The sequence below is a fragment of the Opisthocomus hoazin genome, chromosome 7 (assembly GCF_030867145.1).
Source record: "Opisthocomus hoazin isolate bOpiHoa1 chromosome 7, bOpiHoa1.hap1, whole genome shotgun sequence".
In the NCBI taxonomy this organism is placed as follows: domain Eukaryota; kingdom Metazoa; phylum Chordata; class Aves; order Opisthocomiformes; family Opisthocomidae; genus Opisthocomus; species Opisthocomus hoazin.
Window position 1 is genome coordinate 27,694,596 of NC_134420.1, and position 286,736 is coordinate 27,981,331.

Here is a 286,736-nt window from a genome sequence, read left to right on the forward strand (position 1 = left end):
ACCCAGGGAAGCCACAGGTGACACAGTGAAAAAAGGTGATGCCTGATAGCATCAGGCCATGGAAGAACTAGGAAGGGCGGGCTGGGCCCTGGGAGTGCAGATGGGCAGCATGGTAATAACATGAAGAAGTGTCCTTTGTTACCTGTTTCGCCCTTGGTCGTACCACTAAACCTCCTTCAAGCCCCTTTTTGTGCTCCCCATGCTTTCTGTGCAGCCATATCTGAGCTGAGGTCGGGCTTCCTTTGTCATTAGCTGTCCTGGGACAAAGAGGTAGCAGATAAAATCCAAAAGATAAAGGATGCCTGTTCATCCTTTCTGTGTGTCCCAGCGACCTGGCTTTCTTGTTTAACGGCCGGCAGCTCTCCCCGTGTGCAATGTTCCCTGGAGACCAAATGCATAAACCCTCAGCTCCTCACATGGCAGGTTCCAGCAGATGGGGATCCAAAAAGGCTTTTAGAAGAGCGATTTCTGCTCGCTTGCTGATTATTGATCAGTGCAAAGAACAAAATGCTCTTCATGCAGTGGGAACCCACATATCTTTGTATCATTAGCAATAAAACTAAATACTGGCTTCTGAAGTGCAAAGTACCGCCAGGGCACTGCGTGGCAGACCGAAGGCTGCTGCTTCTCACTGGGGCCTTGCTTCTGACTTCTGCTTCTAACAAGGGGGTCAGCAGTGAGGATTTTGTGATGAGATGAGGGATGTGGTTAATGTTTTTTTCTTGATTCTGCCAGAGTCTCTGCGTGAGCGGCAGGCTCAGCTGCCCCTCCGCGCCCGCCCGCTTCCTTGCCTGAGAGCCTGACTGTAGCACTGTGCGCGCTTGATGCACCTCGGTGTTCTGTCTGCACGGCATGAACCTGGGGGAGCAGGCTGGGGCTGCATGTGATTCTTCCTCCATGAGTCTGATCCAGGGCTTTTCTCCTGGGTAGGAGGCCAGTCGTGAGAAACTACTCCCAGGAGGTGCAAGACTTAGCGAGGAGACGATGCGGTTTGAAGCGCATTGCACTCTCCATGGGGGACCGGCTTGCAGCAGGAGAGATTTTCTCTGGACTGTTATGACCGGGGGTCCAAGTCCAGACAGGATGGATCTATCCATGGACCAGTACAAGCTTCAGGTAAGAAAGTCATCTGTCTGGATCAGTGGACCTTGCCTGTATAACCAGCAAAGGACAATTGTTCTGTGCATTAGGGACCTATTTTGTATTATTGTGGCAGGCTCCCCTACACATGAAGAAGTGGTGCACGAGGGTGCAGCAGTTGTGTGCACAGCTATGCTGTGTGGCAGAAGCTTTCAGTGTGGCTCCGGGGCCTTCACAGACCTCTTGGGGCTACTGTGGTGAAAGGAGAGTGACCCTTGCTTCCCCCGGACCGACTGGAGGGCTGTGCCGGAGCCACGCTCTAGGTGTGCAACACTCCAGCTTGCTCCACTCTGGAAAGGTTTATTATTTAGGGCATAGCCTCAGAAAACAGGATCCCAGAACCAGCTTGGTCCAGGACCTGTTATTTAATAATTTAATTCATTATTTATTATAGATCTATATTAATCCTATTTATGTATTTATTTTTTTAATACATTTTCCTTTAAATTTTATTTATGCATTTTATATTCGGGTATCTGCTTAGTGCAGTGGAATTCGTCATGTCAATACCAGATATTGAATCTATTGCACTGCCAGAGCTCAGAGGGCAAAGCTAAGTCTGAACACCCACCCCTGAGTCAGCACTTTCTAGTCCTGAAGGCCTAAATCCAAAACAGGACCCACCATGTCTTTAGGAATCTGCACCTAACATTTAAGACACTCCAGCTTAAACCTATAGAAGCTTAGCTATTCATGGCAATCAAGTTCCACGTTATCTAGCCAACAGCACTGGCTGAAGCCTCAGAGAGAACTGGCCTGAACCCATAACTGTCCTCAGATCAGGTCTCCTAGAATAGACCTCAGATAAATGTCAGCAAACAATGGCATTTGTGTGTTATTTTATCTGCCAGTCCAGCGGATAGAGCATTAACCTCTGGGGGGACAGAAACGAAGACTTGTGTTCCGTCCTTACGTGGCCTGATTTGGCTCTGGGACTACGCCCGGTTCCCCCACGTCCCCAAGGGCAGTGTAGCCAGAGGTGACAGCGAAAGCCCTGGCTGCAGCTCTGTGGCCGGTTTGGTCACCCTAGGCAGGGTCTCCACCATCATGGTGCTGGGGAGAGAGACTTGCTGCTGTTAGCCTGGAGGCTGTCACCTAAGCCTTGCACCTTGCCACCTTGGACACTCCTGCTAGGTACTTCAGCTGACTTCCAGCTTGCTCTGCTGCTGCCTCAACAACCTAACAACCTCCCCGTCCTGTAAAGTAAGCCCTAGGAACCTAATTCTGGGCTCTGCCTGTCCATGGGTGCGAATACACCTGGGAGCTCAGCATTGCCATGCAGCTGGGCTACTGGTGCGTGCAGCTCTGCTCGCTGGTATCTGCAGCCACGTCTTGGCACAGCAGCAGCATGTGGGGAGCTGGCGGTGAGGCAGCGCAGCGCACTGCTGTTTAAGCCTTTCGTGGCCGCTCAAAGCATCCCAGAGGAGGCAGACAATTCTGAAAACAGCTCCAGATCCTGGAGTTCACAAGCATCTCAGGAGGTACTTATGAGGCCGGATCTGGTCTCAGCCAACAGAGGTCTATGGTACACACCTTATGGGCAATGTGGTATCGAGGAAGGGTACAAGGGCTTTGAATACCTCTTTAAGATTTGTAATCCTCGTGGTTTTTAAAAGCAATTCTTCTGGTGCGTTTAATACCATGTACACACAGAGGGCTCAAGAGGCCTAAGGCAAAAGAGAGGATTACTCTTTATACACGGGCTCAGCAGAGTGCTATCCTGATGTAATAGGATCAGACACCTGGTTCACTTCTGCATAGAGGACTTGGAGGCAATCTGCCCCACTCACCCTGCCAGCTCAGCCATGACTCCAGGCTGTGAAAAACACAAATTATGTGCAGAAAAAGTTTTGAGACTAAACAAAGAATGCATTTTGGCTCCTTTTCCTTGTTTCCAGCTACAGCTTCTATCCTTCTGGCTATGACTAGGTCAATAGTCTCGAGCACTGTTCTGTACACAGGAGGACTAGAAATGTGTTTTCTTTCCTGAGCAGAAACTGAGAGTCTTGCGCAAAGCCAAAGGCTGGGACTTAAAGATAGTGATAAATGTGTCCTGAGTGATCATGATAAAATCCCAAGCAACAGGGGTTTGGATGAAGTGCCAGACTGGAGTGTGAGTGTTTGGGGGCAGTGGGGTGAAAGGACAGGGTTTGCTCTTGTGCAGCCTAGCTCTTAGCCATGAGCCAGAAGCCTTGAGCTTGGAGTTTGCACCCCTGTTGCAAGGTCTGTGGCTTCCACATTTTTGCTGCATAGCACCGTGCCTTCTTTCCCGCTCTGCAACTGCTCCCAGGGGACCCTGAGGATGCCCCAAGTCCTGGCAGAAGTCACCCCTCCCTCTGCAGCCCTGTCACTCCCTCACATTGTGGATTCATGCCCTGGCGTGCACCTTAACCTGGCCCCATCTGATGTCCTGGAGAAGAAGGCACCTGCAGGGCTGTTGAGGTGGGAGTCATGGGTGCCGTGACTTTGTGCCCTGTTCCAGGGACTGCGCCTCTGCCCGTGGGGCAGCCGTGCTTGCTGCCCCTCTGCCCTGGGACCTGCTGCTTCAGGGCTGCCTGGCAGCTACACCCAGCAATTTTTGCTCTTTCAGCTTTCCCCTCTCTGCGCGCGTCGCAGGGACGTCTTTTCCCCTATGCTGACTTACTGCCAGCAAGCGCACATATAGACCTCGCTATATATAAATGAGCAGGGTCAGAGCTCTATTTTTAGCCTATCTCAAAATATTTCCCTTGCTGTGCATTCCTTGCCACCCGTTTCTCATCCTGTCTCCTTGCTGCAAAAAGCCGCATGAGGTGAGTGAGGTCTGTGAGGTCTTGACCATGAGCCAGCAGTGTGCCCTGGCTGCCAAGAAAGCTAATGGGATCCTGGGATGCATTAGGAGGAGTGTGGCCAGCAGGTCTAAGGAGGTTGTCCTTCCCCTCTACTCTGCCCTAGTGAGGCCTCATCTGGAGTATTCTGTCCAGTTCTGGGCTCCCCACTTCAAGAAAGAGGAGGAGCTACTGGAGAGAGTCCAGCAGAGGGCTACAAGGATGATGAGGGGACAGGAACATCTCTCCTACGAGAAGAGGCTGAGGGAGCTGGGCCTGTTCAGCCTGGAGAAGGCTGCGAGGGACCTAATAAATATTTATAAATGTCTCAAGGGTGGATGTCAAGAGGATGGGGCCAGAGTCTTTTCAGTGGTGCCCAGCGACAGGACAAGGGGCAATGGGCACAAACTGAGGCACAGGAAGTTCCATCTGAACATGAGGAAGAACTTCTTCACTCTGAGAGTGACGGAGCACTGGAACAGGCTGCCCAGGGAGGTTGTGGAGTCTCCTTCTCTGGAGGTATTCAAGACCCTCCTGGACAAGGTCCTGTGCAGCCTGCTGTAGGCGACCCTGCTTCGGCAGGGGGGGCTGGACTAGATGACCCACAGAGGTCCCTTCCAACCCCTGCCATTCTGTGATTCTGTCAGCCCAAGGGTCAGACTGGGGGAACTGGACATCCCCAGCACCAGGCTCCCCTGCCATGACCGCTTCCTAGGGAAGCTGAGGAAGTGTGGGCTGGATGAGTGGTCGGGAAGTGGATAGAGAACTGGCTGAATGGCAGAACTCAGAGGGTTGTCATCAGCAGCGCTGAGTCTAGTTGGAGGCTGGTAACTAGTGGTGTCCCCCAGGGGTCAGTACTGGGCCCAGTCTTGTTTAACTTCATCAACGACCTGGATGAAGAGTTAGCATGTACCCTCAGCAAGTTTGCTGATGACACCAAACTGGGAGGTGTGGTAGACACACTGGAAAGCTGTGCTGCCATTCAGCGTGACCTGGATAGGCTGGAAAGCTGGGCAGAGAGGAACCTGATGAGGTTCAACAAAGCCAAATGCAGGGTCCTGCACCTGGGGAGGAACAACCTCATGCACCAGTACAGGCTTGGGGCGGACCTGCTGGAGAGCAGCTCTGCGGAGAGGGACCTGGGTGTCCTGGTGGACGACAGGTTAACCATGAGCCAGCAGTGTGCCCTGGCTGCCAAGAAAGCCAATGGGATCCTGGGGTGCATTAAGAAGAGTGTGGCCAGCAGGACGAGGGAGGTTCTCCTTCCCCTCTACACTGGCCTGGTGAGGCCTCAGCTGGAGTACTGTGTCCAGTTCTGGGCTCCCCAGTTCAAGAAAGATGAAGAGCTACTTGAGAGAGTCCAGCGGAGGGCTACGAGGATGGTGAGGGGACTGGAACATCCCCCCTACGAGGAGAGGCTGAGGGAACTGGGCTTGTTCAGCCTGAAGAAGAGAAGGCTGCGAGGGGACCTTATAAATGCTTATAAATATCTGAAGGGTGGGTGTCAGGAGGATGGGGCCAAGATCTTTTCAGTGGTGCCCAGTGACAGGACAAGGGGCAGTGGGCACAAACTGAAGCACAGGAAGTTCCGTCTGAACATGAGGAAGAACTTCTTCCCTCTGAGGGTGACGGAGCACTGGAACAGGCTGCCCAGGGAGGTTGTGGAGTCTCCTTCTCTGGAGATATTCAAGACCCGCCTGGACAAGGTCCTGTGCAGCCTGCTGTAGGTGACCCTGCTTCGGCAGGAGGGTTGGACTAGATGACCCACAGAGGTCCCTTCTAACCCCTACTATTCTGTGATTCTGTGATTCTGTGACCGCAAGCTGAGGTGGGCACTTCTGCTGAAACATCCCTTTGACACTTCAGGTGAGGAATTCTCCAGGACAATTTTTAGTATTTACAGTCAATCACCCTGTAAAATGAAAGCCCAGCAGCTCACCTGTACTGGAGCCAGCTGCGGGCAACAGGCAGGGAGTGTCGGGATGAGCTGGGCACCATGGGATGCTTGTCCCACCACCAGAAGCCTCTCCTGTGGTACCAGGTAGGTATAGTTTTGTCCTCTCTAGGGCTGAGCTTTGCTTTGCCTTATAGCCGGTAGGGTTGGGGAGTAGAGGGGAAGAGCAGCTCATTTATCTTGTGCCAGTATGTGATGTGTTTGGTGCTGCATGATGGCTCCTGTTATGCCTCAGTCATTTTCTGAGAACCATCATGGCAGTAACGAATGAAGTGCTGCTTCTGGGCAGCGGACCAGGGGGATTTCGGGGAATTTTCTCTCTGCATTGGCTTTCCATCTTCCCGAAGCCAGGCTGCCTTTGGAGGTGTTTGCAGTACTGCTGGTGTGTCACTGCTGCTGTTTAACCTGGCTGCATGGGGACAGGAGGTGGCTGACCTAAAGCTGGAGATGGAATATTTTTGTAGAGGGAAACAGATAAGCATAAGACAGAAGGCTTGGCTGCGGGTGGCATGGGAAGGGGATGGAGGGGACAAGTGACAGTGGAGAAGGAGCGATCCATGGGGGCTGTGACCACTCCTCTTGCAGCGACAGCTCTTTCCCCCAGCTGCACCCTCTGCCTGCTCCCACGGCCCCTTTCCCCTGGCTCCCCGGTGTGCCGGTTCGAGGGGCACACGCCCAGCCCGCTCTGGGAAGGCACAGCAGTGCCTTGCGGTCATTTCTCCTGCATCTGTCACTTGCTCTGGCCCTCGGGGACAGACATCCCTAAGGGACGGTTTGCTTTGAAGGGCTCCAGGTTGTGCAGGGCTCCCACGCCCTGTCGCTTTGCCATGCCGCTGCAAGTTAGAGTGAAGCGGCTGAGCTGGGGCAGCTGTCTGCGTGTACGTGCTGCAGCCCAGGACGAGCTGATCATCTTACCCTCTTTCATCACGGGCTGAGCTTCATCTCGTCCGCCTTGCAATAGTCCTGGCTTGTCCTGTGTGCGTGGTCGGTTACTCACGGTAACTCGTGTCACCATAACTCAGCTCTGAGACGCAGCTCTTGAAATTTGACTGTAAATCTGCTGCTGCTGAGGATTTTTTCTTACTGTATTGGCTCCTGGAAGCCTCTGGTCTGGCAAAAATCTCTGCTTTTGCTTTTATGGCACTTTCCACGTTTCCTGTCTATGGAAAGAAAAAGCTTGAAAATGGGATTCCAGTATTCTCAGCAGGCCAGGAAAAGAGAGGAGAAATGCATCAACTATTAAAAAATAATCATGACTTTCTAGCAGCTTCATATCAGGAGCTGATTTGGGAACACAAAGGTCTCACTGAAAGAGAAACACCGTAGCTTGTTTCTCATGGTGGTGGCTGATGGTCTGTAGGCTGGAGGGGTAACTAATCTGTGTCACTTGAAGCTTGGGAGAGTTATTTGTTGTAGGGGTTTTTTTTAATGCATGATAATCTTGTCCTTGAGAAGCTTTTCCTAGAACCTCCATCATGAAAATCAGGTGCCACGATATAATTTTAGTTTGTGTGCCTATTACTGCTGTTCTTATTTACATGCCTTCAGCTATTTTTAGTGCCAGTTGCAACACAAAGTTTATTACTGGTGATGTGAAACCTCAGTGTCACTTTTTTTCCCCAGCTAAACAGTAAGGAGAAGCAGCAGCAAGTTTTCTCCCCCAGGAGCAGAAAAGGTACATGGAAATCACACGGCCCCGGTAGAGCCAGCAGCCATGGCAGCACCCCTTAAGAAAGTAAGTTCATGGACTGCTGTGGGAGCTTCCCAGGTCCACAGTCACACACCAACTTTAGGAGTCAACAAAAATGTCAATGAGGATGAAGTACCACAAGGCAAATGTTAAAAATGCTGCAGCTTGTTCACAACCAGAAAAATTGTGGGTATTAGTGTGATACAAGAGCGTGACAGAAATAATAGTGGCAGGGGAGAAATCTCTTGGTCAACACTGAAGCAGGCTCCAGGGGTTTGAAACATTTGAGGCAGGAAATACTTTCTGTCAGATGAAAAACTTTTGATTATGGCCCCTTTGGCAGACATGTTGCAGCATATCATCGATATTTATGACAATGGGTGTCAAGCAGGTTTTGAAACAACCCTTTATATTTACCTATTCTATGAACCATGACTCTTTGTAAGTTTATTCCAGTTACCTGAAAGGCAATGGAAAACTAATAGCATTTTTGTATTTCTTATTCTTTATGCAGAGGTTTACATGGATTTCTAAGCAGGGAAACTGGACGTTACATCTGCTTTTCATCGGGGCCGTGATCCCCTGGACTTTGAGTACATGTCTGTCAATATATCATTTTACTGCTCACCTGCCTGTGAGAGAAAAAAGAAAAAAAAGGAAGGAGATTTCAATTCAGAAAGCCTGGTTGGAAGGATCCTGGTAGATCAGTCAATGGAGCAGAGGACTGTGAGCTCTGGCACAGAGATCCACAAGCTGCAAATCTATATCAAAAGGAGGACTGTGCACAGGATCTTTTCAGCAAATATCTGGAGGAGGAAGGTAAGGATTATGATGGTGTGAGAAATGAACATCTAACATATGACAAGTTCCTTACACTAACCCGTGATGCTTTCAAGGGATAATATTGTACATTCATTTATGATTCATTACATACGCAGGTATAATTTGTTAATTCCTTTCTCTTTTTATGCAATGAACGTGTAAAGCAGAAGTCTTACAATCCAAAAATATATTTACATGGAGGCAGGAGGCTGTTGCTATTAAGCAGTAGTAAGCTTGCCACCTTAGGTGCAGTATTAGTATCAGCAATAACTGAAATTTTTGTTCATGGCTTGCTGATTATCAGGATATCAACTAGGAGAAGAAAAGGCTGGTCACGTAGCCTTGTTACAGTCCCGTGTAGCCTAGAAAGAGGTGGACACTGTAGGAAACTGGGAAAGACAGCAAAGCTCCGGAGTCATATTGCGCCTTAAAGAGGGCTTGCCACTGAGTAGGGTACTCTAACGTCTGGAAGGGCACATCAGAATTTCCCACCTGCGCCCCGCATCCTTCCCACCATGGATCACAGAGCACCTTCTGCCCACAGTGCTTCTATTTCAAACCAACTACAGATCTGTAGCACAGAGGACCAAAAGCCGCAACAATTTTGAGGTGCCACAGGAACAGGACAGGAGAGATTAAGAGCGTCCCTGGTGTCCTAGGGCCCTGCTGCAGTGGGGAATTTCTTAGAATAAAACCCTGAGATGATTCTAAGAAACAAACTGTAACCTACCTCACTGTGAAGCCCGAATATTGCTCTGTGCAATGACACTGTGACCTCTGACAAGGTATGCTAACCTAACCCTCAGGAAGTCAGGAAGACTTAATGAGCAGCTTGTTGAGACTAACGAGCGCCTGGTCTATGGGCTGGGGAGGTTCGTGGTGGTGATGAGGCGGGGGTACAGACCAACCATCTCAGCAGACAAAGGCAGGATCCCCATCTTCCTCCTTTTAGGTCTATGTGGGATCTGGTGGTGTTGTCCCATCTCAGAAGCATTAATTCGGAGATCTGAGCTGTGACAGCTAACCCTGCTGATAGCGAAAGCTCCTGCATTTGCAGTGGGCATTGGGCCCAGACACTCGCTCTGGTCCCAGTGCGATGCGTGGCAAAACTACCACTGCTTTTGTCAGCTGCTGTCTTACAGCAGCAGGATGAGCTTTTGGAAATCCTGCCCTACCACCATCTCCTAAGACCACAGGCTCCATTTTTTTCCACTCTGCACCTGTCTCCTAGCAGCCTCAGCTCAACTCTCTCTCCTGCTTCGACCATTTAATTGCATATGGATATTTAGTGATTAAAACAGCAGCAGGAAATTGGCACTTTCCCTCTGTTAACCCTTAAAATTCTGGCATCACCCTCACTTCCACCTAGCTGTGAAGGGAAGATACGAATTTCCAAAAGACGGAGAGCAGGATCATGTGGGCAAAAAGACAGCCAGCACCTAGCTCCTGATGTAACGCCTTTTTGTGGTCAGTGGAGAATCTGTGCTTTCTGATGGACACAGTGGAAAAGCCCAGATCACCTGGGTCTACATCATGGGGAGGAGAATGGATGGAAAACCACAGGAGCCTTGAGTTTGGATTTTGGCCAGGGCCTGTTTGCTCTCCCATTGACAGTGCCCCAAGTGCTAATTGTGCTCTCCTTATTCTGCTTTGGTCAGAGCAAATGACAAAGTGGGGTGAAACCCAAAAATAAGCAGCCCTCAGAATAGCCCTCTCCACATCTTCCCGCTAATGGCATCTCTGAACAAGACTGCTTGTTCCCCTTCAGATAAGCTTTCAGAGGCTATTTTAATCCATTTTTAGTTGCAAATAGCATTTATCAGAATAAGAGTGGGCTGGTCGCCAGCTCCTTCAGATCTTTGACAGCCCGGAGGGGAAAGTCTCTGAAAAATAACTGAGTGTGCTTCTACTGCATGTTTCTCCACCCAGGGGATTTTGGGGACATAACAAGGAAACATTCATCTGATGGAGCGGAGCCCAGGAACCAGTGCTTTGCTAAAACCAGCGATTCCCCTGTCATCAACACTTGTTCCCAGGAATCAGAGCTCTTGTTCCTGTCATCAGTGTGGATGTTTTCAGATTCAATTTAGCAATCATTAGGAGGCAAGAAGCAATGCTGGCAAAAAGGTTAGAGAGACACTCATTTCTGAGTCACTGCTCAGAACGTGACCCCGGCTAATTGTGTCCAAAACACCTTGCTGACAGTCATCTCATGGCCGCTCAGTGGTCTCCGGTGAGTTCATGATCTTCGCCGGCTTCATAAACTGTTCAAAGTTATATTTTCCAAAATGCCACGTTGAACACTAATTGGCATTCCCAGGGAAGCAAACATGGAGCAGGCCACGAAGATTAAATTCCCCTTTTCCCTGAAGGCATTTTGATAACGGGCAGCATCTGGGATGTTTGCCCTACTGCTCTATCTCAGTGATCTGTCTCGGGCTCTGGGGCTGTCAACTTTCACCAGTTCTAAATCAATTTTAAAATATCTTAGGAATAAGATGTATGGTGGCCTACTGCCTGATTTCCCTGAGCGAGGGGTGACAGGCAAGGGAGAAAGAGCCGACAGAAGGATAGAGGGTAGCGCAAGAGATCTTGGGGCCTGATAGAGGTTGACATAGGAGAAATTTAGGAAAATATTGCTACATTCATGATGTCTTGCTGTCCTCCAGCATCTGTCAGAATGACTTTGAAGACCACTTGGTCCAGTCTTTGTCTATTGGTATCTCTTGTATTCAAAACCAGGCATCTGAAATGTAGATCAGAAGGGGTGCATGAGCAGGTACTATGCAGAAGGCCTGCTGAGCGTGTGATACCTGAGGCAGTTTTGGATCCATGATTCTGGCCAAACATCAGTATAATGATGACAAATTCTTTGTTACACTGAAGGAAATGGTTGCACTTCACCAAGAATACAACGGTACCCGGTCATTTTTCTCTCTCTCCTGCCACCTGAGACCCAATTATATATTTTCCGATGTGCAAAATTCATGTGTTCTGCCAGTCACAACAAACATTTCAGGGCAATATGGGACGTGACATAATGCTGCTAAGTTCTGGTTTCTTTATTATTTAAAAGGGTAAAGCCTGGTAGTAGCAGACCTAATCCAATATGTTAATGTGTAGAAGGAAACAAGACTTTAGGGAATATCAGCCAATCTTATTGTCCCTGTTTAATTTCACTGGCTCTGCAAGAGGAAAGGAGACTCTGGTGGAGGCAAGCACATAGCACACTTTTCTAATTATTACAAGTTTGAAGGCTGACTAGACCATCCTCATGGCTTTTGTTGACCTCCATCAGTGCACTGTCAGGGTCTTGTGACCTGTGCATTTGTTGCCTGAAAAATGCCAATAAATGTGACTTACTAGGTGTGTGACATCCTCTCAACACCAGCAGGGCAGTTGTCCTTTTCCAGTTAAACACAGCTCCTTTAACTTGTTTGTGTAAGGGTCCCAGCAAAAGCCAAACAGCAGCCCTTACCTACCAGTTCCTGTCAATTCTGTTTCACTCTCTGTTTCCACAGACGTGTCTGGCTGTCAAGTGGGGAAGGCTTTAAACTCTGCTGTGGGAAGAGTATAGGATGACTCACTCTGCTGCAGGGAGCTGAGATGCTTCTGCTCACTGCCTCCAAGCTGATTCATTTATCATGAAGGTGGAAGAGTTTTCATCTGCTGAATGTCACCATGCTTGTTTTACCTGCCTGGGCTTCCCCCGTTATTTCTAGGCGGATCTTTAAGGGAAGAATCTGATTTGCCTCTTGTAAAGGCACCCAGCTCTGTGACGATGCTGTAGTCCCGGGTGGGAAACCCCAGCAGCACCTTCCCTCGCACGCCTCCAGGCACTGCAGCGTGGCAGCACGCCCAGGGCACCGCAAGGCCCAGGCTGCCAAGAGCAAGGCGGGTAGCGGGGCCGGTACCTGCAGTGCCACGGAGGGAGCAGCCGCTCCTGGCTCACCACCCCGCTGTCTTGGCTGCTTCCCGCCCTGGTGCCTTGCTTTGTGCCAGCTGGAGCCTTGGGGAAGCTGCTGCTGATTTATTAGTTTGATAAATATCCCTGGTGCGGGTGGAGATGAAAGCATCTCCGTCTCATGTAGGGCTGGTGCCAAGAGTGCCAGAGAGCAGTCCAGATGGTTGCAGGGAAAGCTGGAAAGGCCATTTAATGGTTCTAACAACAGGTTTGAGTCACAGAGACGGCCTTCCACTCACACACTCCTGCATTCTCAGCCTGAAGTGCCAACTGCCTTGTCACAGCCATTCCTCCTCGTTACAGAGATGGGTTTGCTCTGATGCAGGTTTGCCATGGAGGTCAGTTTTGATATATGTGTTGTGTAGCAAAGCTTGAGCACGCTCATGACTACTACAAGTGCCACAGTGCTTTTGACTAGAGAATAAGCCCATCATTTCCATCTTGGCTCAGCTGTATTCCTTCACCTGTATTTTCAGGTATAGGTGCTGCTCCTCACCTCATGATGGGGGCATTTAAGACACTGAATTTACATAGTGTATTTAACATTTGGAGTTAAAGGAGGTTTGCATCTCTGCACATCTAAAAGTGGTAGTCGAACTAAAACTGAGTACTTGTGGGGAAACTCTTCATAGGCCAAATGAGAAGGAGATGAGCTTTGCTAGAGTTCACCCTTGACTTCTGCAGAAGTCATCTTCTGCACAAGGGCGCTGCCTCTGTTGTGTTGAGGAAATGCTGAGAGCAGCCTGTGAGCAGGAAGGAGGAAGCAAGCAGGGGCTTAAGGAATAAAGAGAGAGCAAACCAGAAATGAGGCTTGAAGACAGAAGGCTGATGGAGAATGTCAACACCTTACACCCACAGGGTTGCAGAAACAAAGGGGAGGTCTTACCTGAGCAACCGGAGGAGTGATGTCCGTGTATCTGGGGGCTGTATTTGGGTTTTTTTGTTTTGTTTTTTGCATCTGCACTGAAGGTTTGTTTTTGTCTTTGGACAGTTGCATAAAACCAGGGGCAGAACTTCTCTTAAAAGGCTTGCATTGCAGTTTGGCAAGCAAACATTCCTCATCACCGTTTCCGGCAATTCCCTTGGAAGCAGTCGATTCCCAAGGCAGCGGCACTACACGGTGTGCGTGTGCTGGGGGTGGCAGTGGGGAAGTGAGTAAGCAAAGGACTGCCTCTTGCCCTGAGCCCAGAGTACTCGGACATGCTGTCCCGGCGGTAGGCACAGCTCAGAGGCAGGGGGCAAACTTTGCTCTTCCCCCACCAGGCCAGAGCTGCCTTTAGCATCTGCTTTCCCACCCCCTCCTCCTCCCTCCTCTCACACAGGGCACTTGTACAGAACACTGTTTTGGATGGGCTTCAAGAGACCTTTTAAGGCTGTGGGGGTTTTCCTTTATAGTTGCAATTTACTGGTAAAACTTGTCTGAATTATGCAGGCTTTTTACAGTGAAACAGGTTCAAGAACCTCTGTTTTTAGTCCATCTCTAAACAAGTGCGAGAATTACTGCCTGCTCCTCCTGTGTTCCTCCATGGCCCTCTCCCTCACCAGGGCTGTCAGCTTTCTGTGCCAGGTAGCTGTTCAGTGGCAGCAACAGTCAGAGAAACGGAATTATTTAGTCCCAAAGAAACCATACCCTGCTTTTCCAGAATCATAAAAAGCAAATCAATCCTCTTGATTTGTCACAAGTAGCTGATGTGCCATTAACTAGCAAGTCCAGGCTGCTCTCGGAACGTGATGGCTGAAAAGTGTCCAGGCTTTTAGAATGTTGTTGACCAGGTGACAGCACGAGGTAAATGTAACCATGTTATACAGAAGTGTCGAGGGGAGTGTGTGTGTGTGTACTGTTTATATAACGATGTAGTTGTGCAGAGACACATTACAGATATTTAAAATGCACATTTCTTGATGTGAAGATCTGTACTTGAGAAATAATTTGCAGTCATAACAAGGACTCTAGTTGACCTGCGGGTATGTTGACTGTGGTAGAGTTCCTTACTCTGATATCTGTTTATATAAAGCATGTATGTGCTCTCCTTCTGTTTTATATACAAATTCACGTGGCGTCCATCCCAGGAAGCTTACGATCTAAGCTTAGCACTAACAAATGCTGACTGTGGCAGGGGTGGGAATGGCTAGAAAGCACACAGGAGCCCTCCCTCGTGAGACATGGTGATTGCCGTGAACCCACTGTGCTAATCCCTACCCGCATTGCCTCTCCTCATATGACCCCAGTTCCAGCAGGTATCAAACAACCCTGCAGCACCCCTAGAGCCGGCTGCCATGGGAAAAGTCCCGTGAAGCAGGAATGGTGGGCTAGACTTCAGAAAGGACGTTACCCCTGTAGCACACACACATGTGCCCCATCCTCACCTCAACCCACCTGTTGCCTCCTCCTCAAGGGCTGAGGGTAACGAAGGCCCTGCTGCAACCAGTTAGCTGGTGCTGCTTCCTTACGTGGACCCCTTCAGAGAGAGGGTTTTCCAGGCTCTGCAAAAGCCATTAAAACAATTCCAGCCCTCCTGGGCTCTTTCTTGGCACAGGGCTGGTCCTTGGACCTGCAGGAACTGTACAGCCATCTTGCAAAGCCAATTCACTGCTTGCTTGGCTTCATGGCTGAAGCTGCCCAGGCTGCTGCTGCTCAGCTGGGCAGACCCCCATGGCAGAGCATGGTGGCTTGAGAGGAGGTAAGTCTCGGGCAGAGGGTACTGGGATCTGGCTGGCTGGATTGTGTCCAGTGCTCCTGCGTGTCGTTGTTACTCGATGGAACTTGAACTGTTGTGGCCCAAAAAGTTTTGCTGCCCAAGTGGAGAGGCTCTCAGAGTGAGTATACCAGGGCCTGGGCAGAGCTGGTCTCAGGGGGCACTCCCTCCCTTTGCTGAGACAGGGAGGTTTTAGCATGTGGAGAAAGGTGTGTGGAGGCTGGTTGCACATGGAGGAAGGTGATGTGCTTCCTGAGAGCCAATGGCCCTCAGCCGTTTTCCCTTACGTGCAAGCTGTGAAAAACTATGTGGAGTAAGTAGGTAAAACCTGTAACTGGCAGACCAGCTTTGCGTTCTGACCCTGAAAGACCACTGAGAGTCCAGCACAGGCGCTGTCCTCACTTCTGCAGGCGACCTGTGAAAGGCTTGCCTCCTGTGGCTGTCCTAAGCCAGTGCTCTTCTTGTGTCTTCGTCCACCCTTGCCAGGCTCATGAGCAGCTCCAAGGGTGTGAGAGGAAGGGACAGCCTGTTCTTTCAGCTCCCACAGCCCAGCCACATCTGTGCCACCCCAGAGGGATGCACCCAGGGGCTGGGAAAGAAGCAGCAACAGGCATCAGCAGGGTGCAACTCCACTGCCCCAGGCCAGTTTGACATGGCGCAACCTCCTGGGTCGGAAGTCCCAGCGCTGTCTGGTGCGGACAGTTGCCTCTTCTTCCTGCAGAGCAGTGTCAAGGCATCTGTTGCTGCTTTTCTGCTTGAAATCTGTTCATCTGCAGGCTGAAATGAGAACCAGCTGGTGGTTGTTTAAGACTTATTTTAGAAAAAAAAAATCTTCTGTAAAGCATTATTCTGTTTTGAGTTCCTGTTTCCTTTCCCATCTGTCCGAGGAGCTGGGCTTGTAAATCTTTCACTGTCCACGTGTCCTCGCTCACGGCACGGCCCCTCCGCTCTGGGTCCTAACGTGGCTCCAGTGGGCAGGCGCGAGGGTGCATTTCTCCCTGGACTCTGTGCAGAGGGGGCTTGTGCAAATTCTTTGTTCGTTGAGTATGTTTTCATCTGCTTATGGTTTCACTCTTCCTGAGTCTCCTAGATCTGAGCAAACCCAGAAATCTCAAAGCAAAACACCACTGAAACACCATCTGGTTTCACATCAAAACAGCACACTTCCCAGCCATTTCTCTGCCAGCCCACTTGACTCTCCCTTGCAGCCTGCAACTGTGAGCTAGCACTGGCACCAGCACAAAGTGTCTGGTTTGGTGGTATTCTGCGCCCACAAAGACTCTGCAAAGATGCAAAAACACAAGGCACAAGGCCCGCTCTCAAAAACTGGGCAGAGCACACCCAAAGATGTTTAGCGATCTCTAGATTGTAATTTTTACACCTTTCTTTGTTTTCTGTGTTTGATTTTAGGGGAGCAAAAACTCAGCCTTATTTTTTTTAAAAGGAGAGGCCAGATGCTGCTCTCATTTGCACCAAAATTAATCTGGATTTATCCTCAAGATCTGCAGAAAAGGAATACTGCTCTGTGTCCTCTTTCTTGTTTTCTACAAACATCCTTTCTCTTTCCTTCAATTGTTGGCAGCTACATGAAGGATTTTCTCACTGGCTTCTTCATCTTTATTAAAGATCTTGTGGGTTTTAAAAATAAGTTTTTGCTTTCTTTTGTAACTTCGAATAGTAATTAAAATCTCTTCCATAACACAGCACAATTTGCTCTGACGTCTTTCAGTGCTTTCGGAGGTCTTCACCATTCTTCCTGGGCACTTCTCATATTTTTAAGACCAGAGGGAACTTTATGATTATCTGTTCTGACAATGTAGCTACCCAATAATTTCTGCTTCAACATTTCTTGAGATACAATGTATCTTTGAAAAAAGGCTGTTTAGCCTTCAGTTCAAGAGCTCCCATTGTGGAAGCTTTACCCCATCCCTAGGTAAATTGTTCTAATGGTGACTGGCTTTTGTTAAACAGTGCTCCTTACAGTTTGTTGGAATTTGTGTGGCTTCTGTTTTCACTGTATCAAATGATATTCCTGTTTTGTTTTTTTTTTTCTCTCTCTCTGATTAAAGAGCCCTAATATTAATCATTTCTTCTTGTGCTGGTAATTATAGACAGTGCTCAAGTAATCTTTTGACCTTCTGTTGGATAAACTTGGATTGACCTTCTTAAGTTTCTTGCTAGAAGTATGTTTTCCAGATGCTGAATCTTTCTTGAAGCTCTTTGCTGAACTCTTGACAATTTCTGTGTTGTTTTGAAACTGTGAACAATGACATACAACCACACGTTTCTCCTTCAATGTAGTGTGGTAGTTTCTGCTGCTGTTTCAACAGCACTCTGTACTGAGGTAATGCCACCTCTCTGCTGTTATGTGATACTCTCCTGCTTGTATGTCCAAGAATCACATCTGTCCAAGCAAGAGTATCATGTTCAGGGATTGTGTTGAACTAACTATGTACCATGACCCTAAGGTAGAGTCAGATTTGTAATCATCCTGTATGGAGATGCTACTTTGCAAGAGATTGTCTTCCGCTGTGCACATGCAACCATCACCATCCTTTGCTACCGTATGAATGACCCCAGTTTGGATGTATTAACCACCGGACTGCACAAATGAATTTGTCATGCTGGACAGTCTTCTAGGAGGGCCTGTGCAGATGAGCATGCTTCTTGTCTTTCCAAGCCCACCATTTTTGTATCATTCTTAATGCTACCTTCTTCCTACAAGCTATGCTAAATTTGAAGATTGCTGTTTTTACATGAGAAAGCTAAGCGAGGCTGTAGAATGCCTCTTTGTATAAACATACTGATGCAGTTATCTACACTAAATAAACCAGTGATCCCACCAAACATGGGACCAGGTATATTTTAATAAGGCCTGTTCTCATAAAAAGATCTGCACATTTCCCAGAGAGAAAGGGGAATCTCCATCTCTGGACATACCAAAAACTGAACCAGACAAGTCCCTGAGCAACCTGACTACCTAATCACACCTGTTTTGGGCAGGAGCTTGAATGAGATGACTTCCAGAGGTCCCTTCCAACCCCAATTTTTCTGTAATTATGTAATTATGTGACTAATTAGGTTACTATTTTTAATAATTGTCACTGTTCTCTACAGTCACCTTTCTGCATTTAACCCTGCTCCAATGACAGGTTAACTGGAATAGACCCCGCACTTTTAAATATCTTTTATACCAACATCTGATCAAGAAACTCTGTATTTGTGGATGGAAGGGAGAGCACTTCATTATTAATAGGCAATCCTGCTCATGCCAAATACAAACCAAGTCTGCTTGTAAAAGACCTCTTTCTCCGCAGGCTGACAACATTTCGTAGGGTGTCTGCTGTGAGATGTGTTTTTTGGGGGATGTGGCTGGCACTGGGGTGCCTGCAGAGATTTGCCAGGGGCCTCTCTCTCGTGTTCTGGCCAAATGAAGGCAACCAGAGCCCGTGGCTGGGCTCCTGCTGTCCCTGGAGCAGGACTACGGGGGCTGGCAGCCTCCAGGAGAGGTCACTCCCGTCTGCCAGACCTGCCGGCACCGGACAGGGAGCTGCATCCTCCCGGAGTGGGTCCTTGCCCTCGCCTCCATGATGTGAAGCCATACGGTGGGAAGGACAGTAGTCTTTTGAAGGTGGAGGAAGGTGCTGCTCTGTTTCTCCCCAGTCTGCCTTTCCCATCCTGGATGCATCCAGCAATATTAGGAATGTCAGGCATGCGACTGGCCTGTGATTTCAATAAAACCTATTTGATCACATTTATTTTAATAACGGAGTATTTCCAAATCTTCCTGCATTTGATTTCTTCACCCTGATCACAGTTCTCTTCCTAAATACTGTAAATAGCCATTCTCAAGCTCCTGTTTTATTCCAATGCTTAATGGTAACTTATGATCAAACACTGTTGTAGAATCTAATTTAGGTTGGAAGAGGTCTCTGAAGATCACCTGGTCCTTTCATCCACTCAAAGCAGGACCAACTTCAAAGCCACATTGAGTTGCTCAGGGCCATATCTGGTTCATTGCTGAATATCTCCATGAATGGTGATTTCACAGCCTCTCCAGGCATCTGTTGCACTGCTTGACCGCCTTCATCAGGATTTGTTTTTTGGCTTAATACTTACGGGAAATCCCCTCCCTCTATGCTGTATTGATTGCATATAATCTGTTTATGGAGATCTTCTGTTCCCATCCAAGCTTTCCCTTCCATTTCCCAGATCAGTCTTGCTGCCCTTCCTGAAATGCCTCAATTAACAGGGACTAAGCGTGTACTCGCTGGACTCGAGGGAGTCTGAGGGCACTGCAGCTCATTTCTCATGTTGAGGAACATGCTCTGGTGCTAGAGAAAAGAAGCATGGTAGCGGCAGGAGGCAGTGGGGATGCCTGGGATCTCCCAGGGGGGCCTCTGGGGTGGCGCAGGGGACCGCACACCCGGGGCTGTGTTTGTGCAGCCCTTCACCCACCTCCGTGATAAACCGCCTCCTTAGCCAGGCATCGCGCTCCGGCTGCCTTCCCTGTTTGTTTTCCTCGTTGTGGGTTCAGTTGTTTTGCATCTGCAAGGTTGAGTGGGTGGCTTGTAGTTTCTGTACGCTCTGTTCTTTTCGTGGATTTAGTTTAGTCTGTGTGCTTAAATGCAGGTTGTGCTTCACAAAAGGGACATGGCTGTCACTGAATGGCATAATCCATCTAAATACCTGGTTTGGCTTTTACACCAGAAAATCTGATGAGAGAGAAGCTGACATCTTCTTTTCTTCATCTAGAGAAAGTCACGATGTTTTTTCAGGGAAATCTTTATTGGAAGATCTGAAAATGTATAAACAAGGAGATATTTCCTCTGCTTTTCTTTGTCAGACTGTCAAAATTTTCCCAGGCCACCCTGGTTTGTGGTTTTCACTCGTTGTTCCTTCTTTCGGATGACAACAGAGAAATGAGTTGACAGGCACTGGTGTCTGAGGCAGGGAGTTGCTCTGGGGAGAGAAGCACTCATCTTTAAAGAAAACTTTGCTGTGGTTTCGGCAGGGCTGGGTCAGTGACCCTGCTGCAGAGTGGTCGTGACTTTTGTCCAGAGTTTTCATATTGCTGAAAGACATGAGATGCCAGAAATAGCTGCTCTCTGGGACTGTCCTTTGTGGCTGGGAAGGTGTGCATGGGTTTCTCCAAGGGATAGGGCTATGCTCAAATCCGTAAACGTGAGCACATGCTGGCTTATTTGTAAAGTCAACAGTACAAATAGGTGTCTGGAAAGCTGTGCGCTAAGTGTAACTTTGCACCTTTATTCTGCTCTCATTTACACTTCTATTTCAGCACTGTAAATTGTTGCATCAGTAAATGGGCAGGCTCAAGCCCAAGGCTGTTCATCAGTTTGTTTCGTTTGGACCCAGTCAGCAGCTTGTAAGCTGGGTGCAGGGGGACAACTGGGAAAGCTGAGGTCTGTCTGGTCTTTGACTTCCAGGATCAAGCCTTAGAAAATCACAGCAGCTAACGAGAGGGGAGCAGGAGAGTACATCTTCGACTTGAATGGTTATATTGCATTAGCTTGAGCATAAAACAGCAAATAGTGAGGAGCAGTGGCTGATGGTGGTTGTACTGATGTGTAATGTGTCTGTGTTGGCTAGAGCTTGGGGCTGGAGACAGCAGTTAGCGGGGAAAGGGGCTTTGCTGGGTTCACCAGAGAGGAGCAGGGAGAGCATTAGCCATGAGAAGGAGAGTGCTCAGCTGAAGTGTGACTGGTCCCTACACTTCAAAAGTCCATGTGGTGAGTTGGAATAGATAGAGCATGCAAAAAGAGAGGAGGATTGTGGGGAGCAGCAGAACATGAGGGCAGTGAAGATGGGGTGGGAAAGCAGGAAGGGAAAACTTGAGCAGTACAGACCCCCTGGAAATGGAGAGGTCAGGTTGGCAAAAGATTCCCCATGTCGCGTATTGAAACTTGTGACACCATCCATGTTCTTCTAAATACTAGTTGTGCATTCAGACACAAGGGGACATGTGAGGAAGCTCAGGTTTTAGTTTTTCGTTGTCTGCTTTTCTTGTCTCTTCTACTTGTCCTTCCCTCGTCTGTCAGCCTCATGCTACAGCTGAACAAAGCTGGAGGTTTCCAAACTGCTGCATACAAGTCCCATGGAGAGCAGAGGCAGAGCCATGCTACTGGCAGCCACTTTGCCTGCTGCCACCCCTCCTTGTTCCTGTGAAAGGACGCATCATTGTGTAAGAAATTCAGTAACCAAGAGAGGGTGGAAGAGTTGTGGGGACTGATATCAGGAGCAGGCAGATGGAGGGGTGGACTGAGTGGTTCTTGGTGGCTCGAAGTAGCCATGGAAGTGCTCAGCAAGGTGCGACCTGCACTGCGTTGGCGACATCCACAATGGGTGCCAGTGTTGCCTGGGGATCATAGGCATGGCCATCCTTCTGTGGACCTTGTGGACCTGTGTGGGAGGGAATAAAAGCTGAAGGTATATGTGTTCTCCCACAGTGGATGTGAAGCCATGGATAAATGTTCTCTTGTCTCATATGAAGGTTACCTGGCAGCTGTGTGACAGCATTTTGTCCATGTAGGGCAGGTGCTGCGTTGAAATTCCAGAGGCAGAGTAATGCTCTGTTAAGCATCTCCCCTTGGAGCTGCTTTGTCTGTCCTGGACGTCCTGGGTATGCCATGCTCTGCTGAGCCATGGGGAGTCCAGTGTGTCATGTCTCATGTCCCTCTAGAGTCTGTACAGAGAGCCCAGTGCTGGGCCCCAGGTGTAGTGGCAGCTATCTAGTAGGGGTCCTGTAAAGGGTCACCCCTGTTCCCTTGGGCCCCTCACCAAACAGCACTGCCTTCCTGTAACGCCCAGGTGAATCTCTCATGGGGTTTATTCCTTCTGCGCATGAGGAGACACCTTCCTGGTGCAGACTCGCAGCCGGCTGCAGTTTGCAGCGTGCATCAGCCTGTTATTGTTGTGACACTGCTCATGTATTTCTTCCTCTCACCCACCGCCTTTCCAAAGGCAAGCTGTGATAATGACAGGACTTCTCATTCTTTGTCACAGAAATTGGGTATAATTGCTCCATTTCAGCGGCTTTGAGAAGTGCGGCAAGGGAACAGGCTGGATTCTTTCTTAAGACATCAGTCATGTGAAGCATTTGGTAGATGGCACATCGGGGCTGGGAAATGACTCAACCGTCTTTGTTAACAGCAATCTTGAGGCTCTGGGAATAAAATTAGAGGGAGACAGCTGAGGGAGGTGTGGGAGAGGAAAGCAGATTTGAGCAGCAAACAGAGAAGCTGTGTTCTGCACCGCTGTTGTAGCACGAGAGTTTCCTCTCGCCGGAGCTGTATCTGAATCATCCCTTCAGTGAAGAAGCTGTTCATCAGCCAGCCTCCCCGCAGCGTAAAGGCCAAGGTGTCCCAGAGGGGCGAGATGGCTGGTGGGTGCAGCTGGGCTCAGTGCAGCCACGCTGCCACCGTCAGCAGCAGAAGGGCTGCCAGGCTGCAGCTTCTCCACGCATGGCCGCAAACAGCGTTGTTTCTGCAAGGGTGCTGGGGAGCGCGCAGACCTCTGTCCTAGACCTCTGGGATCCCTTAGAGAGGTGTGGGGAGGTGAGTAGTCTGACATCTGCCTAGGTCCCGTGTACATCTTGCTTCCAGCTTAGTGTTGAGATCTCAACAGAAGAATCCAAGCTTCCCACCACCGCCTGCGCCCAGGATGGGCTGTTATTAGAGGAAAGCCTCTTTAAGGGCAGTGAGGATTGCCATGATCTTGCATGGTCTGTTCAACTAGCAAACTGTTCTCAGCTGGCACAGTGCCCAGGAGCCAGGGTGGCCTTCAGGTGAGCCTTCTGCCCAGGGCCAGGAACATCTCCCGGCTGCTGGGCTGCCTGGATCGGCTGCAGCCTTGCCCTCCTGTCATGCCACTGGGAACATCCAGCTTGAGGTAATCCTAGCCAGGAGCCATTTCTCCTCCTGGCCGGGCTCACAGAAACCTTGTTGAGTTGGTCTTTCCTGCCTGTGAGTCTTCGTGGGTCTTGTGTGACAAACTGCTGATGGCAAAACAAGCTGCTTCTCAGTGGGTGTAGCAGGGACTGACTTTGTTTGTTTTTCCTGCTGTCAAGGCCTTGCTTATCTAACCTCAATTTCAGTCCTGTTCTGCATGGAAAGATTCTTATTTATGCAGCTGGGCCAGAGGCCCTTTTTGTTTTAGCTCTTCTAAATCTGAACTTGTGGAAGAGAAAATCTCTCATGGTGGCTGTCTTCCTTCTGCTGCATGAAATGTGGTGTCTGACACAGGGATTGTACTGACGAGTGCGGGTAAAGCTGGCTGCTCTCTACTCAGTAATGAACAGACGTAGTAATGTCTTCAGTGTATTTACACATCTACTCAAATGCACCTAGTACAGCTAACCCAGGCCTCCCTGGTCCCAGAACCACCCCCATGACAGTAACATCCAGATGCTTCAAGTCTGATATGAGCCAGTAGCAAGAAACAACCCCTGCTCCAAAAAGCACTCAGAGGTGTAAGCGCCACCACATCTGGGGGACTCTTGAAAGAGCACCGCTATGAGATCTCAGTGTGGGTCTGGAGGCCATCTCCTGGGATGTCATGTGCTTGGGCAAACTTTTCAGGCTACTTTGCAGTCAGGCTGGGGGCTGTCCATGAGGTCATCGAGCAGGCTGTGCTTGTAGCTGCTCTCATACCACATGTGAAGATGTAGCCATGTATCCAGGAGGCCCTATCACTTTGTCCTGCCATTTCTGCCTTTACTCTTATACCACCATCCCTGATGGCAAGCAATGACTTGGCAAGGACTATTGTGACAGTGGGGACCTGATGGTCTTCATGCATGGTTGTGACTCCTTTAATCATGGGAACCAAGGTGACTGTTTTTTTCTGTTGTAAGTTAACAGAGAATTTGGTCATTTGCAGGGCATCTTATACCTCTTAGGCTGTCTACTGCAGTGTCAGGGCTTAATGGCCCTGATGCCGTGGCTGTACCATGTACTGTGCATTGCTAGATGGTACTGTAAAAGGATGAAGAAATGAGATTTCTTATATATTGCTTTCTTTTATAGTCTCTCAATGCACTGCTGCATGTTTTTTGTTTAAATGCTCCAGGCTCTGGGTTTGCTTTGTTCTGCACATTCTATCTGACATGAAGGAAAGTCAGTCATTAGTGGCTGAGTGGAACGTGGTTTGCCTTCTTACCTGTCCTGCGCTTTTATGGACTGTCCAGGTGCCTGTTTCCAAAACAAAGTTGATCTCTGTGGGTCCCCTCTGAAAAGCATCTACCTATGCTAGGTTATGACTCCACAACAATTAATGAAGAGTTGCGGAGCTCGCCAATGCTGTCTATTTAGTGTGGCCCAGGGTGTTTCTAAGTACTGCAAACAAATTGGTTAAGGGAGCACATGTGCACGATTTGCTGCAGCTGATGCTACCAGTGACAGAATTAGATTGTCTATTTGCATGCTCAAAGGTTCTGCATTGATGAGGTCCTAATGACAGCTCTCATGTAGCCTGTACGAGGAGAAATTGTAATTTTAGGAGCAAGCAGAACTAAATAGAGCTAGTAGAAATGTGTCAACAAAGATCATGTGGTTAGAAAATGTGTACGTGCTGATGCAGAAATGTTTGATGGAAACGTACGTGGTTTGACAAACTTTAATTGTCAGTCTTCTGTTGGATAGCTTGCCTGTTGTGTCATATGTTCGACCTTGGCCCTGCACAGAAACACAGCTTCCAAGGTCTGCCCATGGATTACTGCCCTGTAGTCACAGTCCTGGCATCCTCTGGCTAGCCTAGATAGGACTGCTCTTGTTCAGTAGAACCTGGAAATTCAGCTCTTGAGTGAAGTTGATGTGACTTCAGTTTCGGTGTTGCTCACTCCCAAATAAATTTGCTGTCCCTAATCAGTGTCGAGCAGCAGTGATACTGAGGGGAAAAACCCTATAGTAATATATAGTAAAATATATTCAACAGCTGCTGAAGTCCTCGGCTACATCTAATGCTTTGGAAACACCATGTATCAGTACTTCTGAAATTAAATTTTACAGAATTTCTGTTTCATAGGAAACTTGTAAACCTTTTTTATGCCTATTTATTTGAAACTACATTTCAAGCTACTGAAAATTTGGACAGAAGGGGAATCCTATTATTCCTCTAGCCTGTGATCTGCCTTCCACCTTATTTTAACTGATATTTTGAGTGGATGTAGCTGGAGATGTTGTGACAACCACTATACTCCTAGCTGTATAGAACGCAATTTTTATACTCAGGTTTACTTGCACATGGGCTCTAGATGCTCATTCAATGGAGACTAAGCACAGAACATATCTGGCCATTGCTAAAACTCTTTGCAAGAAAGAAAATTGTTTTACAGGCTCTGATAAAATATTGCTCTGTTCTGTCTCTACAGAATGAGTTTGAAGCTCAACAGCAACAAAAACAATGTTAGTAGTTTCTACATCCAGGAGATGTTACTTTCTCAGGAATTTGGTCAGAGGTATACTAGTGCTTAAAAACCCCCCACCTCAGAGAACTGAAACCCCTAGAGGAGCTTGACTATTGCTTAAAGTGATCCTATGACCCAGTTCTGAGCAGTTTTATCCCATTACGGACTGAAATCAAAGATGAAATACTATGACTCTAAAGCATGGCATGTTTACCACCTTTGTTTCCAAGTGGCTTCACAGAATATTGAAATTATCCTAGCTGTGGGATGCTTAGTTTCTCTGTGCAACAGTTTTGCTGCCCATCAGTAAACAGAGACCAAGATCTTTATGAGGTGAATTCCAAGAACTGCAATCCTGCAAGATAAACAAAAAGCTCATCCACATCCATCAGTATTTGCCTTCTAGGTCAAATCTCAGGTCAAGCTGTGATGAGAGTGCTAAAGATGAAAGTCTTGACCTAGGGACAGGCCACCTGGTTTGAACTCGGCTGCTCTGCCATCAGTTTTATATGTGAATTTGGGCAAACAGTTTCATTTCACCTATTCTTGGCTCCTCATTTTCAAAGCAGGGGCAGTAGTACCTTTCTGTTTCACAGGGGTGGGAGTACAGTACAGCTTCAGGCACTCCGTCATTACCGGTTTGGAAGTACAATAAATCCACCTGTTTTCCTGATTATACAGATGGCAAAAGCAACGTGGGGAGTAGGCTTTTCTAAGGCTGTGCTGGAAATGATGGACTAGTTGATCTAGCCTGGGAATAACATGTTCTGATGCCAGATCTCTGCCTTGGCCATCCTGTTGCTGTCTGTGCTATGCTTGGCTTTGTATCTGGGGTGCTGAGGAGTTCCACCTAGGGGAGTAACTGGAGGTAAAAACCTCTGGTTTCTCTGCTTTACCAGCTGCGGTTTCTTCTGGAAGTCTTTCAGATTAGCTCAGTCATTAGAGTCTTTAACTCCTTTAAAAAAGGTTTGTTTTTGCTTTCTTATACTGACAACATGCTGATGCTTGTCACTTGACTTGGCCGCATAACACTTCCCATGACCCCAGTAAGATATTTTAGAAAGAATATTAAAACAAGCATACATTGGCCCCGAAGGAGAGCGTGTTCAGTAAGCATGTGTTGCAAGCACTTACGTCAAGGAAGCTAGAAAGCTGTGCAGAACTACTCTCTCTCCAAAAACCTTGTCATAAGGTAATTTTCTGAGGTGGTGACTGCTGACACAAAAGGACCTTGATGCTGTTTATGCAAGATCTGGTTGGCCTTCCCTGTAGTATTTACAGCACCCTCGTTGATCCCATGTATCAGCGGAACAGAGGAGGCTTTGCTCCTATCTCTTTGGGAGCATTGCCTGGTACTGCACAGCTTAGGGTTCTGCCACACAGTTGACTTGCCATGTTCAAAGGTTACTGACAAAGTTGCATGTGGTCAACAAAACATGTGTCCATCTCAGTCACTGGCCAAAGGAAAGAATAAATAATACAAAGCTATGAGAGAAAGAAAAACCTGAAATATGTGCATGTTCCTTTTCTGCTCTATCTTAGCAGATTTTTGTTTTCTTTTTTTTCCCCAAAAAATTGCAGTACCTGATTGCCGAAAATTAATTCATTAGTTTAGGTAAAAATAAGCGGATTGTTTCACCTATCTATGGCTGAAATGTAGACCAACCTATTTCTTGATGTTTCAGATTGTTAAGGCTGGGATACTAAGTGGAACTAGCTACCAGTTACTGGTTGCGGTTTCCAGTCCACTCACTAGGGCAGAAGACCCCTTGGTGTGAAAGACCCATGTCCAAGCCTTCTTCTGCAAAGACTGATGCCCAGGTGCTTCAGTCACCAGGCTGTTGTGCTATGCTGTCTCCATTAAGCTGTATTGTAGAAATGGTGGGATGGCTTCAAAAGAGAAGCCAGAAAGACACATGTAGTATATCTGATGGTATGGTGATTGGGAGCCTCTAGTGGGAAGGGTCATGGGGACAGACAAAAGTACATGTTCTGGCTCACATACGTTGAGGTTTGAACTTGGAGTTCCCTCATACATGATGGACAACCAGTCCTGGGACTACTCTGCTCTGTGTAGTAGGGCCCTCTAAGCGTCTCCGCTGAAGCTGCTCTGCTCCATTTCTAATAACTCCTGAAACCAGAGTAAGTGTGGTTCCACTGTCAGCTGCTTAGTGCAGCCCACACAGTACCACCTCTCTTCTGTAGCCCCAGGAACAGTCTCTGCTCTCTTGGCAATCCAGCTGTTTCGTCTGATTCCTTTGGCTTTTGTAGAAAATGCCCCCCAAGGGAAATGATTTGTTTTCCACCTAATAAAACATTTCACTTAATCTGAAGCCAAATGTTTTCAATTTGCCAGATATTCCAAAATACGTCAGTCTCAGGCGGACCTGCAACAACACTTCCCTTTTATTTTCATGTTCCATGACAGAACAAAATTAATTAACTAGTGCCTCAGCCCACCTCCTCTCATGCTAAAGGCAAGGCGGAGGAAGCATGGCAGCTCTGTCCCCTTCCCAGCACAGAGCTGTGCAAGACACGCTCAGGCTGAGGGAAGCATGGCGCCCGGAGGGAGCGATTCAGGGGCACCCACCAACCCCAAGGGCTAGCGCAGGTTCGAGAGGGCAAGCCACACCTGCCTGTTTACTTCCCGGTGGAGAAGAGTCGCCCTGGAAAGGAGAGGTGAGTGGTTCATAGGTTCAGGGCTGTCCTCAGGCGAAGGGGTGAATTTTGCAATATTCTGTCCTTCGGGCACCTTCCTCTTTACGCACCAACAGCCCCATCCCACATCACTCAGTTCACGTGCCCTGGGGCCGCGGCCGTGCTGCTGCTTGTGAGGTGTCTGTCTTGCCTGAACAGTATCACAGATTGCAGTTCCTGCTGTCACGACAGTGACCTTCCTCTGGGCACCAAAGGAAGTGCCCAAGGAAGGACATGGTGGCACCGTGGCAACACTGTGGCCTCAGTTACTTTCCTCTCCCTGCAGCTGCTGCCTTTGACTCTCTTGTTTCCCAGCAACTCAGCCTGCAGGAGTGATGCCTGCGTGTTATGGGGATGCCTTCACCTCTGCTTCCAATGTCAAATCTGTGCTTTTACTCATCGGTCTTTTCTCTGCTTGTCTGTTATTCGGCCTATGACAGTGCTCCTGTCCTCCTCACAAAGGCTAGATGGGGGAAAGGAGGAACAAGCTGTCTTCTAGCACCCCAGGCATATAAAGCTGCAGCCGCAATTGCAGTTACTAAGCGCGTAAAAGCCATAATTTCTTTGCCAGTGCACAGTCCCCATCCAGAGACAAAGCCTCTGCAAAGCCCTGCTGGCAACCGCCCCAGCCAGAGACATCTGTGTGGCACATCCCTACAGGAGTGTAGAGCAGAGGGGATGATACATCTCTACGCTGCAATTAAGGCTTTCATTTTGTCATTTTTATTCCCTTCTTGTGGAAGCCAGCAAAGTGCTCTGCCTTTTCCCATCTCCCACCCCCACTGCAGTGCTTTATAGTGCTTGGGTGCTCCCTCCCTGCTCTGTGGAGCGGCTGCCACCATGTCCCCCTGTCCCCAGCTGCTCTAGCAGGGCTAGGTGACCTGCCACCCTGCCTGCCTTCAGTGAATGATGCACTTCTCGTTTCCCAGCCGCTGCTGGGAGGGAGTGTTCAGCACAGGACCCTGGTGGTGGGAAACCGGTGCCTGCAGCCCTGTTCTGAGGCATAAGGTGAAGGCTAAAGTGTGTTTGTTTGCTTTGTGCATTTGGAAGGGCTGCTCAGGCCTTTCCCTACTTTTTGGTTGGGTTTTTTGGGTTTGTTTTGGGTTGGGTTTTTGTTTGTTTGTTTGTTGGGGTTTTTTTTGTTGTTTTTTTTTATGAATCCTCTCTTTCCATGTCTGTGACTTACAGTATTCCACTGCAGGTCCCACACTGTAATCACTTGCCTGCCCAGCTCTACTCTTCCACCCAACGCTGTGTTGCCAGGGCACTCTGAAGTGCTAACCTCTGAGCAGATGGACTGCACTGCTCAGCTGTTGGGATACACACGCAGATGGCTTTCAGGATGTTACTGATCTGGTGTGATTCAAAGATTTCACAGAGACTGAAATCTGGGAAGAGCCTGGGAAGAAGTCAGATCTGCTGCACTTCACTGTCGCATTACACCGACGTGCACTGCAGGTTTTATCTCTTCTCATCTGAGAGATGGTGTTGTACATCCTTATTCCTTCTTCCTAGTGTCCTCACGTGCAAAGATCATCTCCAAGCAGAGCTGTATTTCTCAGCATCCGAAACAAGGAGTCACTGGGCAGAATGAGTCACTAATGCAATTTTTCATAGTTTAATCTAAACTTTCAGGGCCTGATTTCATTATTATTGCTTGCACTGAGTGGTTTCTTCCTGTATGCTGAAATCAGCAGGATCACTTGTGTCACTTGGTTGGAAGATTTTTGAAAAACACAGGTTGTTTTAGGTTAGGATTCAATTAGGGGAGGGAAGCACAGGAAGAAGTGCTGGGCAGGTAAACAGCAGGTGATGAAAGATGCCTTCACGCAACCTTTCCTCTGTAATGTTGTACTTCCATGTTACTTAAGCACTTGAGTGGTTTAGTAACTTCCGTGAGCTCCAGGCTGGAGTAGATGGGCTGGCATGGAGTGGAACAGAGAGGTGGGATCCAGCAGGCAACTAAGAAGCGCCATGTCTCTTGTGGAAATGTGGAGGTTTTTGGAGAGCAGGGAGTTGGATCCAGTGCTGTTCTTTACGTTTTCTTTCCCAATAAATCCTTGCTCAAGAAACAGAATAACCGCCCCAGACCATCAGAGCTGAGTACTCCAGAAAAAACATTTAGGTCTTTGAAATTACCAAAGGACCTGACGCCCTTTCCTCACATGCCATGAAATGGATCTCTGCTATTTCCCAGAATCACAGATCATTCTTTTCCCTTCTGTCTCTTCTGCTAAAACCAACCCAGTCCCTCTGCAGGATTTCTTAGTATCTTGGCCAGTCTAACTTGAGTAATACTCTTGTGCTGAAGCTTTCAGACTTACTGTATTACATGATTTTTCTTTAGTCACATCTTCCTCTTTTTTCTCTCTAGTTAAGTCCTTTTCACATGCATAAAAAAACTTTTGCTTATTTTTGCCTGTTTTGTCGCTCAGCCAAATGGCAGAGGCAGCTCAGTTCTGACAGTCCATCTCAGTGTTGTCTCTCCCGTTTGTTTCTCTTCTCTGAATTCCCGCTTTGACAATGTCTTACCACTAACGTGCTGAGCAAGAGTATCCCAGAGGACATCACCCACAGATCTTAACCAAGATTGTCCTTTCTCTCCTTCAGGACATGATGTATTTTCTCAGATTCTGTCAAAAAACTCTTTTGCAGAATAGCATCCCTTCCCCCACTACCGCAGATTTGACTTTTTCAAGATTAGCCTAGGAAGGCTTTGACCCTGCCAGATCTAGGGCAAGAGACCTCCCAGGACACCAAGTCTGGTCCTGGACCCCCACTGCACTTGTGCCAGAGTACTGGCAAGTCAGGTTGGCTGCTGTGCTCCTAAGTGAGCTCTGTCCTACTTTCTTTCCTTCCTTTACCCCTTTTTCTCTGTTCCTTTTCTCATGGCAAAAGCAGTTCAACCCCTTTTTCTGAGTCAGTAACTTTTTTTTTTTTTAGTTCAGTTCAATCTTCCCACGCTGCAGAGATTTTTTCCGTGCTGGCTGTGATATCACTCTGTATGGAGAACTTTCTTTTCCTGTAATCCCTGACAGTGTGCGTGAAAACTGCAGCATATATTCAAATATTTTGAGAAAGCACATAATAATAAAAAAACTAACAAATGATTACCAGAGTCTTCAATGTTCTAATTTTCAAAGCAATTAGATAATAGAGTAGGTCAAGAATATGTCTGCCCTGCTTTTTCATTTTCTACTTTTCTTCTGTCCTATTTCTGTAGTTTTTAATCCTCATACTAGCTAATCCTTTGGGAGTTAGGATGAATCCCTTGAAACTAGTGTACTTGGAAGGCCAGGAGCAGCTTTTCCCATTGCAAGCACTAGCTTTACCTAACTGCGTAGTCTGTATGAATATTCTCTCTGGCAACCTATGTAACCCACAGAACCTCTCAGATTGTTATTTGCAGTAGAAATTGTTGAGTTCAAAGCCTGTGTTTCAGATCGAATGAGTCCTGGTCGTTAGGCTGAGGCACATGGGTGATGAATAAGAATTGCCCTTGCACACCGTCCCAGCTACTTACAAGCACTGATTGGTGTTTTCTGTCAGGTTGTAGCAACACGTAGGTGAAATCCAGAGCGGAGGAGAAGGGAAAGAAAGCAGAAGTTGAACAGAGGACAGGCTGGGTCACGAAGAATAGACTACAAAAGTGAAAACTTTTCCTGCCCAGTTTAGCACAAAGTGAACGAGGGATGACGAGGGGGGTGAGCACAACCAGCTGAGCTCCTCTTCCCAGGTCTCTGGGTGGCGCCTGGGGCTTTGGCAGGTCCCTTGGGGACAGCAGCTGTCACGGCTTCCTCTTTGGTCCTTTGTAGATTCACAGCTGGAGAAGTCTCGTGGACTGCTCGGCCTCCATCTGCTCTCTGTTCATACTGTGATATGCTCCGCAGGGCCATACAGGCAATGCACCCATTGAAACGGAGAGTCTCTGCAGAGCAAACAACCCTTGTGACTCGGTGTGCTGCGCTACGCGGGACGGGCATAAAGCTGCCACCTCCTGCCAGAGCCTCCGCTGGCTCAGACCTCCCCTGAAAATGCAAAAAGCTCAGGTCAGGAGTTTATTGTTGCTGTAGGTTTGAAAAACGTTTGTTCTTCTCAGTGTCTGGTGTCTTTGGGGATCAGACACAGAGCTGTGAAACTCTACATGGTGCACTACCTTCTACAACATTTACCAGGCTACAGAAAACTAAAAGTCTTAGAGGAAAGGTTGACTTCACAGAGTGAGTGCCCCAGGCCAGGCAGGTCCCAGAGATGGGGCTGAGCTTGCCAAGTTCAAACCCTCATCCAGGGCTTCATTTGGCTTCATTATTGCTGTGATGCTGTTGTCTCTGGAAGGGGGCTTTGGGCACTTCCTCCTTGCTCATTCTTATCAAGGCCAAGACTTTCATAAGCCTGTCTGAACTGTGACCTCAAATTCCAGGTCAGTGCCTGCATCGCGACCCAGCCCACCCATGGAAATGGGAGCAAAGTTGCCGACACCTCTGGCTGCCTGGATATTTACGGAGTTCTCCCACACGAAGCCCTCTGAGAAAAAACCTGGCTCTGGATCTCTCTGCTCTGCACGTTTGCTCCTCTCAAAACAGACTTGATCAAAGCATAACCCAGTCTGACAAAGCATTTGTGAACTTGAGCAGACCTGGCCTTCACTGCTTTTCTAACAAAACCCCAAACCAGCCATGCCTTGCCTGGTTCCAGGCTGGGTTTCACCCAGCTGTGGGGTTCAAAGCAGCCTCAGCCAGTTGGGTTTAATTGCTACAGACGCCGTACTCTGTGCAGTGGGACGCAAATTGGAAAACAGGATTTCACCCCCTCGTACTCTCAACAGACAAACACGAGAGGGGTCCAGTGTCTCCAAAGGGCGGAGAGTTTGGATGGGAGTTGCGGGGAATTTGCAGGAGGAATTGTGGTGGAGCTGGGTTTGCACAGGGGCCAAGCACATTCCTGGTGCAATGCTGTTGACGTCAGTGCCCCATGCCTTGTTCAGCGTCGGCTCCTCATTTGTATTTTCTCCTGAGCTCACACGGCCTGGCATCTGGTTTGTGCTTTTGTTACTGCAGCTGTTTGCTGGCCTGGCTGCTTCAGTAATTCCACCCCCCATCCCTGGAAAACCCACCCGCGAGCCCATCTCCAGAGCTCTGTGATTGCTCTGTAAAACACACGCTTCCAAGATTGGCTCCCTCTCCCCAGACTAATTCATCTGACTAATTATGCCCTTCGTTGGTGCTAGTTTGTCGTGAATGCAGAAATATGGTCATTACAATTTGTTCTATTCTTGAAAATTCCAAAGTCGTTGAATAACGATGAATAGAAAAAGGCTTTTGTTCATTCAAATTCGGCAGTGAATAGTTGCAGCCCCTCTGATGGACCTGGCATGTGAGGCTGTCTCTCTCAAAAACGTGAGGCTGTGGCAGCAGAAATTTGGCTGCTTCAGGGAAGTCGGGCGGCAGGCTGCCCCGTTCTCCAGTGCTGCAGCAGGTACTGCTCACAGGCGCTTTCCTGAGCAAAATACTGGTGAACTCTTGAGAGACTGTCCAGTGGGAAGGGTGAAGGAAAACCACTGGGACCTGGAAAGGAAAAACGGATTTCCCTTAGTGGAAGTGGTTTAGAAAACGAAATGTCTACCAGCACCTTCTCAGTGCAGGGCCAGTCTAGCAGGACTCAAGCACATGAATTCCCACGCTGGCTTAGACCAAGGGCTTATCATTGTGCCCAGGCTTCAGAGGACAGCATAAAATGCTATTAAAATGAACACTGGGTAGCACCATGTTAATAACTATGTTTAACTATGGAGAGTACTTCTGCTGTTTGCATAAATCTCTGCTGGATTTTTTGCATTCCAACGAGCACTTTGTCTCAAATAAGTTCTCAAGACAAGGGCCGTGTCTTTCAAATTCCTGTGGAGCCATGTGTGCAACGGTTCTGCACATCGTAACTAAAAGACTTTGCTTCAGCTCTGTTTCACCAGTGAGTGGCAAGCTCAGAGGGTGGGTGGGATAGTTTTACACTTGGAGCTTCTTCAACTGAGTGCTCTCTGGGTCTTACATTTTAAACTGAGGTCATCAGGTATGCCCAAATGTTGTCTTCTGCAGTTGTGCCTATGCCTGCCCTCCCATATCCCTGCTCACCTGCTTGCTTTCTCTTCTGAAAGAACAATTTCTTTGGATCCCTTTCTATATTTTTATATGGATAATCTTTTGACCTTCCTAGTGCCTTCTTCATAATTTTCTATTTTATTTTTGGCTGTTTCTTTTGAAAAAGAAAACTGGACACAGTTATTTCAGAGGATGAACTATCATTCCCATAATTCCACTATATTTTCAGTATTATCTTTGTGATCTTTTCAGCATTATCTTTGTGATCTTTTCAGCATGCCTTAAGACTGATTGTTCTTGACCACTGCTGAAACTTGAGCAATACTTTTACTGCATCATTTGTAAGTGGTTTAATTTAGTTTGTAAAACATCAGTAAAGGCAGTTTGCCTAGTTTCCCATTGCCTGGCTCTCTCTACAACTTAGGACCTTCTGAGACTCTTAAAGCTGCCTTTTCTTGATGTCATGGACAAACGATGTGAACCCTAGTTCAGATACTTCTATGCTGAAAATGACTGTTTATGCCAGATTTCCACCTGCTGCATTTTTGCTGAAATGGGTATTTTGAATTTATCTGGATGAGCATTCCTACCCCAATATCACCTAATTATGTGGAAATTGAAAAAAATTCTCAGCACCTATTTATGCATCTCTGAGAGCAACTCACAGATATTCCTGCTTTCTAGAAGGAATACTGCTACAGTGATGTTTTGGTTTAGTGGAAAGTAAGCTAAAGCTATAACTCCCTGAAAGAACACTACATATTGACTCAAAGTCCATGAAAACATTGTTATCTCAGGACACCTCTAGAATGAAAGCAGATCCTTTTGCTTCAGTCATCTCCTTGACTCTTTCCTGAGGCCATAGCAATCAAGTTCTCAGCTGTGCTGTTTAGTGGCAGATCTTCATCGTATTCTTAGGGGGTAGTTCTGTTCTACCCAGAAACCACCACCACAGCTGCCATCTCATTGACCACATCAGAAAGAAAAGTGAAGGTTGAAAGAGAGATGGAGTGAATTGCCCTCTGATATGTAGATGAAATGTTGCTTCCTTTTCTACTTGCTTTAAACATGCTGCTTTAAAAGAAATCATTTTATAATTAAAGTGAATCTATTAGCTCTGGTGCTTCCCTTAGGTTTCTGCTTCAATATTGTGTGAGATGCAAAGTGACTTTTGCTCAAAATATTTGCTGTGGTTAACTGCAGAGAAGGCCTGTGAATCCAGAATCAGCCAATGGTGGGAAACAAAGACCAGTGAGACATGGTCTGGCAGAAATGAAGAGAATTCCTGCAGATGGAAGATTTCCCATGAAAGGCTGCACACTGTTACCTGTTTATTCCCATTTGTCTCCCTGGCAGGTTTGAGATTGTGCTTGGAATGTACAGCGTTTTCACATTCTTTTCTGTGTATCGTTTCCTCCTCTTCCTCTGCCCCCTTCCCCCATCTCCAATGTTTGTGTTTGAGTTAAAGCTGGACACAGTGGGAGAGAGATCTGGGTTCCTCCCTCCTCTTCCCCTCTGATCTCTCATCTCTTATTTATGTCTGTAAATGTTTTTGTTTTATTTGATGTACATTTGCCAGAGAAATGCTGGGCCTAGCTCCAGGCAGTCTCATTTCCCTCTTCCATCTTGAGACATTCCAGACACCAACAGCATGAACTTGCACAGCTAAATGTTTAGGAGAAGGCAATGAAGCTGTGTCACCAAAGCGCTCTGAATATCCCTCAGAATAAAATGAGATTATTTAGTACGTGCAGAAGAAGAAAGTGTCACACCTTTCCTACGAAAAGTCTTGGAGCAGACTGGGGAAGGCCTATACTTAAACTATCAACCATTGTAATCAGCACAGCATCTCACTTGAGTCTCGTATCAGAGGTAAGGTACCACCACACTCAACTCACTTCTAAACCCAGAGCACTGAAAGATCACAGTGTGATGTGACTTCCGAATCCAGTAGGGTCCCAGGCCCCTCCTAGCACAGATCAATTTCTTTCACTGAAGATCAGCACCTTTGTGTTTCTTCATCTCGTTCCTCTCAATCTTTCAGTACTTTCTACAAACATGGAGCGACATTATGGCAAAGCATGCTTCACTTGGAGCATAGGCACTGTACTGCTCATCTTTGAGACAAACGTCACCTACTGCTATGAGTTCTGAATCTGTCCCCAGTGATTTTGTCTGCAAAGGTTTCAGAGATTTCAAAACCTCCTGTAGAAGTTGATGCAGAAGTTTGCCAGAGGTTACCACAATCTGTAGGAGTGATGACCTTCAGCAGAGAAGTAAAACAGACAGCTAGGACCGTCTGCCTTACTTACACTGTTGCAGCTAATTTTGACAGAGGCTGTGAACCAGAGCACAAAGTCTGGAAAAAGTACTAGAGGTTTGGGATTGCTTCTGGACATTAGTGCTTGTGTGAATCAAGCTCTAAGCCTTCGGAATGGACATGTCCACAAAAGCAGCTCTTTCTTATTCATTGCCACCCGCCCTGGATGTGATGGCAGTACGGGAAATTCAAAGCAAATGGGATTCTGGAGAAAGAGTTCCAATTTATCCTCAGTGACGCTGGAGTAACTCCACATGAAGGGTCCTTCACGTCCAGATGAGCAAGACAAGACAAAGACTGGCTGCCTGTATGGGCTTGCCCTGGCTGGTAGTGGCTAAAGCATGCTGTGTCTTCCAGTTGCCTCCTGCCTGTCGTAAAGGTCTTCACACTGCTCTAATCAAGGTAAGGACAATGCTGTATTTAATCAGTTGCCTGTCAGCTGGCACAAGGCCTTGAAGTGGCTTGGGAGAGGGAGGAGAGACACTGCACGCCTGCTTCCAGCCTCTGCCCAAGACACATTCAGCAACATCAAGCGCTCCCACTCTGTTTCTGGGTGACAAGCAAGTATTAAAACAGGGATACTAGTTACACAGACATACAGTATCTTTGCACCAGTCTAGGCCCAATGGTTTACTCATTAGCTCATCAGTCTTATGGGAAACATCTAAAGCCTGGTCATATGTGAATAAATATTCCCAGTGGAAGAGGGGGAAGAGACAGAGGGAGAGCTAAGCCAACAGCCTGACTGAATGCAAATAGGAGAGGAAGTGAACCAGCTCTGCATTGCCAAAGTCTGGATTTTGCTATCAACGTTGTGATTGTTTTTTCTTTTCTTAATGCCCCGGCTCCATGGAAATCAGTGTTTGTTTATTCGTATTTAAATAATGCATTCCTAGCTCTTGTGTTTGTAGCATGAAGCTAGAAGTGGAGTGAGTCTAAACTCACTAACATCCTGAAAAACCGCCAAATTTATTATTATTTCTCAGAAATTGGAGCTTTAAGGCAAGTCTCCTGGAAAAGGGGAAGTCGGGATTACTGTTTTTGAATGTTGGCTAACTCAACATGTTGGTAATAAAATCTTCATTAGAAAACAGATGCTGGTTTTAATTTCTGATTTTATTAATGGGAAGGGGGGATACAAAGACCTCAGGGAATTACACATTTTTGTGTATATTAATATACACATATTTCTTTTAACTGAGCAGCTGATGGAGAAAAATCTATGAAAGCTGTAAATAAAACCTCTTTTCTCCCTCCCTTCTTGCAAATTGTTCTGTAAATAGCTACGATTGGTTTTGGACCAGCGGCCAGACCTTGACTGCTTAATCAGTGGATCACCTGTGCTTTTTCCCCCAGCATCACTTGGGAGCATCTGGCGTGTTCTCTACACATGGGACAGGCATGTGGCTTGTACCTGAGTTTGGAAGGGACACAGCAATGATCTCTCACTCTTCCCCCAGTGGTTTGGAGCACAAGAGAATGCTTGGTGAGACAACAAGGCTACAAAGTGTCAACTCCTTTGGTGCAGGAGGTCTTCCATGCTGGTGCCTTCCACTCCTGGAGACATGTATGTGATAGACGACACTGCCTCATGGGTACTGAGCAACCACTGACATTCGGCAAAGCCCTTGTCTCAAAGGTAGGTAATGCAGATGAGATTTGGACTGGTTTAAAACTAGCTACTACTAGTAAAGCAGGTTACTATTAGCTTTATCAGGCTCTGGTGCTTTCTGGAAGAGCTATCCTTCTGTCTGCAGACAAAAAGGTTCGAAGCACGCTAGTGAGGAGAGCTGGTTTGGAAATCTGTGCTGTCTCTCTGAACATAAATATACTCTGATTTCTCTCTTTTTGTATATTTGAATTTAGTGAATTTTGAGGAGTTTCATCGAGATAGAGTGAATGAAATCCCATCCATCAGACTGAAGCAGCCTGGGGCCTGGCAGAACACACTTCCATGTATGCTGCCTCTGCTTGCCAGAATATTTCTTGCTTCCAATTGGAAAGAGACAGGTTTCCTTGTGGAACAAACAGCCTGCTTCAGTCATGACCTCTGGGCCAGCAACAGACTTAATGGTTTTTTTGTGAGGTATTCATCATTTCTAAATAACTGACTTGAAATGCAGCTATTTTCCTTCATAAAAGCTACTGTAATTTTGATCACTTCTGAACTAAAGCAGTTTCAGTCAAACTGAAAAACAGGAAAGCAGAGGGAAGAAAGACAGTGATGATGCACACACTTCAAAGTGAAGGTTTATGTGTGTCTTCCTTGGTAATTACCCTATTCAGTTGCAATGGATCCAGAGCTGCAGAGGAAAAGGGGTGAAGGGACATGAACTAAATCTGGCCAGCAAGATAACTTTTTAAGGGTAGGGGAAGACACTCCTGGAGAGCACAGTCAGAAGATAACAGGACAGACTGACAGGCTGAGAAATTTGGAATTTGATGTGAATGCTCTTGTCTGTGAGTCTTTGATAGTACCGTAGGTGGGATCATGTCTCCTCTCTCCCACCTGTCCTTGATTTACAAAGGATGGAGACTGCTGCTACAGTCTCAGTTACAGACACCTGGCTCAAGTTCGAGCCAAGCAGCTCACATCTTTACTGCTGGTGATTGCCATCTCCTTTCCTGTGCCAGCTAGGATGGTGATGGTCCTGGACACATTCCAGTAGTTTGGGCGGGAGACTTGGGTGGAACCGGCCTCCGCTCAGTTTCTGATGCGCAACTCCCATGGCACAAAAGCAGTTCCCTTTCTGGAGTCTTACCAGATGCATCGAAGACTTAAATAGAGACTGAAAAAATTTTCTTTATCTCTTGCAGTCACTCACCAATTTCCAGCTGTGCAACGATGGCAGGGCAGCATGGGGAAAGTCTCCTTTTTCAACTGAGCATGATATGCCCCTTCTGGCTGTATTCAGGGCATGAGTACCCTGAGTCAGTTCACTGGTGGTACACTTGTCTACTATTTTTAAAAATTACTTAGAAACCCAGATTCTTTGGCTCCCACCATGTATCATATTTGGAAAATGACATCAACACATCAGCAGCAGAGACTGGCTTTTGGCAGGCTTGAGAGACCCTACAAAGGGTGATGGGCCTCAACTTGCCAGAGATTTATTAGCTTTAGAAAGAGGGGTCTGAAGTATTCCTTCAGGCTGTGGGATGGGAATTCGCTGTGACAGTCTCCGGTTAGGAGGTGATCTGTGCAGAAACCCTCTAGTCTTTGCAAATCTGAAGTTAGAGGTTGGAAAAAATAGTTAGCATTGGCATTCTTCAAGGCACTGATATCTGATTATTACTGATATCTGGACCAGTCAGTAGCTGAACAGCCTGTCACTTGAAGATCTAGAAGTATTTTCTTAAATGTTTTTAGAGCCTGTTGTGAAGTTCCCTAGAATGAATCACTGTTTAACAACAGCTCAGTAAATATCACACAGTTAAAATGACTGAACACAGTACAGTTTGAACTGAGATTGAGTCCTCAAAGAAAAGGTTTGTCAAAAACTGCAAAACAAACACTGTTCTTTTCCTTAATGCAATAAAACCCCTGTCAGCCCCCAAAGAATCAGAATTTCAGAAATTTCTAGCAATAGCTGCAATTTCTGAATGTTCTCTTCCACTTCAGAAGGCTCGCACCTGATGGTCAATAACTAGTGCACATGCTGCTCTTTAAATACTGCAAGGAGGGCACATGACCCTAGCCACGGGCACAAGGACACGGCCTCTGCTTGGGAAAACCTTGTGATGCAGGGTGTGAGTCTTACACATGCTTTGTTGAGAGCTCCTTGATGCAATCTGAGCCTAATGAACACACCTGACAAAGTAAATAAACTCAAAAGACAGCACTTCCTCAGCCGTTTTGCCAGAGTTCTAACTGTAGCTGTGCCCAGGATAATAAGGCAAAATCTGCCTGACTGTCCACCAGCCCATTTCTATTTCTGCTAGCAACATCCGCAGGTAAGAGCAAAATATTATTATCTTACTCCAACTGTGTTTTGCTTCAGCTGTAAGGTATGGGGAAATATTTCTGTTTGCTTAAGACAATTGGTATAGTTCATTTCAGGAGTATCTTTGTTCTGGATAAATGATGCTGCCGTCATTGTGAGGCACTGAACTTGGAGAAGACAGCCAGCATCTTTTGTTGGTACTTCTCCGCACGTGTTCTTTTTGACCTGTGACAAGTCACTGAATTGCCCTGTGCCTCTCTTTCTTAGATGTAAAGTGGGAGCAAGCTGTATGACTGAGTTGTAAGGTTACAGTTGTAACCATGCATGAGGTATTTACCTATTTTACAGTAGTAAACAAGATTGGGATGACCAACAGCTATATTTCTAAGAGTAATTTTTTTTTCCTTCTGTTGAGTTTTTTGGAACTGGACCGGTGTAGTGGGATGACTGTTAGTTGACTCACTATTAATTGGCTGGTAAGGGAGAATACACTGGATGTTGGGATGAAGGAGCTGCATGTTGGACCAAATCAGCTCAGGACCAGCAGATCTAATTAGCTTTGTGGCAGCCTCCTGGATGGGTCTGCACGACCGTAGTGCAGGGAGTGAGAAGAAACAGTCGGGTCTGGCAGAGGTAATGAGGTCAGACCCAGCATTGCACAGACGTGGTTGTTCTGCTTTGAGGACTGGGTTGGCTCAGGACCAGTGTCGGAGGGAATGGATTCCTGACAGATTGGAGCTGGCTTTGTGTAGCACTGCTCAGTACACAGCACAATCGTAGGATTGCTCAGGCACTGCTTAGATAGATGGCTTCATGTCCACTTGATGAAGGCCAGCATTGAGGGGACTGGCTGAGACAGCTGCAGGAGTGTTAGTATTTATTTTTGAGATATCAAGGGAAATGGACGAGATCCCAAAATGTAGGAAAAGAGCGCACGTCATGATGGCCTTTGAAGAAGGGAGAGAAAGAGGTGACAAGAACTGGGTAGTAGTCACCCCAGTTCCAATTCCTGGAAAAAGTGGAACAAATGAGCTCTGCGTAAGCATATAGAAGATAACGAGGTGATAAGTTGCAGGCACGCAGGCCTGTCAAGCAGAAATTCTATCAGTTTGGCCTCTTTTTTTTTTTTTTCTGACAGTAACCTACCAGGAAAGAAAAAGGAGATGTCCTATATTCTGAGTTGGGTAAGATTTTCTGTGCTCCTTCATGTGATACTCATACACCAGCTACAGACATACACCCTAGGTGAAACTCGTGGAACATGGGTGCACAGCCCCATGGAAAAACCTATTCACTGAACAGCCCTTGGAGGTTTGCGTCAAACGGGAAGAGAGCGATGAGGGGGCTGCAGGTTGTCTCCCTGGTCAGTCAGTTTTGTCGTTAATGGCTTTGTAGGTGCAGCAGAGATAATACTTACCAAATGTGATGGCAGTGTCATGCTGGGGGGCATGCAAGCATGCAGGAGAACAGGGTCAGAATTCAAAGGGGTCTTCAGGTGTTGGAGGACCAAATGGAAAAATATTTGATATGGACAGGCACAAAGTAGGAATGGATAATCTACTGCACAAATACAAGGTAGGCAATGGCTTGCAGGACAGTAAATAGGGAAGGTTTTGGCAGTTACAACGGATCACAAAATGAATGTGCTTCGAGTGTTTTGCTACTGTTAAGATCCTAGGACAAACAGACACAAGTATAGTCTCTGAAACAGTTTCCTTTCTCTGCTTAGCACTGGTGGAGTTTTGGCTCGAGTGTTATGCCTAATTGTGGATGCTAGATTTCCCAAAAGCTGTAGATGGGTTTAAGAGAGTTGACAGTAAAGAACCCCAAATAATCAGAAGTCTAGAAAAGATATTCTCTGTTTTTTGAGTTCGTCAAGATAAGAAGGCTGTATGCTAACTTCTCAGCTTGCTGTGAAAGAAAGAAGACAAACAGTTTTCTGAGCCAGTGGTAGATAGGACAAGAATTTTCCCTTACAACTTAGACTGCAGGAGGGAAGATAAGGGTCAGGCATCAGGAAGCCATTCTCATGCCACACAAGCGGCAGGGGCAGGAGAAATCACTCAATAACGAAGAAAAGAGGTGTTTGGCAACCCTTTTAGAAACAAAGATAGCAGCAGCACCTGCACACTTTTGTTGACTGTTTCTGCATCCTCCAAATACTGAAGACAGTTTGCACAACCATCAGGACAAGAAGATCCTCTCTCTGGCTTCAATTTAAGTGTCTGGGGGCCACTGGCTTTAAAGACATTTCAGGTTCTGGTTCTAGGTCCATGTGGGAAATTGGAAGGATTTCCAGTCTTGGGAGAACTGACTTCCATCCCGACCACCTCCATGTTTCTTTCCCTGAGCTATTTTTTTCATCCATATATTACTCTGAAGGGAAGATAGACTCTTGGCAGCACTAACAAATATCTGATTGAAGGTATCAGATCCTTGTGCTGTTCTAACTTCTCGTTATGTCTCCTTCCCAGATAGCAAGCAATTCAATGTGGTTGTTTGAATTTAAGTGTTAGCATAAATTTTCTGCTAGCCTTACCTAAAAATTTATTTCAGGCAGCTCAAAAACCTCCTTGTCATTCACTCCCTTGCACAGCGAGACAGTAATGATTTTCCCAGCCTGTTGTCAAGAAGTTTGCATTAGAACAGTATTTAAAAAATGGAATTTCTTTTCTGGGCCACATCAAGTTCAGATAAACATAGCTTAGCTGGATGAGGCACCAAAGAGTTGTACAGTTCTGGCAACTGGTGTTACGCAGTTCAGCAGGACCGATGTCATCCCACAGAGTCTCGAGCCGTTTCCTGAGTGTACTGGTGCTTACACAAGAACAATCAATGTTCCTGGGAGCAGTTACTGACTTTTAAGGCAAAATCACTGAAGCTCTTGCAGAAGATGGGGAGAATGAGGGAAGGAGAGCAGAAAGGTCTCTAGCTCTTGTGAACTGACTGCAAAGGAAAGCTTAAAAAAAAAAAAAAAAGACTATTTACTAGCAGTTACTAAGAAAGGATAGATAGCACTGACCATCTGGGAGGGGAATGTTCCATTTTGAGGGTTATACTCAGTTCAGGAAAGCAGCAGCTGAGCACGGCTGAGCTGGATGGATGCACTGATGCTGCCTTTGTAGCTCTGTTCAAGGCAAGCAGTGACATGAGTTTTGTGGCCTCAGACACAAGGCTACCAGTAAATGTTAGCATCATTTGTTATTCTCAGGCCTGGCAGAGCAGAAAAGAAGGTCAGGATGAGGGTGATGATCTGCTGTCAGCACAGCGAGGCTGGAGCAGAATAGCTGCGGGGCTCTGGCACACTAAGATTGAGTTGCACTGGCAGAGCCCTGTGAAAACCAAGGACACTCATAGCAGTGGGTGCTGCAGGCCAGCAACACAGCTCTGTAGGAAAGTCTTCTCTCCATACATGGTTTCCCACTGTGTGTAAACACTTAATTTCTCCTGTAATTGCAAAAAAACTACACTGGCACACACCCTACCCCCAGTTAGAAAAGGCTCCGTGTGAATGAACAGGTCTTGCTGGGGGCATGTTAGAAGTATCTTGCTTGGCTTTTAGTCATGCTACAGGAAACAAGGTCCCAATTTCAGCTCATGTAGTTATTTCAGGCAGAAGTGGTGTAAACTCCTTTCTGTTACAAATGAAAATACAGAAGAATTCTCACCTGTGGTTTTACCTAGAAATTTAACCCTGACTGTTTACTGTATCAGACCAAACATGCAGGTCTTTGAGTCTAAACTTAGCATCAGAGAAGGGCCAGTTAGCCTGCTCTTTTCCTTGCCTTTGGCTGTTCTCTTTTAAGGCAAATGGTGACAGATCCTGAATATGCCTTACTTAAAACTAAAGGGACAAAAAAACTTACGGCAACTGAAGGGCACAGTCCAGCCAGCCACAGAGACGGAAACGGGTTGATATCTGGTTTTGTTGTGTCAATACCAGAAGAATTTTATCTCTTGTGTTTAGCTCAGTGATGCAATTTTGGTGTTAGCGTGTCCTGATTTTGTAGAACAATACAGCAACACATATATGCCTGCAGGTTGTTGCTGTGTTCCTGAGCATATAAGATACATATAAGACACTTGCAGGATGAAGGATAATATCATCAAAACACATAACTTCCTGTGATAAAACCAGTAACCTTATCTTTTCAAGCTGAGATTTTTTTCAGATGTGAGTTCGGAGGCCACAAAAAGGACTTCTTGGCTCGGTGTCTGTGGGTTCTGAAATGACCCATGTTGTTTTCTGGCAGCAGAGAGGGAGAAAACATTTGCGCATCTCCTTGCAAAGAACTCACAGTACAGACCAGAGCCAGCCCAAGAAGCAGCAATGGCCAAAAAAGAAAGAAACCAGACAAATAAAAATGCATGACTGGCTAATATAAACAGCATGTCAAGATGGAAGCAACTTTGAGTTCTCATTTGCCAGCTAGAGCCAGTACCTCTTCTTTTCCTCTACTCTCTTCAGTGCAGTTTTTCGCTGCAGTCTTCTTCCAGTATCAGTGACCATGAAGAAACTGCAAACAGAGGTCACTTCGTCATCTGCCACACTGTGTGTCCTTCATGGTGAAGCCTCTCAGGGTTTATTTCTCCAGGGCAATGCAAAATCTCTGCATTTAGAAAGGGAAGGTTTCCACCAGCCCTGCAAGGAAAATAAATGTACATGTGAATCTGCAAGTGATGGGTGCCTTTGCTTGCCTTGGCCATGAGGTACCTGGCAAGCCTTAGTGAAGGGACACACAGGATGTGAAGCACTGCAAGAACTCTCTCTGCGAATAAGTGCCAATATTATACAGAAAGTTAAACTTATTTGCCCTAATGGACACATTGGGTTTGATTTCTTGCCCGGGGCATCAGATGCTGTTACTTCATCCTGAAGAAGAAAACACAGACGCTGTCACTCCCTAGTTAACTGTGGTGTGCTCACCAGTTTATCTGAAGCGCAATTCGCTCCTGCCCTGAAATTTGTCACCATTTCATGTGTAGCACTTATTCAGTCGTGACTTGCAGAAATTGTATTACGGCAGCTGAATCTACAGGAATTCAGATATCTCTGAAGCAGAGAATTGTTCTCTCTTCATTTTAGTCCTGTCCAGGCCTGAAATTGCAGAAGTAGCAGGCCTGAAATTGCAGAAGTAGGCTTGGTCCTAGGAACCTGGATCCATTCCCTTTCTTGAATCCCTCTAACGTGACTTTAGACACTCAGATTCACTTTATCTCTGTTATTAATCAGGGGGTTAGCCGGTACTTAAAACACCCCAACCCAGTCACTGATTCCTGCTCCAGGGAATACCATTAACTGGTTGCATGGGATGAGTAAGCAGGCCCAGTTCTTATGAATTTGCACAGAAATCAGGAAAAACAGTTTCTCAGTTGTTTGTGTGGATGTTACACTGACTTTGAGGGTGGAAAACACTCAGCACTTCCAATAGCTCTCTCTGCCCTCAACCGGACAGGTCCCGTGGGTCTGCCCAGGGTTTCACAGAAAACGTGACGTGCTGTTTAATCAGTTAAAAAATCGACACGGGGGGGGACAGTCCCAGAAAATCTAGTGGCTTAGTAATCAAACTCTTCTTTTTTTCTGCAGTTTGTTCAGCTCTGCTTTACAAAAGGTTTTTGAAGACTGTCCTACTGCCCTCTGTGGGCTTTACTGAAAAGTACCTTAAATAACCCTTCAGGCATGTGTTGGGAGCAGGAGTCCCTCAGAAACTTTCTCTTCTCTTGTGTCCATGTGCTGAATCTGATTATTAAAATGATGTCTTAATTTAACGAGGCCAACTGTACCCCCGCTGTGCCTGCCAATGCAATAAGAAGCCTAAGAGAAGGCATCTGTAATGGTTGTTGCGGCTTGCTTGCTCTGAAAGCCAGTGAGACATAAACTTGTCTCCAAAGAAATAGACAGATGGAAGCATAAGCAACGAGTTAGGAAGGAAGATCCTGGTACATATAAGATCCTGCCTTAGTTTCGGTTTAGGTGGTTTATTTTGGTCATCATTTTGTGGTTTCCAGTGGCTGGGCTGAGGGTTTTTGCAGGAGGATTGAGTGGATAATCAATCTTACTGATACAATTTACATCAAAAACTTTGTGAAGCAGAAAGAGTGTTTTCCACCAACTTCTCTATGATGGTCAGTTTTTAAAGAATGGAAATATAAATGCTGCTTGACGGCTTCAGCTGCCCAGTGCCCCTTGGCAGTCTTGGTGCTACGATGCAGAACAGACAGTGCCTGGGGGTTGTCTTCCGCACCATCCCTGGCCAGGGCATCAGCTTAGATCCAGAGAAACTAGCAGAATTAAGGGAGTTTCAATTTGTTGTGGTTTGCCCAATAACATGGCAAAATCTCTCATTTATTTATACTGTCTACCAAACTAGGGAGATGTAAGAATGTTTTAGTCTCAATGGGCTATTTGGACTTTAATTTCTAAGCTGCAATTATTGCAAAGAATTTTTACCAGCATCATCTCTTAGGAACTAAGCCTGAGAGCACTCAACTCATCTGACTCCAAGTCAATATGGAAACAGGCATCAGATGGTTGTGGTTCCACTTACAGTGCTGCTGGGCTTTTAAGCAAAGTGCTGCCAGCAGTCACTATCACGTAGAATCATAGAATCATTTAGGTTGGAGGAGACCATTAACATCATCGAGTCCAGCCATTAACCTAACACTGCCAAGTCCATCACTAAACCACGTCCCTAAGCTCCTCATCTACACGTCTTTACCTCCAGGGATGGTGCCTCAAACGCTTCCCTGGGCAGCCTATTCCAAAGCTTTACAACTCTTTCAGTGAAGAAATTTTTCCTAATATTCAATCGAAACCTCTCCTGGTGCAACTTGAGGCCATTTCCCCTTGTCCTATCACTAGTTACTTGGGAGAAGAGACCAACACCCACCTCGCTACAACCTCCTTTCAGGTAGCTGTAGAGAGCAATAAGGTCCCCCCTCAGCCTCCTCTTCTCCAGACTAAACAGCCCCAGTTCCTTCAGCTGCTCCTCGTAAGACTTGTTCTCTAGACCCCTCACCAGCCTCGTTGCCCTTCTCTGGACATGCTCCAGCAACGCAATGTCCTTCTTGTAGTGAGCGGCCCAAAACTGAACACAGTACTCCAGGTGTGGCCTCGCCAGTGCCAAGTACAGGGGCGCGTTCACCTCGCTACTCCTGCTGGCCACACTGTTCCTGATACATCCAGGGAAGTAACTGTCCTCTGATCTACGGCACTGTAGGAGTCACACCAGCATCCTTTGCCATGTCAGAGGCTGTTGAAGAGAGTTGTGTTTTACTCAGCTGCAGCAGAAACTTCCTTTTATGCTGAACCGTGGAGAGCCACGTACCGAACTTCTGGAAAACAGGCCTGTTGGGCAGCCGACCCTCCGGTTACATCTCTCGCTGACGCATTCCCGGCCTGCCAAGGTCCCCCTGCTTGCATGAGCTCCTTCCCACCGCAGGGTTTCCAGCAAAACCCAAAGCAGGCCACAGCCCCAGGGTGGCCTGGCCTGCTGGAGGACGGTAGCTGGGGCTGGAGCACCCTCTGCAGGGACCGTCCACCCATTGCCACGCTGGCCGGCGAGCTGTGGCCCCGGCAGGAGGGCTGTCACAAGCACCTCCACCCCGCCACAAGCACCTCCACCCCACCTCCACCCCGCCACAAGCAGCTCCACCCCACCTCCATCCCACCATGAACACCTCCATCCCACTGCATCCATCCCACAGAGCCAAGAAGGGCGTGAGCCAAAAGGCCAGAGAGGTTTTGCAAGGCCTCCATCTGCTCTCGTGAAAATTTCCGCTACCAAAGCCACCGTGATGGTTGTCACGTTTCCCAGCTGAAGGCCTGATAGTCAGCGGGCCCCTTCTGCTCACCTTGCCTATGTGCTGTAAATATACAGAAATTTTGGCTTCCAGGGATTTCATTTCAGTGCCATCTGTGACCATGCCATTGAGCTAGACTCCAAATTTAATGAAAACTTATTTTGAATATTATTGTTTACAGGCACTGGCAGGAGAGCATGGTCCCCCAGTCTGGCCTGCAACGAGCAGGGCAAACACTGTTGTCTAACATTCAGCTGGTCATCGACTAGTTGCATCGATGACTTGGACACCTACAATAAACTAAACTTCACAGAATAGTGAAGCTTAACACCACTTTAAAAGGGGGTATTTTCAGGATCACACGTCACAGCTTGCTAGAAAACGAGTCGTGGTGTGCAGTTTGTTCAGAGAAGGCATGCCCTGTAACTGCGGCACGCGGCTGTCATCTGCTGAGACAAAGCCGAGGCATGAAATTCTCTGAGCATAGAGCATGTACTCTCTGACACACGCGCTCTGCATTCCTGAGCTTGCTGCGTGAAAAGCAAAGTCTTTCCTTGTGGTTTTGCAGTTCTCAGTAGCTTGCACCATGCACATTTCAACACTGTCACTTCTTGCACTTTGGGAACACAGCTCCACTTAGTCCTCTTTTCCATCTGAACTGGAAAAGCAGCTCAAAGACCTGACAGCCCAAACGATTTTCTCAGCAATGTAAGTGCATGTGATATGTTTGTTCTCAATGCCATGCATGCCTGACACATGATTGCAAGGGAAGCTCTTAATTTCGTTTTAAAAAATCAAGTTTCCATTTTGCGTGGCATAAAAAGGTGGAAATAACTGAACCATGCACAGTAGTTCAAGATTTATTATTATTGTTTTATACAGTGAATCTAGGTTCCATCCCTTTTAATGCTTGCATTTTGAAATAATGACTCTCTCCAAAGCCAGGGCGTGTGTTGAGTTACTCCTGAGCATGCTCTACGGCTGCCTGGCGAAGTTACGGCCCTTTGGTATAACAGGCTGCAGCCAGGCTCTCGGGCTTCTTCAAAAAGCTTTTTAAAAAGACTATTCCATGCTGCCTTTAATCTATTTATATTTACTATAAACTTCTGTCATCAGTGGCTTTATTCATTGTTGCCCTGGTCTTTGTGTACTCCAGCACAGAGTCGGCATAAACATCCTGACACAGTTCAGTCTGTGTTCGTAGAACAGAGAGTGTTGTACCCATGAAAAACCCTAGGAAAGTGAAAGCACGTCTTTCTTACAGGGGTGTGGAAGTACAAACTCTAGTTAAGCAGAACACGGGAAAAAATCCACGCTACTGTCTGATTAAAGTTATTAGGAAAGGTAATAGCATTGTTAAAGCTAAGTCTTGTCTCTTTCTTTTTTCCCCCATGGAGACAGCGTTCAAAGTATTTCACAAGATAAAACAAAGATCAAGATTCTTATTTCTATTTCACAGACTGAGAAATGGAATCATAGAGGCCGTGAATGACATTAAGATCCAGAGGGGAAATTAGTAAGGGTCGGGTACAAACCCCACGTCGCTGCGATGCAGATCTTTTGATGGAAAATCACAGCCCTCGTACGCGCTTGACAACCTGTATGAGCCGCGAGAACTGCGATACGGGATGTGGGCACGCTGGTTTTCTCCTGAATTCCTGGGTTTACGTTCACCCTCGCTGCCTTGGGGCTCAGTCCTCACCCCACCGGGCTCAGGTCCAGCCCGAAATCCCCAAACCCACGGTGCGACGCGCTCCATCCAAGCCTCGAGCGCTGCCATCGCCGATCCCTGCAGGAGTTCGGCCCGGTGACGGCGGGGCAGAGTAAAGAAACCCCGCACTCGCTCCCCGCATCCCTCCGTCCCGTCCAGGGCCCCAGCACAGGACGGGGACGGCCGGGGGTGCGGCGAGCAGCGGCGTGAACCGGTGCCGCGCCCGGTCCCTCCGCACCGGCAGCTGGCCGAGCCCTCTGGGTGCGGGACGGCAGCCGGCCCGGCCTCCGCCGCTGCCCGGGCCCCGCCCGGGGGAGCCCGCGGGCGAGGCCGTGCCGAGCCGTGCCTGGCAGAGCCGGGCGGGGCCGGGCGGGCGGTGCCGAGCGCGGCGCGGCCCGAGGGCGGGCGCAGGGACCCCGCGGCGCCGCGCCCAGCCCGGCGCGGCCCCGGGAGCGCGGCGAGCGCCTGGCACGGACTAAAGTTATCCCGGAATAGGGCCGCACGCATGTGCGTCACCCCGGATGTGAACATGCCGGCCCGGCTCCCCGCCAGCTCGCTCCTCCCGGCTCCAGCGGAGGGGCCGAGCCGAGCCGTGCCGGGCCGAGCCGTGCCGAGCCGGGCCGAGCCCCGCCGTGCGGCCCGCTAGGGGCTGGGGGCGGGCCGGGCCGCCCCGACGCCCTCCGGGGCCAGGCTGCGAGAGCCCCCTGCCGGCGGGGGGCCCGGGCCCCCGGGCGGGGCGGGGGCGCCGGCCGGGCCGGGCCGGGACCCCCCGCGGTGCCGCCGCCTCCCCGTCCCCGGCGGCCCCGGCCCCCCTCGGCGCCCCTTCCCGGCGCCGGCCCGGGGGCGCTGGGCCGCGCTGGGGCCGAGCCCCCGGCCCGCCGGCAGCCCGCCGCCGGGGCCCGGCAGCGATGGATTTTCGGGGGAAGAAGTACGAGCGCGGCAGCAACTGGTCGGACCCCGAGGTGGTGGAGCTGCTGCAGCTCTGGGCCGACGAGTCGGTGCAGCTGGAGCTGGAGAGCTGCCTGCGCAACCAGCACGTCTTCAACCGCATCGCCGAGGTGCTGCGGGAGAAGGGCATCCACCGGACGGGCGACCAGTGCCGGGAGAAGATCAAGAAGATGAAGCTGGAGTACCGGCGGATCAAGGACAACAGCAAGGCCCCGCGGGGCGGCCGGACCTGGAAGTTCTACGAGGTGATGGACCGGGTGCTGACCAGCCGGCCCGCCCTGGCGTACGGGCCGCTGGGCGGCAGCGTGATGGCTCAGCAGGTGCTGCAGGGCAGCATGGTGGAGAGCTACCACCATCACCAGTTTGCCGCCTCGGCCCTGCCCTTTGGACACTCCCAGCACCCCGAACTGATGGAGATCAAATGTGAGGAGGTGAACTCTGATGAGCACTGCTTGACCCCAGAGCCCCCACCATCCATGTCTTACCAGCAGGGCTCCCCTGAAGAGCATGAGATGGAGAGAGCCTTCTTGGAGAGGGCCCAGAATGACTCTCCCATCTCCAGGGTGGAGATTCCCATTGAAACCAGTGTTTCACCTTCAGGTAGGGATAGCCTTTTACATCCCAGCATAAGGTTTCTGCCCGGTTTCCCAGAAAGAGAGATTTTTTTGTTTTTCTGGTGGCAAGATAGACACCTGGTTTTTTGCACTGATGTTTGGATCCTTATTTTTCCGTGTCCCAAAAAGCTTTAAGGTAGAAGGCTGGTACCTGCAGTCATGGTGTTCTGACCATTCCCGAAACGTATCTTGCTGCAGGTAAATAAAATGTGAAATTACTGCACTGGGCCAAATATTGTGTACGAAACCCAAAGGGCTGGCGTGCCTGCTGTAATCTGGGCTGGGCATTTGTGCTAGATTGCTGCATATAATGCTGACAGTACTTAGCTTATTAAAAAAAAAAATTTGCATGCTTTTTGGTACCATTTTAACGTCACCAGGGCTGTCTGCTGTCCTCAGGCTGAATTGTATCAGGAGACCCTCTTCTGCCATGGCTACACTGTAAACCTGCAGGTGAAACTTTTCTTGCATTTTTTTAAAATATTTTCCAGATGTAATCTTTTTAGGACACTCAGCGGTGGAAAGTACTTGGGAATAATAATTGCCTGGCTTTCTAAGCTATCCATTAGGACTTGGAAAGAAGATGTTTTTGAAAGTCACTGGTGGAAATGGAGTATCTGTTTACAGGAGATGAAGCTCCTGCGCTGAACGTGCAGCCGGCCGTTGCTTGGCTGCCAGGAAGGGTGCAGTCTGGAAATCCTGGGGATTTCAAACCGGTCTAGGACAGGCTGATGGAAGAGCGTGGCGTGATGGGGAAGAAGAGAGACGGTAACGGGTGTGAGGTTAATGTCTGAGGACAGGAAGAAATGCTACGTCCTCTTCGCCATGGTGATTGCGTAGTTAGTCCGATGGAGGGAACTGACGATCACACAGGTTGATTCGGAGGCCGAGCGTGGGGCTGGGGCTGGCAGCATCGTGGGTGCCCAATGTGGGAAGTTAAAAACAAACTCCCAAAAGACTCGCAAACTTCAGGCTGTACCTGACAGGTTTTACTTCGGTTTTCCTGTAAAACCCTACTGTTAATCAAAGGGTGTTTCATAGGAAGGACAGGGGATGGCAGCAAAGCACGGCCACGCCGCTTTACTTGCTGTGTTTTATTTTTCTTCCTTGCTTTTACGTATTCACAGGTTTCAGTGAGCCCAGCATGGCAAACTCATCACGGATCCAGAATGTGGTTCCCCGGCCTGGCTTCTCCGCCTTGCATCGGCTGAGAAAAAAGCGTAAAGGCCAGCGCATGAAGGACCCTCTCGACGATCTCTTGCTGAAGACCCTGACATCTCAGCGGGCCATGGAAGAGCGCTTTTTGCAGATGGAGGAACGCCGATTTCAGCGAGATTTGGATGTGGAGGAGCGTCGGATGCAGCTGGAGCAGCGCCGTTTTGAACTGGAGCGGGAGCACGAGTTTCGCATGTTCAACGTCTTTGCTCAGATGCTCAGCATCCTCAAGCAGAGCCATAGCGGCTCCTCCTCCTCCGTCACGATGCCTCGGGGCTTGGACTTCAGCCAGGCACTGTCTGAAATTGCGGGAATGGGAGGAGGAGGGGGCAACCTGCAAGAGATGAGGGCTCGGCGGGTCGATGTGCACGGCTTCTGTAACCCCGGCGACTTCCAGAGAAGCCCCTACCTCTCTGCTCGCGGCAACATTGCCAACATTTTTCGTGGCTCCACTGAGGAAGGGTACAAAGCTTATCATGCTGACAAGTATGATGAAGACAAGAACCCCAACGTGAGTGAGAACCTCAAAGTGTTTTCGTGGCTTTCTTGCTAGGAATAAAACTTTCTCAGAGGTTTGCTGACAGATATGCTAAAAGTGTGTTTGTTCTTTTATCTCACTATTACATGATGGGTCAAGCTGTTTGTTTAAGGAAGAGAAATAAAAAGTAGCTTTGCAGATCATGTATATATCAAAGATGAACACCATGTTCAGCTCAGGTTGGCACACTCTGAGTTCCCTGTCGGGGAAATAGTGGCGGCAGTAGACCTTGAAAGATGTAAGAAATCTGCAGGAACAGACCTCCTGTTCCTCCTTTGGCCTCATCATCTCTGTTCCCACTGAAGACTATCTCTGATTATCTGATTATGTCTGGTTGTTGCAGGTGATGGGTGCAGGAGATACCACAACTAAGTAGTAGGCATGTTTTTTGAAACTTTTAACTAACACTCGGCACTTTTTCTGCCTGTTTACGCTCGGCTGCTCAGTTTTAAGTAGCTCATCATACCCCCCTTGTGGCACAAAGGCAGAGTGTTAATGCTTCATGGCAAATTATTACTGAGTAACAAGTATAGTAAATATGAATAATGACTTATGTGTGGATTGCTTTTAAATGGATCCCGCATTCAGATACTGAACTATTTGAAACTTTAAAAATGTTTTATTATTAGCCCTAACTTTGGTCACACTGTGTTGGGAGGTGAAAACTAAGTTTTTAAGATAGAAAAACACAATTAAATGTTTGATATGAAGTGCATTATGAAGCACAAACTGCCTCTTTGACCAACTGTTGTCTATGTAGGAGGTAGCTTTTTAAACAAGTACCTGAAATCAGACTTGTACTTTACTAACAGTGTAAATGTACAGTTGCTTAGATTTCCTTTTGCAATTTTTAAAAGTGTATTTACCCAACCTCTTCCAGTAATGAAAATGTGCTAGTAGATTTGAACTCTTGCAGATCCAATGCAGAACTAAATAAACAGGGCCAAATCCTAAACCTGGAACTGTAGTGTCATCTCTCCAGAGGAGAGAATTTAGTGTCTTCACCACTTTTCGTGACTACATGTTGTTTCTGAGCAAATCAGTGGAGTGGAATGGTAATGACTGATAAACAAATGCTCTTAGATAAAGAAATGTATCCAAAACCTTGCTTAAAACTGCTGCAGAAGGGTAAACCTCACTTTTCTCAGAATTGTTGTAGTGTTTCTTTTGTAGTTAGATGTATACCAGTGAGTGAGTTCAAGGTTAAGTTAAACATATTCTGTAAAGAAGTATAAATGTTAGTACATATTCATTTACAGATAGTTTATTGCCTAAGAAGCTGAGTGCCTGGGATGTATATGTAAACACATAGATAAGTGTCTCGAGTTATATATGGTGAAGTTTATGTGAACTGTGTTTTCTCTTGTCATTGGTGAGCTTTTTGGAGGCAATTTAGTGAAGTGATAGCTAAGGTGATGTATGCACACGGGTTTTGTGTCTATAAAGAAATTATTTCTTTTTCTAGGGTATAATAAACTTTGGCACCAGTGAGAATAAACTCTGCTTTGACCTGATGTCTAAGCGGGTAAGTCCTATTCCAAAAAGAAATACTGAATTTGCTGTGTACTTCCTCCTCAGTGCTTGCACTTTCCTAGAGTTACTGCTTTTGCTCAGCTTTCTCTGGTAAAGTTTTTCGTCATGAATTTTTTATTTGTTGGAAGTCACTTTTGAAGCCAGCTATTTGTACATATATTTTATTTATGTTATTTTTCCAGGAGGATAGGAACAAGGGTGTTTTTCTGTTCCTCTTCACGATGAGTTTCCCTTTGGGGCTGTACTTGGCTCAGAAAACTAAATGAAAATAAGACACATTTTATTTTCTCCTGCTGACAGTAGTTGATTTAATACAGAGGTTTTGAAATTAGTTTTGAACTCTATTTAATTTCAAGGATCTTCATTATAAAGTCAGGCAAGTTGGACACGCAGTTCTGAACACCTGAAATGCGCGAGGGTGGCAGCAGTGGACAGTGGCAGCTCCCGAAACCTCTCGAAACGGGTTGGCTGCTGCCTGCTCACCTTGTTCAGCTGCGCCAGGGAGAGGCATGAACCACGCGGCACCACTCAGAAAGTAGAAAAGTCAAAAGAAAACAACAGAACCGTGGCATAGAGGAGTGTTTCTCGATTCCCATTAAAATCACTGCCCGGTGCAGCCTGCGAGGCGGGCAGGTGGCACTTTCTCCTAGCTGGAGGTGTCTGTGGGGAGGGAAGGTGGCTCAGGGTGGACAGTCGGCCTCTGCGGTTTGAAGTTCGTGGTTGCTCCCGTTCCACCAATTCCCACCCTCAAAATGTTCCTTGTTTTATTTCTGCCTGCCTCTCCACTGACTCGGGGGGACGCTACCCCACCACTGCGCCTTCCAGCTAAAAGAACAGGTAAGGCAGAGCTGCTGCCTGCACGAGAAAGGTGCCTTCTAGGCTGTGTAGGTGGTACCTTCCTTCCTTCGCTGTCCTTTCCCTTAAAACTAACACCAAGCCTGCAGTAAGTAGTGCACAGGGAGATGGTAGTCAGCTGCATCTCAATTATCCTTATTATGAAAATGAGTTGGGACTTCATCAGCTGTAGTCAGACGAACCATCACGCTTATGGCAAACGGCTGAACAAAGATACCGTTGCCAGCTTCGCAGTCATCGCAGCCTGGACTTACAGTATGGAGTCACTGAATGCAGCACCAGCTGGGATTGTAGGCGAATAATTTCTTGCTATTTAGGACAGTAAATACTGTTTCCACTGAGTAATGTATCAGATTTCTGTCTTCAACTTTCGTCCCTTAAACAAGAGAGTATTTTGTGGCGTGAGATCTCAGATGGCCTTACTTTCAGTTGGCCCATCTGGTTTCCTTAGCCCTTAATGCATTACCTCCAAGGCTTCTTTTTGTTATTGGATAGTCCTTTTTGGCCAAGTGCTGATACATTTTGTGTTGCGTTCTCTAGATAAGTTTAGGAGAGAGATCTAAGAAGGCACAGTTCTGTGCTACATAGGCTTCAAGAACATCTACAGCTGAATAAAGGAACTTTAATCCTATAATATCAGGTTGTAATTCTGCATGGGATAAGGACAGTGTCTTTAAACTCCAGAGCTTGGCACCAGTTATTAAAACACCAATACAGAATGCTGCGGTTTTGTTATTATGTGAGAAGCTTTCACACTGCATGTTGAATTTCCCTCTTTCCTTGCACTACCGTCTCCTTGTCATGTCCCCCCACCCTCACCTTTTTTAATATTAACTCATAAATTTGGTTGCCATTAAACATTTGGAAGGTGCGTTGTACGTAACATGTTTATTCCCTTTTTGTTTATGTAAAATGTCCTCTTCTCTCTGCACGTATCACCGCTGTGCTTTCCCTTGCAACTTCATAGAACTGGATTATGTGAAACCCTGATATTTACAACCTTGAGAATATTTAGATAAAAGCAGTGTGCGTACTTTATCCAAATATAAACATTAAAATGGGCTCCACAGTTCAGATGAATCTGCCTCTGAGATCAGAATAAACTCCCAATAAGGAACAAAGTGGCTGCCCTGGCAAAGAATTATCAAGAATATTTCATTTGTGAATCAAATGATTTCATTTTTCTCCTGTCTTTTGAAAGCTCCCATTATGCTTTAACACTTATCAAAACTTATCAGAATTATAGATCTGAAGGAGCTGCAGTAACTTAGAACTGAGACATAAATGAATGCTATAATTCATTAAAAACTTAATAGATTGAAAGTTTATTAAAGAAAATACATATCTTACTGTCACTCAAAATCCATTCTATCTCTTTCTGACAGTCTAGACCTGAGCTTTCACAATTGGGACTTAGTTCTCAGCTGAAAGCTGTCGTCCTCAGAGCTTGGGCAAAGCACTCTTTGGAACTCTTTGGGTTTCTTCATTTGCTGAGAAAGTCTTCTGCAGGCATCTTGGTTATGGGTGTCGTGTGTGTTGCCTGTTCTGCGTCCTTTTTGTAGATCTCTGCGCAGCAAAGTTTTGGCAGCAATAACTTGGCAGAAGCCCGTACTTCATGTAACCTGAAGTTATCACTGATCAGTTTGCTGGTCCTTGCTTCTCCAAGCTGCATTAATTTTGATGGTCAATGGCTTTCTCAATCCAGTTTTACAACTGTTGAAGTTGCACGTGTGTGGGTGTCTATGCAGGTATGTGCCTGTACATGGATCCCGTCTATCTCCATGTTTCTGCTATCACTGACTGTGCTTTTAATGGTTCTTCTCGTTGCTCCCAGCTGACACAGACCGATATGAACCTGATGGAGCCTCCGCTGCTTCAGTATCCCGACTGGAAGGGCCATATGTTGTAAGTCTTTTCTATAATGCTTCCCTTTTTGACTACCTGTCTGATAAGCAGAATGGATGAATACAAACCGCTTCTGCTACACTCACTAGTTAAAACTTTTCTAGGTCGTTTAATCATCTTTTTCTTTAAAAAACTGTAAATTAGCTGCCCTACCAGTTCATCCAGTTAAAAATCCTTTTATGTGAGAGAACATGCAATTTTTCTAAAGCAAGCACAGTTTTAAAAGCACTGTATACATTAACAAATTAGGTAACTCCAAACAGTTCTTTGAAACATAGTGAAAACTTGGGGACTTTGATTTTTCTCTCTGTGCCTTGATTAAAGCTCATCAGAAATGTATGCACCATTATAGATATTATCCATGACACCTTTGCTGTGTGTAAAAGTCATGTTTGTGGCATGGGCCTGAGCTATCCTGTTTTCTAGCTATTTTCACCAGCCTTTACTGTGCCCTGGCCTTATTTTCCTGAGATGTGGACCTGGGGAAGCCCAGCCTCTTGGAGAATAAGCTGAATCAATATTTGCTTTTGTGTCTTTCTCAGTTTACGGGAGGAAGTGGCTCGATTTTTGACCTATTACTGCAAGGCCCCTGCACCTCTTAAGGCAGAAAATGTGGGTAACCCACTTTCCATTGGTGTCTATTCTAATGTATTGCCATTTGTTATCGAACAGTTTCATCTTCTTTTTTTTTAACAAATGATTTGGTAAAATGACAGCCTTTTATCATGTAAATGAGATATTGATTCTTAGCCATTTTGGTAGCTTTTGATGCATGCTTCAGCCAAAACACTTCGGATCAGCTGTATATTTGCCTTATGCGTTACTTCTGTGTGCCAACTCCTCGTGCCAGTGCTCTCAGTGGGGCTTTGTGTTTTCATCTCCTTATTCAGCTCCAGCACATACTGTGCCTGTATCCCTCAGCCTTGACAAAGAGTGCCTATTGTTTCAGTCGAGTTTTAATTTCATCCCCTTCTGCTGTTACACCTCAGGGCAAAAGTCTGTAATTGAGCCAAGAGTAGTTTTAGCCTGTAAAAACAGACCTTTGCAAATTTTACAGCAGTGTTTTGAGGAAGGCATCAAGAGCCAAGTCTCTGCAGGACCTGCTGGCTTGGGAGAGCTGCAGGCTGGGCTTGGGCCCTGCGGAGATCAGGGACTCCTGCCGCTGCTGGGTGCAGAAGGCAGCAGGAGCTGGTGCAGCCATTTCCTTTCTGGCTGCAGTAATTCAGCAGAAGCCCACACTTCACGTGAACCAAAGTTACTGCTGATGACTGCTTCTCCAAGGCAGCAGATTCTGCCTGGCACTTGGAGTGAAGCTCGTGGGACCTGTGAGCATCTGTCTTCTAGAAGCAGGAGTCAAACCTGCTCCTGTACAATACAGTGGTTTCCACTTTGCACAAATTGGGCAGGAGGTCAGAGCTGCTGTTACCACAAGGAGACGGTAACACGTATTAGCTGATGAAAGGTAGTTTGCTCTTCTAGCAGTTCAGAACTGCTCCCCAGTTTTTTCCCTACTTAAAGCCTACTCTTTTTTTAAGTTGCTTATTAAAATCAAGAACAACATCAGGAGAAAGTGTCTCTGAAGCAAAGAACAGAATTAACATTATTTCTGGTAGAAGTGGGATTTCAGCAAGAAAATTCTGGGAACATCCATGTTAGAGAGTTGGGGAGAAAATATATTTTGGTGATGTGGTCAGGAATTATTATTTTATAGTGTTGTCTTTCTATGGACAGATTTATCACTAGCTTCTCTCTTTCTTCTGTAGGTGATTGTTTTAAATGGTTGCGGCTCATTATTTTCTGCATTAGCTACAGTGCTGTGTGATCCAGGGGGTAAGTGGATGGTTAGGAGGTATTTTTAATGTTTATTTTTGTTGGGAAATAATGTATTAACTCTGTTTAAATATTGTTTGGTGGAAGTGAAGTAGTGGAATTGGCATTGGCCTACTGCAAAGTTCTTGTTTCCTGCAAGATTCTGCTGTGAAATTCATCATCTCCATGGTCTGCAGATGTCAGGCACTCACACTTGGTGTCTTACCCTGTCTGCCTTCACTGTTTTCCTGGTGCCCTGTTTTAATTTGCTAGGCTACATGTGGGCTATACTCATGTTTACCTGGGTTATTCCAGAAGATTAAAGAATTAATGTAAAAATAAAGTGGAGGAAAAGGCAGTAACATTACAGTGTTTCCAGAGGACACAGCTGTAAAAAAAGCTGTCATGTTTAGCTGAAGTATATTAGAAGAGAGCGAAGGACTGAGACCTGTTGATAACCAATTTTGTTTTCTTGGTTCCAGAAGCTGTTCTTATTGCTACTCCCTTTTACGGTGATATCACCCAGAGTGTCTTCCTCTATGGTAATGTCAAGCTGGTGTATGCCTATTTAGACAGTAAGGTAAGTCTGAGGGAAGGGATTACCAACCTCTGTGGTTAAAAAATAATCGATACTGGAAAGTGCCAAGCTTTGGGAACCTCTGAAAGTAGTCCTCAGAACAAGGGTAGGCTGCAAGCCCATGGGCATCTTCCCAATTTATTGCTGGGAAACTGGGCACATAATTTGCAAGAAAGTAGTTCAAGACCGTAAATCTGGATTCCAGTCCTGTCCTTTTCTTGTATCATACTCCCAATAACTGCTCTTGAGGGGAAAAAAATGGCCATTTTGAGCCTTGGGGACAGAAGTATGTACTGTCCTACTAAAGATGGTCCCGGGGTGGAAGAGCAGATGGAGATCTTGCACTGTTTTAGTTATTCAAGGGTAACCAGAGAATTCTGTGTGTGTGGCCAGCCTATGATGAACACTTCTTTGATTTTATTTATGTATTTATTCTCTCTGTAGTGTAAAAGGATAAGAAGATGGATGCTAGGTCATTATTGCTGGATTTTTTTTGGGGGGGGGGGGAACATTACTCAGGAGATTGGCTCAAGGCAGACTCTATCGAAATAACATGGCCTTTTTTATCTTTGTGGTGTCTTTCAGATTACTGGAACAAGCACTCGGCCTTTTCAGCTTACAGTGGAAAAACTGGAAAAGGCCTTGCAGGATGCCAGGGCAGAGGTGAGTGTAGCTGGCCTTCATATTACCAGTGAAGTCTACAATATGTTTGAGATGGCAGGTCCCAGAAGTGCCCTAAAGATCAAAAACATTTTCAGAACCTAGCACCTGGCTTTCCGATTGTCCTTGTAAACCACCTGAGATCAGACTGTGTGCAAACTCAGGGGCAATCTTAGGGGGAATCCCTTGGTGTCATGTCTGTCCAAGTTTGGTCACAACAGAAAGGTTAAACCAGTAGTACCAGACCATTCACAAAGCACTGGAACCCCTTCATATTGAAAAAAAAAAAAAAAAAAATTTGGGCATGCACTAAAGAGTAGGGACTACACAGGGTTTCTCCTTCAGGAAGGCCACCTGAGTTAGCCCATAACTGACTGCTCTACGCAGTAGTGCAGATGAATCGAGTAAGACCGCTGAGAGTTTTTGCAGGAGGAAGAGAGGTGCAAATCTAGAGGATAAATGCAGATGACTATCACCCTTCTGAAGAGTTAGTCTGTGAGTTATGACAGTGTCCTAAGCCCAATATATGTTTAGCTGCATCTTTAGATCATTGCCAGCTCTGACATCTCCAGCCACGTGTGCTCTAAATAAGAACAGTTTGCATCCCTATAGCTCAGATTCATATCTTTCTTGCCACATTCATGGGCAATCTTCAGTAATTTGTAACTTCTCAACTACTGATACAACTCAAGAGAAAGTGATCTTTCGTGCTGAGAATGTGTGAGAGCATCTTTCTCATTAATTGGTTGACCAGATGGCAACGGTTGTGGCAGACTCGGTCTTTTCAAAATCATTGATTCATTCTATGATCTTTTCCTCAGTTCACTTTGCAAGTGATAAAATCGTAAAAAAAAAAAATTCTTAATTTGTGGCTAAAAGTTTTCTTATACAAATCTAACCTTTGAGTTGAAAAGTTAAGGTAGAAACTTCAGGGGAATCTTTCATCACACTCACTGCTCAAGTGGAGGGACTGAAAATTTATCCCATGATGTCTGCTGTCTTAATACTGCATTATTCATGTTCGGCAGGGTGTCGCTGTAAGGGCCTTAATTCTTCTGAATCCCCAGAATCCTCTTGGAGACATCTACTCCTTGTCAGAGCTACGGGATTACCTGGAATTTGCTAAAAGGTATGTCAGTTTGGAAGGCTGAGGCATCCTGAGTCGGATACGGTTTCCAGAATCCGGTGGACTACTTGCTGTCCCTGATTTTATCTGTGAATATCTTCTAAGTCAGGCAAACAGTCTGTTCTTCACACACAGTGGTGGACTTAAGAGAAGAGAGGGGAATGGTGGGGACAAGGGAGTGTGGACCCTGCAGCCATCTGGAGTGGCAAAGCAACTTGCATCAAGGAATGCAAGTTTTATTTGTTGGTAGTCCTAGCAAACACCATCGTGCTGTACTTCTTTGGTAGGAAACTGAGTTCCTTTCCTCTCAGTTTGTTTGTATGTGCAGAGAAAAAGAAAGATATGAGCATGGATTTCTAGCTTCATCATGGATCACGGATACTCTCTGAAATTTTGTCATTTCTGAGTGGATGATCATACAACTTCTAACCCAGTAGTAACTACAAGAGTTAATTTTCACTAGGGCATTGAAAATGACTGAGTTTTTATCTCATTGTGTGGTTGCAGTGGGTGACAGTTAGGTGGATATATCTCAAATCACTTCAATGTACACATAATGATATGAATTGTGAAAGAAATGCTTCTGTTCTGCAAAACTTGGTGTCCCTCTTCTTTGTATAAAGCAAGTCTTTGCAGTCCAGAATTTATCTCTGCCTCTAAACCAGAAACAGCCTTCTTTTGTAATCTCCATTTTGTCCTTTTGCAGACATGAATTGCATGTGATAGTAGATGAGATCTACATGCTGTCAGTTTTTGATGAATCAGCCACGTTTCACAGTGTCCTAGGCATGGACAGGTAAAATCAGCTCCTACTTCCCTGGCCATCTTCCAGTGACAGTTCAACATGATGCCTTGCTGAGAACTTGTGACTGGAAGTTAAGTCATGAGCTAGCAAATTCTGAATCTGCCTTACACTGATTGCTTTTTTTTGTAGTAATTTCTGAATAGCAAATGCATTTTATCAAGTGCAATCTAGCAAGTGAAAAATGGTAGTTAGTTTTCTGTTGTGGTACACTTTTCAATGTGTGCTTCGGTATTTGCTTGTGACAGTCCCCAAAACTGGAAACAGATGTTTCGTTTGTTGAGAGTGTGGGTTTTCTTCCTACCTAAACATTGTTACCTCTTTCCCACGTTTCTACTGATGCCTGTAGAGACTTTCTGTTGCTGTTTACTTTCTTTTTTTTCATATAGTAGTCACTGTTCGCAGTGGGTTTCATTAGGTATCAATTTAATGAGACAGAAAATTTCGCAAATCTCACCTTTTAAAAATATAGTGTGGATTTTTTAAATTTCTTTTTCTAATTTCTTGTTTTCAGCAGTGGTGCTATTTTTGTGTTCAATTGCAAGGAAATAAAATACACTTGGTTAAGTGTTAGCTCAGTGTTGCTGGGCTTGGATGTGCAGCATTGCAAAAGAAGAACTTTATCTCTTTCTGTAAAATGTTGGGGTTTTAAAGAAAGAAAATTGCATTTAATTCTTGGCAAATACATTGGCACAGGCCTGATTTCTAGCATGATATGTACAAGCTTCCTGTGTGCAATATACCGCTTGCAAGTATCTGTATGTCTGAAATACTGTGTCTAAAACTAGTTCCAGGGAGTTTCTAGCTTCTAAAGTTAGGTCAGATTTTAATTTTCCCTGCTTGGCTGATGTTCCATGCTGCATTGTCTGTCATTGCATAATGCTGCCTCTCTGTTTCTGTAATGCTGCACTGGTGATCCAAAAGCTACAGCACCCATGACACTAACTGCCCATCTGCATCCTTCTACATACAGATTGCCTGATCCACAGCGGACTCACGTGATGTGGGGAATAAGCAAGGTGAGTGCTGGTTGCCACCGTGCCGCAGCTGCCTGGCTGGTGCGGTTGGCCTCGTGTCCTCAGGTTCCTCAGGTTCCTCATGCTGGAAGGAACAAGGCAGAAGTAATAGGATCCTGGTCTTCCTGTGCAATAATGTAGTCTCTCTGTCTCCTGCAGGATTTTGCTGTTTCTGGGATTCGTTTTGGTACTTTGTATACAGAGAACCAGGATGTTGCTAATGCAGTGGCTTCTTTGTGTTATTTCCACGGGGTCTGTGGACCCGTCCAGCACAAGGTTGCACAGCTGCTTAGAGACAGAGGTGAGTCGGCAGCTTCGTATATGATCCTCTGCTGTTCTCTGTATCTCGGTATCTGAGGGATCCCCTCCTCTTACTTTCCCAAATGTTTGTACAGCTTAATTGACAGTCTTCCATAATCCTGAAGCTTCACATGTAACACATGGCGGACAATTCTAAAAAAAAGAAGAACGTTTCTGCAGAGCTCCTGATGGGCAGAGTTAGAGGAGCAGCTTTGAAGAAGTGTGATAGCTATTTGTATAGAAATAGCCAGTGTGGCGTGAAACCAGCTGGACTTCTAGCTTTGCCCTGGATGGAGTGCTAACAGTCCACAACAATTAGGAGCTATGAATGTAGGGAAGCTTCCTCAGAAAGGGAAAAATATTATTCTGCACAGATGTGAAACCACTAAATAGTTCTTGCCCCCCTTTTTGCTCTTTAAGGAAACAGAAAACCAAAATAGGAGGCAAAGGGTGAAATGGAAAAAGGCATTGTGAGTATTTTGGAAAATTGAACAGATCTGAATTCTTTGCAAATTGTGATTTTTTTTTTTTTTCTTTGTCTTCTCCTTCTGGTCAGATTGGATCAACCAGGTATACCTGAGGGCCAACCATGCCCGGCTAAAAGCTGCCCATACGTATGTGACAGATGAACTGAAGACTCTTGGGGTTCCTTTTCTCAACCGCAATGCAGGCTTCTTCGTCTGGATTGATTTTCGAAAGGTTGGTAGTCTTGGGAAGGGAGGCTTCTCCTGGGACGAGGGCAGACGCGTGGTGCAGCTGCGTCTAGAGGAAAGTTTAATATTGTGATAAGCATTTTGTTGAAGTCCCATCTGTTGTCTGATGAGCAGAGGGAAGGGCTGTCTGGTATTTCTGTCCGTTCTTTTCCTTTCGTCTGTCTGTGCATTTCCCTCCTTGCAGGAATCTTACTGCTCTCAAGCCACTTTCCTCCCCATTTCTTCCTTTATATCACAACTGCTGTACTTCAGAGGTAAAAGGTGTCTCCCTTGGCCTTTGCAGACCTCATGGGAATCACAAATTCATGAGGATCTCGGTGAGTTAGCCTGTATGTTACTAACCTCTGGCCCTTCTGCTGACTCTCCTAGTACCTTAGGACAGGCACCTTTGAGGAGGAGATGCTGCTCTGGAGGCGTTTTCTGGATAACAAGGTCCTCCTGTCCTGCGGAAAAGCCTTTGAATGCAGTGAACCGGGATGGTTCCGCATCATCTTTGCTGACAAGACCCACCGGCTACAGTTAGGTGAGTAATGTTTTCTTCTCTGTCTCCTCCCACTAGAATTTCTGCAGCACTGTTTCCTCCTCTCCTTAATCCTAAACCTATCCTGTTGTTATTATCCTCATCTTCTCCCTTTTTACTCCCTTTCCTTCCATCCTCCAGATTTTTTCTGGATCTGACGGATTTGGGGACACTTGTGGCTTAAAGTAATCCACTAGTGTTTCTCCTTCTTATACCACGGCAGGTATGCAACGGATCCGCAAGGTTTTGGAAGAGCGGGAGCAGGAGATACTGGCTGAGGAGAAGGAGCAGCCTTGTCAGTCAGATCAGGATGGCAAAGCAGATAGTACAGATGAAGTAATTTTTGTGTCCCGCCACCAGGAGCCTACCTGTGCTGGTAGCTCCAACCTTGGTGACCTCATTGGCCTCCTGCAGCAACAAATGCGTTCATCTGACTGGCTACAGAAAAACACAGCCGAGCAGTTTGCACAAGAAAAGCCAGAGATCTACGATGTGTTCAGCAAACTGGTGGGGAAGCAGTAGGGCTCAGTGTGCCTTCAGGGGGTTTCCTGAACAGTGACTGACCCTGGGCCGCTAACAGCTCAGCAGTGACTTCTAGCAAATAATATATTTTCTGTATAGCAAGAAAATCACTTTGTAAAACCCCTCCTCTCCCTCCTGTTTGAAATCTCTAATTTGTATTATATAGGTGCATTCCTTGGATCGGGGTGAGGGTAGGGAATGGTGGGGGTCATGTTCGCCTGCTACTCCCTCTCCTGTGGCATCATTGTATTTTGTATTTCATTTCTAATGAATATGCTCTTAACTCTCTTATAAGGTCCTGTGGTGTCATTTTTTATGCTGCTTATTTCAGTCTTTCCAGAAAGAGAGAGACTTGAGATTGTTAGAATGTGTATAGTTTCCCTTTTCCTAAATGATGATCAGATGTAACTACTTCAGGGCCAGAAGATGACTGTATTTGCAAAGAGATGTTTTTAGGAGACAGAACCTGGTGTCAGCCCTAACTTAGCCTCAGCTAAGGGTAAATAAGCGTGTGTACAGGTTCGCCAGCGTGGGCGAGGCTCTTAGGACTGTGGTCATCTAGTCTGAATTCTGTAAATCTTTTCATTTTGAGTTTGTTTCCAGTGTAACCTTAGATCAGACAGTATCCAACACCCTTAGTTGGTGAAATGCCTAGTTTTGTTTCTATCCTCCTTTTTTGTATTCATATAAATAAACAGCGTCTATTGGTCTCTTGGCACAGTATCCACAAAAGAGCTAAGAACAGAGAGGCGATTGAAAGTAGGTGTTCACTCTGCAGCCTGCCTGTTCCTGGAAGTCCATCTCTTCTGGTTAGCAGTGAGGTGTATTGACAGGACAATGCAGAGGATGCGGCTTCTTCCACCGTGCTAGGTGTACCGGCTGCAAGCCCACAGGCTTCCAAGGTGGCACCTTCCACCGTTATCAGGGTAATTAAGGCAATTTTTTAGCTATGTTTGTCAATCTGCAGGGTAATTTTTTGACTAAACAGTATTCTTCTGTCTCCTCTCCTCCATCTCTTTTCCATTTTATAAGACACTGTTTCCTGTGTGATGGTGATAAAGTATTTAAGTTGGAAAGTTTCTTTCAAAGATACAAAGCTCTTTAATTTCTGGTCCTATAAAATTTTAGGTATCTTAAAGGAATTTAATCTGTTTTTTCTGCATGCATATTAATCCAGAGTTCAAGGAAATTGCCCATGAAGGCTGAATGGAAGTCTGCCTTTCTCCTTCTGTGATTTGTTCTTGCAGTAACCAAGTTTCATCCTGGTGATATTACGGAATCTGTTTATATAATGAGTTAAGAGAGGTGAAAGATAAAATTTAGGCTAAATTCTGTGCTGTTGTAATTTGCTGATCACAAGCGGAGAACCGTTTCTACTCTTGCAGTCAAGCCTCCAACATGAAACTGGAAAGACGGGAAAAAAAAATCCTTGGTCCCATGAAATGTGTACATCCCGCTTAGATTTCTTTGCTGTAGATCATTTAGGAGAAGGGTAGTATTGAGAGTTAATAGGAAATTCAAATGATTATTTGGTTCAATCTTCAGGTAGAACAGCTTTCATTTTACTGTTACTTTATGAGGTGGGATGTCAGGCTCACAGCAATACCATTGTGGCTCTGTTGGTTTTGTTCTTGGGCATCATAGATTTGGGCAGATGGGCATGTCATAATGAGTGACAAAAGCATGTGTCTATATCATAAAGCAAATTGCCAAGGCATGGCTAGCAAATAATTAATGTGACTGCACTTTGGAGAGGTGACGGTGGAGAATTGCCTGGACAGTGAGAAGGGCAGTCTGACCAGTGGCTGAGGAGAAGATGGTGCTGCATGTGGCGCCTGTTAGAAGTCACCAGTCCCTCTCTCAGATGCCAGCAATGAGGCAAGGTGGGTGAGGTAATTGGTCAGATGAGTATCAGGGATAGTTATAAGCATCATATTTTCTTATTAGTTTGGCATTTGTCTGTGTACAATATTTTAAAGTGCATTCTTTGTTTATTGTAATTTATTTTCCATTTGCTCTTGGGTGTCCACAAAGAAAGCTATAGCACAAGACAGGTCTCCTTACTGGAATGGGAGGTGAGATGTACAGCCAAAACACAAACGGACTTACTGGTTTTCCCCTTCTTATTTATGTGTCCCAAGGAGGGTCTGAGCAACAAAAACTTGGGGAGAAAGCTCTTTGAAACAAAGCACCCAATAAGACTGTATAGCCATTAGTTGACGTGGTATTTCAGGGCATTCCTATAACAAACTCAACCCATTAATCACTCCTAATTTTCTTTCCTTTTGGTGTTCTAGTCACTCCTATGGTTGGAGTATGTTAATACACATTAGTAACAATATTTATGCTTTTCACCCGTAGATGTTTACTGCTCAGAAAGCACGTTTATTGTGCTGTGTCTGCGTGCAAGCAGCTAGTAAAGCACACCTCTCTGTAGGAAAGAGGGTGTCATACACTTTCAGAATCCTCACAGATGATATAATATGGCCCACAGTCACATCCATCAAAGCAACAGGACAGACACACATTTTGTTGCATGCAATATTTTCCATGGTTTTTTCATGTTTAACACCTGCCTGAGGAGCTCTCCTCTGAGGAGTGTTAGCTTGGTCACAGAAACTCCAAGTACAGCTGGAAATGAGGCTAGAGAGAAATGTGATGTTATGAGTCTGCTGTTGGAATAAGCAACATTGGTTTTGACTGTACAAACACCATAAATTTTGAAAATAGCCTTTACTGGTTGAAAAGAATTGGTAAACATTTAGAAAGTCCTGTGTATATGTATATAGATGTTAAGTCTTATTTGCTGTAAGACTACCCTGACAGAAAAAACACAGGCTTTGCCTCTGCAAATTGTTTGCTCCTTCTGCCAGCTCTGTGTTAGATGCTTTCTCTGCTCGCTGTTTCTCATCATTATTGTTAATGGCCTTTTTTTTTTACTGTGTGGCAAATCTCTACAGGAAAACAAATTGATAAATTATTAAAGACTGTCCCCCCCCGCATTTCTTTCTTTTACAAGTTTGTCAAGCAATAGGCAGAGAGCAGTACCTGAAATGATGAAGCCAGTCAGATCTATATTTTTTAAAACTGCTGCATTTCATCTAAAATAAGAAATGCTATCAAGATGAGTTTAACACTGTGCCTTCATTGCTTGTGTCCGTTGTAATTAAACATGATGATAAAATCCACTTTACATAAAATTTTTGCATTCAGGTTATCATTCGTTTGAGCACAGAAAGGATCCTAGATGGCTTCATGGTCCTTGCCATGTTCCAGTCTCTCTCTCTTTTTTTTTCCTGCTTCTCTCTCTACTCCAGAGAAAAGTTCAGCTTTTCTAGGTTAGAGGTGGGAATTTTCTGTACAGCACTACTCTCGGTTATAGAAACTTCCCTAACATACATTTCAGGTCTGTCCTTGATGTGTACTTGTTTGTGGGAGGGGAGAATCTGTGAATCTCCAAATTATTAACCTGAGTTACATTGCAGTTAAGCAAACAGCATAGGTGCGGCCCATTCTAGGCAAATATTTATGAAGGATCATACATGCTTAAGGAATGAATCTGAAGATGATTCTTCACTTACAGAAACTGAATATATCCCAAGCAAAGTATCTGCAAGGGAAAATATTCACTAAGAACTTACTAGTTCTCTACCTTAACTGAAGAAGGGCAGCTGCTCAAATGTCCTGTATGATGGATTTTCTTCTAAATAAATGCTAGTACCTCAATTATTGTCTTTATTAGAATGAATCCAATGGACCGTGCAGCTGGGCTGACTGCTGCGTGCTCTCCCTATCCCCACAACCACCCAGTTTCTTAAAACCTGCCTTGGGGTCAAATTATCATTTATATTGACAATTCCTCTGCAGTCCTCCTCCAGTTACTTGGTTACAGAATCCCTCTGTTGCTCTCGTGCTGCTGGCAGAGCAGTGATTTCATTTCATCAGAGACATGGTGGCACACAAGAGCTGGATAAAAAAACCTTCTCATGGAGGAAGCTACATGGATCACCCCCTGAAAATTTCTTCATCTAAAATATCAGGCTTGGAAAAGGATACAGCTGCTTTTTCACTTTTAATTGCATATGCAGCTATTTTTGTAAGATTGGCTGACCTAATGGGATTGTTTTGGTTCTTTCTGAAGCAATTCAGACCGCATCGTGAAGAACAGGGCAAGCTAACCTGCAAGGAGATATATATATATATATAAAATGATGTATATTCCATCTGAGAAAATGCGAGTGGCAAGATAACGCTCATTCTTCATTCAGTTTAATGCTTTATTTATTACTGACTTACATAAAACACTGGCAACTGACGGATGACAAGATCCTAGATTATCTGCAGCCAACAAATGTACTAAAGAGTCTGAGATGGTTATAAATACTCTACTTTTTGTCCTCAGTTTGCTGGGATCAGTTATTTTTAGCAAATAGCCAGTCAACCTTATCAAAATGAAGAATCAAAAATAGTCTGGAAAAACACTGCAAGGAAAGGCTATTTTTAGCTGTTCTGTCTATTCCCTGCTGCTATCCAGCAAGGTCTGATGGCACAGCTCGTGCACGAGCGCTTAGCTATTCTAGGCGAACGCTTGTCATGACCTGTTCTTTCCCTGAATACCTCACTGCAGAAAGCATTCAATTGATTAAAGATTAATGCATCTGCAAACTGTGACAACCAAAAGCGTTAGGGAGGGAGGAAAGTACACTAACAGAGAGTTTCTATCTGCGTGTTTCTGCCATATTACAGTTTCTTTGAAGGGAACACTTGCCTAACTGGTATCCTCATGTCTCACAGCCTTCAGTAGGAGCTACGGCAGCAGACCTCCAACGTATATTTATGTTTCTTTTCCCTTTCAATTCAGGAAAGCAGTAGAGGACGTGGAGTTACAGACATCAGGCAGATCACTGTATTGACCAGCACCATCAGTTACAAACCAGCTGCACGGGAGATGGACTGGCTCAAGAGATAAAACCATGCAGCTGGCTGCTAGATACAGTTTATTGACCAGATAGTTATAAACTCAATTGATATAAATGAGGGTATCATTTGGTTGTAAGATACAAACCAAAATAGTGAACCAAGGCAAAGAGCTGGCTGTTACAATATCCTGCTTTCTCTTACATTTTCATTTAGTCCAGTACCTTACATATTGGTAGTAGCCATTAAATTTTTCAGAAGAAAAAATTGAGCTATGATGTTTTAGTTATGCTATTCCATGGGTTGAAAATAAGATGGAAAAGATGTCCCCAAGACATTAGCTTTCCCTTTCATATTTGCCTTTTAAAATTATCTCCTTCTATTATACAGGTGTTTTCAGAATGTGCTGCGTCCAGCACTGACTGCATATGGTGCACCATAATCTCACATGCAGCTGCTTTACGTGTGTGGAGACACAGCAGCAGAAGGCTCGCTGAGCGTTTCTTTCTGTTCTGTATACTGTTCATCCCAGCAGAAAATACATGATGCTGTATGCGACAGCAGGCAAATATATGGCGTGATAGTAAAGCCTTAAAAACAAATTCCCAGATAACCCCCAAAGACTCATATAAGGCAGCACATAAAAAGGCAAGGAAAAGAGAGGTAAAATATCTGATTTCCTTTGTGCATTTATAAAAATTGATAGCTCGTTATCCAGATGCTGATGAATAGTTTTACAAGCTATAAATGGCAACCTGGAGTCTAAAAATAGACGCTGTGCTGCAGACTCGTCTGGCTTAGCTACATCACTAGAATATAAACAGGCTCCCTGATGTGGTTTCAGGGAAACCTCTACCAAACAGACTACATCCTCCATTTTTCATGCTGCTTGCATGTCTTTAATTCTAGCTTTTAATCAAATTGCACTGATTTCCAAATTTTCCTACGGGAATGAATTGATCATAAAGCCTCTGCAGACACCTCGGCTGCGGTCGATCCGCTGCACGTCCTCCCCCGGGCAGAGCGGGGAGGCAGAGGGGGGGCGTGGGCTGGCACGGGCTGCGTGTGGCGTGTCCCGGTCCCCCCGGCCACGCGCGGACCTGCCAGCATCCCCATTGCGCGAGGCGGCTGCGGACCCCCTGCCCGGCTCCATCACGCCCAGGCACGGCGCGGGGTGGTGAGTCCCACGCAGCCCCAGGACATGAATGGTGCCGCTTCCGATCCCCAGCACTGGACATAGTCACCTCACCCTCCAGAAGGAGCGTTCCTGCCTCTGCTTTGTGAACGGGGCAGCTCGCAGAAATCTCAAGCTGATGGGTTAAACCAGACACATTATGGGCTCTAACAAACCCTAGTAACCGGCGCTAGGGAGGAGGAAGGAGCCAGTACCAGTGCTCAGAAAGGATGCTCTAAGATCTGCGAGCCCTTTCGCCTGTTGGCTTTGGATGTCGCAGACAGGGTGAAGGTGGCAGCAGTGAGTCTGAGGAGGATGCCACACCACCTGCTACGTGAGCAGAGGTTGAGAGAAAGAGGAGACAGCATTGCCGTGGCAGCATTTCTGCTTGCTTGTGGGAGCGCTGAGCTCTCTCTGCGCGTGCATGTGAACGGGTTCGCAGGAAGCGGTTTTCCCGAGAGCGGGTGAAGTGAAAGAGAGCTCTCTTGACCCAGAGCTGAGGGTCAAGACTGCTTGAGGACACTGTACTCTGTGTGCACGTGAGAGAGGTTTTTCAGTTTAGAGGTTTAGAGCAGGGACAGGTACAAATCCCTCAATGGTTCACAAACACACATTATAGGATAGTAGACCATCACCTCACCATTGTACATAAGATATAAAAATGGATGCAAGAAAAATGAAAGAGGGGAATAACACATTTCAGGCCAGAAAAAGCTGACATTGTGAGACATGAGTGGTAAAAGTCTTTTAAACAACCAGGGATTACAGGACAGGACCGTAGCCTGATACCCCAGGCAGCAGAGAGCAGTCAGCAGACTGGAGATGCTCCTGGCCCAGAAATCAGGCGACTGAAGGGGCTGCAGCAGGAGAAGTCAGCACCAGCAGGACATCGCTGAGCGCTGGTAGCTCCACGGTTGTTGCAAAATTCCCTGGAGACCAGCAGCTTTACAAAACAGAGGGCTTGCTCCTTGAACAGCCCGTATCTGTCCTGCAGTTGGCAGGACAGGAGAGCCGGTGAGGAGGTGAGAACTGTTTACAGGTGGGAGATAAGGTCATCCTTGTTTCCACCTCGGTGGCACTCAACACAGTCAGGGGCTGCTGGTACCAGCCCAGAGAGCAGAGAAAGGTAAAGAACACGGGTGCCACAGGCAGGGACACCACACTGCTGCAGCTGAAATGTCTCCGCTGCCCGGTTGCAGTGTGCGTGGTTCAGCTGCAGCACCTCACCTGCTTACTTGGCTTTGCCAAGGGTCAGTCTGCCCACGGACCAAGCCAGCTCCCATCTTGGGGAATGAAACCAGTGTCTGTGGTTCCCACACAGCCGGAGTTTTGTGCAACAGATTTGTCCCGCTCTGTCTTCTGCCAGGAGAGGGGTTGGCTCGAGTCACTCTTGAGAAGGCCTTGGGAAAGGTGTGGGTTTGGGTTTTTTTCTCGCTGAAGCAGTGTGACCCAGCAGGTCGGAGAGCCACCCACGACCCACAAGTCCTCGGTCAATGGGAAAGCCCAAAGCACGCTTGGAAAGGTGTGCAGAGTGGGGAGCGAGCCAGCCAGCAACGCGCTGGCACGAAGAACTGGGGCGGTGGCGGCTCGTCGGAAGGAGTTCTGTACCCCCAGCTAACGAGGACCGCTCTGGCTGCAGAATGAGAGCGGGGAGAGCAGCCAGGCCTCAGCCACCGGGCTGTGATGGGAGGACAGCCACCGACGGCCGACAAAACTCCCCGAAACGTGAAGCAGGCATTGGAGTCCGGGCAAGGAGCCCGCGTGGGGCGGCCAGAGCGGCCGTGGCTGTCGAGGCGGGAGCGTGAGGCAGGGGAGGAAGGGAGGGCACGGCCTTCGCCTGGAAGTGTCTGCAGTTCGAAAATACCGGGTTTCTTCCCCTGAAAAAGAGCTGAAGTCACGGCTACATTCAACCCCCGGGCCGTGGCCTCTCCCTGCGGCTCAGTCCTCCCGCCGCGGGGGGGCGACCTTCGCGGCGGCGCGGCCGGCCCGTGGCGCTCTTGGGCCGCGCGCATGCGCACGGCCGCGGCAGGCCGGGAGGCGGCGGCGGGGAGCGGCGAGAACCGGGGCCGCCGGGACCGGGCCAGCCCCGCTCGCCCCGCTCTGTGGGGCCGCTCGGCGAGCTGGCGGCGCGGGCCGTGGGGGCCGAGCGACTGCGGGCGGAGGTCAGTGTGCGCGGCGGGGGGCGCGGCCCGCCCTGGCCCGACGCCGTGTGCGGAGGCCGAGCCGTGCCTCCTGCCCTTTGCCCGTGGCGGTGCCGTCCGCTGGGCTGCGGCGGGCGGGGGGCCGGAGGGGAGGGCCTGGCGCTGCCGGCCGCGCTGCGGGCAGCCGGGCCGGCCTGGGCCCTCCCGCCGCCGCGGCATCCCTCGGAAGGCGGCCGCTGCCGCCCGTGCTGCAGCCCGTGACGGCTTCGCCACCGCTCTGGCTGCGGCGGCTTTTTCCTGGTCCTGCTGGGCAGGCAGGCCGGGGGCTCCGAGCAGCCTGGGCCGGTGCCGGGTGTCCCTGTCCGCGGCCCGGGGCGGAGCTCGGTGGTCTGTGAGGTCCCGTCCAGCCCAGACCCTACTGTGGTTCCCGTGCTCCAAACGCTGGCAGACCTTGTCTTGTGCCTGCGGGTTGCCCAGGTGGAATAGGTGCTGTGTGAAAGTGATTAAACGATTCGGTGCATGGAGTGTTACTTTTCACTGAGGTTTTTTTCTTCCCCCCCTCTCGGCTTAGGTCCAGACAGCTTTGCTGAGTGACTCAGATGCTTGCTGCCCATGGGTAATCTTTGTCATCATGCTAGTGGTTCTGGTGCTGTATCAGGAAGGAGGAGTTACATGGTTAACGGTCAGAAGCGTATTGAAAGTTTTTAGTCATAGAATTGACAGTAATGTGGCATTCTGGCATCTGTTCCGATAACAGCATCGGGCGTGTATTGTCTTGTACAGTAGGCTTTAGAAGCTGTCTCCAGAATCAGAATGTGAACACAGATTGAGGAGAGCAGCTGTTAAAAGTGGAATATTTAGTAGTTTCTGAGATTGTGCTGCTGTGTGTAAGTGCAGTCACGTCATGTGTTAGCCACCCTGTCCTAACAGTCTTTTGTTAAGAACTGCAAAGTAAACATAACCCAATTTGTTATAAAAACCATTTAATGCCTTATTGGTATCTTTTTATTCACATTTGTTGTCTAATGTACAGTTGACTGTCAGACTTTCTTGCTCACAAAGGAAGAAAACATCCCATTTCTCCAAAATGAGAACACATTATACCATCCACTTTCTTCTTCAGGAGAAACATGCTTACTTTACATTTAAAAAGCTCCCAATGTGGAGAGTTCAGGTGGGATTTATTTATTACAGAAGCCTTAGCTGAAAACCTAAACAGATTTTTGCATGCAACAAGTAGCTGATTCTTCAGTCTGTAGTTAATGCGAATTTCCTCTTGCTGGAACCACAATACTCTGTGTAAAAACTTTTAAGAAACATCAAAGATGACAGTAGTTGTGTGACTCTGTGATACTTTATATTACATCATGTTTTTCACTACAAGTGTTATTCAGACTACAGTGAACTATTATTTAAATGCTTTTCTTAATGTGGCTGTCTTGGCAGCTCACAGAATGCTTTTTTTCCGCAAAAGTCATATTGACAAAGATGACAAATTAATTCCTTTCTCTTGCCAGAAGTAGTTTAGCATCATTCTAGTTGGATATGCTGTAAAATTCAGTCTGAAAGCACCTTTACGTTAAAAGCAGTATCACTATTCTAAGTTCTGTGTGATGCCCTGTAACAAGCCCTTTGCGGGGTGTCCAGGTTGTTTCTCTTCGCTTGTGGATGGCCATTTTACTTTTTTATTGGTATTCACTATGAATACACTTAGGTGTAGATGGAGTGGCACCTAGGAGGACTCCCTACTTCTGTAGTGTCTGAGATTTCTTCCTCTCCTCGCTGCCCAAGCCATGTCCTTTTCTGACTTGTGGCTTTTAACTGGCCAACACCATTCCATTACAGCCAGGCCCAACAGATCAGCCTCACGTTGTCCTTGCCAAGTGGCAGTCCCGGGTGGCATCTTACATTCTGCTGGGACAGGTGAGCATCTGGAGAGATTCTACCGTAATCTGCCGAGCCAAAGAACCTGTCTTGAAAAGGCTAACTGTCTGTTTCTCTGTGTGGAGATAACTATGTATCTCTTCCAGAGCTCATCCTAAAACCTCTCTCTTCCTATTTTGTAGAGACAGGAGGTAATCGATTCCATTATGTGTGCGTCAGCCAAATACAACACCCGGGGTCCAGCCCTCATCCCAAGGATGAAAACCAAGCATCGCATCTACTACATCACTCTCTTTTCCATAGTTCTGCTTGGCCTAATTGCCACAGGAATGTTTCAGTTCTGGCCTCACTCCATTGAGTCATCCAGTGACTGGACCGTTGAAAAAAGCAGTGTCCATGACGTGCCTGTGGTCAAGCTTCCTGCTGATAGCCCCATTCCTGAGCGGGGAGACCTCAGCTGCAGGATGCACACCTGCTTCGATGTCTATCGATGTGGCTTCAATCCCAAAAACAAAATCAAGGTATACATATACTCACTGAAAAAGTATGTGGATGAGTACGGGACGTTGGTGAGCAACACCATTTCCAGGGAATACAATGAGCTGCTAACTGCTATCTCCGACAGTGAATTCTACACTGACGATGTCAACCGGGCCTGCCTTTTTGTGCCGTCCATAGATGTCCTCAATCAGAATGCGCTCCGTATCAAGGAGACAGCTCAGGCTTTGGCACAGTTACCCAGGTACTTCAGTATGTGTATTTAAAGAACACAAAGTGGAAAAAACTAAGGTTAATGGAGGAGGGGAGGAAGCAGCGAGTCAATGCCAGAGCTAGGCTTAGACAGAACTTACCATCCGTACGTAGAGAACACTTTTCTAATTGTTGTCTGTTTCTTCTTTTGCCTTAGGTGGGATCGAGGCACAAATCACTTGCTCTTCAATATGCTGCCTGGAGGGCCACCAGATTATAACACTGCCCTAGATGTTCCTAGAGATAGGTATGCGTTTTGCTGTGCTTGAATGCACAGATAGGGGTTTAAATGCCATTGAAGAAGCAACAAGCTCAGAAGTGCAGCTGATAGCAAAGGACATGCTCCTTAACCTTTACAGAGCTGGATGATGACTTCCTCTCTGCTCAAGAAAGGGAAGTAGAGAAGTCCCTGTCTTGTATAGGACAAGTGTTTGCTCCTGAAATCTTGACAGTTTAGCTCCATCCTTAAGTTTATATGGGATGTGGCTGACAGCGTTTGCTCTTAACTGTTGGGCTTGCTGTAAGGATGGAGACTCTTGAGGTTGGACCTGTATGTTGTGTGTTATGGAACCTGAACGCTTTACAGAATGTCCCATTTGATGCAAATTAGAAGTTCAAAGGTGATTGTAGCTGCAACTTTCTGATAGAAGTCAGGTGCTTCAAGGGCGTTTTAAAGCAGCTGCTCTGCTTGACAAAACAGTGATGAATTTCAGTAGTTTTTGTTGTTGTAACAATTACATTGTATTAGTAATCAGACAGATACTCTTTGTTATTCTCTGGCAAGTGTGTTTTGAAAATATTGGGCAGAAACTTAGAAGATGTGAATCCTGAGCTCAGTTTTCGCTTGCAGAATAGTTTACTCTTGGACGAGGAAAGGTGGTCGTAAGGTAAAGGAAACTGGAATAAGAGTAAGACAAACTTATTTGGCTTAGATACTCTTACTGGATTAGCCCGTTGTGCTTAGTTCTGCTGAGTTAGGTCCTGTGTAACTAGTCCCTCTCTTGAAGGTCAAAGTTAACTTTCTTCTGTCAAATGTCAACAAAATCTTACCTGAGATATGGGATCTTCGCTAAGATGATGGTGTATGGAGTGTTTCTTGATTGCTTTGCACCAAAGACGATTTAAAACACCCTTCAGTGCCAGAACAGAACATATTTTTTTCTGGACGTGCTCAGGGAGTAAGGTTACTCATTGTAATTACATCACTGACTGTGAAGTAAGTCTTTAGGTTTTTGCTTCTCTATGAAATGTTGTGTGCATGTGGGTTAGCCTGAAGAGGGCAGTCAAGCATCATTCTTGTGTAACCAGACCTGTTAATCTGTTAGTAAATACTTGTATTCGTTATCTTAAGATTTATACTTCTTAAGGGGATTTTCCATTTGGGAGTGCTCTGTTTAATGGAATGGGCTGCTCTGGAGCTGCATGTTTGTGGATGCATGTGTCTATTGAAGAAGTAGATTTATTGATTATATGCTGTGGATTTTTTTATGCTGCACAACTTTTTTTTCCTTTTTTTGTGTCAAATCTCCATGTATATTTGGCCTTATGTGTCTTGGCTTAGTATGCAGGAAATGTATTATTTTAGTAGGTGTTTGTTCTAAGTGTTTGTCATGCTAACATAGAAAGCCGAGTAATTTGAAATAAAAAAGTTGAATCTTTTTTGGCATACAGCTGTTGTCATAGCTTGCCAAACTGACTCACCCTGCAGCTGTACGATCGCTAGCTGTAATACATAAGAGAGGCAATAGCAGTGCTTGGGATGGAGAAAAGCTGGAATCTCCTTTTGGTAGACGGCTAACAGTTAGACTGTATTCAGTGTGGTGCAGAACCTGTACTACAGGTGCAAAGACAAGGGATCTGTGAAGAAGTCAGTAGTGTTGACCTAGTCTTGGAAGGGCGGGAGTGGTGCACGATGAGGTTCCAGTATGATTTTGGAGACCTCTGGTGTTCTTATTTCGTGTCTTAACAGAACAAGTGACCTAGGTGTTTTCTTGATTTGAGAATGTCCACGTGTTACAGAATGGGCAGTTAACAAAATGTGAAGGATGGTTGTTTGTAGCACCACAGGGTGAGAGACTGCAGGCCAAAACACAGGTATATTGGCAGGGTTCAGCTGGTTTTGAATGACTGGTCTGAACTGTACCAGTACAACTCCAGAAAGACTGGGTTTGTGGGGTTTTGCGGATCACTCATGAAATACACAGGCAACATCTGTGAAGTTTGCACAGGGAGTGTGGCCTGCCTTCTCTGTTCGGCACGTACTGGAGATCATGTGTAGTTTAACGGTAGTGGATCGTGAGGTTTGATAGAGTTGTGCTCTGTTGATTTGCTGCAGAATATTAATCCAGGTAAAATAAGACTTTATACACAAAGGGGAATTCAGTTATATGATATTTTTACATCTGGAAAAGTCTTTAGTTAACTCACTAAGGGGTTGTTTGTTTATTAAATCTTTAAATCCAGTTTCCAAAGACAGTGTAAAAGCGCTTTATTCTGTAATTTCAAAGGTGGAGGTCTGCCTTGTGGGCATGGAGGCTGTGTTGCTGGTATTAGCTGCCATAACATATGTAATCACCTGCCATAAAACTTAAAAAATAAGGAATTTATTATTTGTTAATGAGTGCTATTGAATGTGGTACAATAAAGAGGATGAAAGGATTTATTTTGCAAAGCTACTCTGTAGCTGTAGAATTGGACATATGAACTAGGATACTTTTTCGTTCTGCTTCAGTTGATGAATTGGCTTTCAGTGACTTGTGAAGTTTGGCAGAAAGCTGATGATGATGGCAGCTGGGCAGAACCATTCAGAGTACAGCCCAGTTGGAGAGAAAGAAGGATGAATATCTGAAAACTGGTGAAAAGTTGCTCAGGAGCAGGCTCATTCCTCACTGACCAGTGCAATTTAAAGATTACTTGTCTAGAGTACATGAGGAGTTAATATCTCTACTCCCTTACTGCACTGTACAATGAAAATCTGAGTGGAGTTATTTAACTGGTGTTGGTTCCCTGTGGGTTTGTTTAGGTAAAAGTCTGCATGACACACACCTGCTTTCTCAAGGCTGATGAGGTGCTGTCATGTTTTCACCGGATCCAATTAAAACAATGTGGTTGTAGTTTCCCAATTAGGGGGGCTTAGAAAAAATAGGAGGGGGATATGAAATGCAAGAACAGCAACACCCAAGTCAATTTTTTCTACCGGCTTGTAACTGAGTTAATATGGAGAAGACACAGAACATGCAGCTTTGAGGGTGAGATGTAGTCATAGCAGCATTGTGTGTATCACCGGGGCAGGGGGGAGCATTGGACAGGAATCCAAAATAATAACTTGATTTGGACCATAAATTTTCACTCAGCACGTACTTGATTTATCATCCCATTCTGAAGTTGATTTCTGCTCATACCATAGTTTGTGTTCTGAATGAAGAGTAATAAAGGGCAAGTTGTATTGATTTTGTAACTCTTATCAAGCTGAAATGCATCTCTAATCCAGAGCCTGGGATTTTCAGAGAGCTCCTTAAATGACACTTAGGACTGCTTGCTTGACCACTTGGATGAAGTCACATTTATGGCAAAGTGTGATCGTGTTTGAGCACTGAACAACGGCTGCAGGTCAGAGCAGGAAGTGAAGCATCCCATGGGATGTCTAACGGGGGTTAGAACGGGCAGAACATACTGATGTTTATCCAGGGTGTCATGTTCTGATGGGAAAAAATGATAGGTTGTGGAGGATAATTAGAGATAACGATAATCTATTGTAGAACAGCTGTGGAAAAACTGCTTCTCCAAACATTGTACTAGGGATTTCATTCAGTGATATCTGAAAGCAACAATATCAGCTAATGGATTGTTAGTGCCTCTTCCAGTCTCACCTTGGCTTTTTGTTCTGATGTGTCTGTTCTGCTTACTGAGGAGACGTGCCTGCTGCGATCTGAACTGTGACAGTGTGCAAGCTTGTGATAATAAGGCTTTTGGCTGTAATCACAGCTGCTACAACGACTACAGCTCCTCAGGATCCTTTCTGTAGTGCCTAGTGTGGTGGTGTATGTGTTCTGCTTCTCTCTGCAGAGAAGGTGAGAAACCGAAAGCCGAGAAATATTTTTCTGCAAACTACTTTGTGTGGTACTCTAAGCAGACCCAGTATCCCTGGGGCAATTCAAAGTATACCACATGCTGCTGTTTGGTGACAAAAGACTGAAAGCTTGATCAGCTGTTTCAGAAGTCTCACTAAAGAAGCTGAATCTGAGCTTCTTTTGGAGATTGGGTGATGTGTTCATGGTGCCACCTGGCCACTGGAGGTGAAATGGTGACTGAAAAGCTGATGTCCTCTACTGGCATATTTCAAAGAAGCCGGATTTGGGATAGGAGATAGTAAGAAGCCCATTTTTTTTCTGACATTGTGAATGATGCATTGCCTTCTTCTGTACACATTGTTCTGTTTCTTAAAGCCCTTCTGTGTGGCAAAAGGTTGTCCCATCTAGGAAAAGCCATAGTCAGGGTCATCCTGCTGGGAGGTTGAATTATGTCTTAATTTACCAGTCTTTGATGATTCCCATGCTCTCTAGCACAGTGTCCCAAGCAGCCTCTACTTTTGGAAGTTAGTTCCAGAACATACAGAGTTCTTGTTGTCATGTCTTCTATTTATAGCATTTTTTGTGTAATGTAAAAATGAAATATATTTCACACTAGTTTTTGTCATCACTTTGAAAATACAGTTGCAAATAACTCCATTTTATTTTCCAACCTGAGAAGTCCAGAGTCACTGTGAGCTGCCAAAATACTATGTTATTGTACCTGGACTTGTATCTGAAGTGTAGCTTGTCTGTAACGCTTCGAGAGCTGTGCTGTATCCTATTTTAGTGCAGGCATTGAGGAACATATTAACTAGTATAAATAATTAAGAATGTATTTCTTTAAATTAAAGTTGTCTCAGGATGTGTAAGCTTGCAAAAATGCAAAATTACCGTAATGACTGCAGTAGATTAAATTTCCCTATATTAATGCCAAAATGGTCTGTTCCTCAGTGATCATATGCATATACATACTCTGTTTAAAGTCACTTTCTTGTATTTTTCAGAGCTCTGCTGGCTGGTGGAGGCTTCTCCACATGGACTTACCGACAAGGCTATGATGTCAGTATTCCTGTTTACAGCCCGTTGTCAGGGGAGGTGGATCTGCCAGAAAGAGGACCAGGGTAAAGCAATTCCCATGAATTGGGCAAAGTATATTCAATATCATGTTTAATATTGATGCTGATAAAATATAAATATAGCTGCTAACTTGCTGGTGGGCTTGGGCAGTTTTCTAAGAGTTGCTTTTAACAGCTCTTGCTATTAAAATATATGGTGGTTCCAATGCTAATGGCCTTGGCTCATCTGCTAATGTGTGATTTAGCTATGAACTGAGGATTTTTTTGGAGTTCAGAAACTGAACTGTGAAATATGACAGCATGAAAGTGTTTCTAGTAGAACTAGGTTCAGTATTTCCTGTGCTGAGAAGATGTTTCGGATATAAATAAAAGTAGTTGTTAATATGTTTGGTTTCTTCAAAGTGTAGTAAAGCAGGGCAGTAATTCAAAGCAACATAGAATCATTTAGGTTGGAGGAGACTTTCAGGATTATCAAGTCCAACCATAGATTCCCTAATAAATGGTGGCTTCAGACACACATATTTTAGGATACTTAAAAACAAAGTAATGGCAAATGATCACTGTTGCAATGGTACGAGAAGTGTGCTGTACCTCCGTTGTGCCTTTAAAGAGATAGAAGGGAACATGGGGATCAAAGTGAGTGTCTCGGATAGTATCAGCTGGTGCAAACTTTGAATGGGTAACAGAGAGCAGGAGTGAGGAGAATGTGATCTTTACCCCTGTATGTCTTATGGATACATTCTTCATAAATCAGTTTAGATGTTTTTGTCGTTCAGAAGTCTTTCCAAAATGACACTGAGAGTCTGGAACAGGACAAGCCTGTAAATAGAGCTCTGAATGGAAGAAGTTCTTGCAGAATGAATCTTAAGTGTGGTTAGCTCATGAAAAAGAAGGAGAGCCGATTTGATTGTGGGAATAGTTACATCCAGAGCTTAGAATACTGATTTTATTTTTTTTCTTTTTTAAAGTAATGGAGTAAGACATAAACACAAACAACACCCCCCCCCAACCCTGTAGTTGGAGGTAAAGCAAGATAAGTGGGAAATAAACCACTGATTTTAACAGGGAATGTAATTAGGCATTAAAATGAGCTACCCTGGAAAGTGGTGGTTTCTCTCATCCATTCATGTCTTCAGCAGAAGAGTAGGTAGAGATCTGGAAGGCATGTTTTAATGGATTATGGAAGACTGCTCTTTTAATATTTCATAAGCGTCTTAATTACACAGCTGAAAATGTTTCACTGTAGCAAGGCCTTACCTCTGATGGTTTGAAAAATGGGCAGAGTGAGACAATGAGGGTGAATAACATGTCCACCAATTGTAAAGATCAGGTTTAGAAATACAGAAACTTTAGGTCCTTTTTTCTGACAGCATCCTGTAGCAAATATGAATTACTGAAGTTGAAAACTGTGATTGAAAAGGTGCTGCTGCTCTCAAACGCAAAAAGTTATTGTACTTTGGCTTCAGTTCTTTTCTCTGGTAAGGGCAATGCTCTTGCTGTTGCTCTGGGCTGCTCCAGGTGAGATACCGCGGTCAATACCGAACAAACTTGTGCAGCAGTGGTTTTCTTTGCTCATACCCTTTATGTTTCTGCTTGTGATGCTCCTGGACCAGGCCAGCATAGGGACATCTAGTTGCATCCCAATCGATTCTTCATAGATCTCAAGTATTATTACAGTCTGACACAGACTGAAAGCACGCTTTGTATTTCTGTCTGGAAAGCATGAACGTGATGATAGGCTTCAGTGTAGATAGAACCAACTGTAAAGGGAGATGCAGTCAGATTGTTCGTGTCCATGTAGTCAGCTAAATGCTATGTCTGGTTTTAGGTCAGATAAGAGAAACTGTAATGAAGGAGCTGATGGAATGCATGAGTCTGTGTTCAGTAAAGGTGTTGGAGCTTCCATGTTCTCAAGATCTGGGGGTTTGTTTAGTTTGTTTGTGGCGAGGAGCAGACTGTAGTCTGTGGAGTACCATCTAGTGGCCAGTCAGCATTGCTAATGGAAACGCATCCACAGGTTCGATTGCTTTATGCGGGAGGAGTGTGACACGAGAGCGTTGCTCAAAATTCAGGCTTGCTTGGGAGAGATTATTACATTTCACTATACTAGCGTGTTATTTCCTGGGATCTGGGAAGTACTTTCTTTTGTGGCAAGATCTGATAGCTAGTTTTTGAGTGTCATAGGGTGATGACAGTTTCAAGGCAAAATTTGGTTTTAAACATATACACAAAAAAATCGACATAAGTTTTAGCTGGTTATAGGTATGCATTATCACTCATCTGCAGCAGTGTTTCCTTTTTTTTTTAAGGCAAATCCTTTTTTATTCCTCTTACAGAGATGAATTGAGGGGTTTTGATTTACTCTCCTTTTTAGTTGCATTGTTTGAAATAGTTTAAATCCACCTCTGCTAGAAATACATTCTGCAGAGCTGCTGGTAGCTAGTTGGTAGCAGCTGGAGGCTTGGGAAGAAAAATGTTTAAAAACAGTTCTATGCAAATCTTGTGTGTTAATTGGAGCAACTACTGAAGTTACCAGCACGAAAATGAGTAGAAGAGGTTAGAAGAGCAGCTGGAGAGGTCTGACTTTATAAAGTGTGTGTTTGTATGTGTTTTCAGTGCTGTAAATTAGAGATAGCATCATGTGGAGTAGAACAGGAATCCTAAGTGCAGGCCTCGCGTTTCCTGTGTTCCTCTGGCAGCGTGAGGGCAGGCACTCGCTCTGTGTTCCTTGCAATGGGGAGCGGTAGAGCAGTCTGACTTAGCTGACCTGTATAGAAAGGAAAATGAAGTAGATGAGGATAACAATTATCTGACATGCTATTTACCAGCATTAATGTAACTTTCTAAAGCAGTGAGCACCTAATTTGAGACTGTATTCCTGTATGGTTTACCTCCAGTGTTAATTAGTGTCTTGAAACACTTCAATATTGAGGCACATGTTAAACAGTCATGTTTTTGGAACATGGTAGCAGTTGAGAGTAAATGGGGTAATGGGTCTTCAACTTTGTCCTGGAGATGTTGCCTTTATGTTACCCAAAAGAGACGGAACTGAATCATAGCTAACAAGATGAGCTTGTCCTGTTGCTGCTGTCACCATATCAAGATTAAATAAGCACAGGATAGCTGAATTGTCAGTTCAGCATCTTTTTTCAATTAAAATTGATGAGAAAATACTTGGGAGGAGAAACTAGCAGCAGCATTGTGTCCGATCTACTTTGTTATAGTACACAAACACCAAACAAAAGAACAAACAATCCTGGCATCAGTAGCAAGCTGTTTTACTATGTAGCTAAATAATGTTTATTTCAGTTACAACAGAGGTTATAATGCAACTGTCTATTCTAAGCACTTTTTCCAAGTACAGATTTATTCAACGTTGTAAATAATGCTAAGCCTCTTACTATCCAAGATTTAGTTATATTGCATCATTACCCTTTCCAGCCTTGTCTGAAAATACAGTCTTGGCAGTGTGTCCACATTTAGTTAATCTTGCTCTGCTTTTCCAGGATGGAAGGAAATGTGTTCTAGAGCATCTTGGAAGTAAGCTCACAGTGCTGTCAGGTAACCTTGCTGTGGTTTTTCAGTCCTCGCAGATATTTCATTCTGTCATCTCAAATGGCTCTGCACCCAGAATACCGGTCTGAGTTGGAAGCTCTTCAGGCTGAGAATGAGGAATCCGTGTTGATCCTAGACAAATGTACAAATCTGTCAGATGGGGTGCCTGCTGTTGGCAAACGCTGTCACAAGAATCAAGTCTTTGATTATCCTCAAGTGCTTCAGGTAAGGCGGTTTCTCCTGCAAACCTCTCTTCCCCTTGGTGAGTGTCTTAGGTGTGGACCTGTTCCTGTTCAGCACGGGTAAGGTACTTCCTTGTATTTAGTTAACTTGCTGGCTATGTTTTGAAACTGCATAATTCATTAATTTACCTTGGATATTATATCCTAACTTTATTCTTATTTTTAAGAGGGCGAAGAACTGTGTACTCAAACTGATATGCAGACTACACTGCATTTTGAAAACGCTGCTTATGTATAACAACTTCATGATGGTCATGCTGGTTTTCTAGTAACACATGACAATGTCATGTAAATTAAAAAAAAAAAAATGATATGAAGATACTGCAAATCCAGCAGCAATGGGAGGAGAAACTTTCGGAGGCCAGACAAAATTGCTCACTTGAAAATTGGGGAAAAACATGGGATTCTGCAGAATAACTGGCAAAATGACCTTCAGCAGACGTGAATTTGGAATTGATTTCTCATGTGCAACAGTGTCGGCCTTTCTGGATGAAGCTTGGAGCAGAGGGGAAGCATTTAATCTTGGAGGGAAGGTTAAAATGAACTTTAAAGAGCTTATGTGTGGATTTATTTGGGGGCAAAAAATAGTGCTACGTTTAAGGAGAGTTGGTCAGATAATATTTCTTTAATGCAGCTTAGTGGTTAAACCCTACAAAATTATCTGTATAGATGCGAGAGACTGAGCTAGAAGACTTATCAGCATGAAGCTGTGAAAACATCTAGGTGAAATGTATTTCATGGCCTTGGCCCAACTTCCAGAGATCTTTTGATGTGTCAGTGAAGATAAAACCAGATAGCGTTCTCAGACCCCTGTGTCTCTTGGCAATTCACTAACAGAGAGGTGCTTTGGCATGCAGGATGGTGAAGTGAGTTATGCCATAGGCCACTGTGCTCCGTCTGTGACCACCAGCACATAATCTGTCTTTGAACTTCAGCAAATGATGATAAAATAACAAACAAGCTGAGGAAAGACAACTTTTCTACCCGTCCTGTTATGTTTTGTAGGAAATAAGTTTAAAATTCCTTGTGAAGGAGGAGGAGAGGGAGGAAAGGGTCACCCTGAGCCCTAAGCTTTCAGCCAAAAGTAAAAAAAAATTGTTTACTTTATTTCTTTAAATACAGACTGGATTGCTTAAGGATATCAAGTCAGGGAATCTATATCTATGTCTTGCTATATGTGATTTTATAACTCTGAAGAGAGCTGGCACATGCTGGGATTGTTAAAATACTTTCCTTTGCAGAGCCCTGCATCTCCGTGTGGAATGTCTGACTGATAACAGTGGTGATGTGAGGAGATGTATTTATAGTAACCCTTGTCTAGACAGGAAAAATAGTTATCTGGGCAGATGAGCATGTGTGTCCACATCTGGGCTGCTTTTTTTTTTTTCTCTTCCAGACCTTACTAGAGTCTCTTCCACCTGCTGCTGTGTGATCTAGTGAGTCAGGGGTTAAAATGTGTGTTCATTCTCTCGCACCCTCCTTTTCCTTCTCTTCCTGTCTTGAGAGTGGGGGAAGGGGGACTGCAGTCACAGTTCATCCTTTCCAATGCAGCCTTTACAGGCTTCCTACTAGACAGGCTCTTGGGTTTCTTGGATTCTTAATTCTTCCTGTCTGCAGTCTTCTCTTGGATGAGATTTTCAAGGCTTTTAGTACTCTGTGGCTATGAACGCAAGTCTTACGGTTGCATTAGGAAACAAGTGAACAGCCAGCAAATGCCATTGTATTTCCTGATTGCGTTTTGATGTTTTTCTGCCCAGCTGAGCCTCCTGGCTCCTTTTCCTCAGGCCACAGAACACAAGCTGGAAAGATGTTTTCTTATCTGTGGGAGACCCAGTATCAACTTTGTCATTTTTCATTCTTAGATTTAGGGATAATACTGACTTGAGCTTTTTTCTGGTTTGCGTAGCTAAACTCTACAAGCTTTTATTTTGTGATCTTGAATCTGTAGCAAGATCACTCAGTGGCAGTGAGAACTAAAGTCCCTATTTACAGGGTGAGTGCAGCATAATCAAGAAGTCTTCTCCGCTGCAGTTTAAACTCATGGCTCTGTCTTGCATGTTGTGGACATGAATAAATTATATTTTTCCTTTTTGCAACCACTTTTTGTATCTTTGAAGCTCCCTTTAGCTATCTTCCTCCTGCCCTCACCCTTTCGGAATAAGTAGTATTGATACAGCCAATCTTTCCCTGTAGATCGTACTTTCAAGGTAAGTAATCATCATGTTTTTTTACCGCTGGAAGTGTGTTGCCCAAGACTGAACACACTGCTCTGTCTGAGGTGTTTTGTTACAGAGTGAGTGATTCCTTCAGGTCTCCTAGATTGTACTTCTTCTTGCATTCTAATACAACCTGTGGGTTGAGTGGTTTGTATTTTCAACAGTGCAACGTTGCCAACACCGAATACCCTTTCTTTTCCTGTCCTTTTATAGGAAATGTCCTCTTCTGCAAAGTGCAAAACATAGCCAGTTACTTCATGCTTTATATTTGTGCAGTTGGTTATTTTTATCTAAGTGATGAACCCTGTATGTATAGGTATTTTTTAGTCAATTTATCCATATAATGTCAAACTCTAATCCCTTTATCTGTTATGTTTGCCAATCCCACAAAATCGTAGGTGTTGTCAGGTCTGATAAGTATGGTCTTATTTCTGCTACTTGGTTAACTAAGGGGCACATTGAATACTGTTGCACCTAGGAAAGATTATTTGGTCCATCACTGTTTTACCTGTGAGCCACCACTAACTCCTTTTTACTTAGAGTTCTGTAACTATATTTTATGTAACTATAAAGCCTATGAGGGCTGATAAAGCCCATAATTTGTTAATTTGCCTATGAAAATGCTGTCAAAGATGTCAGATGCCTTTTAAAGTTGAGATAGGAAATCTGTTACTTCTCTGCTATCCATAGAGCTGGATTGCCCTATAATGGAAGATGATCAGGTTGGCTTCATACAGCTTGTACTCAATAAGTTCATGTTGATTATTGCTCATCTTGTTATGCCAAACTTTCAAAATGTTTAACTTATTTTTCCACTTGAACTTTCTCATTTAGAATTCTGAAGTTTGCCCATTAAAATAAAGTGTAGAATAGTCTGACTACCTGATTTCTCATCTCTCCACTTACGATATTTTTGAGCGTCTGGAAGATAAAGTTGCGTAATTATTTTGTATTGGCTAATAATTCAGAATACATTGGTTGCATGGAGCAAGCCTGTTTTCCTTTTGACTTGTATTTTTACGAGGGGGAGGGCAGGAAAGCATAATCATGGAATCATAGAATGGTTTGGGTTGGAAAGGACCTTTAAATGTCATCTAGTCCAACTCCTCTGCAATGAGCAGGGACATCTTCAACTGCGTATATACATACATACGTGTAATACAAATCTAACATTTCCTGTTCTTTTTCCTCATCTATGTGTTGGATACCATTTGTTGACAGGAGTCTACATTCTGTGTTGTTCTACGTGGGGCCCGCCTGGGACAGGCTGTGCTAAGCGATGTTCTTCAAGCTGGCTGCGTCCCAGTCATCATTGCTGACTCCTACATTTTACCTTTCTCTGAGGTTCTGGACTGGAAGAGGTCGGTACCCTCACTGTTGTGCGTTGAACTGCTGCCTAAGAGACTTCATTGCATTCAGTGGTTTGAATAAAATCTATGTGATAAGTCAAGTGTACTGAGGGTTACAGGGAATAGAATACCGAGTAAGATACATGCAGTCTTTGCCCTTCATATATTATGCATCAAAACCAAACAAGGCAGACGTGACAGAGCATTTGGTTATCTTGTAGCCGATCATATTTTTTCTAAAACAGACTTGCTTTGATATCTTGTGCTTGAATTCAGTGAGGACTGGTCTGCTTTCAGGCTCTTTTAAGGAAAATATATGCTAAAAATTGCATCATGTCAGTGCTAAATTCTCTATATTGTATCATGATTTCTAAGTTCATCTGAGATTGAAAAGTGTAGTTATTTTGTAGCTGAGTACACTATATTAAGAGCTTAGATTTTTTTTCCATACATGCACTATGCCTAGTTACGTGATATTAGGATAATATGTACAAAAATTACTAGCTTGTCTACATAGCACTGTATATGCTATTACTGTTTGGTCACTCCAAAAATCTCAACTGACAGCAAGTCAGTGGCAATCCAGAGATGAGAATTCAGGATTTCTGTCTCTCTGTCCCTTTCATATTTATTAGATTGTCTGTACAGATCAGTCGACAGACTTCTGTGGCATTATCTGTGGGCAGACTGGCTGGTATTGTGAAGGAACTGCTACAGAATAATTAATTACACGGAGAGAAGACTGCTTCTTTCTCCTAATACCTTCTGAATGTGTCCTATTAGGATAGGACAAGATTCTGGGTTGGAAAAGCTGTTGACATCATTTAATGTAGAACTTCTTTCCGTCTTACCATTTATTTTCTTTTTTTTGCTTATAGGGCCTCTGTTGTCATTCCTGAAGAAAAGATGCCTGAAATGTACAGTATCCTGCAAAGTGTTCCCCAGCGACAGGTTGAAGAGATGCAAAGACAGGTAAAATAATGTACTGTGATTAAAGTATTTTCCTTTATTTACAGTTGGATTGTAGGTTCATGCACCTCCTTACTGTGAAATTTGTTTGAATGCAGAAGCATCCGTTGTATTCTCAGGTTAATATTTTGATTATTTGACCCTCTTCTTTCTTTATGCTAAACATATGCATTCACCATTAGTTTTCAATGCTGTGCCTCTCTCCATCACTGGTGCAGCTAAATGTGTTGAACAGCAGCTGTTGATCAGTACTACATTACCCATCAGGTCAGGCAGTTAAGAACATTGCATGGGGTTGCGATTGCAGAAGAACACTTCAGCAGGCAGACTTCAGTCACTCAGAGTGGATGTTCTCCAACCCACTACATTAATGTACTTGCTGTGGTGAAACATATTGTAGGATCTTTAGCATCCGCAGTGATCAATGCTGCCCCTCCTGGGTTGCAGCAGATCTCCTAAAATGTGGAACTGAAGTTTTCACTATCTGCTTTTTCATGTAAAGGTCAGTGGTATTTGCCATGATTGGAGACTGCCAGCTTCTACCAGTGTAGTCAAACTCCACTTTAATTTTGCTTTTTCTTATGTCTCCTCTGCTTTCTTAATGCATCTGGGGATGGAAGCTGTCCCTGAATGCAGATGTACTGCCTACTCTCATATGTGAAAATATTTCTGATGAAATCACAGGGTATATTTGTTTCTTTTTTCTATGTGGTATTTAAATTGTATTAAAGAAGAAGTTCAAGAGTCTGTCTTTATCTCAAGAGAAGCTTTGGTTTGTAGATAAATTTTTGATCGCTCAAAATATGAGGGAAGCATTAAGTCCAAAATGTTTTAAAAGTTTTAACTAAGTTGACAATTCCTCTGAGAGGGAAATTTTACTTATTTGGTGACTGGAAGAGCTGAGATCACAAACTCTCTAAACTTATGAATGAAGTCTGTGTTGGCTGGGTGTATAGTGAAAAGGAAATGTCTTCTAGTTTACTCCAGTTGATGCTGATTCCTGTTTATTATCTTTGCTGTTATGGACACTACCATCATCATCTGCTTTAATTCTAGAGCACACACGTAAAGTGCCAGTTCAACAGAGAGAACTGTTAGCCATGTGACGATTTTCACAAAGCGTGAAGAGTTTTGTTGTCAGATTAGGGGGTAGGATTCAACCATGTTGTTCTTTTGGTGGTTGGAATATACAGATTACATTGTTGGGCTGGCAAAGAAGTAAGATGTTAACATATATTGTAAACTTACATCTAGGATCTTTCATCCTTGTCACCTTATTGTACCTGAGCATATAGTGTGTTACAAGGTAAGGAGATACTGTTGTCATTGTTTTTCTTGATGAGGAACTGCAGCATAGAGAAAGTAAGAGCTAGGTATGTAGGGAAAAAGTAAACCAGCTGATCTCAGGTGACTCTTAAAGACTTGTGGGATTTCTGTAGTCAAATTTCTGCAAGAGCGGTGAAGACGTGTTTCTGAAATTCCCTTATCCAACCTTAGCAACAAAGTCATCTTTTGTGTGGTCCTTATCAAAAGTGACCCAAGGCATGGTTTTTCAGGGTGTAGCCTAGAACACTAGTTATTTCTACTTAGACAGTGCTAATAGCTGCACAGTGTATATTAATACTGGGACAAAATAGACTCTTGGGTTTAGTGGTAAATGTGTTTTCACACCTGAGGTCTGTTGCCACCTTCACTTCATTCTCTGTGCGGAGAGTCTGCAAATATCACAGCAGCCATGAGGGGTCTCCTTTCCCTCTGGTTCCTTCACACAAGCGAACCCTTTTGGTGGGTCCCACTGGCAGCACCAAGTTGCCCCGAAAAAGTAGCTTTGCTGTAACAGCTCCTAGAAACATGATTTTGCTTTGTGTTCTTTTTTTCTCTGACATGAACGTAGAGATGTTAACACTAGGGAGTTTTACCTTGAAAAGCTTTAAAACTGACATTAATGGTCTGTTAAAGTGTGCATTGGTTTTCTTGTCCATTTTACTAATATAAGATATTCATATCATATTATATCATATCTCAGGATAGTGTGCTTCTACAGAGAATGCACTTAACATTATGGACAGCTTAAACAGTAATTTTAAAGTATGAAATCAGGAAACAACACTACTTTGTAAAAAAACAAAACCAAAAAACCAAACAAACCCATAAACATTCACAATGACACAAACCAACAACTCCCACCCTTAATTCAGATGATCTGTAAGTTACCTATATTATCTGCAACTCCATAAAATTAAGTTAAAATATAATATATAATATAATACTCAGAATGCAGTTCTTGTCTGTGTCTGAAGTGATTTTTGTTGGATTATAGATGGTTTGCAGTAGTCGTCGTCATTGGGTCCAGTGCATCACTGAGCATGTTGGAAACTGTGATTCTGTTGACCGAAGGTGGGAAGTATGTTTCTCTAAAGCTTCCTCTCACATCTTGATGTTTTTGTTAAGGTTAGAATCATAGAATTGTAGAATGATTTGGGTTGGAGGGGACCTTAAAGATCATCCAGTTCCAACCCCCCTGCCACAGGCAGGGACCCCTTCCACTAGACCAGGTTGCTCAAAGCCCCATCCAGCCTGGCCTTGAACACTGCCAGGGAGGGGGCAGCCACAGCTTCTCTGGGCAACCTGTGCCAGTGTTTCACCACCCTCATTGTAAAGAATTTCTTGCTTAGATCTAGTATAAATCTACCCTCTTTCACTTTAAAGCGGTTACCCCTTGTCCTGTCCCTACAGGCCCTTGTGAAAAGTCCCTCTCTGGCTTTCTTGTAGGCCCCTTCAGGTACTGGATGGCTGCTATAAGGTCAGCTCGGAGCCTTCTCTTCTCCAGGCTGAACAGCCCCAGGTCTCTTAGCGTTTCCTCATAGGAGAGGTGCTCCAGCACTCGGATCGTTTTTGTCACCTCTTCTAGCCCTGCTCTGACAGGTCCAGGTCCTTCTAGTGCTGAGGATATAGGTGTGTGTTTTGGTAGTAAGATTATCAGGATGAAATCACAAGGTCTGTCTTTCTCTTGTCTTCATGAATTTATTTCTGTCTGCATACTGAGGATACTTAAACATGTTATCCGTACATTTCATGTCTCGTCAGCCTTGTTTACAAGGTAAAGTCCTGGTGTAAGCATCTGTGACATTGCCTCACTGATACATGGTTCTGTGTTCTAGCTATCGGATATGGTGAAAAAGTACTTAGTGACTGATATTGTGTGGATTGCCAGTAACCTGATTGCTTTTCCACATTGATAACTACTCACTAATATTCCATCTGTGCTACGGACTTTTGTTTCCTTCCTCCTAGTTGGTCTCACAGGAGGGAACAATTGCACAAGTTACTTGCTGTCTTTCAATTTAAATAGTTTGGTAAGTTGTCTTGGGACTTTTTGGCTAGGCAAAATATCTTCCCAGTTTTTTTTCAGTGTCTTCACTTCAGCAGCAGTGTGCAGGAATTGATGAATAAAGATTCGCAAAATAATGATAAACTGATGATAGGAGAAGAGAGAGTTTGAAGTTGGAATGAACCTTTTGAGGAGGCTGATGCTAAGGGTAGTTCAGAAGCAAAGTGAATTTGTCATAAGTGCTCTTTATTTTGTTTCTGGGGCAAGGAATTACTAAAATGAAACTCAACTAATACCCAGTTATAGAATGAATCTGCAAATGAACTGGAGTGATTTGTACGTGTTTTCAGATGTGATCTGTAGCAGTTGTTTGTTCTGCTTAGCCGTGGAAGGGCAACAAAAGCTTCAAAATATTCTGGTTTTGCAAGTAACCCATATTTCTCAATGCTATTTAAACTGCTTTCTTTTGCTGCTTCAACTTCAAGGGCTAAGAACACTTGATATGCAATATTTTGATGCTTGTTTTTTGTCAAGTGGAAGAGGACTGACTGATACTGCTCTTGTGATATGTTTGGTTTTTCTCCAGTCCATTCTAGTTTTCAACAAGCACTGCTGTTATCGAGATGGAAACGAAGATAGTTAGATCACAATGATCATGTTCTTTCTTGGTTTTACATTGTGAAACACTTGCAGTGTGATATAACAGTTACAAAAAGATTGGTCCACAACTGGTGTTAACATGAGGAAAAAGTGATCTTTGCGAAGAGCTTTCATTAAAGTTGGTATGAAAATTGTTTTACAACATCTCACTGTTTCCTTTGCATTAGGATGTGTTTAGGTTTTATTTCAAAAACAAAAATATCTTGTTGCACAGAGAATTCCATGAGGGGAGACAATACGGTTTTGATAAAGACTTGTGAAACATGCTTTACCAGTACCTGCCAATTAATGTACTTTTTTGGTAGATTAAGAAACCAGTTGATATGTTCTGACATGAATATGCTTGAGATCATCCTCTTTTTAGCCAAACAGAACAAATCCTTTCTCTAAATTTCTCCTGATTTTTAGTACAGTGAAGCACGCATTCATCATACCTATCAGACTTTCTGGGTCTGATAACCTTTGTGGTGTTGGAACCTTGCTGTCTGACTACTTTGGTTTCACTGGTTGTCTTGACTATGGCATTAATCTTATCCTTAGTTGGAAAACCTCAGAATTAAAACAAATTTTATTGTAGATGTTAGCATGCCAGATTTCTTTGTTGATCAGGTGCTCTTTTTGCAGTATTTTATTGCAGTTGATTCTCTGGAGATCATGCCTCAAGGTTAAAATATGTATATACACACACACATAAGTGTATATAATTTTTTTCCAAGTTGAAATAGATTGTTTGCTTTTATTGAGTAAAATTTTCTCTATGCTTAATTAAAAATTCTCTGTGCCTAATTAAAATGGCTCTTAAAGAGAAGTCGTTACGTTTAATATGTATAAGAACCCATGTTTGAAAATTATTTCTTATAGTTTGTACACCAAACAAGAGAGTCACACAATACTGTCCTGAAGAGGATGACATACAGGTGCTTTAGCTTTGGAGTCGTCATCTGCTAGGATCTATGGCTGGCGTGACCCGGGCTGTGATTTCCTAGAATACAACTTTGTTTTGCTCAATTGTTTTGTCAGACGGTACGTGGTATAAACCGATAGAGGTTTATTGGTTTGGACAGAGCTGGAGTGTGGGAAATCAGAATTAATTTCTACTGTCCTGCATCATACCTGGTTGTGCTGAGGTCTCTGGAGATTAGCTGTATTAACTTATGCTTTTATTGTTCAAACTTGCAGAACAGTTTGCCCTGAACAATTCCTGTTCCAGTTCAGTTTCCTGTCTTTCCTCACAGAAGGGAATAGTTTTGTTGCTCATAGCCTAGTCTACACTGTTGTGAAAAATTATTAAGTATTTTCAATACTACGTGTACAACCTGTGTCCATGAGAAGTGGAAACTAGCGTATGATAGCTCATAAAAACTCCAATATACTGACCATCGGAAAGAGCCTCTGCTAGTTCAGCTGCTAGAATTGATAGCAGCCTGGATGAAATTTATGCATCTCTGGGATTGCTGTCTTGTCTGTTTTCTGCAGTGAAGTTGTCATTCTCATTTTCTTGGAAGCTTCCTTGAACCATCCCCCTCTCATAAATAGTTCCATATGGACTCTGAGACACTGGCAGAAGTGCCCAGAGGCAAGTCGATACGCAGCTCAACTGCACAGCTACTGATCCAGCTTGATGCTGCATCCTTATGCTTTTGTTTTCTCTGCACCACAAAGCAGCACCCAGGTAACAGCGAAGTTCTAGGAGTAGAGGGGCAAGAAATAGAAGTAAATGTAATAGAGCTATATGATAGTGAAATTTGAAATTTTGTCTTGCTCCTGAAGAAGAGTGAAATAGGGAAAGGGAAAAAAACAAAACAAAACTTTGCTGGTATCTGCTTGTTCCATGTTTTGTATAGTTTCCCTCTCAGAGTTTTCCTAATGTTTTGCTTTGAGAGCCTGTTAATCTCTGGAAACATACTTCACCACTGTAGTTTATACACAAATGACTTTAACTTGTATGAAAGTTTTCCTCAACTTGTATCTGAGCCTCTGTGCCTTTTTCCCTTCTTTTTGTGTATGAATCTGTCTATCTGAATATACAGACATTTTCTGAATGTTTTTCCTCGCTAAGTATCAACGTACTTGGAAATCTTTTAACACAGATAGGCTCAGTAACGCATAGGATCAGAGTAGCACAGTACTCTGCAATGGGAATCAGAGGCATTCCTCTGTTTATTTAGGCATTCTTTGTCAGTGAATGGATTATTAGGTAAGAAGTTTATTTTCAAAAGAAGGCTTTGTGTGCCTGTTCCTTTTTGGCTTTATAACACTCCCCACCTCCCAGAAATAAAACTTTTGAATGAATATCTAGTCTGGAAGACAACTGGGTGACTTTGTGCGCCTTAATAGTACAAGGATGAAGAGCTAATGTTCTTGAGTGCAGGAATTCTTTTCATCCTGATTTCCTGGGGAAGCAAGGGTATGATCACATACGATGTGCATGCTGATTGCTGATTTCTGTTACTGTCCAATTTCAGCCAAACTTACAGAGAGGCAGAGATGTTGGAGATAAGAAATTCCATAAAATTAGGTAGCTGTAAAAGGTAAGCACCCTGGACCAGCATGGCTTTTTAAGGGAAAATTTGCAGCTCAAGCTAACAGTAATAGAAAAAACCCTTGCAGTTGTTCCTTATAAATGATTCTGCTTTGGAAAGGTTTTATTTGGATCTGGCAATCGTAGGCCAAAGAAATTCAGGTATGGCATGACGAAATGATAATGTGACAAATGAAATTCAGTATACAACGGAAGGGGTACATATGCAATTTAAATCAGCTTGCTCATAGGCAGTGATGGCCTCTCAGCTAGCTGCAGTCGCTTGGAACGGAATTATTAGAGCTGTACTAAACAGTTATGTGAAAATACAAATTCCATGGTCAGTTATGGTCAAAAAGAGTAATATAAAGAATTTTTAGAAAAAAGATAGAGAACAAAATGGAAAATTTTATGCCACTGTGTGAATCTGTTGGATATCTGCACCCTGAATACAGCCCATAGTTACAGTTCTCGCATCTTAAAAAGGATGTAATAGAACAGGGGTGATCAAATGTTTCATGAGGAGAGTGATTAAATAGCCTAACACTCTTCGTCTTTAAAATGAATGACTGGGGATAAGATGAGGAGCAAGAATATAATACAGAACTATGAAATAAGAAGGTCATGAAGAAAGTGAATGGGTATGACTGTACATTGTTCGATACAATTTCATTTGATGTTTCTTAGGACTTGTATTATTGGGAATCTGGTCTACAAAAAAATAGAGGAGATGATCTTTTCCCAGAACTAATAGGTAGTCTGTGGGACTCGCTGCCTCAGCATTTTGTGTGAGTGCAGGGTTTTTATTGGCATAAAGGGTGAATGAAGAAATCCAGAGAAGAAAAATCTGTCAGAGACGAATGCAAACGTACGCCCTCTGGCTTAGAAGTTCTTGAGTTGCAGACTTCTGGAAGCTAGAGAGTACTTGGGGGAAGTGGTGGCTTATGCTTGCTGTGTCTGTAGGGGGGAGTTGCAAAGGTACCTGCTGCTGACCGTTGTCAGAGGCAGAATACAGGAGCAGAAGGCTACTTGGTCAAACCCAGTGCGGTCGTGGTGATGCAGCTTCAGGACTTAGGCTTGCAGGAGACCTCGGTATTGTGGTGCCTTGTGGAATAACCTTGTCAGATCATTGATGTTTTTTTTTAAGTGCATCTTAACTTCACTAGCTGCCAAATACTTCAGTGAGAGAATATTGACCGTCATGTATAGTTTCCTCCTTTGTCTGACTGGATAATTCACTTTCCTGAAGCCCTGCAAGATACTCTCTCAAGTAGTGGCCACACAGTTTTCTTGATTTTTATTAATCAAAGTTTTAGATGATCACAACCTCTTGTCTTTTCAGCCTGTGTGGACAACTGAAAGCTTAAAAAGGGAGGTACATTCAGTTTAAAAAATGTGGATAGAATACATGTGGTTTGCAATGTTTGTTCCCACAGTCAGAATACCTGGACAAGCTGTTGTGGTTTTTCTGGTGCACGTCCCGCGTGCCTCAGCCCTGACCTGAAGAGAAGTTCAGACTCCAGGTCAAACAGAGCTGAAGACACATGCATAAATCAATGACTTGTTTTAGTGCCACGTTAAAACAACAGGAGTGGCTGGCTTTTCTGACCCCTCCTCCCTTTCATTTAATGTGCTGCTTTGGCTCTTCTTTAAAGAGGGCTCTGTAGAGTAATTTCAACTCTTATCAGCTTGCTGACAGCTATATGAGCCTCTCTGCTGGCTCCAGGCAGTCACTGCTGGCGTGTGAAACATCCCATTCTTACAGTGAAGCGGTCCTGGGTAGAGTTAAAGCTTGGGTGGTTAAATGGGTGGTGGAGTTTTCCTGTGGGTGGTGCAGCTCACATAAAAGAGATGGGATTTAGTTCTCGTTAGCCAATTAAACAGAGCTTCATTTCAGTATCTGGACACTGGAAGCGCTTTCAGCATAGTTAGATTTTTACAAGTCCCTTTAATGAGAATATTCAACTTCCAGCTGCAGTTCTTTCCCTGACAGGGGACAGCTTCTGTCTCGGGGTTCTTTAGACTCATCATTATCAAATTTAAACGAACTTTCATCTGTCTGCCATTTGTAGCATTTTAAGGAGTGCGACTGGAGAGACTAACCCTGCTTTAATCCTCCCAGAGTGCTTCAGTGGAGCTCCGGGTCCCCCATAAATGTCAGGCCTGGACAATTTGCCATCTTATCAGATGCAATGAGGTTAGTTCCAGCCCTCTCACCCCTCCCCCAGAGGAAAGATTTGTTGCTGCAGACAGCAAAGGAAAGAGAAAACTTTTTCCTGGCTTACTGCCGGGATCACCAGGGGAGTTGTAGAATCCTTGGCATCTATATATGAGACTTTCATTGCTCCCCCCTCCCCTCTTCATTTGTTGTGGAGAATATCCTTTTCCTAGATTTTTTTTTTTTCTGTTGTCTGTCCTGCCCTGTTGCTTTCCAGAATGAAGAAAGGTGTTTTCATGTTTGTTGTGTTATGGAGTGATCTTTGTGGCATCTCTGAGAAAGAGCTCAGAAACTGGAGAGCAGTCAGCACCTCAATGAATAATTTTTATAGGATGCGGTTGTGCTGCCTTTGTATCTAGGTTTGCAGCCTCTAAACAACACAAGATTAAACTTCAACTGTAGAAGGGAAATTGTTATTTTAAAACAATATTTTTTTTTTTATTTTAAGATTAGATTTTAAGAGTCTGTATTTTAAGAGTCTGTATTTTAAGAGTGTATGTTGTTGCAAAGAGTACATGATTTGTGGATTGCTGTACACAGCTTGGATAGATTACGGATGAAGCCAGATGGTCCAAAAATTAGAAAAGCATATACTTATTTGAAAAAAATATTTGAAAATATGCTGAGCCATGCACATGAAGCAGTTAGCTGCAGAAAAAAGGATGATTAAGCATCTGTCCTGGTGTTCTGCTCATTCTTTGTTACTCTGTGCTGCTTAGTCTGTTCCACATTACATTTCTTTATCAAATTCACTTGCTCCACTTACCTTTTCATTATTGAAAGTGTTACAACTTTAGCATTTAGCTGTGCAGTATAAATACACTGTGTTGCTGTAGTTATTTGCATGTGGGTATATTAAATAGTAGTAGTAAATACAACTTGGTCTTGTATCCATTTTACTGATGAGTGGATGGAAACATAAATACCTTGTACCAATTCAAATCGTAAGATTAGTAATGGAGTTTTGAAGTCCTGGATCCTGTTTTAATGACTAAACCAAATGTATTTTAAACACAGTTGGAATGCTTGGCTTTTAAGTTACAAAGGTTTTACATGTTCTGTAGAAGCAGTCTGCTGCCAGATAATGTTTAGATGGCTTTTCCTTTAATCTTTGTCTGAAAATTCTGCAGATATTTCAAAAAGTTTCTTAGACGCCTGTGTATAGAAAAATTATGTATCTTTATTACAAGTGAAAAAGTGGGCTGTGATAGCAATATACTGCAAGCCAAAGGGCTTGCAAGTGGTGTAACTTGTATTTGGGGGTTGGCTCCTTCCTTTCCCCTCTCCTCTTTTTTTCCCTTTTCCATTAGCTGATGATTTTGAATGCTCTTTAGAAATGAAAATGTCACCTGGCATTAGTTGTCTTTGAACACATATTCTATCCTTGTGGCTTAAATCTGCACAGATGCTCTGGAGAGGAGGATTATCGAGGGCCTGCATATTCCAGGGTACTAATAGTGAAGTAGGGAATCATAGATAGAAGTTGTTAGATATGATTAAGCCTAAGAAATACAGTTTGCTACAACCAGACTCAGCTGGTGATGGAATTCTGGTTGCAGGGGGTCTACAGAATATTTCATCTCGGTTCCTCCCCACAGCACAGTCTACCATAAAATGCTTCCCAACACTGTGGCAACCAAAAGCAAAAAATATCAATGGTGCCTGTTGAAGCATTGAGAAGAACTTTCCTGATCCTGAATCTGGTGATTAGGTTAAGCCTGAGCAGGAATGCCACAGCCATTAACCAGCGGTCTGAAATGCTTCGGTAAGCTAGCAGCACCAAGCCCAGGCTCTGCGCTCTGCCTCGCGCCGCTTGGTGTGCTTCTGATCTGTTGCTACCTGTGTTTAATAGCCAGTTCTACAGGGAGTCTCCCGAGACATGAGTTCCATCTGTTGCAGAGCCCATGTTATGTATATATCAAGGGGAGAGGGAGAACAACTCCTTCCTCACATTTTTAATTGTTCGGGTGAAGCAGAAGATTGGTACAGAATAAATATGCAAATGCTGGTCAGTGATGTACTCGCCATCTTTTTTGGGGTAGCAAGGACTTCTGTAATAAGCTTTGATGTTTATCTTTGAGATTACTTTTTTTACAAAATTTGGCTTCATGCAGTTCAGAGTATTCTTCTTTAGTATGCTACTTCAGATGTTTGCCAAGAAGAAATAAATAACTGTTGTTCATGTCTATCAGTTATTTTGTCCATATAAAGTTATTTTCAGTCCTGTTCCATTGCAGTGTGACCATCACATAGTATTATCACAAGCAGCAATTATTAATCACCTTATCTATTTCATCAGCCAGGCATACAGCATGCACAATTTGAGTCATGAAGGATGAGGTATTTTTCCATAGCTTGAACTAAGAGCGGTTATTTTTAACGTGTGGAGGAAAATAGCAGCACCATGTCCTAAATGGAATTTTTCCTGTAGATACGAAGAAAACCCCATGATTGCCAGTCCTTCAGCTTTTATCCTTATAGAAGTCAGTCAGTTATATCTGTATTCGAGCAATGCTGGCAGTAATGCCTGTGGTTAAAGCTGTCCAGTGTTGAGAATTGTGTGTATGGGGTTATGTGTATGTTTATGCCTATATAAAATAGAACTATATAGCTTACAGGAAACTGAACAAAACACGCCTTCATCAAAAGGGCAAGTTCTTCCTGGGATAGAGCTTAAGCTCTGAAATTGAGGTATGTGCTGATTTTTGACGGCTATAATACGGTGGTAACCCTACCTAGATTTTTTTTTCGTGCTTCAGAAAGCTGTCCTTTCATGTGCGTGATTGGCACTGGGCTTGCTTTGTGTTTAGCTTCTCTAATCAAGGGAATTTAAGCTTCTATTCTCCCAGCATTAGTACAGCAGTCATGGGAAATCTCAAACAAGACAGATCTTGTTGCAGCAGTTGACACAAATAAAAGCAGTTGTGCTTTTATTTATTTATTTTTGATGCTGGATGCTGATTAAAAGTTTCCAAGCATCCTTTAGAGATGTTATAAAGCCAACCAGCAGAGAGCAGGGCAGCTGCTGAGGAGGGGAGATGCTGGTGGACATAGGACAAGATCACAGTGGGAAGCATCAGTGTGTGTAACTCAGAAAGCTGGGAAAGGTGTAAACAGATCCCCAATTTATCTGTAGAGTGGGCTCTCCAAACACTGTTTTATTGGCCAGTGGCTCCTGCTTTACTAACCTCTAACCTCTGCAATACTCAGAGGTGCTGCCCACCAGCCAGCCTTGTCTTTGAACCTCCCTTGGCTCCTGCCACCTCAAAGGCTTGCAGTCAGATTCCTGTGTTTTGCTTGGGACCTCACCTCTCAGCGGGATGCCTGCAGCAGGGAAAACCGATCTACCCTGAGAACATAGACATATTTGAAGGCAATACCCCTAGGACTAGAAACCTATTGCTTTCAGTTTCAGGAGCTGTCCATCATTTGCCAAGAAATATGGCTAAAATGTCCCCCCACCCCCCAACCTGTGGTCATACAGTAGTTGAATGTTCCCTGCAACTACATACACGTATTTGTTTTCTATTATTTTCTAGACTGCTGTTGAATCAATGATGGTGTAAGTGTAGCTCACTGTAGGTCTGGTTTCATGTTGTTAACAGGGAGTGCGCAAAGGGCAAACTTATCATAAAAAGGGTGACACAGATCCAAGTAATTTTGATTACTCTTTAGGTTAGGTGTGCCTGCTCCTTCACAGTAAGAGCCTGATGAAATTGGAGTATTCAGGGAGCCCCTCAAACTCCTGGAAACTGGAGGGAAGAGGCTGGGCTATTTTTTGTGTCTTTACGTCATTATCAAAGATTATTATGTAGATATGACTACCTGGAAGCCAGAGTAGGATATATGTTACTCTCTTATAGGTGTGTTATTTCTGTGTCAGCACATGTCATTTGCCTGTAAATAGGAAGACAGAACTGAAGGCTCTTTGGGAGCAAGGGGAATTCGGTAAACGGTAGCCATTTTTACAGTACATGTTTTTAAAGCTCAAAGTGCTTTATAAAACTGCTTTTTTCTCCTCATCTTGCTTCTTTTTTTGGTGGCTCTATCTCCATGCTTAGCACCAGTATTGCCAGGCACAGCTGAGAATGAGGTGGTTTCTTGCTGCTTGTAGTGCTGGTATCTGTTGTTTGCTCCATAACTTAAATGTATTTTGGCAGTGGATTTGTAGGGAGCCAGGGCAGCGAGTTGGGTTTCAAGGCTGGTGCAATGTTGCCTTCTGCAACAGAATTGTGAAGTTGACATACTCATTAATCAAAGAAGAAAGTCTGATGTGCAGAAATATAGGGAGGGAGGGGAGAACACCGGTGCTAAGTGGTATTTTTATCTATTCAAGTCTTGTGTTGTTGCTATTTTTTAAACTACATTACTATCACTAGGACAAGGAATAGTGGAAATGTGTGTTTTAGGGGTCAAGATAATGTAGGATTTCAAAACCATATGATATGTTATTTCATGAGAGAGAATGAGAACTATTGAAAATAGCTTCTTCTATGTCAAGTATTTGAGGCAGATTTGAAGCAGAACAAGGCTCTTTTTCATAACAGAATATGGAAAGGTTAAAAATCCAAAACAACAAACCACCTAAAACAAAACAAAAAACCCTCACACCCCCCTCCCCCCCCCCCCCCCCCCCATAATCTGAAAGCATGGAAGCAAGACTCAAAATTATAACTTTAACAGTACACACCAAAGAACCATTCTCGTGTATGCATAGTGTGTGTAGTTGTACATTCAGATTACTTTAACTGATGTAAGTGATTCCTTTCAAAGCACCAAAGTGAAGAATCTGAGGAAGACTGCAGTGCAAGAAGCTTAATATCTGAGCTTGCACTAACATTTTCCTTTGCCCTTAGCTCTTATGAGTCAGCGTTTGTCAAGTAGTTTACGGCAATAAAACTGAGAGCCCGTAGAAGTGAGTTACTCCCAAGTGGCTGGTATCTGAAGGGTAAGACTAGCGTTTTGAACTCTGACCTCTGTCCCCTTATGAATTGGCAGCTTCAAAAAGAAAAAGAAAAAAAAAAAGGGAATTTGGATAGTAGAAAGATCTAGTTTTCACTCTCTGTTGTATCTGAAGTAGGCAAATGTGCTTGTTTCATGGCTGAAATTACTACAGTGGAGAATATTGAGCCAGGTGATTAAATCCGCCTACTGCCTTACTTTTGAAGTGGTATTTTTTGCGACTGAATTACAATAAAACCCAGCACCACAAAATGTCTGTCTGGAATCTCTTTCTTAAAATACAGGAGTGTGGTGATACAAGTTACTGTTTCACTTGCTCGTCCCACAGAAGTGTCTTGTAATTAAGGAGTATTCCTCTATAGGCCACTCATAGAATTTGCAGAAGTTAAAACAGATGAATCGAATATTTTTAGGGCTTTACTTGAGAATCATGGATAGCTCAGAAACAAGAGTTGAAAGATGGAATGAAAATTCAGTCACAATATTAAAAGAGCATTGTCATGTTCCATTAGAAGCAAGCCTTAGCTAACTGGAAACAACTGTATGTGCCCTGCATTGTTCCACTGCTCATTCCTCTTTTTCCTTTGTAGATGAACTTCTGGTTTGAGCTTTGGGAAAACCTAACATTGAATTATGGATTAGTCTTTATCTGAAGTGATCAGACACTCCCAAAAGTGCAATTCCTTGCTACCCTCATTTTTTAGCTTTAAAGGTGGCGTGCTGATGTTATGAGCACTCTTTGTGCAATGCCTGCACTACTGTTTTTCTTGGTTATGTCCTTGTTGACAAATAGACACAACACAACCAGCTTAGGTCAAATTTGAAAGGTGATTTTAATCTGATCTTCTATAAAGCATGAAAATAATTCAGAAAACTTTTCAGTTTTAGGCAAGGTAGCATGAATTTACCAGTATTCCATTGATTTAATGGATTAACTCTTAAATTTCCTACAGAGTAGTTATGTATGGGGATAAAAATCTGATTTTTACTTTCAGATTGCGGTTTCTAAAGAGGTTACCTCCAGTTTTGGGTAATTGTACTGGCACCCCAAAAGTGAGCCAACTTTTCAGAGCATGGGTCTCTTACGTTTTTTCCGTAGCCTGAAATACATTCATTATATTTGAAAAATGTAGTGTACATTCTCTTTGTTCTCATTTCAAATCTTTGTGCCTCTCTGGGAAAAGGAGAGGGCCCTCATGATTTTTTGAAGATAGGCTTTAAGGAGAAGAAGGATCATGGCCCACAGCTACTCGCTTACTCTGTCTTCTCATGCTCTCTTAATAAGAGGAGAATGGATTATTCAGGATGTCTTTTAAGGTACTAGAGCTCTAAATTTCTCTCTGAATGACCCTATATTTTTTCCGCACTGATGACAGGGAGAAGATTGAGCCAGCCAGCCTTAGGTTTGTTGAACTTGATTGTGTCATATTGCTAAGGGTCCTAAACTAAATAAACACTTTTTTTTTAACCCAAATTCTTACCACTTTCTGGAAACAACAGTATTGTCTAGTTCTTAATATTATAAAGTCTTTTGAGGGTTTCTCATAAGCCTGTGTAAAGAAACAAAAATGGTAATGATTTTAGCTGACCCAGCTGGTATCAGCTTTGTTGAAGAGCTGCATACTAAAAGTGGTATGTATGATCAGCAAGGAAGTTGTTGGAACAGGCAACCAGCTGTAGAAACAGTAAAGCAGGCCAGAAAGAGGGGGAGATTACAATTCATGGGCAGAAAAATGTGGGAATTTGGGGTTATAGGGTCCTCAGTCTGAACCCAAAATTTATCTTGGGAAACCTTCTGTAAAATGCTTGTTTCTCCAAAAGAGGAGTTTATGCTCTCTCTTCAGTCCCGTTTTACCTTGCGGGGGTGGGGGAGGGAAAGTAGGAGGCTTGAGAGCTCAAGCTTGCTGTCTGATTGTTATATATCATCAGCTGTCCTCATATGCTTCTTTAGTATAGGCCAAATGTATAATAATCCAGTTTATCTTAAACCTTGGTAGCCTATCTAATCCTACTGCACAATGGAAAGAGGGTGGGGGGCGGTTTCCTGTGACCGGTTATGGTAGCTTGCTTGATGGGCAATAACTTGTTAGGTCTCAGTAACTTAAAAACAATTTGATTATATTACAATATCACACGTAACTTAAGCTCTTGGTGGATGAACTTCTACGCTCAGAGCTGTTAGATGCACAGCAGAGCTGTAGGAATTTCTTGTAACATCTTTTATATCTCTACTGAAGGTACACGTTTTAGCAAAGGGTTGCCGCAGTCAGTTACTTCGGTAGCAGTGGTTAGCTTAATATTAGTTTTATTAGTTTTAAGGTTTCTCCTTACAAATAATAAGAGAGAATAAAGTTAAATTTTTACTATTATTCTGTCCACCCCAAAATTAGAAAAGTCTATAATGGTTAAGTCTCACAACATCTGTGAGGCGAATATTACACATACTGCTGAGAGGCTGAAGTAGAAGCAAGCAGTCAAATACATGTCAAGCATTTATCTGTAAGTAAGTAACAAAACCGGGATTAAGAGTAAGATCACTCTGGCTTCCAGGCCAGTGCTGCTGCAGCACCTAGGCCACGCTCTTTTCTTTGGCCAGAATTCCCTAGCCCAGCTGGTCAGGGAGTAAAAACCAGGAACACCCAGAGCCACCAAGAAGGGAAAGCATTAAAGTAGTCACCCAGCCAGTGTGAAAATGGTTATGTTTCAAGGCCTTGTAAACCTTTTCAAGGCATTTTGGAAACACTGAACTCCTGCAGTGGGGCAAAATCTTACAGCATCATGGCGCCTGACCTAAAAGCTGGGGGAAGTGGTGGTTTATGGGCAGTTAACTTTTACTACTCTTTTGCGAATCTTCTTTTTTCCCCTTTTGCTAACTTTACCAACTCCCACCAAATCATGGGCTGTGAAAAGGCAGGAGGCAAGAAAGTTCCTTTCATGGACTGTTTTCCCATTGATGTAAATGTTGCAGAAAGTATTCCTTTCCTTGCCTCACGCCCAGTGTTTTTCTTTTTGTGAACGAATCAAAAGATTTACGTTGATCTGTCTTGCACTCTACACTGGAGCACCATTAGTGGCCTTAACATTAGAACTTGTAAACATTATGTGAATGGACTCTGTAACCTGATGCTGTGCTGGCTTGTAAAGAGCTTATAAAGAGATGCTAGGCCCCCAAGTGTGTTTATTTCTAAGGAAAGTAACACCTTACCTAAATAAATGTTACTTTCTGTGAGTAAGCTGCCCTATTGCTGCATGCTGCTGCCTGTTGTCTCCTATGAAAATAACTGCAAATGCTTCAGTCCCAAGCTCTTGCCTGTACCTGTGTGTGCTGAATATTGTCAGTTTAGGTTCTTCGTATCCGCTTGAACAGTCCTGGAACTGAAAACAAGTGGAATGGAACTGTTGGGTTGGATGCTTGCTTACTTGGTTGAAGGAATGCAAAATTTCCCATACCATCTACAGTTCTGAGGAAGAAAACAAAGTTTCTAAACTTTTTCTTCTCTTACAGATACTGCCGGTGTTCCTCAAGGGGTATGTGTGTATTTGTAAAGACAAATTAATACTTCTACATTATATTAAGCAGTTTTAGCCTTTACAGAAAGTGGTGGGTTTTTGTGGCCAATCTAATGAGGATGCAGCAGTTGAAAGTCGGGTGGGGAGGAAGGAAGGGAGACAACTTAGAACTGCTTACTGGCATGCCCATGGCTGTGACCTCGGTCTGCAGAGCTCACCGCTTGGAGAGAAAGAGTTTGGTCTCTGATCCCTTCAGTCTTTGGCTTCTGTGGTGAAGCTGTCTTGGCTTTGTAAAATTTTCTGCAGAAGTTGAATTCAGATGAATTAATTTCATGGGGTATCTATTGTATTATAATTAATATTATTATTATTATTCCAATCACTTCCAACCCGCTGGGCAACCCAATAATATAATGTATTTCTCATTCTCAGTCAAGTCGTTCAGTAGTCTGCATTTGACTCTTTTACACATTGGTAAAACTGTTATAGAAAGTAATGCTTTTCTGTCTTTCGTCTTCGATCTATCCTAGATTTTCTGTTTATCTAGAAATTTAGAAGGGGAAGAGAAGTTGTGTTTCTTAAATATGTGTTTGCAATTCCTGGTAAGCCACATACCCAGAACAAGATCTCATAGGTTAATGTACATTTCATCTGTGTTGTTTTGGCAGTTGTACAAAGTACCTTTTTGATCTCTATTTGCAATTTAGATTGCCCGTGACCTGAACAGTATTTACGTGTATACAAAGTTATCATTCTTTACACATCTACAAGTCTCTACAAGTCTGTTGTCCACGTAGTGTGTTTCCTTAGAAAATTCTGAAACTTCATCAAGCAGACTACTAGAGTACTAGAAGTTAATTTCGGTTCAAGTTGAAAGGAATGGTAGCCTGACTGTATCGTGGTTGTAGACTGCGCAGAATCAAAGCTATGTGGAAGACAAGATCTGTAATTATGGATCACTTATTTCAAGATCCTGAAGGCTTTCAGGTAGCTCTAATTAGTATCTTACCATTGCAGTACCTTACAAACATTACCCAGTGTGTCAAATTACTCTTGAGTGTATAACCGTTAGTCTTCTGAATTCACAGATATGGGAAAGAGAAATGGGCAGCTCAGAAAAACTATCTAAGAATACTAAGAAAGTTGGCATAGGAGTCAGGAGCAGGGTTTTTTTTGTTATTGTTGTTTCTCTCTCCTGTATCCCAAATGTGTTCATGGGATTTTTACCCCCCCTAGGTATTTGTTACATTCCAACATAAGCTTTTCAACCACACCAAGTAGAGCAGAAAATACATTTCAAATGGAATCGACATACATCTTCCCAAAAGAAAACTTTCCCAAAATGTTTAGTAACTTAGCATGCTGAGCAGTAGACACTAGCAAGCCATGTTAATCAGTTCTGCTTTATAAAAGCAAACAAGGTGGGGAGGAAGTAATGAGACCCTGAAACATCTGTTTGGAGACTTTGAATCCCCTTAGAAGGTTTTGAGTTCTGCCTTAAAGAAACACAGCTCCAAAAAATTACAAGCAACTGTGGGAACATTTTCTAGCTCTTTACAAAAAATTAATTATATAAATATTAGTCTATAAAAAGCAAATTCCCTCTGCCCTCTTCTCCAGTTTTGCTTTTAGTAAAGAGGTGTACTTTTGCCTGACATTTGCAAGCATTCTTTCTGCAGAGAGAAGCTAGATCAGATCCATCCTAGTTTTGCTGAGGGAGGAAGACCAGCTTTGATTGTTAGGAAGCTAGATAATCATAGATAGTATTAATAAACAGTCTTAGAGTTAGAACAATATGCTGTCATTTAATAACAATGAAATACACAGTCCTGTGTGTATTTCACACAATTAATAGCTACTTAATTGCTTTATAAAGTTACATGTTAAAAGGCTACCTAAAATAATTTCTCCTTCTACCTAGTGTTGTTTTTAGCAGTGGTTCTATGCTGTTGTCTGATGTGAAAATGAAATTTGGAATCCATGTTCTTACTCTTGTTTATTTAGGATACCTGAATAGAGAGGTTAACCGTTCTGATCAATTTTAATTCTTAATCCGCTTCTGGGTTTCTTTTTAAATCGGTTGCTGCTGAGTTCTGGGTAATACATTTTTCTTAAGAAATGGAGCATGGGGAAGGGTATACTTATGTCTTTGCTTAGCATGTGGTGTTTGCTTTATTTAGTGTCTTTTTGGTATTTTAGGAAGGCAGACATTATTTATTCTTACCTGTTTATATAATTGTTCTGCTTTTACAGTTGGACATAATACTAATTTTGCTCTGTGTTCTTGGTAATCAGCACAGCTGTTCAGTCCTACCAAGGAGAGAAATAAGGAGGGGGAAGTGATTCCTTTCTAGAGTGAAATGGCTTTGCACTCACTCTGGATGACAAGCACCAGAAAAGTGTAATTTTCGGGCATACTCATCAGTCTCCTTAATAAAATTTTGATATACTCTGAAGTAGTAAGGCTTATGGTTGTTAATGTTTTCTCATAATAAAAGTAGTGCTCCATAGAGCACTTACGTCTTCCCTAGTATGCTTTTTTAATTGTAACATGGATTTGTTCATCTTAAATATTTACAGAACTATTCTGAAGAACCTTTTTCAGACTACCAAGGAGTAGTTTTGGGCCAGTGTTTTAGCAACAGGTCTTTAATTCTGAATCCCATAGTTTACACTCAGAGTAAAGTACAAGGTAGCATATGAATGAATATGTGCAGGTTTGCTTGTGAATTTGCATTTTCCCTACTTGTAATCTTTCCTGTACACTGTTGCATAGCCTAGGAATGTTCCAGCACATGGTGTACATGTAGAAATCACTCTTCTATTAAAAAGTAATGAGCTGCAGAGTGAGACACACTGGCAATTTGTTAACAACAGCTAAACGAGAATTATTTCTGATTCAGCTTAAAGTCTGTACCTCCAAAAGCTTGGTATTCCTTCGGTAACTTAATATGCTAAATAATATTATTTAATATTCTCATAGCATGTGATTAAAACTGGCCTGTCTTTAGAGCCTTTTTGCTGTTTAAGGAATCCATAGCAAAAGAGCGCTTGCCCAAATTCGTATGTTGTCTTCAGTTGTTGTATTCTGGCTCTGAAAGCTTCTTAAGCTTCCAATTAACTAAAATTGTCTTTTGTTTTAATTGTTCTACTACCTAGATGCAAACGCATACTCTTATAGTTGATACTGAACCATATGGAGATTGCAAAATAAATTACCTCTGGATGCTTCAAGGTGCTGGAGTTTCCTGAGGAAAAATTAGGTTGAAAAAATTAATGTATCTTGGGCCAAAACTCTTGAACTACATCTACTGGCAAAACATATTTCCTTCTGGGCTGGATGGGGTCCTACAGGATCATTTGATGGTTCTAGGCGTTTTAGAAGTATGTTTATGTCTCTAACAGAGAATCAGAGAAGTCAGCATTTTCATTTCCAAAACCCTGTTTTTCTTCCAGCATTCCTGTCCTACACAGAAACTGAGACAAGAATAAAACTTGCCATACAGGACCTTAGCTTGAAAATGACTCATCTGTGAAATTCAGTGCATCTAAGAAAATCACATACTTCATTTCAGCAGTTTTATACTGCCAGTGTTGTAAATTAGCCTAGATTAATGATAGTAACAAATTGGCATGTCCATGTACTTTTATGTAAAAATCTTAATATTTAGTTGTATAAATAATACTTGGTTTTTGGAAGAGTTGGGAAGGTGTCAGTTTGGTAGGGTTCACGAGTACGGAAATTCTCTAGCTGATCAGCTGCCTCTAATACTGATGTTAAGAAGTGACTTCTAAATTCCACCTTTTAAGCTGCATGCTTTTATTGGGCTATTTAGCTGCACTGCAGATTCCTCTGCCTTGGAAAAAACGAGTATAACAGCATTTCTTCTGATCTATAGTCAAACTGCTTTTGACACTTTTCAAGAGGAAAACATGATAAAAGTGTGAAAGTAACTGATTCCTTGAAGTATTCTCATTCTATTTAATCACTTGCAAAGTAATGCTGCTGCTTCTTTTTATTGGCTGTAAGTCCTGTTTTTTTTGGGGATGGGGTTGAGTTTGAAGCCTTCAGGCTCTATGAAAATATACCTAGGTACAATAAACACGCCTCCTAATTTAATTTCCACCTGACATGTAGACTTCATGGAACAGATAGTGCATGGCAAGCCAAAATTGATTATTAAGCACTGGATCTGTGAAAGTGAACTTTATTCTCTTTACAGGCAAGGTGGTTCTGGGAAGCATATTTTCGATCGATGAAAGCAATTGCTCTTGCTACTCTTCAGATTATCAATGATAGAATTTACCCATATGCTGCCATTTCTTATGAAGAATGGAATGATCCTCCAGCTGTGGTAAGTGAATTAATTTGATTTACTTGTAAAACAAATTGTGGGTTTGATTCCCCCCCATATAAAAGGTATGTGCTATGTGAGTTGGTAATAATTCTGTGTATGTGTGTGTGTGTATGTGTGTTTGTGTGTGTATGTGTTGTGTTGGTAACTTGCACAGATGAAGCTAATATATTTTATGACAGCTGGCAAAATAACTAGCAGTTCATTTTGTGTCCTGGCAGTGAAATGTGAACTTTCAACTTTTGCTATTGCACACACTAAATTTCTTGCTTGTTTATATATTTATTTTTCATGCATGCATACACACATACTTCTTTATTTTTGTTGAATCTAGTGTGAGTTTAGCGCTCTTAAAAATGAATAACTGCGGTGGCAATAGTAGAAATACTGAAGATCTTAGACAATCTGCAAGGCTTTTTCATGTAATTCTGATAAAATAGCTAATTATTCCTTTGCCTACAATTTTATCCACGTTATTTCTACGTAATTTCCGTTATACAGAAACTGATGATCAAAGTTTTGCTGGGGAATTTTTTTTCCCTTAAAAATAAAATGTTTTACTAGTTGAACCCACCTCTGTTAAGAAGAAATAGTAGAGTATTAATTAACCTTCTGCACCAAGCAGCTGGTTCTGATTTTTTACTATATAAAAGGCTGCAGATGATTTTCACTCATAATCAGTTAATTTTCTCTGTGTCAAAATATAAAAAAGTTTTGTTTTAGTAGTAAAACCAGACTTGTTAACTGTCTCACTTTATAGTGGTTTAGAGAGAGTTCCTCTGAAAGCTGGGTAGGAGAGCTTAGGAGTAGAGTGTGTTTTACTTCAAACTCTTCAGGCCGATGGAGTGTGAACAGCTGCTGAGAAAGAGTCAGAAGCTCATTGCTGGATTTCAGAAGATGATTTTCCATTGCCTAGCCAAAAGCATGAATAATCTACTGTTGTCATTGCCTAGAGACAAAATGTTGCGCTTGTCAGTATTTAAGGAGGAAATTAAGCTGCACAAGAAGTATGTAATCTGCAAGAAGGGGATCACTTTTACATTATACTAGCAAAACAAGCACCCTGAAACAGCTAGCAAAATGAAGAAAATGGCTTGAGGTTTACTCAGTCTTTAAAGGGGGTGCAAAAACATCTTCTCCTGGGTTCTCTCCTATACTGGAAACCTGTCCACTTCTGTGGAAGTTAATCTTACTTTGAGCAGCAAGCAGGGTCTTTTTTTTCTTTTTCTTTTTTTTTTTTTTTTAATATATACTTGGAAAAAATATTTATGTTAGTCATTCAACCTGGAGGTTCTTAAGCAGAAGGTTTATAACCACAGACACAGCGACATACAGAAACAGAACTCTGAAACTGTGGAGGAACAAGTAACAGCGTTACTGTGATAGGGCAGTACAAGGAGTAGGCAGGAATATTGTATCAATGTGCAATTGCAAAGAAATGCTGGAAGGCAGACTGCAGTTAGAGAGGGCTGGAATTGGTCCAGGGCGTTGGAGTTAACACCTTGTATCATGACTCTCTCATGCCACGAATGGTCAGTTCCTTGGTGGATTTATGTCTCAGTTGAAAGAATTTGATGTTTATCCTAGTCTATGAAAATTGCTTAATATGTGCATGAATTCATTTCTTGCTTCAGTATGAAACAGAAATGTCCTAAGTTCCTTTATGGGCTGTGTAAGCTCCGTATTAGCCAGCAACACAGAGTGCTTGTGACCCTTTCTCAGAGGGTCAGTTAAAGAAAATAGAATTCAGATTGGGAATTGTTCAAGAGCAGTTAAATTTGTAGAACAGCAGTGCACAACCCTGTGATATCTTTAACTGGGGATTTTGATAACTACTCTAAGCATGTATGAAAATTTCCTTTCATGAGGCTCTTTTCTTTCTTCTTTTTAAAGCCAGCTAACACTGTTTTTGACCCTTGTTCTTTCATTCAACGCAAATAACTGGACCCTTTTCCAATTTATCTTGGATATTTTTTTTTCTGTGAATATATTTTATCTCTTTGAGGTGAGAGCATATTCCAGCTGTGGTCTATAGGGGAGCATATTTTTCAGGACTCAGCTAATTTCTAACTTCAGACAATTTAGAAGATAACATATATACAGTACCCGCTACTAAATTTAATTGGTCAATAAATTTAATAATAGTTACTTTAATCTTGGGGTTTTTTAATAATTGCGCTAGTCTGAATTCCACCGTTGGTGTCTGCTTGTCAGGAGAATAGTGATCCACTTGAGCCTGAGTATGTTTCTCATCTAAGCTCCTGCCTGATGTCCACTCAACAGCACTGTTACAATTTCTAGTAAGCCTGGATGAAACGTTATAGTTGGAAAACTGGTACCTATGTACATTTGAGGTACCAGATGATGGCAACTGTATCCTCTAACTCTAAGACGACAAAATAACTGGACATGACTCGAACATGTTCCTCATTTACAAGAAAATTGCCATATTCTTCTCTAAATAAACTCCAAGACTGAAGCATTTAAAGCACATTATTTCAGGTTGGCCCCAAGGCCAGGATGTAGGTAAGTGTTAAGATGAAGCACCTGCGAGTTAATGTTAATACCACAGTGAAATGTGTGAGTAACTGGCGGTCGCAAATTCTTATGTTACTGACTAGAGCTGTACCTCCAGAACTTGCCTTGTGTAATCTGCCTTCAAACTTGACTGGCTCAGCATCCAGTTCCTGTAGCTCTGCTTGTTGTTCCCTGGGATGTTGTAGTCGGTAATGATTAAATGCAGTGCTCTTCTGTGCACTCTTGTTCCTGTTAGGCAGCTGAGATAGAAACGTGGAGTTGCAGAAGGAGTATGTACAAGCTGTAGGCGGATTAACAGAAGGTGCAAAGGTGCAATCACCAGTGTAAGGCAAGGGACTTACTGCAATTGCCATTTATGTCTTTAATCAGTACAAGGCTGTTAATAGAGCTTAGATCCCCGTGCTCTGAGTAATAAGGTTTTGAAAATGAGAGCCTGGATTTCTCTGTGGAATATTTATACAGAAAAGGCCAGCTCTAATGAGTTTATGAGCTTACTTGCTGGGACAAACACACTTTTCTAGCAGAAAGAAGAGCTTACTGTCTGTGCAAGATCATCATGAAGAGGAGAATCCTTAGCTGAAGAGAATCCTTGGCTGTCTCCTGGCTTTAAGGCTTCTTTTTCTTTGTGTGCTTATAGGATATGTCACTAGTACGACACTAGGATCCTGAGAAGTAACAGAGAAATGGGGCTCGGTAAAATGTCTTGGTTAATTGCTTTGCTGCTCAATTGTTGCAGCTGCTTCAGATGTAAAATAAAGTAGTAAAAATGTTACTTTGACAGTTAGGTTAGCTTGTAGCTCTCCAAGGTGCACATTTTGCTCTACATTTTGTTGAATTGTGTTGTAGTATGATTATATTATATATATAATATAATAAATATTCAATTATAATTGAACTGCAATTACATTGCAGCCTTGTGATTTGAATCTATTTTGAGTTAACAAACAGATTACAGCCTGTAAGCAAGCTAGATAAAACAGGTTTTTAGGACCCTCAAAGATCTGATTAAATACGTTTGTAACACCACCACTTATGAAGAGAAAGCTGCATCTTTCACAAAAGACTGCCGCAAGTTTGATGTCACTTGCAGTGTAGGACTGGTAGGGACTTATGGCTATTTGCTGAAGATTTTCTCTTTGCTGTATTTTGAACTCTGATACTTCAAATTAGGAATTAGGACATATATGCAGACATAATAATGATTACTTTATTTTCAGCAAATTTACATTTAATGTTTTTATCTTAGGGAATGGCTGTTATCTTGGACAATCAGCATAAAAGTGATATGCTTGCATTTAATAAAATCAGTGAGGCATGCGCATGGCTAGATATGCATAGAGATAAGCTTTATTCCTGTTCCGTAGATATCCCTCAAATCTCAACACAAAGAAACACCTTGTGTTGAGTCTGTACTTTCCCGAACGTTTTAGACCACTATAAGCAGGTATTGTGGCCAAAAGAAGCAGTCCTGCACTATTCTACAGCTGGATGACGATTTCTCTCTCTGTGTGCTACCTTCTTTTTTAATTTTTTAATGCACTTGTGGTGAATTAACTGAAATAATTTTCCTCATGTAAAACTTACCCAGCAAAAGAAAAAAAAAAGAGGAGTGGGGGAGAGTGAGGGAGGGACCGGGTGGCTGGAAGGCTGCGTTTTTGGCGTTAGTTTGGCTTGTGTTGGCTCAAAATACTAGTGAGACTGTTGCCCGAGTATCTTCACCACAGTGTGGATACAGCAGCAGTACAGAATGGTGTTTTTGCAGCAGGAGGGACTATAATGTACGCAGGAGATAAATGCATATGCAATTAATGCCATACTTAGTACATTGCATTGAGGAAGTGATCCAAGCAGTTTTATGTGCTTGTATTGGTTGACTGAAGACTGTTGGCCTTTTTTGAAAAATAAAAGTACGTTTTAAAGGGGATTATTTTCCTACTCATCCCCTATCCTGTTGAGGAAATGGAAGACTAGTAGCATATAACATGCTAATATGTTATGGGATGGTACTTTCAATAAAAAATGCACTACAAGATATTTCCTCCTTTTAATGAAGAGGGGCAAGTGATGATTTTGGGGCCTGAAATTCATTCCTGGACTGCTTGAGTCCTTTATGACTCAGACAGTCTTTTGGTGCAAGCATGGGATTTAACGCCTTTTGTATTTCTTGGCCCAGCCGTTAGCCATTGGGCAGGGGCAATCAGTTACATTTAAGCCAGAAAATGACTGCTTCTGTGGTGTGCTTTCTGATAGTTACCAGTTTGGACTGGATTAGAACTAATGACCTGGGTTTGAGATGTGGTCCGTTATCTTCAGTTAACTACTTTGTTATGCTCTAATAGAGGTAAATTGCTTTCTCACTTGTGCTTCTTTGTAGATTATTTAAATTCTACTCGTACTTTGCCTCATACCTTGGTAACATATATGGGTTTCTGAAGAATGAGTAAGGGTTTTTCCACATTTCTGTAGCTGCTTTTGTTGAAATTCTTGAAGCCAGTTTATAATGTAGACCTATAAAACATTAGAGTTTTCTTTTGTCAGGGGTAGCTTTTGAACTTTGACCTTGGATGATACAGACCATAGTTTAATAATCACTTGAGAATATCAGTATGCTGAACAATAAACATACCAGATTTCATTTCTCCCAGTGAGGCAAAAAACCAGCACCATCATTTGGTTTAAACTGAAGTAGCCAGATTAACTTAGTGCAAAAAGTGCCATTCATTTAGCAAAGCCCAAGTAGGATGTTCATTTACAGCATACTTTGTGAGCTTCTGCCAGTTACCAAGCAGTTGACACTTGTTGAGCAATTAAACTATTTCTAAGCTTTTTGACTAGTATTTTACAGCCCTCAGTCTCCAGACAATGCCACTGTTATAACTGTACTTCAGTCCTAGTACCATTCCTCATCTTTAAAGCATTAAGCAAATATTAACATACGCTTTTTTTATGTACCTGCAAATGAGAACAAGATGGCACTTTTCTGGGCAATGCACATCTGGTATTTTTTCCATTGAACAATATTAGGTTTCTGATCCTGCTGAATTTCCAGCTACTTTGTGTGATGGTTTGAATCAGCTGGGTGAAATTTTGCTCTATTTACTGTGTTTCATATACTAAATAAATTTCAGTTTATCAATACGTTTTTCCAGTGTTGATATTATGGACAAGTTGAGTATACCATATGTATTCAGCTATAAATACTGATTTTTTGTGTGTGTGTGTGTGTATGTGAAACGTGATTTAACAGTTGGTTCTTTAACTTACCTGCCCAGAGGTTAGGATTCTTCTCTTACCCAGTGACAGATAACCTCACAGTTATCCTGTGTTGTGTGGCTGGTATCTAGTGTGTAGGTTTATTTCTGTTGTAAATTACATCCTCTGAGGCATGAAAAACAAATTTTTTATCTGGTTGACAGAACCAGAAACTGGATTTCATATATTTCACTTGAATGGCATTTTAGTTCTTAAGACTACACCTAACTGTTTAATACTGTTGGGTTTTGTTTGCTCTAAGAGCTTTTTCCTTTAGCTTAAAAGTAGACACCTAAACATACGAGACATAGGTTTTTAATCTTAGCAATGCAGGTTTTGAGACACACCCAAAGAAACTGTACAATTTTGCCGGCCAAAGGCAAGGATCTCATTGTTCTTGTTCTAACCTTGTTTGTTGCACTGCCTGATGCCTCTTGTAGCTTCATAACTGTACAGCTTTATTTTATGTAATGGGAGTCATTAACTTAAAAAAAAAAAAATCAAACAAAAAAGCCATGGGACTTTGTTGCTTTGGATTCCACAAGTCATCGTTTCCGTAGTCCCTATCATTTCTGGATTTGGGAGCATCTAAGGTATGTTAAGCTCCATTTTCCCCATTCAGATTGTCATAATGTGGGTTTTTTGGGTCAGGTGCTGCTACGTAGACTTACAGCGGGGTGGTGGAAAAAAAAAACAACACTACAGAAAAACATGAATCTTTTTCCTGGTTCTCTTTCCAATTGTTTGAATATTCTTATTAAAGTTATAATGTTATAATATTATAATATTCTTATTATTCTTATTCTTACAAAAGACTGGCAATAAAATTGATGGAGGGATTCCAAAAAGCATAATTATTATGACAACTATAAATATGAACTCAGTTATTGATAATTCTCCTGTTCTCACTGCATATCTATTCCTTTGACACATTATTGAAATTAAGGAGTTGAAGAGATGAGCCTGAAGCTGAGTTTTTACATCAAAGAATGTGTTCAACCAGTAGATTCTGTCAGAACGGCTCAGATGGCTGATTAGATTTAAGTGGCTAAACAAAAAAATGATGCTGAACATCTGAGTGTTACGTGATGCATTTTGGCAATCAAAATTCATGATTCATGACAATATCAGATTTCATCACTCAGGAAGGAACAGGTAGAAAGTCGTGTGTGTCTTGTGGCTAAAATGTTTTTGAGGAGGGCTTATAATCTTCACCTAAACATGAAATGGCTTGTGATTCTGCAGAGTGTAAGTGCTGTGGTTGCCTCTGGAGAAGTAGAGAGGGTTCATTCCTTTGATTTTGCCCTATGACCAGTTGGGGATGGGAAGCATGATGAAATACTTTCTCAAAGCATTCAATAAAAACTTATCATGAATAATTGGAGAAAAATAGAATAAATCAAGTTTGTGTTTTTTTTTTTTGTCTGGTAATTCATAATTGAAACCATATTGAGGTTAGACTAATATTCAGAACAACCCAGCTGAAAAAGCCTTATCCACAGAGGCAGGGGATGTATATCCCTGCTTTGCTTAGACGTGTCGAAGAACTGCTTAGCTGCTGTTTAAGTTCAACACACTGTTTTCCTTACCTCTGTGCTTTTAAAAGTCAGTGAGTTGTTGTTGTTCAGACTGTGTGGTTTCACTAATATGTTGGTTACAACAAGCACTGAGTCTAGTTGTTGAAAATAAAATACACTGGGAGGAAAGCCCGCTGTCTTGTTCGTGGGAGCAGTTAAATTTTATTCTTCTGCAGTGATGTTGCTGAGTTTTCCCACTGAATGATAGCTGGGAACTTCTTCACTCTATTCTGTAATATGGGACATGTTACACAGCCTTGTTTTCCTAGAGACCGTTCTGTGATGCAGTTTGTAAGGTGTCTGCTGTGTCTTTCTTCAAGTCTCTTTCAGTGGTACTCTGTACACCTGGATAAGAAGTTTTGGGGTAGGACCCTGCCTTAATTGTGTCTGGTATTTTGCCAGTACCTTTGAGGCTCTGTAGTATTTGTAATGATTGGCCAGTTCTCAGTCCAGTTGTCTTCACTGACGTCCTGAAGCTCCCATCTATCTCACTTCTGTACCCTGCTAAGAACAGTCTGTTTAAAACTTCCCTGCTACCTTGAACCTGAAGACTCCACATTGAGTCCAACCTTAAGCATCCTGCATAATGAGAATTCAACTTCCTTGATACCTTGTCCTTAATTTATTAACTTTTCCTAAAATAGAAGCAAGTTGTTTTTAATAACCAAGAGGGAGAGCAATATTTGATGTATCTATTGTAAAGGAAGGTGCCTTATTTCTAAGGCATTATTGCACATGCACAGTTATGGAAAGCACGCACGGGACAGCTGCAGCAGTCTGAGTCCTTAACTGTATACATACCCATTCCTGAATTCTCCCCTCTCCCCGGCTTCAGGCTATCCCCAAGTTCTCAATGACATTCAGGTCTTACTACTTTGGCTTTTCATGTGAATTGGCAAAGAGCTGCCAGACAACTGATACTTCGAGACTTAAGCGACGTGAGATTACTCTTAGGAAACTGGCATTTGAACTTGATTCTTTTTGCCCATAAAAATGATTCACAGCAAACCACCTGTTAATCTTAGATTAATTATCCTGGCTCCTCTAATGATATTAGCTGGGAGGGCAAGAGTGAAGTGCTGTCTTATCCATAGCTGAGTGTCAGCACTTTGTCAAGGCAAGGTGATGGATGATCAGTCCACTGTTACTGTTTGCCCGTCTTTCTGAAAGTGAAAGTTACTGTGAGTTTCCATCAAGAATGTTTATAAAGATGAGACTGGAGCTAATGTTCCTTCACCACTTGGTTTCTTGAGCAGTGACTGGGAGAATCCATCCCTGTGTCATTACCCGTTTCATGCTTTGCTGCCATAATGGAGATTTAATTATGTTGCTGTTGAATTAATTGCCTGTATGGTTTGCTTTTCCCAGGCAGAAATCTGGAAGACTTTAGCAAATTATGGAGGCTTGAATTTGCCCGATTTCCTGCAGAAAGTGGGGTCAATAGGTCTCAGACTGTAGACACACTCTTCAGGCAGGCAGCAGGGGGTTGGCTCTTAATGGCACTTGAGAGATGCTTAATTGCCTTTTTGAAATGTTTTTCTCAAATGAGGGGCTTGATTCTCCCATCCATTAATGTCTACAGGCTTTTCCCTCCCTCCACCATCCTTTGGTAGATACATGAGCAAAACCACCTCAAAAGTTGTCTAATTTTTCCTAAGTTATAACCAATGGGAGAATTTTCATGCTTTTCTAAAAGTCGTAAAAGTTGGAATTTAAGTTATGTACCTAAAACTTAGGTTTTTAAGAGAAAGCGTGATAATTTTTTAGGCACGTGTGCTGGCAGAAGTACATCTGTATTTTTTTCAGTAAGTACCTAAAATACTCTTAAATGATAGAAAAGTGATAATCCTTTTCCAAGGATATTATGGCAAGTAATTTATTAGGAAGTACTGTGGATAGAGAGAAAAAGTTGCTAGATAAACTTCAAGTGGGACCCATTAATTTAGGTGGTGATACTCATCCATAGGTAGTAAATACAGCATTGCCCATTGATTACCAGTTATTTCTTCTCGCAGGGCGGAAACATGAGATTGTCTTGATACTCTGCTGAGTATTGTGTTAAACCTCTGCTTCAAGTATTAATGAAAAGAGGTTTCTGAAAGTTCTTTTAAGAAGCTGCGCAACATTACAAGGGTCATTTGTGTGGTAGCAGTCTTGGGGTGGGGCTTGTGTGGAAGCAAGTCTGTAAAGCTTTAATGAGGTGGATTATGCTCTGGTAGCATTTAGATTGTGATTTGCTGTAGGAATTATTGAAGCTGCGGCAAAATCAGAGGGCTGTCCTCATCTGCCACCAGTTGTCTTGTAAAATTAGCAAAAGTATGTGTAAAAGCTTGAATTTTAGAAAATGTGATATTCTGAAAGCAGATTTGTCTCTGCACATATCAGTTGCTAAGTAAGGGTTATGTATTTTCTGAATCTCTGAGTGTAGTCCTCTGCTATCGCAGGTAACCATGTCCCTTTCATAAACTGAAGTTCTGTATTACGCTGTTACTATTTCTACATTATCCTGTTACTCCTGTTGGGTAAAAACTAGACCTTCATGCATTCCATTAGGAACCTCACAAACAGTTTATGTTGAATGCTACTTATACCAGATTAGATAAAGTATGTGTAGCTGAAGACTAGTTCATCCTTCTGACTATTGGAGCAAGTCTACTAAGAGGTATTATTCCTGCTGACAGATCCTTGCCTGGAACATACCTTTAGGCTATCCTGGATAAAACAGTGTGCCAGTACTGTGCTTAACTTTAAGTGTCTGTTTTTCACCTCATATATTTATCCTCCCATGAGGAGGGTGATTGATTGGTGTATAAAGTAACCCAAAGACTAAATAAGGAACAGAAAATTGCAAAGTTTATTTCCTGCAAATATGAGCTGATAACTTTGAGTCTGTAAAACTTCTTTTCCTCCTGATACTAGCAGGCTTATGGTACGAGTTTAGCTGGAGATTCTCTCGGTATTTCTGTAAACTGCTGACAGTTACTAACCTCATATGAGTGTTCGTGGTTTTTACAGGCTGGAATTCAAGCCTTCTCGGCAAAACAGCATCACTCAGTTTCTGCTTTCCCAACTCCCCTTTTCACCTCATCCCAAAATGTCTTGTTTTTCCCTTTGCTTCTCTGTCCGACCCCTGCTTGGAACGTCAGCTGGAATGGAAAAGTTGAGACTGAAATGCCGGCACTTTCATTCCTGTCGAATGGTCTCTTCACTGCTTCATCCCCCACGTTGTCAGCTCCAAAGGAGGTTGGCACATTCAGTGAGAATTTAGTTGTCTGTCCTGCCTATTGCCAGCTGAGCTGGCTTCCTTATGCTGGCAGCATATTGAAGTAAGACCTTTTAAGTCTTGAAAGGGATGCCCTAGTTAAAATTCAGAATGAGTAGGTAACTCTCTGAAATTCATCTTTGCATCTTGTGCCTCTTTATTTTTTTTAAGTGCAGTAGGTGTTTTTTCACTATTGAACATACATGGTTTTGTGGAAGCTAGTACATTATTCTTCTTATTGCCTGCTTTTGCCTTTTTTTGCTTGGGTACATGTTTTATGCCAGGTTTGTGTTCTTGCTGCTTTGGTTTTGTTGTTGTTAGCTCTTTTTTGCTTCTGAAATTGTAGTGCTGGTTAAGTTTCTCTTTGTTTATGGAGTCCTGACTATAAATATAAATGTCTTGAAATAGTGATTAGTAAATGAGGGTTGAGTCATGCTAGCTGGATTCAAAGTTCACCGTGGTTTTCCTGCTTCACAAATCTATCTGCCTCTTCCACTTTATTTTTTGCCTAAACCCCCTCTTGTTTGCAACGTTACAGCTAGGCAAAAATGAAAACTGAATTAAGGAGGAGATTGGAATAAAGGTTTTGAGAAATTGCTGAAGTCCCCTGTTGCTAGAATTGGAGAGTCAACCTGCCTGATCTGAGCAAATTCCAAACCTGATGGTTAGGCCCTGGGTACGTGAATTACTCCCTGCTGTGATAAGTCACTTTAATCAAATTGTTTTCCTGTTTTCTTGTTTTCCTTCACAGAAATGGAGCAGTGTGAGCAACCCACTCTTCCTTCCACTGATCCCACCTCAGTCCCAAGGCTTCACAGCCATAGTTCTAACCTATGACCGGGTGGAGAGCCTTTTCCGAGTCATCACAGAGGTGTCTAAAGTGCCTAGTCTATCAAAGTTGTTAGTTGTCTGGAACAACCAGAATAAGAATCCACCAGAAGGTAAGACCCCATGGTAGGTGTAGTGGAGGAGGGTGAAACTGGGGGTAGCATGCCTGCTTGCACCTGTTACAGAAGGACCTCTCTTCTGCTTCATTAGTATGTCTTTAAAAATTATTTCATGGTTACTTTCAAAATAACAAATTTAGATTTTTTTTTTTTTTTTTTTTGTGGCAAAATTTTTGAAAGTGAAATGAGAAAAGCTGAAGTGGATAGAAAGAAAAAAGCATACTAATGGTTGTGCTGCTACCTTCTGAATCAAAGGTAACAGATGCAATAGTTACAGAAACGTTTCTGTCCTTAACTTTATTTCGGGGAGTCGTAAGGGGAGACCTGTCTTTGATTTGTCAATGCTTGGTTTTGTTTCTCTGTAGACACTCTCTCATCGCAGTGAATACTGCTTCTGCTAGATTGTTTTCTAGGGCAAATGTGGTTCAAAGCAGCAAAGTAGTTTGAATGCTTGGAGCTATAAACTAAGTGAATATTTTGACTGATGAAATGAACACTTAGGACATTTTGGGTGTTTGACAAGAAGTTCCCACAGCACGAGAATATCCTGTGAAAATGCTACTGCTAGCCCAGTAAGACGAGACATATGTGCCTTTTTTTAAATGCTTCTGTTTCCAACGTAACTATACATACTGTGTTGGTCTTTATAGTGTTTATGAGTGAGTCTGGTGAAGTCTGCATAATATTTTAAATTTTTTAAATTCATGGTTATTGTAAAATGTGGACACGTTCACAGACCTTTTCCTAAATGATTTAAATGTGTAGATTGTTGGAAGAAGATTTGGTTTTGAAAGTCTGTTAATGACTCCGGATTTGAACTCAGTGCTGTATCTCTTGATGAATTTGTTTAATTTTCAGCAGCTGAGGTGTGCTTTGCTGGCATGGATATCTGCTGGGCTGGCATGCTGCCATACTATATTCCCTCATGCCAGGACCTCAGTCTCAGGCTGCCCAGTCCTTACAGCTTGCTGCCCACGTTTTCAAACCCCAAGATCCTAATCCCATGTTTCTCTGCGTTCTTCCATATAACACCACTGCATGTGCTGTGGCTGCTCTGTTTTTCCCAGCCCCGGGCTGTCTGCATCCTGAGACCGTGCTGCTCTTACTCTTCTCCCAGGCCCTCAGCTGGAAGCATAGTTCCTGGCATTGGTGAATTCCTTTATGAAATTGCCATGGAGTAAATGGGAGAGCCAGGAGACATTGCCCCATGTAAAGGGAGGTAGCTAGGCTTGGCCTGTGGTAATCCCTCCAGTGCCAGACAGCCACTCCAGTGCTGCTCATTTTATTTCCATGGCTTTTTGCTTCCTAGGATGAGCTGCTTCCAAGTTCCAAACACTAATACTAAAATCCTGAGCATTGTTTTGGGCAATTAAAGTCTCCTCACTCTTGCTTAAATACTGTAGATATAGTAGCTGTAAATGAGTTTGTTTGCTATATGCTGTACATCTGAATCTGTCATTCTCATCTGAAAATATGGTGATTTTGTGGGAGAAGAAATGTTGCCTTCTAGGAATACATGTTCAAAAAAATGCTGTTTGGTGGTACAGAATCTTGTGGATTATTCTGTCTTCTGTAGTGAATGAAGCGTGTTGTTAGGACTCCTTGCTTTATAATTCTCTTTTCAGAGGCTTCAGCTGCTGCTGTTTTCCGGTCCTCAAAGTTAGCTATTCTGCATAGCAGCAAGATACAATGTAAAAATTAATCCCTGGCCACTTGTCTCAATTTACCATCTTCTAACAACTTCTCAGAGCCAAGCTGTTGCTACCATTCACTTGGCTCATTTGCCTTTTTGGTTGAAAAAGGGTTCTGTAATACTGCTGTGCTAAACACCTCAAGTTTAGTGGTTTGTTAAATGTTTTGTCGTCCTTTAGAGTGGGAAGTGTTGTGTATAAATTGATGATAACTGGAATTTTTTACAGTAAGAAGTTTTTTTTTCTAGAAACAAAAATGCTTAGTGTTATATTCAGTTCTGTGAGCACTGAATGCATGTGGATTTAACGCAAATGGATTGATTCCTCATTTGCTGTGAGTGACTCTGAGATACAGGAGATTCAAAGCAAATAAATCACTAGAACGATCTTTTTTGTTAAATCTTTCTATTAACCTTTCATTTAGAAATTCTTGAAAATTAAAATGTGTTTAATCTTTTTCTGCCTCCATTACCACTAAGTCATAAGCTAGTTAAAAAAAAAAAAGCACCTTTGCCTGCAGAGCTTATAATTGTGGATTTGAGAGCACAGTTAAAAGCATAAGCAGTTTTCCCCTTACATTAGCCTAAGCACTGCACTGAAGCAAATAACTATTTGTTTCTAGTATCCCTTGTCCCTTTATTGCTGTTATAACCATTGTAATCTCTTGGCCTGTGGCTAGAGAGAGGTCAGTTTGATTAAATTAACTTGTTTTATTCCAGATCCATGCAGGGCATTCCACTTGGCTCTTCAGCCAGTCTCTCGTTCAGTCTGTCTATTAGTGATCCTAATCCTTGGACTTCAAAGCTTCTGCTGTTTATAGCCTGTTAAAGCCAGGAAGTTTCTGATGGATTAGAGCAAGGAATGAGTTTGAAGTTTGTAATGTGCACCACTGTCACTGATAAAGTCTGGTTTATTACCCTACAGTAGTATCTGCACTTTTATGGCTATTCGCTTTTAATTGGTTGCAGTAAAGCTGAGGCACTTAACCGCCTACAGCATCAGGTTCTGTATTTGCTGGTCCTTTCCATGTAGGGGGCGCGTTTCAGTACAGAAGCAAGTCTTGGCTTTTGTCCTTGCAACTCTTTGTGTGTTTGTTTTGTTTTGCATGTGTAAGTGGGAGGGCTGGGTGAAGGACATTGGAGTTGTCTTCCTTAGTGTTTATGTGTGGTAAATTGAGAATTGGATTTAGCTCTCCTGAGATGTAGCTGGCGTAATGCCACACAAATATGACGTATGGCTGCTGCTTTCTTTCCTCTGTCAACACCAGAAAATTATTATAATTGAAAATGACATTGTCATCGAAGCAATATGTATTGGAAATAGAGGGAATCTGTCCCTAGGAATGGAAATTTTTGAAGTACATGCAACTTCGAAAATTGATGTTGGTTTTGGTTTTTTGGGTTTTGTTTTGTTTTTGTTAAGTGAATGCTTATGTACTTGTCATAATGCCTTTATGTAATGAAACTCAGCAAACTCAGGACTTAGGAGGAAAACAGAATAAAAATTAAATATTCTAAATATTGTACAGAATGTAAGATGCTGCACCTCTCAACGAATGAAATATTCCATAAGATAAAAATCCTTTTTTGCGTGTCCTCAACATTTAGTAAAGTTTGAGTGGAAAGGTATATTTGTCAGCGTGACCTGAAAATGAGCTAATGGTGATTTTTGTCCGACGAATGACGAGACTGAATTGTGGTCACTCTGCCATGAGTACTGCTGAGCATCCCTCGGTGCTGGTAAGAGGCTGCAGCTGATCCTAGCTGCTGCGCTGTGGAATGGTAACAGCGGTGGGCAGTGTGCAAGGTGTATGGAAACGAACTCCTTGCAAATCTAGGCTTGTCAAGGCAGATGCATCTCTGATACGTCTGGCAAATTTTTTGTCACATTGGCTGATAATAAATAAACAGCTAAGAAGGCAGCTGATTAAATGAACACCTGACTGGAAAGTTTTCTCCCAAATAACATAAAAAAGTATAAAGTTGGAGAAAAAGTAGCTACATGTATATGGACTAGAAAGCAGTAGCAATTTAAAGACGATTTTTCCCTTTGTCCTGTGAGTTTGCAAGGACCACTCTCGTAACTTAAAGTGTTTGAGAGCCACTTGTGCAAGTCTGAGCTCAGTCACTCTGTGTTTCCTTCAGAATCAGTGAAAAGAAACAAGCACCTCCACCTACCCTGCATTAGACATTTATTTTGAACTAAACCATCCCTCCAGAAGTACCCTTTTTTCCTCCACTCAGTATGAAGCAATTACAAGGTGACTAGTACAAGCTTAAATGACTGATCTTTAGTCACCTAACTGTCTACTCTGAGTTCCTACTTGTTTTGCTATACTGGTACCTGAACACACTGAAGTACACATAGGTTGTCTTGGGAAATAAAGAAAAATTAATGAGCACTAAAAAACCCCAATGTTTCAATTATTTTTCTTGGGCAGATAGTTCTTGTAGCTAGGACACTGACCAGATGTAACTTCTGCCTGCTGAATGGGAGCAACTCATTTCTTCCTGTGCCTCAGTTCCTGTGTCTGTAAAATGAATACAACAATATTGTCTTAGATAAAATGCTTTGAGGCCTGTAGTTTAAAACTGCTATGTAAGTAGCATTATCCATGGCATTATTATTAAGTAGAGGCCAGGATTTCTAATTATAAAGTTAGTGTCTACTTTGAAATCAAACTAAATATATTAATGTATAAATAATAAAGGAAGCTGCTTTTTTTAGGTTTAATTTAATCTGAGTACCTTCAAAACGTTTACAAATATGCATGTGTCCTGGCTATATAAGCAGTAGATTAACTTGTTATTCACAGAATCATAGAATGGTAAGGTTTGGAAGGGATCTTATAGATCACCTAGTTCCAACCCCCCTGCCATGGGCAGGGACATCTTCCACTAGACCGGTTGCTCAGAGCTCCATCCAACCTGGCCTTGAACACTTCCAGGGGGATATCCACAGCTTCTCTGGGCAACCTGTTCCAGTGCCTCACCACCCTCATTCCCATTTTATAGCTTTAGAAACTGAGGTGCACAGAGGTGAAGTCTTCACCATCATTCAGTAATTCAGCTTCAGGGCAAGGAAGAGATCCAAGAAGATCCTGCACTTTGGCCTTTGTTTTGCTTAGTTGAACACACTGCCTTCCCATACTTTCTATTTGAGATATATCATAGACATAGTATGTTTAAAGGGGTGGAAGCTTTACTGTTTATTTTGGGGTCATTGCTGAGTCTCTGTGCCAAAGTAGGAACACTGTGCTTTGGATGAGACTGGAAACCAAGGGTCTAATCTTTTTGGTTTTGAACTCAAAATATGAGTAGTGTCTTAGGAAAAAAAATACAACTGCAACAGAAGATTCTTCACAGATGTCTTGTGCAAACATTTTGAAGTTTTCAGAGTGCTTATTATGGCAAAAATGTTTTCTCTTATATGTGAAATAGCAGAGAGAAAATATCACATACAATGATGATTTTAATATGGAACCTTAAAGCTTTATGGAATGATCTTGCTGATCTTGTGCTCTATGGGTTTAGGGTGTGTGATCTCTGCTCTGTGCCTTTGGCTGAGTTTTGCATATATTCTCAGCCATACAGGCTATACAAGAAGCTTTTCAACACAGTAGTAATGTCAGCAGGCCCATGACTGTATATATAATATTAATAAAAAGATTGAAAGCTTTGAAATATTACAGGAAAAAAAAAGAATTTTTTTCTCACTCACTCTGCATGCATTAAAATAAACATTGTGGTCCAAGTGTCTGCTGCTGGGGATATTTGCATAGACAGGATGCTTTTTCATTTTCTCCATCAGCCAAATACTTTTGCCCTTTCATTTGTATTTGTCTGACTTGCTAGTTTCTGAAATTCAAGAAAATAATCTGTGATAGAAATTTCCACCAACGTTTCATCACATTTGTTTCACACAACTGAAGGAAAAGAATTGTCTCTCATAAATGGTAAAAAAATATATAAATCCATTACTTTAGTAAATATGCAACAAGCTACAAATCATGTGTGGTAGCTTGATTCCTTTTTAGGTTAACCTTTATAAAAATGAAAAGTGTATTTTAAAGAATGTGTACTTTCTGTGTAGTTGTATCAGTAGTGGTTCCTGGAGTGAAGCTGCTGATAAACTTGAAATAAGATACAGACTATAAGGCTTATGGGTATTGCTGCAATAATCATCTTTGCATTTCAATTTGATACTATTAATGGACAACATTGATGTAAAACACTGGGAATAAGGAACCGGAGTATCTTGTCGATTACTATATCTTAAGAAATTGTTAACTTTAAAAAAAAAAAAAGCAGTTAAAAAATCTTCAGTGGCAGGTGTAGTTTTTTTGCATACTGTGCCTTTAATAGTCAACACTGGTAGGAATGTTTTTTTGAACGTTGCTTTAGGCTTTGAATCAGTTTGGATTCTTGATGATGGACTTATTTTCCTTGATTAGCTAGACAACTAATTCATGATGTTTTTAGTCTTCCATGAATCATCTTACAAACATTTTGCAATTTTTTCCAAGGAAGTCTAGAAATCTAGTTTACCAAAACTGGGCTATAAACTGGGCCTAGAAACCAATATTCTGTTTTCTTTTACATAAGAGGAATTCTGTGCATTACTGTAGATGAATATGAACATTGTAATGTAAGTAGAAAGCACCTGTTTTGAATGGATAATGCTAAGATGAAGCAGTTGAAATGCCAGGACAGATTTTTTCAGTCAGCCATTATTGAAGGAATTCTAGTAGTAAATAGGTGTAACATGCTTGATGATGTTGTTTCTGACGGTTTTTTGAAACTTCAGATTCTAGCTAAATTCTGCCATTTGGTCTTAGAGGCTGAAAAAGTACTCATTAGGCTTCCATCATCCATGTTTAATTAGTTGAATCCCTACAGACTACTATAGACCAATTAGAATGAGTATCAAATAAAAGATCTTACAAAAGATCTTATAAAAGATCTGTTATGAGAGTTGAGCCTGGTGTATGGGATTCTGTGCAACTGCAGGTATATGCAGAGGGGTGTGTTTAGAGGCGTTTTCTGCCAGTTTTTTATGGATCTTAGTCTGCCTTGCACAACTTCTGGAAAGGTTTTTCCTTTTGACAGTTCCCGGTGGGCTCCATAGAAGTTGTGAGAAGTCTGAGCTTAATACGAATTAATACTTTGGTGCCAGGTTATCAGCATTATTATCATCATCAGTTATTCCTAGCTGTTGTTACTGAGGAAGTAAGACCGGAAAAGCATGTTTGTATGAGTCCTCCAAGTGCCATTATTTCAGCCAATAAGAAGATCTTTTTTTCTAATTTTAATTTGTCATATTGCTCTTAATACTGGCAATCATTCACTTCTTGCTGTCAAGAGTGTACACAGTATTCCCTGCTCCTCCTCATTATCCTTACCTGCTACTCTCAGTTACAAATGCCACAAACCATCTGCATTGAAGTATCACTTGCTGGTTTTGAACTTGATACTGCTTAGAATGGGTGTCCCAAGAATATTGGTTAGCTCTGTGCAGCCGCTGTATTGATTATCACTTTCCCTAGGTTGAATGTTGAAACTGGAAATGGATGATTAATAATTAGAGCAAGTAATTTCCCATATAAATACACTTCTGTCTGCTGACTACTGACTAGATAGATAATAATGCATCTGCTGCTAAAGGACCCCTTCAGATGCTATTAATTTCCCAGTTTCTTAGAAGCAAGGATACAGAGAATTATGCTATTTAACAACATGATGATGCCATTTCTCTTTGAAAGCAGGTAATACACTCCACAGAAATATTACTCTCTATTATTTTTAATGAATCCTCTTTTATGTGTGGTGTAAGAGTTCATGTAGAGCTGAGAAATAGGGCTGGAATTCAGGCTAAGAATACATTTTTATAAATAACCACTTTGCAAGCTTATGTTACTTACATTTTTGTTAGGAACATCTGATGGCATGCCTAGGGAGGTGTGGAAAGTGAAAGGTTTTTTTGGTGCAAGAGGGTATTCCTTTAGGTTATAATGAAGTTGTCTTGCTCTCATGATTGTCCTCCCTGCTCGTCCATGTGTCTTGTAATTCATTGGGAATTGTAGCTGAGAAATGGATATTTAGAGGATGAAGGGTTTTTTGCTGCTCTTCTGTGTATGAGTGTGTTAAATGGGAATGTAATTGTGGCACTTTTTTGATCCTGCAGTTTGTGGAAATCATGTTGAAATCATGGCTGAAAAATTTGCTGTGAGGTGTGGACTTGCAGGACTATAGTGGTGGGATTGTGGGCTGGCCAAAGTACAGCCGTGCGTGTGGTTGTTAGGGACTCTGAGCCCATTAGAAGTGGAAGCTGCATTTGGCAAAGTTGGGAAACTGCTGATTTTGTGTTTAGAAGACCACATGCTGTTTTCTGTGGGTAGCTCCTGCAATCAGTGCATCGGTAGTCCTAAATAGCACAGAGTGCCAAGAATGTCCTGAGTCTTGCTGCCAAAGAGCAAGTGTGTTATTCAAACACTCTTCTTCTCTTGTAATTATTTCAGTATGCTGTGCAATAGGAGGTGCCTGTAATTCTCTTCAGATTCCGTATATACATAGACTTTTATACACTGTAGAAGAGCTTTATTTTCATACTTTACCTCTGTCTTCTGCTGCATTACAGGAAGTCCTCACTGTTTTTAAAAGTAGTAAGAATAATTCCTAGTCCAAACATGCATCTTTACTTTTGTATGCTTAAAGGTTCTTATGCTATCTTGTAAGACTTCATCTGCCTTCTTGTCTTGGGCTGCTTTTATCTTTGTTGTACTCCGTCAAATGATGCAGTGCCCCCTTACTGCAAGATTAAAGCCTGTGATTTTACCTTGGTTGTGATAAAGTCCACTAAATTGAGAATTCCCACCTATATGTTTTGCTAGTGCTGAGATTTCTCATAACTTTCCAAGCAGTATCTGAAAATTCAGAGCGTGGTATTACAGAAGTGGCAGACCCTGTCTCTGACTTCTCTTTGAGCTACGTTCCTCCTATGTGTAAAAAAGAAAAGTACAAATACTCTGCATTTGTGGTCTTTTAAAATAAATATAGACAGTTTTAACCTTCCTGATGGATTCTTAAACTTCTACCTTGTCTGTTTTTATTCACTATCTATTTCTTTTGGAGTTCCTGCAGCAGGGCTAATTTTAAATACTTGGATCTCTGAGTGGAGCCTGCTGTTCTTTATGATAGTAGTTTTTGCCCAGGCTGCCAAAGTGACTACCCACGTGTCACTGTGTCATAACATCTCTTGTGTGCTTCCATCGCTGTAGGTACAGCAGCCTGCAGTATCAGATCAGGCTCTAGGCAGCAGGTAGTCTTAAGCTTTCTCTCTTTTTGCATGCTGCAGAGTAATTGGAACCCCAATGTCTTATTCAAAGTTTCTCCAAAATGGTAATAATCATTAATTTAAGTCAAATTCAGAAACTGTGTTATGTTTCTCAAAGCACAAATATTTTACAGTAACATACCTCTTTTTGAGAATTGGTTGTTTTGAGACAGTTTCCAAGACCTTAGTAAATCTTGTGGCTTTAGTAGGATTTACTGACATCTGAGATGCATGTTGATTATAATTAGATGACACCTTCATTTTTCATGCACTTTTAATTTCGTTTTCTTCTGTTACCATATTTTTATGTAAGTGGCATGTCTATTATTAAGCTATCAAACAGTTGATTTTCCAAAGAGCTAGAAGTTTAAAACGTCCATACTTGTTTGCCATTTTTTAGTCCTAGTGACTTTTTAGTTTCAATTTTTGTTTCAATGTATTCCTGTACTGAAATAAGATCTTTGTTGCAATTTGGTTGTCCTTTTCTTTTGTGTGTGTGTAGCAGATGCGAAAGGAGGAAAAGCCTGAAGAAAAGAGTACTTAACATGTATAAAATGTAAACTTTGTTGGTACTTCTAAATACCAATTTACAAATGCAGACATACCTATGGCAATTCTGATTGCTTCTGAAACACTTGTGGCAGTGGAGACTTTTGGGCATCTAGCAGGCAACTTAAAATTATTTGATACCGAAATTTGGATTATAATTGGATAATTATAGTCAAGTAGCCTAAGTCTTTAAGTAGCTTGCACATGTTAAGCAGTCTACAGTCTTTGAGGCCATGATATGTGTATTTGTGAGGTACCTGTAACTGTCTTACAAATATGGATACTTGCATGTTGTATGGTAAACCAGTAACAAAGCAGTGAGTTGACCTGAGAGTACTAATTTGCAAAAAACGGTTCCACTTATTCAGTGTTACTGCCTCCTGAGGTTAGGCTGACTAGTAAGATGAAAATCATGGAATATCTGTGGTGTCCTGCTGGGATCATTGTTTCAGATTATAGTTCAAGCAGGGGATTTCAAAAACCTTACAATGCTGAGAATAAAATGAGCTCTTTTGGACTGTAGTTGGAATCTGTGGCTCTTGTGGCCCCAAGACACTTGCTGTATCTCCCCAGCTGCTGGCTGACCATGACTTCCATTGGAACCCATCAGTAGTGTGGCTGAATCCTTCCGGCTGGCTACTAATTCATATTCCAACCCACGGAAGTGTGCATTATGCTTGGGGTGGTGCTTCTTGCCTTCTACTAGAAGGAGAAGAGGTGAGTAAAACTGGACAAGAACCTGCACACGTCAGTTACAGACCGTGGACTACAAAACGACCCAGATAAAGTTACATTTTACAGTCACTTTTTCAATCTCACAGGAAAAAAACTCGGGGTAAGAAACCAAATACAAATTTTGCCAGTAAATATCACTCTGTATTTCTTCTCCTTTCTTTTGGCCACCCATGCGTGCCAATCCTTCTTTCTAAAATATAACTCCAAGAAAAACTGACTTTTGAAGACTCTTGGTGTGGTTTGGAAAGATGGCTTTGTTTTCTCGGTGAAGTAGTGTTTGGACTCTGGTATCTTTAAGCAGTGTGCAGCTCTGTGTTTTATTTAAGAGTATTGTGTGAGGTGTTAAGTCTGAGAGGCTCAGTGGCAATGAGGATGTGAACAGTCATTCCTGGGAGCAAGTTTTAGTGGTAGGCGTTCATAAAGTTTGAGGCAGAAGGGACGGTGAGATCGTGTGGGTTGACCTGTAAGTCACGAGTTGCCACATAACCTTTCTTTTCAATCTGGTGACTTCTGTCTAACTTGAGGCATCTTCTGTAATAATGCCCAGTCTTGTTCAAAGACAAAATGTACAGAATCAGCTGCTATCCTGTTCACTTCCTTCAGAGATTAACCACTGTTACTATCAAAAATGTCTGCCTTACACTGTAAATTTGCCTGGCTTAAGATTCCAGTCATAGTTTTTCGTTATGTCTTTCCCTAGTTGGTTGAAGATATGTGGCATTTTTCTTCCTGTGATACTTGTACATGTGAATCAAATCCACTTTTCGTTTCTTCTTTTGATAAGCAAAACAGATTGATCTCTGACTTCCACTGTAAGGCATTTTCTTCTGCCCTCAAGTAACTTACATGATTCGTTCCTGCACCATTTCCAGTGTTTTAACATGCTTTGAAAATTGCACCAGAATCAAACAGTATTTTAGAATCTCTCTAACTATGTCTGCATAGAGGGAAAATTGCCCTCCACTCCCCTTGCCCTGTTTCTTACTACTTACCCGTCTGCGTACACAAGAATTACGTTAATTCATAGTGCCCCAGCAGCAAGCTGAGAGCTAAGGTCCACTCTGATCACTGAATCCTTTTCAAGCAGCTGCTTTTAGGGAAGAAGTTGCCTTGATCCTAGTGTTCAATTGTGTGTCAAGTTGTGTCAGTCTGGCTTTTGTTCAAATGTGCCTAGCTGCCGAAGCAGTCCAGAGTGCTCTGTATGACCTTGTTGTCTGCGCTATTTTTCATGTCCCCAGGCTCTGTGTCAATTGCACTGGCAATTTATATGTATTTTAGATCGCTGATGAAAACAGTGGTTTCAGGCCCAGTGTCCGTTCTTACAGACTCCACTTATCACTGAATCATAGAATGGCTGAGCTTGGAAGGGATCTCTGGGGATCACCCTGTCCAACCCTCTGGCTCTAGCAGAGTCACCTAGAGCAGGGTGCACAGGGCCATCTCCAGGCAGCTTTTGAATGTCTCCGAGGATGGAGACACCACATCCTTCCTGGGCAATCGGTGTCAGTGCTCAGTCACCCTAGCAGTGAAAATGTGTTTCCTCGTGTTGAGAGGGAACCTCCTGTATTTCAGTTTGTGCCCATTGCATCTGGTCCTGTCACTGGGCACCACTGAAAAGATCCTGGCACTGTCTTCTTTACACCCTTGCTGCAGGTGTTTGTACGCACTGATGAGACCCTCCCTGAGCCTTCTCTTCTCCAGGCTAAACAGTCCCAGCTCTCTCTGCCTTTTCTCATAGCAGAAGTTCTCCAGTCCCTTCATCCTCTTCGTGGCTCTTTGCTGGACTCTCTCCAGTATGTCCGTGTCTCATACTGAGGAGCCCAGAACCGGACACAGTACTTTAGGTGTGGCCTCACCAGTGCTGAGTAGAGGGGAAGGATCACCTCCCTTGAGGTGTATCCTTACACGTGTTTTCATCTGACATAGGGAACAACTTAGAAATTCTCTGAGCAGTCACTTTGTAGTTGAAGTGTTTTCACTTCTTTTTATCACATACCATTGTCATCCCCTGCATTTCACCAGCGTAAGAAACTGAGGTGTTATCTATCTGCTGTTCACAAGGTACTTAGACTCATCTTGTGATGCTGTCTTTTCCCTCAAATTTTCATTGAAGTATATGTTTATTGTGAAAGCTGGAAGAAACTAACAAATCACATTTGTACTTGTGTAGCTATTTGTTTAGCTATTAATTAAACTACTTTTTGATGAATTGGTGCTTTCGGAATGCATCAGCCTGTAATAGTGGCTATTGTTAAGCTTTGTGCCAGGAAATGTATATGGTTAAATATGTGCATTTAGAATTAATGTTTAATATTTGGTCCTTAGTTGTGTTTCTTTTGGCTTGGTGCTCTATACTTATGCCTGCAGTTATACTTTTGTAGGAATAGAATAGGATTTTGAAAATTTTTTAATATATGCAAAAGCCTGCAGAAATCGTTAATATGACACTTAAGGTGCTACATTTTAAGCACATAACAAGAAATTAAAATCTCATTGGAGAGTGATTTGGACCCAGCTTTTTATCTACGGGTTTCTTTGTTGCTGGTTAAAGCATCATTTGACTTGTGAATTTTCATGATTATGTACTCCAGTGCTCTATTCTACTTTTAAGAATGCTGTAGGGCACAAGTAGAATCCTTTTGCATTTATGTAGCTTAATTTATCACCGCCGCTTAGGACTTTGAAGGTGAAAGAAATTACTCATATGCAGAATATACTCTGTAACTGTCAATGGTGATTAACATTTTAGGTGTATCTAGATTTTTAATTGACATAATTTTTTTTTTCTCAGCACTTGATAGAACTAACATTGCTTTTCAAATTCTTTATGACCCTAGACTTGCAGTCAGTGATTGTATACTGCTGCTTCAAATTCTTTTAAATAGTTGCAGTTGAATAAAATATCTTTTCTTGCTGTGTGTCCTAAACCAATACATAGTATCGCTGACTCTTGTTATGTGAGTATTGCAGACTGCTGTTTTCGGCAAGCTATCCCCCATATAGTTGTTTGTGGAGCTCTCTGCAGAAAGTGACAGAGGGAAATGTAGCTGAACTTCTGTCTCTTGCCTTCTTACGCTTACATGTTTGCCTGACTGAAAGCCAGGCGTAAATTGGCCATTAAGAAGCTTTTGTTTAAGATGTGAAGAAAAAAAGAGTAGAGAAGTGAAGACAGATGTGCAGACTTGTTCAGAAGTAAAGTATAATACTGAATTCTGTTTCTTTTAATTTTTCTCTCTAGATGCCCTCTGGCCGAAGATTCGTGTTCCACTGAAAGTTGTTAGGACTGCAGAAAACAAGCTTAGTAACCGCTTCTTCCCCTATGATGAAATTGAAACAGAAGCAGTGTTGGCTATTGATGATGATATCATTATGCTAACCTCAGATGAACTCCAGTTTGGCTATGAGGTAAGAGAATTGGTTTTTTCCTGTCTCTTAGGCTGTTTGCTTCAATGCTGCATGCGTATATGAATCACTACACAGTCTGCTGATTCAGATTGTTATATCTCTCTTTACCGTAACAGTTCAATGCTGACTGAAATATTTTTACAGATAGTCATTACTTTATGGAAAAAACTGCCAGCTAATAAAAAATTTTCAGTAACTAGCACAGTAATGCCAAAAGACTCCAGAAAATATTGTGTAATTGGTGCAGTGGAAGCAGTCTGGGGTCTGAATTGCATTTATAACAGTTTCAAACAGTTTTCAGACAAATCAGAAGTGCTATCCAAGTTAATGTGTCTTGATGGACAAGACAAGTTTCAGAGATTAAGTGCTGGGAACAGAGGAGGCCACTTGAGGACATGCCGAGGTAATGTAGAGTGCAGTGCAAAGAGGAACTGAAGAATGTCAAGGAGGGGATGCATGCATCATATACTTGATATGGCAAAGCTTCAGCAGCTGCTGTTGTGATGAGGGTGTCAACAAAAATAAAGTTTGTCCAAATCAGTTACCCATGGCAATACAAAGAGGTGAAAGTCTTCATAGGCATTTGAGTTGTTTGTTAAAAAGTGCACTTAACGCAACACTGTTGTCTTCTTTCCAAAACTTTTGTTTGAATGAGTTAATTTTTGTCTTCCATTTGTATTTGAGTATATGACACAGTCAATAATCTGACATTACTTTTATATGTGTGTATTTAAAACAAACACGCTATATTTGCAAATAACTCAGAAACATTAAAAAACATAATATCATATTATAAGAAAGGTTTGAATCATTTAGTCACTACTGTACCTGCAATATCAGGAGCAAAACAACACCAAGCTTCATATATGAGAACTAGAACACAGAACTATTACCTGAATTGAGTGAAATAATGAAAGCCACTTTTCTAAAGGGTAGAAAGCAAACTAAATGTGATAGTTGTCGCATTTCTAACAATCTTAAGTGTAGTTGTTAACACAAGAAGGTATTTTTTTAGGAGCTGTTGGAAGTATTTCTTTAATGTGAATACGTATGTCGTAAAATACGGCTCTTTCTCCCTCTCAAGTGAAAGACACTGTTATCGAGTAACGAGCTTTTGGACTCAAGATATGACTTGTGGTAACGTAGGTATGCTGATGTAATAACAAAGATGTTAAGTAGTAGAGACAGAGTTTTAATCTATCGTATGTGTCTCCAGAAAGGAAATAGTTCCCTTGCCAGCTTAAGAGTAACGGGTTAGTACATGAAGTGTGAAAGATGGAATGAAGAGAAGACAACTGAAGGAGGGGTTTTTTTTTGGCCATGTGTGCCTTCTCTGTACTCTGTTGTCTGCACTGAATGTTTTAAACACTGTACTGCAACAGCAGAGCAATCAACTGTTGGCAGTTCTGCAAGCTGACTTATTTTTGTCTGTGTTCATGCTGTAACTACTAGTTTTGAGGGTGAACTGATGGGATGAAGGATAACAAATCCATAATATGCATGCTATGTAAATCCTGGCTCATTTGCTCTTTGATTTTCGCTTTCATCGAGCTGTCTCAAAGTAAATAAATAGAAGTTTTATAAAAACTTAAGTGACTGTGTAAGTAGTTCCAAATGAATCTCTGCTACTGGCAAAGCAGTCTTGGAGGGCTTCGGAGCAGAGATTCAAACTGCAGCTGAGTTTCAGCTGTATCGGCCAGCAGTCGTGAGAAGTAGAACTGTGGCGCTTGTGTCTGAAGCGTAAACATCCTCAGCGGACAATATCTGTAACTTCAAATATATTGAGTCTGGTCACTTAGGCAGCAAAGCGTTATCCTCATCAAAAAGTGAGCCAAGGAAGAGTTGGCATAAATTCCGCTATAGTTGGTGTTGGTTAGGTGGCAGTTGGGCCTTACAACTCTTCATCCCCAGGTCTAGCTGTTGGGCTGTGCTGGTTAATTTATTGACCTGTGGACCATATACATTGGTTGCAGAGACTATCTGAGTAACAGTCCTTATATGCAGTGTGTGAATGTAACTGTTTGGATGCGAGATTGTTTAGTCTGGCAGACTAAAACCTATTGCTTTTGCAGTTTTTTGCATTTTATTATAAATCCTATACCTTTTTGATTCTAGGAATTCAGCTTACTACACAGCCATATCGATGGAAATTTAAAATGCCTTATTGAGCAAATAGTCGAGACAAACACATGGGTAGCTTGAATCCTTGTCTTTTGAGATTGCTTTTTTCTTACCCCCATAAAATAGATGAATAGAAATGTCTTTAAATACAGAGGCACAGCGGATTATTTTATAAATACACAATTTTCCTCGTATAGAGGGTGGGTGATGTAGTTTCTGCTCTCTGGCAGAGAAATCAGGGGCTGAAGATTGATCTTTCCTGTCTCGGAGTGTCTGTAACTTGTTTGACAGGCCTGAGCTGGCTCCCAGATGTTTAAATTATCCTCAGCCTGTGATAATTTATTTATCTGTTTGTGTGTTACCAGAAAAGTATCTCTCAAGCTTTTGACTCATTTGCAGGAGAATCCAGAGGGAACAGTAGCAGCATATAACGTTACTAGAAAGTTTTCTTTTAAAAGTTTGTCTGCCTCTGCTTTGGTCATAAGAAGGGCTGGAAATGTGACATTCAGTAATTTTCTTTTCTCCTCCTGACATCCTTGAGATTTTACATTTAAACATGTGGCAAAACCCCCTCTGTCACAGACTTGTCTGAATGTATAGAGCAAGCCTAAAAAAACCAGAAAACTTTGATCTCTGTACACTTTCAGCCATAAAAAATTATAGTAACACTCAACGTGTCAGACATTTTTTACTTGTTAAAAGTGAGCTATTATGGTACAGTGATTTATGACATTGCGTAAATCTGTTGGAGCAAGCAGAAAAATAGTCCCTATGTGCTGCTGTGTTAAGGTAGCAGAAGAATACTCGTGACATTCTGACTTTGAAAAAAACATTTCTGTGAAGTTACATGATGAAATCACAGCCGTGACTTGGGGCACTGGAGAAAAAAACGTCTAGGGCTAGACATCTTTTTCCCCACTTACCGATCTTTGTTGTTCACAGAGGGAGTGTCAGAGAGACCCAAGAAAAGGAGCGAGTATTTAGATTATCATAATCTTTAAAAATTGAAGCAGATCTGTTGGCTGCTCCTGGAGTGTTTGGTGTTTGAATGCGAGACTGAAAGATCACGTTGTGGTGTTCCCACTTCTGTGCCTCCACTGGCCTTGGGGTAGAGGGCTTAGCATTTCTATCACCCTGAAAAGGGGGGAGAACAGTTTCCAGATATGAAGTTCATGAAGATTTCTTATTACGTACTTATGCAACACTTTGTCCTCACAAAGTATTTTTATTATAGCAATAATAGAAATAATCTAAATGGGGATTATTTGCTCTGAGTCCATGTTTTTTGTTCATAGAAAATACTGTTTGGTGCATTGGTAAGTTTGTGTTTTTTCTGCTGGATGCCTTTTGCCTTCTGCTAGTAGATGATTCTATTTGGTCTCAGAGCTGATTTTCAGTGTTTCATGCCTCTGGCATTCTTTAAAAAAAAAATCAACTCTCTCATGAATTGCATATTCCACTAGGCTAAAATCATCATAAAGTTTGAATGCCTTCTTTAGAAGAATTCTTCCATACCCATTTTGACTGTTAAAAGTATATTTTTCAGCATTCCTTTGTGGGAGGAATAATATAACTCTGCATGCCAAAAGACTTCTCCATGGGTAACTGCTGGCCACGTTCAAAGCTTTTCTTCAAATTGAAGTTATTTTACAAATTGTGTGCGTATGAAGCATTACTTATCTTTTAATAGGCTTTATGTTTACATTTGGCTTTATTTTTTAATAATAGCAGAAGCCATCCCTTTGAGGACTGGGGGAAAATGAAGAGTGGATGGGGCTCTGGGAGGAGAGGGAGGACTAACTGATTGGGTTTTCTAGAGGATAGTCAGTGTTTCACTCTTACAATGTTGCCATGGTAGCCTTGGAAATGTTGATTATTTTTCTGTTTATTAAATTTAAAAATTTTCTAGTTGTAATCAGCCAGTTCCCGAAGTTGCATGTGACTTTTATATTCTAATAAATTTAATGCATATATGTTGGAGTATATTCTGGGAAAGGAAGTGCTTCTCTGTCATCTGGCTACGTGGAGAATGAGCTGTGGCAGCTGTTCTGATGGCACAGTGGAATAGCACAGACTAGCTGAGGCAGGGAGGCAGTGAGGACTGTGGAGAGGTGAGACTGAAGGGTGTGTAGCTAGGCTGTTTGTCACTTGAGGCACTCTACTTGGAAACAAAATTACTATCATTTTCTCTTCATGGCTTAAACAAGATTTTTAGTAAAACTGCGAAGTCAGAACTTCTATTTGATTTCTCATTTGGGAGATGCTTCATCCAAAAATATTTATCTTCAGGGTTGTCTAACAGAGTCATTGGAATAGCGTTGTCCACAAAGAAGCATACCTCCTCTTCCCTTGGCAATACGTTTTTCCTTGGATGTGTCCCTTACCAGCATTAAATCAGGCTATCCTTCTTTAGTCTGAGAAAGCTAATAAGATCACTGGCTAAAATGGAATGTATTCCTAACAGACTAATAAATTATAGGCAACCATCAAACGAGAAAATGGACGGGAGTACAAAATAGAGAGTAGTATAAGAATCATTACCACTGTTTTTATTCTGAAAGCTTCCTTATAAGAAGTAGCTATATAATTTGGCACAAAACATAGGTATGGATTTGGGCAATGAGCTGGATGTGGCTATTTGGAGCCTTTCCAGAAATTACCATTGAATGAGCTAGCGATGAACATTATGAAAAAACCAAGCTTTCCCACTGACGTTGATAGCATTACTTTTAAAAGGAATCTTTGTTTAAAGCAACCAAGTTATTTTTTAGATGCATCAAACCGATGATTTTCAGGGGCCAGAGACAGGGTAGGGCTAAGTTTTACAGTGGTACAAAGAAATCTGTGTGAGTAACATGCATTATAGTTGGCTTTGATGTTGTGTGGACTCTTGAAGATGACACAGAGGGCAAAAACTAGAAGCGATATGAATCTATGGTTCTGTGTTGTGAAGGCACTGAAGTCCCTTGAGAAGCAGTAGCTGAGTTTAATCTTTCTTTCAGCTGCCTTTAATACACATGCCATTCCCTCTGCAAGAATTCTTAGCCCAGTACGGTGCAGATCTGTAACGTTCTGTCACATTCTTTCTTGAGCCTCAGTAGCTTTATATGGTGGTGCCTTCCAGCAGCTGGGAGATAGGCATTTTAACAGTCATGTTTTAAAAAAAAAAAAACACCCAACTAAAATTAAATCACTCATTTTTTGAGTCCTGGAGAGCGAGGAATGACATTTTGGAAGAGGGAGTGGCCATACTTTTGTTTTTTTGTTCTTTATTAATGTTTTTGACATCATGTCAAAATAGATATATCAAGCCCTCACTGGCTTGCCTGCCAAAAATCTGTGGTTTTTTAATTACCTGATGGCACCAACTTGTAACAGGGTCCTATGAATTCTCTTCCTTGACTTCTAAATCGTCTCTGCTTTCAAGAGCCTTCTGTTAGAGCATATTCCTGTCTAAATACTATCCCAGTACTTGTGTCCTAGAACTGTCTAGAAAGATTGATTTCTGCAGAAAGTACGAGTCGAGGAGTTGGAAGATCTGGTTCCCATTCTTGTTTCCTGTATGATTTTTGGCAGGTTTCCTCATCTGTACGTTTGAAATAATAACTGCTCTCATCATGGGATTCTGAAGCTATATTAACTGACAGCAATAAAATGTGTTGAGATGTGTAGATGAAAAGGTATATAGTAATGCAGAATCACAGAAATGTAGATACAGAAGCAGTAACTTAAAACTGATTGTTTTCTCATATTTACTTTGACAAAATACTTGCACAGAGTCCTTGTAGTCCAGGCCTCCCAGCTGAAACATACTGGCACATAAAAAGTGCCCAAAGTGAACTGCTGACGAGGTGAGGTTTGCAGGATGGTGAAATTCCAGAGAACGCTTTCTTTACTGCAAACTGAACTGCAGGGTTCCCTTGCCTTTTGTACAGAGAAGGGAAGTTTGCTAGTGGAATGACCGTTGGGGATTTGTGAGGTCTGTTGCTGTCATTGTTGATCTTGCATACACAATAAGATTTGGGGATTTTATTTATATGCTACTAACCCAAAGCAGAAACTCTTGTGACCTACACTGTGTGTCGGGGAGTCAAGACTCGTATTCTTCCAACAAAACTAGCAGTTTTTGGATTAAAGGACAAATTTTGAGTAATTTGCGAATAATGCAGGTAAATATTGACTTCATTATTGATCAGCAAAAAGACAAACTTTATTTAGCAAGCAAATAGGATTCAGACCCTTCTGAATAATTATAATCCTTTCTTCCTTTTTTCTTAATGCAAAAATTGTCCATTATTTAATGTGGCCAGCAGCGTGGAGCTCTGAGGTTGTGTTAATGATGCCCTTCTCCTTGTTCTTGTCTACTGAGTTTGATCCTGTAGTCAGCTAGAAAATAATGTATGGAGTGACAAGGATGGTATCTTGATTGTATCCAGCTGTCTGGAACAAGTCAAGGGCAAAGAGGCCTTCCATGTAGCAGTAGATCCATCCAAGCACCTACTAAGGAATACCAGAAATATTAAAATATAAGCTTGTTTTAAGCCTGCTGCTATCAAAGCAAGCGGGTTGGTTAGATCCAAAGCCAGCTGTGAAAGTAGTTAGGTTGTAGGCATATCTACTGAAGTTAACATCAAAAATTCCATTTTAATCATGCTTGGTTTAGTTAGTGTTAAAATCTTTTTGAATAGTTGGTTGTATTTCTCTAGAACAAGGAAGTTACTGTTGCTTTAGTGGCCTTTTGCTCTGGGGGCATGGTGTCCCTGAGTTGTAGGGTCCTTTCAAATCAAGCTTGAGCTTTTTCATGCTTTTTCCAGGCAGCTTGCTCTTCCAAGAAGTGGGACTGAGAAGAATTGAAGTGGTCTTTGCACCACTGTAAGTCTACTCTCCAAAGCAGTCATGTTGCCTCCGCACATTTGGATTTGCTTGCTGTGCAGGCCGAGTTAGCAGTGTGGCACGTCTTTTTCTCTTCAGGTTTGGCGTGAGTTCCCCGACAGGTTGGTTGGATATCCAGGCCGCCTGCATCTTTGGGATCATGAGATGAACAAATGGAAATATGAATCAGAATGGACCAATGAAGTCTCGATGGTGCTCACTGGGGCAGCGTTTTATCACAAGGTAATATACAACTTGTAGTATACTAACGTACAAAGCAAACCTTTTTTAAAGAGCTGTATGTGTTTCTGTCATTGTTGTGCGAGTGTTTTGTGGTGCCGTGATTAAGTTTTCTACACAGTCAGAGAACCAGTTGTGAACTGTCCATAAGCTTCTTTCAGTTGCTCTGAAAACAACTGATTTATCTCTGCCTGTGAAATAAAACTGTTACCTTCATGAACTTGCAGAAGAACTCTTGCCAGTTTGTGTGACCTGTAACTACACAGCAAATTTTGCAGTGAATGTAGCTTTGTGTCTAGCATTTTAAGAAGAGAAAACCCATTGTAAAGACATTTGCGTGCTGCTCAGGAAAGGAGTAATTATGCAATTAAGCATCCAAAAATGGTTTTCTATCTGCTAAAGTAGTCCTTGGCTGAAGGCAGGATCGCAGTTTGCCTATGATCCATCCTGCCTGCTGTTCGGTGACCGAAATATTCAGTCTTATAGTTACTGCATCTGTATTTAAAATTCTCTTCTCTTTCTCTCCCTCTGTCCTGCAGTATTTCAACTATCTTTACACCTACAAAATGCCTGGAGACATCAAGAACTGGGTGGATGCTCATATGAACTGTGAAGATATTGCCATGAATTTTCTAGTGGCAAATGTCACTGGCAAGTCAGTCATTAAGGTAGTACTTTTCTGCAGTTTAGCTTCACAAAGTTTATAGACATGATGTACATACTCATATAAATTTATTTAGTAGGCTTCAATGTATCACTTCATCTTCCTTTTTCTCTCATTTACCCCGGTATGGTCTCTTGTTCTCCTTCCATGGTAGAAAAGACCTTTTAGTGAAACTTTTATGCTAACTGGGAACAGAGCATTGTTTTTTACCAGTTGTTTCTGGTGGTTATTTTAGCCATCTAGATGAGGTATGAGAAAGGTAATTTAAATTATAAAGAGAGATATATATATATATGTATATGTGTGTATATATACACACCCACATGCATATATTTTAACTATTTGAGATCACTAGAGGAAAGAAATTGCCAACTGTCTACAGCTCACTCTGTCATGGCCTGGCAACAGCTGATTTATAGGAATGTTAATTGCAAGAATGTTAATTGCAAGATCAGCTTTAAATGAACTTTTTATCCCTGAATTAATTTCCTGACATGTTTCGACACGTTTTCAGGTCTGGACATTCACTCTGTACATTCATTTCAAAGTGTGTCAACTTGGAATGAGATTTAGAGGCCACCAGGCGTTACTTCAATTAGCAGAGTCCATTTTCCCGTCTGTCCATCATCATTTGCTAAGACTGGTGGCTGTGTTTCCCAGAAAAGTCTTTAGAAGATAAAAGTGTGTATTTTTGCTGAAGAAGTATTTGAGCTGTATGAGGGTACAGCAGAGTAATTTGGCACCTCTGTGCAATTCGGAGAGTCTTGCAGAGTTTGCCAGTCAGCTATTAACTGGAGTGAGCAAAAGACCGTCTGTTGGATTAATGTTACGGTGAAGTATGGGAAGCTATATTTCATCGCTGTTATGGCTGCAAGAACAAATGGTGTTTATACAGCGACCTTGGCAGTGAGAAAACAGTCATTAAACAGGAATTAAGGAGCTTGTCATCGCCACTTCTTTTCAGTTACAGAAGGAAAAACCCCTCCAAGCCATTTTTATTGGGCCCCTGTGAATTTTGCAGTCAGCCAGGCCAGATGGAGCTGAATGGAGGAATGGAGTGGCTTTTCTTTTTTCTTTTTTTTTTTTTTTCTCTACCCCCCCCCCTTTTTTTTGAGACAGCTCAGCTTACACTGCAGGCATGTTCAGAGGTATTGTGCTGCTCTCTGTGCAAGGAGATTAATGTCCCTTCTGTTGATTTGATGATATCTGGCGTGCCTTTCTGCAGGTGACCCCACGAAAGAAGTTCAAATGTCCAGAATGCACGGCAATTGATGGGTTATCACTGGACCAGACACACATGGTGGAAAGGTGAGTGACCACCCTTTATTCCTCTCATTGCCTTGTTTTGTTCCCTAGAATCTTACCCTGTGTTTCATTAAATTAGGATCAAAAATGCTCACTGATTGTATTTCTGTAAATTACTAATTTTGAAAGAATGTCGCATGGATTTGATCAGCCTAAGTCATTCCTACAGCGGATGATGTGACACTGAAAAGTGGACTACTACAAGAAAGGATTTTAGAAGGGCACAATTTTTAGAAGCTTTGCTGTAAAGAATATAGGACACATATATGAAATTCAGGTTGTTGTCAGTGCTTTCAGTAATACCACATTTCTGTTTTACCTTGGAACATCAACTGTAATGAGTATGAGATTTATTTTTTTTTTAAACCAGACAGTTGCTAGCTTACCAAAGAGTAACAAGTATATAGATTATTAATAATGTTATTTGAATAGATGTTTGTACAATGTCTTTCCTCCAAAGAGCGTGAAGCACTTTGCTTCCACTAATGAAGGGCATTTGCCTGCACAATTGCATGTCACATTTTTTTAACAATGGCAGCATTATTACATTTTTGTGAGAATTTCATTTTGAAATGAAATATGTATTTGGAAAGGCAGTGAATGTTTAGAGTGAAATACTGAAAGTTGGTAAGTATAAGAGTTGCATTCCCTGCTTTACAGTAAAATGGCTTCCCAGCTTTGACCAAGTCCCTTAACTTCCCTCTGCCTTGGCTTCTGAATGTGTAAAATAAGGGAAAGTTTCTCCACTCTTACAAAGCTGTTGAACACCCATGTTTGAAAAGGCTATCTGACAATAAATGTACATGCTAGTTATTAGGTGGAATTAACCTAAGATCTAGAACTGACAAAGGCATTCCACCTTAGGCTTCTTGGGCTGTTGCATCTCTCCTGCAAACTTTGGGGAAAATAATTTGCAGCCAAAGGATTGATGGGGTAGCTAAGCAGGGGTAGCCATAGTGCTGGAAGAGACCAGCAAAAGATGTGCCAAATTAAAAAAAATCTGACTTCCATTTAAAACAGGCCATTTCAGATTTGCACTGAGACATAACATGGTTATCTTACCAGTTACCATGGTTATTGTCTTATCATTATCATTGAGCTTTTTTCTGTCCTTCTCTGCAGTACTTGGCAAACTCAGTGTTGTATCCATTTAGTGTCATTTAGCAATGTAAATTATATTTATATATTGTAATATATGCAGCAAACTAATGCAAAACTGCTTAGCAGGTTGGGGGCTTATTTACAAGAGTGCATACCTGTGTCTGTCTGATGTGTAAACACACATTACACAACACACACAAACATATATATAGTTTGGCTGATCGATTATTAACCAAGCATCATGCCAGGCATTGAAGAGCACAACCACCAAGGTTAGTGACAAAGTATTTAGACTGGATGTATAATGGGGCTGCAATGAAAAAAGGACTGTGCAAGTCAGGTGTAAAACATACCCTGTGAAGATGGTAAAAATTACTCCCCAGAAAACGTCTTAAGGAAGGGGCTGGAAGCTTTGTGGATCTTAAATGTTTGCTGAAGGGGAAGCACAAGAGGTTGTCCTTTGTCTAGCAGTTCTGCACTGGCTTACAGGGTGGACTCTACCTGAAGCCAGTCGAGCTTTCCTGTGATCACGCTAGTAGCATTACAACAGCACGTAGGAATTTGGGTCATGAACTAGGTTCTCATTAAGGTAAACTCTATAAAAACAGAAGATGAAAAAGTGCTTTTTGCTCCAAAGTGCATTATGATGCAGGGTAAAGGTCATGTTTCCATGTCTATAGCAATTCTTGTATCCTCAAAGTTAAGTATCATTGACAGTTTATTGAGAACACGTTTAAACTGTTGCTTTGCTTCTCTGTAGTTTCGAACAGCGGACATAACTGGGTTGTGGGGTATGTTAGATTGTCTGCAAATCCACATACTTTTATTTGCCCAGCCAAAGGAGTACATGCTGGGATAGAGTCTGGGTGCAGGAGAAAATCTGGGGGATATGCAGTTTGGGTGTATTCAGGCTTCATTTTGAAGATCATTAATACCATACTGAAACTGCAGGCTACACCTAATACCTTTTTGCCCTGTGTTGTTGTTACCTACCTTCAATATAAGGGAGTCATTTGAAAATCACAGAATGTTCGAGGTTGGAAGGAACCTCTGTGGGTCATCTAGTCCAGCCCCCCTGCTGAAACAGGGTCACCTACAGAAGGCTGCACAGGACCTTGTCCAGGCGGGTCTTGAATATCTCCAGAGAAGGAGACTCCACCACCTCTCTGGGCAGCCTGTTCCAGTGCTCCGTCACCCTCAGAAGGAGGAAGTTCTTCCTCATGTTCAGATGGAACTTCCTATGCTTCAGTTTGTGCCCATTGCCCCTTGTCCTGTCGCTGGGCACCACTGAAAAGAGCTTGGCCCCGTCCTCCTGACACCCACCCTTTAGATATTTATAGGCATTTATAAGGTTCCCTCTCAGCCTTCACTTCTTCAGGCTGAGCAAGCCCAGCTCCCTCAGCCTTTCCTCATAGGAGAGATGCTCCACTGCCCTCATCATCTCCATCTCCGCTGGACTCTCTCCAGTAGCTCCTCCTCTTTCTTGAAGTGGGGAGCACAGAACTGGACAGAGTACTCCAGGTGGGGCCTCACTAGGGCAGAGTAGAGGGGAAGGAGAACCTCCCTCGATCTGCTGGCCACACTCTTCTTAATGCACCCCATGATCCCATTGGCCTTCTTGGCAACCAGGGCACGCTGCTGGCTCATGGTCAACCTGTTGTCCACCAGGACACCCAGGTCCTTCTCTGCAGAGCTGTTCTCCAGTAGGTCCGCCCCGAGCCTGCACTGGTGCATGGGGTTGTTCCTCTGCACCCAAATCTCCAGCCTGTCCAGGTCTCACTGAATGGCAGCACAGACTTCTAGTGTATCCACCACTCCTCCCAGTTTTGTGTCGTCAGCAAACTTGCTGAGGGTACACTCTAACTCTTCATGCACATCACTGATGAAGAAGTTGAACAAGACTGGGCCCAGTACTGACCCCTGGGGGACCCCACTAGTTACAGGCCTCCAACTAGACTCAGCCTTGCTGATGACAACCCTCTGAGCTCTGCCATTCAGCCAGTTCTCAATCCACCTCACTGACCACTCATCCAGCCCACACTTCCTGAGCTTCCCTAGGAGGATGTTATGGGAGACCATGTCGAAAGCCTTGCTGAAATTGAGATAGACAACATCCACGTCTCTCCCCTCCTCTACCCAGCCAGTCATGCTATCATAGAATCCGAAAATCTGGAAGAGTTTCTTTTTTTGAATCTTCTGAGCTAGGTATTCATTTTAAGTGGATAATAAACACTACAAAATTTTCATAACTTAGCAGTCAGTAAAGTTCTTATGGCTCATACATATATATATATATGTATACACACTCTAGTTATTTTCAGGGTCAGGAGAGAAGCTGAATGAAAAAAGTGCATGCATCAGGGAGTCCTTGTCATATTATAAAAGAATAACTTTGTACAGATAACTTTACAGTGTTGGGTACTGAGAACAATACCTGGGGCATCAGGCAAAAGCCATTATCAGCTTCACTTGCAGCTTCCCAAAGTGCCTGAGTCCTTGTTTTGGAGCATTCAGAAACAGTGAGCAGGTAGTCTGAGCTAATTGCTTGCCCGGATATCCAGGGATCAAACTACTGTTTGTGAAACAAACAGTTTATCAGGGTTGTCATGGGCATGCATAGCATTTAGTGTTAGGTTTCTAGTTCAGAAATAGCAGAGAGATGCCCAGCAGCTGCTTGATGATTGTTTTGTAAGTGTAGAAGGTTTGAGAAGTCAGTTCTGGAGATCTGTCCAGGAGAAACATGTAACTAACCAGTTCTTTTGGGCCTTCAGTAGCTCTCGGCAGAGACAGAGGAAAGATGGTACAGTTGAACTCTGTGTCTTATTAAGAGATTTTTTTTTTTGACCAATACTGAAGGATATTTACAGCAAATCGTGGGAAAGCCAACACTGCTATTCTTCCTGCTGTGTAATTTCTCTGAGATAAATAAAAGACTTCAGTCCCCAGGGTTATCGAGCTCCATCATTAAAACACATTAACTAATGAAAGCTTTGAACCAAGGATCCCCTTCTTGCCCTAGGTTAGCCTTTACATCAGGTCATAGAAGAAGCTGTAGGGAGGATCTCATAATCCCTGTATTTACAGGTGCTGTTTAAGTAGCAACAACTTTTCTGCCCTTAGCATCTTTGCATCTGGCTCCCAAAAACGGAGAACCTTGTAAATGCCGCCTAGAGGGCAACTGCCTGTACAGTAAATACAACAAAGGGCTGAGCTGCTTCTGCAGTAACATTAACAGCAGTGTCTTATTTAGGACATGTAAATATTTGTTGGAGTCAAAATAGAAAGCCATTCCCTGAAGAGGCAAACTGACCAGGTAACAGTTAGCCAAAGGCTGCAGGTGCAGAGTTACCCTGTCAAAACATATTCGGGTTATAAGGGAGAGGAAGCTGATGAAGAGGTACCTTAACAGACGTGAAGTTCACCCAGTCTGCCAGGGGCAACAGAGCTCTCCATTTCTCAGATCACACAATCTTAATTCCTTGTTGAGCACAACGGCAGAGCAAGGAAAAAAATGAATAATTGTTGGATGCAAACATGCATCTGTTAGTACGAATTTGCAGAACTGTTAACACAGCCAAGAAAAACACCTTTCCTCTGTGTTAAGATTACGTGTTATGTTCTTTTGGCTACCTAGCTTTGAATGTTTAATGATCTAGATATCCTTTCTGGTCTCTATTGTCCAAAAGTGGCAAAGGCTTTGGAATTCAAGTGATTTAGTTCAGTGCAGGAGATTAAATTTTTGAAAAGATGCAACTTGCCTTCAAACACATTTTGTGGCTTGTGTATGGCATCCCTTTCATCTCAAAAAGCCTGTTTCTGATCTTTGAAATTGACATTTCCTGAGTACTAACTCTTCTGAGAATGATTAGAACGTAATGATTTTTCCACTTTTCATTGTTTGATTTCTATAACAATGAAGTGGTTTCTTGGTGGTTAAAGATACTGTACTGGTATGCTTGAATGGTCTTGCCACCAGAATAAGTTTGGCTGTAGAAGGATTCCATCTTGATGCTTTCTCATAAGACCTCATCTTTGATTTGGGAGTATAACCTCTGGAAGGAAGAGGTCAGTTGTGTCTGCACTATCCGTTTAGATTTGTCTTTTGCTCTGAGGGTGCTGCTTCGTTCCCTTTGTGCCAATGGCTGATCTGATGTGGACACCTGCCTGCTAGGCAGCAGGCTGAGAAAACTAATTCATTTCACACTGGCCACCAAGCAGCTGTTACCTTACAATGTCTTTCAGTCATCAGTGGCAGCGGCAAGGATTTGAACCAGTAGAGCAGAAGTATTCTTGTATTCCAGAAACCATTGAGGGCCAGCAGCTATGCAAACTTCTCACATGCACATCTCCCAGCACACCTGCCTCCTCGCCTGTGAAGTTTGTGCGTTTCCTGCCATGAGATGTCTCCAATACACACAACTTGGATTACAGTTAGCCAGGTTTCTCAGAAGTAACAGATGATTTGGAAGTCTGACCTTATCTGAGAATCAGATGGCTTTAAGGTATCTCGTGTTGGACGTCTCGTGGAGGCAACAGAAACTGCTTAGTGTTCCTGGGGAAAAGACTCAGTTCCTGCTCTGCCTCCTACTGTAACTTTTCTGTGCCCAAGGCCTAAAGCTCACTCTCCCAATGGTTCACCTTGTTATTGCAGATGTTGAACAGCTGCTCAGGTCTCTGCTTCAGTCCTGACTGATGGCTCCTTTGCTGCTTCAGATCTGTGCTACCCTGGAGCAAGTAGTGCTTGTGCCATGTCTAGAGGTTGCTTCCCACTGCACACGGTTTCCTCTTACACTCCGAATTCCTTTTTGTTTGTTTCCTAGTCCAAAAATTTGACTCTGGAGGTAGGAAGAAGTATGAGGGGATGAGAAGGTAGCAGAAAGTGAAGTATCTGCATTTACCTGTATGGTACGTGCGTATCACCCATATGATGTAGTTTTCTGACACTTCTCGCCAGAAAAGGGCCTGAAATATCACCATTATAGCTTGAAACCGCTATGTAGTGCTTTAACAACCTAGACTTTTTGTTTACCAGTCACTTACTGTAGTTAAGCAGAGAACCATGGGATGGCTCAGAGATTGAGGAATTAGTTTTGAAAACCAGTCTTGCTGTCCCATCTACTTCAAAAGAGTGTTTGGGGCAGTGTTGAGCAGTCCCCACCACAAAACTGTCACACTCAGTTGGTATGATTGACCGGGTCTGTTGAGGAAAATTATCCTGGAGCCGTAGTGACCTCCTAACCCTTCGAAGGGGTCGGGAGAGGGGTGCAGTGGCTGGAGAGTGAGAGACCTGCTCTGTGACCGCCTGCAGCACGTCAGCCTCTGCAGCTGAGTCAAAGTACTCATTTCTTTTTTGTTTTCCCTTTCGAGTGGCAAAAGAAACGTGACACATTTTCTTGTGGCTGTCTCTGTTGTATGTTGGGGACTGTTGTCACAATTCTCGGTGTCTGAAGTTCTTAAAAGCAGTTTTACGAAGTGCGCAGCTAACATTAGCTGAGTGCTGGCTGAGGTGAGATGAACCAAGGTTTCCCTGCCTTGCTACCCCAGGTACTGTGCCTTTCAGTGAAAGTTAAAGGAGCGATGTATGGCTAAACATCTGTTTGCTTGGTTTTTCAAGTACACGGCTGTTCTCTTCCACAGCATTACTGACACCTGCGATTCTTAAAACTGAGGGAGTCATCAATGGTGCGATCTTTTTTGTGCTAATGTGATGCCTTACTGCTCAATATCTCTTTATTTAGACAATGAAAATAAAATAGTTGGTTTCATTTTATAGTTTTTGTTCAGCTTCACTTTTAAATTACGGTACAATCAGTGCTGCCTATACACTGAAGCATGTATATTTTTGTGGGAAAAGATAGAGCTTCTGAAGAAGCCTGCAAAATCTCAGACCTTTTTTTTTTTTTTTTAGAACTCCATTTTTACAAAGGCTTGTTTTTCGCAAAACCTTCATTATGAGCTAAATTGACCCAACTGTGGCCCTTTAAGAGACATGTTGGCAGTTAATCTGTTCTGGTTTACAGCGTGTACATTGCTTTAAGAATGACTGGAATTCTAGGGGGAGGGAGAAGGGAAGCTTTGACCTCCATGTGCACATGTGCTGCTGCCAGCATCCCCTTGCTCGTCTCTGTGATTGAATGGGTAAATCAAAGAACACCAGCTTTTCAGTTCTCTCTGCAGTGAGGCTCTCTGTATTTACTGGTAGCCAGCATGGCTGAAGTACTTTCAAGTGCAAGAGGGGAGCTTTCTACCAGTTACGTTGGTGTAGGAGCTGGTAGCCAGCCCAGTTGTTGGGGTTCTTAATTACACTGCTTTCCCTTTCCCCAGGTCCGAATGCATCAATAAGTTTGCCTCTGTCTTTGGGACCATGCCTCTGAAAGTGGTGGAGCACCGTGCTGACCCTGTCCTGTACAAAGATGACTTTCCTGAGAAACTGAAGAGCTTTCCCAATATTGGCAGCTTGTAAAAGCAGCTGTGAGACAAACTTGGGTGATGAAAACAGGGGCCGAAAAGGTGCTATGAGGAATATAAGACCCTGAAGAAAAAAATTGCTAGAGTGGGTTACATCTGAGGGAGATGGGAATTAATGTTGTATGCTGTCATCCCTTTACATTGCACAAATACAATGGAAAGCTGAACAACTGCTTCTCTGTTGCTCTCAGAGGATTTAATCTATTCGTGGGTCCTCCCAGAAATGTTAAACACACACTTTACTCCAAAGGAGGCTATGCACCTGGAAGAGTAAAACGGAATCTCGCTCTCTGTGATCTGACTGGCATGACTGACCTCTTCTACCAAATGTGCTTTAGTTCTCTGGTTTGTAAGCATCCATCCTTTCAAAGCAACTGTCTGCAATGTGTAGCTGCTCTCTTTTGGGAGGAGCTTATTGCCTGTGCCATTGGTGGGCCTCTGACTTTTGAGCTTAATTGTTGGCCCAACTAAGTGTGTAAAAAACATTTTTTTTTTTTCTGCCTAGTGAGACAAATGTTTATTTTTTTACATCATCAGCAACAAAAATGTGTGTGTTGTCACATGGTTTAAAGGGCAAAGCATTTTGTTTTACTTAAATTATTTTGATGTGAATTGAGACACACAGCAGCTGGGAGGGCGGTCTGCTTCGAAGCAGAGACCTGCAGGCCAGAACCCCAATTGCTGCACTTCTTCCTGTGTAAATCTCAGGTTTGCTGCTGTGTCCATGCAAGAGACTGTGACTCTGTGTCAAAATTAGTTGTATTGTACAAAAAAGAGATGTACCTTTCAGTCTTTCTTTATTTTTGCTTTTCATTATCAAAACAGAGCAGTCAGGTTACAGTTTTACATTGTAACCATATGAAGTAAGGTTTTAACATCTGAATCCTCTTCAGCAAGCAGCATGTTGTAGCACTGATTTGTAAAACACTTCAATTTACAGAAATTCCCAGTTACAGCTTCAAGGCACAGGGATATGTACGTGCAAGACACACTTACAAACTCCTATAAATTACCCTTGTTGCAAACACTGCTGGGTCTTTGCCTGTAATTTAACTAAGGAACCCATTGCCACAGGCTGCCACTGAAACATACAGCTTAGGGAGGCTTTTGGAGAAGCTTTACATTTCTCACAAGCATTGACATTCTTTCCCAGTACTGAAATTAACCTGAATTAGAAAATGAAATGCAGCAAAACTAGAAATAAAATTGCCTGGACCGTTACCTCTTGCCCTTCGATATTAAAGATGATCCCCTAGTTAGGCTGAGAAAGGAATCTCTGTCCCAGCTCCACTGATAAAATGTTTGTTACTAGATCTGGTAACTGACTGATATTGCTGTGGGTGATGTGACTGTCTTTTGAAACCCCTCTTGCGGCCAGCTACAGAGACATCCTACTTGATGGGCTGTTTTTCTGTTACACTGCGAGCAACCTTATTCCTCAGATTTTGCCAAACCCCAAACAATAGGACAAGTGTTAGGCATCATGGTTCCGCCCCTCTCCTAAGCTGGTTAGGCAGCAATGACAGAAACCAAATGAAAGTCAGGCTAGAAACAGGAAACATCTGCTCCTATTTGTCTCACCCCCACTAAGACTTATCTTATTGCCCAATGCCGTGGATGTGCTGTGATTGAGAATCATATTGGAACAATAGCTCTGAGGGGATGCTTCACTTCGTAACTCCCCAGGGATGTGCCTGTAAACTGTATCGTCCGATTCTCTGGGAACGCTGAGTTGCTAGTAAATGTTTTTTCACTCCAGTCTTTCATGCTGAAGTTGCTGTGGGAGGGAGGTATTGGGGACCTGGAAGGAGAAGTTTTGCAGTGACAACCACTGCTGTCTGCACAGTGGGTATCACAAGATAGAGGAAGGTTTGTCACTCACTAGTTCTCCTTTGTAGCCACTCAGGTTTGTTCACAGGAACTTTCTTTCTGAATTTTCTTGTTGATTTATGGCCTGGTGCTTGAGCATCAGGAAATACCAGCATATTTCCCTTTAAAAGTTTGCTTTAAAAGGATGGCTGTGGCAGTGTAGTAGTCGCTTCAGTTTTGGCCCTTCTTTTGTGGCTGATCTCAGCTTGGCAGGCATTAGCCGTATAATTGAGTATGTAACATCTTCCTTGCACAGAATTGTGAAGCTGCTGCGATTTCTTGGTTCTTTCTCAGTAAGCCAGGATTTTTGCACAGTCTTAAAAGACATGGAGGATTTCAGATAGTTGGTGGAATATTTTTATGTGAAGACAGCCTACCCAGCCCTCCTAAACTGATCTAGTGTCAGCTCAGTAAAAGGCAACAAGTCCTTGTGCTTGCATCGCTGAGTATCTGAGCAGATTCCCCTTACACAAAATGCCCGGTCACCCGTATTGGTCATGTTTTGTCCTTTGTCATTTCACACTTGCTTTTGTAGAGCCGTCTCATTTAGATGGTAATTTGTCTCTCTTTTGTGCCATGGAGAAAATTGGGCAATTGAATGTAAAAAAAATTTGTAAAATGACCTAATTCCCCTCTATGTTTGTAGTTGTGATGCTCCTGACACAAAGTCTGTAAAGGTAAGATGTACCTGTATGTCTGATTTGGAATGGGTTTGTTGTCAGTCTTTAAATTAAGATAATTGTTAACTTTTCATTGTATATATGTTATTAAAAAAAAGTTAATATTGTTATATTAAAAAGCAAATTCAAGGAGTGTTTATTGTATTTCACTTCTGGAGCGGCACAAGGAAACATGGATGCATTTAGAAGGGAGAATTGCAGTGACAAGCTGTTTTGCTGCGTAAATCTTTGTTAAACTTGAATATCCACAGTGTACTTCAGAAAGATCTGTCAGTATTTTGTCTTTCCCATAGCTGCAGTTGGATGATTGTCTTTGAAGTAGAAGTTTGCTCTGCACGAATTCATCCCAGTCACCTTTTTGGAGAGAGTAGTTGTTACTCTAATTTTCTGCCAAGATTTGACAGTAGCATTTATCTTGGAGAAATAGGGAACAGATCCTTTCTCTTTTTGTGAAGAGAGACAGCAAACGTTGAAGAATTGTGCTTTTGAGAAAAGAGTTTTGGCGGAGTCATCGAGATGGAGGAATTTGGTGTGGTGGGAGCTCCGATTCCAGCAGTGCGCCGGCATGGTCCCTGCGGAGGGTGCTGCAGTCGGGCAGCGTGTGTGCATGGCACGCCTTGCTGCTTGTGCGTGGCAAGGGCGGCGATGTGCTGCAGCGCTTGCCCTGCCAGTCACGGGGAGTCTTAAGGATACGTTTTTAGCGTCACCAACTCTCCCTACAATGTGTTGGCTCTTTCCTTCTCACGGCTCCATTATCTCATTACAGCACATGCCAGTTCAAGCCCTAATGTTCTGAATTAGTCTCTCCTGCCATTTCCAGCTGCTGCTCTTGAACCTCCTGCCACCCATCGTTCTTCTGCTGGTGTGGTTCAAATGTGCTTTACTGCAGCAACTAATTTATCCCTGTCTGTTATCAATTCAGAGGCCTTTTAAACTCAAGGGCCTTGGAGATATGGATATCAAAATAGTTACAAGGTAGAATTTAAGAGATGCTTACCATTTCTGACTCATTTTGCTTTGAGCTTGTATTGGTGAGTGTTGAGCACTCTGGGAAAACGCAATACTGAGAGACATAAAAATGGATTTAGGTGGGCAATTTTAATGTTAAAAATATGTTAAAAATACCATAATTGGTGTTTGGTACCCTGGGTGCTTCTTGCAGGAAGAGAACCTTTTGATCAGGAAAGATCTTAAAATGCTTAATTAGTACTGCATCAATCTTCTATCCAGACCTTTCACATGGAAGCTGCTGTTGTAAAAGGGCTGCAGAAAAAGAAAAACTAAAATTGACAGTGCTGACGAGAAAATGGATTTTAAATGCCCTAGCCAGAGATCAGACAGAGTATGAATTTTTTTCATTGTTCTGAAAGACTTGTGTGTTTAAATTTTACTAGGACTGTTGCAAAGCATGTTCTTGTGTAAACTAAAATGTAAACTACAGGTAGTTCTTGCAATCGGGGTTAGTCTCCTCCATGTGCTGAAAGCAAGAAAATAATATTCTGCAAGGTTGTTAGATGAAATATATGCTAGAAAGTGAGCTGGTCGATTTGCTAACGTCAGTCTGGTCCTGAAGAGTTGGGAAGAGCAGAGCAAATACTGGGCAAATATTCCACCTATATTCTCTTTTCATTTTTAGGCTGAAAGAAATAATTGCTGTCAAAAATTGCCAGAAAACTCTGAACACTATTCTTTGCATCTTTCTGTAGGATCTGAGAGTTATCCCAGAAGCAGGTAATCACTTCAGATCTCTCGCCAGCTTTGCTAGGGAGAGAGAGATGGCATTTGCTTAACAGAGAAATCGGCTAGAACACTTGCTGTACTGTTGAGCCGTGGATCCTTCAGCTGTATCTCATGCTGCTGGGAGTGCGTGTAGGACTCTGCAAGTTCTTTCTCTGGTGGCTGCCCCAGCTGTATCTGAGCGCAATAAATTGAGCTTGGCAGTCCTCCTGCTGGAGTGAGATCAGCCTCTTACCTGTTGCTGCAGATGAGCAGGTGGAGGGAAGCTGTGATACACCCAAGGCCTTTGGAGTCGTGTGAGTAAAACCAGGACTGAACACCAGTATCCCAAGCCTGTGTTTTAGCAGAACGGCCGCAGTTTGTCTGAACTGTTGTGCATTTGGAGTTTTGGGTAGCTCAGTACCAAGGTGGAGGACTGTTAGCCTTGACTTTTAGTGTCAGCATGCAGCAGCCTGCCCTGGCTTGAAGCCATTTAGAGACATTCCTGCTGCACTCTGTGTAATTTCAGCCTGATGGAAATGGCTGTAAGGCAGTCCCACCTCTGCTGATCTTCAGGATTCCCCTGTCTGCAGCTTCTTGTGGTTGCTTTGAAAGCGAGTTATGTTTCCCATTAAGGGATAACAGCAACAATTGAGGCAATTAAGTGGAGTGGCATGGAGCTGGCAGCATGCAGGGAGCTTTCTGACTGAAAACAGCACAGCTCGAAGCCTCTCCCTGAAAGGCTGCCTGTTTGCTGTCTTTGTCTGGAAAAGGATCCAGTAATTCTTCTCTCCTTTACTCATTCTAAATGCCTGTTTACTTGCATAAATAGGAAGTGCTCCTGCTCCAGACAATCATGACAACCCTGCAGTAACTGTGGACTGAGATCAACGCAACTTGGTCATGGTTTCATTAGGTCCATGAACTTCAATCAGTGCTCAGTACCAGAGTATGTGCGGGGGGGAGACAAGAGAGAAGATGGGCAAGGGGAGAACCAGGTGTCTATATAAAGAGAAATAATCCACATTGTGACTATTTCTGCAGAGTCGTAAGAAAAGTAAAATTTCAGTTTAATTACTAAGCCACATCTGTTGGATTTTTAACCTAAATTTTAGTTGGCGGGGCACTGGAGAAAGGTGAAAGCTGGACCATTTGACCAACCGAAGTGTGAAAAACTGGGGATATGCAGGCCTGCATGAGGTTTTCCAAGTGTGGTTATGAGCTGCGGTTGCTGTTGTGCCCCATGCTTTTAAGGATGAAGCTGAGCTCTTCTGCCCCCCGCCCTCATTCTGTGCAGTAATGGGAACCTGTAAAACTGAAAGCCGAAGCCTGGGACGGACTGAGAAGCTCCACTTACAGATACCCGTCTGCCCAGTGGGAACATCTCATGCTCATCCAGTAGATGAGCCCATAGTCCCTTGGAAAGATACCTGAGGGTATCAGGCCAAGAGCTTCGTGTTCCCTTCTGCGTGTTGGTACAGCCGTACGCTCAAGGAAAGCACTTTCTCACCTGCTGGTCTGGCCATTTGAAGACTTACAGGTCCTTCTTTTGTGAAACCTTTCTTTTGAAGGGAGGGCCAAGTCTCAGCTGGGTGCTAGGCATCGTTAGTGCTGGGCGCCTTCGGCCGAGGGTGAACAATAGCCCCTTTGCCACACTTCATGCAGACAGGCAGGGGAAACGGTTCGAAGCAGAAAGGAGCGTAAAACGAGATCCAGGAATCCAGCAAGGCTGCAGCGGAGGAGCAGACTGCTAACTCGCAGCATCTGTCTTTGCCAAGTGAGTAAGTTACGAACTGTAAAGCAAGAGAAAGTGGAAGATCCTTTCACAAATAATAAACACTTGTTTGTCTCAGATTAAATGCAACACCTTTACATGTGGGCTCCAGCTGGCCGTAAATAGATGCACCTTGCACGGCCGTTATCTTCCTTGCCAATGAGAAGATTACTGGACATCCATCTGCTTAAAGGTTAATAACCTGTTTTTAAAAAGAGGAAGAAAAAGGCAAATCTGTTTAGTTTACAGGAAGAAAAAATTGTTTTTCATTAAAACTGCCCGAACTTTGCCCTGCCTCGGTGTCGTATTCTGCAGCAGAGAAGGAAAGCGTTAACCTACATGCTGTAGCCACATCTCCTAGAGAGAAATTTTTCCATGTGTTTGAAACAACTCCCATACTGATGGTAGGGAAGTGCAGCTTCAGAAAAAGAATGTGTATTTCTAATCTGGGTCCTGCCACTATCTAGAGTTTATGGAGAGACTTTTTAGCTCTTTGGCAACATTCAGGCCAGGAGCAGTTTCTGGTGTAAACCCATATAACTAGGATGTTACTGAACCTGGCTTTAGGCTCTCAACAGCCTGAGCTTTGCCAACAGCTGGAGAATCTGGCTTTGAGTGCTTGGGGAGGGAAGGAATTTTTCTCCTACAAGTGAGAGGAATGGATAAGCTTGTAACAGCACCTGCATCATCCGTTTCTTTGTGAGATGGAAGCCAGCCACGCTCCATCTGAACTGAGCCGATGGAATGGCCGGAGGGGCTCTGCGGGTCTCGGGGGGTTGCTGACGGCCGCTGGGCACCTTCTCGGCTCTGCCCAAACACCACATCTGGGTGGAGGGGCTTGGGCTCTTCCTGGTGCCGGGGGCTCTGTGGAGTCTGAGGGAGAGGCAGTCTCAGCTGAGTGTGTTCGTGGAGCGGCAGCAGCAGAGGGGCCCTCCCGGAGCCCCGTTTTCCCTATGCTGCGCTGCGGCAGGAGCTGTATCCTGGGAACCCACGGAGCCGAGAGGAGCACCGCCTGCCCACGCGGGGCCGGGAGGGGAGGGAGTGTGGCTGGAAGGTGGGCAACGGGGTGCTGCCAGCCCCCGGTGCCTTCCCCTCGGAGAGGCCCTGGCTGGCAGGGAGCTGGCTGGTGGGGCCATCCTGTCCTGTCCTGGGCCGGGCTGCTGACTGGTGACCATCGCATTGTACGGGGAGAGGCAGCAGCCCACGAGCTGCCACCTGTTGTTAATCTACCCCCGGCTAATCCATTCTGCACTGTGTCAGCAGTTCAAAAGGGCACTGTTAGTATTTTTTGCCAACTTCAATTAACGTGAGATTTCGGAGGCCCCTCTGATCACATTTCATCTGTCATGAGTCAGGAACAAACCAGCCGGATTGCAGTGGAGAGGAGAGGAGAGAAGGAGTTTATTGCAAACCAAAACAACAACAGTGTTTGTGCCCCCTCAGCTGGGAAGCGGGGTCCTTCCCCCCCGTGCCACTCCTTTCAGAAACGAGAAAAATAAAAACTAGCGACCAGAAATTCCAGTGTGTGCCCCCCCCAAAAAAAAAAAAGCAAAAAAAAAAGCTGCAAGTGCAATAATTTACTTCAAAAAAAAAAAAAGGTAGAAAGAACCAAGCTGCAAGACTGTTTGTTCTTTTTTAATATTCCGCTGTAATGAACTGGTAATACATGGCTGCATAGCAATATTGCATGGCACAAACCTCACATGGCAACATTTTTTAATTAATTTTTTTCTTTTTTTTCCTGAACTTTTAAAAACTTTCTTATTTCTTTTTAACATGTTCTACCCCAGACTGTTAAGCTAAAGAAAAAAGAAAAAAGTTTGCATTTATACAAGGTTACAATATTTTACAACAAAAAACCCAGTAATAGTGATTGAGGTTTGTTTTCCTTCTTTCTCCCTGTCTCTCTTTCAAACACTGCACACCTAAACCGATATATTATTACACATTGAAAACTGTCCTTCAAAATCAGTAGTATAAAAGTCCTAGCTCTACCTACCTACCTAGCTATGGGGGAGGTGGGGAACCGTGTTACCAGCAAAGAGTTAAGGGGGGTGCAAGGCCGCTCCCTCGCCTCCTCCCGAAAGGGCTGAGTGGCTTCCCATCCGATTCCGCCCCCCCTTCCCATTTGGGTTTAATTTCTCCTTCGGTCTGTTTGCTTTTTGCTGTGTCAGTCAGAGCAGCAAAATAAACACGGGACTCTGCCTCTGCTTGATTATTTTTCAAACCTTTTCCAGGAAAACTACGTTTTTGCCTTTGTTTGTTTGGAGAGTGTTGTACAACGTGCTACCCGCTCTGGGAAACAGGGGAATGCGCCTCGCCGCCCCGAAGCACCTCTGCGGCCCGAGGAGCCGGCTTGGCGCGATGGGGCGGCGAAAGCCACGCGTGCTGCAGCTCTGCGACCTCGGGTGTGACACGCTGCCCCTGCCCGTCGCCTTCGCCTAACACCTTGCCCGCGGCTCAGGCCAGGCGTGCTCCAGCACGGATGCACACTCCGATGGGGACGTGTGTTCCAGCACAGACACGTGCTCCGGCGCAGATGCGCGTGCGCTCTCATGCTGCCGTGGGCTCCAGGCGAGAGGGAGCTGGTTCTCCTTCACCCTGCTGTCTTGGTCCTCTCTACTGGTGGTCTCTACCCAGGCAGGCGCCAGGACAGCGAGAGCTGAGCTGGGTCGGGTGTTCGAGAGGCGACAGCTGGAGCCCAGGCGGCAGTGCCGGCAGTGGGCGATGCGCCTGGGGGGGGGCTGGCCTGGCCCCCGTCTCGCTCCCCTCCTCGCCAGTTTGGTCAGGCACAGCAGCCCTCAGAGCCTGGACGCCGCAGGGCCCAGCGAACCCCGAGCCTGGTTCACCGCTGGTTCGCAGCTGCTGCCGAAGCACCGACTGCTGCCCGCAGGCAAGAAGAGCCCCCGAGCAGTCGGCAGCGAGGGGCACCAGGCCCCCCTGTGAGCCAGTGCCAGGAGCTTGTGCTGCTCTCACCGTCGCCTCCTCCTAGTCTCAAAGCTTGGGGACATCTCTCTGGTGTTTCTAACCACAGGCAACGCGAGGCAGCCCCTCGTAGGGTACCTGCCAGGTACCAGGTACCAGGTACCAGGGCCAGGACTGCTTGGGAGGAACATTCTCCTCCCCGGAGAGGGCAGCTGGGAGAGCCAGCACCCACAGAGGATGCCACCCCGGGCACAAGCGCGGTGGGTGTCAGGGCAGTCGGGGCTTGTGAGGCGTTTTGGCGGTGGCCGGGTATGAAGCTTGCAGCTTCAAAGGCAAGTCCAAGCCAGGGAATTGCAACTCAATGTATGGACAGGAGTAAAATACTAAATAAGAAATAAATAGAGAAGAAACTCATAAATAGAGCTGAAAGGTATTAAAATAATAATAATTAAAAAAGGCATCATCGTGGTAACTGGAGATTGCAAGAACAGCACTGACCCTGTGACCCTTAAGAAATGCAGTAGCCGCAGGTTGGCTAGATTAAGATACATATATATATATATATATATAAAAAAGTATATATATATTTATACAGTTTTTCTTGTTAATTTAACAGCTAGTTTAAAAAAACTTTTAAATTAATTTAAAAAGGTGTGTAAGTACAGATGCACCTAACTTAAAAACCGCCTGAATGGCTGCATTCAGAGGCTTCTGAGCGGTAGCGCCTGCCAGCGTGACCCAGAGTGGGCACGAGGGGCTGTGCGGGTGAGTGCCAGCCTGCTGCCAGGAGACTCCTCTCTCTCCAACAGCACATGGGATACAGCGCTTAATTCTCTGGGCTGTTAAACACCTCAGGTGAAATCCTGGCCCCAAGGAAGTCCATGAGGAAAAGCTACCCCATAACTTCAGTAGGGATGCAGCTGAGCTCTTGAGTGCCTATGGCCCTCCTGCCTTCGGTACCTGCAGGCCACACGGCCCCGTCTGTGTGTGCCCACCCCACCGCCCGCTCCTCAGCTCTGCCTGGTGCTGATCTGCCTTGTGGGAAACATCCCTGGGCTGCCGGGGCAGCGGCCATCACAGGGTTGCAGCCTGACCGCGGGAAGCATCGCGCTTCCCAGTGTACCTGGGAGAATGCTCTTGGCACCACGCCCAGCTGCCTGCACAACATCTGCTGGAGAAACCCCCTCCTGCCAGCGGTGCCCGGGTTGCCCGGGACCCTCCGTGGCTTCAGGGGTGCCCGGTGGGGGAGTGGCATACACCTCTGACTGGTCGGCATGATTCTGTCTGGTTCAGCAACCAGCATCGCTTTTAGCACCTAAGCTATCGTGCGTGATGGCTCAGCTGAATGTTTAGGCTGGGGCAGGGGTCTTGGCTGCTGGTGGTGGGAGAGGCCCTGGCCGTACGCGTGGTGTGGTTAGATGCGTGCCGGTTCCCTGTGAGTGCCAAGGAAGGCATCTCTTAGCATGTCTGAGGAGAGAAAAGAGACAGCGCACAGGTCTTTTCTTATTCCAATAAATATGTATTACATCTGATCTAGCAATGGTGTATCATTTACGTAGTGTAGGGCAGTCTAGGTACTACAGAGATACTTGGATGCCTTGTTAACCCGAAACCTGAAGTTTGGTTGTAGCTTATTTGGAGCCTTTTCTAAGACCACTAAATATTCCTGGACCTTGAACTACAAGATCCCTTAACACTGAGCAGGAGGAGAGAGGGCAGGGTGACACACAAATTTTTATGGGAGCAAAACCCTGTAGTTCCTTTGCGAATCTCAGAGACAGCTGCCCCAGCTGAAGCAGAGCCTGCATAGCCACGCTGTGTGGGTGACGGTGCTCAGCTGACCTTCAGCTTCTCCTTGGGGATAATTCAGGGGAGTAAAAGCATGTTCCAAAATTATTCATAGCACTACGAGGTCATTGAAAAGCTTGGAAAAGGTTTAGCCTTGCGAAGGAGATCGTACTTAACAGTGCTGTGCAGGGAAGAGCGCAGGGAGGGAAAACCGGAGGAGAAGTATTGGTTCAGACAGACCAGGCATGTTCTGGTGTCTCCTGCTTCCTCTGCAAGGTGCAGAGGAGCTGAGGTGGCTGGAGACGAGGCACCATCACCTCATCTAGTCGTGGGTCCCTTCCCAGGACTGTCTTCCTGGCAGAGGAGCCCGCAGCGGCTGTGTGCAGCGGGGCCCTGGGCAGGGGCTTCAGGGAGGGGCTGTCGCTGCACATATCTGACCCCAGGACAAGGTGTGTGAGGAATTCGGTGGCCTCACGCAACCATGGCCGTGTGCTAGCCCTTGAGCTGTTTCTCAGAGCAGTCTCTTTGGGGGCCTGTGGATTTACACAGCAACGGTACTGCCCTCCCATAGCTGCTGTCTCTAAATTGAGGACGGTAATTCCTGACCCAGTGAACGCCAGAGGAAACATTTTGCTGCCCCACCGTGCACATGAGCCTCAACATTGACCGCGGCAAAGCCAACCCCATGCGCTCCCCGGGGCAGCCAGCCGTGCTGGGAAGCTCCGTCTGCTGGGGTGCACCTCCCGCCGAGTGGCCAGAGAGCTGGCAGAGACACCCAGTGTGGTGGCACTGTGCCGTGTTGGGAAGAGGGGCATCCTCTTCACAGGCCTCTACGGCTCTGTGCTTCACCTCAGACTGAGAGGTGGAGGGCAAGCAGGGTAGAAGGAGACGGGATAACGTTGCCTTCTTTCTGTCCTAGGGTATCTTCTCAGCCCTGTTCCCCGTTTGGCTGTGGGAAGCTCTGACTCCTGCTAAGAGGACGGGAGCAGCCTGAGGGGTGTCTCTTTGCTGGTGCCAGAGTCCCCATCCAGTCCCCTACCCAGGGCAGAACAGATCTGAGCAACACTGTCGACAAATTAGGAGGGGAAGTTCTGGGTTTTTTTTTGTGTGTGTGTGTATGGGGGGGTGAGAAGATGGGGGGAGCTGCTGAAATGCCAGCGGGCTCTTGGCTCTTTGGAAAGGCAGATCTGGTGTCAGAAAAAGGAGCAGGGAGAAAAAATGCCCAGATTATTGGGGAGGTGGCGGTGAGAGGGGACGTATCCCAACCCAGATGTCACTGGAAGAGATGATGCTCCACAGCCTTCCCTCTCCCCGCCTGATCCCAGGAAGCCGGGAGCTGCCGCATTCATGCTGGAAACACTCCACTTACGTTAACATATGTACTTTATATACCTAGGGTGGCTAAAAGTGCTGCATTCACATCCCCGAGGAGGCAACTGCTGTCTGGAGTCCAAGCGGATGGATTTATTCGGCTGTCCCCGTGTGCACTCTCCGTGTCTCGCGGGCGCTGGGCTGCAGCCCTGTCATGTCGCCCAGGAGATCGCGGCGCTGTGCTCCTTTGCTTTCATCCTCAGGGCAGCGATGCTGGAGGTCTTGCGGTCCGGCTCGCTGTTCAGCTCGTAGCCGTTGAGGCCAGGGTTCATCCCGGCCGTGCCAAAGAGGCCACCCATGTGAGTCTGTCCCACGTGGCTGCCGGGGCCGGAGACGCCGAGGAACTCGGAGACGCCGCCGGCTGCGTGGGGGTGAGCATGGGGGGACATGCAGGAGGGCACTGTCTCGCAGGGGACGACGCAGGCAGGCACGGGGGACGCGGCGCCGTTGTTGCCGATCCAGGAAGGGTTCTGGATCTGGAGGTGGGAAAAGAAGCATCAGGACTGCCCTGTGAGGGACGTGACCACCAGCCCGCCCTCCTGCCCCAGCTCGGGGCGGCTTTGCCTCTTTGCACCGGACGGACGGACGTGCCTGTCGGCGCTGAGCTGCCCGCAGCCCCCAGCGCTGCTCTCGCTGCTCGTTGCCCGTCGAGGGAGCATTGCCTGCCCCGCCGTAGAGCAGAGCCCTGTGGGGCCGTGGCACGGCCGTCTGGGCTCCCACAGCGCCAACTCATTAAACGAAATTGCAGAGGCAGGGAGGGGGGCCCAGTTCGTGCCAGCGGGAGTAGGTGTGCTGCGGCGGCGGGGCCGGGCGAGCAGGATGAGCGCAGGGAGGAGGTGAGCAGCTGGCTGCAGCCAGAGAGCAAAGGGCCCTTCATCCCGCCGCCCTTGGGCCCTCTCTGATCTCTTACCTCCTGCAAACTGCTTTTCATTTTTTTTGATCTCCAGGGCTGGGAGAGGAGGGCAGTGTGGAGGGAGGGAGGAAGCAGTGCGAGTTACAAAGGCAAGCAAAGGGAGTGCTGAAAAGGCTGCTGAGAGTGTCCTCTGCTTGAAAAGCTGCTTTGGCATCTCTCAGCTGTTTCATAAGGGCTTCTTGTTCGGCTCGGGGGAGACGCCAAGCAGGAGAGAGGTCATACGCTCTGGGCTGGGCGGCGGGGGAGCTTTGGCTGGGGAGGCAGCAGGGGCATCGGGGGAGAGGACTCCCGGCAGATCTGCGAGGACAAGTCGGGTTCAGAGCATCACGCCTGCGAAACTGCACCCTCGGGCAAATCCTGGGTGGCGGGGAGTGGAGTCGGCAGGAGGGAGGGAGCGCTTTGCAGGGGCGCAGCCCAGCCCTCGAGCTAACGAACGCTAACGAAAGCCCGTCTGAAGGCAGCGTTGTGAAATGGAGACTGGCCCACTGCTTGAGGCTGCTGATGTGACAGGTTTCCCAGGATGGGAGGTTAAGAAAGGAGGGAGCTGTGTCACCTGCCTCCCGGGCCAGGGCAGGAATGTTCTCCACAGCCCCCAGGAGCAGCCCCAGATACCCCAGCAAGGCTGCTCCAACCCTTCCCTTGAAGCGCAAACCTGTGAGACCCCTGGGAAGCATTCCCAGACGTCACTGAGTGCGCAGTGGTACCGCAGCCCATCGCCGGTAGACGGCTGGGGGAATTTGCTGGGGGAGAAATGCTTTTGTCCAACCTCCTGAAGAAGGGGCATGGAAACCTAGGCACGGCAACACGAAGCCTTCCTGGGAACCACTGTTTTTCAAGCTTTCAGGACCTTTCCCAAATCGGTGGGAAGTTAGTGGGCAGCAGCACACGTGATGGGGGAAGGACAGTGCAGCAGCATGCGCTGAGCAGGGTGACCTGTGCCCAGGGCTGGGCTTGGTGCCTGCGTTAGAGATGGCTGCACCGGGCCAGGGTGTGAGGGAGCTGGGCAGGACACCCACCTAAATAATTTCTGGCCCTTCAGTGTTTGGTAACGTAACTGCAGCCCTGGTGCTCTTACAACCCTCCCTGAGGGCAGGCGGATGAAGAGGAGAAGCAAAGCGTCACTTGCCGGGCAGCGGGAGCAGAGGCGGTGTGTCCAGCAGGCATCAGGACAGACAGACTGGGGGGGGGGGGGGGGGGGGGGGGGGCGCTCACCTGGGCGTAGTTCTCAGCACGGGTGAGCAGGGGCAGCTCGTAGGCGGTGGAGAAGTGGGTCCGGACCTGCTGCATCTGGCCGAACCGCTCCCGCTTGCGCCATTTCGCTCGCCGGTTCTGAAACCAGACCTGGGGGAGAGGGGGACAGGGGGCTGTGAACCGCGGGGCCGGCGGTGGCTGGGGGCCCGGCAGCCAGTCTCAGATGAGGAGCACGAACACATCCCAGCACGCTGCTACTGGGCTGAAACCAGCAGCGCTGGGGCTTTCCCCAGGCCTAATCCTGGCTAGGATGGTGCCATCGGCTCAGAGCTTGCGTTTCTCACTGAATTCTCAGTCTTATTTGTCTTAACTATTAACAAAAATACAATGCATAATACCGCTTCCCTTATTAGCTGCAGGAAAGGACAAGTGCCCTCTACAGAGTTACGTGTCCTTTGCTTTACACCGCGTTTTCTTTGCAGGGTTTGCAGCTCTCCGCTTCACACTGCTGCTCAGATCCCTTCAAGGCAGAGGAAAGACCAAAACACGGTTTCTGCTCTTATTTTTACTGGCTTGACATCAGTGTGGATTATTGCACTGCTGTCAGCACCACTGCTCCTGATTTGCATCAGCATAAGAGAGATCAGAGCCTGGCCCAGTGTCTTCAAAGCCTCTTGAAGCTTGTGAGTCAGGGAAACACATCAATCAAGAGCCGCTTTGAAGGCACTGAGAGATGCAGGCGATCACCAGGGGCTGGGTTGCGCAGGTCACGCCAGTGCCTGAAAGGAGCAGTCTGAAAGCCACTCGGTTCTGCTTCAAGTTTTACACGGTGGCTCAGGGCAGGGCGGGGGGGGCACCGCTACCGAGCAGCTTGGGCCTGCCTGCCCCGGCCGCAGGGCAGCTCCGCTGCTTCGCAGGCAGCTGGGGAAACCAGGCGCTGGTTTTGGTTTCGCCAGCTCACGTCTTCGGAGCGGGAGAGCGGTGGCATTCGCAGCCTGCGTCAGCGCAGCTAGGAACTGCTACAGGGACAGCCAGGCACGAGGCTCTGTAGCTTTTGGTCTGAGCTGACCTTCTTACTTCTGCTGGAGAAGTCAATTCAGGCTCTCCTGCTCCGGCTTCCCCCTCCTCCTGCTCTCTCACAGCTCCCGGCCGCAGCCAGCCCCGTGGTACCAGCGGGCAGCTGAGGCTCTGGCCGTGCGCGGTGGTCTGCTTGGTGCTGGGAGCGGGTGGTGCAGCGCCCGGGCTTTTCCTCCTATGTGGCATGGTGCCGGATGCAGTACCCTGCACCGCTGTCGCGGCGGTGCCGCTGGCATGGGCTGTCCACGAGCCAGCCAGACTAACTGCACCCAAAGCAGCAACCTGATATCAACCCCCTACCCCCAGTCAAACGCCCTGCGAGGATTTTCAGCGGGTGCAAAAAGCACCAGCAGAAAGGTCTTAACGCTCTCCCAGCCAAGCACATGCTGCACATGAAGAGCGTCCTACTGGAGCAGGTTTGGTGCCTGAGGCGTCTGTCTGCTTTTCTTCTACCTCTTCTTGGCACGGCCGCTCCAGCCCAGCTGCAGGCCAGTCCCAGGGCTGGCCCAGATCATGCCGCTTTGATCTGCAGATTCAAAGTTAGCGGTGGTGACCCGGTTCCTCGGGCGGAGGAGGCCCTGCTGTGCACAGAGGGGTGGAGAGCAGGTAGGGAGCAGAGCTCTAGCTGTGCGCGAGGCCGGGGCGGACATATGCCAGGCATATGCGGCCGTTCCTCCGCCTGGCAAAGGCACCAGCTGGATGGCCCGGAGGCCTGGCCGCACACCTGCGCTGCTGTGCAGGGCAGCCCGCCTGGGCATCCCACCCTGGGAGCCCACCTGAGCATCCCACCCGAGGAGCCTACCTGAGCATCCCACCCAGGGCATCTGCCTGGGCATCACACCTGGGGACACCACCTGGGCATCCCACCAGGACACCCGCCTGAGGCTCCCATGGCAGTGCCCGGTTCTGCGGCGTGACCACCAAAGCTGTCAGCGCCGGGTTTGTGTGCTGAGCTTTCCCACGCCTGCCAAAGCCACGGGGAGATTTTCTGGGGCCAGCCGAGGCAGAGCAAGGTCTCCGGCACAGGCTTTTCCTCTGCTGCTCCTTATTTACACATTGAAGCAAACTGGTGCTGGCAGAGTGAAATGGTTTAAACTGGCAGTTCCCGAATTGCAGTCCCCGTGCAGCTGGTGGGCTGGGAAGCAGTGGCAAACCATCGCGTTAGACTCAAAGGCAGCGTCTTCAGTCCAAGCACTGGTGCCGGGAGCACTGGAGATGCTCCCAGGACTGGCAGTGAGCCACGGCTCCAAAATGCTTGCAACAAGGTTTGGACCACTTTTTAAGGTTCTCTTTTCTCCTCTGGTCCAAGTCCTTTTAGGCTGCTTGGTATCTTGCAGGCAGGATTCTCCAGGCCTCTGCAGTGCTCCAGGGAAAACAGGGCAGGCAGGGCGATGTATAATGCTAAGACATCAGCAAAAAAACAACTAATCCTACGTATTTCCTGGCTTCCTCAATCTTAGAAGTCACCTGCTTTTAAACAGAAAATCTAAATCCCAACAAAAGTCCATTTTTCTTTCAGTGCTTGTCACCTTTAGTCAAGAGAGGCTGCTATGGGACGGGCATGTGATAGCAGAGGTTGCAGCAGTCGGTGCAGCACATCCTCTGGGGTCAGGATGGGGCACTCTGTGCAGGGATAAGCAGTCATTGTGGGCTGCATCTCAGTGTTAGCAATTAGAGTGGGAGTGTAGGGTCATGTCGTGTATCTGACTCCTGCAGACAATGCTTTGATAAGCCCTGATGTACCAAATCAGTCCTATAAAAATCTACAGAACAGAAAATGTTTCATGTCTCCATAAACATTCAGCCATATGCTGGTACCTAAACCCATATGCACATGCAGCTGATGTGCTGCGGGGTGGGGGTGGAGAGGCCAGGAATGGCCTGAGACAAAGCAAGCAGGCGGCTGCCGCTGCCCTGGCACCCGGCCAGTGCTGCCGTCTGCCCCTGCCACCAACCCCCACTGCCCCCCACAGAGCAGACGGGCTCTGCTGGGACCTCACCCAGGTCCCTCTGGCCACAGCTGGGTGGCTGGGGACTGCATCGCTGTGTTCGTCCTTCCTCCTAGTTAAAGAAAAAGGTGGTTCCCCCTCTCTCCCACCCGCCCCAGCGCAGCGGTGGAGGGTGAGGCTGGCCCCTGTGCATGTGATGGCAGGCTGGTGGCAGCCATGGGGCCAGATGCAGCCCGGCACCCCACAGCCGGTGCTCGAGCCCCCCTCGCTGCATCGCTGCCCAGCAGCGGGCGAGAGCGGCCCGCCATGTTCCAGCCTCGCTGCTCCCACTCTCCGCTGCCAGCCTTGCAGCATCCGTTCTGCCCGTCCCCGTCCCCCGTCCCCGCTGCCCTCCTCCCTCTGCTCAGCCTCCGTCTGTGTGTCTGTGTGTCTCTCTCCAGGACCCCATCCCTCTGCTACAGGCCAGGCTGTCTCCCCTCTTCCCGGAGATGGCCACCAGCCCTTTGCTTTCCAGCCTGCAAGAACAGAGCCAGAATTCATCCTTGAGTGCTGAAACTGGACACCATTTTATCAGTGGCCTGGAATGGGAAATTGGAGCCTGGGATGAGAGAATTGAATAACTTGAGCTTGTTTTCATTTCATGTTTAATTTCCTGCAGGCTTAGCTCAGTCTTTCCGCTCCTTCCACCAGCCTCCCAGGGTTTTATGGGGGAAAAGGGATCAAGATATATTACTTCTTGCTTTGCTTTGCATTTTTTCTTTTCTTTTTTTCCAAGGCGGTGATTTTGCTAGAGCAGAGTTTGACATTTCCCTCTCACTTTCATGCCCCCGCTGCATCACAAGGTCACCGCCAAAAACATTTCATTAACGCTCCCAGCAATCATAAGGCTGGCTCTGAGGGGGGCTGGCTGATGGGTTATATTCCCTGGCCGTGAAGCCTTCTTCCAGCCCCATCTCCTTCTCCTCTGCCACAGGGCAGGCCAGGAGGCAGAGATACTCACAGCCCAAGGGAGATCAGCCACCGGGACGGGGCTGGCATGGGCTCGGGGAATGTGTGTGTGTGTGTGTCTGCATGCCAGGGGAAGGAGCCTTGTGTGAACACACACGTGTGTCTACCATGTTTCTCTAGTGCCACCGCCTCAGACATCTGCTGCAGCCCTGGATGGGCTGGAAGCAGCTCAGGCGGTTGCTGGTACTGAGCAGGAGCTCTTTTTGGGGCTCTGCAGCCCCATACGGGGAAGAGGAGGAGAAAGGAATGGGATATGCACGCTGTGTAGGACCTACATGAAAACAGTGCCCACTGCACACCCTTGCAGGTTTGTTTCTGCGCCCGAGCAGCCTCTTCCCGGCCGGGTGGCTGCAGCTCTGCCTCTGCGCAGGGCTTACGCACGGCTCCCACTCTGGAAAACAGGGACGTGCACTAGCTTAATAGTACTTACAACAAGGGGCCAGATCACGGGGGGCGAGCAGGGAAAACATCGCATCACAGGGGGAATTAGCTTTGACGTTGTCGGACACCAGCACTGACGTCTGGAAACCAAGGCATGCAGAGACAGGGAGCGGGAGAGGGGCCAGGCTGCGGGATGCCACCGCTCCGCAGACAGCGCGGCCCTCCCCATGCCCGCCGCTGGCCGGAGTTCTTCTCCAGGCACTGAGATCTCTGGCAACTATTTCACTAATGAAGCGTGAGCTTGGGAAAGCGATGGAAAAAAACCAGAGCTGCTGCTTGCCTGTCCGGGCTCCACATCTGCTCCTGCCTGCGGCGCGGCGGCTGGTGGTGCTCCCCAAGGAGCCGAGCCTGGCCGAGGGGACGACCTCCAGCCGAAAGCTGGCTCAGCCATGGGAGGGAGCATCGCCCCTCAAACAGGCTGGGCACCTCGCCTCGCTGCCTCCGTGCTTTGCTTAGTTCAGCCTTGCAGGCAGTTGAAGCTGGCCTCCATGAAATGCTCCCAGGACGCTCCCCATCCCTTAGAGGACTGAACCTTCCTTGGCAGAAGGACTGTTGAGCTGCTCACAAAGCCCATGGGGCTGCAGTGGGGTGTGCCCAGACACCCCGCAGCAGCCAGAGCCCCTGCCAGCTCGGCGGAGGGTGTCTGAGTGCATAGCGGCTATTTGGCTTGCAGGAGGAAAGCAGTAAGGGGCTCATGGCTTATTTGTGGTTTCCACCCTCTGCCTTGGCCCTGGTTGGGCCCTCGGCCCTTGCAGTAGGCGTTTGCTCCTCCATCAGTCTCCTGGGCTGCTGTCCCATGCCTGTGCCCACTCCTGGGCTGTGAGCTGGTGGCCCTCGTGCTGCAGTGCTGGCGTGGGGAGGCCCCCGCAGAGCAGAGCTGCCCGGAGGAGCGGGAGCCCAAAGCCAAGTCTAAACAAGCTACAATGCAACCCAGAGCTGGAGACAGCTGCTACGATGGCCCTGGCTCTGAAGGGAAGCACAGCCCTGTGCCACCCCAGGCTACGTCCCCATGCCTCCTGGGGGCTGCCACTGCCGTGCCAATGCTGAGCAGCTCGCTAGCCAGCAGCCCCAGCCCCCCAGGAACCCACGTGAGACAGCCGGCACCTGGGGTGCTCAGCCCAGCCGGCACCCACCGCGCTCGACACGAGCCTGCTGCTTCCCACTCTCCAGTGGTGGGAGTCTGCATTTCTGCTGACGGCACGGCAGCCCTTCGTCACGAGGCAGCGGCTGGGTGCCAGCCCGCAGCCCGAGGGACAGGGTCCTTCCCAGCGGGGCTGGGGGAGTGACTGAAATTCAACTGCATTTTCACCCCAGCGTATGGGCTCGAGCGGCCAGGCTGTTTGGGCAAGTCCTGCAGCCGCTCCCTTACACGAGCCCTGTCATCACCGGCCCCAGCGAGAGGTGTGAGAGGAGGCAGCCTGTCCTCTGCTGCCCGTGGCGGCGAGCTGCTGGGGGCCATCTTAGGGCAGGGACAAACACCCAGGCTGGGACCTCGCCACCCTCCAACACCTCCCTCTCCTTCCTGAGCGCAAGGAACTCGGTGCGCTGTGCGGCCGGTAGCCTGGTGCTGCGCCCGGCCGCCCAGGAGACCCCGTCAACGCCTGCGATGCGTCCCTGGGAAACCGAGGGCTGCGTGCAGCAGCAGGAGCAAAAAGAGTTGATGTTTGCAGCGCTGCGTTCCTCTGCCCATCCTGCCGTGCTCAGCACACTACGCGTGGGACTAAATAGGAATCGCGCTGCTCTCTACTGAAATGCAGCCGTGTCCGGCCTGAAGAGAAGCAGCTGCGGGGAGGAAGAGCACACCAGCCCCGCAAAGCAAGTCGGGCAAGCAGACGAGATAAATCCTGCAGCTAGTCGAAACTGGCAGCAAATGTACAGAGACAAATGGGCTTCTGCAGGGGTGCTGGCCTGACCGCTTCGACTGTTTGCAACAACTGCTGGTAAAGGTTAGAGCAGAGGGCAAGGTGGGCTGCCTGGGACCCGGGAGTCTTCCTGGTACGAGAGGAAAATCAGATGCCTCCTCAAGCCAGCTATTCTCGAAGCTAATGCAGGTCCTGGGGCTGGTGAGCTGATAAATGCCTGCAGACAGAAGTCACAGGATTAGCCAGGCTGGAGAATGAGAGCCTAAGCTTCAGTGGGACCTTTGACGGCCACCAAGGCGTGAGCTGCAGATGTCCGCTCCAAGTGATGGTGCTCCTTTCGGCAAATGCTTCTGAGCTCTGCCAGGCCTTCGGTTTAACCTCGACTCAGAGGAAAGAGCAGCATTCGCTCCTTCGCTGTGGAGTTTGGCTCTGCTGGACCCCCAGGCTGGTTCAGGGGAGCTAGTTCATGGGAGCTGGCACCTGTGTGGGTGGAGGCAGTGAGACTGCAGCACAGCTGTTCAGCTCTCCTGCTCCTCTCCAGATTATGGGAGCGCCTTCTTGCTCCGGATCACCAGGCTTCATGCAGTCCCAGTGCCCACTTTGCCAAGCAGGCAGCAAGAGCAGGAGACCCTGCTTCGGCAGGGGGGTTGGACTAGATGACCCACAGAGGTCCCTTCCAGCCCTGATCATTCTGTGATTCTGTGTTTCTGTGAAGAGCTGCCTCTCCTGTATCACGTCACGCTCTCCAGTACCGAACGTTCTGGTCACTTCTGCATCCTCACCTTGCCTGAAAAAGCCCATCCTGTGGGAAAGCTTGCTCCCACTCAAAGGAACCTGTGTCCCCTGCCTGAAGAAAGCAGTTTTTGGAACATCTTTGTTTAGGGTGATGGTGAGGCTTACCCGCCTGCTGCCCCACTAGCTCAAGGACAAGCGGCCTCCCCATGAGCGCTGCAGCTCGAGACACCAGCCCAAATAAAGGAGCTGACGCTAGTGCCAGAGACGGGCGTACCTCCCCGCCCTGCCCCTGTGCCTCAGCACGCTGCAGAGGTGTGCCAGCCGGCGGCACGGGCTCTGGGTAGGGCTCGGCTGCCTGCAGGCTGCGCTGGGGCTGCAGGTGACCTCAGGGACAGCAAACTCGCAGGGGTCACATTTTCATTCCCCAGGGAGCAGCTCCCCACCCCCCGCCCAGAGCCGGGGCGACCCCCGTTACCTGTACACGAGCCTCCGTCAGGTCTGTCCTCATGGCTAGCTGCTCCCTGGCGTAGACGTCTGGGTAGTGGGTCTTCTGGAAGACCTTCTCCAGCTCCTCCAGCTGGTAGCTAGTGAAGGTGGTGCGGTTCCTCCGCTTTTTGCCCTTGTTGCTCTCCGAGTCGGTCTTGTCCATGGGGCTGGGGAGGTCCGTGCTGGCCCTGTCCTGGGGCACCTTGACCCCCGGCTCCTTCACACTGAGGTAGCTGCTGTCCATTCCCGAGGGGTCGGAGCTCGGCTGCAGCTCGGCCTCTCCCAAACTACTCTCCTTACCTGTTTGGATGGGAGGGCAGGGAGGGGAGAGGCCAGCAGGTTTGAGCAGGGTGGGGAGGGGAGAGAAAGAGAGAGGGAGAAAACAGATGTAAATCTTTCGCCCAACTAATTGGTTCAACTGATTAAAGCTCGCCAGGCAGAGAGGCTGGCACCACCCTGGGCAGGGGCAGGGTTGGGGGACTGCCCTGGGTGGGCACAGCAAAGCTGCCGACCTCAGCCTCAGAGGGTTCTGGAGTGAGCTCGGTGGGGCACGGGCGCCTGGCCGGGCTGTGTTCAAAGGACAAGGTGGCTGCTGCACCAGGGGGGCTGACTACAGCCCACAGATCCAGCACAGCCGGGGAAGGGGAGGTTGGGGCGAGCTCTGCCAGCTCCTCCCAGTCCCCTTCCACGAGCCCGGCACACTCTCGTGCAGCACCCCAGCGAGACCCTCCTTCACCCTCCCACCATGGGGCTGAACCCCGCAGAGCGCTGCATTTCTTGGTCCTGGCCACAGGAGCAGTCTCTGAGGACAGAAGGACCCAAACCCAGGCCTCGGAGGGTGGTCCCCAGCCACCAGCCCACCCGTGCTCCCCTATCAAGTAACGCACAGCACAAAACCCAGGGCACACAGCAGCCACACGCGGGGCTCAGTGGGGTCTGTCTGCTGCTCGTGCATCCCCAGGCAGTGCCGGCGTGTCAGCAGAGGCGCTCCGGACTGGCACCCCAGGGTAACCCCACTTGCACTGCTTTCGGTGAAGAGGCTACGAACGGTGCTTTGTGCCGCAGGAAGGGCCGGTGTGGGACCCCCGCGGAAATGCCCCAGCCCACATGCAGGGCAGAGAGAAACGAGGAGTCTGACAGCAGCCAGGGGGGCTGTTCCTGCCTGACTGCCCTGAGCAATTAGTAATCAACGGGTCATGATGTACAAGAGCAGTATGGCAAAGCAGGAGGTGGACGCTTCAGCCGCTGTGGTGAGCTGATTCCTCTGTAAGGCTCAGCAGCTACGAGTGAAACCAGGTGTACGCATCAGGTACTCGGGCACAGGCAAAGGGTGCTGCGATGGGGTGTCCCCTCCTGCCCACCCCGGACTCCAGCGGCAGTGGTGGTGTCCCCTTCACTAGCAAGACCACTGCCACGCCAGCAGGATGCTGGTGGGGACCCGGTGGCACACAGTGCTTCTGATGACACGTAGCCACAGCTCTCCCTCGCCTGCTGCCGCTGCTCTGTGCAGCGGACTGCCCCCAGACCAGAAAAAGAGGGATCTGTGTGAGCGGCTGGCCCACCCGGCACGTGCTGCGCAGCCCAGTGTCACCCCTGCCCACATTTCTGGCTGGGACCTTTGGTAGCCCTACTGTAGGGCTTAACCTTGAGCCGCTACCCTCAGCTCCTCAAGGTCCAGGAAGGAAAGGATGTGGCGGTGCTTCCTATCCCTGCTCTCCTTAGCAAGCCAAGATCACGCCAACTGGCTAATCTTTCTCAAAATTTTCACATTAGCCTATTTTTAAATGTTCTCAGTCCTGGATCAGTCTTTCTGGGAAACAGCTCCACCATCTAGTGACGGCCCCACCGGGAGATTTCCCTCAGCAGTGTCATAACCAGGGTCATTGATGCCATCTCGGCCATCTTAGCCCATGTCTTTGGAAATCCCCACTTTTTTTCCAGCATTCATCCCTCATTACAACATGCTACCACCTAATTCACTATATATTTACAGGGTAGCCCTTCTGCGAGCAGCTCTGTCACGGTTTCACAGCCAAAAGCCCGCGAGCAGGCTTGTGAGAAAGTGTGCGTATCCTCGCCCCTCCCTCACTCTGACAGCTGAAAGACTGCGTCGAGGTGACAGGGATGAGAACAGGAGGATGAAATGTAGCTGTCACCCCTGGGCACAAGGGCAAGCAAGGCCCAGGTTTCAGCTTGGGAGGATGAGCTATGAAAGGGATCTGAGGAAAAAAATTGCCCAGTTAGTTATTACAGAGGAGTTGAGGGGAGGACTGGGATGAAGGCACCGGAGACGCAGGAACTATCTGCCACTTCCACCCTACTGTGTTTTCAGATTTATCGCTTTCTCCAGTACTGTCCCCTCAGGTTTTTTGAGGAGCCCCACGTAAAGCTCAGCAAAGCCTAATGTCATCGATCTCAGCTCTCTTTGCTTTGCTCCTTAGGAGCATTTTGTCAAGATTCACGCTCCCCGGGTGCTGGGGCCAGTGTCCTGGACAGGGACTGCTGCCCTGCCTCCCCTTCGCAGCTGCACCCTCCGACGGGCCGGGCTGCTTGGGGACGCGGGGGGACAGGCCCGTCCAAAGCGCGCTTGGGCAGTGACCTGCCCCACAGCCTCCGTGAATCGTGCGCGACGGCTGCGGTATTTATGACTTTCAAACCTAACGACAATGAAACAGTCACAGAAAGTCTGCAGCAACTGACTACCACCTACCAGAGTCAACAGAGGTGGAGTAATAAATAAACAGAAGTATTCCAGGAGATTTTTCCTCCTTTCTTTCTTTTTTTATTACTTGTGACGTCAGGAAGCTCGGTATGTCTTCCCTCTCGCCGCCGTGCTGGCTGCCTCCCTAACTCCCAGGTCCCCTGCGGCTGCAGCAGCACCAAACGCAAGACCTGAGCTCCTTCCTTGGGATCACCTCCGCCGTTTCTTCCCTGCCCGAGCGGCTCTGCTAGCTGGGGAAGGGTCTGCACACACACACACGCACGCGCACGCGCACGCACACGCACACGCACACACACACACACAGAGGAAAGCTCTGCCTCTGAGATGTAATTTTGTGGACTGTGTAGCCCAAACTGCAGCCGGGACCTGGGCCCAGGGCTTCCAGCAGCTTCGTTATCTCCTCTGCCAGCCATCGTCCCCAAGGTGCAAGCGGCCGTCCCCGCCGCGCACGCAGAGGGTGTCCCCACGCCGGCCTGCTGCCAGCCCAGAGCCCTCCCTGCTGGATCGGCCACGCTGCTCCCATGCTCCCGCACCGCAGCAGACGTGTGCTCCTCTGCCTCCAGCCCTGCAGGCACTGTCAGGGATGAGCTGTCTCCATGACGGGCAGCGAGAGTGGGATGGGGGGCAGGAGGCAGGGAGCACGGACATCGGGAGGGGATGGCGTGCATCCACCCTCGGCTGAGCATCCAGGGGAGTAACGCTCATTCCCCAGGAACAGGCTCCCTGACCTCAAACCAGTCACGCTAACTGCTGGAGTGAAACAAATTGCCTACATCTGCATATGGATATGCCCAGACTTCCTGTAACTGGAGATGGCCTCAAAGTTTCAGTGCAAAGTTTGGGGTGTCTGTTTCTAATCAAACCTAGAGAGACCTGGAATTACATGTTGTGAAGATCTCCATGACAAGGAGGTAATGTGAGTATCACTGCACCCCTACAAGCCCGACAGGACTGCTTGGTGTCTTCTTCACTGCTCATGACTCTGTCCTTGCCCTCACAGCAGTAGAAGGAGGTTATTTTCTGGCTTCCCATGCTGATACCCTGCTCTCCCAGTGCCTTGGCTGCCTGCTAGACCATCAGCACTTCTGAGACCTTCCCTGGGTCACCCTGTACCAGTTGCCAGTGGGCAGGGACAGCCCAGGACAGCTGGGCACACAGACCTCCATCATCACGCTGCTCCTCTTTGGGCAGGAGAGTTGCCTGCATCCCTAGTTGGCCTGGAGGGAAAATGTCTTTCCGATCTCACCGCACCTGTCCTGGGAGCCCCGTGAAGGAGGAATGGGGTGCAGGAAACACAGACCACGCTGCACACGTGGCCATGCGGTGAGTCCCTGAGACGTCCAGGCAGCACGCCGCTCTGCCCACACCCTTGGTAGAGGGAACAGGCACCTTAAACATGCCGTCACAATATTTGGATTCACAGCTCGTATCCTTTTTTTTCGTGACATGCTATACTGGGAGGGTGATGAAGTAAAATCTTCTCTATGCACAGCCTTAGCCATGAAATTTAATTGAGTGCAATGTCAGCTTGGTGCATCCACATGGCAAGGGAGAGTGGGATGTTTCAAATACACAACTTTGGGCTCAGCTTGAAATGATAGGTCTCCTTTGCAGTGCACAAACAAGACAAGTAGCGACTCCTTTGTGATAGAATCCTGTGCTTGCAGCTCCACAGCCCAAGAGGTTGCAGGCAGCTACACAGCCAGCAAAATCCAGGGTCTCCGGCAGCACGGGGCTGTTTCTCCCAGGCTCCGGGCAATGAAGCCTGCAGGGTCTTGGCATTGCCAATGCGCTGCTCTGGCAGTATCTCGCCCAAGCCATTACGGTCTCAGTGAGGAGCCCCACACCATCGCAGCCCCAGGGGGTCTGAGAGGACCGCAGGACACCCGGACACCTGCGAGCGCCCAGCAGCTCACAGTGGCTGCCCACCGGCGGCCAACCCACACCCAAACCGCGTAGCACAGGCAACGTGTGGCTGCACCGGGTGGCCTCTCTGCCCCTACACCAAGAGGCGTAGGGACCTTCTGCCTTCCCACCCAGGTGCGGGCATAGGGGTTTTGTCCCCTGCCCATCCCCAGATCCCTGTGGCCTGCTACGCTGGCCATTTCACAGTGCCTCTCCCTGTCTGTATAGCTGTGGTCTGACTGCTGCTTTTCATTGCAATGATACTTTTTTTGAAAAAAAAAAAAAAAAATAAAAACCTCTAGTGCAGATGTTCAAGAAGGCTTTTTAAATCCAGTTCTGGCTCTTAATGTCATTCTCACAACTCTCGCTTAAATACCAGTGCTAAAATTTTGCCTAGATAGGGTTTGGGCAGCGTATTCTACACTTCTTACCAAGGCAGATTTGCACCACAGCCCAGCCAACACACCTCCAGGACCTTGCTGGCCGTAGTAACCTTATCCAGTCCTTGTGATCTCGCCTTAACACATGCTGAACCCATTATACTTGTTCCCAAGTTGTCTGTTTCACCCTTCTGCCTCCTGTCTGTCATTGCAGACTAGAAGTCAGCACAGGGCTCTCTTTTTAAAAATATCCACGTTTTGGGTCATACAGGATAAAATGGAGTGGCTGGATTTTAGACATACAAAGGCCCAAATCTTTAGGTTTATTGCTGTTTGGGGAGTGAGCTTTCTTGCAGTCTGCAGATGTAGAGAAGAGCTTAAAGATGGAGAGAAGACCCAGAATTCTGTGACTGAATCTGGCATCACTGACTTTATTAGCAATAATCAGATACTTAATCATACCTTCACTCTTGGGTCCAAATGAAGTGTAAAACTGAGCAGCATTCATCTCAACTGCAGGTGGTAGAAGTCTACATAAGACACAAGCCATTGGCATCGTTCCGGAAGCTGCAGTTACCCTTGCTGCTAAGCACAAACTGGTTGGAGCATCTCCATTTCAGCTCTGGATGAGGATGAACACATCTCCTTGTGTCCAGCCTCCCAGCAGTGCCCTTGAGTTTGCATGAAGCATTGCTGGTTCCTGCATGAAAGCATGTCTGTCCATTTATCCCAGCCAGGGATCTCATTTGGTTCATCCTGCAGAACCTGAAGGGAAGCTGGAATACGCTCCAGGCAGCTCCTCGGCTCATGGCATGGCACGCACCGACTCCCCGCTGTGCTGAGGAGACCACTGCATGAATGTGCTCACCCACATGGACACCGTCCATCTCTGCTGAACCCGACCAAAGCTGCTGGTGCTGCTGCTCTGCTGCCCGCAGCCTCCTGAGGCTCTACAGCAAAGGAGGGACATGGTGAACCCCCCCCCTCCCCGACTAAAACTAGCTGTGAAATACCTGGCCACGTGGGGGACCTAATTACAGGCAGAGCAAATTCCTACAGAAAAGCCTATTCATAGAAGGGTGAAAGGGAGAGTGGAGTGTTTCTTTCTACTCTGCTCCTCCTGACCACACCTAGGGACCCTCTCTTCAAGCAGAGTCTTATTTTTCTGAGCAGAGAATACAGCAGGAGCAACACTAAGGCCTGGAGCAGAAAACTCTCAAAACTTCCTTCTGTTCCTGAAAGGCAATCTGGGGACAACGCCAAAGGTGCCACACAACACTGGTGGGTCCACAGGCTTTTGGTGGCCCTGCAGCCAGCATATAGCACGAGTCACTGGCTCTGTCGCCACTCTGCATGCCTTGGAGATGCTTCCCTGGGAGTCAAACCCACCTCAGCCCTGGGTGCACTTAGACCCTCTTGTGCCTGGCTGGCTACATTCCCATTGAGTAAATCACTGGGTGGGTTTGGGGACAGACAGCTTGATAAACATTAACTCCACTGCTGCCGAGAAGCTGTCACAGCAAGCCTGAGGAACCTGTGCGTGCGTCCGCATGTGTTATTTGTTTGTGGAAGTCGCTGTTCCTCTTGCTTTTTTCTGCACTAGCTTTCTTTCCCCACACAAACATCTGCTTTTGAAGGCATGTATTGCTTTATTGTCTGATTAGCTGAATTCACACACCCTGTGGCTACTCGAGGAGAGCGCAGCACCATCTGTACAAATGCACCATGTGCTGCTTGCTCCTCTTTCATGTTATTCAAAGAACACTAACAAAACTGGATTTTATGTAAACAAATCAATTCTGAAAACTCCACATAGAAGCTGTGGCTGGAGCAAAAAGGCACAGTTTATACCCCAAGTCCCTCTTCATGCGGCACATTCATTTGAACAGCAGGAAAGAGCTGACTAGCAAATCTTGAAGGCACAAAAATGCTTCTAGCAACCTGCTGTAACTGCAGCTCACTTTCTGGCTCCCAGAATGTGACATAGGAAAAGAGAAAAGGCAAGAAAATGTACTGCCATTGCATCCGTGGGAGAAAATGAAACTGCTCCTTAGGCTTCCTCACTGCTGAATGTGGAAGGGGACCACTGTTTATGCCAAATACTCTTGAGGCTGGGGATCTTGTCTCTGTCTGAGGAACTCATGAATTTCTTACTGACCTGGACTCTCTGACACCTGAAGGCAGGTCTTTAGCACCCTGGGGATGTGCTCTGCCGTGCCAGGATCAGCCACAAGATGGCTTTTTAAGTGACAGTGGAGGGAGGTGACAAGTCACGTCTGTGCAGCTCAGTAGCAGCCAGACCCTGGGTAGATCCCACACAGGCAGCCCCAGGCTTCGGGCTGAGGGTGGTCGGCTACAGACTTTCAGCACGCCAGGCTATGTGCAAAGCCCTGCTTGAAAGTATGACAGTCAAGATGGGTCAGCTACTGCACTTTAGAATGTCGCTTTTATTTCCTACTCTAGGCATGTCACAAACAGCTGGGAAATAACTGTGGGTTTCTGCTAAGTCCTACTTGTTTCTCCACCTAAAACAGTGCACATGAATCAAAAGCCACCTAGTACCTCTGAACTGACACATCGGCAGTGCTTGTGTGCCAAGGAAGACGGACAAGGCAGTCAAGGATCAGAAGGGGGCTCGAAAGGCCTTTCTGTTTCCCTTTAGCTCTGAATTTGACACCTTTTGGATAAGTATTCTACTTCTTCCAAAGCAATCCTACATTGCCTTGCCATGGCCATGGTCACCTGAGGGTCTTGGCTTTTCTCAAGTGCCCCAGAGCCAGATGTGAGCGCCTCACTGCTCTGAAGACCTGGCTCAATGCTGAGTAAGACAAAATATGGGAGCTCGTAAGAAAAAAAGTCAGCACCACTAATACAGGACAAAGTATTGAATGGGATTGTCTCAGTCGTAGACTCATACCTACCCACAGGCCAGTGCGTGTTTATTGGGAGTTAAGTCCAAAAGGGTCCACAGACCTTTGGGTAAATGAAAGGCAGAATAGGCAGCTGTTTGCTGAAGACTCATTCTCCACAGACAAGCACTACAGGTAGCTTGGGGTTTTGCCCGCCCTGGTGCACTGACCCAACGTGGGGCCTCTGTCGTGCTCCCGTCCGAGCTGAGCATCGCTAAATGTCTGTCAGCATCTGGGCCAGCATCCACCCCATCCACCTGTCTGCCTGATGTTAGGATCATCCAGTTCTCTCAGGACTGTGTTTCCTTTAGAAAATCTAGATATAGCAAGGTTGCTCCTCCCCTGTTTGGAAAGTATGTCCAGCAGAGTTACATGAGGATAGTGCTTAAGGTAGCCAGGATTGAACCCCCTCCCTGCTCCAAGGCCTTGTAAAGTCAGGCTGTGTACCTGCAGCAGGGAAAGGTAAGCGCCAGGGAGCTCTGGGGCTGAGAGAAGGCAGTGCTGGTGGAAACACTGAGGGTTGTTCAGATGTGAGTGACAGATGAGGGTGATGCAGGGCTTAGGACTAAGCTCTCACTGTGAAAGGAAAAGCATAAGCCTCCACATCGGATGCAGATTTATGTATTCATCTTAACCTCACCTGTGCCCTTTGGCCACTGCAAGGATCTGAAAAGATCCCTTGCCTGAGCACTGAGGCACAAAAGGGGGCTCTTCACTGCAAACTGTCATGTCCTCCAGAGCTCTCCCCCGCAACCAGTCAGCGCTTCCTCTTCCCCACAACATGCCCCGGACATCTCCCCTGCAATTTCCACCAAGGCTGGGCAGCGGGTGAGCAGAGCATCCACTCTGTGGGGCTGAAAAGGAGGCACGAGTCACCAGGGCAACCTTCCACGGTCTCCACGTGCGTTGCCTTGCGCATTAGCCGCACACCAAGCCGTCGCGTACGACAGCAGACATAAATCAGCCACTGAGTTGGAGGAGAGCAGGGGATGCTCCTTCCAGCTGGTGGGGAGGGCTGGCGAGGCAAAACCGCCTGAAGGCAGCTGAGCCTTGCTCTAGCATCTGGCGATGGCACAGCTTAATACCCTGCTGCCAGCCTGGAGACTGATTCACCCCATCCTATAAGTCTGTGCCTGCCTGGACAGCGTTCATGCCGTCAGTCGGTCGGTCTGTCCGTCAGTCTGTCTCTCTCTGCATTTTGCTGTCTGTCTGCTCTGCAAACGCAACCTCTTCACAGCAGAGGCAGCAATGCATTGCTGAAGTTCAGCTGCCTCCCAGAGGTGACTTCCAGTTGCCTGGTTTGTGCTGATGGTACCAGGGCTGGAGATGCAACCTGAAATAGCGGGCAGAGCAGAGGGGCAGGAGGAGGGAGGTTACAGCCATCTTGTCACGAGCTGAGCGAGAGCTCAGCTGCCTCCGCATTACGGAGTCCTGTTTCGAATTAGTGACAGACGAGCTTCAAAAGGCTCGCAGGCACCGGCCGGAGAGGCGTCTGAGCGGGCTCTGCCCAGCTGAAGCAGCCAGCCTGCGGCCCTAAGCCAGCAAAGCGCTGCAGCTCACGCTGTCCCTGGACTACCGTTGTGCTTAAAGTGGAGCGTGATGTACTTCAGACGGGCAGTCAGACAAGCCCCAACAAATCTGCCCAGCACAGTTCCTGTGCTACTTCTCATGCTTCCCGATTTGGGCCCCCAGGTGCCCCCGTGGAGAAGAGCTGGAGACGTCAAGTCTGGATGAGATGCTGCGGCACCCCCATTGCTACCCAAGTACGGTGCATCTCAGGGGGATTTGGGTGCTCCCATTTTTGCTTGGAAATTGGATAGCAGTAGTGATGGGAAAGCTGAAATAAAAACAGAAAACACCCAAAGTTGGCTGAACCTCACTGAACCACAGAAAGGGCTGAGTTTAAGTGTCGGGCCAAAGTTTGGGCCAGGTTCTTTAAGAAAATAGTTCTGCTGTTCTTCAGTTTTATACAGCTGATTAGTAAAGAAAGGCCCAGACGAGGGAAGAAAAACATTCAGCCTTCTCCAAACCTGCCCGTTCTTGGAAGCACAGCTAAAACTTATTTCCATTCTGACTGCACATTGCAAAACTCAAGGCCGGCCAGGTCTGGGAATTGCTAATGTTCCTACGAGCACTAGGCTTTTAGAAGTATTCCAGAAAGAAACTGGGTTTCTGGCTACCAAACCACCAATTCCCAGTCACTGGGGCTGGGCGACAGGCTGGCATCAGCTTCTACTGCCAGAGAGAAAGAGGGCAGCAAAATCACAAACTGCAGCAAGGAGCAGCACAACCAAACTGGGAACTTGCCAACCAAGAACGAAGACAAAATAACTAAGAGCAAACCTCACCCGGGCAGGTTGTTCCCCCCAGCCTCTACATCCTTCCTCGCTGCATTGCTCAGGTCACCCGCTGCAAAAAAATTTCCCTGCCGTGGGGTCAGAGACAGGGATGGTGCTGCAGTCCCATGGAATTTTCCTTCTGAGGAGATGCTGGTGCTGGGCGAGAGGCAGAAGCCTGGAGTCCCGGCAGGGTCTGAGGGCACTGGCCATCCCTGCGAGCCAGGTGCTGTCAGTCTTGGTCCCCATGAGCACCCCATGCAGTACAGGGGGTGCATGGCAGCCTCAAGGTCTCACTGACCAGAAGAGCTGTTGCGAGGTACTGGGGGGGCATAGCTGCGCTGCGTGGCCCGGCCGTGAAACGCAGCGTCTAGGCTATAGCTGGGGGAAAGGGCAAAGAAAGAAAAATCCATCTGAGACTGACCTGCCTGGAAACTCCAATTGCCCCTTACACAGTCTAAACAAATATTTATTTAAATTACTCATAATGCCCAAGTCTTCTTATATGTATCCCCAAAGAGTGTCATAAAACGTCTACAAAAAAGGACTCCGTTAACCTCTGCTGCCCTGCATTAGAGGCACATATTTCAGCTCCAGTTAAACTGAGGTTTGATAAACTCTTGGTCTCTGTAGGATCCCTCCAGCCTCTGCAGCAGCCAGTCCTCCCTCGCCCTAGCCTGGCCCTGGGTCTACATCACTGCTGGCATTTGCCATGAAGAGCAGCTGCCAAGGTGGTGAACCGTCAGCACCACTCCGGCCTCAGATGGGAGACCACCATCAATCGCAGGCGCTACGCTCTCACATCTTGTATTTCTTTCTGCTGGGGCCATGGGGAGGAGGAAAGGATGTTTGAAACTCTCCCCCGTTTCTCCTCATCCCCAAAATCTAACCCTCAGCTTAGTGCACTTTTATCTCCGGAGATAGCTCCACATTCTTCATATAACAGCAGACAGAAGGTGCACGTTCTCCGTGGAAGCCAGGGTAATCTAAGTCTTTTGAATTGTACCAACCGCTGATGCAAGCTGCTGGGCTCAGGAAAACACAGGAAACCTTGCTTGCTTCATGGTTTAAGTGCAATGCTTTCTTCATCCAAAAAAACATATCTGTGCAGTTCAATAATCTCCTCTTAATGAAGTTTTGCCAGCTTGTCAAGCAGTAAAAATGATACTGCATGACTTGGCCAATCACTCTCATGAGACATTTGTGCAAGAGCCCAAGCACACAGTTCGCAAAGGAAAGGGATGAAAATGATTTACAGCAGCAGTGAGGCAAAGGTTTATTGATAATGAGGCACCAAGAGGAAATGGGATGAATGTGCCTAAGATTTCTCTGGTAAATGAATAATGAATAGTATTCACAGCCAGCAACTCACGTTTCTCATTTTAAGTTGAGAATAGCAAGATGCAGGGCAAATGACAGTTACTAAGAAAAAAAAATCCATTAGGTAGTACTGAACAAGGAAAGCCTCCGCAGAAGTGTGCTCTTGCTTGCGAAAGGGGAGTCGTGAATCGCTCAACAGGTAAACCGTGCTTGGCATGGAATTCAGAGCACTGCGCGCTCCGAGGCCTGAGCAGGGCGATTTCATTTCGCTTGAGGACTACTTCACCTTGCAACATGTTTAATTGTCACCCGGGGAAAAAAAGAAAGAAGTAGGTTTGCATGAGTCAAGAGAATTTGACCATTACTTTCTTCTCCGCCTCTGTGTTTCACTTCTCCTCCCATACCGCCTGTGCCCGGCGAGCCGCACTCCCACAGCATCCACCCATCCTGCGTGTGCTCTCCAGCCACTGGGCCCTGACCACTGCAGTCACCGGGGTCTGGACATTGCATTTGGTGGTGACCGAACCAGGCCAAGATGTGGATTCTCTCACCATCACCTGCAGCACGGAATCCCTTCATAAAGCCACTCTGGGACCAAATTTTTCTGGGAACAGGCTGGACCAGAGAGGACCTTTGCCCCTGGAGCTGTTGCAGCTGTGGACGGTGCCCGGGGTGGTGTGGCCCCACCAGTGCCGAGGGACTGCAGCTGCCTCTGCCAGCTGGGGGTGGCCCCTGGCTGCTTGGTACCACCATTACAGCCAGTGCAGGGACCAAGTACATCTACGGGACACAGGAGGATGAACACTGAGAGCACCATGCAAATATTTCTTGCTTCCTGGGTCTTCGGGCCATGCGTACTGCATCTCTACCGCCGGTGAGCAGTTCTCCGTTTTCTTGTCATCACCCAGCCTGTGAATGCAATCCTTCCTTACTGCGTGGCGTTCATAAAACGTCTACAAACGTCCACTGTTCAGCAGTGTTCTCTGGGTTTCCTGCACCATTCACCAAGCCATGTGGGAGGGTTGCACAGAGATGCCTAAGCCACCACGAGCCTGATGAGACAAAGCACCGCTATTGCTCGTATTGTATGGATGGCAAACCGAACCGGAGAGCCACCAAGTGCAGGACAACTGCTCTGAGGTACCTAAGCCTGAGTTTTAAAAGTACTTCGCATTGCCTAGTATTTTTGCACCTTGGAGAAGAAGGTCCTGGCCACCAAGCGCAGAACTGCTCTGAGATACCTAAGCCTGAGTTTTAAAAAGTATTTAGCATTGTCTAGTATTTTTGCACCTTGGAGAAGCAGGTCCTGTGGGCCTCAGTATGCTTCTCAGATGCCCTGAATGATGCAATACCTTTCTATCTTTGCCACCCAGTCATAACTCCCCGTTCAGTCCTACACACAACAACACACTCCCCAGTCTTCAGACCAGTCTGCCACATCCAGATGTCTTATCCCAGCCTTCTGCTGCTTACGCAGATAGAGCTTTTCTTGTGTCTGTAGTTACATCAAACAATGTGCTCCCCTACTCTGCCTGGGTCTGAGGAAGGCTGAACCATCTACTGGGTAAATGGCCACTGCAAGAAGAGAGAGTTCAGACCTGGCTGGAAACACGCCCAGAACACGGGAAATCTGCAGTGTGTTCAGGTGTGAAAATCAAAGCTGTCGCTACTGAGTGAGTGAGAACTACAGCTCCTTAAGGCTTGTTCTTGGACAGTTTTTCAGAAGAAAAGCATGAAGCACATTTCCTACCCAAAGCCCAGCTCCACTGCGAGTCTGATGCTCTGGCTCCACAGCACAGTGCACCAGAACTTTTGCAACAAGACATCGTCAGTTTTTTCTGCCATGGAGAAAACAAAAATGTGCTTAGTTTTAGCTACTTTCCTGGAAACAGTTTAATTTATTCAAATGAACTTTTAAAAAAACAGTATTACAAAAGCACACAGAGGCAAACAACTGCTGTGGGAGCTTTTAGGCCAGATCGTTAAGTTTTGGTTAAGTTAGAAGCAACCAGAGGTAGGATTTTGGTAGGAAGTGTCAGGCAGTAGACACAAACAACTGTGACTCTGGTAACACACTTCCTAACACAGAACACAATAATCATGAATCTTGGAAACAGGGAAGATCCTGGAGCCCGACTGATTCTCAGCAGAACTGCATGATTATGTGAAAATGATGACCATGAAAATCAGCCTAAATTAAAAAATGTATCCACATCAGCTGAGCTCATGCCCACTTTTATGTTTGTTTCCAGTTAACATTCCAGGATGGGATCATATTGACATGAACGACTGTAAATGTCAAGTAAACATTAGCAAATATTTACAGAAATCATCTTTAGAAACTCGTGAAACGGAGTACTTGCCCCAGAAACCTACTTCTGCCAGTGATGCTCATCCAACCAGGGAACAGAAAAGAGTCTCATGTCACGTGTCCGCCATGTACCCACCTTCCACTCACCAGCACAAATCACCTCTCTGCTGCCTACTTCTCGCACCGACTGACACACACACACACAACCTGCTGACCAAAGATGACTCACAAACATCATCCCCAAAACAATCCTGCCGTCTCAGACAGACCTTGAAAAATCATACCCTGCTCACAGACAATTTGCAAACGTAACACAAGGGGCGTTCGTTCCTCCTGCCCCCCGTCTCCCAGAATACTCCCTCAGGGGAGCCCTTGTTTTGGAATATTTCTGACCTACACGTGGGTGGCCATGTGCTGACACAGCCCCCAGCGCAGAAGGGCTCTGCCTAAAGAAGACACCATCCCCACACCACTGCCACAGCCAGAGCTTTGGTGCTTAAAAGTTGCCTTTTCCAGCAGGCAAGAAGCAAATGAAGGCCTTAACAGCACGTGGAAAGAGCAACTGCAGGCAGGATGGCCTAGAGAGAGAATAAAATATACGATGATAAAACATGGGCTGGAAGCAGCACCTGTCAAAAGCGCCGGGCTGAAGGGTACGTACTGTGGCAGAGTCTCCTGGCTGAGAGTAAGCAAGACCCCTTTTCACCTGCCCCGTCTCCCTCCACTCTTTAGAAATCAGCCTATCTGCAAGGGTCTGGAAAGAACGAAATTTGGGAAGAACAGATAAACACTTCGGTTTCCAGTGTCTGAGGACTCCCGGCGTGGCCTCCGCTCCCCAAAGCATCCCCAGCTCTGGGGCTCAGGGCGTCTGCAAGTGAAGCTGCTGGGGGCTGCAGCGAGTCGCTTTCTGCTTCCTTCTCACCTCAGATTAGGGTTCCCACACGCTGTCTTCTCGGGTCTACTAACTCACCGCACATTTGGGTCATGATTTTGCAGACTTCACGAGAGGCAAACATGCCTGTACGGGAATATGTGATTTCTGCTGCAATTCATTTTTTTCATAAGGCTCTCAGGAGAAGACATACAGTCAGATATAAATAATGGCGCTCCAAACTACAAAGCTCCTTTAGTGAACGCAGTTACGGGGCTGCAGCTTCCAACAAGCGAGGCTTTTAGAGCCAAGGTTTTAGTGCTAGAGGAAACTGTGGAAGACCTCCATCCCAAAGAAGGGGTCGGAGAGCCCCTGTGCTGTGCCTGCCGGTACCAAGAGGCTCTGCCTGGAATTAGGGACTCTGAGTATTTGCAGCTCGTGTCCTGTGTTTTCCAAAGCAAAGAAGCAGCTTCTCGAATTGGCTCAAATCACAGAGTTCTTCCCCCTGACACCTCTGACACCTGATGAAGCTGAGGCTTATGAACAGGAACAGCACAACTACTGTACAGTCAAATTTGCTTCAAACTGTAATACCTTCCCCTGTAAGTAACTCCTTTATAAAATAACTCCCAGCTGAGGGGGGGGGGGGGGGGGTGTACCTTTGTCAGGAACACAATCTGACATCAGCAGAAAAGAAAACTTTGGTGCTCCATCTCCTTTCAGTAGACGGACAGATGCCACAGTGAGAAGCTCTGTAGTTTATTACCAGCTGGGGACAGTCAGGAAGCCAGTGTGTCATCTCTTTATTTAACGGGTCTTGCCCCCAGGAGAGGGCTCTGCCAGGCGAGCTGCGTGCTGTGGAGCAGAGCTGCCCGCCTGGGGAAGGAGTGGCACAACGTCCCTTGGACATGAGGAGCGGGCAGGGACAGCCCTGCTGGGTTCAACCATGGTGCTATGCTGCTATCACCACCACGCTGCCAGGTCCCCTGCTTACCCCTGCTCCCGGCGTACCTAGCCTGCTCTGGGGTGTGCCTCGAGCAGTCCACGGTGCCTTCGTCTGCTGGGTTCACCGGCTTGCCCATGCTCACACCACTGTGTCAGTACTTCTGGCACGGGGTTGAGCAAAAGTGAACTGCTTTGCTCACCGCCACCAGGCACCCCTGCAAAACCAGCCCCTGCTCAGCCTCCTGCCAGCAGAACCCAGACCCCTGGACCTACTTCATCTCAGACATATGGGGAGGAAGATTGTCAGAGCAACCAATTTAGCTATTTACGTACTCCTATCACGTTTTTTCCTGCCAGGCCATTTTCATAGAACCAGCTTGGGCTGACTCTGCTCCCAGTGGGATGCCACTGCAGGCTTTCAGCTGCTGCTCCCTTTCCTTTTGACACCCTTAGAAGGAGTTCTCAGCGAAGTTTTTGGTTGTAATGAAATCTGTGGACTAAACCAGGCCATTCCCTATTTTCCCCAGCAGGGAAATAATTTCTGTCAGCCTCAACATCCACAGCCATGTTCTTGGCTTTCGGGACCCACTCAGTTCTCCTCGTAACTCCTCCTGGGCCAGGACACACTGGCCTCTTTCATGTCAATGCACGTATGCGGTCACTGCTACACACCACGGTTTATCTGCATTGGGCTCCTAATATCTGTCTCCGTGGGATGTGGAATCAGCCAGGTTTCTACACATAACCCTACATCAGAGACAGTGTGTGTTGCCTGAGGCAATACTCGCATTTGTTTTTCTCTAGAAAAACCCGAGCTGTACCACTTGATGTTGCAGAGTCCAGGTAGGCCAGACCGGCGCACACCAAATGGCCCAGATCTGCGAACTTCTTCCAAGGAGTGTGCTATGTTTCCTGGCTAACGTCTGAAACCGAGAACTGGAGTCAGACTGCACTTTCCCTTTCTACTTCACTGAAAGTCATTTAAATCAACAGAATAGACAAAGGGATGGATTAGTTCTGGTCCTTTTGTGGTTCTTCTGTAAAGTATCTGGGGGGTGATTCAGTTGCCCATTCATAGGTTTCTAGTGCCGTGCAAGACACACTAAGGTCTCTCAGATGCTGACATGGGGCACGCAGATACCAAGGCCTTGAGGAGCAGCACTGGGAGACCAGGCAGTGTAAACTGGGGCATCTAGGCCAAGTATCATGCGGTTGGCTCAATGCCTCCTCCCAGCATCAGCCAAGCTCCCCCTCTCCATCATCCGTAGGACGCTGGGTACCTCTTTTTGCATTTACTAGCATCTGACAAACCTGCTGAAATACTTTGGCCTCAAAGCTTCTGCCTTGTTGCATGCTCCTCATGTCTAGGTCCCCAAATATGGTGAAAAATTCATCCCTTAGAAGCTTGGTTGCCATCGCAGCCTCTTGGTTCCTTTTTGGGTAAGCTTCAGGTCATTTTCTAAAGAAATCCATAGCTACCAACAAATATTGTCTGGCAGATTCCATCTCAGGCAAAGGCCCAACAACATCAACAGCAATGAATCGCAGTAAGGTCCCCAGGAGACACTACTCAGCAGGATATCTCCCCATCTTTGGGGACCCGTGCAAGAAATGCATCACATTTCCTGTAGTGATTTTCCATCATCTGTCTGCATTTTCCTCAAAACCAGTTCTCTCTTGGCTTGACTAAGGATTGTGCAACCTCAAGATGTCAATGGTTTTGACATCGTAACGAAACCTCAGAACCTCCTTTTTGAGTGTTTTGGGTATAATGAGCTCTCATGAATACTCATCACCCATTGTTTTATTTCCCTATCTCTATACAACATTTCATCTTTAAATTCCAAGCTTTCTCACTATGACCAGAGACCTTCTGCCCTGCTACTCTGAAAAGAGTTTATACTCCAAAGCAGACACAGTTGCCAAATGAGTTTTTTTCAGTCACACCTTGTTTTGATACCAGGAGCCTTGCTGCGGGATGCTTTCAGCTCCTTGAACTCTGTTCTTGCAAACCTACATCTACCGGATAAAGCAGGAGCGTTTTCATTCCTTCAGACTGTGAAAGAAGGGAGAAAAAAAAAAATATGCAGTCTCAGTCTTGTCTTGCTGTCCTGCTGAAGGAGGTGTCTGCCCCACAAAAGGCATTTGAACAAGGTGTTGGCAGAACTAGCCTTTGGTGATTTTGGTCTCGCTTCAGTGCTGTCCCCACCCCAGAGGTATCCCCAGCCATGTTCAGCGGACACTGCTTCACCTCTGACAACGCCCCAGCTGCTCTCCTCTGGCCGCCAACGTAGCTTTCCCCTCTCACAAGGAGCACGTGGAGCGTCCGTAATCCTGGCATGTCCACAGCTGAGCCTCCAGCAGCAGGACCAGAGCCAGGCAAGGCCAGGCAGGCTGGCCATGCCCTGCTCCCTTCCCTGGCATCGGGGAAGCGCTGCCCCATCGCCCCCAGCTGAGCGCCTGCCCAGGGCGCGTGTTGCATCTCTTGTCAACAGATCACCTCACTCTGGGTTCAATTCCAGATTGGCAGCCTGCTTATAAAGCACTGTCAGTTCCTATTAAGGGGTTTACCATACACCAGGGCACCCACAGCTGTAACGGGGGGACTGGGTGGCTGGCCATACAATACCTGCTCTGCTGGTCTCTCGAGTGAGGGCTGCCTTGCGCAGGTGGTGGGAGACCCGCGCTACAGTTTGCTGTAGACTTGTCCTAACACGAAATCCATTTTCACCAGCAGAGATCCACAGTGGAAACCAAAATGAACCTAGTAAGGCACATCCCAGATATTATCTATTAATGGTAAGGCACGGGCACCCTTTGGTTAACATATTGCACAGCAAAGTTCTTGCTGGCCTTTTTTTCTAACCAGAACAACAGATGAGGTCCAGGAGCTGGCTACAAGCTCAAAGAGACACCTCAGGGGCCTGCCCACGGAGGCAGGCACCACAAACAGATTGCCCAAACCTCTCTCTTTCACATGAGCCGTGTCTTTAAAGGAAAACACTGCAGGTTGAAAACCCTGGCGCTCACTGACCAGGTACCAGCCACAGTGATGTACACGCTGAGTGTTAGTTCATCTCCCACCTTGGCTGTACTGAGCATTTTCCTGGATCCTGGCGGTCCAGCCTCCTGCAAGCATTTCTCCCTAGCAAGGACATTTTCCCCAGTCCCTGCCTTCCCTCGTACCCATGAGGTGGCTCTGCCTCTCTGTCTAGTTTCCATTAGCACCCCCAGTACCTGAAGGAGCATCTGTGAAGCCTATAAATCACACCCCTTTCTTGCTGCTTGGCTCCCCCTGTAGCCCTCCCTCTGAAGTGGGATGCTGCTAAATGGAGGCAAATAGGTTGTTCAACCAAGAACTCAATTTTTTGCCACCAAGGCTAAGGAAAAGGGGAGTTCCAGCACAACCAGCCACAAAAGTGCCCTGCCCAAAAGCAAACTAAATAAAGGCTACAAGAGAAAAGCGGGGTTCTCTGAACATCAACTTAATACCCAGCCCTGGGCACCACAAAGCCTTGCTACCGCCTCAACTCCAACTTTAAACCAGCGTCACCCAGCTCTACATGTGCAGCTTCAGGTCCCTCTGTTTTCTGAGTTGAGTTTCAGTGGGTTTTTACGAGGCTCTGTCCTGGCTAGCCATATATTTATAACAACCCTCTCTGTGGATATTTCCCCTCCCCACTAGAGCTACCCTTAACTGAGCCGCTGCATAGTTTTATGTTGTAGCCAATCCCCTGTTGCTTTCTATCCTGCGTAAGTCCCTTTTTCTAACAGCTTGAGGTGGTATGAACTGGATGGAAACACTCTTCTCTCTAGCACAGGACCTTATACCTACATAAAGCAACCGGCTTCCTTCTAATTCCAGTAGCAGCTTTCCGACTTCTGTTCAAGGGCTGAAATGCAATATTTAAGCACCACCATAAATCCCACAGCTTCATAGAGTGTTTCTGGCCTCCTGCACGATCTGCCTAAGTGTCTAGCAATTGGTCCATCGGCTATTTATCTTGGAAGTCCTCACTGGCATCCGGAGACGTGAGGAACACAAAATGTCTGCAGGTCCTCTGCCAACTGAGGTGGGTCTCTTCTTCCTCTTGCCTCCTAGCATTTGGCTGTGTCCTGTCTAGCTCAGACTGATATCTGGCTCCAATCTGCTTACGAAGGTTCAGACCAAATCTTGATAAGCCAGGTTATGTCTATAACACAGCGCTTCTCAGCTCTCAGGTATGGGTCCTTGCCACAGCTGTGCTTCTGGCTCTGCTCCAGGATGAGGTCTGGGCATGCACCATCCCAGGGAAGGCTGGAAAAGAACCACGCAGTGCTCCAGAGGGTCTCGCAGCCTGCCGAACCGGAGACGCATACTGCAGTCCAGGCTACGGAGCATATCCCTGCCCCAGCGTTTGACCTCAGGTTGTTCTCTGTGAAGAAGTGCTGCAGAGCAAGGCTCCGTCTGGCTCCTCTTTCCAGCCAGCACCATGGAGGGAATGGACATGCATCAGCCCCTCATGGGGTCCCTTCTTGAGTGGCCTTGCTGGGGCTGGAAAAACCTGATGCTGTGGCCCTCCCCGGGCTTGCGTTACAGAGCACACACTGGGAACGGCCAGTCCGAGGGGTGACCCCAGCCCCGCCTGGCAGACCCACCATCCTGAGACCATCTCCATGCCCAGCAGGCTGGTACCCTGGTGAGCCTCTGGGTACCTTTTGGAGATGATTTTCCGTTCTTTCGGACACCTTGCTGTGGCTCAGGCCTCCCATGAAGTTTCAGGCTGAAGAGCATTTTCCCATTTCCCCTGTTTTCTGAAACATCTTCTGTGTCACACGCGTCCCTCAGCACCTGGTGGAGTCGGTGTCTTGCAGCTGGGCCTGCGGACCTCTTTGGGCACTGTCCCTGCACAGAATCATTCTCTGATTGTTTCTGACCCTTTCTGGGAAAATTCCCAATATTTCCCCCTCTCTCTGTGCACAGTGTACCACTTTGTTTTCTTTTGATTTGATTCTGGTGTGAATTCCTTTCACTTTCCCCTGCTCCTGAATAGGCTGGATGTCTGCAAGCACCTTCGTTAGCTGATCTCTCTTGCACCTAAAGAATTAATGCAGTTCCCCGTTTCCTTCTTTGGAAACTGCATCCTACTCCGACACCAGCGTTACTGCTCCTGACTGCAGCACTCAGCCAATATCCCGAGTCCTGAGGAGGCGGTTTCCACTCCGGGAGGAATGGATGAGACCCAAGCTATTTGTTTTATGCAGCGGTGTTAGTGCACAAAGCACTATCTCCCTAAACACAGTAGAAATCAGAGAGGAGTCATTTTGAGACATTACAAGTTTCTTTTATTTCCCCCAGACAGCAGCCTGCCCAAAATGTTTGTTCCACCTCTTCCTCAGGTTCCTTATCTCCTGTTGCTAACACTTCTCTGATGGGCCTTGACTGTCTGGTGACTCCCTCTCTTTGGTTTCACAGCGTTTTCAGACTTTTACTGAATAAAGGCAGCTGCTGCCTTCATAAGCCCTACAGAATTTTCACCCAGCCTCAGTGTACAGCACGTCTATCTGACTAAACCAGCTTACCTTTCAGGCTCCATCACCAGCTAAGAACCCACTTGCCTGACAGCTAATGAACGCAGTTCTTGCTAATAAAGAATATATTTAGAAATAATACTGATTCAACCACTGTTTCCACCAAGCAGATTAACTGCATCAGGATAAACCCTTTAATGGCATCTCCACAAAAAAAAAAAAAAAAAAAAAAATCATGTTTAAATTGGCATTTAACTCCTGCGTTAGGCAATGCAGTGGTCTTCAATCAGTGCAGATAAGAACAGACCATAGCTCATGACAGACCAGCTTGTCATGGCTAAATCTTGTTGGAACCTGAAGATAGCATCTACTAAACGTTGAATCACAGCTATTCTCAGTGGAGAGATAAAGAACTTGATGCTGTCGGATTCATACTTATACAGTCCATAAAATGAGTTTAAGACCATCTTCCATAATAGTGGTGAGTCTTCCGCTGCTCCTCACCCCTCCAAGAGATCTCTTCTCACTCACCTCTGTTCCTTCTTCCCTCCATACCTCTCCCCGATTCCTCTTTCATCCATCTCTCTTTGATCAAAACACGGCCTCAGAAGTATCGTGCTGATCACAATTGCTCTTTCACATCATGCCTACTTATGTGACAGTCAAAATATGAAGATGATGTGCAAGTAGGAATGAAAACATGACCAAGCAGAATCACCACTATGTATAATAGCATTGATTCATCTGAACTTACACAGAAAATGAAGTGGAGGTCATTTAATTAATATATGTAAGCAGCTTTCCTCCTTTACTTATGAACTTTCATTTACAAGTTGAGGCAGCTGAGAGACATGTAACTATGGTAAATTACTCTAACTCTTTATTCATATGAAGTGTTCCCATCCATCTCTTAGTAAATGATTCTCAAGTCATGGGGGTCCCATATCAACTGTATTACTGCTCACAGTTACTTCTCCTAATCCTGTTTCTCTTCTCCTTTTGAAAATGTATCCACATGAAGATATTAGATGTATGCTTTCCAAGCTGATTAACAATTGAGATGGGATTTTTTTTTCCATATATGTAGGAGTAATACCTCAGAAACACATGACTTTTGGGCAGGATTTCTCAGCATTTTCTGAAAGCGGTGACCAAGTCATATCTTGTTTTGACCAATACAGGTTGCCCACGCTGATGAGTTGCTTTTTAAAGATGACACCATTTGTGTGGATTGACAGGTTGAGTCTATTTTATCTACTGAGAGACCCGAGTATATGAAAACACACCAGTTGCTACAGCTTCTTGCGCCGAATAATGACCTGGCTGTCAGGAAACCTAAGCTCGTCTCCTCCAGAACCAAACACAGGACCTCTATTGCATGAGTTTTCTGACTCTGGCAGTGGGCTCCTTCTCCAGCTCCCCGAGAGCCTCCTCCTGCCGGAGCCACGGCCCTGGGAGGATCACGCTCATGCTCCTGAGTGGTGGCAGCTTGGCCTTGCACAAGCCACTTGCAGGTTCTGAGTCTCAGTTTTTCCGACTGCAAAATGGGAAGAAAAGTCTCTTACTGCTGCAGGATACGTCACACTTTTACCTGAGAATTGCTACAGCTACCCAAATGCGCTGAACAAGACTTAAGGACTCCAGGGAGCAAAACTGGCTGAAGAGGCGGAAACCAGGGTCACCGAACGGACAGGGCTGTGGCTGGAGATGTCCTTCAGCAGGAGACCTTGGCTCCCAGCCTCCCAGACACCACCTCCCTCTTACAAGGGAAACTCATCCTGGCTTTGAACGAAGGGCTCGGAAAAGGAATAAATCAAGATCTGAGGGACTGAAGTCTGCACATTAGCTCCTCTTAAACCCTGAGTGCATTTAACTTGGGAGGTTCGAAACCACAGCCAAAGAAATCTCTTTTGATTCACAACTTGTTTTGAGCAGTCACCCATAAAGCAGCCAGTGAATCACTCCAGCCAGTTAGTCATGCAACCACACCGAACGTACGCTCAAAAGGCAGCGCAAAATAAACAGCCTGCAGCCCCAGATAACACACACACAGCTCATTTGCGCTATCTGGCATCAGCGCCTACTGTTAATAGGACTCCTACACCAAACCCTTAGGAAAAGACGCACTCGGCAAGCATCTCCAAATCTCTCTCCCCATCAGTGTTCTTCTCGTCTGCTTCGCGCCGCGTTGCTTTCAAAACAATTACGGCCAGTAAAAGTTTCAAGGCTCTTTCTCTCGCTCTCCGCACCCTTCCTCTCGCCGGGAGCGTCCCGCCGGGGTTACGAGCGGCCGCCGCGGCAGCGTTAGGACTACAGCGGAGTTAATCCCAACCAGCAGCGGACAAGTCGAAAATAAACAGCTCTTAGAGCGAAAAGAAATCTTCCAGCAAGGAGGGAGCGGCAGGCACACAAGGGGGGAGGGAGCCTCCCGGTCCTTTGACACATGAGCGTTATAAACAGCTCGGGTCAGGAATCCTATAAAAGTCTTCAGCCAGATCTACCGTCCGAGTCCGGGGAAGCGCAACACACCTTTGGGGAGAGCCGCGAGTAAACCTTCCTGCGCAGCCGGGGTAAGGAGCGACAGCCCTACCTTCGCGTCCCGCTCCCCGACGAGCTCCCGCAGGTTCCCGCGGAGGAGATCCCGCACCTCCCAGCGCCCGCTCACACGGAGCCTTACCCAGACTGCTGGCCGGAGCTCCCTCCCCTCCCTGGGAGGGGTGCCGGGGCCCTTGAATGGCAGATCTGGTGGCCCTATTGTGGGAAAGAGAGGGCGATCGCCAGGGCGGTGTCAGCAGCGCGCCGGGAGCCGGCGGCCGAGCCTCGCCGGGCAGACCCCGGCCCGGGGCGGAGGGCAGACCCCGGCCCGGGGGGGTAGGGGACACACCGGCCCCGCCGCCCGGCTCCCCTCCAGCTCCGCTCACCTCCCGCCCTCGCTGGCTCCGCTCGCTGCTGCTTCTCCCCGCTGCCCGACAGGGTCGGGTCCGTCCCCCCGCTTCCCACTCGCGCCGCCCCCACGCGTGCTGCTCCCCTTTCTGCTCTCGCGTTGCCCCCCGCGGGGATCAGGGCAGCAGCGTCTCCCCCCCCCCCCCCCCCGCACCTCTCCCCGCGCATATCCCGCCTGTCACCCCTCCGCGGGCCCGGATCAAAGCGGAGAGGAGAGGGAAGGGGGGGCAGGACCGGGGCGGCCCCCTCACCCCCGCGGCCGGGGAACGGAGCCGTTCACCGGGGCGGGAAGAGGCCCCGGGGGGGGACCCCGTAAACAGTCCTGGGCCCCGGGAGGGGGGCGCGGCCCCGCCAGAGTCACGGGTAGAGCACAGGGCCCCGGGTGCCCCCGCAGGAGCCGGGGAAGGGGGCCGATGCCGCGGGTGTCCCCGCCCGGCGAGCCCCGCACAGCCCTCGAACGCCGGTGGCCGGCAGCTGGGGTTCCCTTCTGGGGGGCAGGGGGGGCACCCCGGCCCGCTCGTTGCTGCCGTGCCGGCAGTTCGCGTTACGTTCGCGGGAGGAGGAGAAATGCATTGAAAGTGTCAATTTAAAAAAGCACGCAGCGAGCCTCCGATTGCTGCGGCAGCTGATCTCTGCGCTGCTGTTAATAACGCGCGCTGGGCTGCGCGCTTTTATTCGCTCCGAAACGCAAGAAACGGTCGCTGTTCGCATAACCCGCACTTGAAGAATTTCCTCCGTCAGAGAAAGCGCCTTTCCTTGCTCCTCTTTGAGCAAACGTTCTCATCACGTTCGCTTTCGCTCCCCGAAGGACTTTTTTTTTTTTTTCCCAGCCCGTATTTCTAGGCAGCAGCTATGGGTGTGCGTTCGTCTGTCTGTACGCGTACGCATGTTTCAAGACCTAGAACTTACTCCAGCTCCACGCAGTAGAAATAGCAAGTCAAATGACTACAGCGCATAAATCATTCGAAAGCTTCTCCCCCTCCTAAGCCAAGATAGATAACCTGTGCTGAGGGCTTTTATTTAAGATTTCGGCTTTAATTGCCTGTGCCGGTCTGCGGGATAACCTGTACCCGCAGGTACGACGAACGGGACCCACGGGACCCCCCCATCCCCAGAGCCAGGCCGGCAGCCGCCGCTCCGAGGGGTCTGCGGGGACCCGGCCCGCAGCCAGGGGCACCCGGTGCCGTCGGCCTGGCCAACAGCTCTCCCTGGCCTATATTTATCCGTACAACGCAACGGAAGGGCTTAGATCTGGAAATAGAAGCCGAGAGCAATAGATGGCAGGCACGGGCTTTTTATAAAACTCGAATCGATTAGTTTATTAAAGAATTAAAATAAAATTAAACAAAAACAAAAAAAGGTTTCGTTTGCCTCCCGCTGGCCCGGGCCCGGCCGCTCCGTGCTGCTCCAGGTCGTTTTTTAAATTGAGGGACTTCGCGGCGCGGCGTCCCACCACCCCAGCATCGGTGCCAGCACCGGAGCGGCCGCGGGGGCTCGGCGGGGGGCGGCGGGGCAGCCCACCCCCCCGGCTTCGCGAGCAGAGCCCTCCCGTAGCTCTCCCCGCCCGCCGCACACCCCGGCTGCCCGCCGCGGGGAAAGGCGACGGCTGCCTCGCCCCCCGCTCTCACCCACGCCGAGGGGATTCACCCGGGCTCGGTGGGGTCCCGGTGCCGGTCCCGGTCCCCTCGGCCGGGCGCGGGCGTTCCCGGGGCACGGCGGGTTTTGCCGTTCAGGAGAAGGCGCCTATGGGTGCTGCCATGGCTCTGCCGAACCCCGATCCGGCTGTTATCAGCGGGTCTCCCTCTCCAGTCATTAGCCGTTATCACTATTAATTATCCTCGCGGATCCATGCGTGTCTCATTACAGCCCTGCATCGCTCCCAGACACATCGCACGGGGCTCGCCACCAGCGCCGGGCCGCCAACGCGAGGCTCCCACTGAAGCCCAGCTCGCGGCCCCGCTCGAAGATAAATCGGGGGTACCCCGGGAGGATTGAATGCCTCTTTGGCCGGGAGGGGAGTCACCAGTGTTGGGGGGGGATCAGGGGACCGTGGGGGGTGCGGGGACCCCTTGGCTGCGCGCAGCGGGCGATGGACGGCGGCTGGACTGAGCGCGGCCCGGCCCGCCGAGGTTTGGGAGACGGGGGGAGAAGGCGCCTCCGCCTCCTTCGAAGTTTAGAGACGGTGGGGGAGAAAGAGAAAGTAAAGAGAGAAAAGAGTATCCGAACCGGCGGCGAGGGCCCGGGATCGCCGGGTATCTCCCGGCTCCCCCGCGCCCCCACCCCGCAACCACCGTCTTGGGGAGAGTCCGGAGAGCCCGGGCCTGCCCCGTCCCCGTCCCTGCCCGGCGACCTCACGGCGGACCGGTGCACCGAGGGGGGTAACACGGCAGCCCCCGCCAGAGGCGACGCGCCGAGCCCGGGCAGCCTCTCCCTGCCCGCACAGAGAGGGCCGGAACGGAGAGATTTCATTTCCACCTTCCCTACTTCGGGGGGGGGGGGGGGGGGGGGGGGGGGGGAAGGGGGGGCGTTTGATATTTTTTTTGTTTGTTTTTTTCCCCGTTAATCGCCTCGATGCAGCGGAAGCCCCCGAAGAAGCGGTTTGCCTTCGAAACCCGCGCTCGGAGACAGCGAGAGAAACCACCCTGCTCCCAGCTGCCCTGCCGAGCGCCAGCGCGAGGGAGTGCCTTAATTACCGCTAATGACCCGCGGAGAGGGTGCGAGCGGGTTATCTACAGCCGGGCAGAAATCAATTAGGGGAGTGGCGATCAGGGGAGAAAGTGAGAGACGGGAGGAGCGGGAAAGACCACTACAGCCGAAAGCCATGATTTCGGTGAAATTTTCCAGCAGCTCTCCCGCTGGAAGAGGGTCCCCGTCGAGAATCTTTCGCTCCGCTCTTCCTTTCCCTTTCTGTTTCTGCCCCGCTTTACCGCGGGCTTCCCCGCGTCCCCGAAGAGCTAACGTTTTGCGGGAAGCGCGTCGGCTCCGCTCAGAAACGAAGGTTCAAATCATCGCAAAGCCGGACGAGGGGGGAAAAGCGAATTCGCGGGCGCATCGCCGGCCCCCGACCCGGCCGGCAATCGCCATTCTCGGGGAGCACGGCGACCCCCGACCCGGCCAGGAATCGCCATTCTCGGGGAGCACGGCGACCCCCGACCCGGCCGGCAATCGCGATTGCCATGGAGCACGGCGGCTCCCAGCCCCGCACCGCCGCTCCGCGGGCCGGAGCCGGGCAAGGTCTCCTTGACCCCGGGGGGGGATCGTCCTTCCCAGCAGCCCCCCTCCCATCCCCCGTTTCGGCTCCGGCGCTTCCCGCGCCGCACGCCCGGGACTCACCGTAACAGGAGACCTGCAGGGCTCCGTTGTGGCCGCTGCCCTCTTGCAGCTTGAGGTTGCTCTCCGGGGGGGTTTTGCAGGGGCCCCGCTGCATGTAGAGGTGCGGCTGCTGCTGCTGCTGGGGGGGGTATTTGTTAAAGGGGGCCGGAGCCCCGGCGGAGCCCGGAGCCTGCACGCTGCCGTCCAGGGACTGACATTCCTGCTGGCTGTAGCGGCTCCGGCACTTCGCGCTGCTGTCACCAAAGCCTTGTCCTTTGCTGGCCAGGAAAGCGGGGCTGAACTTGTCACTTGCTTGAAATGCCCTAAAAGGCGAGGAGCCTTCTGTGCCCTGGGAGGCTGCGTTGTAGTAGGAATCCATGGCAGCCGGATCACAATAAGAAACACAAGTATCAGCATTCATTCCTAAAATTAAAAGGCCCGAGTGTCCTTAATGCGCTTGGAGGGGCACCAGGAACCTCTCTTTCTCTCTCCCTCTCGCATACACACACACACACACACTCACAGCTGGGCCAGGGAGCTCTAAGAGGATTCAGATGTTCTTGAAAGCCGACCAGATCTCCAAACCCCCTTAAGATCTCACACAGCAGAAGGGGTCTTTTTCTTTCCCTCCCTCCCTCCCTCTCTCTCTCTTTCTCACACAGACAGTTGCCCTCCGTCTCTCCCTCCAAACTACCGACACGCTAAAGAGGCTCTTCTCCGCGCTTTCCCCCCCACACATAGGAGAAAGAAAAAAAAAAAAAAAAAGAGAGAGAGAGACCTCTCCCCCAATTAACATGTAGATGATGACAGTGGAGGGGAGGGGGCCCAGGAAGGGGGTGTGTATGTGTATGTGTGTGGGAGGGTGTGGAAGCAGAGGCGGGTGGAGGTCATATCTCTTGCGTTAAAAAAAGCGCAACAAACAACCCCAGAAGTTTTTACGATTAAAAAATAGCGACTCAAACAGATGCCGTGAACCCCGCGGAAGGATGGAGATGGGACTCGCGGAGGCACCGGGGAGGATTTCACGGCCGCGACACGCTCCGTTCGCTCCGGCCCTCTCCGCTGCTCTCTGCCCCCAGCTGCGGGGACCCCCGCCGCCCTCCCCTCCGCCACGAAGGCAGCACGGCTTTCCCCCGCAGCTATCTGCCTTTCGGCCTCGCCCCGTTAACCCCTCCGGGGCCGGCAGCCCTCCCCGGGCACGGCCGTGCCGGGCGAGCTCCCCGCGGCCTCCTGCCGCACCTTGACCGTCCTCGTCATTGATTTACCTCTAAAAAACCTGCTCTCTCCGGGTGTAAAACAACTGGGTCAAAAGCGGGAGGGCACCGGGGGGGGCACACGAAGCTGGCTGCTGGGACTGCCAGGGGTGAACTTGCAAAGGGACAGAGGCTGGCAGGGGCCCTTTTTGGTTTGAAGGGTCAATTGCAACCCAAAAAGGGCTTAAAAATAAATCAATACTCACCTTCCGTCGTGTGTCCGTCCGTCCCCCCCCCGCCATTCAACCTGATTCCCCTCCTCCCCGGTTAACTCCTGCTACCCCTTACGCTTACTCCCACCCTGCCTTCCTCCCATCCCCACATCTGGTTTCTATTGCTCGCTTACCTTGAAGTTTTCAGTAATAAAGATATTACGCAAACTACATCCACAGTTCTTCAGTCAAAAAAAAAAAAAGAAAAAATAAAAAAGAAAAGAGAATGAAAGAAAGGGAAAAGAAGAGCGCAAAAGAAGGGAAGAAAGGAAAGGGAAGGGAAGAAGGCCCTTAACCCCTTGGGGAAGGCGGGCGGCGATGGAGCCGGCGGGGAGCGGGGGCACTGGCGCGGCTCTGGGGTCCCAGCGGGCTCCCCCCGTGTGTCGTCCCTTCTCCGCCCTGCTCCCCCCCCCCCCCGTACAGAGAGGGGGGAGACTGGTGGGTTCGTGTCTGTGTCTCTGGGTGCGCGGGGAGGGAGCGGGACGCGGATCGGGGCGGGGTGGGGGGGCCGTGGCCGCCTCCCCCCCCCCCCGCAAGGCCTTGCTCCGGGGGCAAAACCAGCACGGCCGCTTTCATTAGCTCGGATCTGACAAGAACAGCCCCCCCCCTCCCCCCCGGGGCCCCCCGCACCCCAGATGCAGAAGGGATTTCTAGCGAGGTCGCCGTTAAAACCAGCCAGAGACGGATTCGTTTACTGGGTTCCAAACCGTTTCGCCGGTCTCCCTCGGAGCAGCGCCGGGCTCCCTCAGCTTTCTGGTCCAAGAAAGCTTTCAGCGGATTTGCCTTCCTTATTCCCTTTATTACCTTGCTGAATTCTTCCCTCGTCGTTTCCCTCTCCCCTCCCAAACTCCCTCACCTCGCCACAGGCCCCCCCCCCCCCCATTTTCCAAGACTTAATAAAAAGCAAAACAGCTCAAATGCATGAAAGTTTTTCTAAAAAACACTTCAGGGGCGGCCAGGGGAGCCGGGGCGATGCCGGTACCCGCAGCTTGCGAGCGGCCGCTCGCAAGCTGCGGGTACCGGCATCGCCCCGGCTCCCGCATCCCCGGCTCAAGCCGCAGCCGCTTTGACGGAGGGGAATACGCGGGTGTCCGACCGCGTTAAACGCGGGGTTTTCCAGCCGGTTACTTCCCCAGCGGTTGTTTTGGCGAAGGGGGAAAGCAGCCTGAAAGAAACGATGCGAGGGTAGTCCCCGATGCTGCGGCGTTACGCCCGGCCTCGGGATTTCTGTCGGGCAGAGTCAAAGAACGGCAAAAAATAAACGGAGAAATTCCGAGGTCGGGCAGGAGATTGTTTTTCCTTCCCCCCCCCCCCCCTTTTTTTTTTCTTTTTATTTTTCCCCCCGAAGCGCTGCGGTGCAGGGGCTCGCCGAGGCACCCCGGCTCGGCCGAGCCGAAAGAGGGGTGCCCTGGGGTCTGCCCCGATCGGAGCGCTCCGCCAACCCCTCCTCACAGCAAACCGTAACGAAAAGTCCGTTAATTCCCAATCAGGGCTAATCCGCAGCCCGCGGAAAGGACCGCAATAAAACCCTCTCTCTTAATGGCCAAGTTGCGTCCCTGGAAGCGCGAGGTTCATTCGGGAATCGTTACCGAGGAAAAGGGTGCTCGCAAAAGCCTAGCGATCCGGCGCGGGGGGGGGGTGTGGGGAGGAATAACGGGGGAATCGCTTTTCTGGACGGTTTTCGTTTGCCTGGGATGGGTTCTGGGCGAAATCCTCTCAGCGAGTTTGACGGCGGATTCCCCCCAGCCCCGGTTAGCTGGGAGCGGAGCCTTGAGAGCCCTCCCCCCCTGCCCGGTCCGGCGGCGGGGCTCTGCCCTCCCGGTCCCGCCGCAACCCCGCCGGGAGGGCTGCCGGCTCCGGGGGGGGGGGGGGGGGGGCATAAAGCGGGGTGCTCACCACCCGAAAAACGATCTCCCCGTTTTTCCTCCGTGTGACCCCGAGCCTGCCCTGTCTCCGCACCAAACGGCAGGGCTAAAGAGCGGCCGGGCGGTCCGTACTCCGTGTGTACAAATGCTTTACACCGAGACCGTTTTCAGGCGCAGCGGCGTCTGGGTGTGGAAGGGGTCAGTGCCGAGGGGTCCCCGCTCCCCCCCACGCTGGGGAGCCCGGGTGAGAGCCGCCGAGATGGGGGAACAGCCCGGGGTCCCCAGCTCCGGGCCATCCGGGTGTCCCCTCCCGGCGGCACCCCGGGAGAAGGGAGCAGCCCCGCGGGCAGCCCTGCCTGGCTCCTTTCCGAGGAGCCGTTCCCCTCCGCCGGGGCGGCAGCGGGAATCGCTCCCCGGTGCAGACCCGGGGGGCAGGGGTAGGCTATAGCGGGAGGATCCTGCATCTCCATCTCTGCAAGGAAAAAAAAAAAAATTTAAATCTTTATTCCCGTGCGATTTAAACACCCCGGGTGGTGCCACGTCCGGGGAAAGGCGGAGGTGCCCGCGGGTCGCTGCTCGGCGGGCGGGGGGGAGAGCAAACACCTCGGTTAAGGGAGCGGGGTCGTTTGGCTAGTGAGGGGGATGGAGAAAGGGGGGGTGGGGGGTGTCTTTCACACCGTTCCCTTCCCTCTCTTTGGCGGAGCCCCGCTCTTGGAAACTGCCTCCAGTTTGCCTCCCCGTTGGGTCGGTTTGGGCGGTCAGTTCACCACTGCTGGGGGGAAGAAATATTCGTGCTAATCTCCCAAACTGTTTTTTTTTTTGTTGTTTGTTTGGTTTTTTTTTTTTTTTTTTTCCTTCTCCGTTTTTCCTTTCCAGAGGGACGAAGGTAGCGTCTTCATTCCGGGAGCGGAGCTTGCCTAGGCCCGGTGGTACCCGCTGCCGCCCCGGCTCCTGCCGCCCGCCGGGCACCGGGCCGGCTCTCCCGCCCGCGGCTCCTTGCCTCGGGGATAAACGTATCGATATCCACACGTCTCGTCGGTCGTTACTGAAACGCGTCCTTCGCGTCAGCTCTCAGAGCGATGGAGCTCACCCGCTCCCCTCCTTCCCGGGGGAAGCCACGCAAGGGGCTCTGGATCGGGCCGGGCTGGCCCCGGCCCCTCCGGTCTTGTGCGAGGGTCTCCTGCCCCCGTCCTCCGGGCCCCCCCTTCGGCAGGGCGTCAAAGCCCCCTCCCGGGCTCCGCTCCCCCCGCGGCCCGGCTGCTCGGGGGCGGTTCGCCCCCCGCGGGTCCGCAGCCCTGCGTGCCTTGCGCACCCACACGTTTTTCACCCAAACCGGGCACCTGCTCGGTCCTCGGGGCTCCCGGTGCGGGGCAAGCCGACCCGAGGCTGCCCTCCGCCCCCGCTGCCCGAGGACTCCGGGCTGAGCGAGGGCCCCGGGGCCGGCTCGGAGGGGAGGGGGGGAGGCGGGGGTCCCTCGGCCCGCTCCGTGCGGGCACCGGGGGCAACGGCAGGAGGGGGCCAGGGCTGCCGCGGCCGCCCCCCGGCAGGGCTCGGCGGACCGCTCCGGGCGCAGGGGATCGGTTCAGCCTTTCAGGCAAAGCTTTTTTCTTTTTGTTTCCTTTTAATATTTTTTTTTTCTTTTAATTTTGTTTTCTTCCCGAGGAAGTGCCGCGTTTATTCGCCCGGCTCTGCCCGCAGCCGCCGCGGCCGGGTGGCACCGGAGCCCGGGACCCCCGGAGCAGCCCGAACCCCCCCGGCCCCGTCCTCCCCGCTCCCTCCCCAGCGAAACACGGAACGGAAAATCACCGCGGGGCCCCCGGTGACGCCACTCCCCCAGAGCCAATGGGAAGGCGGAGCGGGGGCGGCCCCGCGACCCCCGCCCCGCTCCCGGGACCCCCGGGGCCGGTGGGCAGCGCCGGGGGCGGCGGAGCGCTCCCGGCCGGGACGGGAGACCCCGCCGGCCTGTCGGGGCCGGGGCCGCCATGAGCCCCGGGGGAGGCGTTTCCCCCCGGGGCCCGCCGGCCCGGGAATGCCCGCTTCGCCCCAGGCGCGAAGCAAGGCGGCCGGGGAGGGAGAAGGGCTCGGGGCCGCGGGCGCCCAGCGGCAGCTGGTGCACCTGTCAGCGCGGCCGGGGCCGCTCCCCCCGGCCTTTCCGAGCGGGGCAGAGCCGGGACAGCCCGCGGCGGGGGCAGGCGGGGGAGGGGCGAGCGAAGGGGCGGCTGAAAGCGAGCTCGCCCCCGGCCCCGCACGCCGAGAGCCGGCCCCGCCGCCCCGGTCTGCCCGGCGACCCACCTCCAGCATCCCTCGGCGGAGAGCAGCCGGTGCCTGCTGCCCGGAGCGGGCGGAGAGCGCTCCCGGGGAAGCCTGGGTATTTTTAATCACCGGTTCAAAGCCCTCGGGACAAGGCGAACCCAGGCCCCGGGAAGGCGGCGGCAGCCCCGCGCCCCTGTCCGCGCTCCGCCGTGCCCGGTTTGGAGCCCCCCGAGCCCTCGGGCCTCCCACCGCCCAGCCGCCGAGTTCCATTTGCTCCTCTCCTTGCCTTACTCCCTGACAGACGTTTTCACCCCGGGTCGTTTGTAAAAAATCCACCTTTCCCGTTGTAATCTCCAAGCAGCTCCCCAAAACCATCGCTAAAGCAAACAAGAACAGATCTCCTCAGACAAAGCAACTCCTGATCCACTGCTAAGAGTAATAACCGCTATGGTTTTTTTTCCTTCTCAGTTACAGATATCACAGCAACATATTAGGCGGACAGTGCACCGTGCGCAAACTGATTTTCCGTGTGATGTTCGCCAAAATCTGCTGACCCGCCATGGTTAAAGCGCTCAGGCTGCAGCGTGCCTCGGAGCTGCGCTCCCACGCGTGCCCTGGTCCCGCTGCTCGCAGGGGAGTGGGGTGGAGGAAAACCTCCCTTGCTTCCACAGAGTCATTCATGGAGGGGTACAGGCAGGGGAACACGGATTTTTTTTGGGGGTGGAGAGAGCTCAGGTGAGCTGTGGAAAAGCCCCTTCCACAAATGTCCCGAAAAGGGAGAGGAGCAGGATGAGGAGGGTTTGCAAACAATGAGTTCAACTTCTCGGCAGGACTTGCTCCCCGGCACCATCGGGCCTGGCAGCTGCTGTGGTGGGGTCTCCGAGCAGATGTGATTCCCAGCAGGGGCTTGATGACACCCTCCGGGCCATAGCTGTGACCTTTTATTTTCTGTTGCTCGTTTGCTTGTTTATTTGCTTTAAGACTTCCAGGGATGCTACTTTTCCTTATTTTTGGTTTTTTTTTTAAGTGCCCACAAAAAATCCGACCAAAGCTGATTGTGTCAGAGACATGCCTAATTAAGGGGGAATCTGTTCGCAGAGTTCGCAGATTCCCTCCATGGGGTGGCCAGGGTTATGCTTTCTTACAGAAGGCACCCATGAAATTCTGCAAGCGACGGAACAGGCTGAGGGGTTGCCTGGATGTACATCCCGTGTGGATGCCACTTACTCCTTGTAAAGTCTCACACCGAGGGAAGCACCCTTGTTTTGAGACAGGGAAACCGAGCCTCAAAGAAGTGATTGCCTGAACTCGCACTAAGCCACAAGATCTGCTGCCTCCTGGGAGCTGGGAAGGAGCCCGGGAGCGCTGCGAGTCTCTGCCCCTCTCCAGCGAGCAGCTCAGCAGCACCGGCCACCCTCCCAGGTGAGCGGCCCAGCCAGGCCCTGAGTTTCAGGCAGAAGTACGTTATCTACTGACAGCCACAGGGACACAAGCGACTGGGATTTCCCCAGGTCCTGAGCTTCTTTAGCTTCCCTTGGAGCCGCTGAAAGGCAGAAATCAGGCCCCCTGTGGTTTAGACTACTGAGTCAGAAACCCTGGTGATGTGCACCCAGTCTCCAGATTGCACAGCCGACAATCTTGCCCAGCCACGGTGAGACACCTCTGCCCAGCAGCCATCCTCAGCTTTTAGGGATCGTCCACCCATGAAACCTTCTCCTCCGGACACAGCTGCAGCCAGGATGTGAGAGTAAGTCACTGAGAAAGTTCGAAAAGGGAAAGTGTCTGAATGACATCGCTGGGAAACTCACTATGAAGGCAGGAGTGATGACTCCAAGTGAATTGTTATCTTCGGGTGGCTTAAAGACGGGAAGGGTCAAAAAGAGGGAGTAAACCCAACAGCAACGACATTAACAGCAATGAAACAAATGCAGCCATTGCAGCCTGGGACAGAGGCAGCTGGCGGCTGCGCTGATGCCGGGATGGGGCGGGAGGACAGTCGGACAGACCTTCCCCAAGCTAGAAAGGACAGTCTGGTCAGCTGAGCCCCGGGGCCACCTGTGTCCTCCCTGCTGCTCAGATTTATAGAGTGTAACATTTTAATAAAAAACACACACACCTCTCCACTTTGGTGCATTAAGAGATTTCTAGCAAAACACAGTAATGTTGCTATAAATTTCCCTCCCAGCACCCTCACAAGTAATAACTCAAGCCCCAGCATTTTGTATTTAATGTTTATTTTGATGGCTGCATTCCAGAAAGAAAAGGGAAAAAGAGGCAAAATCTACTCAACGACTCTCCCCATTGCTATTAGCCTGATGTTTTCAATAAAATTTAGTGCAAACTGGGAAACAAACACTTGGAAAAAGAAAGGAGGAAAACAAGCACACTTGGGCAAAATTCTCCTAGACATCTGCCAAGGCCTGGGTTCAAATCCTGCCTTAAATTACAGATGTCCTGCCATGGGTTCTCATTATGTCCTCCTCCCTTGGCACGTCTGAACAGCACCCCAGGGAGCCGTACCTGCGGTAAGCAAGGCTCAGTGGTGGGGTGCTCCGAAGGATTGAGACTTACGGAGGCCCGAGGCTGAAATGACGAGGTCTGGAAGTCTAAGTCTGAGGCTTCTTGGCCAAATAGCACAGGGCAGAATACTAGGGCTGCTGCCACTCAGGTCTGAAGTACGTGGCAGAGCTATTTAAAGCTTTCAGAGCACCTGCTTCTCTGTGAAGCCGCCAGTCCTTCACTTGCACCAGCACTCAGCCCACACTTGCCACCAAAAAAGGATGAAACAGTGCGGACAGATGGTGGTGCACCCAGACAAGCCACGGGCATTTCCTAGCCAGCGTGCACGCTCCAAGACATGACCCTCGACTCTGGCGAGAGTGGTTTAAACCCTTGTACAACAGTGAATATTTACCCAGACACAATTTAAATTTCTGATTGCGTACCCAGAAGTAGCAACCCTTGAATTCGGCTTGATTCAGGTGTGGTTAGCCACAATGTGCTGGGAGCAGCAGCACTACGTAACCGGGTTGCTAACTAATGAGAGGTGTGTCCCAGGCTGGCCGTGAGCACGTGTGTGTGTCCAGTCTGCACGGGCTAAGCCCGGAGAACGTGTGAGACTCATCTTTGTGCATCAGACCAGAAGAAGCCAATGGGTTTAAGGAGCACCCAGATTTCAATGTTGCAGAAGCTTTTGGGTTGCCCTTTCTGCAAGGCACACTTCGCCTTGCGTCCCCTGGCCAGTAGCCTGGGCGCATGCCAGTATGGCTGTATCTCTGCCTTTGTGTGTGTAAATCCAGTTGTGGCTTCATCTGGATTGTCCAGATTTCCTCCTCTTCCCAGATCACTCTAGACCCCAAGCAGATTCAGAGACTGATCATACTGCTCGTGTGACGTCTCCCTGAACCATCAATGCCAGCACACACTTGCTTAGGCCAGACTCCACTGGTCGCTTAAAGGTTACCAGCTCAGTCGGTGTTCTCCTCTCCCCGTGGTCTCTCTGGTCTCTGAGTACCTACGTACGGTGTTCACTTCTTCCCACTTGTCAGGAGCGAAATCAGAGAAGTTCACTGCCATGGGTCCAGGGCACTGAATCGTCACCAACCAGTTCTGCTGTGGTGGCAGAGGGGTGATTTCAGTGCCTGCTTGTGGTCAGGCCAGCCTTGCTCTTGAGTTCCCATCCAGCACTGAGGTCCCTACAGACGAGATTAACCTCCGCTGTGGTGCTTGGCTTATGATGTTAGGTTCGTTCTGAAAGTGTTGTTTAATAAATTAGGTATTACGGTAATGACTTCTAGAAGTGGAGGGATCTATCATCTCATATTAATTCTTATATTTTGACATAAATGACAATTTTTTGAAAAAGTGCTCATAGCACCTTGCTAGGAATAAGGCTTGCTTTTTCTAAAAGCGACGTTGTGCTGTCCATAAATCTCCAAAATTTCCATGCCATCTGAGTGGGCTCCTGCATTGCATCTTGTCATATCAAGCAATCAAAGGCAAAAAAAAAAAAAAAAAAAAAAATCACCCAGGGCCAAAATATGTTACTTATGCCCGTTGTGTGGGCCACTTCCAGTGGGCCTCTGTCTTTTTCAGTGGCATGAGGCATGCGTCAAGATTTGGTCCTGAGCATGCTGATAAGAGTGCTGTTACCGCCCATAAGCGTCAGTAACTTCTCATCTCCCTTTTTGAGCTAATGTGATTGTTTCCATCTGAATTAATCCTAGTCACACACGTGTCGCAGGAGGTGTGCGTAAGGTGCATGTGAACTCACGCCTACTTTACTGGAAATAAGAGGCTCATGGTGATGGTGAGCTGCCCACCAGCGAGCTCTCTGCTCGCAGAAATGGAACCAGCTCTTAGCTCCTTGCCAGTGATTATCAAAACTGTATTTGCAACTGGAATAGGGCTATAAAATGTCACTCAAGTTGTTTGCTCTGTTGACCTCAGTGCTGATGAGCGCTTGCAATGCAGCTAACACTAGTTTTACACCTAGAAGCTGGTCCTTTGCTTCCTTTTCACTCTTCTCTTCAGTAGAAATTTAGTTGAGCAGCCTACAACTCTGTAGGGTGAGGCTCTTAAACACGCTGGCAAAACAGTAGTAATCAAACATGTCTTTGCTATTAACTGGAGAACATCTGCGCTGTGAATAGTATTGGGGCTTTTTGGTTCTTTTTAAGAAATGCATCAGTTTGTGACCCCGTAGGTCCAAAATACAAACCTGCTGTTTCTAGAGGAGTTAAGACAGATCTTTTTACCTGTTCTGTTTTTCCCCATCTTCCTTCCCAGCAGATTTCTCTAGAGCAGGCTTATTGCACTGAATAACTGGATACCAGGGTGTTATTTTTTTATCTTGTAGAAGTTGTCATGGCCCTGATGACATCATGGTGATTTACACAAGGCATTTGACTCTTCAGCATCTGTCTCAATTTAGAAAAGGAGAAATCTGATGATGCTTAAAATGGATAATGCTGTTCAGAAGAAGGGCTGCCTGGGTTTGGGTTGATTGTGTTCCAATAGTCAGAATCAGCAAGACTCCCAGCTATGCTGGACAAGAGAAGAGAGTTCAGGGATGTGTCCATCTGATTTCTTTTTTTATACAAAACATGGCACTGCAAAATGTTGGAAGAGGTATAGTAGGTTCTCTTCAAGGCCTCAAGCAGCACAAAGGAAATATATTCACTAAAAACCTTAAATTGACCCAGTGGACTGACAGCCAGTTCCAAGAAACTTGGTATTTTATTCTGTATTATTATTTTTTTTACCAGGTTAATATTCTTTTTATAAGGAGAATGGGAATAACAGTTCACTCTGGATGACCGATGTGATTTACTTCCACTGCATCAGCACTCTTCCAGCTCATATTCAAGGCAGCTCTTGGGTGATATTTCCGGGAGGGCAATGGAGTTCTGTGATGCCATTTAAAAAAAACAGAAAGCTGAAATATGATTTTTTTAGATTTCTTGAGGGACGAGAAGTGATTTGTTTTAAAAACCTTCTGTTGCCTTAAATCCATAAATTTATTTTACCTCGGGACAAGCAGTGAGGATGAGATCACTGAACTGCACGGATGAACAGAGACCTCACAGATACCACAGAAACAAGAGTCTGGTTACTTCCACGGTCAAGGATGAAATGAAACTCTGTCCATTGACTCGTGTCCGTCTCTCCCTCCCCAGGAACACCATTTCTGTGCAAGCCTGGTAGGCTGAGTCGGTGCCCTGGCTTTGGGAACTGCCCAGGAGACCTACTGCCAGAAGCAGCACGGAGGATTTAGTGGTGTCCTCTTGGATGCTTGGTGCTGATCTCCATCTTGTACATGCACATAACAGGCTGCCAGGCACACTTTTGGTTTGTTAACAGAAGCTAACCTGAGTTTGCTAAGCTGATTCCTTTCGACTGCCCTCCTTTGAAATCCCTGAATAACTACAGCAGCAAAAAAAAAAATGGCATGGTTTTGAGTGGGGCTGCAAGGTCGTGTCCCTGTCCTTTGAGTTGTAAATATGGTAATGGGGAACTGAATTTATCTGGAAATTAAATTCATCCACTGAAGAAAAAAAAAAACCCTCCAGTGAAGCTAAATGCAGTGATTTTGCTGTTCAGACCTGCTGAGGATACACCTCTTGCGCTGTCTCCTTAGACAACCAGAGGCCAATCCAAGGTCTTTGGACTTCTTTTTAAAACTCTTGAGGGATTCCTCTGGTAAGAGTATGAAGGACCACATACAGCAGTGTGGCCTCCCTACAGCAGTGTCTGTTCTTGGTACTAAACCAGTGACCTGTAAAGAGATATCCGAGCTGAAGGGTGCAAGAACATGCAACACTGATAAGTGTTTGAAAAACTCATTTCTCCACCCCATCCTTCCAGCACAAGTACACACACACTTATCTGCAACTAGTACAGGCACGTGGACTTAAAAACTTATTTTTCTACCTGCTAAGAAGAGAAACATGTGTATTTTTTGGAGCTGTCTAGGAACAGTGAGGGTAGTTGAGTTTTGGGAACTGTCTCCTTCCCTTAGTCATATGAACCTCCAGCACTTCAGAAGCTCGGGTGGACATGTTTCCAAAGGGAAATCTTCTTCCTAGCCTCCCAAGAGTGCATTGTGTTGGCTCACAGAATCTAGATAGTGACTTGTCCCAATTTCTGTGTGTCTGGGCCCAATCTGGCCTGTGCTAAAGTAAAAAAAAATTTTGCTGTTCAGCTCCTTGGAAGCAGGATTAGGCTTTCTGTTTGTATTACTTTTTTTTCTGTGATTTAGGTTTTCTGCCAAGGCCTTTAACCATTGACGTCAACAGATGATAGGAAAGGCAAGAGGAGAGGGAGAGACGATATTTTTTTACTTGACATACTATATGTTGAGCATTTAAGCATCTTACCAGTTGTGCACAAAACTTAGAGTTCTTTATGCAGATGCCTACCTTCCCAGATCAGAACAACTCAGCAGAGTTACTCTGTAGTTCACCTTTGCACAATAGCTCTAAAAGACATTTGTACATCTTAAGCTCTGTGAGTATCATGCAAACCATTTAAGAGCTGAGAGCAGGAACATGCCCATGAGTTGGTCTTCAAAAAATGGGTAAAAAACAGTCCAAAGTTAAAGTTAACTTTCTTTCCCCCCTCTCTCTCTGTGCCTCATATGGGCAATAAACCAACATCCTCTATTCTCTAGAAGCGGCAGGAGCAGTGGCTAGTAGCATAAACACGCAGATATTCAAATTTGAGCTCATTCAACCATAATTGACCAAAAAGAAAATGAAGTGAAAACAAAAAGCTTAGTTACACAGTGAAGAAACAAATGTCTTTCCCGAACACATAAGGGTACCTTTCTTGCTCTCTGATCAGAAGTCCTCAGGACATTTGGGTTTCAAGTGGGGTTAAAAGCTTTATGATTTGTCTAGCCAACACATGTAAACCCAAAGGCTATTTTGGACCCGGAGTGTATCCTTGGTGCAGGGAGAGTTAGCAAACAGATGGTGACTGTGTACCCCTCTGTGCTGGTGCCCAGCTGGTAGATAAACAACCTTTCTGTGCCGCGCTGGGAGACAGCAGCTGGAAAGGCAGCTTGGGCATGGCAATCGCGCGAGCGGGGCTTCTGCGTGGCACGGGCGAAGACCAGGATGGCCAATGGCTTTGGCAGTCGCTGCAAGGGCACTGTGCCCTGACAGGGGCAGCGAAGTTACCCCTCGCCCTGCACGGCAGAGAAAGGAAGACCAAGCTCCAGAGGGTCGCCTCTGGCTCCCAGTCCTTCCCCCCTTCCGAGTGGGAAAACCTCGTGGTTGTTACTGGGCTGGAGCCTTAACACAGCCCAGATTCTCAAACCTTTGATGGACAGATGCTCTTATAAAAAAAATTGCAGGACAAACACAATTTTCTCTAACAACGTAATAGACCTACAGGCGCAGGAATTTCTTGTGGGTTTGGATCATTGCTGCAAAATATCACTGCGAAAGTATCCTTGCTATGTCCCTTCTCCAGCACGTATGGTTAGACAGAACTGCTCCCAGTTGCCCAGACTGGGCTCTCAGTTACTCAGAGGTAAATCTAGGGCAAATTCACAAGACTCCAAGAATAAACAATACGAAGACTGGGACTGGAAGGGAAGATTCAGGGAGCTATAGACGGAGTAGTCTGATATCAGTCATGGATTAAATAGTGCAACGGTTATGGTAAACAGCATGGACAAAAGTCTTTTGCCAATACATGGCTTCAGAGGAACAGGTCTTGCAAGAGGAACTGCTTGTCTTTTTCAAACAGGAATACAGCCTGCTTGGTAAAATCAACTTACATTAAATCCGCCTACTCATATTTCTTGATGATGCCTGTTTTAATACTGCCTGATTAAAAACTTGTAGTACATGAAATTAAGATGGAACTTCTTAAAGTAAAAGCAAATTTGGTTATGGATTTCAATGGAAATACTACCAGTCTGACACCAATAGTAAGGTTGAACATTTCTGGAAGCAGAGGTTGTGCAATGGTTGGTAAGGCTGCTACTCCAATGTTGCACCCAGTTCTGCTCTCCTCTGGCTGCACAAGCATTGGAGGAAGTTGGAAAGATTTTTGGCAAGTCAAGAAAATAAATCTCATAGTGGGAGGCTGTGTAGAGCATGATCCAGTCATCTTACTGGAGAGAAAATTTTGGGAGATCATCTGCTGCACACACCTGCAAGCAGAAAAGCCTGCGTACACGGGGCCTTTCCATCCTGTGAGCGAAAATGCGTCATAAGATGCAGTGGCTGGATGCGGGAGTTAGACAAGTTCACCCTTGGAGCAAGGTGTCATTTCATTGCCACCGAGGGCATCTCTGCCTGTCCCAGGGGCAGAGGGGCTTCCTGGTGCTTGGAGGCTTCAAGCTTGGGCAGCTTTTGGAAAGGCACGCTTTAACCCAGCTCCTGGGAAAAACCTACTGCCTATGTAGTGCATGAAGCAGAGGAGTCGATCGCAGCAGTCCCCTCTGGGCTGTGAGCCTGGGAGTAAAACAGTGGAGGTGCTTTGCTTTTGCGGTGGCATGTGGTGATACGAAAGCTCCTTGGTCATTTAAGCATTTTGGGGTCTTTATTTTATAGGCAGGGATAATGTCTAAATACACATTATTTTTTTAACACCACCACCCCCTCTTGTGCTTTGTAGAGTCCCAAGCTACAGTTGCAGAGCTGTGGTCAGGATAAAAGCCTACAGACCAACAATAAATCAGCCAGAACCGAGTTCCTTAACCTTTCATATTAACCTCTTGCATTGACTTGAGTTAGGTGCTACGCTCTGCTGCTATAAATCATCCTGCAGTGAATTTATGAGCTTCAGCACAATAAAGGGGTTTTTATTTATCCCCCCCCTTACCTCTTTCTCTTAGTGCATTTTAGAAATTATGCAGGAAAGGCCTAATGACTGGGATCTGTGAATATTGCTAACTCTCCTTCCCTACCAAAGGGATCTGGCAGGAAGATGTGGGGGTTGGGAGTCGGGGGAGAGAGACTCTTAATTTCACTTACTGGTGACATGATCAGGAAAGCCTGTTCTAAAGAACCCAAGAAACCATTAGCTGCCCCTTGGAATAGGAAAAAAAGAGTTAGTAATGAAACCCATTTGGGGGTTAAAACAGCAATCTATTCACTCGGATGCAGTCATCACCCCACTTCTCCCTGTCCCAGAGCACTCGGTGCACAAGGACGGCGGGTTGCTTTGCCCCGTGGGCCTTGGGCGCTCTGCTCTGGGCACCCCTGCACGCTCTCCGGGGGCAGAATCGCCAAGCCGGGCCCAGCCCTCTCCGTGCTGCCGAAACCCGTGTATGGGAACAAGCCTGCGGCAGCACGAGGAGACCCCTTAGAAAATCACCATCCCCTCCACACTCGTTCAGCGAGGCTGCGGTGCGTGGAACGAAAGCCAGCAAGGTCTCGCGGCCCCCGGGATGGCCGGCGTGCCTCGCTGCTCCCAGGGTGGCATCTGGGGAGAGGGGAGAGGGCTCGGGGCAGGCACGGCTGAAGGGGGGCACGGAGGCGGGCATCGCTCTGTGGTTCCCTAGTGCTGCCGGGAAGGAGGACACAGTTTTGCCCTGACACCGAATGGACGCCACGGATGCCTTTCGGTGTGAGCGGGAGCCTGCCAAATCCTTCCTTCCTGCTGTCGCTCTGTAATGCTCCGGTTTGCAGTCTGCTGCCCTCCGTCCCACAGCTGGCTGTGTTTCTGTGTCGTGCAGAAGTTTGGAAGTATTTTGGGATATTTATGCAGTGATAAAGTATGTGACTCACATCTGCGTCGGGGCATCTTTCAGCCTGTCTATCTGCAGCATTTCCATGGTGCTGACGACTGCAGCCTCTGGCCCGAGAGCTGAGGAGTTTGGTGTCACTACCACGGAGTTTGCTGCTATCTCTAGCTCTGACACTGCAAGGCAGTCGATGCTGATGAGCATCACATCACAGGGATGCCCAAGACCTGCTTGGCCTTGCAAAACTATGTCCTCCGACCCGATGGCTGAAGGCAACATATTGTGCCCACTGAAACTTCGGGGGCTTCTGCACCCCGATATTTTGATGCCTGACCTGCGGAGCTGCGTTCCCACGCAGGAATACTGTTGGGGCTGGGAGGGCTGGAGGCACAGCCTCGTCGTTCCCAAGCCAGCACCCCTGGGCCCTTTACCCACGGCACGAGGCGGTAAGGATCAGAGGTACCTCAGCTAGCTCTGACCCAGATACCTTGGGAGCAAAGCATGGGCATCGGTGCAGCTCACCGCGGTCCTGGCGCATCTGCTTTTCCGCAGTCCTGTCAAAAATGAGCAGCCTTCTCTCCTACCTGTGGGACGCTATTTCGGTGGCTCTTTCAAATATAAAATGGCCATCACACAGCTGCTGAGCTCCAGAAAGCCTTCTCTTTTTCCTGGGGGAGGTGATTTTGTTCTGTTATTTGGATTTATTAGTACAGCTAGTGCTCCCTAAAACCCGAGTGACGCTACCGAGGGGCAGCGAGCCGGCCGTAGTCTCCTGCCCAGGGGGTGGCGGGGAGCGGTGGCTGTTCCCTGGAGCCAGGGAAGGTTTGGTGCTCCCTACGGAGAAGCGTGCTCCCGGGGGCTCTGATCCTCCCCCTGGAGAGCAGCGCAGCTGTTCCACAGCTAACCGAGCGAACGAGGCAGCGTTAGGGAGCAAAGCAAATACTTTGCAATGAAAAAATTAAAAAGAGCAGGTTTCCTGGCTACCTGCAAGGCAGAGGCAAGGATCTGCGTATTTTTGTGTTCGTTTTGGTGCAAAGAAAACTGAAGAGGGTTTGGCTCAAAGTTTTTCTCATGCTTTCTGTTTCTCCTTCCCTTGCCCCTTCTCCCACATCCCCGGGTCTGCCTGCGGACTCACTGCCTCCCACTGGCGCCGGGTTTCCCTGGTGTGCCCCAGCGCGTGCCCTCTCATCTCTCACGTGGATGTGGGGCTCAGCCGAGCCATGCCCCGGCCCCTCAGCCCGCCCGGGGTCCTGCGCCTGTGCTGGGCTTCACAAGACGAGGTGGCTGTGACCCCTCCAACGCCAGCGGCCGGGAGAGAGACCACAGCTTGTGGGGGCGAAGGAATGCTCCCGTTCCCCTGTTATATGGGGGTCCAAGTTTGTATTGGCCTCCTTGGGTAATACAATGGCCAGATCGTTCGTGGGGATGTTTCTAGTTCCCCATTTGTTTACCTTACAGAAAAGTTAATTGGCTCCTTTTGATCGTACAGTGAAAACCACAAAGGAAATTTTGTTAGAGTAGGAGCAAACCGAAGCCTGAGTTTCTCTGCTAGCTCTAGATATTCATTAAAACAATTCTGCTGGAGTCTTGATTTAAAGAAAACATTGATTTTTTTCCCTCTCGCTTATTACTAAGAGCCTACTACGTCCCTAGGCTAAAGCGCTCGCTCCACAAATAACATTCCCGACAGCTGCCAACTTGGTGCAGTTTATAACCCGCCTTTTGAATATAGACGTATGTGTGTGTGCTTGTGCATGTGTAGAGAGAAAGAGCTGTGTTTATAGTGGTGTCATCTTTAAAAATCGCCAAATAGGCGATTCATGACTATCGGAAAACTTAATGGTCTAAAGGAAAATCATGATAAGTTTAGAGAAGGATACTTTATTTTTTAAAATATGAGTTTTCCTAGTGGGCTGAAATTACAACAATTTTTAATTCTAAGTTTGAGGCAATTAATCTGAAGACGTGACAAGAAAATATGTCTTTTTTGAGGTTGATTTAATTAGCAGAGCTATATTAGGAAAGCAAGTAATCCAATCTATTTATGGACAGATGTATCTCTCCATCATAACAGACAATAAAAATAAATTAAAGAGAATCACGAGGCAAAAATAGCTGATGCTTTTTCTCAAGTCTCTTCTAGTAGTTTCTCGGGGGCAGTAGGCAGCAGATCTCTGCTGCTTGCATTATTTTATTTTCAAACAAAATGATTCCCTCCTCCTTTTCATGAAATGTCTGTCTGTTTTTAAGAAGATAGTTGAGGGCAAACCCAAGTCACCCGGCAGTCAAGCCTCCCCCCCTCCTGCCCCCGCTGTTTAGAACTGTACTGCAGAGCAGCAAAATGGGTTTAGTGAAAATATGGCATGACAAATGATGACACAAAACAAACAAACAAACAAGATCTGACCCCACACTCAGAGGAAAAAAAAACCCCCACATTTAAAGCAGAGAAAAATCTGAAGGGACAAGCTCAGAGGAAGTTTGTGTGCCGAACGCACAAGCCCTGATGGTAAAACAGTACGGCTCGAAGGCTGGGAGTTAATGGAGTGGGTTCCTGAAGGATTTGCTTCCCGTTGTAAAACTTCGCTGTACCTGCTCCCCATCGATCTCCGTGTGTACGCGCATGGGGATGGAGCGACACGTGTTTGTGGCTCTTTTTGTATGCACTCTTCTGCACAAATGCAAACTCTGGTTAAAGGAGAAACGCTCCGAAGACAAAAGACAAATTACCACGCAGGAAAGCCGTTGCTGTGTGATTATCAGAGCGGGATAAAGCAGGGAGTCGTTCGGGAACGGGAACGAACGCGTTGTGCGTAATTACAACATCATGCTCAAGACATTTTGTTTTCATTTTAAAAGGCTGCATAATTATTAGTCAAAATGTGACAAGTAAGCGCAGCATAAATACGTAACGTATTAAAGAGAGTTTTATGGCTTTCTTGTTATGTTTTTCAGTGGTGATTTTTGAATCAGCAAATGGGACATATCAGCCATTCAAAAATAATTTGCAATATTGCTCTCCCTTGTTTTAATGTGCATGTGTAAGAAATATGATGCTGTGAAAATATAGTTTTAAATAATTAAAACAATAAAAGTGGAGCTCAGTTTGATATTTTTTGTAGGAGAAACAGATTCTTTAGAAAACATCCTGGAAGAGGTTACAATTCTTATAAAAATTTTTGTTGCCTTTCTTCCAACCATGAATATTCTCTTTTTCAGTCAGTATAAAGTTACTCACAAACTATTCTGTCGATTACAATAAAGACAATGAAATATTTCTGACTGGCAAAATGGGAAGGTATTTTTCTTTTTTAGTGAAAAAAATCATAATAAGGACACACAAAAGTGAACGCTGTCTAATAAGAAAAAAAGCCTACTTGACTCTTGTTCTGTTTAAAATGAAATGCAAATAAAATTGGTTGGAACTCTTCAGATTTGTCCTCTCCAGAATACTACTCCAAACAGCATAATTTTTCTCATTTTCCCCAGCAGAAACAAGTTTGTAAAATTATTGAGAAATATTTTTTTTCTTTTTTTTTGTAACAGCACAATAAACAAGGAAAATAAACATTTCTGCAGGTTGGTGACTAAAATGCGATAATTCTTGAGAGGGGGGGAGAGAGGGAACGAGACAGCGTTGAAAAGCACAATCAGGCAGCAAAATGCAAGTGTCTCTCTTGCCAAACCCAGCTCAGCGTTAAAGCAAAGAAGTTACTCAGCAAAGAAAGAAAAGTTCGGACCCTACCTTTGTCAGCTGAAAAGTAATGGGGAACGTCTTCCAAAAGTGGGAATGACCTGCACTGCCTACACGGTACGCCTTACCTTAAAATCTATACATTTCTAACCAAAACAGCTTGGAGCAATTCACATAAAACAGACCCAAATGTTACCCATTCCATGTAAAAGATCAGGTTTCTGTCTCAGCTCAGCCTGTGATATCAGACTTGGGCTTTTTTTTTTTTTTTTTTTAAATATGTATTCTTATGTTTCCAATCCTCCGACACACTTTTTTCATCTTGGTAAAGTTCTCTTTTTTGGAAGGGGTGTGTGGGAAGGATTTCCAACTTGTCAGGGCTCTCTCTTTTCAGTACAATTAAGCTTTCACTTGATCATTTTGAAGGCCGGAATGATTTGCTGTGGTCACCGGCTCTTTATTATTAATATTGTTGCAGATACATAAAGTTTACTGCAAGCTGTAAATATGTCAGGTTTTGCCATGGGGTTTACTAATAAAGAACTCTTAGAGGGGGATTATTGATGGGAAAGATAATCTTTTCAATAAGGGTTCCTGCTTTTTTTGTTTCACTGGGCGAGCGCGGTGCGGGGGCACTCCCCGCCGGGAGACGTGCCGAATCTCGGCGCGCTTGGCTGCCGCCAGCGTGGGGATACGGGCAGGGCGCTGCTCCTCCTGCCTTCCTCCCGGCCCGACGCGGTTCGGTCTTTCAGCAGGACTTTAAATGTCCTATTAGTTTTATTAATTCCTTCGGCGCTATGGTTTTTAAAACCAGTTTGTGACTGTAAGGAACTGATTGATTGTCGAGTGACACTTCCAAGCTATTTCTGTAGGTGTCACCTTGGATTAGTGCAGTGGTATTAAACACGGCGAATACTTTCGTTTCTTTCAAATTCTGGCCACATAATTCAGCTAATTAGTTCTTTTTTTAAATAACAACTGAAAAAAGAGTCAAACATATTTGAATTTCTCTTTTGCCAGCATTTCTCTTTCTTCTTCTGAAGCATCCTATTATTAAATATGTATATATTTGGTCAAGCCACAAGAAGTGTCCGATCGATCATTCTTAATTCACTTTGGTATTCACTGTAATAACAATAAACAATTTTGGGCTCATCTGGTGTTAATGTTGCTGTTGTACAGCTGCCCAGAAAACTTCTATGCACATTTACTATTAATTAAATGCATCATTATGAATTGTAAGAAGAGAAGAGGAGAGGAGAGGAGAGGAGAGGAGAGGAGAGGAGAGGAGAGGAGAGGAGAGGAGAGGAGAGGAGAGGAGAGGAGAGGAGAGGAGAGGAGAGGAGAGGAGAGGAGAGGAGAGGAGAGGAGAGGAGAGGAGCCCTGTCTGGTCAGAAGTGTTTTCCTAGCTGGCTTATGCAGCATTGGGAAGAAGGGGAAATTAATGGTGAAATAAGACTATATTATTTCAGCAGTTGTTTCAAATCTGATGCTTAAATTTTACTGTCATGTAAATAAAATCTAGCCAGCACAAGGATCTCTAGATTCTGCAAGTCTGTTTGAAGAGCTTCTTTATACTCATGTAAAATAACACCAGAGACTACAAGACAAGGACAGGAGTGCTTTTGTTTGACACACTTCCCCTGGTTGCATCCAGTTGATTTGTCGAGAGGTGGGGAAAATTATAAAACTCACAAGGAGGGTGGAAATCAGTCATCTTTTCCCAAGAATGAGGGATAGGCTAGAAAATCGGCTGCTTTAGGGTACCAAGGGCTTTTGGCTCCTAGGTGGGTGCATATAGGGCCCTGTGGCTGGAGAGGGAGGAGTGCTGGGGAGGCAGTGGGGGCCCTGGTTCTCTGCCGGTGGGACAGGAGGGGACATGTGGGGATGGGGTGGGGCAGGGCATCCTGGTGCCCCTGAACCCGGTGGTGCCTTCTGCTGCCCCTCTCCCCCTACAGTCTGTGCCTCCTCCTTCACAGGGGACTCGCGGTGTCGGTAAGTGCGACGCGGTGACGGGGAGAGGCTGCAGCCAAGTGTGGTGGGGATGAGGAGGGCTGCTCGGGGACGGGCAGGGTACCCCGGCAGGCTGGGACTGGGCAGGGAGCATGGGGTGGCAGAGCCGCAGGGTTCTTGTCACGCCAGTATGCACCCAGGCACCGGATCAGAGAGCCCCATGGGCATTTCTGCATATCTAAACAACTCTACATGTAACTCTGTACATGTTCACACCCCCCCCAAACTACAGCTAAACATGCAGAAGCCTTTACTCGTGTCTGTGGCTCCTTGTCTCGATGCTGCCCGTGGCTGGGAGATGCAGAGGAGGGGACGCAGCCCCACTGGCTGCTTGGTGGAGGGGCTTTAGCTGCAGGCAAGCGGCATTTCGCCACTCCCCCCGCCCCGGGCATCCCCACCGGAGCAGAGGCAGCCGAGCAGCCGGTGCTGCGGGAGAAGTGGGGTCAGCGTGGCTGTGGGAGCGGGAGACGTGCCGGAGCTCACCGAGTGGGATGAATCGGCAAGGGCACGCGTGCAGGGGACGGCATGGCTGAGCTTGCCGTGATGTAAAGGGGAGCGAGGGGTTTGGGAATGCAAGGCGGGAGGGAGCTCTGCAGGCAAAAAACCCCAAACCTCAGCTGTCATCGGGAGAAAATAATGAACGTCTGAGACCTAGGCTCGGTAAAGCAAGCGTGCTCAGGAAAGCCTGTAACCTCATGCTTGCTTTTAAGCCCCACTGGTGTCAAATCAGTGTTGTTCTCAGGAATGGTAGATTTAAGCATATACTTAGGAGTTTCCTGGATTCATGGCCCAGGACCGAGGCGGCCGGCCAGAGCGGTTGCAAGCTGCGGGCATGGGTTTTCTCCACATGGTCACAGCCGCAGCAGAGCAGAGCTGATCCTGCTCAGAGTCAGCTCTGAGTTTTGATGTATAATTGCAAGCAATTCCCATCTAGGCTCAGGAAGGCTGAACAGGGGCCTTGTTTACTTTACCGTTCTTATTTTTACCCCTGAAGGCAAGCAGCCAGGGTTAGGTTTCAGCCTGGTGGCTGCTTGGGCCAATGACGCAAAGGAACAAGGGCTCGTGTGCGCCGTCCTGCTCGGCCTGTGATAGTCTCTGGGTACTACAGCCTGACTCGTAATGTTAATGAAGTCCCTTAACATAAACACTGCTTTTCTAACATACTCCTCGGGGACATGGAAAAATCCCTCGGCTTCAACTCAGGAAAAGACTGGAGCAAACAGAGACACACAGCGGGTATAATCCACTGGAGAAAAAAACTCTGATTATTTCCAACAGGTCTGGGTGGTTGTTTAAACACGATCTTCGCCTTATCCCCTCTCTTCCCAGCTGCCTTGTGCCCATCCTTGCAGGCAGCAATGAATTAAACCAATGCAACAGGTTGGCATCTTTGCATTGACCGCTTACTGCTAATGGGGTTGCCAGTTGTTTGATGCTCTCCCGGCATAACGAACTCATGGAGGTATCAGGTCAGATGTGCCTTACACCAGAAGGGCATCCTGCTTTTCTATACCAGCCTCTGAAAGTCTCTGCTGCCAGACAGAAACCGTTTGACAGACACAGATTGTCGGTTGTCATCTCAGATAAAACGGCATGTGCTGTTTTTAGTGGAGTGAACCTGGACTGTCCATTCAAATAGTAAATCACAGAGAAAAGGGAGTTCTGTAAGGATCAAAAATTGTCTCAGCTGTAAAAGCTGGATGGAAAAACTCACAAAATATCAAAACAGGACTTTTTTTAATGCTTTTTTTTTTTTCAACGATGTGAATCAATTTAGAAGTGCAGAACTGTAGCGCAGTTTAACAAAAAAACACAAGATAAAAAATGAAAGTGGGAGAGAAGTAAATAGCTCCCAGTCACTTTGAGTTGGAGGAAGCATTTGGAGCTGGAACAAAACAAAAGATGGGCAGCTTTTTTGTTGTTCCCTCAAAACTTAAAGATTTTTAGCATCTTGCCAAGTCATTAATTTTAACATAGCCCAAATTTCTCTTTGGCTTCTGAACTAAAAAAACCCCTCACTTTTGCAGTGCTAGTACTGAGCTAAATGGTCCATCCAGACCCAGTCAGACCTAGGACTCATGCCTCCAAACATAACTTTTCCTGAGATTTTACTGTATCAGACTTCTTCCTCATGCTGGTGAAGAACAGCCCTTTCCAAGTCTAGCTACCGGCATCTGTGAAAGCAGAAAATGCGTCTTCTTCTGCACATTGGTCGCAGGGGGTGAAGGCTGAAGGTTCTTTTTCCACGGGTGTAAACGGGGCAAGGGGGGGATGACTACAGTGCCCTGGCATGATGGAAAGCACTAAAATTTCCCAGCAAAGAGCACAAAATTTTGTCTGTGAAAGTCACATTATTTCCCTGGTCTAGTACACATTCATGTGGCCTTCCTGGAGTCCTGGGTGAAGTAGAGAGGATAGATTCTTCAGTGCAAGGTGATGGTCTTCTACTGCCTTGCTGACTGATCTAGCTGTAGTCCATCTGGCAAAACTGGGAACAGCCCAGTGCAAAATAAGGTCTGTTGTATGGGGATGAAGAGCAGAATAAAAAATGGTGGGGGCTACTACCAGTTCGACCCCTCAGGTCTGAGAAGCATAAAATCTTTGCTTAATTGCATCCCCATCTCCATCTTGGCTACCTATACTGATACTCACCGCTAAGCCAGGAGTCTGACTAGAGCGAGCTGTGGTCAGCGCAGAGACCAGCACCCCCAGCAATAACAATCCCCCCCTCCCCACTGAGGAATGTGCCCCATGGGGACAGGGGGACGCGGGGAAGGGGTGACTGCTCTCCCTCTGGAGGTGCCAGCTTCTCTCCATTGACCAGGCAGGGACTGTGCAGGGGGCTCTCAAGCTTTTGACCCCTTATGTCGAGTGAGGTGACTCCCGGTGATGTGACCGAAGAGAAGGGATGTAAAGACACACCTGTGCAAACAGGTGAGGGTGAAGTCTTGAATGTGATAGGATGCTCAGAGGAGGCCAAATTTTTCTGTCTGTCTGGCACTATGACCTGCAGAGGCTGCAGTTTGTGTCCTGTAAGTTTGGGTGTCATTTCAAACGTAAACGCTGCATCTTCAGAGGGTGCCTCCAGGGCACAAACTGAAGCACAGGAAGTTCCATCTGAACATGAGGAAGAACTTCTTCCCTCTGAGGGTGACGGAGCACTGGAACAGGCTGCCCAGGGAGGTTGTGGAGTCTCCTTCTCTGGAGATATTCAAGACCCGCCTGGACAAGGTCCTCTGCAGCCTGCTGTAGGTGACCCTGGTTCGGCAGGGGGGTTGGACTAGATGACCCACAGAGGTCCCTTCCAAACCCTACCGTTCTGTGATTCTGTGATTCTGTAGCAGTGATAGGGTTCGTTTTTTCCTGACTGACAGGCTTCATGCCTCTCGAGAAGAAGAGTTGTGAAATTTATCTTCTCACCAGAATCCACATGAAATCGGTGCGTTTTCCCCCTGAGAAGGCCCCTGGAACTGACAGCCACCGCCCAAAGAGGCCATGAAATTCTCGAGCTTGCTGTAGTGCATCAGTCCTCCCGCCCTGAGTGAGCAATCGGCAGCAGCACGTCGCGCATTCCCCGATGCTTCGTGGCCTGCCTCGGCAGGGGCTCATGGCAGGCCACCTCCAAAGCTGGCCATCTCGAGCTGAGCGTGGCGCTGTCGGAGAGGAGCAGCGTTGCCTTTCCAAAACAGGTGCTGCCACTTCCCTGGGGAGAGCCCCCGCTCTCCACACTGCGCTCCCCGGGGAGAAATGAGGACTGTCACTGGCAGAGCATCACTGCAGCAGCAGCATTAGATCAATTCAAGATAGTCAAGCATACGAAATCCATCTTTAATGACCTTTTTTTGAAAAAATTCTAACTATATTTCCTTCTGACTTTTTTTTAATTTCAAAACAAGAATTTTGAAAAGAACCCGATCAAGTACCTGAAGCAGCCAGCTAAAATTAAAACCCAAAGCTAAGGGAAAAAATAACAGTTATCAAGGTCTTGCTTTAACTTCTGATGCTCCAACAGACTTGCCGATGTTTTAGGTGGTTCCTTTCCTGTCATACATTACAGAGACACCAAGGAAATACCTTATCACAATAATTAATAACAACCTTTTTGTGGCTCAGACATAAGACACTATGCTTTTGAACCTGGGACTATTGCTTTATCTGAAGACCCGAGGATTGTATCTGTCACTTACCACACCTTCTTCTGAAGCACCTGTCAGTTTTGGAGCTGGGACAAGAGGGTGACAGGACTTCAGGCTGTTCTGAGGTGGCAATTCCTATGTTCCCATGAAAACATTCAAAATGTAAAAGTGAGACATATTTTAATGACAATTTATATTTTTTCTTGCAACAGCCAACTTCCCTCATTAAACCCAAATAAAACAGACATATTCTGATCAGCTTGAGCTGTGTGCTTCTAGTATACTTGACAAAAGAATTATAAATTTTTGAAATAATCAGGTCAGGCAGATAGTTATTGAAGGAAGTTAATGGACAAAGACGCAGCGTATTACTGCAAAGCTCAACGGATCTACAATCAACCACCTTCTGTTCAAATCCCCTCCACTGATGAAGGAATGAAAGAATGAAAGGCACCATGGGAAGCAGCCAGCTGTGGGGACACCATGCGGGGCCACCTCTGCTTCTCCGCGGTTGGCAGCAGAGATGACTGCAGCGTGCTGCCGGGCTTTGGGAGCCACGTCAGCATCTCCTGTGCGCGGTGCAGATCCAGGGCGATAGTGTTGTCTGCAGAAATGATGGCTCTGAGCTGTCCGTGCTCAGCACGGGCCATCAGAGCAGAGGCACAGGGAAGGCGACCCAGGAAGAGCATGGGACTGAGGGGGTGGGAAGAGGGGCCAGCAGATCTTCCCCAGAGGGGATATGTAGAGTGGAAAGCAAATGCTGGTAAATGCAATAACGACAGTGAATGGAAGCAGGACGGAAGGCTGGGGGATGAGGTACACAGAAGAAAGGGGAAAGGTTTAACAGGAATTCAGGTGCAGTTTTGATTTCTGTGCCTTTTGTCCTTATGAACATTTCTTAATAGATTCAGGGGATGTTAATTGTCCTTCTTGCACCATTCCAAAGATTTGATCCTGAATATCTCCCGAAGTGAAAGTCCTCCAGCTGACCCTCGATGCCTCCCGGCGGCAACGATAAGCATCAGAGCAAACTGGGGTGCCAGCCTTTGTTTTTTCCCTGGATCCTGAGGTGCTTCTACTTGTTTTCCTGGTTTCTGACTGTAGAAATCCTTGTGCTAGATCTGATGAACTAGCTGGATGAACAAACTGGCTGGTGGCATAAGAAACTGAGAAAAAAAATCTATGGACAATTTTTTTTGGAAAAATTTCTAAAGAGATTTCTTTTTTTTCCAGACCTCGGGCAACTGGAATTTGGCCTGTCTTGAAGCATGCTATCCCTTATTTTTAATTACCTTAGTGCCATCTGGATATTCTTATTATGAATATTAAATCTCCCCTTTAGAAAGGGGTAGATAGTATCAGGCATTGGAATGGGTGGCAAGGATCCCACCAGAGTGTCAACCGTATCATACCTATTTGCAGAGAAGACCTAATAAGAAGTGAAAATAGGAGCCATAATAATTTTAAATAAGAGTTGATATTAATATATCTACAGGGTACTTGAATTTCAAGCCTTTTATGGTTCCAAATGGGGGGCATTGCTTAATGTTGGCATTTCATAAATTTCCTCCCTTTGAGCTGGAGAAACCACCTTTCTACCCTTTGGTGGGAGAACACAGATGCACTTTTACAGCTTCAGTTGGCTGAAGAAAGCCACAAAGTGAGATTGCGGCACAAGGGATCACAAGCCAAACACACTGGAACATTTTGTTCTCAGAACACGGCGTTGGTTTCCATGGTCCTGTTCTCTGCCCTGCAGTGGCAGCTGCAACGCATTCCCGCACATGGGCAGAAGCCAGCGCTTGGAAATGAGTAACCTGGACTGTTCCTCTCCGCTCTGACCGTGGACATCTCTGACCTGCAGCAGAACTGCTCGGTACCCGCAGCACTGCTAGTAGTCACCAGTCTGGCTCTGCAGCTCCTAGTCTGACGCAGCTGGTTCGCTGCAGCTACCTAGCAAATAAACAGATACGCTGCTGTGTGGAGGCATGCGGCGTATGCATGAGCACGTACACAGGTAGGTAGCCTTGAACAGCAGAGCGCAAGCCAGCCAAGGGTGAGTAAAACAGTGCTGCAACTCGCAGGTTTGGGGAAGGGAAGCTCTTTGCACCAGCACCCAACGAACACGTCGCTGACACAGGGTGACCTTCCCCTCTGTGGGTCTTTGGAGCAGACGCCAGGGAAAAAGGCAGAAACTGCTGGTATTTGAGACAGTCGTGTTTTTTTTCTGCACTTGGGCCTCACTCCCACGCCGACGTCTCTGCAGACCTTAGCCCAGCATCTTTGGGCAGACCTTCTATCACGTGCTGGATTTTCAGCTTTTTGAACCTGCTTATGATGTGGGTGATTGTTTTTCAGATAAGACACGTAGTGTAGGATGGGTATGTTATTACTGTGTTGTTTTACCTCTGATCATTTCATTAAAAAGCTTTTACAGCGCCATCACAAGCTTTTAGGTCATGGGTTAAAACAGGGGGAAAAATATGCCCTGGCTTGTGAAAGATAATTTGTTTACAGGGTAGGGGGAAAGGCAGGTGCACAATGGGGAGGCAGCAGCCAGATGAAGGGGAACATCTGGAAGCTGTGCAACTCTGGCTTGTAGACTGTGTACAGAAACAACTATGTTGATCTTATAAGAGCTTTTATATGTTTAGAGGTGCTTTGTTACCTTTTGCTTTTAGAAGAAACATTATTGCTCTGTGCCTGGATGTGGGGGCAGTAGCATCATTTTCAGTACCAATAGCCTTCACTAACCAATTTCTGTACTGGATGGTGGAAAGTTTTGCACATTTTGAATTGCACCTCTGTTTTCCTGAGGGATGAGATGAGACTTAAGTACTGCACTGGTCTTGCACATCTGACTTTGGCAAAGTTTGATGTTACATTGGCCATGTTGCTTAAGATTTCCAAACGCAGATGAACAGGACAGTTTTGTGATCCACCTTTAAGATGAGTTCTGACTCTGGAGATGGCAGGTGGAAGGCACAGTAGGAAAGAAGGAAGTGGAAGATGACACAGGTACTGGGTTATTGTTTGTAAGTTTGTAAGTTGTCTGCTGTGGAATTCAGCCTCTACTATCAATCAAAACCTGCCACCTGATCTTTTCATGTGGTTTTTTTTTTTTTCTTTATAATTTAAAATCTAACCAGCCCCTCAACCCTGTCTTAAAATCTTGGATGTGGATGAATCACTTGCTTCTTTATTTGGGCTGTGCCATAAATGTTCTGTTTCATAGTAGGCAATTGGCCATAAAAGATGAACTGTTACAAGACAGACAGTCGTAAGCTGTGTTTCAGGCAGTTCTCAAGCTACTTAGAGCTGTTTAACACACCGTAGCATGAACTGTGAATCGATGTGTTTGTTCTGCCACTTAACCACCAGCTCCCTCCAAACTGCTTTTGGCCCTTCCTAAAGCAATGGCTTAGAAAAGCAGACGATGGTCAATGCTCCTATGTTCAGCAGAAAAAACACAGGGGGTTATTTTCTCATCTTGGAAGATACCTATCTCCTTCTTCCCACCCTCTGCTAGCTGCCATCTACAGAATGTAAAAGTGGTAACATTTTCTCCCAAATGTCATAGGAAAACACGCAGTCTCTGTGTGACTGATCTACTCCCTTTTCTTCCAAGGGCCCTGGACCTTCTGAAAAGGAGATAAATGCCTGTGAACGATAGCAGTTCATGCCACAGGGAACAGCTTGTTTAATGGCAGTGCTTACTTCATATCTAAGTAGTTTTTGTGTTTTGTCTTTTTGCTCCAGTGAATTTGAGGTTTCATGAAGAAATTTCACAGGCAGATTCTTCTCTGCTAAACTACCCTTAAAGCTAGTGTGATATTGCCTCCCTCCCTCCCTCCCTCGCTCCCTCCTTTCCTTTCTTCCTTCCCTTCCTTCCCTTCCTCCCTTCCTCCCTCCCTTCCTCCCTCCCTCCCTTCCTTCCTTCCTTCCTTCCTTCCTTCCTTCCTTCCTTCCTTCCTTCCTTCCTTCCTTCCTTCCTTCCTTCCTTCCTTCCTTCCTTCCTTCCTTCCTTCCTTCCTTCCTCCCTCCCTCCCTCCCTCCCTTCCTCCCTCCCTCCCTTCCTCCCTTCCTCCCTTCCTCCCTCCCATCCTTCCTCCCATCCCTCCTCATGTGTCTGCAGAAGAGCAGGACTGCAGCCTCACAGCCAGCCCCACCGGTCCCTCCTCCCTCCATCTCCTGCCTTCCTGGGGCAGAACCTTTGTTCTCCCTCGCAGCAGAGAAGAGGGGTGGAAAAGAAGCTTACGGCATAGTTTAACTATGTTGAATTTTTCTGTTAACTAATACAACATGTTCAAAGCTTTGACTTTGTATAAGCAGATTCATCCAGAGGGAAAGAGATGTTAGGAAAAAACAGTTGTGAAAGATAAAGGAGTCACTTGAAAGTGATCTGGCCACACTGTGCTGTGGCTGTCTCCAAGCAAAGGAGAGTCTTTCTGGGTCTGGAGAAAGTTAGCAAAGTGTAGCACTGCGCTGTGGGAGGCAGATGTAGAACCACATATGTTAGTATCTGCTCTCGACAGAGTGTTGACCTGAATGGCAAGCTTCATATGTGGATTAGAATCATCTTTAAGACATAGTGCTTGAAGAGACCCCAGCCTGGTTCAAGAGCACCGCTGATGAAAGAACTCACATTTAAACTTTTGCTGCAAATCCAGAAGCTCTGTTAAATATATCTGGGGTTATGTTTCAGTGGCCATCTGCAAATTCAGCAGAAGTTCTTCAAAGGGCTCCCAGAGGTTCACGAATCTTTTTGTTGAAGCTGGCTGAGTGAAACCTGGAGAACTGGAAAAATTTGCACAACTTCATCTTTTAACATTGTGGTTCAGCCAAATCCCTTCACCAAGTGAAATGGTGAAGCCTGGAAGGTTGCACAGCTTGGTTACATATGCAGTAAAGATGCCATCTCTGTCTCGGCGAGCTTATGGTCTAGGCTGACATTTGGGGCCGCTCAGCTGTCTGCATTTCAGAGTACTTACTCATGGGTAAATATGAATGACAACACTAATTTACCACCCAGGGGTTGTGAAGACAGATCTGATAGTGCTTGTGGGGCTGGCCCTCTACATCACAGAAGGCATAATGTTAAATAAGGGAAACAAGCTAATCACATCAACACCTACCACAGTCTTTATTCACTGGAACTCTAGAGAGGTGGGGAGCTCATTAGGGACAATTAATACTAGTGGGGCTGTGATGTAGTATTGATAAGCCTGGCAAATTCTGGTGATGTCTGTAGAAATACTAAGGGGAATTAAAGCAGCTGCAGAGGAAGAAAGCACAAGGATGAGAGGGAATTTTGTGCATCCCTGTGTTGATGGGACAAATTGTTTAAGAGAGTGTCATGGAGACATTACATTGTCAGATCCCATAAATGACTGTTTCTCGGTGCAGCAGGATCCATGTGCTTAGTTGTGGGCAATTCTCCTGCCAGACTGAGCTCATACACTGCGTAAAATGGAGACACTCACTCAAGTGGGAGTATCAGAGGGGGAGGAGCCAGAAGTGATGAGGATGATGCAGAGGAGCTGGCATTCACCCTGCAGTCTGAGACCAACTCAAATGGGCATGCTGATCTGAGGGGTACTGCAACACTTAGAGAAGTCCCTGAATGTGGCAAAACTGACACCAGCCTTTAGGAAAGGTTCCAGGCAGTTTTCATAAGGTTCTGTAAAAATCAATGGAAATCAATATGCATAAGAATAATATTATGACCTGCATGACTTTTACAGGGGGAAAGTGAAGTCCTGTGAATCTAACAAAGTTTTTTAAAGAGTCAGGAAGCACATGGTGGAAGGTAATCTAGCAGACCTAAATGGCCTGAATTTCCAAAAGAACATTTACAAAGGCTAACTAATGAAAACAAACTCTTGGGGCAATAGGGAAGCTCCTCTCATAGATTAATAGCAAGCTAAAGGAGACAGGGAAAAAGAATAGGCTCACATAATCACCTTTCACAACAGAAGGAGGTTACCCACAGGGTCCTCCAAGAATCCTTCTGTGACTGTGATTCAGAGTATTCAGAAATGATCCTCTGGAAAAAGGCATGAACAGTGAGGTGATAAAATACAGATGATACAGTACTGATCTGGGCAGTCAAACCAAAGACTAAATGGAAGCGGCTGCAACATGACTACAAATGACTAGCTATAAAATAGGAAATTAAATGTTGCAGAAGTAATATATATGGAAAAAGCCAGTCCTGACCAGACAGACCCAATGGCAGGCTTTAACTGGCTTACAGCCACACCAGACAGTCAGATACGATAACTACCTGAAAACAACAGTGGCAGTCAGGGGAAAAAAAGTGAGGTTGTATGGATCGCTCTGTAGGGGATCTGCAACCTACTGCTTTGAGGGAAACAGTCAGACAGCTCGGCTGGAGAGAAGGGATGGAATTGGAGGAGATGTTGTGCCAAACAGGCAAATGTTGCCTTTTCAGAGGGAAACGATCGTACTTACTGGATTTTGCGTCCCATCTACTGCTGGATCTGATTCTGCTGAACACATGCAGCAGGGCTGTAGAAATAATTATTACTGACCACCTTTCTCCCCTTATGGAGTGAGCATTACCATCCTTGCCTTATAGCAGGACAACTGAGGAAAATGACCAAGACTGTGGAGGGAGGAGGGGATGCAGTGGAGTAGGAATGCTGCAGTCTACGTCTCCCACTTGTGGACCCAGAGCACTGGATTTCTTTACCCCCATTGATTGTCAGCTCTTCCTCCTCATGGCCACAGACTGTGGGAATTGCTCGGCAGGAGAATTAATTCAGCTGCCAGATGCCAACTGGGAAGGAGACTTGGTATCATCAGTGGTTTCCCGTCCTGCAAACTGCTGCATAGTTCTGAGGGATATGGAGCTACAGACGTGTTTTCTGCTCTGAGTGTACAAGTCCTGTGAGCTGTGACCAGCCCATGTAGCTGCCAACATGAGAGAGGAGAAGTTGGCCCTTTTAATATATATGAGTAAACCTCATTGATTTCCATTGCTGTGACATCTGCTTTCACCAGGTCAGAAGTGTTCTTTTCTGGGACTTACTTTCCTCTAACCTAGAGTCCTAGCCACGTCTAGTGCTAGTAACTTGTGAGAGAGCTGTGCACAGGGAGGACTCTGGTCTTAGGCAAAGCTGGCAGCTGCCTGCAGTAACACACTCTGGCTTCCACCTCCTTCACCTGTGCCACAGCTTTGGAGAGCCAAAGATACTGTTATATGCTTGTACCAAAGCAGTGATGTTGATCCTAGCATCGGTCATTTGTGCCTAACCCCTCACTTGTCCCTTTCCTGTGGCAGACACAGCCAACCCTGCCCTCCAAGGCATATCCATCCCAGCTCCACTCTTTTCACCAGCAGAAAATCTAGGCTTAACTTCAGCCCCAGATCCACGGGGCAGGAACACGCACTTTGGTCTATTCCACCACAAAGCCTTGAGCTCCTCTGTTGCAGCCAAGAGCACCACCATTGCTAATTGGACAAGCTTCAGGGTTGTGGAGCTCAGTGAGGGCTACCCACCACTGCTCACCCTACTTTCCAGGCTTCCTTTCCATCCCAGACAAGCTCCAGACTGTTGCAGCTACACAGCCACCAGTATTTGAGCTGAGTAATTTAACTCCTTGTTGGAGAGTTGTATGTGAGTTGCAGTCTCAGCAGCAGTGCAACCTAGATGGGGAACAAGGCAGTAGCAGCTGATTCAAATGGAGGGACCCTTGGAGGGTGAGCCAGGAGATCACGAGCTGCTCTAGGTAGTGGCAATACCTCTTGTGAGCTAGGTCCCTACCTAGAGAAGGTGTAGCTCACGTAACCATCAGTCAAGTTAACAGAAGTGCTCAGCATCCGAGACGTCCCATTTACATCATCAGGTTTGTAAAACTACATGCGTTGCAGGGGAGTGCTGTGAGCTGTCTGGGGTGTCTGGAAATCAGGCCACTTCTTGAAAGGCTGTAATTGCACCTCTGGACAGCTGAGCTGCTGCTGTTTATGTGTTCTGAAAAATTGAGCCTGCTGCGTCCAACTCACCTACATGAAGTGAAGCAGAGCAGTGGGAAGAGACACACCTCTGCCCAAACTTGTCTAGGCAACATGAGACAGGCATTTTTCTCATGATGTCATTGTCCTGGAAACTTTTGAAAGCACGTTGCAAAGGAGGAAGCCTTGTGGGTCTGAACTCCACATGAGCCTCTCCAAATGGGCCAAGCTTTGATGAAACCAACTCATTATCAAAAGCGGGGAAAAACATGTTGGATGTTGTTTACCACTGAGATCACCCTGGTGGTTCTTTCAGCTGCCTCAGGATGTTGGTGAAGACAGGAGGGAGAGATGGAAAGACAGAAAATGCGTTTTGAAGTTTCCATCCTTAAGGTGACATGTTTTCTTTCAACTTATTTACTCTAAAAAACCTCTTGAGAACACATCTACCCATGGTCTCTGTATCTCGGGTTCTGGGTGAGATCCAGAGTCTAAAGTTGCTTCTGGGGGAACTTTGTTTACCTTTGAATCTTCTTTATGACTTTGCTTTCCCTGTTTGTCTTGGCATTGGAGTGGAGAACGCTAACTATAAGAAAATGGATATAATGATTCCCATATAATTAGGGGCAGCTCCAAGTTTCAACTTTCTTGACATTATGGTTCAGGCCCAAGAGTCTGAGCTGTGTACTGCTAGCTGTTGCCACATTCTCATGTTGAAACTCTGGAGAATTTCACAATATATGGAGCCCATCATAACAGGGCATGAGACGTTGTTTCCTGTTGTATACACTAGAAATTATGAGAAATGCAAGCGAAATCCTGCTAGAGGTTTCTAATCATCATGTAGTTAACATCTTTTGTTGTCTCTGAGTTGGTTATCAAAAAAGACCATGATGAGGCTTTTCCAATTCTTTTGTCAATGGTTATCTGAATCACATGGTGACTCAGAAAGGGCCAGCCCACGGCCCTGTACTCTAAAAAAAGCCACTGACACCAGTGGATTTACTGAGCAAATTCTGTGCCTGAGTTCATAACCTGTACCCAAGTCTTCTTTGGGGTGGGAGCTTTCAGACTGACCTGTACTCCACCAGAGTTTGAGCTTTTTCTAACGGGGACCTATGGGATGAGCACTTGAAGGACAGTCAGAGGATGGAAAATCTGACGAGGGCTCAGAGTGTGATCCTCAACAAATTATGTAAAAAGCAAAAGATTTCTTTGGGAGTGGTCGTACAAAAGCCTACGTAATAGAGAGGCAGTGAAAGCCAAGGGTTGGCTTATGATTTTTTGTTCTGGTTTCCCTCTCTGGTCAGGATCAACAACAAACAAGCTTCGCTCTAGTTATTCCTTGGCAGCCCGAAAAGGGCTGAACACCAAACTTCCAGTTTCCAGAATGTATCCCCACTACTCCATTCAGGACACCAAGTGACACGACTCAGGGGTGAAATTGTAAAACTTCTTCGGACATAAGGTGGATAAATATGTTGCTTGCATTAAGTAAGGTACTTGACCAAGTGACGAAGTGACTGCCAACCCCAAATTCAATTGATAGGCTGACAACTGACCAGCTGGGATTGATGAAATGGGAATCACCAAACTGTTACCCTTTTTCTGGGCTCATGATGACCTCATAACAGCTCTGATAAGAGGAATCTGGTGACAGGTGGACTTTGCTGCTTTGGGTGTTCATTTTATATATGCTTTATGACCAGAGAAGATAATTGAAGAACTTTTAGTTTAAAAAGAAGCCAAGAAATATTACAATGGCTTAGTTACGTATCTATTTTTTTGCTGGATGTGTTCCTAACACCTTAGGATACACCAATAATGTCCCAAAAACAGCCTTTCTCCTGGGATCTAAGGAGAACAGCATGTCCTCTTTCCACTGGGGGCTGGCTAGGGAATCTACAGACTTTTACTGCTGTCTTTCCTGTATAGTTATTTTTCACTTCTAGCTTTTGGGACCCCTGAACTTCCTTTTAGAACTGTGTATAGTTAGTATTTATTTCACTGCAGTTTGCAGAAGTTGTTACTCAATAATTTTGTAAATGCAATCAGTGGCACGAAAAGATTCGGAGTCCTTTTGTGCTATGCTCTGTACAGACACACAAGAAGAAGACACAAAGAACTCATGATCTAAGTGGGTAGCGTTAAATAAAAGTGCTGAATTTGTGCTGACTAAGAAACCCTATAATCAGGAAGAGAGATTTTGCAATGTTCTGGTCCCTGAATGGAAAAAAAAGATGAAGAGAGATATGAGAAAAACCCCAAGAGTTCCTTTAAGCACCAAAAAAGCTGTCTGAATTATTTTACTTTGATTTCTTAAGACAAAAAAAGCTTGAGGGGGAAATCTTTCTACCTTTTCTGCTTTGCAATAACTACAGCATGTTTGCTTATAGGGCAGAATGTGGCTTGATAGAAAGTGTGGTTCTTCTACGCATCAATACAACCTGTAAGGGATTTTTCCTTCACGTTCCCTTTCTCTTTTTCTTCCTCTTCTCCTTTCTTCTCCCAGCTCCTCTCGCCCCTTGCCCCCCCCCCCCCCCCCATTTTTACAAAAGGAGTTAACTTAATTTCAAGTGCCTATGTGGTTTTCATTAGGATCACACTCTTTGGAAATGTCAGAAGAACGCCCAGCAGACACTGAAATTGATATAAAAGGGATTGACTCTGATCACTCTCTGCACTCTGCTATCTTGCTTCAGCTTGATTGTTTTCGGATTGGAAACTTGGGGAGCGACATTTTGGGGGGAAGAAGAAAAGAAAGGAAGGGGAATGAAAGGGAGGTGTAAACCAGTTTTCTCCAGTCTTCATTCGCTCTCTGACTCATAGATTCAGTGCTGTGAAGAGCGTATCTCCACTTTGCTGATCTCTGAGGAAGCGTATTCTGGATGAGGACTCTCCAGGTACTAGGGATACAGCATGCAGGAAAAGAAAGGTGGTTATGCAGCCTAGGGCACGCAGCAAGGAGATCATCTGAGTATTTATCTTGCTGGAATGAGACTTCCCCGAGACAAGCCTTTCACCAAGTCATCCGAGCTAATTAGAATTTCCTTCCCCATTTCGGCTGGGAGTTGGGTGCAGACTGTGATGAGTGTGACTGGTCTGGTGGGGGTGATGATGTGAGCATATATGCGTACATATATGCATGTCCACTTACATATTCTCTTCAGCTGTTGTCTGAGCTGTCACAGAGCTGTTTCTTCTGGCAAAGCAGCAGCTTTTTCTCGGACATGCCTGTTTTCCTGCTTTCCCCTGTCACCCAACGGCAGACACATCTATCCCCACTCTGGCTGGGGAAATGGGAATCCTTCACCAAGGGGCTGCAAACGTCTCCTGAAGTGTAAAGCATACAGTGCACCAGGCATATGGATAGGGGTGGATAGGATTGAAGCCTGTTTGTCTCTCCTTTTAACCCTAGGAAACTGCAGATGTCCTTCCCAAAAACTAGTGAGGGTGAGGTGCCTTTCTGCTGATACTCTTTAACGACGCTTCTTTTCTTGCTTGAGTCTGTAACCCAGAGACCACTCAGAAATGCACCCTTGTCTTGGCTGCAAAACCTGCTGAGAATTTGTTTCCAGAGTGTCCTTTTACAAAAAAATATCCAGCAGGAAATTCAGCAGCCTCCCTAATGGCACTTAAAGAAAGACTTCTGCTTATTAAGACAGAATCAATTTGTTACCTCCCAAGTTCACTCTTAGTACCTCATTTGAAGCTTTTTCCATATCCCTGATCCGTATCGCACGCATATTAGGCAGTGCTCAACCATCAGTACCAGGCATGGAGTAACATCATCTGATGCATTATGGGCCCTGTACTGCTGGCTGGTCAATGCTGTCAGCTGGAAATGAAGGATGTTCGGCTCCTTCATACCTGAGCCTGAGATGAGTTCAATCCACCTGTGGTGGAAGATGCTACTTTGTCTTCTGCCTCCCTCCATACACATAAACATGTAACTTTGGCTTGGTGGCAGCTGGGAAATCTCTTCAGTCAAGGGTGGAGAAAAACAAGATTGGTGGTTGGGGCTCAGAATTGTAGAAGCTTCCTTCCTCTCCCCACTCACTACATTTTTGGAATATCTTGGAAGTCAACATGTTAGAAAAATCCTCATCTGGGTAAATATCAACAGTTCTGCCCATGGCTATCTTATATAAATTGGTCTTACAGGTCTCCCCAGCACCACCACCTAAGGCAGAGAAGCCAGAACTTGCGTGGGAGTATAAAAGCCGAGAAAGTTCTGCCAACACAGAAGCTTAGTGCTACTGGCCACTGCTGCAGTACAGGTATAATTTTTTGGAAAGTGTTTCCTTCAGCTTCTTTTTTCTTTTTCTTTATCCACCTTCATGGTTTTGCCTTGCGTTTGCTTTTCAAAACTTCAGATTTTAATCTTGCAGAATTTGAGCAGTTCGTTGATTTGCTCATACTGCAATTAAGCGTTGGCCAAAGGTTCCACTCTGATGATCCCAGAAGCCAAATTCCCATCGACAGAGCAAAACCAACAAGGTAAGATCACACTCACTTTGTATTGTGCCCTCATGTCTGGGCCCATTGTCCAAGACCTTTTCAGAGATGATGGCCTGAGAGAAAAGGTTATGAAACTGAGACCTAGACCTGAAGTTCTAAGACAGACCCACAATACAGAAGGCAATGCTTTGCTATTTCAATCTGTGCCCCAGAACCTAATTTTGGTATATCATGTCTAGTCTTAGCCCTAGAGCCATCTCACCCCAATTACAAGGAGCAACAGGGGGACAGTGTTCCTTCATAAGCAGGAGAAACTAGAAAGACAGACTTTCAGGAAAGAGGTGACAACTCTTGCCTTCACTGAAGTCAGTGAGAAGCTTTGATGGGCCCAGCCTTTCACACATGAGACCAAGGAATATTGGTCTCCATCTGGGCAGGTGTGCTGGGGATGGGTTAGAGAAATACAGGCTTTATTTGTTTTTATTCCCAAAGCTGATGGTCACCGATCATCATCGTTGTGAATGCCGTTTGGGTAACAGGACTAGGAGAACGTGTTCACACGTGGAGAGGCAGAAGCTGGCTCTGTACAGACGAGTGCAGAACATGGAAGGAGTGTGGCCACGTTGGCCTGAGAGCAACACTGCAGAGACACTGCTCTGCTTCTTCAGAAGCTATGCTTTGTCCTGGCTCCATGCCATGTTGTGCATGTGTGCACACCGCCAGGGACTGGGGCAGGTTTGGGGTCTCTGTCACACTCTGTTGCACATGAAAACCACAGCCTTGGATGCCTCTTCTCTCAACTGGCTGAATTTCAGAGAGAAATTTGCACCCTTAATAAAAACTTGCTTCACTGAACACAGGGTGTGGCCTTAGAAGGATACTCAAGCTGCCTGTTTTCGTGTTCCAGGGTTACAGATCCAGTCATTTCCACTGTGGAAAAAGTGGAAAAAATCTGAGATGGTGTGTTGCTCCTTCCAAACCGTGTTAGTCATGGGGAGCAGGCGGCATGCTACCCAGAGATCCCAGGGCCTGTTAAGGCAGAGAAAGAATAAAGTAGTCCTTCTCTGCAGAATATGCGAAGAAACATTTACTCAACATTTGCTTCTAAAGCAGCAAAAGCACTAAAACAGAGAGGTGAAGGGAGGACAGAAAATACCAGGAACAGGCCAAATGAGAAGACAAGGAAGGGGAAATGAGATTCCTAAAACCAACCTCCATCTTCTGTCCAAAGATTTTAGGCTTAAGGCCTCTTGGACATGGTGTTCTCCTCTTCTGGGGTGGTCACGGTCCCTCAGCTCTTCAGACCTCCAAACAGCAACTCAGATGGTCTTTCCAATTACATCTTGTGTAATTACAGTCCTGTGCTGAGTTGTCACATACCTTTTCTTTGCAGTCACCTGATAGACCCATGTTTTGTGAATCCTCAGGTGGAGTAAGAAATAAGCACCTCAGGAAAGAGGATTTAGGAATCTGAGATAGAGGGCAAGATGCAGCTAGCTGCAGAAAAGTCTTTCCTTTAGTAGGGACTGGAAAAGCCCATGCTGACAGTGAGATGCTGTGACAGAGACCTACAGCCTGCAGTGTGGTCCTGCGGGTGTATGGGAGAGAGATGCAGAAGAGAGGCTTTGAAAAGCCAGCAAACACTGTGGGCCTGCGTCTAGCCAGCAGAGGAGGATGGATGGACTATAACAGTGCCAAGAAGGCAGCTATATGGCATGAGGGCTGGAGGTTAAACACAAGCATCACATGGCATTTACCATTCATGTGTCCATACTCATTCCTGCAAAACACAGCAGGGCTCATAGCCTCTCCACCAGCTGCAGGCATCTCCGGGCCACCACAAAGGGGACCCTGGTCAGTGCCGTGACACCAGCCAGGTTCATGCCTGCGAGGCCAGGAGCAACCCCATTCAGCCAACAGCTGTGGCCTGGGGAGTTCGGGATGCACCAGTGGTTTTAATTATGTTTGAACTTCCTCTTCTACAACTGACAATTGCTGTAGTCTGGAAATGTTTCTTCCTAGTAGTACACTAGGCAAAAAAAGATAAATAAACTATTTTTGTGGTTTGTTTTAGTTGCTGCTGGCATCTTAGGGGTCTTGAAGTAGGGGGCACAGGACATAATAGGGAAGAGAACAGACCAGCTTTCAGGGACTGGCTGACCTTTCAGACCTCTTGAGCTTTCACAAAAACCTTGCCAGTTACAAACCAGCTGTGGAATCAGGAACTCCTTTTGACGTCACTGCAGAAAACTCCTAATTAGATAATTTCCCAAACCATGCGGGTCTCCAGTGCCTCAGCTTCACCTTTAGCCCTGGACCAGCTCACCCAATTTAGTGGTGAAATGTTCAGTTCTGTGTCAGGTCAAAGGCGTTCTTGAGAAGACACCTATTGTTTCCAAACAGATTTTGCCGTCTGGTACTATTTCAGGATACCTCCTTCCCTGGGTGCTTCCATTGCCTCAGCCTTCAGCCTAGCTGCTTTAAGAACGGCGGCAGTCCTGAACTGTCTCTCACCTTAGCCATCCAAGCAGCCTTCACCTCCTAAGCAGCCACGAATACAATCCAGCTTCCCAAAAGGCATTTGGAAGTGCTACAGTGTATTTATATGCATACGCCATTGCAAGGCAGCTGATAATAGCAAATAATAAAAGTAGAAAGCCCGTCTCTTGGCACAAAGCCTAGCACTGTGCTTTCAAAACCGTACCTGTTTAACTATAAACTTCCGGATGCACTTAACACATCGCTAGCAGCACAGCAAGCCTCTTGCGCGCCTCTGAAACAGAGCTATGGCTGAGGTGGAAAACGCAGCTATGCCTCTGGAGACACAGAAGTTAATGGCACGAAGGAAGGAAGGATACCAACATTTATGAAAGCACAAGGCTTGTGCTTCTTGTGAAATAAACATGTAATAGCATAAAAAGAAACGAGCATTTTCCCTTCCTTCCACTCTATTTTTAATATTTCCATTCTTATCACCTGGTAGATGAAATCCAACCTTAACATTTTAATTCATTACTTCACTCTAATTTAGTGTGAATTCCAAGAAATAACTAATTTTACTTTCCCCCCAGAACAACAGAGAACAAGGTCCCTGTTTTTAATACATTGCCTTTGTTACAGTAGCATATGCCTGCTGTAACACTGAATTCATTTAAACTCAACCCCTAGTAAGCCACAAGACAAAGAGGAAAGGCAAAACCATTGTGATCACAAAGAACGCCCTGGGCCTTCGTGGGGCACAGGAATAAAAAGGGAGATAGGCAGTGGCACCACCACTGTGTTTGTTCGGGGATTTTCTTTCTAGTGAAAATGAGGAGAGCCTGCCAGACCTCTGTGCTCCAGGTTAAACATATTTCTGATGTTTATTCTTGTCTGCATTCCACTCATTTTTTCTGTACATCCTAAATTCTCATTTGAAGTTTATTGTAGTCACTCTAAGCAAGGTCATGTGGCAGGTTTGGCTTGATGTCTGCTTTTCCTGTTCATCCAAACCGTAGTATTTTGTGGTTGACCTGCCTCCTCTGAAACTTTGCTTCATGTTGCCTGGCTGAGTTCTGACAGATAGGCAATTTGCTTTTTTAATATGACACTCATTCCCCTTGTCCAGGAATGGATGAAGGTCACAAGGCATTGTTATATTGCTCTAAAATAACTACACTCTACTTAATGATTTTCCTCTGGATACTAATCATATAAAGTCTGTGTCAGCATGTTTGTTCTAGAAGATTTTAAAATTCTACCTATGAAATCAGAAGTGTTGATTTTAAAGGAAAGCCTCTACAGGGGTCACTGTGTCATGCAGTCAGTTCCTCTAATTTTAAAGAGTCTGCTGAGAAAGTTAAAATCACTGGGTGGAGAGATACCTGAACTTGATCACCAAGGCATGGTCCTTCAGAACAGGCTTGCTCTGCCACCTGGGACTCTGCAAATGTGCTGAAGAGCAGGAAAGTCCCAGGCTCCAGCAGATGCACTGTGGACCTGCTTGGGTCACAACTTCCAGACTTACCTCAGCATGGGCAAATCTCAGTTTTGCTGTCTAGGAGTGATGGGCTGAGGCTCTCCTGCCATGGGAAAGCGAAGAGGGGAGACAGAGTACAGTGGAGAGCCTGCAATTGTGATTTCCACAGGTTTCTGGGAAGCAGCAGCAGCCCTGCGTAAGCCAGCCCCCACCCAGCATCTGCACTAATCTGACACAGCTGTGAAAGCCACCTTCACCTGGACTTACAGGCCACCACTGCTCTGGTGGTTCAATTTATACCTGGAAAAGCTCTTGAAATACAGTTTTAGGGGTAGTGGAGAGGAGCATTGAGCACCACCTGAGTCCTAAATGAGTGAGAGGATGGCAGGACCAAAGAGGAGGTATGAGCCACAGCTGTGCAGAAGCCTCTGTGAGGCGGGTGTGATGCTGTTGCTGTATGGTCTGTGGGGTGTCTGCTTGTTCAAAGACAGAGGAGGCTGTGCTGCACCTCTTCCCCAGGAGCCCTGGAGGCAAGCAATTTTTAAGAAAGTCTGAGTAAGCATGTGGATTTTTGAAGCACTTAGAAAAACTGGCTGTGAAACAGTGAATCTCAATCTTTAATCAGCGGTGGCTACAGGAGTGTGTGTGGGAGGAAAACTCTTCAAGTGCCTTTGTCTACCTGAAGCTTAAAATACAGAAGTACAAGAAGAAATGGATGCACACAGAACTACACAGAAATGCAAAAAACCAATGTTTGTGTGTGTGTATATATGTACACACATGCATACATGCTCTGATTTGCATTACTGCCACTTTTCTTTTTTCTCCTGAGAAGGCAGTCTCCTCTTCTAGGCTCCAACTGTAAATTTCCTGAGGCAATGACTTAATCTTCCCTCAATCTGTCCTCATAGCTGGGATCATTGGGATGGAGGCCTGGAAGCAAAGCATCCAGGACCTCACAGCCAAAGCAGAACAATGGCTCCTTTCCCCAGCCTCCTAATAAGTTCAAGAAGTTATGCGAAAACAAACAAAGCGGTGGCCTGGTCACATAGCTGAGTGCTCCAGCTCCTGTGCAGTGCCGCGCCACGTTGTCGGCGTTGGCGGGCCCTCGCCGACCTGTGGGACGCGATGGCTACGGCCAGTGCGCGTGGGGTCTGGCAGTGAAACCCACGCTCCCGCGGGCAGGCACGCTACCTGGCAGGCTTGCTGCGAGAGACCCCAGGGACATCAGCCCACGTGTTGTCCCCGCTCGGTGCTGCTCCTGGTGTCTGGGCTGGGGGTGGCTTTGCTGCCCACCTGTGTGATGGCACATGTGTTGTGGACGAGTGGTGGTACAGCCCCTGTGCCCTGCACTGCTTGGACACCGAGGTCTCCAGAAGTGCAGAAGCAAGTCCTTGAGGAAGGCTGGTGCTGTGTGGTGACATAATGAGCTTTCCGGAACAATTCTTTGCTTTATTTTTCCATAAAGTTTGCCTGATTTACAGCACTCTGAGGTTGTTTAGTCATAGGGACTTAAATGAGTCGCTCCTACATGGCAAACCAGAAGAGCAGTATTACTGCACTGGATGGTTTTTGGAGCGTGTTTTCTTACAATTGTGTAAGCCGTCACAACACAGTTAAGTTAGAGTTGCTTCAACTGGTGTTCCCATCAGTATTATATGCCTTGGTTTGTTGTGTGTGGTTGGAGGAGGACTTGTATCTGTGTGAAGAAAATCCTTTCAAGCAGACTTTGTGTGGTGCTTCCAGACCCTAAAGATCACAAATCTCACAAGAGGAATTCGTTGCACTCTGCTGTGTCACCCATGTGGTTGACACACCCGAGAAGTCGGAGGGGACAAAGGCATCATCTCTAACCTGAACATCTCTGCAGGGTTACAAATGCGGCTCCCAAGGCAAGTCAACACGTCAAGGACATGGCACTGCTGACGGCAGTGGGAATTTTGATCTTTCTAGTAGAATTATGATTCAAGTGTCTTTGTTTGGTGTTTTATTTAACATTCACTTTGAAAAAATCCTACGTTTTTAAGAAGCTCTTTCTCCCTGAAACAATATTGCCGATGTCCAAGGCTTTGCCCTGGCTCCTCTGACCTGCTAAGTCAAAGCTTCAGATTTAGCACAGTGCAGCTGCCCCTCAGTAGCGATACAAGAGACAAAACAGGGACAGATCATGCCTAGTGACTGCAGAGCAGATGCTGCTGTGCAGTATGGGCTGTGAGACAGCCTCTGCACACTGGGCTGACCTAGGAATGCATTGGTGTGGTGCCTGAGTGGAAACCAAGAGCCTCTCAAAAATTTCCCCTTATTTTGGAGTGCCAAGCGTGCTTTGAAATAGTGTGTTCTAATACGGCTGACCGGTCGGCCTGCGTTCAGATGAGGAATTTGCTGGGTGGCCAGGCCGCCAGCCATGCTGTGGCTCTGCGAGCAGCAGAAGCCCTTTGCCCTCCCCGGGGCTGGCTGTGCAGGCAGGAGCTGCAGGGCTGGCAATGGCACTGTTACCAGCACTGCAGGGGCTCCCGCCCTTGCCCCGACCTCCCCAAGCATCCCCGCACTCAACCAGGAGCACCCTTGCACAGGGCTCTGCTCCTGCCTGCGTGAGAGCAGCTTTGCCGCAGCAAATGCTGACTTTCGAGGCTGAGATTACATTTAAAAAAGCCTTTTGTGCCCGAAGGAACGAATCCCACATTGTTTTTTCACTTTCCTGCTGTGCTGCTATTTTTTTCATCTTGTCCCTTGTTAAGCGTCTCCCTGCTGCAGTGCGGGCAGCCCTTTACTCCCCAGTTTCCAGCTATGTGGTGTGCTTTATAGTTTTTCTCAACTACTGCATGAGGACTTCCAGATGAATTCTCAGAGTGAATGCTGCCTTCAAAAGCGCCTGCGAGATTAATTAATCTTTCCAGTAACCTCAGTAGGTGGGTCACCACCACTGCCCCTGTTGTGCAGAGGGTGAGAGCAAATAGTCAGGAGTCCAACCAGCTTGCCCAAAGCCATGGAAGAAGTCGCAAAGCTCGGTTATCAGGCCCGAGGTCTTACTTTCTCATTTGGTCTGGAAGGTATGATTTTCTCTGACCCGGTTTTCCTTCAGCTTCTCTTCTGAAGTGTCTCCAGACTGGCCCAAGGGGTGTCTGAAAAAGGGGGGGACATTTTCCTGGGGGTCTTCGTAGTCAAGTCTTATTTCTTTTTCACAGTTGTCTATCACGTGACCTCGGCTCGCTGGGGACAACATTTGTTTTGTTATTCATTAAAGGACTTAAATTGACTGAAAAAAAAAAATTCAATCTCTTCCTTAAGAAGCTTATAATTTAATAGGTGAAATGTCAGGGAAAATCAATGCAAGTCTGTTTCCTCTCTGCTTCATTATGCACTCCATTAAACGGCTTTTATGTTCTGTTTATAGGTTGGTTGTATGCTTCTTCTTTTTTTTTTTAATTTTTAATTTTTATAAAAGAAACATTTTTACATTCATGATGTAAAGCAAGCTGGGCTGAGAACCAGCACTACAAGAAATGCGTTTGGCTTGAGCAAGGAATCTGTGAGACCACAAACATCAAGATGTCTCTAGCAAGAGGCTCCGTGGTGGGACACCGCGGAGGGGAGGCAGATGGGGAAATCAAACACGTTCCAGGCAATTTGCTGATTGCAAATCTTCAGAGGTATAAAATGTCCCTAAATTGCTACGTCCCCCCCTGCAGTGTTAGGAGAGGTCCGATGGCCCAACCTGGAAAGAAAAAACCACAAGTGACTTGTTAACGTTTCTGTCTCACCCCTATGGTGAGGAGGGAGAGAACGCCTTTTCCAGTTCGTAAACACTGCCTGGTTGACTGGAGAGATGTTCTCGCCCGGATGTGGCAAATTTTATAGCCGTGTGAATAAGAAACAGAGCACGCAAAGGAAAGTATTATGGTTTAGGGGGTGATAAAACTTAATGCCACCCTGCTCCATTCCCCGCTGCATCTCATGCTTGCTCAAAATGTCCATTGGGTATCTTTGGCTTTGGTGAGGCTTAGGAGGCAAAAGTGCCAGTAAAATAAATTTTGGAGACCAGAAGAGATGTCACCCAGGATAATGCCTTTATTTTCCTTAAGCAATGGAAGATAATACCTCATGGCTGGATCATGAGGTTGAGAGTGAAGGTTTTCATTTTTTTTTCCCTTTAATTTACCACAGGATTGCTTGGCAAAGTTCTTGTGTTGCCGGATGTCTCAGTTTTTCCAAATGTGCTGTGGGGACACATCTTGCCCAGCTTGGACTAAGACTGAAGGTTAATCTACCAGTATTTGTAAAGTACTTTGTGTCACCAAGGACAAAGTGCTGCACAAGTGTCCAAGGGGAGAGCTGACACTGATAACAGTGATGTGGTTACACTACTAAGCCACGTCTCACACCGCAGGACCAGCCTCTGCATTTTCAGTGTTCTTCGCTTCATTTTCACACATTGCCAAGAGTATCTTAAAGTAGGGGCAAAGCCTCCAAAGCTTTATACCCCAGGAGGACAGGTGAAGTGAAACCACTGTTCAGGTAGCTCTAGCTGGGGGAACCAGATGGTCAGCACTCCTCAACAAGCAGATTTCTAAGCAGAAGACGACACTGGAAATTGCTTTGTGCCATGGTAATTCTTGCAAGGAAAGCACTTCATTTGGATAAGATGGTCTCTATTTAAGCTTAGAGAATTCACCAGCAGGAGCAAAGGTCTCTACTCAGGATTTGCAGGGAAAAGTCTCATGTCAAAGTACAGGGGACGTCTGGCATGACTCGGGTTACTGTCCCAACTGCAGATCACAGCAGGAAGGTGCTGGTGGTCTGAAGGTGTTGGAGGTCTGTGATAGGGAGAGAAAACTAAGGACAGCATTGTTGGAGTAACTAAGCAGAGAGGCAAGTTTGTGAGAGATACAAGTGTAAAAAATGGCGATTGATAGTGATGATGATGACTTTATTAGAAAAGTCTGTATAGTAACAACTAGGATCATAATGGCGTGATGTGCCTTAAGGAATGAGTCAACAAGGTACCAGGGAAAGATTCAGCAGAAGCACTACTAGGGAAAAAGGGTGAAAAGGAAAGCAAGCCACAGAGAGTACTGGGAAGACCTCTGCTAACGTAGCGAGGGTTGGGCAGACTGCATTGCTGCGCCAGTTGCTGTCACATCACACCGTCAGGACATCTTGTGCTATGACAAGCAGCCCTACTGGGAAATGCACTGTCTATAGCCTTTCCCCCAAAATCTGTGCTTGCTGATAGCCCTCTGCTACGGGAGGGTAGAAATGTTTGTGACCAACTTGCAAATTATATCTAAACCCTGCTCAGCTCAGAGAGCTCCAGCCTGATCTCTAAGACATCTCCAGACATGGGGAGAAAAGCAATCTCTTGTTCCCCAAGAGCATTTACAGCCTAAAAAGAAAAAGAATAAAGAAGAGAAAAGAATTAATAAATTTAAAGTCCAGAAGTAGAAATGCGCAAAATAAGCTGCTTCTGCGTGGTTGAGTGACACCAAATTTTTTTTTGTGGATTTTTATCAGTTTTACTGACTTGAGAAGTCATTCAGAAAGCCTGAAAAAACAAGTAAGATGTCAGAGAAGAATCTCATTTAGCTGCCTGCTGACAGAGAGGTCCTGGGAAGGTACACCTGGTCTCCTTGCCACCAGCAAATGGCGCTGGAAAGAGCCATGGTTTTGACATCATCAGCAGTCAAAAAACTATGCTTTTTTTCAAGGAGTGAAGTTTGGAACATCAGGGAGCACTGAACATCTTTCTGAAAGATAGGAAGGTGGAAAAAATATACAAACTGCACATACTAGACTATTGTGTGAAGTCTATAGTAATGGGGAGTTACACAGATTTTCTAAGCATGGCCTTCAAAATATTGAGGCATGTTGCATTAGTGTGGTTTATCTGTTTGGCTTTAATCACATTTTCATTTCTGATTTTCTGTTAGGGAAAAGATACAGATACGTTGACAAATGGAAAACATATCAGAAAACTGCTCAGAATTAATTAAGTGAATGCAATGGGAAGAGGTCATTCTCTAACTCCTGTCTCCTGGACCGTACCCAGAGAACTTAATCTCTGTCAGGGAAGAGATGGTTAAATTGGTGATCACATAAAATATTCATTAGGAATTCATGCCCTTGGTCAGCTAGGTAATTGGGTGCAAATCAATGTTCTTCTGGAATATTTACCATAAATATTTAGTTCACTTTTTTTTGTTTCTTTAAAAAAAATAGAGAAAGGCTACAAAATGAATAATTTTTATTTTGTTGCAAATTGCAAGTTGAACTTTGATTCAAATCAGCATATAATAGCTGTGTTTCAAAACTACTTTGATTCAACTATAATTTTTTAAAACTAAAAGACATTCCAAATGAAACAAAATATTAAACTATCTATTTTTATTTTAAAACATTCTTTTGTGCTTACCGACTCTTTCTCTTCCTTCCCCTTGAACAGGGAGATTAAGGGTAGCTATGCTTTCTGACATTAGATAACAAAAAAACCTCCACCCCAAAACCCTTGAAAGGCAACCTTGCCCTGGAGACTAAGGGAGAAAAGCTCCTATTCGATAAGATCCATTAATTTTCCACAGTTCTTTTCTATTTTTAAGCTGCAAAACCTGAGTCCCTACCTCCTTGTTTCTGCGTTTTCGTAAATACCTACCAACGACTTCAGGCTGTAATGCCTTCCCATGCATGTTAGCTGTGGCAATACTAGGAAACCATCCCTGCAGCTGGGGTCTCCTGTGGGCATTGCTCAGGACCAGCAGAGTGCGGGAACCATTCTTGCTACTGGATAAGGTTCAAAAATTCAAAAGCCTGGTTACTTGATCTGACAGGCAAGGTACAGTCCAAATCTAAACAACTTCTCTAATGCCTGAAAGGGCCCTGCTCGTATACCCAAGAAATATGGAAACACTGGAAGGAAAGTTAATTGAATTTTCCCTCCGCCTTCCTTCATCCTCAAACCCCACTACATTAAAAAAAAAAAGAAAGAATCCCATTTAAAAAAAAAACTATCAGAGCTGGAAATTAAGTTCACATGAAATGAGTTGGGAATGAGAGCAAACTCCTGATTCAATTTACTTGCAAAAAAAAAGAAAGTACAGCTGAAAATGGGAGGCCAGACTTGTGTAAGACAGTGTGGGGAGAGCATGGGCTGAGCAGCTGGTGGGTGCTGAGCGTCGGGGCAGCCGAGCATCATGCTGCCATCATCCACAGCTCTCCCTGAATACTGGGGTGAGTCCGTATTTCCTCTTGCAGTATCTGAGCCTAAATGGAGGCCTGGATTCTGAGGAAAGCAGCTCTCCCCCTACCACAGGCTGCCTGCTTTCGCTGGCGTGAGAACCGGCTTCCTGCCTTTTGATAACCAACGCTAGCTAAAGCAAAATTTCTGCCTAGTTGCATTTCTTAGTGCTTTGTCGCTATGATTGAAGCAATATTCTTTCCACTGCTTCTCCTGAGAGACTTTCCAGTGCTTGATACATCTGACTGTTGAAGTGTTGCCTTCAGCATCCTCTAATTATAGTCATAATTAAACTTTTTTTTTCCACCCTGGCTTCTGCTGGCCTGCTGCTGGGATGATTTTTTCTGGAGTAATTCATAGCAAATGAGTTTCAGAAGGGCAGTAACTAGATAGAGGAGGGTGGCAGAACCAGCTTCTACTCTAAACAGACTAGAATTAGGTTTGGGATTTTTCTGTGTTCCCTTCAAACTGCAAGCAGTGCCTCTGCTACAGAGTCTCATGGTCATCATATTCTTCTCCTAGGTTATGAACACGTATGAGGACTGGAGCTCTGTGTCTACTTGTGTCTTAGAATCATAGAATAAAAGAATGGTTTGGGATGGAAGGGACTTTTAAAGGTCTTCTAGTCCAGCCCCCCTGCAACAAGCAAGGACATCTTCGAATAGATCAGATTACTCAGAGCCCCATCCAACCTGACCTTGAATGTTTCCAGGGACAGGGCACCTACCACCTCTCTGGGCAACCTGTGTCAGTGTTTCACCACCCTTATCATAAAAAATTTCTTCCTCATGTCTGGTCTAGATCTACCCTCTTTTAGTTTAAAACCATTACCCCTTGTCCTATCTCAACAGGTCCTGCTAAAAAGTTTGTCCCCATCTTTCTTATAAGCCCCCTTTAAGTACTGAAAGGCCGCAATAGGATCTCCTCGCAACCTTCACTTCTTCAGGCTGAACAACCCCAACTCTCTTAGTCTTTCCTCACAGGGGAGGTGTTCCATCCCTCTGATCATTTTTGTGGTGCTTCTCTGGACCCGCTCCAACAGGTCTGTGTCCTTCCTCTGCTGAGGACTTCAGGGTTGGACGCAGGACTCCAGGTGGGGTCTCACCAGAGCAGAGCAGAGGGGCAGAATCACCTCCCTCGACCTGCTGGCCATTCTGCATTTGATGCAGCCCAGGATCTGGTTGGCTTGCTGGGCTGTGAGTGCATCACAATGTCCCCAAGTCCTGCTCGGCAGGGCTGCTCTCAATTCCGTCATCGCCCAGCCTGTATTGATCCCGGGGGTTGCCCCAACCCAGGTGCAGGACCTTGCACTTGGCCGTGTTGAACCTCATGAGGTTCTCGCAGACCCACTGCTCAAGCTTATCCAGGTCCCTCTAGATGACATCCCGTCCCTCAGGCATGTCAACCACACCACTCAGCTTGGTGTCGTCTGCAAACTTGCTGAGGGTGCACTTGATCTCACTGTCTATGTCATTGATGAAGATATTAAACAATACTGGTCCCAGTACAGACCCCTGAGGGACATCACTTCTCACTGATCTCCATTTGGACATTGAGCTGTTGACCACTGCCCTCTGGATGCGACCATCCAACCAATTCCTCATCCAACGAACAGTCCACCCATCAAATCCATATCTCTCTGATTTATAGAGAAGGGTGTTGTGGGGGACCGTGTCAAAGGCCTTACAGAAGTCCAGACAGACGACATCTGTAGCTCTGCCCTTGTCCACTGATGTAGTCACGCCATCATAGAAGGTCACTAGGCCGATGAGGTAGGACTTGCCCTTGGTGAAGCCATGCTGGCTTACTCGAATCACCTCCCTGTCCTCCATGTGCCTTAGCATAGCTTCTAGGAGTATCTGTTCCATGACAGGTTGGTAATTCCCAGGGTCCTCCTTTCTACCCTTTTTAAAAATAGGTGCAATTTTTCCTTTTTTCCAGTCACCAGGGATTCCACCTGACTGCCATGACTTCTTACACATCATGGAGAGTGGCTTGGCAGCTACATCAGCCAATTCCCTCAGGACTCTGGGATGCATCTGGTCAGGTCCCATAGACTTCTGTATGTTCAGGTTCCTCAGGTGGTCACGAACCTGATCTTCCATTACAGTGGGAGGGACTTTGCTCCTCCAGTCCCCATCTTACAGTCCGTCCACTTCGAAGGTATGGGAAGAGAGGTTGCCAATGAAGACTGAGGCAAAAAAGTTGTTGAGTACCTCAGCCTTCTTCTTGTGTGTTGTCACCTGTTTGCCAGTCTTGCTCATTGAGGGTACACTTGCTTTGACTTTCCTTTTCTGGCTGACACACCTGTAGAAGCCATTCTTATTATTCTTAGCATCACTCTCCCAGTTCAGCTCCAGCTGTGCCTTGGCCCTCCTGATGCCATGAAGGTCTTGAACCACAATTGTATCTTTCTGACACCCCTGAAGGGCCATGTTTTCTGGCTTCCTTACTCCTCCCCCCATAGACACATTACCCGGATGTAATCCTTGCCTCTACGCAGAGCTCAGTCTGAACATCCTGAAATCATTACATCCACTTTCCCCACAGTGTCTCAGAAGGGGTCTGAGAACAACCAAAGTGTATTTTTTTAAGACTCAAGACAAGCACCCATGTTCAGGATGTATGTCCTGTATTGGGACTGCACAGCTATAGTCTTCAGTTTCGTCAGGGTGGCTGGTGCATGCAGTTTTGCACAGGGACATGCAGGGACTGAATACCTGCCCTGTTCAATCTCCCTGAGCGATGGTTGGTGAGAAGTAGGCAGGAAACAGAAATTTTAAATGGAGAGCACTTCCTGAAACCAAAATATTTCAGGGTTTTAAAAATGTTCTTTGCTGTTTCACAGACAAATGGAAAGTACACCACACAAAATATTTTTTCCAAAACCCTTGTCTACCTTTTCCCGCTTGCTGTCCCCCTTCGAAACTGAGACAAACGGCCAAACGTTTTCAGTAAGCCTGGTGGCAAAGTGCCCATCTACCATGGATTTAAATCCTTGCTTAACCATGGGGCTGTAGCTCCACCTTTTTCACTTTTCCATTGGCTATTTCTTTGACATCTAATACCTTTGGCAGGACAGGCTGCCTGCAGGCTGGAAGGAGTGACACTATAGCCATGTGCCTTAGGTGTGTGGAGGGGGGCTGCATACAACTCTGTCGAAAGGAGGCCAAAGAGGGACTGAAGGCTTGCTGTGGTTGGGGTTATGGGGCTGTCCTCCCTTGAACTTCTCTCTGTCTCTTCCCGACTGCCTCCCAACTGCCATCAGAAGTGCCATCCCACGTGTGAGAAATGCTCTTTGTAAATCAGTCACTTCTGATGAAAACCTATTTTGCCCCCCAGATTTCCAGCCAACCCTCCTGTGGCCATGTATGATACCACATCTCCGGCCTTGGTGTCGGCTTCTCATTCTCTCTGCAACCAGACAAAAAGATTTTATTTGAGTAACAATCTGAATGGCTTTAAAAAAGAACAAAAATCTAATTTTAAAGGGATTATGGTGAACCTCTTATAAACTGTGTTCAATAAGAAAAGGACTTAGAACAGGGCCTGCAATGGGTCTGAGTGACTGTGCTGGGGAAACAGGTCATTTCCTGACGGTTAACAGCTAATTTTTCTAACATTCGAAATGCAGGGATCATGCATATAGGTTTCTAATGGACACTCGTGAAATGGCAAGAGGACTGATGAATACCAGGTGGCCAAACTTCACTTTCCTGTTATCGAAGACTCCATTTAACTTAGCAGGCAGTGGGATCTCTGACCACCTGAATCTGTACAGTAGTGTATGGGCAGTTCGTAGCCATATACAGTTCATACACACCCTCCTGGGAAATAAAGACCATTGATAAATGGTGTCATTGCAATATCTCTATTAGAAACATCATCATCAAAACTGTTCAGTCCTGGAACTCATTCCTTTAAGCATCCTGAAGTCACTGGAGACACCACTGTTTGTTAACTCTGTAATTGCTGGCCCACCGCATTGCTTTGTCATGGCGGTACCCCCTGGAATCAATGACCCAGGAACGCACGCTCCATGGAATCACCAGTACTTGGAGGAGTGGCTTTCAAAACTCACCTCTATAGGACCAATAAGGCAAATAGAAGTATTAGTACGGCTTCTTGTCAAACTGTCTTATCACTCTGTATGTGGTTGATAGTCCTGTTTTACAGGAGAAATATTTCTGACTTCTATACACTGCTATCTGTTAAGGTATAGTTTCCAGTAACAAATATTAGAATCATAGAATCATAGAATCATAGAATCATAGAATCATAGAATGGTTTGGGTTGGAAGGGGCGTTATAGATCATCTAGTTCTAACCCTCCTGCCATAGGCAGGGACACCTTCTACTAGACCAGGTTGCTCAAAGCCCCATCCAACCTGGCCTTGAACACTTCCAGGTAAGGGGCATCCACAACTTCTCTGGTCAACCTGTTCCAGTGCCTCACCACCCTCATAGTAAAGAATTTCTTCCTAATATCTAATCTAAGCCTACCCTCTGTCAGCTTGAAGCCTTCACCTCTTGTTCTCACTACATGCCCTTGTAATGAGATGAAGTTGGGTTTTTTTTTTCGGAAAAAAAATGGTTGTTTCTTATAGAGAGAGGCTTTTTGCCTATGACTGTGAGAAGTCCAATTTGAGCAAGTTTTCCTAATGCTTTATATCAGAATTTTGTTTGAAAAAAAGATTGGTAGATTCAGCATAGTGTTTTTCACTTAAAAAGTGGAACACAGACCCATTCTGAGCCTTCTGCATCCTAGCTCTGGCAGTAGTGCCTAGCTCAGAAAGGATTTTGATTCTGGAGTTCAGAGTTCATTCAAGGCTGTAGAGGTCTGGTCATTCAGGTTTACAGTTTGCAACCATTTTTCAATTTTACTGTCTATCTCTCCAGCATTCAAATTTCACTTGCTTAGTGGCAGTCCGGCTTTGAGTGCTGGAAATGGATCTAGGAGACTTCTCTTGAAAAGCCCATAAAATGTGTCATTCTCTTGGTGACAAACTGTACAGGTCTGTCCCCTTTGCCATTTGTCTCTCCATGAATTTCCAGAAGCTGATATGATGGATGATATGTAGCCTCTGAAAATCCTCCTGCGATTTCTGCAGAGTGGAATACCTGATAACACTGGCTGGATTCCTTTGGACTAGGAATCTAAAGAGAAATGAATTTCTGATACAAATTTTCTGTACAAAGCAGCTGACAAAGGTACCAGATACTATACAGTTTTATTATACAGTGTTACATGATAAATTCAATGGGGACTTACGCTTCGATTTAAATCCGTAGTGATTAAGAGCTTGGCTTCCTGGGGACTGCAACATTTCCAGATGAACTGTGTTGCCCTAAGCAGCTGGAGAGCCACAGGCATTTCAGGGTTCTTCCCCAAACTGAGTTAGAAGAAGTACCTGGCTAAAAGACAAGTTTCCCTTTTTAAAGATGTGAAAAGACAAACATCTGGGGAGGTTCCTGGAAGATGAGGGGGAAGGGAAAACTGGAAAAGAGAGAGATGATCGATGAGATCCAGGGCAGATGTAGGAATGGAAGACATGCTCTGCTGCCCATGAACAGTAAGGCAGCAATTCTCACAGAGCCCACGCTGACTAGGTCTTTGCTCCTCTGCCTCTGCCTCTCCCATATCCCTCCAGTGGACTGAATTCCTCATGTTATGTAGCTGCCTCTTGTTCCTTCCTACTCTTTCTGATACTGTACAGATCATAGTCTAGTGGTTAACACTTAAGATTGGGAGCTGGGCTTCTTGGTTTCTGTTTGCAGCTCTGAGACTGATATATCGTGCGGCTGTGGGTGAGTTACCTCATCTTTCTGCACCTTGGGTCCCTCATCTTCAGAAGAGAACAGTACCAACCGGCCTGACGGAGAGATTATGGGGCTTAACTAAAGCGTCTTTGAAAAGCCGTGTCTGACATCTTGGATGAAGAGCAAATTGGTACTAATGCATATTGCTCCTCATGATGTAATGCAATTATTAAGAAAAGATGTTTTGCAGGCTCTTAGAAGGGTTGTGGAAGTCCCAAGGAAAATTATCTAAAGAAGGGTCACTCATAGAGTGTACCAAAGGCAAGCTTTTTTTCAGTTTGCCAGACCTTGTGAAGGCAGGAACATCTGGACAATGGATACCAAACAAAGCCAAGCCCCAAACCAAAGAATTCAGTGTAGCGTCTCTGGGAATACAGTGGGCATTTCCTATCTTACACAAAGGGAGCTTAACCAAGAAAGTTTTTGTGCTTTTATGCAGGAGGACACAAATTTGATACAAGAACAGCGGTCAAGACCTTCACGTGCTTGAACTAAGGATACATGTCCTAGTCCTCATATGCTGCCAGTGCTGGAAGTGTCTGTTTCTCAGAGCTGGAAGCTGGGGTTCAGGGAAATAGAGCTGGACTCTGAGAGTTTAATAATGAAATTTTCTCTGTATGCAAGTGATGAAAGGAGCCAAGTACAGCTGCCTCACACCAGCCCCGCAATAACAGCCTCAGCTCCTCTAAACCGTCAGCAATAAAACTGTATTTGCTTTGAGCAACACCTTGGAGAATGGAGTGAAACAATTTTTTAAGGAAATAAAATCTATTTTGCAATATGTATTTATTGTACACACTGCCTTCTACTAAGTGGTATGGAGTAATACTAGTATCAGACTGCTTTGTGCTCTTACAGTGCTTTCCACTGGAGGATCTCTGCGTGCCTTGGTAAGCTTACCTCCGTAGCTCTGCAATCCCTACTCCTTCCCTCACTTAGCTGACGGGAGATCACACTCGTGGCTTGACCAGGGGATTTCTCACCCTTCCCTAGTGCAGGTCAATCCATGAGCACATACAAGCCATGCAGATCACCTGTAATGACTGCTGATTTACCACTCAAAGGCTAGGAAGGAAACATCTTTTCTCGCTCTTGCAGGGATGTGCCCAAACCTGAAGCCCCTGACTATGCCCAGACCCTGGGTTTACTGCCTCTGTGGGTCGCAATTGCAAGTCTGGCCACGTTGGTATCACTGCTTGCTTTCCAGAGGTGGGTAACCTTAACACACAGGAGATGACAATGCAAAGAGCGTATGCTGATGCTGATTTCTGTTGTGTGACCAAGACCTCCTCAGCTCCTCATTACAGGGGTATGAAAAAGGGGGAAAACAAGATGGTAAATGGCCACATCTACATTCCTGTTGTACCTGCCTCCCTTTGCCTTTGTTTCATGCGTACACACAGATGACACAGTGAGCTTTGCTGATCTGGGATCTTGCAAACCTGTACTGTGTGGTGGATTCACTAAACCCAACAGGGCTCAGAAACATTTATTTCTTTAACAGAAAACAGCAGGGTTGTATGTCTATGTGCAGATCTGTACAGACAGGAGATTCTGGATGTCACAGACAGTACAGAGCATCCCCTGTGTGTACGATTGTGCTTATGTGCTTTGCAAATATTAACAAGATAAATGTGGTTTTAAAGTACAGTTAGAAGTGCAAAGACGACATACAGACAGGTCTTGGCAGTGAAATGATTTAAGGTTCTAGCACAGCAGGCTTGGATTCAATGAGGTATATGTGCTTTGCTGAGCAGAGGTAGCTGCCCCTCCACCTAGCAGGCTGGCTACACTGGAATGTAAAGTAGTATACCTCCTTATTAGCTGGCTTTTTCCTGCACAAGTGTGTACTTTGTGAGCTGTGGCAGTTTGCTTTACATCTCCTTCACAGAACAGGAATATCAGGTACTCTGTGGACATATTTCTGATAATTAGGGGCCCATATTCTATGATATATTGGCTTGAGAAACATATTAAGTCTTAATTGTACAGGGGTTTCAGATAAAGAAACCTAAGAAAGCATTCTCTCTTGGATATGGTAACTGGTCTGGTGGGTGCAGACAAAAACTGTGTCTATGGCATACCTTGGCTTCAAGAAAGCTTTCAGATATCCTCCCATGTGAACAAAAAGTATGACCAGGTTGAAGACAGCAGACAACCGGTTAAAAAAACACCGGATCATGAGTCAACAACATGATGCAGTTGCACAACAGAAAAACTCCTACAAAACAGATTTTGCAATGTAGCAAAATGAATGTTTTATGCAAGGTAATTACCCTGTTGTACTCTGCTTTTGTGGCCAGAGTACCAGGGAAGTCTTGGTAAGGCTAAGAGATATAAGGTCTCACCTTATTCTGGATCTTCCTAAATGCTGGGCTGTATGAACTTAGCTATAAATTAGGCTCCTGGCTCCATTTGAATTAGGGTTCCTTGAAAGAATTCATGCAGTTTCTTTATGCAGCATCAGCTGAGAGGCACTGATATGCTGTAAGCAGATGGGCTGCTTAGGTGCGGCTTTTGATTTACATCCATTCAAAAGACTCTCTAGTTTTCAGTATTGCACTTCAGGAAAGATGTAGTGAAGAAAGCCCAGGACAATAAGAACTAGAAAACACATCCTCTAGGAAAGATTAAAGGAATTCCATGCGTGTTCTCCAAAAGAGACAGAAAAGTGAGGGTGATGTGAAAGTCCTCTGATAAGTAAAATTTTTCCGAAAATGATCTTTTCTACTCCCTGATACTCTGGGCAGAGGTAGAAATAATGTGTTCAATTTTCAGTGAATAAGCTGCTTGAAACTGAGTGAAGCTATCTAAGCACTTCCAGTTAAGTACTGGGAGAGGCTAGGAGGACTGGGGCTCCATTCTTGGAGTGTTATAAGCAAAAGTTGGTTGGTGATTGGTCAGGAATAGCTCAGTTTAATCCCGGCTCAGATATGACGGTTAGGCGAGAAGAATTCCTTGCTTTCAGCACTGTATTTCCGTGTTCTGCTTGGCCCCTTAGTCTGAGGAGCTGGAGAGCCCTGGAGGCTGGGTTGGCAGAAGAAGAGAGCCTCTCCCTCTCCAGGCTATATAGACTGCACTGATTGATTTGATGCCATTACAGTGTATTTTGCCTCCTCTCCCTGTCCCTTTTCCAATATTCTTCTCGAAGTGGCACAGTAAGCAGCCAGTGGGGGTCTATTTCCCAGGGCAAGACTCCTGGAGCGGCTTTCAAAGTCAGCCTGATGCATCAGCCCATACTGAATGTGTGTAAATGCACACATATAGCAACACATGGAGTTGGATAAATGCTTATTAGTAAGTTTGACTAACATTTACTGTTACAGGATCCTTCTTTCAGTTGTGCGTAACTTTGACAGCTTCAACTGTTTGGGCTGAAATTTTTAGGTACAGGGTGTTTGCCTCAGACTGAATTATTTATGGATATTTCAGCCAAAATGACATAGTGTTTCTGAGAAGAAGCTTGGAAAAATACATTGTTTGCCTTGTTGCTTTTTTCTTTTTTTTTAATAACCTTTTATTTGGAAAGCCCTAGAACCCCTGTGCTTTGGAAGTGCAATCAGACACTTGGCAGAAGAGGTGGCTTTTGTGTTGGGGATGGGCCTTGTCTGTCCCTGTGAAAAACTACCCACATTTGGCCAAGTTACAAGGCTTAGAAAAACCACGTGGGGACGATCTGTTACTTCTGTTGGTGTAACTCCTGGCACAGTGGCATACAGTAGAAAGTTGCCATCTTGATGGCAAACCCTATAAATGTCCACAGTATGACCACATTGGCATGCCTATGCCACCACCTAGCTTACCTTAAAACATCGGAAATCGGGCATCCCCTGTGGTAAGTGAAAATCACCGAGGTTTTCAAGTTGATCACTCAAAAGTCAGGAAATACCTGGATTAGGTCTTCTCGTGCAATATTAATTCCACCCTTTTGCGCAGAACATGTGTTACTTGCTTGAACCCTCCTTTCCACAGGTCTCCTGCCGGGCTTCCCCAGAGGGGAGGTTACCAGCCCCTGGACTCCTGCTGCATTGGTTGCAGGTGAAGGCAAGTGGGAGGCTGCTGAAACAGGATGAGCAATGGGAAGGCTGGGACTGTACCTAAGCTGAGCGGGGCTGCGAGGAGCAGGGGTTTTGCTCCTGCAGATGCTAAGCCATGATGTCTATATCAAGCTTTTCACAGAGGGCTCCTAATCATAGGCTCTCATTTTCTGGGGAGCCAGCCTGGGACGCTGGGGTCTCACCTGGGACTGAGGTTGGCAGGAGCTCGGCTCTGAACATCTGCAGTGCTGGCTAATGACAAGCAAGAGGAAAAGTCAAGACCTAGGCATCTCAATGACAGGATTCAAAATTAATGTCTACCACGGATCTTGTAGACACACTGTTGACCATATGGCAATGTCTATATTGTCAAAGGCCCCGAGGCCGGCTTCAAGACTAGATTCAATTTTGTAAGCTTGCAAGCATGGCCAAGGGGTCAGGCAGTGCACACGTTGAAGCCAGATGTATCCTGACGAATCATGCAGGCACTGCTTGATGCAGCCGTGGGGCCGCAGAGGACACCACGGCTTTAGCTGCTCTGTAAACTGCACCCGTGATTGTACGGACAGGGCTTATGCTTTCAGTTCAACATTTGGAGAATGGAGCAAATACCAACTTGCCTCCTGGGGCTGTAGCAAAAATAGATGAATTAGTCTTTATGAGGCACTTTGATACTATTGTCATGAGTGCTATAGAAAAGCTCATGAGAAAACAAAATGATGTTGTTTTCGGAGCACAGTTTGAATAGTGTGCAGTCAGTGAGGCTTGAGGTCACAAACTGAACAATGAAGAAAAAACAAATTCTTGAATAGCTGTTCCTGTAGTGAACAGCATCCATCCTAAGCACAGAGCGAGGCAGCCATCCCACAGAAAAAAGCCGTGTCCTCATGCCATGGAGGGCTGTGTCATGAATAACGTAAACACATGAGGGAGCCCTCCTAAAGGTGCACAGGTACCTGGAGTACGTAGCTTCCACCTATGTGGTTTTGCAACCTTGATTTCACAGGTTTTCGCACACGTGCAGGCCCCCCCCCCCCCCGACATGTGCATGTATACATTCCTCATGCATCAAAGGTCAACGGCAATGTGGTTACTAGGCAAATTTTCCCCATTAAAACGTTACCAAAGGCAGATGTTTAGGGGCCTACAGGATTTACAGATTTGCTGTCCAAAAAGCGTATTAGGGAAGATGACTGTTCTCCTGTTGGGTTGTATGCTGTGTTTTTGAAAGCCTCAGTGCCCACCCCAGATTAAAGCAGCATGTTGCTGGAATACTGGGCCTCCAATGAAGATGCCTTTCAACAACGCAAAACCACTAATGAGAAAACATAGACAGAAGGAGAGCCAGCCCCTGATGGTCGGGTTTCTCAGCTTTGAGTAGCTTCCAGGGGCATCAGTGGCACTGGCCTGGTGGAAGAACAGGTCAGAGGAAGATGAAGCCTTTGCTCTCAGCAGCTCTGACATTTGTCTACAATCAGAACACAAAAAGAAAGAAAGAAAGAGAGCAAGTGAGAGGGAGAAAGCAAGGGAGACGTCCTGCTTGGCCACATACCATACATGCAGATAGCGTATTACATTTTTCCAGACTAGGGAGACCTTCACTTCCAAGTGTTCCAGTAATTAACCTCACTTTCTTGGCTGGTGTTAATTCATTCCAAGTATTTGGGCCTTAGATCTAACCATGGGAATCTCATTCCCTGCAGAAGTCTTGCCAACTGTTACTAGACATTTTACCACACACATGCAGGCCAAAAAAAGCAAGGGTAATTACACTGCTTTTTTGTGAGGTGCATTTGTTATAAGTTGAACTTCTCCTAATAAAGGAGAGGAGAGGGAGAAGGCAAGGCAGCATCTTTTTGTGTCTGCCCATGGGAGGAGAGGGCAGAGAGGAATGGGGAGCTGCCTTTCACTTTGTGGTACCTGCAACGTAAATCCTCTGTGAGGCTTTAGGAGCCTAGGTGTGACGATCCACCACATGAAACCAGAGAGGAATGGTGCTACCAAGATTTTTAGCTGTGAATAACTGAATTCAATTATTCAGTACCAATGGGAGTTCTCTAAGTAAAAATTTAAATAGGAAGAATTATTCGAACCAGATGTCCATTTCCCAATACTTTTTCTTCCCCTTTCGTGCTGTATGTGCTACCTGTTAAGGAAAGAGTGTGTACGGGAGGAAAAGCGTGTGTGTGAGAGTGTGTGTAGGGGCTCTCTCTGACAGCGTGACAAGCAACAAAGTCATACATGACAACACTTACAGCAGAGGAAATAAGTTATGAAAATCCCTAAGAATTTTCAAGTCCAAGTGCCTGCAGTTTTTGGCCCCATTCCATGCTGAAGAGGTTTAAACAGGGCCAGCAAGGTAAGAAGGGCTGGAGAGGCAGTTGTAATGCCAGAGTGTTGACATTTGGGATCTTTTATCAGGTTAAGTCCTTAATTTTACTAAAGGATTTTTTTTTTTTTTGCTGCTTGTTATTAATTTTCTAGCTTTTGAAATTAACAATAAAATGTAATAATACCTAGTACTAACATAAACCCTTTTATCCCTAGACCTCAAAGCAGTTCATAATGGTGAGTCAGTATTATTATCCACAGTTTAAGCCCATCTGCAAATAAGTTTCTCCAGGGTCTATCTCTAAATCTGATTTTGTAATCCTTTGCTTAGTACGTTAGAATTTATTTATTTTTTAAGTGGGTTAAGTGTAAGTTGCTCAGACAAGTTTCTTTGTAACTTCTCTGGGACTGAGGTCGTCGAGTCTTGAACAAAAACTAGAGCAGACATCTTTAGTGTTTGGGAAAGCTAGAAAGCAGTGAGCAAGTAGCGGACAGCATTCACCTTTTTCCTACAAGAAATCCAAGCTTTCTGACTAATAGGTCAGTGGACAGGATGAAATGGTTTCTTCATGAAGGTGTTCAAAGTTTGGGAATTTAGTTCTGCTCCAAATCTGAGCAACCCTCCCCAGGTTAAGCTCTCTAAGAAAGAAAATTCTGCAGAAGAATATATTTTGCATTCATTGAATTACTTACTATTGATTTTGGATTTCTAATTTTTTAACTGTTTTTTAATAAAAACTATGTCATGAATTAGAAAAAAATCTTAGCAAAACTCTGTTTCATAAATGAAAGTGGAATTTTTCTGTTTCAAAATGTTAAAATATCTTGTGGTTTTTACTGGCATTGTTGAAATTCCTTCCCTTCCCCCAGGTTTCTTCTTCACATAACAACAGCAGTATCGGCTTTATCTTGATGGAAGGGCATATTCTTGCAGAGTCCAATCCCACCAGCTTTCTCTGACCAGCATCAGTTGCCAACTCTGCTCTTCTGTGATTTATATTAAAAGAAAGGCTGAGGTTACTCCTCTATAATCCTCATTCTCTTCAAGTTGAACTGCGCCCCAGAAGAAAATCAGATACAAGACTACTGTAAATTAGCACAGCTCTCTTGAAAGCACAGTGTCACACCAGCAGAGGGTTTGGCTCAATAGCTGCAGCTAAAGGAGTATATTTCTGCCTCTGTAAAGGCTGAAACTGGCCCAGTCAATCTGGTGAAGCAAAGCCTAAGGACGGGTCAGAAATATTTTTTTTTCTTCTTGCTAAAATCAAGTATGTTCTGAGCTTTCCAGCTCATTTGAAGCCACTGATGAATCGACGATGACCCGGTGGTGGTGGTGGTTGTGGGCCAGCGGTCACACCAACCTCAGTGTGAGAGTCTGGCAAACGTGCCAGGTCTCGGTGCAAGAGCAACCGCAGGAGTGGCCATCCCAGCTCCCACACACAGCCTCGGTACGCCCTGACCGGCGTCTGTGCTGTTGAGGAAAAGACATCTTTGAGCAGGCACAGCGTAAGATTTGTTGTTCCTCGGTATTCTCCCACTTAATGGTAGCAACTGGTATGTTTAAGGGCTGAAGTATATTGATAAGTGGGAACTAGTCATGTCTACTGCTTCCACATATGTGACTGTGTAGACAGTCATGCTCACCCACGCGGGTTCTGCCTGAGGAGTTTACAGTCTCTCAGTTGATGTCTGGTCACAGAAACAGTTGATTCAGTGTTGTCCCACTGGAAAGAGCAAAAGATACTTTTATGAAAGGTTAAGAGGAAAGTGGTAAACCTCTTGGATCAGATATGTTGCCTGGAGGATTTCTTCATCAACAGTACATCCACAGCACGATGTTCCCCAGTCCTTCCACTTTGCCTCTTCCCTCCACCCGAAAATTTTCATCCCTTCACTAGCACCAGGTAATGGCTGATCTGGATGAACTGTAATAACGAGATAGATGTTAAATGTTTTTCCCCAGGTCACAAGCTGGATGTCAATGCCAAGTCAAACAAGTCCTCTCCTAAAGCAGGGAGCTGGACAACCTTCCTGTGATGCACTCACATTAGGTATTGTATTTTGGGTAATTCTGCTATCTCTGAAAAAATCCAGCCTCTTTTGAATCTTGCCATATGTGGACAGCTGACAGGGACACATGTTGATTGCAAAGATGTTCCTTTCTGTATCAAACATTGCAAGGGAACATCTCCCATAAAGCATGTGTCTCCGGATACCAGTGCCTTGGAAAAGCAAAACCCTGGAGCCTGCTGGGATGCTCAGGTGAGCAGCTCTGGTGTCCCACTCTAGCAGGAGGAGGCCAGGAGAGTATACTGGGGAGAAACAGACGTTCTGTGCACAGACAGCAGAGGAATGGTTTGAATGAGACAGCCCTGGGACAATTGCATGAGTTTTTGGCTTCCCTCAGGGCCATCAAATGGTGAGTGCAAGCCTCTGGAGCCTCGTACAGCTGAGCTGAGATGAGAGGAATTTTTCAACACCCAAAGCTGGATCAAATCCTCCTTCCTGCCTCTAGTTCATGAAGCTTTTTAACTTTTGAAGGGGAGAAAAAGTAATCCCAGATGTACAGCCCTAATTACATACTTAGATGAAATTGGATTAAGGTGGCTGCTGCCTGTCCTTTTCCTCTGAAGATGGCTGGGACTGGCAAGGTTCGCTGATGCTGGGGCACAGACAAGAGGGATCGGACCCAGCACTGCACTCTATGAAAGCTCCAGAAAAACTTCCCTTCTGACTTAGGACCTGGCTTCTAATCGTTAGGGTCGTTATCTTGACCGTGGAGCAAACTTCTACCATTTTTCTAAAATCTGCCCTTCTCCCCTCTGAAGTTATGTGTGGGCATGGAGGGAGGGTCTGCTACAAACTGATCTTCCTAATGACACAGACATCTTCCTACAAAAATAAAAAAGATAATTACCCAGTAACGGTAAGCAGGGGCACAATATGCATCAGTATTTTTAATGTGCTTAACATATGTCTAGTTATTTTCATTTCCACTAAATCAGTCCAATGTTGTATATCTCTATCCTGCCTGCCTCGTGCCCATGTGCAACACATTTCAGTCAGCATACGTGAAACGCATGGGAACTGTGTTTTCTTGCTGTAAGCTGAATGGCAAGTCACCGTTGAGCTGCTTGGTGCAAGCCCGCAGCTCCCCAGGGGACCGCGAGATTGCTGACAGCAGGAGGACGCCAAGCCAGCCACATGGATCCGATATGGGTCTGATGAACACAGAGTATCGGGGTCCCCCTGCCCACTTGCAGCCGGATGGTATTAGCAGAATACAAATCAGTCTGCTCTATGCTCCCTGTCTGAGAAGGATTTTCTCAAAATGAATATTTATGGTGTTTTCATATTTCAGATAAACCCCTCGAGTCCCATAATGTTGTTTGAATCCAAATGAGGCTGATGGCCACGGCACTGTGCCCTACCACAAAAACCAACTCTTGCAAATCTGACCCAATTCACAGAGGTTTAAAGCTAAACCAGTGCAGAGGCTTGAATGATCCTTTGGTCACTGCCAGACCAGCATGCTGATGGGCCCCCTATGGAAACACAGGCTGGGGTCTACAGCTTCAGGTAGGTGACCTCAAGGCTACCGTTGTCTGTTCCTTGAACACAGAAGTAACTCCTCCTCTCACCTACTAGTCACTTGTTATGATATATGTTTATATATTTATATATTATACAGGGAAGAAAGGTGAGACTTCAGCTTAGAGAAGCTGTTAGTAGAAACGGGTGTGTTGCGATGGCTTCTTGATATTGCTTCAGTGTCTGTTTTGATGCTGTTTGAAGCACACAACTATAAAAAATGCTGCATTTGAGAAAAATGTTAAAGTAGAGATAAAGACAGAGGGGTGAATAGCTTTACTGAATCACAGTCTAAAGTTCACAGGAACAGGATTTGACGTGGGTTTTTTTTTGAGAAGGGGGAGGTCTGGTCCTTCGTCCTGCACAAGTTTCTGGAACTTGTAACCTGGAAACACTTTTGAGTGAGAAAAATTCAAGTATCTTCGAAGGCTGCAGTGCCATCACACTGATCTCTGTGGCAGCTGTGTCTTCAAATGACCTCTTGTGGCAAGAACAATAATTCCCTTCTGGACTCTGTTTTACTGCAACTATCTGGGTAGCATAATAGGGGAAAAAAGCTAGTCCTGAGAACCTGAAAACATGTAGCTGGTGGCATTGGACTGGTGATAGAAATTCAAGAGTTTCTGAGTTTCTAGAATTAAAGAAAATAGTGCTGGAAGTGGCCTTTGGAGATCATTTAGGACAGTGTTTCACCATTCAGGGTCAGGGGACCAATTGCTGACCTGAAAGGCATTTCAAGGCATTTCACAAAACCATTGGGGGAAATAAACCTTCCTCCCTCCTGATATTCTCTGGCATGTGAGAAAGCAAGAAAATACAATGGGCAGCATTACAAATCAACTAAGCAAACTCTTAAAGGTCAGCCTAACTTGTATTTGGTTGGAAACAGGAACCGCCGTGGCTCATGAACTTTTTTCTGTAAGTTTCATTGAGGTAAATGCCACCAATCTAGCCCAGTCTCCTCCCAGACTGTAACCGCAGCTTGGCCAGTCATTCCTTTTGCCTCCCCCCCAAGTAACTGCTGTAGCTGCCCTCTGTAAACCCCCTCCAGGTCGAGCTGCCTGTGCACCAAGGAGTGAAGCCCTGCTCTGATATGACACAGCTGCATAACCTTGACTCCAAGTGCTGAGGAAGAGCTGTGAGAAAGTCAGCAGAGAGACAAGAAAAGTAAAATTACTGGCAGAGGTAACACTGTTGAGATGGGATCATAAACAGCTCCAGGATTCAATAGGGGAAGCACCACCATGAAATGCATAAAACCCCACAGCAAAAAAAAACCCAGCAAACAAATAAAAGCTGAGGGAGGCTTATGAGGAATTGTAGGGTCACTGTGTGGAGAAGTCAGTGCTGTTGGTGCCAGCGGAGCCGGTGGAAACTGGCAGCTGAGCAAGGCAGAGGAGATAGTTTCCAGGAGCTGCAGAGGCCACCCCAGCCCCTCCTGGCTGGTGCTTGCCTGGTCAGCCGGGTGGCCTATTAGGGTGACAAGCACACCAGTGCTTAGCCTAATGGCTTATTAAATCCCAGCTATCATCTCTGTGAGTCAATAAATTATTGCGCCACACTCCTAGACTGTGTGTATCCTGCTGTGCCCAAAAAGCTGACCCCAAGGAAGGGCTGTCATCAGGTATCTCCATTCGGTAGGTGGAGAAGAAGAAGTGACCAGGGCAAGAGAGGTCTAGTGGCCTGAGCTCCGGGCAGGCGCCGAGGCTCAGCGACAGCCCCAACACCAGGAGCGTGAGCTCTGGGAGCTGGGGAGCGCGGTGCCAGCGCTCTGCTCTCCATATGGCCCCCAGCCTCTGCGAGCAGAGCACAGGATAACTGTGAACACCCAGTGGATTTGTCAGAACTTCCCCACCTCAGAGGGGTGCATTGTGAAAATTAATCAGTTTGTGTTTGACTTTTTGACTTGGCGTTCTCTCAATAACTTCTTCACACACAAACCCACAATAAACTAATTAGGTCTATTTCTTTGACAGGCTGTTAAAGAAGAAAGGGGAGAAGGATGTGTCTAAACTGCTTGAAAGACGATATTGGATATATATGCCAAGTAGAAAAAGGCATCAGTAGCTCTTTAAATTCTTTCACTCTGAAGCTCTGATGAACAGAAATAGCAAATGAATGGCTTCCAGAAATGATGGGAAATAGTTTTTGTTGCTGTTTGGCTTGTGTTTCTCTTTAGAGGGTAGGGAGAACTGGAAAGGGGGGAGAGCTATGAAAGAATAAATTTCAAAGAAATAAAGTATGTAAAACATATTTTGAAATAACTTCAGTGATTTGCAAAATAGAGTAATAGAGGCCATGCTCACTCACAACTCAATTTATGTATATAAATATATGTACACATATATTGTGAAGAACACAAAATAATTCCATCTGGAGAGTTGGGTATTGTCTTGCACAAAAGGCTTCTACTTGAGTCATTAATAGTATATTTTATTAAAGGAAAATTGGCTTAAAAAGTGGTTGGGAATTGTGGGAATAAAATTGGGATGAAAATAATTATCCCGCTGCCCTGTCTCTTTGCTTGTGTTCATTTTTCTGTTCCAGACACAGACGGCAACAGCAGCTCTTCTGTCTTCTGTTCCTTCCATGTTTGATCTTCTGCCTGCGCTTTCTTCTGCTGGATCCTGGAGCCCGTAGGAATGAGGGTATTGTGTCCATATTGCATGTGTTGACATGTATTTGAACCAGCACCAGGGCAGCCTGGCAAGAAGAGCTTGAAATCCAGCAGGACTGAGGAGCAGGCCAGCTCCCTGCTGACAAAGAGCTCGGCCACTTCTTTAAAACCCTTTGGGGATAAAAGACATGGGAAGAAAGACTTGAACCTGCTGTGACACCTGCTTTTTCCTTCTGCCTAGAGGCTTGAGGAGGTCAAGGACAAAACAGGGGTGAGCATGTCAGCCCGGTCAGGGGCTGCAGCATATTAGTGTAAAATATGACACAGAGGCGACTCCAAATATGGGGAAGCAACCCAGGAAACCCCACATCAAGATGGATGTTGGTGAGTATTGGACAATGGTGGATCACCCTGAATGCCTTTGCAAAGAAGTGGGAAGCAACAGGTGGCAATGAAGGTCCTCCTGGACTGCATCTGGGCAAGGCATTTTGTGTTGAGCTTTTGTAGTTCATCTTGGTCAACCCAGCCCAGGAGACAGCCAACGCAAAGGAACTGAAAAGCCATTTCCTTTAGAATTCAAGAAGAAAGTGAAGAAGTGCAGTTCCTGGGTGGTAAAATGTCTCTGTGGTTGAATAATTAACTTGGAAAGGCTGCAAAATGCTTTGTCTTTAACACAGCTAACCCCCTTTTGCTTTTAACCAATACAATGACTTACGGAGTGCAACATCTTTCCAGAATGTCTACCCCATAGATTACTGTTCCTTGCTGAAAGGGTTGGTCATGAATCCTTGACGATAGTGGCTCTCATTTCACCCAAAAAAACATTGTGTGTCATAATTGAGGCAATAATTAATACTTACTGGGAATGTTGGATACCGTTTTTAAACAATAAAACTGTAAACCAATGGAGCATAATGTCACGCGGAAAAGACAATTTCGCTCAGCAAAAAGCAGGGAGGAGAAAATGGGAGAGACAGAAAGAGGAAGAGTTCAACAGAGAGACAGTGACTCTTGCAAAAGGCTCAAACTCTGAGGGAAGTGGGAAAAATCACTTTTTCTCTTGTTAAAATAATCCATTCAGTTAATATTGTGTCAGGACAAAAGGTCAGGGATCTTCCTGTTGTTAAACATTGCAGTTGGAGCACAGTATCGTAGCTGGGGGGAATATACAGCAAGTATTCCAAGAAAAAAATAACCCACTCACAAAATTAAGTAACAACTAAATAAATAGAGTGTGTGTTAACTTAAGTGTCAGTGTGCGCATCACTGTCTCTGCACTAAGGGGTATTTTTATTCATAGCACAGTAGTACCCAGAAAAACAAACGAGATCAAGACCCAGTTTCTCTCCCTGCTGTCCAGATGCATAGCCAGAAGTAGCCTTTTTTCTAAACAAATGCTCCAGCCACAGCGTATGAAGAAACACTCAGTTATCTCCCTCTTACAGGTGGATAAAGTGAGGCAGAAAGGCACCATGGCCCGGATTACAGAAGAGATCAATAAACATTTAGGAATCAAATAACTCAATACCTTACAGATCTGGCCTTGCATGATTTGCCTAGGGTTAAACAGGAAGCCTACGGCAAAGCTGAGAATTGAATCCAGATCCCCAGGATACTCAGCCAGAGCCTTTTCCAAAACCCAGCATTATATGTATATGTGTAAGCCACTGGAAACTCTAAGTGAACTCTCATTATGACAATTAATTTTTGCTTAATTAAACAAATCTTTTGCAAACAGATGTGGGATGTTAGCTCCGTTTCTGCACAGAAGACAGACAGCTACATGCACAGAGGGACGGGTGGTAATCAACTTTAGTAGCATAGTCATTGATCTAAAATACAGCAGCCTGGTTTGCAAGGGCAGTCTGCACAGCTAGAACTGCATTCTGTTTTGACCCTCAATGCGTACAACAGCTGGATAATCTAATGCAGCCAGGGCAGCTCTACGACGTCCTGATTATTCAGCAGTATGAATTTGTTTCTCCACAACATAAAGTAGGAGCTGATAAAATGCAGTAGGCAACCACTTGCAGCTGTGTGCCACTTGCAATCAATGTGAACTGTAAGTGTTGTCCACAAAGGAATTTTGTATTTGTCACCATGCCTGGCAGAATCAGATGGTAGCTCTGGGGCCAGAGCTGTCAGACAAACATTAAGCTGGTACAGTAATCCTGTCCCAAACCACCCCTTGAATGGGGAAGCTGTTGTAGGGGTCTATTCCAGGGTCTTCTTGTTAATGAAGTGAACAAGGGTCTGTTTTAGAGGGTGGTGGAAGAGACCAAGAACTTGGATTTGCTGTCTGGCCTCCATTTGATGTCCCACTCCTTTAGCTGCTCTCTCTGAACAAAACTTAGATGCCACTTGTCGCAAATGATGAGAGTTATGGAGATGCAGGTTGTGTCAAAGATCTACTTAAATTATTTGTGGGTTACACCTAGTAAAAAGAATGGATGGCAACTGTAGTCTCTGGTCTGAGCATCTACACTCTGCCTCAACACTGAGCTGAAGACCTAAATCTTCACAGATTTTATGGTCTGGAGCAAATTCCTCTATCCAGTCTCCTCTGAACTGATTCAGAGAGAGTAAATCAGCCCACAGGAGGCATGAAGACCTATGCCATGATGGCAAGACTGCTGCTGGTACCTAAAGAAGAAAGTCCACGCTTGCTTTGGGAGCTGTTAGATTTACTGCAGTGAAGGCTTGTTTTCACTGTAATTTACACTCCACAAATACAACTGAAGTGAACACAATCAGACCAGGACCTGAATCATGAGCAAAACCACATCAGCATCTCATGATCTATGTAGTTTTGCACGTAAACATTGCTACAGCTACTGAAAGCCTGCATGGCTATGTACTCAGCTCATGTGTGTCCACACAGAAACAAGCACACAAAAATCTCCAGAGCATAATTTTCCTAAGCACAGTGTAGGAATGGTCTTCACGTCAGGACATACAATTAGAGTACTTGTAGGTGCCAAACTGGTGTTGTTTATAAACATGAAGGCTAGACCCCTTCACATGTGGCAGTAACCATGTTCATCAGATGTGTGAAGGTAAAGCTGCAGACTGATGATTTGAGGTTTTCCATTGCGTAAGGCACTACAGAATGGAGCAAAAAATTTTCAAACTTCACAAAAATTTCATACTGGATCCTGGAATATTTGTTCACCTTAAAATGGATATTAGAAACTAATATATTTGTTAAAAAATAACTATAAATGCAAGAAATTGAGAGAAGCTTTTTCCAAAATCTCCATCTGGCTGATTCCATCCTTCTCCCCTCCTTTCTGACCTTTCTTATACTATGTTAAATGAACCTTCCTACTTCTTGGTTTGGAAACATCTTCCCACATGTGTCACTTTTTTGAAACTTCAACATAAAAATGAAGAGCTATAGCACTCATTAAAACTTCAGTGTAACTCCTCTTCTCAACTGATTTCAAAGGAAAATATTCTGCACAGATCTCCTTAAATGAACTGTCAACAAAGTATGCTACAGGCGGCCAGAATTCAGAAAAATTACCCAGCGTGCTGACTGGGGAGTAGAAAAACAAACCAGGGAGCGGTTCCCCCAAAAGGAGACAAACCTCGTCCCACTGGAGCAGCTCTGAATGCTGAAGGTTTCTCTTCATGCCTGGCTGAGGAATCCAACCCCTCACCTCACTAACTTCGCCCTTGGAAAGGTTATCTTGCAATCAGAAATGTTGCGTTGCGTGACTTGGATCCATTGTTTATAGAATCGTCTAACTGACTTCATATGTATCTGGTCCAGGGAAACTGATGTTATTAAAACACAACACTGAGACATTGAGCTCCGATAGCAGTTCAACATGAACAAATAAAGCAAGAGTTTTCCCCAAAGTAAAGCAAAGCAAGGATCCCGGCCTTCGTGTGAACTGCAGGGATGAAAGGAGGATGTGATACCATCATCTGAACATTGACCTTTTCACTGTTGTTTCTTTTTCCAGCTCCAAGCCCCAGTCCTGGGTCTCTCCCACTCCCTTTTATCCCCTCAGTCCAACTCTAGCAAACCCCTGGAGCAGGTAAGCTACGAGCTGAAAAGGTTTTTCACATGTTTTGACTCTATTTATTGCTTTTGCAGCTTGGTCAGAGAAATGTCTGGATTGTTGGTTGTGACCTTTAACTCCTGGCATCAACTCTGCTTGCAGAAAGTTCAACAGCTATGGTTGAAATGGGCACATAAAGTGAAAGGTAAAAATACACACTGCTTGGCTGTATTTGTGAAGTGTTAATATCTCATAAAAAACATCTGACTTTTTTTCAATACACTTTGCTCGATATTAATATCAAAATTTCTGAAATAAAATCTCTTATCCCTGGTCAATATGGAATAATATCACGGAAGCCTCTAACAGTCCTGACTTTGGTTACAGAGACCTCTAATATTAGGCATTGCAAATATCAGAGAAACCCCACGGTAAATCCTAAAAATGCTGCGTGCTCTTATTCTAGAGAAATACTGCCCGTGGAGATGTATTGGAAAATGGAGAAAGTTTGATGTTCCACAGAGAGGTGCCACAACTGTTGAGTTAGAGCTTTTGGATTACTGAAGAATTTGGTTTGATAAGAATAATTAACTGCCATATATCTAGGAGCTTTCATCCAGAGATCACAGAGCTCTTAGAAACGGAGGGCAAGGGAAATGCTTTGGGTATTGCAGACATCAGTGGAAAGCAGCCAGTTTCAGGGTGCAATATTTTTTTTCTATCAGTGCACAGCAGGAGTAAATAACGCTTTGCCTGTACTGCAGAAGAAATTTCTATAGCAGCGGTATGCATCAGCCCAAATGAAATCTGGCCTATGTAATTAGCAGTGCTAATGCTCTCATTCCCATGAAAACAGCCCGCCATATCTGTAATAAGCACAGATTTTGTCTGTGAGTCAATATATTGTAACTAGATTGTCTGTAGAGGAGGCCGGCAAGAAGCCGGCACTACCAAAGGCAATGGCAGCACTGTGCTTGCTTTGCAGCAATTGAACTTTTGTACCCAGAACTGCTTTCTATCCCAAATACCACTTTAAGACAAACCAGGCACAAACCCAGTCAAGACTGAAGATAGAATGGAAACTTTCCATGTCAGATTCCCCTGGACTGAAGAACGAAGGGAAGAAGAGACATGCTTCTGCATTTCCAAGTCTGTACTACAGTACAGGTTAGATGGAGGGCATGGGGAGGGCAAGGATAACCCCCGCTATTTAGCGTAATTTTGTGCCTAAGAGAGAAGAGTAGGATAGGTAAAGATGCTAATTTTCTCTTAGGAACAGAAGCTACTTTGAAAACTCAGCTTGCTTCTGTGCTCAAAACCAGATGGACTGTAATGGTAATAAATGAATTAAATCTTTATCATCTGGCAGCAAAGCCAAGAGGAGAAGGAAACCGAAGCTCAAAGGGTTAGAAAAGGACCCCACATTCCCCATCGAGGAAACAGATGTAAATCTGGCAAGCTGTCATTTGGAGATACAAGACTGTGGGTTGAAATGAGGTCTGGGTTATTCAGCCAAGTTTTTTGTCAAGCTTGATGGTAATCCTCATGTTAGTGTACAAAAGATTGCAGTCCTGAAGCATCTGGAGATCTTTCTGCACCATCAAGGGGTTATCAGAGCCCACAGAGTGACCACTTTGAAAACTTGTTTGTGTTGTGGTGTGACAACTTTTTAAAGTTCCTTGTTGCTGGGTGATGTACTTGCAAAAGTCAGATGTCAAGATTTGATATTGGTGGAGCTGCAAAAGGGTTGATGCTATTCCAAAATTACTTGAGAAATCCTACTGTCCTACAGAGAGGAAAAAAAATGCCCATGATTTTGGTAAATGAAAAGGCATGTTGAGAAATGTGTAGGGTGTGGAAAACCAGTACACCAAATCAGTATTTTTCTTAACCTCATGGCACAAAGTCTAGCAACGTCTTTATTAAGCCAACCTTCTTCACTTTTTAAAACTTACTGTCACAATTACTTGTGATCACAGAAACATGTATCTTGGTCTCTAGCCTTCCCTCAAATATATTTCCTCAATGTTATTGCACCTTTGTACTACACCAATAAAGTAGTTAGAATGATAATTCTTAACTCTCTTACAGGAGTGAATTAGGAATCCCAAAGTATGCTGAGTTAATTGACCAGATTAGTGGGACTGAGATACAGAGATTTCTTCAGGTCCTTACAAGATGTCAGTCATTCACCATACCCATTAACACTTTTAACCATTTCTGTAGGTTGCCATATTCTTGTCTTATTCAGTCCTGTGAGGCTGTGCCAGCTTCAAGACTGAAAACAGTTCAGCCAGCTCTCATTCACACCCTGCCTCTGAATGAGAAGCCTCCCAGGAAGAGTGTGTATATATACACACACATATATATATGTACATATACACACATATACACACACATAGCCAAGTACCCAGGCCATATTCCAGCCACAAACAGCCTGCCTGTAAGGTAAAATGTGGGGAAAACAAATGCGTCATTGAAGTCCTATTTCTACCATCTGAACAGAGCGATGGGCTGGCCATCCACTGCTTGAAGGTAGTATCAACCTTCTTTCACAGAATCACAAAATGGTAGGGGTTCGAAGGGACCTCTGCGGATCACCTAGTCCAATCCCCCTGCCAAAGCAGGGTCACCTACAGCAGGCTGCACAGGACCACATCCAGGCGGCTCTTGAATATCTCCAAAGAAGGAGAATTCATAACCTCTCTGGGCAACCTGTTCCAGTGCTCCGTCACCCTCAGAGTGAAGAAGATCTTCCTCATGTTCAGCTGGAACTTCCTATGCTTCAATTTGTGCCCGTTGCCCCTTGTCCTGTTGCTGGGCACCACTGAAAAGAGCTTGGCCCCATCCTCCTGACATCCACCTTTGAGATATTCATAGGCATTTGTAAGATCCCGTCTCAGTCTTCTCTCCTTCAGGCTAAACAAGCCCAGCTCCCTCAGCCTTTCCTTGTAGGAGAGATGCTCCGGTCCCCTAATCATCTTTGTAGACCTCCTCTGGACTCTCTCCAGTAGCTCCTCCTCTGTCTTGAAGTGGGGAGCCCAGAACTGGACAGAGTACTCCAGATGGGGTCTCACTAGGGCAGAGTAGAGGGGGAGGAGAACCTCCCTTGACCTGCTGGTCACACTGTTCTTAATGCACCCCACCATCCCATTGGCCTTGGCAACCAGGGCACACTGCTGGCTCATGGTCAACTTGTCATCCACCAGGACACCCAGGTCCCTCTCCACAGAGCTGATCTCCAGCAGGCCAGCCCTGGTCCTGTACTAGGACCCTGCACTTGCCCTTGTTGAACATCAGGTTCCTCTCTGCCCAACTCTCCAGCCTCTCCAGGTCTCGCTGAATGGCAGCACAGCCCTCTGGTGTATCCACCACTCCTCCCAGGTTTGTGTCATCAGCAAACTTGCTGAAGGTACACTCTGTCCCTTCATCCAGGTCACTGACGAAGAAGTTGAATAAGACTGGGCCAAGTACTGACCCCTGAGGGACACCACTAGTTACCGGCCTCCAACTAGACTCAGCCTCGCTGATGACAACCCTCTGAGCTCTGCCATTCAGCCAGTTCTTAATCCACCTCACTGACCTCTCATCTAGCCCACACTTCCTGAGCTTCACTGACCACTCATCTAGCCCACACTTCCTTGACCTGTGATTCTGCAGTGGGTCCTTGTAGTCAAAGGGAAACCAAAGCAGGGCTCAAAGCAAAAGGTAAAGTATTCTTCAGGTAAAATAATACAAAGCCCTCCAGTCTGGCAATATCTTTGTTTCATACGCTGGTGTCAGTGAAACAATGGTTCTGTAGAAACTCTTGAACAGGTGGCATGGGGAGTGCTCCAGAGATAAGGATTGCTTCTGCCTAGGTTTCCTGGGCCTCTGGGAAGGGAAAGCTGGGCAGTGGCCGTGAACAGGATCTGAGTTTCTGTCCTGAGGTGAGGAAGCTCTCTAACATCTCTGCATGTCCATGACCCACTGGAAAATCAAACACAGATTTCGTCAATCAAAGTGTTTCACTTGATCTTCACTTTGGTTTTGTATCAGTTAACCGTGGGAGAACCCCTGCCTTTTGCTGCTGGAGATGCCAAAAAAAGACAGGATGACCATTGTTTCTCCTGAAAGTTCTGGTCTTCAAACCAGAAGAGTCTTTGAAATTAGCCCTTTCCTGTGCCTGAAATTGTTCTGGCAAAACTGGAGCTTTCCAAGGGGGGTGTGTGTGTGAGTTTTTTCAGAAAATACTCCCTGAACTCTTCCCCAGGAAGGCAGCTGTTAGCTAAAGCTGCCCAAAGGAAACTGTGACCCAAAATGGTCCTTGTTTGTCTTCTCAACGGCACATCGTCTCTCTCGAGCTCAACTTGGCTGTCACTTGGATCCCAACACATCTCAAACACTGTTTGCCTTTGGCTCCATTGCCGCTGTCACAGCCCCCAGGCCAAGCAGGGCAGGAGAGGGCAGGAAGGCTGAGAAAGATATGGGAGGAAGAAGGAGTTGTTGCTGCCCTTCCTTTGGCGCACTGGGCAAAGCAGTCCTCTCATGGCACCAGCTCCTCTGGCTTGCATGCAAGGCGGCGATGGGGACTCTCAGCAGCAGACAGATGTCTGCTCCCATCAGCATTGGGTCCAGAGCTCTCCAATGACTGTACATGTTAAATACCCTCTCCAGGCTATTCCTTCTGGGCAAAACAGTGGGTGGTGAAGCAAAACCAACATTTACAATGTTTAAGTTGTATAACAGACCTTTGAGTGTAAACCAGGGCTCTTCTCCTCACTTCCCCTTACTCTGCACATCTCTTCAAAATTGCTTTTGTCAGTCAAACATTGGTTTTTTTTAATACTCATGCTTTTCCCTCTTTGATCTGGTTATCTTGGCACTCAAGGCACAATCGCTCGCCAAGGTAACTAAGTTTAATCCATGGATCAATGCACCATTCCCGTGTGTCAAGCTTCAGAGAAAAAGAGGTGTGAGAGAAATTTACTGAATATGCATTTTAAAATATATATGTTTGAAAATGCTATGTCACTAAACAAAATAATCTGTAGGAAGAGTTTGTGAGAGGAAAGGCAGTTTTTTAGCTACAGGTGAAGATGCTACCAAAGTTTCTGGGATCTGCTACTATAGCCTCATGAAGACGTTGGCACACTGTCAGCCCAGCAGATAATCCTACATCAGCACTGTCATCCAACCCACCATCCACGGAGATACCTGACTTATACCCCATAAGTTGAGGCTGTAGATGAGGCTGTATGCTAAAAATAGGCAGAGTCATAATGCAACATCATTGCATGACAGGACCATTTAGCAGGACAAACTAATCACTGGATTAGCTTGCATTTCAGTTGTGGTGCAGAGGCATCACGTTATAAAGACCCAGCATGATACAAGCTGTAGTGGCATTATTTTGCCCTACTGGGTGCAGACAAATAAAGGGAGGCTGAGATGAATAACATGTCTCAGACTAGCATCAGAGTTTGTCTTGAACTGCTGCCTTGTCCCTAGCCTGCACCTCCTGTTTCATTAGTCACTAGGGGAGACCAAGGCAGAAAGTCACTCACTCCAGTGGGAATTGGAGAGGACACCAGCATTTGAGCCTCCTGAGTTTTCCAAAATAATTGTTTTTCTACAAATCAGATCAACATACAGGATAAAGCACGTATTTCTACTTAGGTCAGGAGTGAGTCAATACAACCTATACTCAAGGAAATGCAAAGAGCAGGGTAGAGAGAAGCTCAGGGGAGGACAAGTTGGTAAGTGAGCTTGACTGAGCTGCTTCATGATTTCCTTCACTCGTTCAAAGGGCAGTCATGGATGACTTACCCTGTGCAAGGTCTGGGGTCCATCCACCCATGGGCTCTCTTACTGCTGCTTACTCCTGTTGAAAGGGCCCCAGGTTACATCCTGGGGGATAAACCAGCCATCAGCCTGCTTCACATGTCCTGCGAGGAAATGCTTCCCAATGGATTGCGCCTCCTAAATCTCTTGGGGCTGCAGGCACCCAGGGCTTCTTCTGACAGCCCCTACTGCTTGTCTGACCATCTCTGAGGAAGTAAAAGCCGTTCTCACTAGGCACCCTTCAATTCAGTTGAATACCAAACAAGCCTATACGTAAAAAAGGCAACTGTCTTCTGGCAAAGTAAGGGTTTAATTTCTTGGTTATAAACTTGGAAACAAAGTAACAAAACAAAAAAAACCCCCAAAAAACAGTGAAAGCAATGAAATTATGACTAGTAACCTGCCTCCTACCCATCTCTTCTCCTAGCTGTCAAGCAGGGCATACCAGCTGTGGAAGCACAGGAGTCACTTGGAAAACACTCATTTGTTACCTTTATGAAACTAACCTCCTTGAAGTTTTACTCATCCATGCAAGCTAGAAGACCATGTCAATATTCCATCCTAAATCCTATCTGCCTTTCAGTGGTGACTTTTAAAGCTAATTTGGGGGGAGCTGTTGACCTTGTCCCATCTACCCCCACTGCAGGAAAAGCCTGCCCTGGACACACCTCCTCAGTGCTACCTCCTCCCTCGCCCTTCAGCCAAGATGAAACTTTCTCATTTCTCATTCTCAGTCCCCTCCTGTCTCCAAAAGCTCCTCCCAACTCTTCTGACCAACAGGAACATAACTACCACAGAGCAGGACTGCGGTGATTTTTGAGTCGGGTGCTGGGATGAAACCTTTCCAGTAGTGAGGGTAGCAAAGCGCAGGGACAGACTGCCTGAGGAGGCTGCAGAACTTCTGTCACTGCAGCTTTTATGTAAAAAGTTGGACATCTGTCTTTCAGTAACGCCACAGAAATAGCCTGCCTTGCCTGACACGAGTGGTTGGACCGGATAATCCTTCAAAGCCTCCTCCAGGATACCTTTTTATGGCTTACTCTTTTGGGCAGTCTCTTTTTTTCTCTTCCTGTCTCATGTTATGGCAGTGAATCTAGGAGCATTTTGCCTTAAGACTGACAGAATGCATGTGAAAAAAACCCAGTGTTTATCTGGCAGGAATATATTACAACGTTTTCCTACTGGCACAATGCCAGTAAACCATATATTGCAAGATGGAGCCATTATGCATCCCCCTTATCAAACCCACAATCTCCAGGTCACCATTAGCTCTTCATAAAGACCCACATGTGACATATTAATCATGCAGAGGACAAAGTTGGCCTTGAGATTGTTTTTCAAGGCTGCCACCATCTCTGCCTTTTCGTGAGTTTCAGGGCTAATCCCACCGCATAAACAAGGTCTTCTTACTCAGTCCTACCAAAAGACTCCAGCCCAGCATATTCTAAGCATATTCTCAGGAGAATGAGTGTTGCTCCCAAGGAATCTGTTGTATTTTGAACACCAGCATCAATAATTGTAGCAAATATACATTTACCATGTAGCCCGATACAGATTTCTTGCTTTCTTAACCATTCAGCTGCAAAACCACAAATAAAACAGACAAAAAGATCCTAACCTGAAGAAGTTTGTAAAAATTATCCTGGTTTTCTGTGTTTAAAGGCATAGACAATGAAAAAGTCCGGGTTGCCTTAGAAACTACAAGTTCTTCACATGCGTTTGTACCTACAGACATATGTATAGGCATGCATATAAAATAAAGGAGTGCTGGGAGGAGATACATACACACAAATATAAGAAAGACGAAGGGAAGACAGACACAGAGTGCGTGTTTGACGTGCGTGCGTTTGAACATATGTGCATTCACCTATATTCACTCCAGAGAAAGCAAGCTAACTAGAAAATACAGAAGTCAAGATTATAAAGGAAAAAAAAATCACACCTTTGGGGAAAAGAATGTGTTTATATGAGTGAAACATTAATACCATATAGTCAGGCAGTCCATTGAGAAGGGAGGGGTCATAAAGCAAGTATTTCAGAAAAGAAACCCAACAGAACAGTGATGTGTAAATGGAAAATAAATAAATCTAACATAAGGCATTCCTGCTTCCAGACTTCTGTTAATAAAGCAGCTATTAGGTGGAGACACTGTGGTGATGTCTGAGTTGACGTGGTTGTTGTGTTTTTCTTCTTCATTTCTTGCAATACGTTAATCAGTGTTACTTGAAATGATTATGTGGTTTTTAAAATAGCAAGAAGCAGTAAATTTTAATGGCACGTCTGAACATTGCGCCATTTAATTTCTGTATGGAGCAATATTTAAACTCTAATAAATAACCTGTATCCAAAAGGGTCTCCACCTTCTCCCTTTCACACAAACACACACACACACACACACACACACGCGCGCGCGCCAGTTCCGACAAATATCTTTGAAGTTTTTGCCACATGCTGGGGGAGAGTTGGCAGAACGAAGCGCTGAGGTGGGGTATGGATCAGATGAGGACAACATTCTAGAGAGAAGAAGTATGTTTCCTCACTTTTCCCTTCCCTGTCTTTACTTTTTTTCTATAGGAAAATACAGTTCAGGGAATATTGGATGAAAATTACACCTCTGCTGTGGGCCAGCACAAATCTCATTTTATGCTAATCCCTGCTTACATTTTAGCAGCTAAAAGCCAAGATAAGTGGTGCTTGAGTTCTTGTCAACTTGGGGTGCAAGATCCAGACAGCACACACAGGGACATAAATATACAAGTGATTTCACGTCAGGCAGACTTGCAAGCTGGGAGGTTTGTGTTCCCTGTCAGGCCCAGGCATACCTAGCTGACTTTCCTTTAATAAATGGCAGAGACAATATGCACAAAGGCACAAAAGGCATCATCATGATATAGTCTCCTGTGACATCTTTTATATCTCTGCCCCAGCTCCCACCTCTGACTAACTTCTGGAGGATAATCATATTGAAGCTCCTTCCTTGGAATATTTCCTTTTCCAGTTGCTGGCAACCCATCTTGCTCCCTGTGTGCCTCAACCAACCTCTGGCTAAGAGCAGGCTGTCCCTTCCTGACACAGGCTGTAGAAGGAGCAGCACTCCAGTGCCCACCCAAGCATTCCTTCTCCCGCTTCACTTCTCCCCTGTGTTTTGGCCTCCACCATCGCCGTCAGTCCTGTCTCTCTGATTTTCTGATGGGAAGCTCCTTGGAGCAGGGATCAGGGCAGTTCAGCTCTGTGCTAGGCACTGTGCCGTGCCATGTGCTGTTTTGCAGCCTTGCAAATTTTTATTCCTTGTGAACAGTGGCAGTCTGTCTGCAGGAGATCTGGATGTGGATTAAAACCATCTACTTCTTTAAACACTGCAAAAAGAGCCTGTAGAGAGACTCACCCCTCCGAATATTGTAATCAGTCAACACAGGCTGGCAGACTGCAGGAAACAAGAGGGGAAAAGGGAATTGGAGGAGGAACTTGGAGGGCAGAAGCAAGGATGTTGCCTGCTTGGCCTGCTCAAGTGGGTGGCTGTTTGAAAGCCGAAGGCTGTAAGTGGGAAATCCTAGATAAACACGAGGGTGTATTTATACCTTCCTCTAGGCTGGCCGGCACAGGTGCTCACCAGACATGGGTTACCTGGGTGGCCCACACGCGGGATCGTGCTGCTGCAGGGGCGGCTGGCTGCCGCGGGTGCTTTGCCAGGACCCTACGCTGCGTGTGCCATCTGCGAGGCTGCCAGCCCGTCGGGCACAAATGGCAGGAGTGCGTTTGAACCTCGGTAGCTCACTTGGGGAAATAATTCATCTTTTTTCTTTTTCCCCCTTAACAACGATACTATTCTCCCACGTCCACAGCCTGATTCCTCACCTGGCCCTTCTATGTCTCTAAGGCTGTTGTTATTAATGCCATAAATCAAGGTTAGTAACAAAAAGCAGAGAAGCTCTGAGAAGCGCAAAGCCAGTTTCTCCATGGAGGTGGAAGCCCCAAGGTTTCGGGTCCTTCACCAGCCCTGGTGGCAGTTGCTTCGTGCTCCAGCTGCATGGGGGCTTCGCGCATGTGGCAGCATCTCCCAGCTCCTGCACTTCCCTGCCAGGCCCGGCTGTCACCAGGGAATGAAGCTGTCACTGCAGGAAAAGCCTTCAACTGTTCTTGTTGGCACCCTGGGGTTGCTCCATGCTCACCAGGCTCCCGCCACACTATGGCTGGCCAAGCCTTTTTTCTGCTCTGCGTGTGTTCAGCACAGAGAAAAATGTTTCCACTTACTTTTCCCCTCCCCTCTTCGAAATATGAGGCACACACTTGTCATGCTTAAAGGAGTGGATTTATGGTTGACTCTGTCTCTTATCTCCCCACAGAGCTCACTGGAGCTGCTCTCCAGATGGGACAGTATTACAAGCTTCATCGTATAAAGCCTGGTTCAGCCTACAGCCCAGATGTTCTTTGTTCCCAGAAATATTCCTTCCCAACAGTAAGTAAAAGGGAGCTGGTGCTGGTATGCAGTCTCCACTCCTGTTTGCTTCGCTTGTTTACGGGTTACACACCCCAGCCCCACACAGCACAGCCGCCTCTCCAAAAGCCACCGATCAAGCCTGATGCCAGGACTCTGGGCCCTGGGCGGTGCAACGCTGGGATGTGGGGGGGACACGGCAGACACGATCCAGCAAGTGCCCCACGTGCTCAGCCATCTTTGCAGACCACACCTCACGTGAAGCGTGCCTTCCCCTTTCAAGCAACAGCTATGGGTTTCTCCTGACCCAATCCCGAACTGAGGGTACAAAACAAAGCTCACTTCACCCAGTTCTCAGAGGGGAGAATATAGGATCTTGCCAGTGGGAGGTTTTGGGGAGGAAAACGGCAGCTCTCAAACAAGTCTACTGACGGCAGCAGTGTGAAAGCAATCCTGGCAGGGCGGCAATAACCATCCGTGCATTTGCCACAGCATCTCCTGGACGTGCTCTGCACAGGGCTGGGGGACATCTCGGTGCCCTCTCTGAGTGAAGCCTCCTGCTCGTGGAAGCCGATTTCCCCGCCTGTGACCCTCTGGCCGGAGGTGGGGAGCTCGCTGCAGGGGATGTGGAGCAGCAATGCTGCTGCCTGGGCAGGCTGCTGGGAGCCGCAGGACAGCCTGGCTCGGCTGCCTGTCCTGTCCCTGCTTGGTCATGGCCCTGCAGCTGACCTGCACGACTGGAGTCAGGGTGCCCGAGCCCGGCCCGGTGCGGGCACCCTCGGGGAGCTGGCCTTGCCTCGTCACGCTGCGCCCAGAGCGGGCAGGCACGGCCTGCGGCAGCGGGATCGGCCCCTCCATAAAGGCTCCGTATTTATGCAGCTTTCCCCGTGCCCTGAACTTTGCCTGTGTCTCTGGCGAAAGGGCAGCTACCCTAGGTCAGAGCACTGCCTCGAGCCAGCGCGGGGAATCGGCTTTCAATTTCAGCAGCGACTTTCCTTCCCTTTTTTCTCTTATCCCTCCAGCCATCACAGAATAATTCCCATCCCTATTAGCTTACCCCCCTCCCCCTTCCTTTCCCTTCCCCTTTGAAATCCTCCCGCCTGTCCCCGGGACGGGGCAGGGGGAGGCGGGGGGGCGGCAGGAGAATTCCTCCAGATATTACACAAAAGCCTCATGTATCCCCAGTGTCAACCCCAGAGGGCGGCTGAGTAATTTAATTAAGGCGAAGGGGCTTTTGTTTTACTTGCTTTCTTTTTTGATTTTCTCAAGTTTAAGACAAGAAAGAAAAGAAAGAGGGAGAGAAATGTTAGCCCTCAGAGGAGGTGCAGCGATGCAAGATTTCCCGTCTCTCCTCAGTCTCTTGCTGAGGGAAGACCACGGGCCTGTCACCCGAAGCGCGCGGGGCTCCCCAGCCTTGGATGGCTCCCCTCCCGCTACGGTGATTTAAGGGACTGGCATATTCCAAGAATGAGAGTGTATTCTTCCGTAGACAAACATGTTCATGCTGTTCCCTCCGTGTACCCCACCCGGCTCTTTGTCCTCCTTGGTATCCGTCCCTTCATGCCTGTGTCTCACCCTCTCCCGGTGCCCCTTCCTGCCTCTTCCTTCTCCCATTCCCATTGCCTGTGCCCTCTCTCGCTCCTTTCCTCCGCTCCCTTCTCCTGCTCTCTCGGCATGCTTGCTTCCTCCCCTCTCTCCCCTCAGCCTCTGTCTTCCTTTTCCCCCCTGCTCTTGATGAGGAGGAGTCTTAAATTTTTGCCAACAAATAATGCCTTCATTCCTCAGCCTGATGTTTATTGATTGCAGATTTATCAGATGTCTGATGGAGGGCATCCGTGACGGGGTGGGCTCAAATGGGGGAGAAAGTGGTGCCTCCTTTCCAGCATCGTGATG

At 46.2% G+C, this 286,736-nt stretch overlaps 3 protein-coding genes across 7 annotated transcripts; 2 read left to right on the forward strand and 1 right to left on the reverse strand.

Annotated features, from left to right (window-relative positions):
• Positions 1–38,099: 38,099 nt before the first annotated feature.
• ACCS (1-aminocyclopropane-1-carboxylate synthase homolog (inactive)) lies at positions 38,100–69,309 on the forward strand. 4 transcript variants are annotated; one of them, XM_075426177.1, is made up of 15 exons: positions 38,100–38,244; positions 52,753–53,351; positions 54,844–54,903; positions 57,601–57,671; positions 58,214–58,283; positions 59,435–59,501; positions 59,963–60,060; positions 60,643–60,720; positions 61,746–61,846; positions 62,550–62,639; positions 63,619–63,664; positions 63,821–63,962; positions 64,518–64,660; positions 65,044–65,197; positions 65,418–69,309. In XM_075426177.1, the coding sequence occupies exons 2-15, from the start codon at positions 52,770–52,772 to the stop codon at positions 65,714–65,716; spliced, it is 2,001 nt and encodes a 666-aa protein (XP_075282292.1). In that variant the 5' UTR covers positions 38,100–38,244; positions 52,753–52,769; the 3' UTR covers positions 65,717–69,309. The 4 variants fall into 4 exon arrangements, with proteins under 4 accessions (XP_075282292.1, XP_075282289.1, XP_075282290.1 ...); XM_075426174.1 differs by lacking the exon at positions 38,100–38,244 and adding an exon at positions 50,926–51,611 and having other exon boundaries at positions 65,418–69,308; XM_075426175.1 differs by lacking the exon at positions 38,100–38,244 and adding an exon at positions 50,926–51,611 and having other exon boundaries at positions 61,785–61,846; positions 65,418–69,308.
• A 4,540-nt stretch (positions 69,310–73,849) lies between these two features.
• EXT2 (exostosin glycosyltransferase 2) lies at positions 73,850–156,357 on the forward strand. 2 transcript variants are annotated; one of them, XM_075426332.1, is made up of 14 exons: positions 73,850–73,969; positions 76,015–76,574; positions 76,740–76,829; positions 81,657–81,773; positions 85,313–85,508; positions 88,963–89,102; positions 89,969–90,062; positions 111,485–111,616; positions 122,997–123,186; positions 136,738–136,904; positions 143,997–144,140; positions 144,677–144,805; positions 146,027–146,109; positions 153,532–156,357. In XM_075426332.1, the coding sequence occupies exons 2-14, from the start codon at positions 76,039–76,041 to the stop codon at positions 153,668–153,670; spliced, it is 2,157 nt and encodes a 718-aa protein (XP_075282447.1). In that variant the 5' UTR covers positions 73,850–73,969; positions 76,015–76,038; the 3' UTR covers positions 153,671–156,357. The 2 variants fall into 2 exon arrangements, with proteins under 2 accessions (XP_075282447.1, XP_075282448.1); XM_075426333.1 differs by lacking the exon at positions 73,850–73,969 and adding an exon at positions 75,818–75,871.
• A 9,593-nt stretch (positions 156,358–165,950) lies between these two features.
• Positions 165,951–203,346, reverse strand: ALX4 (ALX homeobox 4). Its single transcript, XM_075426252.1, has 4 exons — positions 202,947–203,346; positions 175,450–175,760; positions 167,924–168,052; positions 165,951–166,274 (listed from the first exon to the last, which is right to left on the reverse strand). The coding sequence occupies exons 1-4, from the start codon at positions 203,344–203,346 to the stop codon at positions 165,951–165,953; spliced, it is 1,164 nt and encodes a 387-aa protein (XP_075282367.1).
• Between the last annotated feature and the right edge of the window lie 83,390 nt (positions 203,347–286,736).

Bases quoted from the DNA above. Each gene is read 5' to 3' on its own strand.
- EXT2 (XM_075426332.1), top strand. From the start codon at position 76,039: ATGTGTGCGTCAGCCAAATACAACACCCGGGGTCCAGCCCTCATCCCA. The intron at 144,141-144,676 runs GTAATATACAAC...TCTGTCCTGCAG, and splicing joins GGGCAGCGTTTTATCACAAG to TATTTCAACTATCTTTACAC. The intron at 144,806-146,026 runs GTAGTACTTTTC...GCCTTTCTGCAG, and splicing joins CTGGCAAGTCAGTCATTAAG to GTGACCCCACGAAAGAAGTT.
- ALX4 (XM_075426252.1), bottom strand. From the start codon at position 203,346: ATGAATGCTGATACTTGTGTTTCTTATTGTGATCCGGCTGCCATGGAT. The intron at 168,053-175,449 runs GTAACGGGGGTC...CCTCTCCCCCAG, and splicing joins TGACGGAGGCTCGTGTACAG to GTCTGGTTTCAGAACCGGCG. The intron at 166,275-167,923 runs GTGAGCGCCCCC...TCCCACCTCCAG, and splicing joins GTGCTGAGAACTACGCCCAG to ATCCAGAACCCTTCCTGGAT.
- ACCS (XM_075426174.1), top strand. From the start codon at position 50,972: ATGGATTTTCGGGGGAAGAAGTACGAGCGCGGCAGCAACTGGTCGGAC. The intron at 51,612-52,752 runs GTAGGGATAGCC...ACGTATTCACAG, and splicing joins AACCAGTGTTTCACCTTCAG to GTTTCAGTGAGCCCAGCATG. The intron at 54,904-57,600 runs GTAAGTCCTATT...CGTTGCTCCCAG, and splicing joins TTGACCTGATGTCTAAGCGG to CTGACACAGACCGATATGAA.